Source organism: Telopea speciosissima, chromosome 8 (assembly GCF_018873765.1).
Source record: "Telopea speciosissima isolate NSW1024214 ecotype Mountain lineage chromosome 8, Tspe_v1, whole genome shotgun sequence".
NCBI classification, from domain to species: domain Eukaryota; kingdom Viridiplantae; phylum Streptophyta; class Magnoliopsida; order Proteales; family Proteaceae; genus Telopea; species Telopea speciosissima.
In genome coordinates, this window is record NC_057923.1 from 19,285,868 (window position 1) to 19,574,225 (window position 288,358).

The window sequence follows — 288,358 nt, forward strand, 5'->3', positions numbered from 1 at the left end:
ATATGGTATCAGAGCATCCTTCAGATGCACTGTTCACTCCGTTGGAATTTTCTGGCCTCCAGTCTTGCCGGAAAATTGGAGTTCATTCCTATCCATCAAACAGGCAGGATTAACAATGAAAGGAGGTGGGTAAGCCCACCACACCATAGAAACCTTCAATAGGGCAGCCCCCTTAGCCAACACATGGGCTTCACAGTTTAATGCCTTATTCACAAAGGAAAATGAAACATTAACAAAAGAAGAACAAAACGACAACATGTCATATACAATAAGCCTAACAACCCAATTTTGAGCAACAACAGGGTGTCTAGTTGTCATCATGTCTTCTTCGCTTGATGGCTTTGGATGGGGTGATTTACAGAATGGGGAGACATTAAACCTTTGTCTGAAGTGTTTTCTTGCTATAGTGGATATACAGTGATCCTCCGAACCTCGACATCGCCACCAATTTGAAAATTCTATGCATATCGTAATCATGGTGGCCAACAGTGAGATTCTCCAACATGTCAATTCCTCAAACTAGGTCTGGGAGAGATCCCCCTCCTAAAATTAAATTTAAAGAAAAGTTGGAATTATGTAATATAAGCTATGATTATACTACCCCATCAAGCCTGGCATATCATTATGGTGGATATATCATGTAATTGTGGGATTAAATTGCAAACAACACATATCTGGAGCGTACTCTACCATTGAGATAATAGCCTGTCGTGCGGGGCTCCCACTGGGGCCCAATATGCCAGAAGCTAGAGAAACCCCATCCTTTTCTTTCCTTTTGTTTATTGGCTTCAAACAAATTATTTATTTTGGGTTGCTATTTGGAGAACTAGAGAACTGAGGGATACAACAGGATCGTTGGTTCTGGGCTTTTGATTTTGGACCCAGCAACTGGGTTGCTGAAGCCACCAGGAAATTAGCAAGTCATCGCCAATGGCGGTTTTTGGGTTTTGATTATGTAACTGTTTAAAACGGTTGTTCAAGATTTGCTCAGGGGGCGTTTCCTTGAGTTTTTTACGCCGATATTGGTACCTGAGTGGTCGTTGGAGGCTGGGGAATGTTCGCCGGCCACCTATTGTTGCCGACAAAGGTTTTTTGTTTCAGGCACTCAGGCGATTTTGGGGCTTCAGATCGGTTTTTGGGTTTTGATTTTACAACTGTTTAAACGGTTGTAAAAGATTTGCTCAAGGGGTGTTTCCTTGAGTTTTCGACGCGGATATTGGTACTTGAGTGGTCGTTGGTGGCTGGGGAATGTTCGCCAACCGGTTCAGGCGATTTTGGGGCTTCAGATCGGCCTTAATGGGGGAGACGTTTCACTGTCTTTACCAACTTCAAGATTCTAGCAATGGAATCTCTGTAGTTAGACCTCCGTTCAGTTTGGCCGGTGGCCGCCTGAGATAGCTGTGCCTAATGGCCATTTTCGGAAGTTGCAGAATCTTTACGGATCAGTTTCTTTTTGTGCGATTTTGGGGAAGAATGGGGCATATTATTTGAATATTCCCATATGTGATTGTTTGAAAAAATACAGCTTTAATAAGCATACTTGACATTATCCTAACGTGTGCTGCCGGGTCGGGTCGACTCCACAACCCGACACTTCTGGACTGATCTGATCGACGGGTTGACCGTTGACTATTATGCGCGGTTCCTGTTCTCTTATTTGGTTATCCTCTAGTGTGTTACATGGGAGGATAGAATTCTGTCCTCCTGTCAATTCTAAGTTTAATGCATCAGTGGGGGGGATAAAAATTATCCTACTACGGTGTACATAATTTGTGCTCCCATTAGCTATGTAGGACAGATATATTGTCCTTCCATGGGTGATGTAATTAATTAAAGCTTATTTCCTTCATAAAACATGTTATACATGAGCCGTTTGAAAGAATTTTTTTAGCTAATGCGAGTTTTTTTCGCGTGCTCTACAATGCCATACAGTCTGTGACATCAGGTTTTGTCACAGGGTACTACATGTAGCACATTTATTGCACTTTTGAATTTCCCATGATGTTCTGAAATGTCATGAGAACATTAGTTTATATTCTTTTAAGTTATGTATGTATGTGAAGATGTTATGGAACCCAAATGTCACATAAGGGTTTTTGGTAACAATAAATTTATATTTTGGGATTCTTGATGCAATTTATTTATTTATTTTTTGGGAATAGGAAGCTTTATATATATTTTGTATAGAGGGGGGATCGAACCGAAGAGGGGTTAAGGTACCAGTCAGGAGGTTTCGAGTTGGTGAGCATGGGTATGAAGCGCACCACGGCTCGCCAACTGAACTAGGCAGTTGTTGGTTGATGCAATTTAGTTATGAAGTTGCCACTAAGGGATTTATTGTTTGCCACACTACTGAAAAATCCACAAGGCTTAAGAACAAGGGTAATTTTCTTTGCTAGCTTGTCAGTCTGTGCCTGGATTGAGCAATCCGTGTGCCTCCTATTGTGCTTTCTCATTATCTTCGACATCTGTGGTGGCAGCCGAGTTCTCCATCTTTCCTGTTCAATTTGTGCCTGGTTTGAGCTTGTCTGAGATCTTTGTGGGAACCCCTTTCTTGTGCCTTAACTACTCTATCAGGCTTTTGGTTTTACGTTCTATCCCTCCTACGGTCCTTTGCTGCCTCTTTTAATCCCAAGTATTTTCTCTCTCTTTGTTCATAGTTTGGGTTGATGAACTCTTTGGTGGTCATGATTTGGAATTTCTGCTGCATTTTTTTATGCTTCCTTTTCTCTCTTTCAGTCCCCGAAGCAACGCTGGAGTCACAAACACCTAACCCGGTACTCTTAAATCTGATTGCTAAGTGCTGTTTGGCTTTTTTGTGTTCCTCATCCATATGCTTAGTTTTTTCTTTGTGATTTTGATTTGAATCGTTGTGCTCTGCTACGTTCTTTGTCTCTAGACGTGGTTATTGATTCTAGTGCTCCTCTCTTCCTTTATTATTTTCCTTATTTTTTCCTTTGGACCTTTGAATATGATTATTCTCTCCTGGAATACTCGGGGTTTCAATAATTCCTTATCTAAGAAATGTCTCTCCTTCCATGTCTCTAAACATCATCCTGATATCATTTTCCTTTGTGAAACTAAATGTTTAGATCATACAATTTTGAAGCTTAAGGCCCCTCTGTCTTGCTATAATGCTGCTGCTCACATTAATAGTGTGGGTTCAAAGGGAGGAAAAGGTGGACTTTGGGTTCTCACCAATCATTCTGTTAAATTATTAACAGTGTGCTGTTTTGATAACTTTAGTGGAATCAAAATTTCGGAGGGAGGTGAAAGGCTGTGCTGGATTGTATTCTTATATGCTCCACCTCAGGCTCCTGCTCGTGGGAATTGTTGGAATGTTTTATCTAACTTTCTGGCAACACTTGATTGCATGTTTTGTATTGTTGGAGATTTCAATGAAGTCCTGAGGCCTGAAGAAAAACTTGGGGGTATCCCTTTTCATCCAACTTCTGTGACCAATCAACTTTTAGACCTTATTAATTCCTTCTCTTTAGAGTCTGCCAAATTCAAATGGTCTTGTTTCACTTGGTCTAACAAACAGAAACCCCCTAGACTTGTCAAGGAATGTCTGGACAGAGTTTTGGCCTCCCCTCAATGGTTAGCTACCTTTCCGTTCGCCTTCATTTCTAAACTCTCACCTGTTGGGTCTGATCATAACCCAATTCTCCTCTCTACCTTCGGATCTAGACCTTCTTATCGAAAGCTTTTCCATTTTCAAGAAACATGGATGCATCACCCCGAGTTTAAGTCCTTTTGTAATTCTAACTGGTCTGCTTCTAACCTTGACTTACTTCCTACTAAGTTGACTACGTTTTCCAACCTCTTGAGAAATTGGAATAGGGATGTCTTTGTTCATATTGATGTTCTTAAACATAGGTTGTTCAATAATTATCTATGTAACTCAGACACTTCTTCCCCCAATCTGGATGGGATGGCCAAAATTCAAAATCAGCTTAAATGGATTTTTTATGTAGAAGAGATCTTTTGGTTACAGAAATCTCAACATCTTTATATTCGTGATGGAGATAGAAATATTAAATTCTACCATTCTGTGGCCAAGTCCAACTTGCATAAGAGAAGAATTGATTTCCTTTGGTCTGACGAGGGAAGGAAACTTGAGGATCCAAGGGAAATTGCTTTTGCCTTTGCCTCTCACTTGAAAGGTATTTTTTCGACTTCTAATCCTCTTGATGCAGGTTTTGTTGAATGCTTGTTTCCCAAGGTGGTGGACTCGGCAGATCACCAGTTTCTTTGCTCTCTCCCCTCTCTAGAAGAACTAAAGAAGGTGGTTTTTTCTTTAGGTCCCTTCAAAGCTCCAGGAATGGATGGTTTCCAAGCTTGCTTCTTTCAGAAATTTTGGTCTTTGATTAACATTGATTTACTAAATTTTGCCTATCAAATTTTTGATAAGATCTTCCTCCCCCCTAGAGTTAATCACACTCTAATCTGTCTTATTCCTAAGATAGATTCTGCCTCTCATGTTGGAGATTTTAGACCGATTAGTCTGTGCAATGTTTCTTACAAGATTTTATCTAAATTGATTGCCAACAGACTTAAGACGTATTTACCTAACTTCATTTCGCCTTTCCAAGCTGCTTTCATACCTGGCAGACAGATCACTGACAATATTGTGATAGCTCAGGAGATTTTTGCACTTTCTAAACCACACTAAAGGTAAGCAAGGGTATGTTGCAATAAAAATTGATATGTCTAAAGCTTATGATAGGCTTGAATGGAATATGATTATTTCTTTGTTCAGATTTCTAGGATTTGGGGATAAATGGTGTCAGTTGATTTTTTCTCTGATATCTTCCACCTCCTTCTCGATTAAACTTGATGGTAGTCCTTTTAACCATTTTCATGCCTCTAGGGGAATCCGTCAAGGATGCCCTCTGAGCCCTTACTTATTTATTGTTGCTATGGAGGTCCTTTCTAGACTCTTCATTACCTATCGTGACCTTGATTTATTTCGTGGAATCAAAATTGCCAGATCTGCCCCTGAAGTCTCCAATTTTCTTTTTGCTGATGATATTTTCATCTTTTGCAGAGTTACTTCTGAAGATCTTCTTACTATTAAGGCCATTTTGGACCTTTTTTTTGACCTTTCTGGCCAGGAAATCAACTTTGCCAAGAGCGGTATTCACTTTAGCAGAAATGTTTCTCCCAGAGATATGACCTCCCTATGTTCTGTCATGGGGATTAAGGAAATGTCTAAAGACTCGACCTATTTGGGATCAAATCTTTTTCATAACAGATCTATAATCAAAGAGCTGGGTGGTGTGGTCCAAAGAATTCAAAATAAACTTTCTTTGTGGAAAGCTAATTTCCTTTCCTATGCAGGGCGCAGTGTTCTTATTCAATCTGTCATTGCTTCTACTCCTGCATACCTAATGAATTGTTTTGAATTCTCTCTCAAGACTTGTAGAAGCATTGACTCAATTTGCTTAAATTTTTGGCTTGGTAATTCTGGTAAGAAGAAGAAATCAACTTTTATTGCTTGGGATAAAATGTGTGTTGCTAAATCTGCAGGGGGCCTTGGGTTTCGTAAAGGTGAAATCCATAACAGAGCTTTGCTGATGAAACTTGGATGGAGGTTAATTACTGATCATTCTTCCCTTTGGGCCAGAATTTTAAAAGCCAAATATTTCCCCAGTTCCTCTTTATTTGATCCCAAAGTTGGTGCTAAAAGAGGATCTTGGACTTGGAATAGTATTGCCCATACTATTCCCTCTCTGAAAAAGGTTGTTATTAGGAGAATTGGAAATGGTAATTCTACATTCTTTTGGAATGATCCTTGGATCCCATCTCTCCCTTCTTTTTCTGTTCCCAAGCAGTTTGGCAACCAGGGCCATTCTGAAAAGGTTGGTAAGTATATCCTTAATTCTTGTTGGAATTCTAATCTTCTTAATGCTATTGTTCCTATGGATGTCTCTCACCATATTCATAAAATAAATTTGTCTGACTCTGATGATACTTGGTGGTGTGTTTTGGCCAAGAATGGCATTTTCAGCACTAAACTTGCAGCCAGAACTCTGTCTTGTGTATCTCCGAATCATAATGTTTTCCTGTCCACATGGTGGAAGTTTTTTTGGAAACTTAAATTACATCCCAAATTTAAATTGTTTTTCTGGCGAGTGTTAAATGCAGGACTGCCGGTCAAGGCTACTCTTTCCAAATGGCTTCCGATCGACCCTTATTGTGCCCTCTGTGGGAACTGTGTGGAATCATACTGGCACATATTTCTTTCATGCGATTGGGTTAAACATATTTGGGCTGCTGGGCCGTTGGGGTTGAGAACTGAGTTTTTATCTCATACTTGTCTAGAAAATCTCTGCAGCTCTTTTTTGCTCAAATACAAGTTGGATAAACCTACTCTGAGTTGGTTTTTTGAAATTTTCATTATTACCTGCTACTTTATAGGATTCGGCTCCTCTCCAGCGCAGGGGTGTGCTGGAAATCGTCCAGTGCGGCATGGATTACTGACACGTAGACTCAGCTATATCGAACGGTTTGAATTTATTATGCATAGTAATTCCTATTGGGCTGCGATGGAGAGAATTATTCTCCCAATTTTGAATTCCTTCTCACCCTGCGACGGTTCCTCATCTTAGTACTCTCGCCCTCTTCGAATCCTCTCGGATCGGGCTTATCTCCACTTGCGACGTCTACGGTTACGGCGATTACCACCTGCGACAGAGTTCTCTATCTCAGCATTCTTGCCTTCTTCTAATCCTCTCCACCTGCGACAGACAATCTACTAACCTCGCTCACTGTCTTCTGAGATTTCAGGACACGGCTATTCACAGAAACTTCGGATCCCAACTTCTGGTTAGAATAATACTGTAAATATGTATTTTGTAATTGGATTTATTAGTTAATGGAAAGGTTTATAATTTCGATTAATTGAAAAAGGGTTTTCTTGTGTGGTTGAAGGACTGGGATGTTTTTTTTTTTTTTTTTTTTGAGGGGGGTTGAAGAACAACCGTGGTTGTTCATGGTTAACAAATTAATGGTCTCGAATTTTTTTTCTTTAATCTCAGGTCAGATCTGTCTTGTGCTTGCTAATCGAATTTCTTTATTCTCTTGACACTCAAATTACAATTACCCTTTTTCCCAACTTTCACTCTTTTCTTATGGAAACATTCATGTCAATGCTCTTTGTACCTCCTGAGCCCAGGATAGGAAAAGCCATGCCCATCTCAGGCATGAAAGAGAAACTAAAACACAGAGGAGACTGGAAGTTGCTTCATAATAAACAACTCATATTACTTCATTTCTCACTATTTCTGTATTACAAATAGCCATCTGATCTAAGTATCCCTTTAAGTTTTTTGGCATTTAATTTCTTAAAAAAAGGAGGTTTATTCATTCTCACTTCATGAATTTCCAGATGTTTGATTTATATCTTAAGTCCACATGAATAAGACTGTATCATAGTAATGACTTCGACTTCCATTCTGAATTTCTGATTTCATAAATACTATCCTCATGCCTTTCCAGATGTTTTTAGTTGATTGCTTTTAATGGTTCCCCTGTGGGTTAGCTTCAAATTTTTTTTTTCGTTCTTGTTCAGTTCCTGTATGTTTCTGGTCTGTGGTTTATGTAGGTAGATGAGTCTTTAGCTCAAAAGGAAGAGCACCTGGGTTTGTTCCTAGGAGATGATGGTTCGATTCCATCATGACTCTCATGTAGCAGTGGCTTCTTATTTAATTTGTTATCTTGAAGTGAACTGATTTACCCATCAGAATAGAGTGAGGGGGAATCTGAACTTTTGTTTTACAGTTATTGGAAGTGTTGTGTTTCAGTCTATGTTCAACTTCAAATTTTGGTTAATTGAAAATCTATTGCTTCTGAGTTTCAAGTTTCAGACGTGGAAGACAAATTGAGGAGGATTCATGCACTGCCATATCATATCTCTCCTGCTCAGATGGGGTGTCTTTGCTTAAATGAAAGCTATTGAGTCATACCTTCTATGCTGTCATAACCTAGGATTCATTAACACAACACTCACAGTCACCCCAACCCCTTGCTGCCCCTACACCTAAGTAGACACTCACACACTCTGCCCCACCCCTTGATGCCCCTACACCTGAACACAACACTCACACAGTCACCCCCACCCCTTGCTGGCTAAAAGTTTACATTCAACAGGAGTCCCGGTGGATTTGAACCACCATATACTGGGTGTAACCCCAGTTGCTCTTCCTTTTTCAGCTGAAGACTCACCTAGCTCCATAAACCACATTAGTTTCATCCAACATAAAAAAGTAAAAATTTCTTAGATCTACTAGATAAGAACGGAAATTACAAGAAAAGTAGGTTTCAAATTTGAAGATGGGTTCTAGGGTTCACAAACCCTTCCAGGGTTTTAGTATATTCCAAAATACTCTCCTGATACCTATTCCCGCCCTCTCCTGCCCCGCGGTGGAAGGAAACTAGGTCCAAAAAAAAAAAAAAAAAGTACAAAAAATGAGAGTGATAGAAACAATATAAAAGCAGATTTTTAGGGCAATTTTTGGAAGTTTGCTTTTATAACTTGCATTAGTTTCCTCTAAATCTTGTTCTGTTAAGTTGCAAAACTTTGTAAATGGTTGTGAATTTATAGGGTCAATGGACTCTTGAGGATTTGATGGACTTGTTTCAAAGTCCACCTTATGTGGGAACTCCCTTCTTGCTTCACCTTGTTCTTCTTTTTCTTATTTCCTATTATCTATTTTTTTTTCCTTCTTTTGTAGTATTTCCATATCAAGTTGCTTAAGTTTGAATGTGATGCTTAAATGAAACCAAACAGATAAAAAAATAACCCAAATTGCAGGTTTTTATTAAGCAGGAGAAGGTGCAGCAGAGGACACACTCACCCCCATCCCTTGCTGCCCCTACACCTAAGCACACACTCACAAAGGAACCTCCAGTAAAGGGGGAAAAAAGAATCAATTATGCAGCCAGCAGCAACCTCCAATAAACATATTTAAAATTCCAAATCAAGATGCTCAATCAACATTTAAGTCTAGTAACACAAATGGAACTTGCCTCTACAAATGTTTCTCCCCCAGAATGGGAAAAACAGGCTTCCAGGTGCATCTGGAAATAATATCCAGCATACACCTGGAAAAGCTGTTTGAAGACCAAGAACACATACTGCTTTAGAGGACATTCAGTGTAGGAGTCTCGGAGAAACCTTCAGCCATGAACAGAAATTACGGTAGCAATGCAAAATAATAGAGAACCAGAAATCCAAATCTGTGTTGCATCTTTCTAGAAACTTTTCGTTTCAATTTCTTTTCCCCAAATTATTAAGGGAAGGAAGTGATGAATGAGAACCTGAATGTTTATGATGGTGGGAGATGTTGGCTTCTTAGGTTCTGGTGTTGAGACAACAAACTTGTATCTGCAATATTACAAGAAGGCAATAGACAAGCACGTTATGGTAGTTCACAGGTACGACCATAGCTTCAGAGCCAGCTTTTTCAGAGAAGAATTAACTAGGATGACAATAGATGTTGCTATTTCCCCACACAAGGATGAGAAAGCAGATTGCCATATATAAGCACAGTGCTCACAATACTCCAAGTAAGATAGATCGTCAATGATCAAACTGAAATACAAATAACAACCAGAATGATAATGAATAACATGCATGGCTAGACAAAACAAATCAAACTCCGAACAAGAGTGGAAGCAGACCATGTCATAGGTACAAAACAATAAGAAAATACTAGTAAAAGCTCTCTTATCACACTCGCACACTCTGCCCCACCCCCTGCTGCCCCTACACCTGAGCACACACTCACCCCACCCTTGATTTAAGGGAAAAAATCAGGGTTCATCAGAATAAAATCCATATACTGGAGCACTTACCACCATGGCTTTCTTGACTTGAGCTGAAACATATGCATAAACACCTACTTCAGAGCTGCAATCAAAAGTTTCCAAAATCTGCTGTCACCCAATACTATACATCTGCCCAAAACTTTTAGTGTTTTTTGTCCACCTCAAAGGACTTAAAATCTGTTAAAACACTTACCATCAACCACACCACATCCACCTAAAGGGTTTATTGGTACATTTAGTTTTACAATTGTATTACACGAAATGGTTTCTGTTTTCTCGGTGTACATAAAATAAAATATCAAAGGCAGGACTCACAAAGCTAACAGTTTACACTCAACAGGAGTCCCGGTGGATTCGAACCACCATATACTGGATTTAACCCCAGTTGCTCTTCCATTTTGAGCTAAAGACTCACCTACCTCCATAAAATGAAAAAAATTAAACTCTAGTAACAATCACCACCAAACAAATAAAGACAAAAAAATACCAAATTTTGCCTATTTATTCAGCTTTAAGAAAAATCAACAGAAACCCACAACTTGAGGTAAATATTAATTCCGTACAACAGGGGCTGGAGCTAGACAACAATGATTTCGCTCACCAAATTTAAACTCAACAGCAGAAAGATTTTGTTTTAATCACTAACAATCTCAATTCAATACCCATCAGCAACACTGGCCATTATCTTTTAACCCAATTATTGTAGAAGGCACTGATAATACATAGAAAACCCAACGAAAATAATATAGAGTCAAGCTACAATTTCATCAGAAAAAAGAAAAAACGATATGCAGATGCATACCTGGCTCTGCAGCAAATCCAACCAAGAACAACACTGATTATACAGAACCAAATGAAAAGAGCATGAACAAAAGCAACAATTTCATAAAACAAAAAAAAAAGAAGGAAAAACGATATGCAAATGCATACCTGGTTCTGTAGAAAATCCAACCAAGAACAGGACTGATTATACACAGAAAACCAAACCGAAAGAGTATAAACAAAAAGCAACAATTTCATTAAAAAAAGAAAAAAGGAAAAACGATATGCATACCTGGTTCTGCAGAAAATCCAAAGAGGGAGAGGATGGGGAGATAGTGCAGCAGATGTGGAGAGGAGCCGATTCGAAGAGCGCGAGACTGGGAAAGGAGAGAACTTCGTTTGGTCTCCATAGTGCAGCAGATCGCTCGCAGGTGGTAAGCTTCGATGTCTTTGCCGGTGGAGAGGAGCTGATTCGAAGAGGGAGAGAATGTGGGACGAAGGTGGTAAGGTTCGATGCCGTCGTCGGTGGAGATGAGCCGATTCGAAGAGGGAACTCGTTTGAATGTCTCTGCAATTTCGTTTGGCGGTTGTGAAAGAGAACTATTTCGTTTGGAGAATAATTCTCTCCATCGCAGCCCAATGCAAGTTCCTGTGCTTAATTAATCCAAACCGTTCGATATAACCGAGTCCACATGTCAGAAATCCATGCCGCGCTGGTCGATTTCCAGCGCACCCCTGCGCTGGAGAGGAGCCGGATCCTACTTTATATGGTCTATTTGGAACAAAGTTGTATATGGTTTGGAGAAAGCGGATCCGATCTGGATCATGAAGAATATAAACTTATGGATATCAGATTTAGCTTTATCCCCACCCTCAAGTACCTCTCAGGATGTTTATCCTCCAGTTGAGGAGATCCTTAGCTTAAATATCTATTCTCATCTGCCTACTTTTGACTTTCTTGTTTTGATCAGTTCAGGATATCAGATCACAGGAGTTGATTCTGCTGGATGGTCTTACCTTCTTCTACTGGATGGAAAGTTTATTTTGAGTGCTGCAGGTCCCATGTATCGCTCTATGATATGGAACTAGAGCTATTCAGTATCTGTACAAGTCTTCAGCATGCTCGTCGATTAGGGTTGAAGGTGAAAAAAGTATGGTGCTCGAATCAGTGGATTGCCGATCTTCTTCCATCTCCATCTACTAATCCTTGGCCCTGGCCATTACTTAAACTTCTTTTAGACATCAACTCTATAGGCCAAGATATGAACTTTAGATTTAAGAGTGATCCGTTTTGTTCGGTGGTCGGTTCTAACCTAGCCAAAATGGCTCAGCAATCAAACATGGCATTTGTATATTCCTATCTTAATTTGTAATTTATTTCAATTTTTTATCATTAAAAAAAAAAAAATTTGTAAATGAATTTTTGGTATCATTTATATTGCAATTAATGTATAAGAATTGAGATCGATCCCCAAAAAGGAAGTTGCTAGTTTTCATGTATAAGTTGGGATAAGATAGGATGATAAGCATTTCAATGAGAAAGATTCTTACTACCCACAGGTACGGGATTGCTTGCTTTTATTTTGGAAGTGATGCATTCTAGTCTTATTGACTAAAGGTACTGACTTTGCAAGTCACAATCTCAACCCACAGACAGATTGTAATGAACATGATGAACATGGTGGAGGCAGTTTTCTGTACGGGAGTGTGGCCTACGCCAACACTCTCATGTGTCTATCTCTCTCCTCCTTAAAACAAAGGGGTAGAGGTGACTTTTCATATGGGGAGGAGAGAGATAGACTCATGGGAATGCTGGTAGGCCACACTCCCTTATTTTAATATGGATTAATATAAGACAAGCTATAGTGAATTATAGCCTTTGACCACAGGCAGGCTGTGATAAACTATGGCTTGTTACTAAAATTAGCATGGGTTTTACATGTTAGGCCATCCCTTGCACAACATTCCAAATATCACAAATTTAGAATAATTAATAACATTAGTGAACCCACGTTTTGAATCCACATATATCAGCCCAGAGATGAGAGATCTAACTAAAATTGTTTAAGCAATAATCCTGCAAAATCGCTCACCTTGAGCCCATCATCCACACAGATTTACTTCCCTTTTGTCCATCACATATTTCACATGGATACTTACAAACAATACATGACAGTTTGTAAGATGCTCCGAAGCCAGATCACAAGATTCATGATCCATGACATGAAACCATGATGTATGTCCAGGTATGAAATTCAAATGTTCCTAGGGCCCCACATTATCACCACCATTTCAAGAATATTTTTTTGAGCCAAAAAATAAATACTACATAAGATGCCTCCATACCACCACTAAAGGTGAGGGATTCTTCAAATGGATGTATAATGGATGGCCCCCACCAAAGAAACCTTTTTTTTCTAGTGGGCATCTTTGAGGGCCCCAAAATTGCTACTTTTGTCCCACAAATCATGGCTTTTATTACCATTTTTTTTAATAAAAAATGCCCTAATCAGCATTTCAGGCAAGAAGTCCCACAATAGTCTCAGCCTCCATTTGAAATTCTTGAAATTTTTGTGTGTTTTGACACCACATGATTTGACTCTTATTTGAAAATTTTCTCTCTACGCAATAGCATTCAATCAAATGATAAACATGATGACAGAGTGATCTACCCAACCATTAGAGGCAGGGAACCAAGAACACAACAACATTCACACTTCACAAGCTAACAGCTCAGAAAGGGTGGGCTGAGGAGTGCCATATTCTCATTAAATTAATAAATAGCTGCCTCTCTAAATATACAGAAAGAAGAGAAGAAGAAAACAAAAATCTAACAGAGAGCGAGAGAGAGAGAGAGAGAGAGAGAGAGAGTGGGGGACTACTCCAATGTGTCTAGATGATGATACCCTGATCAGCAACAGCAGTGTAGAATCACATGCCATACCAAATCTATCACTGTGTGGTCACATATCATCCACACCCACCATTATCAACACTCTTGTCAATTCTTCTTCAACCCCACAACAAATGGAGTCCTGAGAACCAAAAGACTGGCAAAAGGGATATGAAGAAGAAGAAGAAGAAGTTGTGTTGTTGAAAGGAAAGGCGACCACCATCACTGGTTGTATCTGAGTTTATGCCAACACCTGAGGGGCCTAAACCAGACCCAATCCCTCCTATGATTCCTCCACTGGTAGTTGTGGGAGTTGTGCCGCCTGTGCTGGTGGTGGGAGTGGTAGATGTAGTCGGTGTTGTTCCTGTAGTTGGTGTTGTTGTTCCTGTAGTTGGTGTTGTTGTTCCTGTAGTCGGAGTTGTGGTCGTTGGTGTTCCAGTTGTTGGGGTTGTACTGGTTCCTGCAGCACTGATCACAGAAAAAAAAAACCAAAAGAAGGAAATTAAAGAGAAGAGAGAAAGAGAGAAGATCATCAGATCACTTTGGCCCCAACCCTGAAACTCAAAACCATTAACAGACAAAGCTACAGCATTATTATCATGACAGCTGTAAAGCTTGAATATGTAATGAAGAATTAGACCTCCATTAATGGTAATAGATCAGAGACTTCTTCTCCATCTCCCCCTACTGTGAATGATTTAATTAGAACCCTTACTACAAAATACAAATCCAACCATTGAAAGCTCAATATTATCACCTGATCCAGTGAAAAAACCCAGATCGAAAGACCTTAAAAGAATAAGATAACATCTATCTGGTAATCTACCCAGAAAACCAAAAGTTTACGACTTTACATCTGAGAAAAAGGGAGAAATTTCAACCCACCATCATCTAAAGCTTCTCAATCCAACAAAAATAATGGAAGAAAACTAAGATCTTTAGAGAGTAAAAGTATTTCTTCTGAGGCATCTATTAAATGCCCACCTTGAAACCCACTTATAATACGAAAATCAGCAAACCTTGGCCAGATTTACACTCCAAATCGATTACCACAAAGGGGGAAAAACCCAACTGAAAATACATGCATTCTCAAGTCGCAACCCAACCTTCCCAAAAATAAAAAATAAAAAATCCAGAGAACCCAGAAAAGAGGAAGTGGTGGTGGTGATATCATACCTTGCGGTTGCAGGGAATGTGCAAGTGCCACCAGGGCCTAAGAATCACAAGAAGAGGGAAAAAAAAAATCAACAAAAAAGTTAGTAATCTAATTATCAGAGGGTACAGAGAGCTGGTGAGTGAAGGGGTGTAAGGTTTTCGGCTTACTAGGGTCATTGGTGGAAACTTGGGCAGTGCCTGCAAAATCACAGGTCCCTTGAGATTGACCCTTCTTCTGGAAGTAGCTGTTGGCAGCATAAGAGCAATGACCCCTTACAGTGTTAGGTTGGTAACAAGCCCCATTTTGGAGGATGGGTGTGCAGTCAGCTCCAGCTCCACAAGCATAATCTAAGGTTTTCTGAAGAGCTGTGTCACTCACATCACTCCTACAAACACACCAATTTGCACCTACCAAAAGCCATAAAAATGAAAAACAAATTCAGCACATCAATACAAAACTAAGGAAGAAAATTTTTAAAAAGAAAATCTAAAACAAAACCCACAGATCTTGCCTAAAAAAAATCTAAAAAAATAAAGAAGTTGAGGGGAAAAAAACAGAGTTCCTTGTCTATAAATACAGACAAAACCAAGGTCTAAAACCACCATCAAAACAATTTTCAGCCTTGCAAACCTGCAACACAACATAAAGGGGGAAGAAGAGTACGAGAGGGGAGGCAGGGAGAGGAAAGAGTAGGAAAGAAAAAACATTTAAAAGAGCCCTTGACAGTATCCATCGCAGAGGATGGAAGCAAGGAAAGAAAATCCATAAGAGAAGACAACAATCTCAGGAAAAAAAAATGTAATGCAAAGAGACTTAGACCCTCAACCTTAAATTAAAATCAAAAGATAATAAAAGCATATAATTTTTTTTTGGTTAAGAAAAAAGCATATAATTTAAGAGCTTACTTGTGTAACCAGTCATGGCCAAGATAAGGACTACAAGCACTAAAAAATCCATGATTGAAACCAAAATGAGCAGAGAAAAGAGAGATTTATGGTGTCTTAAGAGGGTTGAACCAAGGAGGTGGGTGGAGAGAGCACGAGAGATCAGCCACAGAGTTCGAACTTGGGAGAAGAAAGCTTTCCCAGGGAGAATAAGGGAGAAGGAGAGTAGGGAGAGTAGTAACAAACTGGAAAAGGGTATGTGGTGAATGGAGATTTCTAGACAATAATATGAGAGAGAAGGGTTTGTGTTGTGCACTGTAGTGGTGTACTGGTGTCTGTTTCTGTGTTGTATTTTTATTAAAAAACAAAATCTGTTTTTACAGTATTGTAGAGAAAGAGATTGATAGGAGAAGATGCCAAAGCTTTTGGTCTGGAGGTAATCTGTTTAAAGTTTTTTTTTTTGGGGTAAAAAATCTCTCTAAAGTTTAAAGTTTAAACGGTCATAAACCCATGAGAAGGATGAAAACTTAACTCACCTTTGGGGCCCATACATTTGTTCTCTCCTTTTCATGAATTCTGATGTGCTGTCACTGTGAGCTTCCATTACGGTGTCCTTGCTTTGATTTCGTTTATAGAGTATTGATTTTCGTTCCTAGATTAGTCCTCTCTTTCCATTAATTACAAAAAATGCCCTTTTATTGACTGAAACACCCTTACTCATCTACATAATTCACTTCCCCCCTGATAGGACTACACAATTCACTTTTCATGTCCCATGAACTGTTCCCATGGTCCGGCTATTTCTGCTCCAACCCTTTTGTTTTTTTGGGTGGAATGCTCCAAGCTGATTTTAAGGCGCGGGATTTGATAAATTTTTTTGGGTGTAACAAGTCATTGTATTTGTTGGTTAACCTCTTGAGATTGGTGTGTGCGTTGTGTGATTATACTTTCATCAGAAAAAAAAAAAATCATTGTATTTATTCTGTTTGATGTGCTTATAGGGAAGTAATTGAAAATTTCAAACTTAATAATGAATTTTTATTTCTGAAGTAGTTTTTTATTGGGAGTGTGGCCTACCCTAGCGCTCCCATGTGGCCATCTCTCTCCTCTTCAAAATAAGGGGCAGATGTATCTTTTTATATGGGGAGGAGAGAGATAGGCTCATGGGAGTGCTTGCATAGGCCACACTCCCGGATAGAGTTCTTTTTACCTTTTTATAATTATTATTTGGGGATTTTTGTCTAGAGCGTGGCCTTTGCGTTGGGAACACACACGATAGCATCAACAAAGCAAGATTTCTATCTTTCATTGGGGTTGGGTGGTCATTTTGCCCCATTTCGTGTCTGGGCACAGATGCTACACTCTCTGACACAATCATTTTTCTTTTACTATTCATATGATTATATCACTAATTATAAATTAGAAAAATAATTTTTTGTCATAGAGTGTGGCCTACGCCAACAATTCCATGTGTCTATCTCTCTCCTCCTCAAAACAAGGGGGCAAAGGTGTTTTTTTATATGGGGAGGAGAGATAGACTCATGGGAGTAGGGGTGCATGTTTGGCCCTGTCAACCTGAACTTGCCTTGAACCCGAATAAGGTCTGGGTTGAGATATTTGGCCCTGAGGGCGGGTCAAGGTTGGAAATTTTTAGCCCTGAGTTAGGGTCAGGTCGGGTTAGGGTTGAGGCCTCAGACTAAGCTTGGCCAGGCCTGGCCCGACCTGACCCGACCCTATTTTAAGTTGTACTATAAATTATATATTGATATAATATATATTATAAACTTTAAACGTCACTCACATTTTGTTATATAATACATTATATATGAAGATAATATGATATAATACATTTTATTATAGTGTTATTTAACGTAAAATTGATCATTTTCTCCCCGACCCATTCCAAGCTTCCAGCCCATGCATTTCCTTCCCCCTCCCCATGATCAGAGCCAATTAGGGTCAGCCCGATCCGACCCTGAGGACGGGTCAGGGTTGGAGTTTTCAGGCCTTGAGTCAGGGTTGGGTCGGGCCTAGGCCCAGCTAAGGGGACTTAGGGTTGGGCTAGGGTTCTATAAAGTCCGGTCCAACCCGTTCCTGTTGCAGCCCTACATGGGAGTGCTGGCGTAGGCCATCTACTCTTGGACAGAGTTCTTTTTCCCTATAAATTATTATATATTTAATTATGGAGAAAGTTTTACTCCACCCGTAGAGAACGATGGTTCACTACCCATCCTAGGTAGAGGTGAAAATTCCAGGCTTGACCCGACAGAACCAGCCGAGCCCTCCCAGTTAAAGCCCGGCTTGGCCCGGCCCGTTTAAGCCAGACACATTTAGTAACGGGCGGTCCCAGACTCCCGATGTGGGGTCTTAGCCCGTCGGGTGCCCGACCGGACCGACCAAATGCTACCCCGACCAAGCCTAGCCCAATCTAGCCCAACCTATTTGCTGGTTTTGAAACCTTGTGAACTGAATATTTATAAATTTTAGTGGCATGTTTAGTCTTTGGATGATCGATTAAGTTTTAACTTAATATGGGTCTTGAAAATTTTCAGCGCTTGGTCGATGTATTAGGTTATTAATTACACACATATATGTTACAATATGGTTTTATTTTCATATCAAAACTGATGCAGTAACTTGATCCCATGTAGCATGAGTAAGCCCATAAGACGTTGGACTTTGATTGATATCTTGATTAATTTATTTACTCATATTTTGAGGACCACATGATTAAGATTTTTTTTTCACCGTTGATCAAAAACTAATAAACCTAAGAAGCGTAGAAGAAAAATATAAGTTGCTTATTCTATTACTCTTAATTTGTTAAGGCCCGTTTAGAGTTAAACATGGCCACAGTCCGGTTAAGGCCCGATTACACTAGCCCGACTGAGCCCACGCCTGGCCCAAATGCTTAAACGGGCAATCACGATGCAAGCTTTAAGCATCGTGAGGCTCGACTAGGCCCGACTGAGCCTGACCAATTGACACCCCTAATCCTAGGGTTCACTTAATGTGTTCCAAAAATATTCTGCCAATACCCCCTTTGCACATTTGAACCCTAGTAGTGAATGGATTCTCATTCCCGTGGGTGGATGAAAACTCAGTATTTAATTATTATATTTTATTTTACATTTAAGGCCGGTTAAGGCCCGATTACACTAGCCCGACTGAGCCCACGCCCGGCCCAAATGCTTAAATGGGCAATCACGATGCAAGCTTTAAGCATCGTGAGGCTCGACTAGGCCCGACTGAGCCTAACCAATTGACACCCCTAATCCTAGGGTTCACTTAATGTGTTCCAAAAATATTCTGCTAATACCCCCTTTGCACATTTGAACCCTAGTAGTGAATGGATTCTCATTCCCGCTGGTGGATGAAAACTCAGTATTTAATTATTATATTTTATTTTACATTTAAATTCTTTAGATTTAAAAAATAAAATAAAAATTAGTCAAAAAGGTTTTGTGCATGGTGGCCATGCCCACAACCATTGGATGGGGGGATGAAGGTCTATGGTGCACCCCTCACCCCATCCAATGGTTGTATGCATGGCCATGCACACAATCATTGGATGAGGGGATGAAGGTCTACTGTGCACCCTCTCACCCCCATCCGATGGCTATGTGCATGGTTATGCACAAAACCTCTCCCTTAAAAATTATATCTAAACCTCATTGGCTCCAGTACTAGTGCAACGCCTACATGATTAAGCAACAATCTCTTGGCATATTAGGAAAAAATTTAAGTACTATATACAACCATGTTAAAAAATAATTACAATTTTTTCTTGGGAGAATGTTTTCTGTGCCACAGCGCAGGTTACGCCCAGGCACATGGACCTACCACTCAGGGGCAAGGTGATCATTGCGCCCATTCCCATGTGCTTGGGCGCAGCCTCCGCTGTGGCACAGAGAATAATGCTCCTTTTTTCTTTTAAGCTTGATTTTTTTTAGAAAATTTTTTCTTTCTAAAAAAAATTAAGTACCATATACAATCATGTTAGAAAATAATTACAAATTTTTTCTTTTAGATTTGAATTTCTTTTAAATTTTTTCTTTCTTTCTTTACCTTTAATTTTTCTTGCAACCAAACATAAGGGGACCATTGAAAATGAATAGTTTAATTTTGAGGCCGATGATTGAGAATGTCATTTATTTATCCTTATTATGCCCAAACATGGCTGATCTTGGCTAGATTCGGCCAAAATAATTGATTGGCACCTTTTGAGGATACTTAATTAGTTAAAAGGGACCATTAGATTAGATAATTGGGTTAGAGTATGATTTAATTTAAATAATTAATTCCAAGAATCTGAGGGTTTCTTTTCCCATACTTGTTGAGAATCAGTTCTGTTTCTTCTTTTGTTTTAGGTAACCACTTACTTAGCAGTAAATTAAGTGGTTGTCGCAAAGTTAAAGCAGCTAATTTCGGCTGTTAATTTAATTCCAATCTTTTTTAATTAATTACGATTATTAAACAAAAATCATGATGCTTATCTCTATTCTAGCAAGAGACAACTGCGTGTGGCAGGTGACGTACCAATGTGCTCACCTGACAGCAATAGTGCTGCTGCATGTTTGGCTGATTTTCACATCATGCATAGATCGGAACGAGACAGACAAATCCCATTAACTTTTATTATGATAATACAATAAATAAATAAGGGTAAAACCCATTCGGTCTGACCTATCATTACTATTGTTGAATATCAATCAGGAAACCAGTCTAGATTTGGAACCGAATTTGTAGATTGGGCATAATCAAATTTAACTGATTCGAATTATTTGAACCAAGTGCCTCCATACATTAAGAACAACAAGAAGAATAGCCTTATTCCAATTAAATGGGATCGGCTGCATGGATTGCAAAAGCAAGGTACTAAAAATAGGTAGAAAGAACGCTACTTGGGTATGTACGGTGTGTTGCTCTTGTATCCAGATACAGGGGCGGGTGGAGTGATTGCTACGTATACTCTCATGGAGAGGTGGAATTTCCCAAGAGTGTGGCGATCATTTTGCATGCTTCTATGTTTGGGTGCGCCAAACACACCGAGTAACGTTCTCTTTCCCATAAAAATAATAGAAGAGAAAAACTCAAAAAACCCCACCAAAATGGGGTCGGCTACATGGATCGTTGCCCTTTAAATAGTTCTATATTCGAGGTCATACTTGAGACAATGCCTAAGTTATGAATGACTTTTCTCATTACATCTCCTAGTGTCGACTTAGGCCTGCTCTTAGCTTTTTAGATCCTTCAATCTGAATCAAATCACGCCTCCGTTAACATGACAATGCAACCTCAAACGACTCTCTCGTAGCTTCTCATGAATAGGGGCTACTCCCAACTCAGCTCTAATATGGTCATTTCTTACTTTATATTTCTTAATCTTGCCACACATCCATCTCAACATCCTCATTTCCACCACACTTAGTTTATCTATGTGTTGCTTCTTAACTGCCCAATATTCTACACTATACATCATAGCTGGTTGTATGACAGTCCTATAAAATTTTTCTTTGAGTTTTAAAGAAATACAACAATCACACAGTACACTGATTGCACTTGAAAGAACCCTGAAAGGCAGTGTGGCCCCTGTACCCAAACACAGAGGGGCACAGAATAACTGCCCCTCTCCATCAAAGGCAAAAATCCCTCTGTTAACGCTTCTGTGCACGTTCCCATTGAGCCCTAACGTCAGCGCGGAATGACCACCTTTTGCCTCCATGAAAGGCAGAAATCCCACCCCTATTGATGCTTTGGCGCACAATCCCATTGAGCCTTGCCTTCCAGGGAACCCTCTCCCAATTTTTTATGGGCAAGAGATCATTGCTTGGCTATGTAGCCCTTGCACCAGTGCAGGAGCCAAAACGAGCACGTTTCGGGGCATCAACACAGATGCCATTGTTTATTTCAGAAGGGGTTGGACAGTAATTTTGCGTGCTCATTTGTCTAGGCGCACGAGCAACGTTCTTTTTCCCATTTTTTATTATTAAAAATTGGACAATACTGTACTTTTTTATTATCAAATCTAGAAATTAGAAATTATTGAAGAAAAGACAAGATGTTTCTTTTGTCCTTTCCATGACAATCTAGAAAATAAAGAAATGGTTGATGTATTTGGAATTTCAACCAAAAAGGTTGATATATTTGGAATATGGTTATGAAGGATGAACCATATATGGACAGTTCCAATAAGATTTCATTCTTGAACAAAAGTCCATTTTTTAATTTATTTCATCTATTCCATGTTAACTATATATACTTAGGGCTCTCTTTGGTATAATTTATGTTTCTATTTATCAAATGTATTGATACTTTTGTAGGTGTTTGATATGATTTATGATCCTTATTCTATCTAATATAATAAAAATAAATTATAAGTCACAAATGAGCTCTTTATGGTTTATGGCTACACATTGTTTATACTTTTTTATGCACAAGTTGTTCATATATAAACGAATTAAATGAAGGGTAGAAAATTGATTTAACTTATAGGGAAGTAGTTTTCTGTCTTGGAGTGTGGCTTACACCAACATTCCCATTTGTCTATCTCTCTCTTCCTCAAAACAAGGAGGTGGATGTGTCTTTTCATATGGGGAGGAGAGAGATAGGCTCATGGGAGTACTGGGACAGGCCATATTCCCGGACAGAGTTCTTTTTGCCTAACTTATAGTATAGGAAAACATATAAAAATGGGTCATCTATCTAGAAAACACAGTGATGAGAAACAAAAGCACCATTGCATATCAGGTACAATCCTCTCTCTCTTGTGTGCTCGATATTGGGAACTGACAACATGAAATGTTGGCGGCAACCCATGGATCCGCTATACTTGGGGTAGGGAGTGTGTGAAGCCGCACTGCTCCATTGGAGTCAGTTCCCGGAGATCCCTTGATCTCCTCTTCTTTATCATTGTTTTTCCTCTCTCTCTCTCTCTCTCTCTCTCCCTCTCCCTCTCCCTCTCTTGTGAGCTCGGTATTGGGCACCAACGACAGAAAATTTAGGCGACAAACCCATGGATCCATTGTATTGGGAAAGAAAAGAAGCTTTAAGGAGGATGAAAATAGGCAAGACACAAGGCCCATATAAAGTCCCAATAGAAGTGTGAAAGACCTTAAGAATATGTGGTTTATATTGGCTAACCAAGTTGTTTAATAAGATAATGAGCATAAGGAAAATGCCAAATGAATGGAAAAGAAGCATTGTGGTTTTGATTTACAAAAATAAATGTGATATTCAGAGTTGTAATAATCATAGAGGCATTAAACTAACGAATCATGCTATGAAATTATGAGAGATGGTTATTGAAACCCACCTGAGACAAGAAACTACAGTTACAAAGAACCAATTTGGTTTTATGCTAGAAAAACCCACGATAGAAGCTATTTACTTACTTAAGAGACTCATGGAAAGATTTAGAAATTGCAAGAAGGATCTCTATATGATTTTTATTGACCTAGACAAAGCTTATGACAAAGTTCCTATTGAGTTAATCTAGAAAATACTAGAGATGAAAAATGTTTCTAATATATATGTGGACATAATTAAATATTTGTATGATGGTGCGGTAATAAGTATAAGAACTATGAGAGATAGTGAATTTTCAATTATAATTGGGTTAAATTATCCATGATTTAACCAGAGACATTCAAGATGAGGTTCATTGGTATATGTTTTTTTCCTTGGTGTATGTTTTTTGCTGATGATATTGTTTTACTAGATGAGACAAAAATAGGAAATAACACCAAATTTGAGTTATGAAGATCAACCTTAGAATAAAAAAGTTTTAAGATTAGTAGAATTAAGATAGAATATATGGTGTGTAACTTTGACTACACTAGGATGGATAATGAGGAGGTGAAAACTGATGAGAGGGAGATTCTGCAGAGTGATTATTTTAGGTATCTGGGTTCAATCATAAATAAAGAAGGTGATATAGAGGATGATGTTTCATTGAGAATTAAAATAGGATTTATGAAGTAGAGAAGTGCATCTGGAGTGTTGTGTGATCGATGTATTCCTTTAAAATAAGAAATGATCATATTAGAGTTGATGTTGAGTAAAAGAAAATTTTATAGGACAATCATACGATCGGTTCCAATGTATGGTGCAAATTGTTGGGTAGTTAAGAATTATCATATAGATAAACTTAGTGTATTGAATATGATGATGTTGAGATGGATGAGGGACACAACTAGAAAGGATAAAATAAGAAATGATCATAGTAGAGCTGCTTTGATAAATGATAAGCTACGAGAAAATCGTTTGAGTTGGCATTACCATGTTTAACGAGGGCTTTTGGGATGTCCTAGTATGGAATAGTGATTTGATTCAGATTGAAAAAACTAAAAGAACCAGGGGTAGACCTACAATGACATTAGCAGTGATGAAGAAAGACATGCATAGTTTAGGCCTTGTATCAAGTATGACTTCGAATATTTTTATTTTAGGTCAACACCTCACAATTAAGGGGTCATGAGTTTAACTCTCCTTGGGGGCCTACCTATCCTCCCTCCCCCCCACCCCCCCAAAAAAAAAAAAAAAAAAAAGGTACGACCTCGAATAGAGTTGATTGGAGGGCAAAGATCCATGTATCCAACTCCATTAGTTGGGATAAAGCTTAATTATTGTTGTTGTCGTTGTATTTTTCAAATACAAAAGTTTAAAACCCGTATAGTCTGTTTCAAAACTTTTTTTTTTCTATTTTTGAAATATTTGACTGTATTTTTGACTATCCCATTCGAATTCTGAGCTGTTGCAACCCACATTACTGAACCAATTTATTTTGTCGTTCATGTTTTAACTATGATTTGAATTAGACGTACACCAAATTTGCAGGAAATTTGCTTGGATTAGATGATTGGAAGAAAGTTACAAGGAAATTACAAGTTAAATTAAAGTGATTTCTTTTGGATTTCGAAGGGATATACTGCTGATTTTTTTTTTTATTTTGTAGAAAAAAGGGTCTTAGGCTTTAATTAGTCTACCTTGTAAAAACCCGTGTGCAAGCTATATATTGACATCGTAATAGGTTTGAGACCTACCGACTATCTAATTATTGGTCCCGATTTTGGAATATAAAAGCAATTATATAATTAATTGGTCGTGATTGGATACTCAAACATTAGATGTATTGGTCAACTTGGCCGAAACTAACCGAACCTATCCGATTTACACACCCCTAATCTCAAAAGTTTTCATCAAACATAAAGAAAAAAAAATTAGACCAAACAAAACCTGCTCCCCGATCAAAAGCAAAAACTTTTTTTTGGGCACTAATAACCCAACAATAGGTTGATTTATAAAGCCACACCAGGCAGAAAAGAAGATAAAATGCTGAGTAGATCCTCCGGGTAGGAGTTCTTTCACATACCCAAGCATAGATAGAGTAAAGCTCATTTAGAAATAACACGGGCACAAACATTTGCATCTTTACTTACGTAACATAAAAAGTAGAGCTCAAGAGAGGATAAAAGGATCCTAACATCCACAAAATTGTAGAGACCTTAACAGGTGGAGGTATTGAAACATCCATGAGGCATTTGACTTGACAATCCGAGTGGAAGATATATAAGCAATCGTAGCCCTTTGTCAATAGCGGCCTTTTAGCCTTTGATAGATGATGCTTTCCCAATAACTATTGAACTAGAGAAAACATGGTCAGTAGTCACCATATAGAGGCAGCCAGAGTCATCACGTACAATGGAACCCAACCACCATAGCATGTGGCCTGGAGGATAAGTAATCATCCGTGAAAATATGCAAGGAACCCAATATAGGAGTAGTAGAGGGCCGAGGATGGGGAGTATGGCTAGAAGGAGGAGGGGGACAGTAGCTGAAATGGTCTCAACCACATATTTGCTCACCATATCCATCTAAGGCCGGAAGGGTTAAACAATATTTGGTTTGAAGGTCATGGAATTCCTATACTTCCAAATTTCCCAAAAGATGACTGTATGAGTTGTAAAACAGTCCTTCTACATCTTTTTTCCTCAACCCAGGACGCTTGCCACCGTGCACTGTCTAGTCCACCATAATCTAGTTTATATGGGAAAGAGACCACATAGATACATAAGAGGTAAACACACCTGTTAAGTTGGATATTTTGACATTAAATGTGTGTCCATCAAACCCAGCTTAATGAGATTAAATTAATTGATTATAATTTTATATTCTGTGCTTGTTATAATTGTTCTTTTATGTGTAATTTACCTATCTTTACCGTTATTTGATCCAATATTAATGGACAAACATGCCCATTGTTCTAGGGTTGCCGTTTTGTATATTTCCCAATGAGGATTGATATGGAAATATAAATACGGGAATATTATTATGTTGAACAATGATCATAGAATTTTTTGAATGGTTCACCACTATTTGTGTTTGGCAACAGGATTTTCGATAGTTTTTTTTTCCCATACCCAAGAGGCACTTACTATTATATTCTTGTTTTATGCGTTTGTGATGTGCCAATGGTTGACGTCTACTGACCGGACTAACTACACACCGGCCACTCGACGTATAGAATATAAATGTGAATAGGGGTGACGCTCAATAAGGTTTCCACTATCCGTTTGAGGAGAACATCCAAGTAAAGGAGTTGTTAAACTATGATTGGTCGAAATCCGAGGCTCAGTAGTTGTTTTGTAAAGTATTTTATTTTATTATATATTAAATATTGTTATTTGAAATATTTTTAAATGTTTTTTGGTCCAGTCACTGTTCTTGACACTACTGTATTGATGTACAATGGATTAGGTTTCATGGCAGTGATATTATTCCATGCTTGTAAGGTCCATTGTTGATGTTAGTAGTGTGGGGGGGGGGGGGGGGGGGGAAGAAAGTGCAATGAAAATTTATGCTACTGAGCGTTTTCAGATTACGTTTTTTGTAGTGTCATCCTTTAGAGCAATTAAGGATAACCTAAAGGCTACCCTTATAAATAAGTGTTTAGCGCATTTGGCATTTGTGTTGGAAAAACCCAATTGCTACCAAAGGGTCTTGGGTTCAAGCCTCCTCTCTCACATCTTCTCTGGACTTATTATTTTACTTATCGAAAAAAAGAAAAGAAAAAGAGGCTACCCTTTAGGATGACACTAGTTGGCATGATCTTGTCCGTTAAATTGTATTTCATATTTAGCTCAACTATATAAGAGAAGGTATGGCTGAAACCCTAATTACACAACACAAATTAGAGATAAAAGAGTCATTTTCTTCTTCAAGCTTGGGATTTATTTATTGGAGAGGGTGCATTCAACAGAGATCGTGTTCGAGTGCTGCATTCCTTTGGAGGAACACGCCATCAATGTATTCTAGGTAACCATGAATCTCCATGTTAATTTTAATGGATGTGTTCATCGAGTTCCTTGGCTATAGAATTTTTGTGATCTATATTGTATCGATTCGCTTTCGCCGCCACCCACATGTTGAGCATGAGGATACTAAAATAGATTATGCTCAAGTCTCTTTTGCATTCCCACAACAAAGACACAAATTCGAGAGCACCACAATCTTGTGCTTGAGATTTGAGAGGATACTAATGCCGTTCAAGCAGGCCTTCCAAACAAAGTTCTGGATCTTTGGGGGAGGTTTTGAGGACCATAGGATTTTCCACACAACCTTAGGGAATGAGCTACTTTTGATGTAAGACATAGATGTGGAGGGGAAAAGTTGGGTGCCCAACCGATAAGCAAACTTCACAGGGAAGATCCCTATTGGGTGAGGACACCAACATTAATTGTCCCGACCATCCTTAGAGCTGAGAGGGAACATAAAAATGACCTGAACTTCAGTTGGGATAAAAATAGACCTCAACTTGCACCAAAAGAAGAAAAAGATCTCTACTTATAAATATCTCAAAACTGCCCTAATATACCACTCACAAATGCAATATAAGGGCGGGGAGGACTACACCTTGTAGCAAGGGAATTGAGGAACCCAAGGATTACTTCAGATGTGTATATCTCTATCATTTCCCACAAACCATAGAATACCTTGTTGAAGTAAAGGGTTGACCAATTAAGATGCTCTGCCAAACCCAAGATGGCCAGATTCCCGCTTGTGCCTGAAGAAAGTTACCATTAAATCTCAATGACTAATTGTGAAATATTATATAATATAAGGTTTGAGTGATAATGAACCTTCCTAAAGACTAAATAAAATCAGTAACAACAAATCTAAGCATAATTCCCCATAATCAATGACTAATTGACTGATAACCGAATCTAATCAAGCCTAGTCTCTAGACTTGAAGATTCCACTATAATAATATTAACAACTTTATTTTTATGGGTAACAATAATGTAGGACTTATATGTCAAAATATTGAGAGATCAAACCTAACCAAGGTTCTTAATCTTGGGATCGGTCAAAATAGTCCTAGATTGGCCAAAAATGACCAAAATTCAGGTTTAATCGGACCGGTTACTGTATTGATAAAATTATAAAAATTTAAGAAAAAAAATAAGAAAAAGACAATTCTAAAAACACATTAATCACTGTTATGACGGCTTCTCTAATCCCTAATTTTCTGTTGAGCTTATCTAATCCCTATTTTTTGTGTTGAGCTTATCTTCTTTGCCTCCTCAACCTCACCCACTACTGTCATTATCTAAAAAAAACTCCAAGTTTAATTCCTAGTAAAAACGATAAGATCCCTCTCTTTTCTCTCGCGGATTTGAGGCTCCCAAATCTTTAAATCACGGCGTGAAATGCTCAAGACGAAGAAGAATTGGAAAATCTAGGTTTTAAAACCCTAAACACCTTAAGCAGATCAATGTTTACATGGAATGAAATACTCCATTAATCAATTCCCGAGTAAAAAGGTAAGATCCCCCCTTTTTTCTTGTGGATTTGAGACTTTCAAATCTGTGAATCATGACTTCAAAGGCTTGGCGAAGAACGAAGGAAAAAATATGGGTTTTAAAATCCTTCTTTGCAAGTCATGCGAATCGGATTGGATTGCCTGATCCCAACGGGTTATCTGATCTAGCTACTGATTCACAAAGCTTGGACATGTTTAGTCATATCTTGGGATTGGTCACAGTCGATACCGATCTGATCCGGCCAATATCGATCGATCCGATCCAATCCGAGAATACGAACCATGAACTTAACTGTTGCCTTTACGGCATGAGATTGTTTCGAAATATCACTTGCATTGATTCTTCTAGAAACCTGTAACAAAAATTGTTAGAAAAACTGATGGGGGTTGAGTAGTGTCACTTAACACTGTCCTTAAAACCGCAGACGCCCAACCCTATTGGTTTGGGTGGCAATAATGTAGAAATTATATGTCAGAATGTTGAGAGATCATATCTAACTGTTGTCTATACCATATGAGAGCTTTCAATATATCTTGCACCGATTCTTTTGGAAACCAATAACATAAGTTGTTAGAAAATTTGACGGGCTGAGTCATGTCATTTGCCACTATCCTTAAGATCGTAGACACCCCCTATGGTGCAACCGAGAATATTGCAAATCAACTTCCAAGATAAACAGTCCAATTCTCCTAGTAATCGTGCACTTGATTAGTACCCCCTTTGAGTACTAAAGAGTTGTACTCCATTGAAAAAGAAGACACTCACAATTGTATCACTATCAAATTCAAAATCAAACAAGAGAAAAAAACATGCGAACAGATGACACAAAGAACACTTGATTGATTGATGCACAAAAAGGCTAAGCTCTCCTCTACTTATATAGGTGGGGAGATACATTCAGATGAGGTATTAAAAGAATACTTAAAGAAGATGAATTATTTATTAAGAAAATGGATGAATTAAAAATTGAAATAACTAAAAAGAATTTTTGTTCTTTAAGAACTTTAAGGGAAGACTACATAAATAATCTAGCAACTTGAGAATATTCGTGGGAGACAGTAAAGATCTTAGAAAAAATTGAGGAAACAAGTGTTTGAGTCTTCATTTAATTTTTAAAATTTTATTTAAAACTAAGCCAAATGTTCTCTATGCCAGGATGGAGGTTGAGCCCAGACACATGGGGACGGGCAAAATGACCACCCTACCCCCTGAATGAAGAGAATATTTGGCTCATGTGTTGGGACGCAGACTGCAATACGATACAAAGAACATCGATCAGCACCTAAAACTAATACATAATAATATCAACCAAGAGACATTAGTTGCAGTTCAAAGTGCAATACACCATTGATCTTTGAAGAGGGTGCTGGAATAAGTTCTTTGTCAATCATCATCAGTGATGAAACACAACTTTTTAGAAAGAAAGAAAAATGCTTCTTTTACTTCGTCTTTATTTTTGTTCTTGGATCCTTTAGATGTAAGCTAATAAGCAATGTGGAGCCAAGAGAACAGAACAAAAAACCAAATAGTAATACTTTTTTTTCTGAAGTTTTGTGGTAACTTTTGCAAAGCCCTTTCTTGGTTAAGTCGCTAACGTGTTGATTGTTGTGTACCCTTTGAAATTTCTTTTTGACTTAATGGATGATTAAAGGATGAGAACGGATTTCGTACCCAACTTTGAAGGGGAGATGAGATACCCATACCCTTCACTTTTGGTAGAATTCTTTTGACTTCGAAAATTTTTTAGGGTAATGTTTACATGGTTAGATTGTAGGTGTTTGTCTATTGTTGGGACCCACTAATTCAAATAATTTGGTGTGAATGGGTTAGAATCTCTTATGCCAAGCCAATGAGAGCATGTGAGAAACGGTTCATGGAGGATATCTGTCAGGGAGGAGGAGAATATTAATTATTTAGTAGGAGAAAGAGTGTGAGAGAGCCGCACACATATTGGATGTGATCGGATTCGAATGGGTTATCCGATCCAGTTACCGATTCATAAAACTTGGACATGAACAGTCATATCTCAGGATTGGTCACAATCGATATTGATATCGATTGATCCAAATGAGTTATCCAATTCAGCTATTGATTCACAAAACCTAGACATGAACAGTAGTATCTCAGGATCGGTCATGATCAATACCGATCTGATCTGGTTGATATCGATCGATTCGATCCGAGATTACGAACCATGAACCTAATTGTTGCCTTTACCGCATGAGAGCTTTCAAAATATCTTTTGCATTGATTCTTCTAGAAACCCGTAAGAAAAATTGTTAAGATCGTAGATGCCCAATCCAATTTTTCTGGGTAACAATAATGTGGAATTATATGTCAAAATATTGAGAGATCAAACCTAACTGTTGCCTATACCGTATGAGAGCTTTCAATATATCTCTTGCACTAATTCTTCTAGAAACCAGAAACATAAATTGTTAGACATACGAATACATACTTTGGTTCATCAATGACTGAGGTTCTATGGAGCAAATCAATGTACCGAGAACGTGTGAACATTTTATGATTAAAAGAATCACTCAACAAGGTCTTCACTATCCGATTGGGGAACCTGTTATTCAAGGCACATACTGTAAGACTAAACTGTAACAGAGTAATAAGAAAAATACCTGTAATCAGTATCGAGACATGAACCAGAGAGGAAAACTTCAACAGCACAAACAGAAGCCAGAGACATGAACCAGGTGAGTTGAGTCGTATCTAACAAATATTTTCCTTAAGGTTTTAGATGCCCTCTTCTGCAACGGGGTTGACCTTGCACCTAACCCTCCAAGATGAAACAACTCCTAAACGTATAGGTTGCAGAACCTGATACGAGTATTAAGGATACCAAACGGCTATACTAGTCCTCTGTTTATAAAAGATAAAGTAAGGTTAATCTGTCTCTGGAATGAACAGTTGCAGAGATAGAAAACGAAATCTGTTGTGTATATCAAATGACAGGCATGACATGGTGTATATATAATGTTGAAGTACCCTTTCATGAAGGGATATATCCGTATGAATACAGGTGACCTACATACAGATAGTACGTATTTCCTTCACGTACATGGAGAGGATGTATCTATTCGTATACATGTACGAATAGATCCGTACGTATACATGTATGAACCATGGGTGAACCAAAAAAGTGCTAAACTCCTACTACCAAAAAATAAGGTTTTGCCCACACCAGCACCCAGCTCGGCTCGGCTCGCGCGATTCAAAAGCACCCCAAGGACCCCCCCACACATTAGAGAGTAGGGTAACTACCTCTCCAAAGGGCTCACAACTTAAGGAATCAACCATATATATATCCCCCTCAAGCTACTCTTCCACAACCAATGTGGAATATTCTTGAGCTCAATATTGCCTCTTGCACACATGAGTGCACAACAAATTCAAACTAAAAAAATGGAGGGAATAAACAAAAGACACATTTTTGAAACTTTGTACCACATGACTCTAAAAGTGCTTTTTTGAAATAGTACATTGACTCAAAAAATGCTTTTTAAAATAATAATACAACAGAACCTCAAGAGAGAGAATGTCTGTGGATGGTCGGATGAAAATCAGGATTCTGTGCTGTTTAAAAATGGTTTGCAAAATTTATTTTCACATAAAATAATAAATATATGTACTTTTTTATTAAAATGTTTAATCGTATTTTGCGGATTTTGATCACGTACACAAACACTCTAATATGGATATGTACTATGGAATGTGGTTTGACAGTATTTACATATATGCCCTACATTCCATAACGATGATATTGATTAGTGGAGAATTGGTACATGATAGAGTGTTATTATGTGAATTTACTAATTAAAATAATTCATTTATTTTATTTAATGGAATTGGTGCAATTAATTAATTGTCCATTAAAATAAAAATAAATAATTATTTTAATTTTCCTTTTTAGATTTTGCTTCTTCCCTAATTTGATACGCATTAAGACAAAAATTAGAATTCAAGTCGACATGAGGAGAGAGAATCATATTCTCACAAGGAGCAAGGACCAATTAGGTCCTACACACATATAAAACCGTGCCTAGGGGAGGGAGCCGTGTCCATGCGACTCTGGCTGGCTCCCCTCCCTCTTGGCTGAATTCTCTCTCTCCTCTTCTTCTTTTGCTTCCAACTCTGGGATCTTGAGAATTTTGGGTTTGGTGAAATCCTAATCTTGAAGAGTGTGGATTTGATAAGCGAATTGATTGGGAACTTTTTCCCAGTGTGTTCGTTTGAGGAAGAACAATTATTTGGAGGAAGGGCAACCCTTGAGACTCACCAGTTTAGCAAATCAATTTGATTTTGTTATGAAAATTTTGTTTGATAATCTAGGGATATGAAAGAACTCGAATCGATTCTTTCTATTGCACATTCAGGTATGAGATGATTTCCTTTTTCCATGAGATGATGAAAAGAGATGTTCTTGAAATCTTTAATAAAAAAAACCTTGATTCTTATGATCCCACCAACATAATGATCCTAGATTCTTGGTATTTCCTTCAATTTGGGTGAAGGAAAACTTTCAACAATTTAAACGACCTCATTTATCTAATGGGAAAAACCATTATTGCTCGATTTGATTCCATCTTAAGGCATCACTTTAGGCAGCACAAATGATTGAAGAGTTTGAACTGAATACATTTCAATCCTTTTGAAAATGATTGAAATGAAAGTAGTTATTTCAATTGGTAAACAATCACAGCCCAAAAGATTGCCTCTTTTAACCCCCTTTTTCTTTTGGGTACAAAAAATTTCCTAATACCGAAGTTATGGTTTGGTATTTCTTTGATATTGAGAAACTCTAACTCAAGTGCACTTTTAATTATTAAAGCTATAAGTTTAAATGGTTAAAGTCCGGTAGTCTGCCATGGAATACCTATTGAGTGGTAATCACTATTAAGCACAAACTTTTCCTCAATTAGTAGATATCAGTCCTTCTGTTTGATTTTTTCCAAAGTGGATTACAAACTTAACTCAGTCTTATCTCAAAAATAAGGTGGGTTAAATGCTTTCTCTCTCCCTCTCTCTGTTCTGAAACACGTTCAAGAGAAAGAGAACAATCACACAAAGAAGAAGAGAATTTATGTGGTTCACTCTTCCCTGGTAGAAGTCTACATCCCCGGGAGAAATTCCCCAGTTCATCTTAGCATCCTTGGGGAGAGATATTATCCTTAAATAGAGGACTACAAAGAGATACATTATGCACCCTCAATCACGCCAACAGTTCCCCTCAAGTTGGTTCGAAGATGTCAGCAGAGCACAACTTGGATAATATTTTCTGAAAAAATACCTTTGGATAGAGCTTTGGTAAAAACATCAGCAATCTGATCTTCACCGCAGATATAAGGAGTTTCAATAGTGTTGTCTTGAACCTTTTATTGGATAAAGTGACAGTTGACCTCTACATGTTTGGTTTGTTCATGGAAGACCGGGTTTGAGGCAAATATGGGTCGCCTGATTTTCACAAAATAACTTTATAGGAATTTGAGTGTTTTCTAAGCCAAACTCACTCATCAATAGACGTAGCCGGACTAATTCACTAGTAGCTGATGTCATCGCTTTGTATTCCGCTTCAACATTATAACGAGCCACAGCATTTTGTTTCTTGTTTTTCCAGGTAACAATATTTCCATCCACAAAGGTGCAAAAACCAGTGGTGAACTTTCTATCTGTGGGATTCCCTACCTAATCAAAAACAGCGTAGCCCATAATTTCGGTATAACCATTGTTTTCCATCCAGATGCCCCTTCCTGGGCAGGATTTTAAATATCTCAAGATGCGATCAACGAGCTCCATATGCCCCTCAGTAGGAGCATGCATAACTGATTGACATAGCTTACAACATAAGAGATGTCAGGTCTGATGATGGTTAAATAAATTAATCGACCTACTAACTTCTAAAAGCGACCACTATCTTGCAAAGGAGTGTTGTTAGTGACAACTTTACTATTGTAATCCATAGGAGTCTTAGCCGGCTTGACTCCCAACTTTCCCGTTTCTTTCAACAGGTTTAAGACATATTTCCTCTGAGAGAGGAGCAATCCTTTGTTGGAACTTGCTACCTCAATTCCTAGAAATAGAGCAATATTCCCAAATCTTTAATGTCAAACTTCTTGTGAAGGTATTGTTTGAGAGCTGTGATTTCATTGTGATTATAACCAATGATAATGATATCATCAACATAAACTAAGATAATCACAGTTCGATTAGTAGTCCTTTTTAATGAACATGGAGGAATCGGACTCACCTCTTTTGAACCCGAAATTCAAGAGTTTAGCATCGAGCTTTCCATATCTCGTCTACGGAGACGGTTTAAGCCCATAGATGAATTTTTTTAACTTACAATAAGTAACACCATCTGGATTTTCTTAGGAATGATCAGGTGGGATTACTATATATACCTCATCTTCTAGGTCACCCTGTAAGAACGCGTTCATCACGTCCATATGAAATAGAGACCATCCATGATTAACATCAATTGACATTAGAACCTTGACAATGTTCATTTTCACAACAAGAGCGAGGTGTCCTTGTAATCTACACCATATACAGGCAAATTTTATGCCTCAGCATAACTGACCGATTCCTCATGTACGTCAATAGCTGATAAAAAAGATAAAGACCAGTTGAGATATTATTATAACAGATATGCGCCTGTATAGGAAAAGTTGTTATGTGATAGGTGGAAAAATCTCGGAGTCTAGTTGACGGTTGGGGAGCTCGAGTAGACTTGAGAATAGGTATAGGAGTAGGAGCCACTATCAAGTCTTGACTCTCATCAACATGAGGAACAATATTGGGGTCACTTCTCACATTGTCATTAGGCTGGTCTGCCACAGGAGGTAAGGGAGCAAATTCCATGTCAAAGTCACTGTAATCCAAAAAAGGAACAGGATCAGTCTCCCCGTGAATTTGACCCCTGTCAGAAAAAAAAAAATTTGAGATTCGTGGAATGTAACATCACGAGAAATATAAAGACGCTTGGTTGAGAGATCATATCACTAATAACCCTTTTTGACAGTAGAGTAACCCAAAAAAAATACATTTACGAGCTCTCAAATCAACTTTCCCACCAGTTTGGGATGAACAAAGCAAACACAACCAAATATGTGCAGATGTGTTATGTTTTTTTTTTTTATGCAAGAAGTGTTATGTTTTTTTTTTTTGATGAAAGATGTATTATGTTAAACAGCCTATCGTGGAGCACCTCCATAGGGGATTTATATTGTAACACCTTACTGAGAAGACGATTTATCAAATAATAACTAGTGAGGACAGCATCAAACCAATATGTTTTAGAAAATAAAATCTATGAGATTTCTCATTTTGAAATTCAAAACGCTCAAACTTAGACAACAAGAAATGGGAGAGATGTTTATACTCTTTGTTACAAAGAAATTTCCCACACTTCTGAAAATATGACAAGCTTTTTCTAGCATCCTGCCAACTCACCACAGCTGCCAGGAACTTTTTCTAACAACTTTCCAACTCATCACTGTTGTTGGAAGTTCATCTCACTCTATTGTGGGGATATCTTAATTTTCAACATCTTTTTCTACCAATTTTTTTTTTTTTTTTCAACATCTTTCCCATCTAGCCTTCTATTGCTTTGCGCATCGATTGAGAAACGAACATATCTCCCTCATCTGATATCGGACTGACTTGAGATTTTTCCACATGAAAGAGGACTTGAAGCTCTACATATTTCATGTTTTGAGCTTCTTAGAATCTGCCATCAAACCTCCTCGGAATACCCTTAAATACATGCCATATGTAAAATAGGCATTTTGGAAATTCTGCGCAACACCTGATGACCAAGTCACAACTTTCCATTCTTATATCAGATTGATATGATTCAAATTTTTTCAGAAAACTAACTCAAAGATCTACATTTTTTATGTTTTTGATCTCCTCCAAATTCCAACTTAAGTGCAGCTCAAAAAAATCCATGCAGCTGTTGTTCCTAGTCATGTCATGACTTCCTAGCTGCCACGTCTGCCACTGCACTGCACTGATAGTGTTGACAACAATGACAATCATAGCTCAAGATTATCGAGGTAATTCAATGGTCAAGATGCAATCTCACAATGTTGGTAACTCAACCCTTGAATGGTGAATATTCACCCAATCCAAGGAGGGGGTGAACCATTAATAGCTACATGAGGGAAGAAGTAGGAAATTGTAGTGGCCATTCCCACCCTTAGATTTAGGGCTAGCTTTGCCTATCATGGGTTGGGATTAAATCAACCTAAATGGTAGCCACCTACAAGGAAACGATTGGGGTGTTTCTTGACTTACGATTGGTTGAGTAATGATCCTAGGGTCCAAATTTCATATTTTATTTAATCAAAGTCAAACTAAGGAGATTAGGGGCTGTTAACCACAAACCCCATTTACACTTGGCGTGGAACCAGCCAGGCACCCCAAGCTTATGGGCGTCTTCTACTAGAGCCGCAAAGGCTTCACAGGAGCTCCAAAGAGGAGGGCCGGCTCCCAAGCGCCAGGGCTGGGCCAAAATCTGGTTCTTGGGCCAGAAATGGCCCTCACGTGGGTCAAACCAAAGTTGACCTAGACGAGTTGGGACAGGAATTGACCGGTTCGGCAAGTTATGTTAAAAACCTTTAAGAAATTCAAATATGAAGAGTTTTCCTCCACCCCGGTGAATGGGAGAATCATTATAACACGGTGCATCGGGTGGCACCGAGCCCACATGAATGGTCTTTGCAATCATGCACGATGCGACAAACCGTGTGAGAGAGGATTGAATGGAGAGGGGTTATCGAGGTATTTGAAACATACTAAAACCCTAAGAGGATGACTAGAGGTGGGTGAACTATCGTCTATTGGTGGTAAAAAATTACAAGAGAACCTCAAATTCACTGTAGGGTGGGAGAGGGCGGGAAATGTTATCAAGAGGGCATTTTGAAACATATTAAAACCGTAAGAGGGGTTTGTGAACTGTAAGATGGTGGGTGAACTGTCGTCTATTGGTGGTAAAAAAACATTACCAGTGAACCTCAAATATTGTATCTTTTAATCTACTGGTGAAAAAATGACAAGTGTCATTCAAAAGGCGTTTTCGAGTACTACCCAATGGAACAAGAATCGGGCGCCGAAAGGCTTACGCTTTTAAACCAAGAACAGTGGACCTCAAAAAAAGAAAAAAACCAAGATAAGGTCGTCAAATCGTTCAACTCTAATCATAAATTATAAAAAATTAAAAAAAAAATCGTTCCGCTTTCGGTGGTAGGAGGAATCCCCGCTGCCACTGTAATAGCCCTGTCTTCTCTGCCTCTGCTCCATTCCTTTCTTTCTTTATCACCTCTAGTTCCTCTACTTATAGGCGAGAAAAGAAAAAAGGTTTGGCACAACAACTCAATGGCATAAGTGCAGTAATCTGTTTACGGTCAGAGCCAGTCCCTCACGCTCCAGCTCTAACAGGAGTCTGTTGTTCTAGTTGGAAGCACTGCTGAATTGAGCTTTATATGTGGACTTCGAGTCAATAAAGTTCCAACTTGGATGAAGCTTTAATGAAAGGGCTAAGCAAAGAGTTCAGTTCAAGTTCAGTCCATTCTGCAATAGGAAGATAAGCCATACAATAGAGCGATGTTGGGGTGGAAAAGGATATAGCCTGAGCCAATGTTTCAGTACTTTGGTGCTGTTAATAGTGTTGGGTTGGTACATCTGTTGCCCAGAATGGCATTGATGAAAGCAACGTTGGCAGCAGTAGAGTGTGTTTGAATTGATAGAGAAGAAACCGACAAGAAACTAATTAACTGAAACCGATTTTTTTGATCAGTTTGGGTTCATTACAACTGAACTGATTAAAAATCAAACAGAACCGATTGACACCCTTAGGAGGGGTTATGCCTAGCTTAGCCAGCCAAGCATGTGATACATCAAGCTTCTTCTTTGCAACCCCAGCCCAAGCACATCCAACGAATGCTTAATATGCCCTCACCGAAAACTTAGTACAACGTACTGTAGTCAATCAAGTGATGTATTCAGAAGAAACAAAACAGCATGTAGAAAAATATTTTATTGGAAAATGATATTTCATTGGAGTAGAGAAAGAAATTACAGAAACCATGTAGAAAATCCTGTAACACAGATGAAAATGGTCACCACTGTAGAGCAGCAATGCCAATCAAATGTAAAAACTGATAATTTAATTCAAGTTAACCTTGTCTCATTTTCCAATCGGCCACAAGAGGCCAGCTTGTAGAGTCTTCCGCCCTTCTAGGATGCAGTACTACCCCCATGTTGGCTTGTTCCCAAGTCTTGCTTCAAGAAAATTTGCATTTGGGAAGTAGATAGACTTTAGGAACCTAGCCCAAAATGATTTTGTGGAAGACCATATGCGCCAAGCTGCTTTGGCTAATAATGCTTGATTTTGAAGCCTAGTATCCTTGAAACCAAGTCCTCCATTGGATTTGGATCGACAAAGATGTGACTATAAAATCCAATGTATTTTGGATTCCTTTTCTGAATTGCCCCTATAGAATTTTGTCACTGCCTTCCTAATAGAATCATGTATTGATTACATTGGGGAGATGGTAGCCTTCAACAGAACCTCCTTCGCAGCATGAGATAAGAAATTACCTTCCCACCCTTGCAACCTTTTAAGCGACCTCTCCCTCACATCTTGGAAAAGAACCTTCTTTGATATTCTGAAAACAATAGAACTGTCCAAATATTTTGAGGGGCCATCACCTTAAGATACTCTTCTTTGTCCAGTCATTGATACAAAATCTTTTTTTTCGAACGCACTTATTATGTACCCGCTTTATAACCTTACCAGAAACAGTTTCTGGTGTTTTTCCATTCTGAGAAAAGGAAAAACACCTAAAAAGAGCTTGATGAACAGTGTTTCATAGAATATGTTCTTGGGTGGATAAATCAAATTATATGAGCTGTGGAAGAGTTTTGACAGAACATGTCCAACATGTTCTGTCATTTCTGGGCTCAAAATTGGAAAAGTGTGCCCAATAAAATCATGAGTGAAAGACCTTTCTTATAATACTCTCTCTCTCTCTCTCCCTCTCTCCCTCTCTCGCCCTCTGTCTCTCTCTCTAATCCGTCGTAAGGTTTCAAGATCGTATATCAAGCGATTGAAGAAGGAACGAAGGGGAAAACTCCGCTAGAGTATTTGTCTCATCCGATCGAAATTCGACTTGGAAAAATGGCTCCTCCAGAGAAGATACTTCGACGGGATCCTGATACTAAACCATCGCAGTTTGGATTGGCCTCACCATATATATTTCAATCAGATTACGTCTTTGGAGTTTCTTTACACAGGAGAAAGGTTGGGGTTTGGGTTGCTAGATTATGAGAACCAGTGTAGAACTTGCAGGCGCAGAGGGAGAAATACCTGATGTCAACCGCCAATACGCATGCGTACACAGATTGGGAAGATGGTTACATGTTCGAAAGGCCTAATGAGCGTAACCAGGTGGTCTCGAACGTCGTCTGCCATGTGTGTTCGGCTGTGAATGGAAGGCCTACGCCGTTCCATTGGTGCATGTATGACGCTGTCACTGTGGGGTTTCGATCGCCGGCTGGTCCAGTTGCAAGGCCAACCAAAGGTCCTCGCTAAGCTTATGTCTTTATCTTCGTTATTTACCTTCTGGCCGAGTTGTGTATAGAGAGGTACAGACTACAGAGAGAACAAAAACATAGAGAAGGGGAAATGGGAAGCAATTGAAAGGAGGAAGGGAATCATACCAAGAGGAGAAGGGAAGAAATACAAGTCGCCCAAGTCAGCGACTCGACAAGCACACACACACAGAAGGTATGATCCATTGATAAAAGATTTAAATGCAGGTTGCAATAGCAGACAAGACCCATAACCAAGAGAAGAAGAAGAAGAGGAAAAAGTGAAGAAAGAAAAATGTTTTCTAGAATAGGTTTACCAAGCGGGTCAAAAACGGTTTCTCAGCACAGAAAAGAAAATAATTGTTCTGCTATTTCTTAGCACATAACCAGAACAGAAACAACAGTAAGGTTATCAAGCGTTTTTCCGTTTCTAATTTTTTTTTGGATGTTTTTCCTTTAAAAATTTAATAGCCGATTCCAATCCAAGCTTAAAATTGAAGGAATCAGTTGGATCGGACTGATTCGATTCTCGATTCCTGAAACCTTGAAAATGCAGAACTCATTTCGCAGTTGTTTTTTGGGAAATTTTCAGCGACACCCCCTCTGATGGACCGTGGAATTAATGCCATCCCACTAAGGACCAATATATCAATTTTAACCCAAAAACTAAAGGAAAAAGACTTTTAACGGTTAATTAGTGATGTCAGCATGTTAGTTTTTTTTTAAAGACAATTTTACCCTTATTTTTATTCAATACCTTTATTTTTTTATTCATTTTCTTGCCTTCTTCTTCTCCTTCTGCTGTATATTCCGACGCAATACATTGCCTCGCCGCCGCCGGTACCCCCTCCAGCCCTCCTTCTCTTGCTCCCCTGCAACCCCACCACCACCCTCTCCAGTCTCTCCCACACCACCATGCTCTAAAGGATGTTAACTCAGAAAAACCCTAACCCTCTCAGAGCTCTTGGTGGTAGATCGCGGTTACAATGGCGGTGGATCGCGGAAGAAAGCAGAGCCACTGCACTAGGCACTTGACCACTTGACAATTCAGTTTAATTCTTCGTCTCGCATCTTCCACCACATTCATAACCAAGTAAAAACCCAAGAAAAAATACGACCACAAAATTAACACACAAAACATAGAAAGAAAAAGAAGATCTGCTGCAAAGACAGTAATGAAATAAACTAACAGAAAAAAGGGAAGACACATCAAGAGAGAAAGAGAAGGTGTAAAACATAGAAATTTGTAACTAAGAAGTATAAACACCTCTTTCGCTTAAATACAACAGAATTACGAGTTCACGAGATATGCTCAAATCTCTCTCTTTGCAACTCTCTTGGCCCAAGCCCTCAAAACCCCCCAAAGAGCCACGACAAGACCTTATTTACCTCAATCACTCATCACTTTTTAAAGAAACCCTCCTTAAGCCTCTTACAATCAACCAAATAAGCAAACCCATAAGCCATATTCTTAAGCGTAGCCACATGCAACTCCCTTGCCGAAGTCGCCATCGCATCCATCGAAAAGAAAACCCTAATCCCTCTCACAAACTCCTCCTTCACTGTCGTTTCACAGCACAAATTCGTCATAACCCCTGTAATTATAACCTCCTTTATCCCTCTCTCCACCAAATACTCCTCCAATCCAGTTCCTATGAAGGCACTGTAAGTGTTCTTTTCAAGAACTTTATCGTCACTTTTACGATTGACCTCTAGCATCAGCTCTGTCTCGGGTGTTCCGTCCATGATCAAATCGTTGTTCCACCATTCTCCAAGCATTCCATCATTGGAGGGGGAGTTGTGGTTGTGGCATGTGAATATTATTGGGATCAAAAGGTTTCGGCAGAGATCGATTGCATGCTCTGTTCTAACAAGCCAGGGGAAGAAGTGGGGGATGGTGGCGGTTGCCAAAGCCTGTTCTCCGCTTAGTTGCAGGCTTGCAGCAGGTAGGCACAAGGTTGGGTAGGTTGAGAGAGAGAGAGACCAGCAGTGGCAGCGAAGGGAGGGAGATACACTTGCAGATTGATTGAATGGTTGGGATGTCTTCCATTTCATCCAACGGCCTAAAAGATGTTAGTAGGTAAAAGGTAATTTAGTCATTTGTATTTAATTCAGTTAACCCCGTTAGTTTTTGGGCCAAAATTGATATATTGACCCATAATGGGGTGGCATTAATTTCACGGTTCATCGGAGGGGGTGTCGCCGAAAATTTCCCTTGTTTTTTTCCTGTCTGATTCGCGGCAGTTCTTAGCACGTGTTTACTGTATAATGTTTGTTCTCATGTGCAGAAGAGGGGAAAGGACTTGAGATTGACAAGCAAGAAATCAGTAAAAATAAGCACTTCTTTGCTCCATTTAATCTTCTACGGTTTGCTTTCTTGATCGAACTATAGAGTTCTACGTTACCAAAAAAAAAACTATAGAGTTCTAATTCAATCTCTCCTGGAACCCTCCTTTCGCTCCAGTTGTATTGCCATGGCTCCTCCGGCACAATCGCAGAGATCTACGTCTTCTTCTCAGCCGTCAGGGTAAGTTCATTTCCCCTTCTTCGCGTTTTCTTTTTTGGTCCCGTGCCCGTTCAGGAATCTGAATCCCTTATTATATTACTAATCAGCAAAGGAGAAGTCTCCGATCTGAAGATGCAACTTCGGCAACTCGCCGGCAGCCGTGCACAAGGCACCGATGATTCGAAGAGAGAACTCTTCAAGAAGGTCATTTCGTTCATGACGGTTGGAATAGATGTATCCTCTCTCTTTAGCGAGATGGTGATGTGCTCAGCCACATCGGACATTGTTCTGAAGAAGATGTGTTATTTATATGTTGGGAATTATGCTAAGGGGAATCCGGAATTGGCGCTCCTCACTATCAATTTCCTTCAGAAGGATTGTCGTGACGAGGATCCGATGATTAGAGGGCTTGCATTGAGGAGTCTCTGTTCTCTGCGAGTAGCAAATTTGGTGGAGTACCTGGTGGGGCCTTTGGGATTGGGTTTGAAGGACAACAACAGTTATGTAAGAACGGTTGCCACTATTGGAGTTTTGAAGCTGTATCATATATCACCGCCAACTTGCATCGATGCTGACTTCCCTTCAATGCTTAAAACTCTTATGCTTAAAGACCCTGATGCTCAGGTATGGAATTCTTCCTACTTTTTTTTTTTTTTGTGGGGGGGGGGGGGTGATGGGGGATCAAGTCACTGCCTTTCTCATCCTTTTATATGATCGACTGGGTCTTACTGTTCTGCAAGTACTTAGAAAGTATTCATTGTAGTTGTTATGCTTAAAGAAAGCCGATAGAGAAAACAGAATTAGGGAACCACCTTCATTCTTGTTGACTCAGAAATCGTTTAGCTGAAGTACAATACGGAAATGTGGAAAACAACTTTCCATTCTATCCATGGACCATCATACGGTTGAATTCCTTCCCTCAATATCCCATGCCTGAAGAAGACGATTCTTTCTAATGTACAGTAAATAAGAGACAAAAGCAACAAAGGAATACAAAACAAGTCTATTAACTAATACTTTATTTTCCTAAAAATATTTCTTCTGAAACTGATATAGGTGGTAAGAATTCTGAGCTTAAAACCTGCACTGCTAAAGGTTTAATAGAAATTCAAGCTAACAAAAGTAGGGAGAGTGTACATCAAGATGGCTGGCATTGGTGGCATCATCCAAAACCATGAGAAAGAGAGTCTACATTATAGATCCTATGAATATTACAAAATGACAATAGTGGAAGTAGTATAAATATAAAAACTATTATAGAACTTAAGTAGCTGTGAATATCATGTAAAGGTTCTCATGATGAGCTTAAGAAATTCAAAATGGACTTTTAGGTGAAAACTCATGCATTCTGGAGTTATTGAATCAGACTTATTTGATCGAAGAACTAAATCTTGACAACTTAGAAATATTTCTGCCACATTCATTGCATCTATCCAACCCAAGACATTCTTTGTAACTTGAAGCACTATACTCATGCCGTTGTCAATTTGCTGTAATTTGCCATGTATAGCTGTTTTAACAAATCAGATGGGGCTTTAGTTGTAAAAAGAACGGATATGAGTTGCAAGAGCAAGAACTGTCGTAAATAATTAAAAAACAGTCTAATTTTTTGACTCTAGGAAGAGGGGAAAATAAAAGTAAAAGAATGAAGAAACAAATGAGAACCTAATAAATTGGCAATAGATTGGATGCTTATCTTAAAGAAGGTATGGGAATAAAAAATAATAAAATAAAGGGGAAACTTAAAATGTGTTAAAACTTGAGAGTACTTGTGCTAAAATGAAGCTATTCATACTAGTGAATATAGGTGTAAACCAAGTTTTGTAAGCATCAATTATGGAAGATGTGGGCAGATTAGATGTGGGCAGATTAGGTGAATCGTGCTGCAAACTGTGGAAGCTTATCCCCATTGAACTGGGTCCATTTGCAGATCTTGAATCATGAGATACACACTCGAGTCTGAAGTCTGAACCCAGGTAGATAGATAGATAGATGGATATATTTGAAACTCTACAGACCTGGCGCTTAAGTCAGAGTCTCAGATGCTTATTCTTGATCCAAGTGGAAATTAGACCCCTTGGATCCAAATTACTGTTCGAAGGAGATTGTAGGATTGAATATGGTCAAAGACAGGACCCTTTATCAGGCACATGAACATCATGCATACAAACAAAAAGAAGTTGGTATTTAAAGGTGCCCAAGTTCAATGAAGAGGTATCCTGCATTATCCGTTTAAAACCCTTTTGTTTATTTCTTAAACTTAGTCACTGAATAATTGATTTCGTGTAAGAAGTCACACTATTCTGCTATATATTATTTCATGTTGCTTCTAACTGATTTTAGTTCTTGTATTTCTCATTGTCTCCGAAAATAATGCTAAAAGCTTTTAAGGTTATACCTTTGGCTCTTAGTTGTTTGTGTCATGATCACCTAGTGGACAATCTTTCTTGTTTTCTATTTAATTTCTTTTGTTATTTTCTATATTCTTACAATGTGTCTTGGTGTTGCAGTGTGATTATGCTTATAGAGAAACTGGGTTGTTGCTAATATTATGGTTGAGAAATAGAATACTAATTCTTCTCTCTATTCTTGAGTTTATGATTTCAGATCGTTTAGTACCTTAGTGGCCTTCCATATTGAATGTTTTTCCAGGTAGTTGCAAATTGTTTATCTGCCTTGCAAGAGATTTGGAGCTTGGAGGCAGGTACATCGGAGGAAGCATCTAGGGAAAGAGAAGCATTTCTTAGCAAGCCAGTGATTTATTACCTTCTGAATCGGTACGTTATTTATTGTGGATGCTAGTTTCAATTAATTGTACATTTGAAAAATGATCTTATGTCAGCAACTGAATATGAACCAGAAGGATTAGAGTCTTGTAGCAAAACAGTGATTAATGGACCTAAACAGCTTAATTGAATTGCAAGGGGAACTCCAACAATAAACTAAAGCTCAATACCAAACAAAAGCCATTCTTCAGACATCTCTCCCTACCCTTTCGGCTTTTCCGTATACTCCCTTATCTAAACTCCTAATAAGACTTCAGTTACAACTTTAGCAACCTTGAATGCTTGAACCCTTCCTTAACTAAATAATAGCAACTCAAAGTAAAGCAGAATTAACTCTTAATTGACCTAAACTTACCAAACAAATATCCCATAACTTGGCTTCGTGCCAGTAGATTAGACATAACTTTACCCACATAGCCTGCCTGATGAACTTAGGGACAAAAGTTAGTGCTTCTCAAGTGAACTTCTTGTTCCAGTGGAAGCAAAGGACAGCATATGACATGGCAGATCTATTGGCAATCCAAGGAATTCGTAGATTAAATTGGTGTTTTGTGCAGTTTTTTACTTTTTTTTTTTTTCATTGGCTTACTAGCCTGCGATATGTCTACTGTCTTGTAATCTTTCAGTTTGTTGGGATACTATTCTTTGCTTTGTGATGAGCTTTGTACTTGTTTTCTATTAGCTTAATTAAACTATCATTATTTAAAAAAAAAAGAATAGAATTGCCCACCTAGCTTGGATTCCCAAGATCTTGATTATGTTGGAAAGGTAACTGAAGAAACTTGTTAGGAGCAGAAAAATCATGTCAATGGGCAAATTTTAACTCCCAGAAATTTCCCTAAACAAAACTGTGGGAAATATTATTTTTGGCAGCTCTACTATTGTCCGTCTTGTGTGTTTTGCTGTAAAATGCATCACCGTGATTCCATGCATCATAACGCATATAACTTTCGCAATACAGATCCTATGAATCCAATATTGATAATTTCAGTGATGTTGATACATAGCCAGTGTGTGTGGGTTCCACTCTTCAGTTCAATGACTGCTTGAACGGTAGATCAAATAGAATTCCCTTCATCTTTCCATTCTTGCGACTGGAAAATATATTTCACTCCCACTGTTGTTAAAGGAAGCACTTTCATCCTTCAGGTAGCCGGGCTAGTCCGGTAGGGAAAAAAACTAAGGTTCTGAAAGAAATTGCCAACAAGCTCTTTAAGACGAATAACTCTTTCTGTTTCAGGTACAGGAAAAAAACATATGTTGATTGGGGTAATCTGACACAGCCAGTCTTTATTTATAATAGAATGAGAGAGGGTACAAAGACAGAAATATCCCTGTGACAATTCTACCCTTGTTCCCACATTACAACACCCCCCCTCAAGTTGGTGCATAGATGTCACACATGTCCAACTTGCATACAATAGGATGAAAAACAGAACTACTAAGACATTTTGTAAACACATCAGCCAATTGGTCACCTGACTGATCAAAAGGAACACAGACAAGACCTAAATCCAGCTTTTCTTTAATGAGGTGATGATCAATGGCCACATGTTTCGTCCGATCATGCTGAACTGGATTATGAGCTGATTTGCTATCATAATATACCATCATAGGAAGAGTAATAGGTACAGTCAGATCCATTAAGAGACTCTTGAGCCGCAAAAGTTCACAAATACCATGGGCCATAGTCTGAAATTCTGTTGCAGCATTGGATCGAACTACAACAGCCTGCTTCTTGCTTCTCCAAGTAACCAAGTTTCCCCTACGATCGTACCATAGCTAGATGTAGACCTGCGGTCATCAGGAGAACCAGCCCAATCTGCATTTGTGAAAGCTTCAACTCGTAGGTGATCATGAGGAGAGTAAAGAACCCCTCGTCCTGGAGCAGATTTCAGATAGAGAAGAATACGGAACACAACTTCCATATGAGAGGAGTATGGATCATGCATGTACTAACTCACTACACTTACGACATAAGCAATGTTTGGCCTAGTGTGGGAAAGGTAAAATAACCTCCCAACCAGTCTTTGGTATCGTCCCTTATCCACTGGTTCACCATTCTTCCCCACAAGATGTGCATTAGCATCAAGAGGAGTATTTGCAGGCTTGTACCCCAACATTCCAGTCTCTAATAGAAGATCAATGGTATATTTGCTTTGGGATAGGAAAATTCCTCTAGTAGATCGAGCAACTTCAATGCCAAGAAAATTACGAAGCTTACCCAGATTTTTAATCTCAAATTATTTGCCCATATATTCCTTGTGGCGAGAAATTTCAGCGGTTTCATCTCCCGTGACGACAATATCATCAACATATACGATGAGGATTGCAAGGAAATGCAGTGAGGCGATCAACCAAATACCCCCAGCTTATGACCCGGAAGGAGAAGTTATGCTTCTTCGGCCGTTGCTGAACCTTTTAGTTAGGTCTCTATAGACAGAGGGAAAGAAATAGGAAATGATGGATCGAATCCTGCCATTCCAAAGGCTACTTGGAAGCTTACCCAGATCTTTAATCTCAAATTCCTTGCCCATATATTCCTTGAGGCGAGAAAGTTCAGTGGTATCATGATATCATCTCCTGTGACGACAATATCATCAACATATACGATGAGGAGTGTGATCTTACCGCCAAATCGCTTGATGCATAACGTGTGATCAGTATTGCTTTGGGTGTAGCCAACAGACACCATAGCCTTGTGAAATCTCCTAAACCAAGCAGGGGGGCTGTTTCAACCCATACAATGCACGTTTCAGTTTACATACCTTCCTTGGGATGCTCCAAAGATAAGGACTTGACAAGCTCTTTCTCAATGATGCCAGTATATAAGGCGTTGTATGCCATGCAGTCGTCCAGATCCTTGATGTCCAAGGACTTCTGGGTAAATCGAGTGACGTAGTCACGGATCGGTTCATCATCTCTCTGCCTGACCGCCAGGAGGTTTGCGGCAGTCTTCTTCTGCTTTATGCTGCTCTAGAAGCGAAACACACGACAAAAGTTTTCCCAAGCTCCGCAAAGCTCTTGATGGAGCCCAGCTTCAAGCGTGAAAACCAAGTGGTTGCAGATGTGCAACTGACAATCTTCTTTTGTGGAGGAAGACTAACTAAATCCTAAGTGTCATTTTTCCCTAGTGCCTGCATCTCTTCAACCATGGCTGTCTTCCATTGTGGGTTTGCAGGAGTTTCCTGCCATTTCTAAGGAATAGAAACAGAAGACAAAGAGGATACAAAAGTATTATAGGAAGGAGAAAGTGAACTATAAGAAACTACTTGAGATATGGGATGTTGAGTACAAGACCATTTATCCTTGCGGACAACAATAGGTAGATCAAGATATGGATCAAGTGAAGGATCAATAGTACTAGAGGGAAGAGAATTACTAGGAGTAGATGATGCTAGCGGGATTAAAGCCGGACCTAGATCAGAAGAGGGCGATTGTCTAGGTAGAGTAGGCACCGTGGTGGTAGTGGTATTGGTATCTGTCTGCTATTTACGAGATCTCACATAAACATGCAAATCTGGTCCTGGTGGTCTGGTAGCAATCTCCCCCTAAACAATGTCCTGTACAACATCTGGCAATGATGGAGGTAGTGAGGATGTGAGAGGTGGCATATCTTCTCAAGTAGTAGAATTCCTGAAGAGGTGCCATAGGGTAATAGGCAACATATTCATGAAAGACAACATCCATAGTGATAAACAGGCGCCGGGAAGGTGGATGGTAGCACTTGTAGCATTTCTGAGTGGTAGAGTAGCCAATAAAAGTACACCAGAGGCCACGAGGATCAAGTTTATCGTGAGGAAGATGATTGCATGCATTGCAAACACAACCAAATACCTTAGGAGGAACAGTAAATGAGGAAGACCCTTGAAGAACGTTTAGCGGAGAGCGGAATTCAAGGACCTTAGAGGGCATCCTATTGATAAGATAGGCAGCAGTCAAGACTGCATCACTCCAGTACTGAGCCGGAACGTGCATCTCAAATAGCAAGGAATGAGCAACTTCCAAAAGATAATGGTTCTAGCATTCAGCCACACCATTTTGGGCAGGTGTCAATTTAACTAGTCTGATGAAGAATACCGTGAGTGGCAAGGTATGATTGGAAGGAACCATCTGTATATCTCGGCCATTGTCACTACGAAGGACCTGAACAAGTGAATAGTAGCATTGAACTATGTCTTGACCATGCGATGGAAGAGCTGAAAGCAGTGTAAAATCTCACTCTTATTGAGCATCAAATAAATCCGGGTTGTGCAGGAATGACAATCAAGGAAAGTTACAAACCAGCGGTAACCATAGATGGAAACACAATGGGCAGGGCCCCATACATCAGAGTGAATTAAAGTAAAAGGAGTGTCACTTTTATTATTTAAATTGGGATAAACTGTTCGAGTTTCCTTGGCTAAAACACAAGCCTCACAGAAAAAATACTTGAATTACATTGCTGAAATAAAGAAAGAAAAACCCTAGCTAAAGTGCCCATGGGGGGATGACCTAAACACTTGTACCAATGTGGTAACTCAGATAAAGCAGGTGAAGAAGAATCTGTTTGATGAGCCTGACCAGAAGTAGGAGAAACTAAAGAGAGATCATCCTCAAGTTGATACAGACCACCTTCCACTCTACCACAGCCAATTGTTCTCTTTGTCACCAGATCCTGAAAAATACAATGAGAAGGATAGAAGGTGACTTCACAATTCAAGTTGGCAGTAATACTACTAATGGATAAAAGATTAGTAGAAAAATTAGGGACATGCAAAACTGAAGATAAGGATAAAGAAGGGGAACAACGAATGAAACCCTTCCTAGAAACAAAGAAAAGGGAACCATTAACAACCTGAACCCTCACTTTACTAGAACAGGGAGTGTATTGAAAAAATAAATTTGATGAACCAGTCATGAGGTCAGTGGCACCAAAGTCAACGATCCAAGGATGGGACATGACTGATGCACAATGACCACCAAATGGGATACCTGGACATGTAAGATTGGAGTTAGAAGTGACAATAGTAGAAGCAGAACTGGCAAAAGTCTGGGACAGTTCCAGCTTGGTCATTAGACGCCTAAATGTAAGAACCTCGTCATGGGAAAGGGAAGAACCAGCACTGGTAGGTGTAGTGTGAGATGCCTCAGTGTGATGTGCATGAGACTGAGTTGGACGACCTCGACCATGGCGCCGCCCAGTGGAGTTGGTAGGGCGGCCATGAAGCTTCCAACAAAATTCTTTGGTATGGCACTCCCTACCACAATAGTCACATTTGATGGGATCTTTATCAGAATAATCGCTTGAACAAGTAATGCCTCCGTGGGGTTGTGACCCATTGCCAGAATAGAGAGCCAAGCGCTCTTGAGAAGTGGGCTGTAGCAATGCGACAACTTTCCTCCAGTTGAAATAGGGAGTAGGATTGTTCCAGAGAAGGGAAGGGATCACGACTCAGAACTTGAGCATGAATCTGATCATTACTCAATGTTAAGACCAGCCAAAATATCATAAACACAGAGCTTACTCTAACATATTCGTAAAGTTGGTTGCATCAGTAGAATAGTAGCCTGAAACTCTTCATAAAAGTCTAACTTTTGCCACAAACTGCGTAATTCAGAATAGTATTATGACAGAGTGAGTTCCTTCTGCTTCATCTCATGAATCTTCTTGCGCAACTCATAGACCTAGGCATCATTCTCTACCTGGGAATAGGTATCCTGAGCAGCCATCCAAATTTTAGTAGTAGTATCCAAAATAATGTAACCCCTAGAAATATGGGGCTGGATAGAGTTGATGAGAAGCGAAATCACCAACGAATTATCTGAATTTCACTTCTTCTTGGTAGAACCGGAAGTGGTAGGCTTCTCTGTTTCGTCCGTGAGATACCTAGCATAACCACGGGAATCAATGGATAAGAAACACGAACGAGACCACATCAAATAATTACCCCCATCCAATTTGATAGAGCTCACAAGGAACGAAGGAAAATCACGACGACTCATCCCTTTAGTTCCAGTTGATGCAGTAGTAAGATTAGGCATCATTACCAGTCCAGGAGATACTCCTGTTAAGGAAGAGTGTCACTAACAACACTCACAATCAGAAGCAGTCGCAACAAGAGAGCATGAAGAAGTCGATCTCACAGGGTTTTGAGATTGATAGTTAGGATTTTGACCTTGTGAGATCGACTAGGGTTAGCCTTGTGAAATTGAAAATATCAGGGATTAGCCCTATGTACAATCAACAAGCATTCGGAGATTGACCTTGTAAAGTCAACATACAGGGTTGGCCATGTGACAGTTGATAACAAAAAAGCAGGGATCATAGGTGTTAAGGCGGCAAGGTGACCCAAGGCGATGGAGGGGTGTCTAAGTGCTTAGGCGACAAGGCGCTTGCCTAGGCGACTATGGCGCCCCCAAGTGTTATTTTTTGTTTCCCTTTTTTCTTTCATTATTTAGTATGCTACAATATATACCTTATATCATAAAAAATCAACATTAAGCCTTCTCAAGTCATAAAAAATCAACATTAAGCCACATCAAGTCATAAAAAATCAAAATTAAGTCAAATCAAGTCATCAAAAATCAATATCATAGTTGTCATGGCGTCCTGGCGCTGGAGAAACTGGCATATCGACCTTCGACATGGCTCATGTATAAATATCGCCCGATATGGCGTACATGGCGTCGCCATGGACGCCATATCACGATATATGGGCATATCGGTCGATATAAGTGTAAAAAACTCAGGTTAAAATTTTTTTTTTTTAAAAGCTTAAATACTTTTTCCTTCATTTGTATTGGTCACATTAACATTAAAAATTAAAACCATTAAAGATTAAACAGTACACTTTAGTAGTATTCCCTAAATCCCTAATTGGATTATTGGAATTGAAATTTGGGGATTTTAGAAATCGCAAAGTTTGTCAAGAGAAGAGAGACTTCGTGAGATGTCCGGAGCTGAAGGAGTCAAGAAGAGAGAAGTGAGAAGAAGAAGAAGAAGAAGAACTGAAGGCTGCAAGTCTGCAACTCTCGGCAAGTTTGAACCCCTCCGACAACCTCCAGGTAAGTAATTTTTATTTTTTATTTATTTGGTTCTTCTTCTTCTTCTCCAATCTCCTCCCAGTCCTCCCGTGAGTGCGACTCGATCCTTCTTCTTGAGTTTTCTTCTTCTTCTTCTTCTTCTTGATTCTTCTCACTTCTTCGTCTTCTTCACTTCCGGTAACTTTCTCCGTCGAGTTCTTCTTCTTCTTCTTAACTTCTTCTTCTTACCTTGCGATTGCGAGTTTGCAACGATGTGAGACCTCTCGTTTTTTTTTTTCCTTTTTCTTCTTCTTGCCTTGTAGTGCGAGCTTGCTTACAGTGCAGACCTCTCATTTTTTTTACTTTTTCTTCTTCTTGCCTTGCGATTGCGAGCTTGCACATAGAAAGAGAAGGTGTTTTTTTTTTTTATCTTCTTCTCGCCCGCACACAGCCACACATACACAATTACACACACAGAGACAGGGAGAGAGTCGAGAGACGAGAATGGGGGTGGAGGGATTTATTACAGCCGATAGTTCTCTCGTTTTTTTTCCCCTTCTTCGCTTGCCTTGCGATTGCGAGCTTGCACGATCCAGAGATGGTGTTTTTTATATTTTTTCTTCTTCTTACCTTGCACACAGCACACATACACAGTTATTTGATAGGCTAATCTATGTTTTCATACTTTCATGTACACTAATGGATATTACACTTTCATGAATAAAACCATAGTATATTAGTAGTACACTTTCATGCTGATTTTTGATGTTATAGGATATATACTATAGCATACTAAATGACATTAAAAATAGAGAAAATAAAAAATAAAACATGGTCGACATGCTCGCCATGGCAACGCCATGGCGGGCGACATGTCGATATATCGACGTGACACCCCTCCACCGACTTGGATCGCCGTGACGCCGTGACAACTATGATCAATATTAAGCCACATCAAGTCATCAAAAATCAACATAGAACTAGAAGACAACAAAACTGAAGTAGCAAGCTATTGGAAGTTTGAAACACTTAAACATACATTTGGTTTATACTAGTCTCACATTTGGTTTATACTGTTCTTAGAAAATATGATCTTATCTATTAGTAATTAAATTGCTCTCGATTTAGAGAATTGTTCTTGTTCTCTAAGAAGTTTGAATAGTCAGATGATTTTATTTTTACATGAGGCTTTTAGTATTGGTTAGAGCACAAAACCAGTTTTCCAACAAATCCAAAATTGCTTCAATCTGATTTATATTGAAGTAGTTATGTTCCGGTCAAACCTTGTTTGGTATGCGCGAATGCAGTCAAAATCACTCTGAATGAAAATCTTTTTTTAGATATCAAAACAAATGAATATTTTACCGCACTTATGGTTTTTGGCAAAGTTTTTCCATATTAAGATTTATAGAATTTTTAGATTTGAGAAAAACCCTAGTATTAAAAATTTGAAAATCTAGTTTTTGTTCTTGAACTGGGGGGTTGACTTTTTATCCTTTTGGAATTTGATTTTTTAACTATTTTTATTGGATTCAAATAGGGGGTATTTGCTTATTTATGAATAATATCTTAAGTAAATGAAATCATTTACTTAAATGATATTTGGCATAAATAAGTGCTAGAACCGGGTTCGATCCCAATGAAACTAGTGCAAGGCGCCTTGCAATAAAGCGACAGTCGCCTAGACCCCTACAAAACCGCCTGTAATCCAAGGTGGCGCCTAGGTGATGCCTTGACAACTATGGCAGGGATTGGTCCCTGTGAAGATCTCGAGATGTCTCTCACATCATGAGATCAAATTAGGTTGAAAAAGTCTTGAGAGACATTAAGGGTTCAAGGATCAAGGACCCTCGGTGCTCTAGGAAAGCACCACCTGATGTAGACAAACTCTTTGGCAAGCATTATGCTAGCCACAAGCATAAGAAGAGGGCTGGTTCATTTAATCAATTGGTTGGACCAACCCATTGGGCCACAGGGCCAACCAGTCTTGAGCTGGGCCAGCCCACTTGGGCTGGGAGTTTGTTGAGTCACTCAAACCAATGTTGTCGGGGCAGAATAGTCAATTTGCATTTTCTTTAAGTTCTTCAAGTTGGCCGATGGGTTACTTTACAAGGTGGGGACCACAAGACTTCAACACACGACAAGGAATCTAAAGTAGGGTCCACAAAGAGAGAGAACTGGCTGCTGCACTTCTAGAAGGCTTGAAGATCTTAATTAGTTTCTATTTTGGGTTTTAGCAACTTAGCCAAGTAGACTTTCTATTTCAGTTTATTACTTGTAAAGCAAGTCTCAACCTTATAGGAGACTACTATTTTATTTCTTTCTATTTTTGATTCAGCCTTTGAGTCTATATAATTGTAATGGCTTTTAGAAGCCTCCTCCACGATTAATGAAGTGAATGAGATTGCTTTGTGCAAATATTGTCCTGGTGAGAGGATGGAGGGCTGAGAGAGCCGAAACCCCATCCCTCTGTATCTTCTATTTTCTATCTCTTTTCTTCTTCATTGCCTCCTCTATTCCCAATCACTTTCTCTATTGTTTTGTGACTGCAATTGAGTGCTGTTGCTGCATCTGTGAAGAACCAGAAGACCACCCAACATCAACCAGACCTGCTGTTGCTGATCAGAGACAAGGAAGCCCTTCTACACACCTGCGGCTGCATCTCTTTCTATTTCTCTGCTGTTGCAATCGGAGGACTTGTTCTCAGCACCCTTTCTCTCATTGACAGTGATCTTTGGAGGACTCTTTCAGACCCTTAAGGAGGCCAGTCGATCCCAGTTTGAGTTTCTGTTGCTGGCTGGATTAGTCTGCAGTACTAAACCTTCTATTTTCAACTCCAACTCAGATCTCAACATCTGGCCATCAGAATTTGGCCCAAATTTGGAGCCAGTTGTCACCCCACCAAGGCTGGCACTCGATCAGCTTTGGAGACCATACCCAGTTCTGATTTGCTCAGAATTGATTACTTTCTAATTTTAGCCTTTCCTTCTATTTTGAATTGTGGGTTTATTTTGGGGCTAGGTTAACCCTAATATAGTCTACATTACCACCGAGGGTTGTAATGGAGATGGGAGCAGTAGGTGATGGAGCCAAGAAGAAGAAGAGAGAGACAGAGAGGTGGTATGTTTGAGAATCGAGGAGAAAGAGAGAGAAGGTGAGCCACGAGAGAGAAGAGAGGCTTGCAGCACTTTTAGGGTTGGGGAAATCTGACACATTTCAGTGAGACACAACCAATCTTTATTTATAATAGATGAGAGAGTACAAAGACAGAAATATCCCTATGACAATTTTACCCTTATACCCATATTACAACATGTATCATACCAAGGAAGTAATGGATGCATGATTGGATGCTCCAACATCAATCATAATCATTTTTTTAAGGTGAATAAAGAATTTAATTACTAAAAAGGAAACAAGAATACAAGAGCCCCTTAGGGGGAGCAACAAACAAGCAACTCCAGGCCTAGGCCACAGCTAAGAGGAGGCTGGGCTAACAAAAGAAACAGAAGGGAGACCCTAGGATACAACAATGAGTCTGTTCCTTGGGGTGTCAAAACAAGAAGAGGGAGGGACAGACGACAACTTCGCTTTAATTTCGAAGGAAATGGAATCCCAAATCTGCTGATAAGTACGAGAGTTGGAGGTCCATTTCCTGATATTACGCTCCATCCAAATATGATTGAGAGTGGCGCAAAAAGCCATCTTTCCAACTGTGTCACAGACAGAGGAGCCAGCAAATGTCATATCAATCCAAATCTACTCACGAGAGAAAGGAAGAATTCTTCTAGGGGCCGGCCAACACTGGGACAAAATGCCTTTCCAAATGGTTGCCGAGGTAGGGCAGTCAAAGAAGAGGTGATCGGAATCTTCCACATTGTTCTAGCATAGGCAGCACGAGGGAGAGACTGAGATTAGGCGATCGCAAAGGAAAGACTGGGTTGGAAGACAGCTGGTGAAGACCCTCCAGGACGTGAAGCAATGGCGAGGAATGTGATGCTTGAACTAGAGAAGCTTCCTCCAAGTAACCAATTGACCTTTCTGCCTAATGAAATCCCAAGCTGCTTTAGAGGAGAAAGAGATAGAGTTGTTTGTCGACCAAGTAACACCATCCCCCCTTCCCATGGGCCTTCTGGAGATGGAATGGAGGTCATTCCAGATAATGTTAAGCATAGGGCCAGTAGAAGGGGGGGGGGAGCCCAGCCAAGTGTCCAAGATGTCAGCCACCAGAGAGAGCCGAGAGAGGCCCGAGGCATAAGTGATTCTGGGGGAGACTGAGTGGAGGAGGATCCCCCTTGGGTGCCAGTGATCCAGCCAAATATACAAAGAGAGACCATCACCAATCTGAGAACGAATGACCTAAAGCACTAAGTGACGGGTAGCAAGGATCTTACGCCAAACCTAAGAAGCATCTAAAGAGGGCAAAGCGGTCCAAATGGAGTCTTGACGAAGAAGGCCCGAGTAAATCCAAACAACCCAGATGCTTTTCTTTTTGGCATCAATCTTCTGGATTAGCTTGATGATGCCGACCGAGTTCACTTCCTTGATTCTTCTAATACCCAAACCACCCTCCTTCTTAGGGAGACAAACGGCTGCCCAACTTAGAGGATGCAGAAACCTTGAAGATTCGATACCCTTCCAAAGAAAAGAAGCCAAGAGGGATTCCAAGGATTTGATAGTAGCTTGGGGAAGTCCATATATGCCAGACCAATATATATAGGATGCCTCCAAAACTGTTTTGATGAGAACCAGCCTACCAGCATAAGAGAGAAGTTTGCCTTTCCACAACTGTAGCCTTTTCCGAATAAGATCCAACATTGGGGTGCAATGATGGGCTGAGAGTCTAGCAAGAATCAAAGGAAGACCCAAGTGTTTAATTGGAAGTTGTGTTAAGAATGGCTGTATTGTATTAGGGGTATATGTGTAAATATCCCCTTGTATTATTTTCTTATTTTTTGTCATTTGTATAAGGCCAAGGGCCTAGGTGTAATTTACTATTCTTTTCAATATAAGCATGTTAGTCTCTAGGTTAGAGACAGAACACTTGAACACCAAAACCGTGGCTGCTCTCTTCTCCTTCTTCAACCTAAAATCTAACATGGTATCAGAGCCAGGTTTGCTCCTGGAGTTTGAAGGTGATTGAAGATTGTTTGGAAGGTGAAGAACAGTCTCTGTGAAGGAAAATAGCATACCTTCTCAGACCTGTTTCTCTCTTGTCTGCAGTCCAAATACTGAGCAACCAAGTGCTCTAGTTTCGTGTGGAGGTCTTGTTTCTTCTCATTGTGCCCTCCCACATCTCTTGGAAGCACCCAAGGAGTAGAAGGGAATCTCGGCCAGGCTGTTCTGCCTCTGTTTTCTGCCAGCTGCAGTGGTTTTTGGCTCTTGTTACTTCAATAGGTTCTTGTTTGACCAGTTTCTTTGGTCTATTTGAATCGTTTTTGGTAAGGAACAATACTCATCCTTACTCCGTGGTTGTTTGATCAGTTTTTAGGGATTTAAAGGCCTATTTTCAGGCTATTTATCTCTGTTTTTCCTGGTTTTCTATTACTGTATTAGTGGTACTGTTGTTGTGGTTGAGATATTTGTTATTTGGGCCTATCAAGTGTTTGATTAAAGCTCAAAATGGGTGACAAAGATGCTGCAACACCCCTGCCTCTTGTAGACACAGCCCAAACAGCCCCATTTCTTCCTTCCTCCTTTGAGAGTCCCAATATCCAACTCCCTATTGCCAAACTTGAGAACCACAACTATTTCGATTGGTCCCAGTCCATGAAATTGATTCTCCGGTGTAGGGGAAAGATGGGTTACATCAATGGTAGTATACAGGTGATGTAGCCTAGGTGAAATAACTTCCACTTAGGACCAGGTTCTGTCTAAGGGTTGGCCGAATGGGCAGATTAGGGTTATTAGGGCAAAATTTAGGGTTAGGGCTAAGTAATGACAATGGGGTTTATAGGGTTTTAAAAGGCAGGTTTCAGAGGTCTTAATGGTATAAAGATATTAGGGTTTGGAGAAGTTTTGAATTTCTGCAATTTTGCGCAGAATCGGGTCACAGGCTTTAGGGTTTAATGGAGTGAAGGGATGAAGGGGTTAGAGTGGGAATTATGGGCTAGGGCTGAGGTCAAGTGTGGGGAATGATGTAGGGAAGGTGGACTGAGAATAGGGTTTGAAGGTGATGGTTAGATCTGGAATTATAATGGAGTCCTAGTTGAAGTAGGAGTTGCAGGTTTAATGGGGTTGAGGGTTGAATGGATAAATTGCAGGGTTAATGTGCAGAACAGCAACAGCTTGAAGATTGAAGAAGACCTCCTGACCTTCACAGTGCAAGGAGTCGTAGGAGAACCCACCCTTAACCACCTTGAGTCCACAAGGATATAGCTTGCAGAAGGAGCAGGCAGCAGCTTGAGAGCAGCAGTTCCAGATCTGGAAAACAGAGATTTTTTTTTTTATGTTTAAAGTTGTGGAGGAGCCTCCCACGATTCTGCTATTTATAATAATGAAAGGTGGCCAAAGGCCTTCCACTAGTATGACTTGGAATCCTAATTCCAAGTCCTAAAACCGGTCCTAATCCAACTAGGATTAGTGACAACTAAACTGAAAATCTAATTACAACTCACTCACTTGTATTCTAACTAGGAATACAAGTTTCAACAGATAAAATAAATAATAAAAAGAACCACCTATCCCTCTAAAACCGTGGAGGGATACTAAGCCAACTAAAAGACTGTTTTACCCCTACTTAAGAAAAAACAAACTTCAAAGAAATGAAAAGGCTCCAACAAAAATAAGAGACAGCCACTCATGGTTTCGGCTTCTTCTTCCTAGTGTTTGGATCTGCATCAGCTCTCCCCGGCTTAGAAACATTCATCTCCGATGAATGGGTGAATGCCATGTAGCGATTATACAACTCCGGATCGAGCCTCTTGAAATCATCAGCATGTATCCAAGTGCTGTCCTGGCGTGGGCGACCTTTCCACTTGACAAGGAAAGAGTAATAACCGGCGCCTTGACGAGTCGTCTTGTGCATATCATCCAGAACTTCTTCAATCACATCGTCTGGAGGTGGCTTCAGTTGGGGCAGCCGTATCATGTGCTCAGAGTCGCCATCATCGGAATGATGCCCCGTGTACAGATATAGATCAGCCACATTGAAAATATTGCTTATGCCTATATCATCAGGCAACTCTAGAATATAAGCATTAGGGCCAATACGTTTCAACACCTTGTATGGACCCATCTTCTTTGGATGGAGCTTACTGTTGACACCTGGTTGGTGTCTCTCTGGATTCACCCGTACCATGACCATGTCTCCTGGCTTGAACTCAACGAACCGGCGATGCTTGTCAGCAGTGGACTTGTAGTGATCATAACTGAGTGCAATTTTGCGCCGAACATCTGCATGCACTTCGGTGATATGACGAATAAACTCATCGGCTTCAACACTTACCCGAGCTTGAGGGGGTAAGGGAATGAGATCAATCGGGCGGTGGGGTTGCATCCCAAGAAAAATCTCGAAGGGAGTACGACCGGTGGTCCTGTTCACGGAGCTGTTGTATGCAAACTCAGCAATGTCAAGGATAGAGGGCCATGTCTTCTCATAATCTCGGACCAGACACCGTAGCAAGTTACCAAGGCTTCTGTTGACTACCTCTGTGATGTAGCCTAGGTGAAATAAATCTCACTTAGGACCAGGTTCTGTTTTAGGGTTGGCCGAATGGGCAGTTTAGGGTAACTAGGGCAAAATTAGGGTTAGGAATGGGAGATTGAGTTAGGGTTTTATTGGGTAATGGTCTGCAGAATTTTAGGAGTCTATTAGAATAGGTTTTAATGAGGTTTGAATAAGAAATAGAAATTCAGAAATATTAGGGTTAGGGTTTTGGGTTTTCAGATTTAGGATCTAAGCTGAAACTAGGGTTTAGGAGCAGATTTAGGGGCTGGGCTTTAGGTCGAGTTTTCCTAGCAGGGAGGGGGTGGTTCGGCTGGACTTTGGTGGGGTTTTGATGGCTGGTTAGGTCTAGGCAGATCTTAGGGTTTCTGGGTTTTTATGTTGAGGGAGGGATTTAGGGTTTGTAGTGGATAGGTGAGGCTGCAACTGAGATCGAGTGGGAGGGTTACTGTGATGGACCTGTGGTTAGGTTTTGAGTGTAATCTGATGAGGGAATAGGGCTGTGATGAATGTAGATGAAGCTAGGGTTTGGGGAAGTCGATTAGGTTAGATGGAAGTAAGAAGAAGAGATGATAAAGTTGCAGGAACTTGTAACTCTTACTGGAATTGCAGAATTTCAGCAGCAGCAACCTTGAAGAACTTGAAGGAAGAAGAAGACGAACCTCCCGATCTGCAAGATGCAAGGAGTCGCCGGATTACTCCAGCCCTAGCCCTTGATATTACTCACAAGGGGTCTTGATATGACACACAAGACAGAGAAGCAGCAGTCATGGCGGCAGAGCAAGAAGAAACAAAATTTCAAACATAATAGGTGGGGGAGCCTCCACGATTCTACTATTTATAATAATAAAGGGGGCCTAAAGGCCTTACAAATAATCAATCTAAAGCAATCCTAAATGGATTCCTAATCCAATAATTATAAAACATAGAATAGACTTATACTCTAAATAGGAGTATAAGTGTAAACAACTAAAACAAATAAAATAAAATACTAATCCCTCTAAAATCGTGGAGGGGAACTAAGAAGATAAACCATGAAAAAGACTGTTTTAACCCTAGGCTAAAAAGAACAAACAAATAAAAAGGCTCCAACGAAAAATCAAAGAACAGCCAAATTAATCATGGTTTCGGCTTCTACATCACTCTGTTTGTCCGTCAATCTGGGGATGGAATGCAGTAGAGAACAAGAGCTTGGTGTTTGTCTTCAGCCATAGAGTCTTCCAGAAATAACTCATAAACTTCACATCACGATCGGATACAATGGTACTGGGTAACCCATGGATGCGAACAATCTCCTTGAAGAATAGCTTGGCAATGTGGGAAGCATCAAGTGTTCTTCGACAAGGAATGAAGTGAGCCATCTTGGTGAATCTGTCAACCACCACCATGATGGAGTCAAATCTTTCTTTAGTAGGGGGAAGACCAAGTACGAAATCCATACTGAGATCAACCCATGGCTGGTGAGGGATCGGCAATGGCGAATAGAGGCCCGTGTTTTGCTTGGTACCTTTAGCTAGCTGGCAAACTCGGCACTGCTTGATTACATGCTCTACATCCTTGGCCAAGTGAGGCCAATAGTACCAATCAGTCACCTGTAAGATGGTTTTATCTTTCCCGAAGTGTCCTCCTAAACCTCCTCCATGTAACTCCCGGATAATGTGGTGGCGTAAGGACGAATCGGGAATGCACAGCTGGGTTCCTAAGAACAAGTAACCATCATGTAATGAGTACTTAGGGTGCTGTCCACCCTGCTTCAAATCAGCATATAGGACTTGAAAGTCCTTGTCACTAGCATACTCGTCTCTGATCTGCTCGATGCTAAGTGCATGGGTTGAGAAAGTGTTCAAGGTCAGGACTTTTCTACTAAATGCATCAGCCACTGTATTTTCCTTTCCTGACTTGTATTTGAGGGCAAAGTTGAAATCCTGTAAATATGCAACCCATTTAGCATGCATTGTGCTAATGAACTTCTGTGAGTGGAGGTGCTTGAGTGCCTCATGATCAGTGTACAGGACGAACTCTTTGCCAATAAGGTAGTGTCTCCAATGCGGCAAGACCTGAACAACAGCATAAAGCTCTATATCATAAGTAGAGTACCGAGTCTTGGCATCATTAAGTTTCTCACTGTAGAATGCAGCTGGAAGGCCTTTTGAGCGGTTGCTGTCCATGCGAACGGACCCTTGTTCTGTTTGGTGCATTCGGTTATGGGTGCCATGATGGCACTGAAATTACGAATGAATCGCCTGTAAAAAGAAGCCAAACCATTGAAACTTCGTGCTTCAGTGAATGTCTTCAGAATAGGCCACTCAACAATGCTTCGAACCTTTTTCGGATCAGCTTCAACACCCTTGGATGAGATTATAAAGCCAAGAAAGACAACCTTGGGCAGCATGAAGGAACATTTCTTTAAATTGATAAACAACTTCTCTTGCCGGAGTACTCTGAGAACTTGTTTGAGGTGGTCTATGTGCTCATCTGGGTCTTTACTGTACACCAAAATATCATCAAAGTAAACAACAAGAAATTTACCGATGAAGGGACGAAGTACCTGGGTCATGACTCTCATGAAGGTGCTAGGTGCATTCGTCAGGCCAAAGGGCATGACCTTCCACTCGAATAATCCATCTTTGGTCTTGAAAGCTGTCTTCCATTCGTCTCTAGGCTGTATGCGAATCTGATGGTATCCACTGCGAAGGTCAATCTTGGAGAAGATCTTAGAACCAGACAACATGTCTAACATGTCATCAAGTCTAGGAATTGGGAACCTATACTTTATGGTGATCTTGTTGATAGCTCGGCTGTCCACACACATGCGCCAGGAACCATCCTTCTTCGGTGTCAACAAGGCTGGAACAGCACAAGGGCTTATGCTTTCTTCAATAAATCCCTTCTTGATAAGCTCTCCAACTTGTTTATTAAGCTCTTCATGCTCAGAGGGGCTCATCCTGTAGGCGGGCAGATTTGGTAACATAGCACCAGGTACCAAATCGATGACATGTTGAATATCTCTGAGTGGTGGCAACTCATTGGGCAGTTCTTCGGGTACTACATCTGAAAAATCCTGCAATAGATCCTTGATGGGTTGTGTAAACTTCTGTTCGGATGGGGCAGCAACCTCTTGAGTTACCAAGGCAAGAACCAGTCCCTTATCATGATTGATTTGTTCAAATTCCCTTTGTGGAACAGCTAGCAATTTATTTTCAGATTCTGTCCCCTTTTGATTAGTGTGCATGACACGGCGTTTCCGTACTTCTGCAGGCAAATTAAGTGGTTACCACTTGATCTCTTCTCCTTTATGTTGAAAAACACAGAGGTTTTTTCTTCCTAGGAGAGCAACATCATTGTCATAAAGCCACGGTCTCCCTAGCAGAACATCGGTCATTCTCATCGGAATGATATCACACCAAATTTCCTCTGAATATTTTTGGGCTTGTAAGGGAACATAGCATCGCTTGTTCACATCAAGCTTATTCCCATCCAATAAGGAGACTTTGTAGGGCATCGGGTGCTTCTCAAATTTCAGATTTGCCTTCTTCACAAGATCTTCAGACACAACATTAACGCAGCTACCACTATCAACAATTATCTGGGCAGTGCGCTCACCTGCTCGCAAGCGGGTATAGAAGATGCAACTACGTCACCAATCTTCACCTTTATATTCAGCACTCAATATACGTGCTACTACGTGTACACCTCGGGTATCTTCAAATTCATCACCCAAGTCGTCAAAATAAGCAGTCCCATCATCACCATCTTCGGGGGGTAATGCATAAATACCCTGTTCATCAAATTCATCAGGGCTTTCTTCCTCCTTTTCAGCTACATGAATCTGGCGTTGTCGTTGTGGGCAGTCCTTAGCATAGTGTCCCTTCTCATTGCAGCGGTAACAAGTGTTGGACTCACTGGTAGTCATTGGGGCTTTACCCTTGTCCACATGTGAAGAGCTGCCAGTGTAAGGGGCTGTCCGTGTAGAACCAGCAGTGATGTTATTACCTCTATTGTAACCATTAGTTGGTTTGGATGCTTTGAAAAGATTTTCGGTGTCGACAATGCATGAGAACCAAATCTTCTAGTAGTGTTCAATAGGTCTTACGCCTTCAATGCCTTCTCAAAGCAATCCTTGACATCCAGAACATCCACAACGCCAATAGCTCTGAGGATGTCAGATCTCAATCCCAATCGGAATCGGGACAACATTTAAGTCGCACTTTCTATTGTGTCGGTGCGAGATGAGAGAGAATCAAACTTCTGCATGTACTCGGATACAGTCATGTTCCCTTGACGACGGGAGTTGAATTGGTCTTGCATCTGGGCTGTATAGTGTCTTGGTAAATACTTCTCTTCCAAATCATACTTCATATCCTTCCAGTTGGTAGTCGCTTTACCTTCACGTTCCATATACCTCTCTGTCTTACGCCACCAGTCTCGAGCAGCACCAATTAATTTAGTGCGTGCCAGTCTCATCTTTCGATCTTCAGGCAAATCATACCAGTCAAAGTAGTCATCTAGGGCAGCAAGCCAGTCGTAGAATTTCTATGGATCACCAGTCCCATCATACTCTTTCAATTCTAGCTTGACCTTCTGTGTATCAAATCTTCTGTTCTGGGCTTCATCTCCAGTGAAGTAGGATCTCAAATATTCCTCAAAATTAGGTCTTCGAGGTGCTTCAGTAGTTCTGTCCCTATCTTCTCTGTAGTCATCCCTGTCATATCTTCTTCGATCCCTGTAGCCTCGGTCATGTCTAGACTGATCTCTGTGGTCCCTGTGACGTCTGGAATGATCTCTATAGTGCTCATTCCTTCCCAGAGTGCCATGAACTTCAGAATGGACTTGTAGCCGATCTTCCTCTACGTATAGAGGGTTGTTTATAATAGGCGCAGCTTGCTTTTGTTCCATGGCTGTCATTCGATCAACAAGAACTTGCTGGTCTGCTGAGATCTTCTGCAGCATAGCCATGATTGCAGCAAGGGAATCAGGTTGGGGTGGTCGTGTGGGATCCATAGCAGGGCTGCCATGTTCAGCCATGGCTTTGATACCAATTTGATGTAGCCTAGGTGAAATAACTTCCACTTAGGACAAGGTTCTGTCTAAGGGTTGGCCGAATGGGCAGATTAGGGTTATTAGGGCAAAATTTAGGGTTAGGGCTAATTAATGACAATGGGGTTTATAGGGTTTTAAAAGGCAGGTTTCAGAGGTCTTAATGGTATAAAGATATTAGGGTTTGGAGAAGTTTTGAATTTCTGCAATTTTGCGCAGAATCGGGTCACAGGCTTTAGGGTTTAATGGAGTGAAGGGATGAAGGGGTTAGAGTGGGAATTATGGGCTAGGGCTGAGGTCGAGTGTGGGGAATGATGTAGGGAAGGTGGACTGAGAATAGGGTTTGAAGGTGATGGTTAGATCTGGAATTATAATGGAGTCCTAGTTGAAGTAGGAGTTGCAGGTTTTGGGGTTGAGGGTTGAATGGATAAATTGCAGGGTTAATGTGCAGGAGCAGCAACAGCTTGAAGATTGAAGAAGACCTCCTGACCTTCACAGTGCAAGGAGTTGTAGGAGAACCCACCCTTAACCACCTTGAGTCCACAAGGATGTAGCTCACAGAAGGAGTAGGCTGCAGCTTGAGAGCAGCAGTTCCAGATCTGGAAAACAGAGATTTTTTTTTTTATTTTTTAAGTTGTGGGGGAGCCTCCCATGATTCTGCTATTTATAATAATGAAAGGTGGCCAAAGGCCTTACACAAGTATGGCTTGGAATCCTAATTCCAAGTCCTAAAACCAGTCCTAATCCAACTAGGATTAGTGACAACTAAACTGAAAATCTAATTACAACTCACTCACTTGTATTCTAACTAGGAATACATGTTTCAACAAATAAAATAAATAATAAAAAGAACCACCTATCCCTCTAAAATCGTGGAGGGATAATAAGCCAACTAAGAGACTGTTTTACCCCTACTTAAGAAAAAACAAACTTGAAAGAAATGAAAAGGCTCCAACGAAAATAAGAGACAGCCACTCATGGTTTTGGCTTCTTCTTCCTAGTGTTTGGATCTGCATCAACAGGCCCCTCTTCCGACTGAGCAAGTGTATCCCAAGTGGGACTCTGAGCATGCCCTGGTGATGGCCTGGCTTCTTTTCTCCATGAAGCCTAAGATTGGAAGAAGATTTATGGGCAAGGAGACTGCCAAGGACATTTGGGATAGTGTGGCCCGTATTTTTGATCGGGTTGGGGACTCTACTAAGGTGTACCAACTTCTCCAACAGATTGTCAGCTTGCGCCAGGGTGAGAGAAGTATCTCTGAATACTATAGCCTTGTTGTGGGCTTGTGGGAAGAGTATGACCATTATAGAGATCTCCAGTTATGCCCTACTGATGAGGTCAAGGTGCATCGGTTGTTTGAGAGAGAGAGGGTCTTATTTCTTCTTGGAGGTCTTAATGCTGATTTTGAGCCTCTTAGGGTGCAAATCCTTGGCCGTCCTGTGTGGATATCTACAGAGTGAGGAGACCCGTAAGGGTGCTATGGGGACTACCCCCACTCTTGAGCACTCTGCACTTGTTTCTTCCATCCCTCAGAACTCCACCAAGGGGTCCGATAAGGGGGTTGCTAAGGGAGCTGTGAAGGGTCGATTCCTATGTGACCATTGTGGCAAGAATGGGCATACTAAGGATTTTTGTTGGGATTTCCATGGGAAGCCCCCTGCTGGTTCATCTGGAGGGCGAGGACAGCGGAAGAAAGGGCCTAAGGCTCATGTTGGAGTTGTTGAATCTGATGAATCCTCTCTTTCCAAGGAGGACATTGCTGCATTTCGCCGGATTGTGGCTCATTTGGATGGTTCCTCTACCACTTCCTCAGGTTCCTCTGCCACCGGTTCTTCCCCTACACTACAGGCTTCCTCCTCCGGCCTCACCTCTTGGGTCATTGACTCAGGTGCCACAGATCATATGACTGGTAGGTCACAGCTATATAATTCCTATTTTGTTTATTCTGGGAAAGATAAGGTAAAAATTGCTGATGGTACCTTCTCTTCTATTTCTGGTAAGGGAGATATCCAGGTTGCACCTTTTTTACCCTTTAAGTCTGTTTTTCATGTTCCCAACTTTGCCACTAACTTTCTTTCTGTTAGTCAATTGACTAGATCTTTGAACTGCTTTGTCACCTTCTTTCCTACCCATTGTCTTTTTCAGGATTTGATGACGAAGAGGGTGATTGGCAGTGGTTGTGAAGCTAATGGCTTGTATGTTTTGAAGACTGGTACTTCCCCTGTTCTGCAAGCTCAGTCCTATGTTTGTGGGCAAGAAGGTGGACGTACTCAGGAGGATATTCTGCTATGGCACCATCGCTTGGGGCACCCCTCTTTTTTTGTTACGAGGAAATAGTTGCCACATTTGTTTACTTCTTTTCCTTTCTCGCATGTTTTTCATTGTGAACCTTGTCTATTTGCCAAAAGTTGTAAAGCAGTTTATGCATCTAATGGTAATAGATCTACTTCACCTTTTCATCTTATCCATAGTGATGTTTGGGGGCCCTCCCCTATTACTTCTTTGCGTGGCTTCCGCTACTTTGTTTCTTTTATTGATGACTTTTCTCGGGTTACTTGGGTGTTTCTTTTGAAACATAAGAGTGATGTCCATGTTGCATTTACAAACTTTTATGAGTTAGTGTATACCCAATTTCAAACTCGGATCCAAATTGTCCGCTCAGACAAAGGTGGGGAGTATATGTATAGTGGTTTGGAAATCTTTTTTTCTGACCATGGCATTATTTATCAGGTGACTTGTGTTGATACCCCTCAACAAAATGGGGTGGCTGAAAGTTAAAATTGCCATCTCCTTGAAGTGGCTAGATCACTTTGGTTTACCATGCATGTTCCAAAAACTTTTTGGTCTGATGCTTTACTCACTGCTGTCTTTCTTATTAATTACATGCCTTCTAGTGTCTTGAACTTCCAGGTTCCTCTTGATCTCTTGCCTTCACGGTCCTCTTCTTTTTCTCTCCCTCCAAGGGTGTTTGGGTGTATTTGTTATGTCCATATTAGCAAATCTGCCCGCACTAAATTGGATCCTAAGGCCCTAAAGTGCATCTTTCTTGGGTATTCCTCCACCTCAAAGGGGTGTAAATGCTATCATCCTCCTACCCGTCGGTGGCTCCTCTCCAAGGATGTTCATTTCTTTGAAAACATTCCGTATTTTCAGTCCCCTCTGCAGGGGGAGTGTGGTGGTGGTGTTGAAGGTGAAGAGGTTCCCGAGTTTGTGTCATTTCCTTTCTCCTCTGTTGTTCCTATTTCTCCTTTCCAGCTTGACAAAGGGAAGAAAAATTCTATGGATATTGTTGTTGAGGGGGAGCCTCCTAGTGCACAGGAAAACAGAGAACAAGGGGAGTTATTGGTGTATACTGTATACGAAGGATAGGAGAAATTCTCCTTCATGGCTTCCTATAAAGAAGACTTGCCAAAATCCTTCTTCGTCTCCTCATCCTGAGCCTTCATCAACTGAGACAGGTATACCTTCCTCTAATTCTCCATTCTCAGACTTAGATCTTCCTGTTGCTCACCGAAAGGGAACTCGGGCATGCACTAATCCTATTGCCAAGTTTGTTTCCTATGATTTTATCTCCCTTACAGGTAAAGCCTTTACTGTGGCTATCTCATCCATCTCTATTCCCAAGAATGTAACAGAGGCTATGGCAGATCCAAAATGGAGAGAAGCAATGAACACAAAGATGTTGGCTCTTGAGAAGAATCACACTTGGGATCTTGTTGAACTCCCTAAAGGGAGAATCCCGGTTGGGTGCAGATGGGTATTCACAGTCAAGTTCAAGTCTGATGGTACTGTGGAAAGGTATAAGGCAAGACTTTTCGCCAAGGGGTATACACAGGTGTATGGCATTGACTATCAGGAAACCTTTGCTCCAGTGGCCAAGCATAACTCCATCCGTGTACTTCTCTCAATGGTTGCAAATCTTGATTGGCCATTGTACCAACTTGATGTGAAGAATGCATTCTTACATGGTGACCTAGAAGAAGAAGTATATATGTACTCTCCTCCTGGGTTCAAGCATCCTGGTGATAATGGGAAAGTGTGTCGACTTAGGAAGGCTCTCTATGGACTCAAACAATCTCCTAAGGCTTGGTTTGAGAGGTTCAGACAAGCCCTCCTCCAGAATGGCTACACTCAAAGTCAAGCTGACCACACATTGTTTATACAGAGGAAGGGCAGCACTATTACAGCTCTCATTGTTTATGTTGATGACATTGTGGTCACGGGAAACAGTGAAGCTAAAATCTCAAAGCTTAAGCTTTATTTGGCTCGGCAGTTTGAGATCAAAGATCTTGGTCTATTGAAGTATTTTCTGGGGATTGAAGTTTCAAGATCTAAACAAGGGATCAATGTTTGCCAAAGGAAGTTTGTTCTTGATCTACTTAAGGAGACAGGCTACTTAAGATGCAAACCAATCTCCTCCCCTATTGAGCAAAACCACAAACTAGGGGAAGATTGTGGTGAACCTTTGGTGGATGCTGAAAAGTATTAGAGGCTAGTAGGTAAACTTATCTACCTCTCACTCACCCGACCTGACATCACCTATGCTGTTGGAGTAGTGAGTCAGTTTATGCATGTACCCAACATGGGACATCTTGATGCAGTTTATAGGATCCTCAGGTATTTAAAGTCATGCCCTGGAAAAGGTCTTCTCTTCTCTAGGAATGGTCACTTGAGAATTGAAGTATATACAGATGCTGATTGGGCTGGGTCTAATCTCTGATAGGAGATCCACATCTGGATACTGTACCTTTGTTGGAGGTAATTTGGTCACCCGGAGGAGTAAGAAACAACCAGTGGTAGCGGTCAAGTCTTTGAAGCGAGTTTAGAGCCATGGCTCATGGTGTGTGTGAAGTCTTGTGGTTGAAGAAGCTTGTCTAAGAATTGGGGTTTGAGACAACTGAACCTATGAGTCTATATTGCGACAACAAGGCAGCCATCAGTATTCCTCACAACCCAGTTCAACATGGCAGGACAAAGCATGTTGAGGTTGACAGACACTTTATTAAGGAGAAAATAGACTCTAAGGCTATTTGTACTCCCTTTGTGAAGACGAATGAACAAGTGGCTGATATCTTCACCAAAGGACTTGGCTCCAATCACTTTAGTTTTATGTTAGACAAGCTGGGTATGTATGACATATACCACCCAGCTTGAGGGGGAGTGTTAAGAATGGCTGTATTGTATCAGGGGTATATGTGTAAATATCCCCTTGTATTATTTTCTTATTTTTTATCATTTGTATAAGGCCCAGGGCCTAGGTGTAATTTACTATTCTTTTCAATATAAGCATGTTAGTCTCTAGGTTAGAGACAGAATACTTGAACACCAAAACCTTGGCTGCTCTCTTCTCTTTCTTCTCTTCTCCTTCTTCAACCTAAAATCTAACAAGTTGCTCCTCTTGGAAGCCAGATTTCTCTAAGAGAGCAGCTTTGTCCAGATCAGAAACTCTAGCGAACAACAGAAGAGACTTGGACGGGTTGATGCAGAGGCCTGAAAGCTCATGGAAGTGCTGCAAACAAACCAAAGCTGACTCGAGCGAGACAATAGAGGCATTGGAAAAAATCATTAGGTCATCAGCAAAAGCCAAGTGAGTTAGCTTAATGGCCTTACACTTGGGCAAAGGAGAGATGAGCTGCTGGTCGGTGCTGATTTGGATTTTCCCAGAGAGAACTTCCAATGCCAAAGTGAAAAGATATGGAGAGAGAGAGGGCACCCTGTCTGATTCCCACCGAAGCTCCAAAGTAACCTGCTGGACTGCCATTAACCAGAACTGAGAACATTGGAGATGAGATGCAGAAGTGGATCCAATTGACAAAAACCAAAGGAAATCCCATCATGGTCAACACTTGCATAATAAAGTCCCAGCGGAGGGAGTCCAAAGCCTTGTGGATGTCAATCTTCAAAAGGATAGCTGGAGAGTGATTTTTCCTTTCAAAGCCTCTAACAATTTCATTGCATAGGAGGATGTTGTCAGAGATGCTTCTGCCAGGGATGAATGCTGATTGGTTATCGCTGATTAGCGTATCCACTACACTTTTGAGCCTTCGAGCCAGAATCTTAGCAATGAACTTGTATAGCAGATTGCAAAGAGCGATGGGCCTGAAGTCAGTCAAGGCTGAGGCACCTTCTTTCTTGGGGATGAGGCAAAGAAAGGTGTGATTTGCACTCTTGATCTGACTAGGGTTAAAGAAGAAACTTTCAATAGCCTGAATAAGATCCTTCTTTATGATATCCTAAGAAGCCAGGAAGAAACCCATGCTCAAACCATTTGGACCAGGAGCTCCTTTTACCTTGAGAGAGTGAATAGCAGCCACAATTTCATCTTCCTTAGGAATGGAGCTCAAGATATCTAGATGCTCACTTGGAAGGAACTTGTTAAGTAAGTTGGGAGGGATAAGGCCTTGAACTTCTTGGGCACCACTGAAAGTATTTTTGAAGTGATTTACCGCCAAATCCTTTATATCTTTGACTGTAGTGGCAGATGAACCATCAGTAGATGTAAGCTGAATGATGGAGTTAGCATTTACCCTGGCTTTCATGGACCAGTGAAAGTAGGCAGTGTTTGAATCACCCAATTCCAACCAATTAATTCTGGATTTTTGTATAAGGAAGCTTTCTTCCCTGGAGAGCAAGGAGGATAGCTCATGGGAGAGCTCATTTTCTTCTTCCGCTAAAGGCCCATTAAGCATATCAGATTGCAGCTGGAGCTGGATAGAAGATAATTTATCTTTGCATTCCAAAATTTGCTGGGAAATGCTGCCAAAAGTGCTAAAGCTCCACTCTTTGAGGGCTGTCTTAACATTGTGAAGCTTCTTAGAGAAAGCAATGAGGGGGGTAGAGATTGCATAGACAGGCATGTCCCAAGCTTCCTGAACAGTGTGTAAAAATGTGGGATGGGAGGACCACATGTCAAAGTACTTGAATGGCTTAGGGCCAAAAGATGTAATGGGATGAATAGCTAAAGCGATGGGAGAGTGGTCAGATATGTCGGGGCTTCCAAAAGAGGCGTGAGAGGAAGGGAAAGCTGACAACCAAACTTCATTAACCAACACTCTGTCCAGTTTACAAACAATGCGAAGATTGCCAGCTCTTTTGTTACCCCAAGTGAAAGGAAATCCAGTCCACCTAAGATCATTCACTCCGATGTCTTCAATACAGCCATTAAAAGAGTCCATGGCTTCCATGTCTAAGTGCTCACCACCATGCTTTTCATAGCCATACCTTATGACATTAAAATCTCTACCCAGACCCCAAGGGTGGTTACCAATTTGACTAGCAATGGAGCGTAAATCAGACCAAAGGGGGATCCTTTGAGAGGGGGAATTAAGGGCATAGACCACGGTGAAGAAGAATGAGAAGTGTCTAAGACAATCCGAGATGGATAAGTGCAAGAATTGAGAAGAGGAAGACAAAAGGGAAATGGATATTTTACTAGGATCCCATAAAACCCAAATTCGGCCATTTGGATGGTAAGGATAGTTTGAAACCATCTTCCAGCCGGAGATAAGGGATTTAAAGATTTTTCCAGAATTAGGATCCTTAACATGAGTTTCTAGAAGGCAACAAAAATTGGCTTTGGAAGAGTGCAGACGAGAGCGCACAGAGGCTTGCTTTGCAGGGGAATTAAGACCCCTAGTGATCCACATCATTCCTTCGATCATTTGGAAAGGGGTAGAAGAGGCAACAAAGGTCCAGCAAGCCGGGAGAGAACCGAGCGCCCTTGAGAGGCACTGCGATGGTGTCTATGATAAGAGAGGTCCAAAAAGGGAAAAGCATTGTAGGATTTGGCAAGGAAAGTCTGGGAAGAAGGAGAATTGCAGGCAACTAGCGGGAAATGATTTAAAGGAGACAAAGGAGTGGGTGGTGGTTGAGTCGGGTTAAGAATAACCTTTGAAGATGGGTTATGAGTGACCCGTGAACCCGATGGGACAAGATTTGAAGAGGAATTGGCAATAAGTAGGCCAGACCCAAAAGAAACAGGACCAGAAGAATTCTCGATAGGAATTGCCCCAGGGTCCACAGTGCGAGAGGTGGTAACACATAAGGAGGTAAGGGGGTTTGTGGGGCCCACACAAGAGAGAGAAGTAGTTAAGTCATTCTCGGGGTTACCTCTCGCATACAAAAAGATGGAATTGACCAAGCTACCTTCAGCAGTTGAGATAACGTCATAGGGCACTTCTCTAGTTTGCAAGAGAGGGATATCCGGAGAGACCAACGGTAGTGACGCAAAGCCAGATGGATCCTCGTTAGGGGAGATGAGAATGGAAAGCTCAGATGGTGGATTCTCTGACATGCGAGAGCGGCTACGAGGAATAGCACAAAATTGGAGCTTCTCGAGACATTCGCAGAGGTCAGAGTCCTCAGTAGCGTTTGCACACTCCAGGATGCTAAAGCTGTTTTGCAGGGACAACGACAGGGCTTTGGAAGCCGGAGGACGATGGGTGCTCCGGTGGTGTTTCCAATGGTTCCCAGGGAGGATTCTGGATTGCGATCTGCCATAGGACCTTGTTCGACCATCGATCTGACCAAAGGAAGTCCGATGCACTGGACCCTGTTCGACCAGAGGCTGCAATAGGGGAGCTTCAGTTAGGGACTCGGTAGGCGCAGGGACCAACTCAACTTCAGGAGAACCTTTGGGGATGCAAAGATTTGAAGTTATGCCCAAAGGTTCTGCAGACCAAGCAATGAGGTGGCTTCCAATCATAGTGGACCTCATGTTCAAAAGCAAAATCATCTCCCTCTTTAACCGTTATGAAGGAAGGAAGGGGCTCCAGAGCAGAAACTTCAATACAGATTCTTGCATAGGCAAGTCGATCCTTTCTCTTGGTTCGTAAGTTAGAGAAGAGAGGGGTTCCAAGCACCGAGCCCACTGTGCCGACCATCGGTGCACCAGTAGTGAAGGGGGGGTCCAGGAAGGGAGACCCAAAGCGGAATAGAGGTGAGATCCAATTTACGGAGTTGCAGATGACGATGCCATTAACGCAGGAAAACCAGCTTCTTCCCTACAAGCCAGGGGCCACCCTCAAGAGCATAGACCTTGACCTGAGGAGCAGAAAACTTGAAAATGAAAAACCCATTGTCGAGAAGGAAGACATCCAAGGAATGCTGGGCACACCATTGCTTTGTGAGGGAAAGCTTGACGGTATGGAAAGGAGGCCTAGAGCCCAGGAAGTGTCCAACAAGGCAGTTCTCCCACAGCTTGGCTTCATTAGCAAGAAATTCAGGAGGACACAGAGCTACTTTGGTGGAGCCCTCAGAAGACGGAGCAACAAAGTGTAATAGAAGCCCATCAGGGGAAGAACCAGAGGCAGGGGTGAAAAAAGAGTTCCAAGAGGATGGAAGTTTGGTAGCAGGGGGTGTGGAGGTGGGAGGAGAAGGAGCAGGAGGCGGTGTTGGGGAGCTTTGAGAGGTTGACAGCATAATCAATGATGGTTTCAATGGAGGATCATCTTCAAAAGGTGGGAGGAGAAGTATCAGGAGGGGCCATCATTATCTGAACAGAATACCAAGTGCATTCCTCAATCATAATCATTGACTGCCTATATTTGGTAAAATCTTTTTTGTGAAGGAGTTTAGTCAAGCATGGACCCTTGAGCATGTCCATTTTCATTGGCGGTCTTCTGTTGCTATGAGATCCCTTCGATTGTGATGGATTTTTATATTCTTGGTACCTTAAGGGTAATACCCATGCCTTCCTTTTCCTTTTTCCCTTTCCCTGGATGGCCCATACCTTTCTTTCGGTGTTCTATTTTGATATTTCCTTTGCCTTTTTCTCTATTATTGTAAACGAATCATTATTCATTACATAATCCCTACTGGGGCAATAAAGGTCCAACTTAATTGGGTGATGTTCATATGAGCTCCCCTCTCTATAAGAAATTCTATTATGTCCTTTTGATTTACTGTAATTACATTTGATATTTTATAGCCTCAAAGGTGATATCTGTCACCAGTGGGGTGTATTTTATTTATTTAAGTTTGGAAAGGATTTGATGCATGTTGAGTTATGTAACCCGAAAGGGTATTTTGGGCTTTTCCCCCCATAGTTAGTAGAGTCGGCTATGTGGGGACTTTATTTGTAATTCTGTCCACTCTTTGAAAGTTATAAATAAAGGGCTTGATGATCACATTGATCATTCAATGACATTCTAAATTGTTCTGTTAACATGGCATCAGAGCTAACTAATCCGATCTAGGTTTCCGAACACCCCCCCATTGTTTTTTTCTTCTTCATCTTCTTCTCTCTTTCTCTCGGTCTCTTCTTTTTTTTTTTTTTTTTTTTTTTTGGTTACCCGAATATTACCTGGGACTCCGGCCAGCTCCTAGAATATTATTAATGTCAAAAACTTGGAGAACAAATACAAGGGGGATGTGCCGCCTTACCCCAACCCAAAGGAGATAAAACTCTCAACTAAAAACTGGGCCCAAACCCTAACAACCATGAAAAGAAAAACAAAAGTCTACTTTCGGAGGACAGGCAAACCAGCACTGTCTTCCCGAAGAATTGGCTGCAGATCCCCCGGTGGCTGGCTGCCATAGTGGAAAATGATGGAGGAACCTGTATCACAAGCTAGGTTGGCAGGCCAATTGGCTGCCCTGTTGCTTTCCCTATGAGCAAAGAATACAAAAGGCCGAGTAGAACCAATTAAAGCCATGGATTCCTGGAACCAGTACCAACCCCTCTAGAGGTTACATCTCTTGAGGTTAATCATTCTCACAGTGGAAGCAGAGTCCGAGTTTATCACAAAATTAGTAAAGCCTAAAACATGGCACAGCCTCAAGCCATCTCTTAAAGCTCTTAATTCTGCAATCGAATTTGTGCATTCACCATATAAGCTTGAGAAGGCTGCCAAAACAACACCCTCCTTGTCTCTAATGACCCCTCCACCCCCTCGGTCTCTTCTTCTTCTCCTTTTTGTTCTGGTTTTCCACCCTTATTAAGGGGCAGCACTAAGGAGGTGATTGAATGATTTAGTTGCTGCCCTCCATCTTACCTCTACAATCAATGATATAAAGAAGGTTTTTTGCGATAGCTGCTGCTTCCCTTTCTTCTGCGATTTTTCGAGACTCTTCCTTCTTGAAGATCAAGTCTCGATCACCACTAGAGATTGATTGTCCATATTGGAGATCCATTCTGGCAGTCTTGGACAGCATCTATCATAGTCATCATCAACAATTGAAACCCCCTACCCTACATCGATCTCAACTTTCAGGGTTTTATAAAACCCTAACAATTATCGATTTTAGGGTTAGGGCTGTCACCTCTTGCTGATTTTTTGAGGGGAGGTCTATCCATACTAGAGGAGCACTCGACCTTGATATCAGCCATATCTATTGAGTTTTTTTGAAAAATTTAGGTCTTCTTCTCCTTGGATCGATTTCTCCAAATATCGATCTCTGTTCTCTGGTTCTTCTTTGGCTGGTTGCATTGATCCACATTGTTGGTTCTATTGATTGATTCAGATTCCTTGGTGGTTTTGTTGATTGGTTGTTTGCAAGCATGTCAATTTCAGATATTACTACTACTACTACTACTTCTAGGATTGACGGATAGACAAGGACTGAGTATTTTCCTTTCGCTGCTCCTATCAAACTCGATGGAACAAATTACTTAATGTGGTCCAGATCTACTTATTTGACCATGGCTGGTTGAGGACTTACTGGACATATTATTGGCAGTGACACAAAGGCAGCCGAAACTGGTCCTCTTCAGGATCGATGGGTGTCCAATGATGCTATGGTGATGTCCTATTTGCTGCACTCTATGCAACCTGGCCTCTCCAGCAACTACTTATTATTGGATACAGCCCATCAAATATGGAGTGCTGCCAAGGAGACTTATGGGCCGGTAGGGAATGATGCTCAGGTGTATGAGATTCGAAAGAAGGTTCTTGACACCACACAGAAGGAACTGTCTGTCTCTAAATACTATGTTGCCTAAAGAGTTTATGGCAACAATTGGATCACTACTCAGATTTTCAGCCTTCCACTGTAGCTGATATTGTTGCCTATCGCAAACACGTGGACTGCTATGTTGCACACCACTACTGTTGATAGATCTACCTTACAAGCTGGTTCCAGCCCTACTTCCATTACCATTACCGATGGTGGTAATGCTGCCTCCAAGAAAGTGTGAACACTGCAACAAACCTTATCACACTAAGGCTACTTGCTGGAAATTACATGGGAAACCTGCTAACTTTGAGGCGAAACGTGGTCGTGGGAAGTCTAAGTCCAAGGCTAATCACACTGAAACTACTATTGCTGCCCCTTCTACAGACATTGGTCTCACTTCGGATGAACTTCCAGCTTTCCGTCGCATGCTAAAGGCCTCTTCAGCTCCACCTGCTGCCCCTTCTGGTTCTCACTTTGCTTCAGGTATTCCAGTTGGTAGTCATTGTGCATCGACTGTCTCCAGTCCTTGGATTATAGACTCCGGTGCTACTGACCACATGATTGGTTCCTCTCATATTTTTCACCAGTATTCTCTCTCTTCTGGGAACGACATTGTGCGAGTGGTAATGGTTCCCTTTCTCCTATATCTGGAAAGGGTTCCATTCGCTGCTCTCTTACCCGTACATTATCTTCTGTTTTGCATGTTCCCTCTTTTTCTACTAATCTTCTTTCAATTAGTAGTCTTACCAAAGATTTAAACTGCAAAATAACCTTTTCCTTCTCACTGTGTCATACAAGATTTGGTGAAAGGGATGACGATTGGAGGTGGTAAGGTACATGGTGGTCTCCACTTACTCAACACGGGTCAGACTTCTCTTCCGCCAGCTTCATCTCTAACTCATCAGTTACACTCAGCCACATCTCCTGATCTCCACCTATGGCATTGTCGGCTTGGTCATCCTCCCCTTAGAACTTTAGCCTTTTTATTTTCCTCAGTTAGTCAAAGATTGTAATACATGAGTTTTTATGTGAGGCTTGTGTTTTGGCCAAACAGACTTGTTCCAGTTATTCTCCTTTGAACAAAAGAAGTGTTTGTCCATTTGCTCTAGTTTATAATGATGTGTGGGGCCCTGCCCATCGTGCTTCCATTTCTGGTCATAGATGGTTTGTTTCCTTTATGGATGATTATACTCACACCACTTGGGTGTACATGATGCAGCACAAGAGAGTTTTTTCGATGTTTTCAGCTCTTTCATCGTATGGTTCAAACCCAATTCAATGCAACCCTAAAAATTTTGCATAGTGACAATGGCAGAGAATACATGGAAGGTCAGTTCCAAACTCATTTGGTTGAGAATGGGATACTTCATCGGACCAGCTATGTCGACACTCCTGCCTAGAATGGAGTGGCTGAAAGAAAGAATCGTCATCTTTTGGAGGTTGCTCGGGCCATTATGTTTGCACGGCAGACATTCTCAATACAAAGAATCATAGGCCATTAAAAACATGGGTTCTTTTGTTGTTCCACCAAAAATATTTGGCTGTGTTTGTTATGCTCACAACCATTATCCTCATGGCAAGCTTCATCCTCGTGGCATTCGGTGTATCTTTTTGGGCTCCTCCGCTATCTAAAAAGGATACACATGTTATCACCCTCCCACTTGCTGTACTCTGGTCACTATGGACATTGTCTTCCATGAATCCTTGGCATATTATTCTCAGCCACCTCTTCAGGGGGAGCATGATCCAGGTTTTGAAGATGTGCCTGCTATACTACCGGTTCCTATTCAGGGGGAGCCATCCCCTCCAGCCCCTACGCCAGTCTCTAGTTTGGTTCCTGTTCAGGGGGAGCGTAGACTTGTAAGTCAGATTCTTGTTGATAAAGTCTATACCCAGATCCCTAAGCACAAGGAGCAAGTTGAGACTACCACCACTACTGTACCTCTTCACCAATCGTCAGATCTTGGTCCAGAGCTTGCTACTCCATCTGGTAAGGATCCTTCTCTTAAATTACCTATTATTGTTCATAAAGGCATTAGGTCCTATAGCCAACATCCCATCTCCAATATTATGTCCTATGATTCTTTGTCTTCTTCCTATCGTGCTTTTGTGTCTTCTCTTTCCTCTATTTGTATTCCACAAAAGTGGCAGGAGGCAATTGTAGATCCAAAGTGGAAAGCAGCCATGATGGAAGAGATGAAAGCCTTGTCCAAAAATGAGACGTGGGAGTTAGTGGTTCTTCCTTCAGACAAGAAACCAGTCGGTTGTAAATGGGTATTTGTTGTCAATCAGAAGATGGATGGGTCAATAGATAGATATAAGGCAAAACTTGTGGCCAAGGGGTTTACTCTAACCTATGTGATCAACTACTGGGAGATTTTTTCCCCAGTTGCAAAGTTGAATACTGTTCGGGTTTTATTGTCATATGCTGTCAATCTGGGTTGTGATTTGCAGCAATTGGACGTAAAAATGCCTTTATTCATGGAGAGCTGGAAGAGGAAGTTTATATGGAGATTCCTCCAGGATTTTCTTGTGACAAGACTCGTGGGAAAGTTTGTAGATTGAAGCGGGCATTATATGGGCTGAAGCAGTCCCCTTGGGCTTGGTTTGGCAGGTTCCATAAAGCCATGATCTCTATAGGGTACAAATAGAGTAATGCTGATCACACCTTGTTCATTAAGCGTTGTGGAGATAAGATCACCCTTCTTATAGTCTATGTCGATTGGTAATGATGCTAATGAAGTTTCTCACTTGAAGATTTTCTTGGGACAAGAATTTGAAATAAAAGATCTAGGACAGCTAAGGTATTTCCTTTGGATTGGAGTTTCCCGTTCTTCTAAAGGCATTTTTCTCTTCCAAAGGAAGTTTGTTCTGAACCTACTCTCAGAGACTAGTTTGTTAGGGTGTCATCCTTGTGATACTCCTTTGGAAGCTACTACTCGTGTAAAAGAGAAAGATGGTGATCCTGTCGATAAGGGACGTTATTAACGATTGGTGGGAAAATTGATTTATCTCTCCCACACTAGACCGGACATTACATTTGCAGTAAGTTTTGTTAGTCAGTTCATGCATGATCCCTACTCCACTCATATGGCTACTGTTCTTCGTATTCTCCATTACTTGGTCAGCTCCAGAAAAAGGAATTCTCTTGTCTCCGCATGATCATCTTCGTATTGAGGCCTACACTGATGCTGATTGGGGTGGTAATTCTGATCAGAAATCTACTTCAGGTTATTGTACGTTTGTAGGAGGTAATCTTGTCACATGGCGTAGTAAGAAACAGAATGTTGTGGCAAGATCCAGTGCTGAAGCAGAGTTTCGTGCTATGGCCCAAGGAATCTATGAGTTATTGTGGTTTCAAAGTTTACTCCAAGATCTTAATGGTTCTGTTCATCGTCCAATGAAGTTGTACTGTGACAACAAAGCAGCAATTAGCATTGCCTACAATCCAGTGCAGCATGACCATACCAAGCACGTGGAGATTGCTAGACACTTCATCAAGGAGAAATAAAAAACTGGACAGATTTGTATTCCTTTTGTGAAATCAGGTGATCAGCTTGCTGATGTCTTCACTAAAGGCTGAGTGAAAAGATGTTTCATCCTAATTTGGTCAAGTTGGGCATGTGTGATTGTGGACAGATTTAAAATTAGGGAAAGCTTGGATGATCTATTCATCCCAAGCACTCTTTATTTATAAGAGTAATAAAATAGTAAACATCTGTACGGTAGCAATGTGGGACTAAACCACATAATAAAATAACAAAGAAAAGACACTCCCCCTCAAGTTGGAGCATATATATCATGCATGCCCAACTTGACTAAGATAGGATGAAACAGCTTGCTACTCAGTCTCTTAGTGAACACATCTGCTAGTTGATCAGTAGACTTCATGAAGGGAACACAAATGAGGCCGGCTTCAAGCTTCTCCTTGATAAAATGTCGGTCAACCTCCACGTGTTTAGTACGATCATGCTAGACAGGGTTATGAGCAATGCTAATGGTTGCTTTATTGTGACAATAAAGCATCATGGGAAGATGGACATCAACACCGATATCCTGCAATAATCCTCTAAGCCACAGAAGTTCACAAATTCCTTGGGCCATCGCACGAAACTCGGCTTCAGCACTGGACCTTGCCACAACATTCTGCTTCTTGCTACGCCATGTGACAAGGTTCCTACCCACAAAGGAACAGTAACCAGAGATAGATTTCCTGTTAGGAGAACCAGCCCAATCAGCATCAGTATAGGCTTCAATCTTAAGGTGACCCGTGGGAGATAGAAGGATTCCCTTTCCTGGAGCAGACTTCAAATACCTCAAAATACGACGGACTGCATCCATATGAGAGGAATAGGGATCATGCATGAACTGGCTCACCAAACTCACAACAACTGCAATATCAGGTCGTGTGTGAGAAAGGTAGATTAACTTGCCCACTAACCGCTGATAAACACCCTTGTCAACAGGCTCACCCTCTTTCTCCCTAAGTTTTGTAGTAGCTTCCATAGGAGTATCTGAAGGATGACAGCCTAGCAGCCCTGTTTTGATCAATAGATCAAGGACATATTTTCTTTGAGAAAGAAAGATGCCCTTTGAAGAGCGAGCAACTTCTATCCCTAGAAAATATTTCAGGGGATCAAGATCTTTGACCTCAAACTCACGACTAAGGAGGAGCTTCAAATCCCTGATAGCATCACCATCATTACCAGTGACCACAATATCATCCACATAGACTATGAGAAGAGTTACCTTGTCATCAACTCGTCTGATAAACAAAGTGTGATCAGCATTACTCTGCCTATAACCTGCTGAAATCATAGCCTTGTGAAATCTACCAAACCATGCCCTAGGTGACTGTTTCAGCCCATAAAGTGCACGCTTCAGTCTACAGACCTTGCCCTTGGTCCTGTCATCGGAGAAGCCTGGTGGAATGTCCATATATACCTCCTCCTCTAGCTCCCCATGGAGGAAGGCATTCTTTACATTTAACTGTTGAAGATCCCACCCAAGATTTACAGCACAAGATAATAGCACACGGACAGTGTTGAGCTTCGCCACTGGTGCAAAGGTCTCCTGATAGTCAACTCCATAAGTTTGAGTAAACCCCTTTGCAACCAGACGTGCCTTATATCGATCCACAGAACCATCAGCCTTCTGTTTGAACACAAAGACCCATCAACATCCAACTGGTTTCTTTCTCGGAGGAAGAGTCACAAGCTCCCATGTATTATTTTTATGTAGTGCTCTCATTTCTTCCAACATTGCTGCCTTCCACTTTCCATTTGTAGATGCTTCCTGCCAAGTTTTAGGAATCAAAACAGAAGAAAGAGAATATACAAAAGCACGAAAAGATGGAGAAAGAGAACTATAAGAAACAACACGAGATATGGGATGTAAAGTACAAGTCCTAGTACCTTTGTGGTGAGCAATAGGTAGGTCGGAAGAAGAAAGTTATGCTGCAAATCTGTAGTCATTGAGCCAATTAAGTAGGACATGAGAACACCATTATTAGCAAGCCACCTGTCCTGAGCAGGGCCTGGGGCAGTAGGCTGAACACTAGTGCCATTAATATTGCTGGTGAGACCACGGCCAGCAATGGCAAAAGAGGCAGATCTGGACCATAAAAGGTAATTCGAGCCATCAAGTTTAATAGGATTTGGTGTGAAGCTGTGGTAGTCAGTCTTGTGGTGACCATCGGTAGGTGGCTGATCTGAAGTAGCTGAAGAATCGAGAGAGTCACCCATACTGCCAGTAAAGAAGTCCAATAATGTCTTCAAGTGAAGGCTGAACTAACTCCAAAAATCAGAGACAGCAGTAGTGAGGTTTTTTGATAAAACCTGAATTGGTGAAATCGATGAGGGTAATAAGGAGTCCAAAATTCTGCAGAAAAGTGGCTTCAACTGAGGTCAATTAACCCTCTATACTGGAAGAAACAACCTGCAGAAAAATCAAGAACAATTGGCAGCAACAACTCCAAGATCGATAGGTGTCAGGGTTTTGCAAAAAAACCTTGTGATAGTAGGATCGATCTCAAGGAGGTCTTCAAATCTGTGAGATAAGAACTGAACCAATAAAAAAGGAATCCTGCTGCAGTTTGTGGTCTTCAAAGGAAAGAGTTAATGCCTTGTAGTTGTTGTAGAAGCAAGCTCCAAAAAACTGAAGATCCAATATCGCAGGCAGGCTTGGCAGGTCCTTATCGAGCAGAGTTATAGTGCATAAAAGAGGTAATGCGGGCAGCAACTGGATCGTATGATCACCTCATCAGTGCTGCCCTATATGGGAATGGAGAACAAGGGAGAAGAAGGAGAGAACAAGAAGAGAAGAAGATTGAAAGAGAGAGGGAGAAAAAAACTGAAATTCGAAGGAGGGGTTTTGTCCCTAAAAGGCCGACCTTGTAGGAAAGGGAGGAAACAATATATATATATATATCATACAGGAGCTCTAACACGGCGGACTATCCAAAGGGGGACATGGGTGGATAAATAATTTTTTAACACCTGCCCGCTCCCAGGGGGACTCGATACCGTGACCCCTGCCTGCTCTGATACCATGTGGACAGATTTAAAATTAGGGAAAGCTTGGATGATCTATTCATCCCAAGCACTCTTTATTTATAAGAGTAATAAAACAGTAAACATCTGTATGGTAGCAATGTGGGACTAAACCACATAATACAAAACTAATAAAATAACAAAGAAAAGAGGTCTAGAATACCCCCACGGTATTCTGGCCATATATCTAACAGTGATATCTATGCACCAACTCGAGGGGGAGTGTTGAGTTATGTAACCCAAAAGGGTATTTTGGGCTTTTTCCCCCATAGCTAGTAGAGTCGGCTATGTGTGGGGTTTATTTGTAATTCTGTCCACTCTTTGAAAGTTATAAATAAAAGGCTTGATGATCACATTGATCATTCAAGCATTCCATTCTAAATTGTTCTGTTAACAATGTGGTTACCTCACTAGGAGCAATAAGAGTTTTTTTTTTTTTAATTATTTTTTTTAATTGTTGGGGTTAAAGTAAGGAACAACCATATTAGAGGCTGATTTGGGAGTAGCTCCGATACATGATAAGCTACGAGAAAGTCGTTTGAGGTGGCATGACCATGTTCAATGGAGGCCTTTGGATGCTCCAGTATGGAGGGATTTGATTCAGATTGAAGGAACTAAATCCTTTCCAGGGACAGACCTAAAATGACCTTAGTAGAAGTGGTGAGGAAAGGCATGCATAGCTTAGGCCTTGTATCAAGTATGACCTTGAAGAGCGCCGATTGGAGAGCAAGGATCTATGTGGCCAACTCCAATTAGTTGGGATAAGACTGAGTTGTTGGGGTTAATTTTTATAATTTGATTTTTTTATATAACATTAGTAGTAGTTGATTTCAAAGTCAGTTTTAGAGTTAGAGTTTGTTTCAGTTTTAGAGTCCAGTTAGGAGTCTTTTGTTATTCGCTTTAAATTCAAGCATGTAATCAACCCAAGACAGATTGGAATGAATGTGATTTCTAAGTTTTTAAACTGCTGCTAAGCATACATGGTTAGTGAGTTCTGGCTTGGCTGATCATCTCCCTCTACTTCTTCTCTTAATCCTCTGTTCTTCTTATCAGGTGTGTCCTCTCCATACTCTTCCTTCCATATTCTTCTTCTTTCTTAGTTCTCATCTTTTCTTTCCTCTACTATGGGTGGTACCTGTTATTGGTGAAAGCCTGATCTCAACTTAATCCAAGAAGTATTGGTGATTCTTCCCCAATATCAGCCGCCCCGCTCGCCGCTAAGTGGGCCTGGAGGTTGGAAGCCCCGAGCTGAATTTTTTGGGACTCGTTTATACTGGGGACAATTTTGTACTTTCGAGGATTAGGGTTTCTCTATATTGTACTCTCTATACTGTACTGAGCGAGACACTATATAGGGGTTATCTCGTAAGGAGGTGTATGTGAGGGTTTTGTAATTTCTTCATTGGAATAGTGGAAGCTCTTGTTATCACTCGGCCGTGGACGTAGCCTATCTTGGGTGAGCCACATAAATCTGTGTTCTGTGTATGTGTGATCTCTTTTTCGTTTTCCTTGTGCAAATCGCTGTGCTGTTGTGTTGTTAATTCTTAACAGTACCCCTGTTTTCTTAACTAATTTCAGCTTGCCTTAATATGATATATCTCACCCAAATTAATTGGTTTGATCTGATATTTTGTGGTTAACCTCCTACTCTCATTCTCTCTTGGATTCAGTTTATTGGTTACTGCTACTGTACTGTTTTCCACAGATCTGATCAACTGTTTCTGTTTTTTTCCTGCAACTGGCCATTGCACCATCTAAACCTTGTTTAAAGTATAGTTTTCTTCCCTGGACCTTGTTAAAGGCCTAGGCGATTCTGCCTCTGAAGTCCTAGACCAGGTGGAGAATGTTTGAGTGAGTTACGGCTCATTCTCTTGACAAGGTATACTGCTGGCTTCTGTTTTATGCAAAGAAGAAGAAGATCAGTTCTTCTTTGTTACTAAGTAAGGCCTGAATTCATGTTAATTACACCAAAGTCCTTCCTCTTTAAAGTTCAATCTGTTATATCCCACGCATTTATTACTTAAATACCCTTTCTTTTATGTTTTGTATGTGATTCATCTACGCTTTATATCAACTTCCATAATTACCCTTTTCTTTTAAAATTTAATTCCAAATTGGTCCCAAGTCCTGTTTACTTTTAAGGACTTGTTTGGGGGGAAAGAAATAAAAGAAGATGGACCTCCTCGGCGCGTACTATATCATCTACTCATTGTATCAACTTCCATCATTACCCTTTTCTTTTAAAATTTAATTCCAAATTGGTCCCAAGTCCTGTTTACTTACTTTTAATGACTTGTTTGGTGGGAAAGAAATAAAAGAAGATGGACCTCCTCGGCGCGTACTATAGAGCATATCTGGGAAGCCATTACATTTGAGATCAGAAATAGACTTCTTCCCATTAGTTCTATGAGCCCAGACACTGTAAGAAACATGCATCTTGCTTATTCTTGGGATCACCCTTCCCCCTCCCCCTCCCCCACCACTCAACTCCCACCCCCCACCCCCCCCCACCCTGCGGCTTTGGATGTATCATCTTTTGTATTTTTTTTCCTCCCCTGGCTTTATGATGTCCTTCGGTTAGTTGTCCCCTTTGATTCTTGTTTTCTTTCCATTGTTGGGGTTCCCCTCTTGGCTAGCCTTTTTAGCTGTTGAGTTGTTTTCTGCTCTTTTCTTTAATCTATTTTCCATTTACCCCCCCAAAAAAAAGGGACTCGTCTTGCTTCAAAAATTACAGATTTGCTATTGAATCCTTAATTTATCTAAAATTCTTGTGGTCCCATACCGACCCAATTTGAGGGTTTCGAAACCCGGATTGCATCAGGATTAAGGTAGACAATATAAAAAGGAGTATTTTCTTAGCATTGGGGAGTGGTTTATGGAACTAACTTTAGTTATTATCCTCGTAATACTCAAACAACCATAGTACTATATCTCGGGCCTACCGAGATATCCGAAATATCCAAAATTTGGCGAAATTTCGCTGAAATATTGCATTTTTTCTGCAAAATTTCGGGAGTCCATCTCTGTGGGTATTTGGCCATATCTAGGCCTGATACTTCATGGTCACCCTTATTTAAGCTAAATAAACACATTTAAACCTTCATATTGCAAAAAAAATGAACTCAAAGTGGTGTTTTGGGTTTGCACCCTTGATTGACTGTATACGGTCGGACCCTGTTGTATAAAATAGTTAAATACATATTGTTTAAGTACTAAAAGACATAATAAGAAATTTAAACAAAGTAATGAAACAAAAATAAAGTCAAATATAGCCTTTAGTTTAAACTTTAAAGTTTAAACTCATAAAGTCATAACTCATAAACTTCATAATAGTCAATAGTTCAATACTCAATACACAAAGTATTTCTATGAAATTTACCGAAATTTACTGAAATGTACTGCTCAATACACAGTATTTCTACGAAATATACCGAAATATACTGAAATTTCGTCGAAATTTGAACTTTTTTCATTTCGGAAGCCCATCTCGTCTCGGTAGTGTCGAAATTACCGAAATTTACCGAAATTTCGGCGATGTATCTCGAAATTTTGTACCATGCAAGCAATTGACTGGATTGACATCCTTACCCCCTGTATTATGCATTTTTGACAATTGGATTTTATAGGCTCAGAGATCTTAGTTTCTTTAGTGCATTTGTATGGAAGTGTTCTTAATTAATTCAATCAGCTTACCTGGAAGAAACAATAATGATAAGAACAACTTTTTCTTGCCTTGTGGAAAAAGATTGTAACATCAGTTTTGCCGCTTGCTTTTGCAGGATAAAGGAATTCAGTGAATGGGCACAGTGTATAGTACTTGACTTGGTTGCTAAGTACATTCCTTCGGACAACAATGAGATATTTGACATCATGAATCTCCTAGAGGATAGACTTCAACATGCAAATGGTGCTGTTGTCTTGGCAACAATCAAAGTGTTTCTGCATCTGACCTTGTCCATGAATGATGTTCATCAGCAGGTGCCTATCAAAGTATCCCTTTATTTAATCTTGTTTCATGCAATTAACAAAATGGCAGATATTATTATCTTTTTCAATTAGAGGGTCCAATGCATTTTCAGAACTTTGGTGGCTCTTTTTGATGCGGTTACGGGGTTCGAAATCCTGGCTCGGATCGCTTATGTGCCCTGTTAGAATAAGTAGTTCTACTCGATAGGGGTATTTCTGTCCTTTTTTATGTTCTTTCTCCCTTAGCTGATTCCTCTTGGGTATTCCTAATTAGAATCGGCAAGGGTAGCTTTCCTATTTGTAGTGTGATTAGTTGTAACTCTTTGAATATAAATAAAGTAGCTTGGTGATCCATATTGATCACTCAAGCATTCAGTTCTACAGGGCTTCTAACATGGTATCAGAGCCAAATCTGATCTAGGAAGAAGTTCTCAAAGTTTTTTTCTTGCCCCCTTCCACTGTTTCTGGTTTCTCCCTTCTCCACCACTCTCGGCTCCTCTCTTTCACTCAGGGCAGCACCTATGAGGTGATCTAATGGAGATTTAGATGCTGCCCTCAAATTCACCTCATTGAAGACTGAAGATTACCGGTGTGGCCTACTGCCGACAGATTCCCTCCACCATTGGAGATCGTGTTCTTCCCTCAAAAGCTGAAGATCGATTTATGTTTTTTTTCTGGAGATTGGTTCCTGCTATTTCTGGTACACACCCCTTCCTGTTTGAAGATTGCAGTATTGGATCAAGTTAAGACAGATTCAGCTCTGCGATTTCTCTCCAAACAGTTTTTTGGCCCAATTTTTGCTGAAGCTAGGGCTTCTTATTGGCTCATCAGAATCAGCTCATATTTTGAGGACTTGTTCTCTACTACAAAAGGGAAACTCGACCTCAGTTTCAGCCTACTCTGACGGCTGGAATTTCTGGAAATTCAAAACCCAGTACTCTGCTCGATTCTGGTAACTGCCCTGCTAGGGTTTTTTATTTTCTCATCAGAAGTTGCTGATCTTTTGCAGACTTGTTCACTACCAGAGGGACTTTCGATTCAAATTTGAGCCTTTTCTGACGGCTAAATTTTTGGGAATTTCAAAACCCGTCTGTTATACACTTTGGACATCATGTTTGATCTTTTCAAATGACTCAGATGGATATGCTCGACCAGAGTACCTTCCTTTTGCTTCTCCCTCTAAACTAGATGGGACTAATTACTTGATGTGGTCAAGGTCTACTTACCTTACTATTGCTGGCCGTGGCTACACAGGACACCTTACAGGCAGCCTTCCCAAACCTGTTGAAGAAGGACCTGCCCTGGCTCGATGGTTATCTCATGACTCTATGGTGATGTCATACCTTATACATTCCTTGCATTCTTCCATTGCACCTGGTTATCTTCTCCTAGACATTGCTGGGTAGATATGGAAGGCTGCAAAGGATACCTATTCCCAGGTTGGGAATGATGCTTAGGTATATGAATTAAGAAAAAAAATTCATGATACTAAACAGAATGAGTTGACAGTCTCTCAATACTATGCTGAACTCCGCAAGTGCTGGCAACACTTGACCATTACTCTGATTATCAGCCCACTACTGATACTGATATTGCTGCATACAGGAAACATGTTGATAAAATTAGGGTTTATGATTTTTTGGCTGGTCGTAATGTTGAATATGATCCGATTAGAGTTCAGATTCTCAGAAAGGATCCTTTCCCTACTCTGGAACAATCCTATGCATTAGTCCACGTTGAAGATCGACGCTGCGCAACTAATCTGAAAAGGCAGCCATCAAATGTGAATATTGTAGTAAGTTATGGCACACTAAGGCCACATGTTGGAAGGTGCATGGTAAACCAGTCGACTTTGAAGCTAAGCGTGCTCCTCGTGGGAAATCGAAAAACAAAGCCAACCAACTGAGGCTGTTACTACTACTCCTACTACTGACACTGGACTATCCAAGGAGGAACTTTAGGCTTTCCGGTGTATGGTACAAGCTTTCGCTCCTTCTACTACATCGACTTTTGCCAGTTCTTCCACCACTCCAGGTTCAAATTTTGCCCACTCAGGTATTTCTTTTGCTGGTCATTGCGCATCGGTAGTCTCTTCTCCTTGGATCATAGACTCCAGTGCCACTGATCACATGACTAGATCATCCAGCCTATTTCATTGTTATTCTCCTACTTCTAGTAAAGATAAAGTTCGAGTGGCTGATGGTTTTCTGTCTTGTCTCTGGGAAAGGATCTATCAGTTTCTCTCCCTCTCTCACTTTATCCTCTGTTGTACATATACCTAAATTTACCACTTATCTTCTATCCATTAGTAGTCTTACCCGTGACTTAAATTGCAAAGTAACTTTCTTCCCTTTACACTGTGTTTTTCAGAATCTGGCAATGGGGTCGACGATTGGATGTGGTAAGATGCATGGTGGTTTGTACCTGCTTGATAATGGGAGTCTTCCTTCACCAAAACTGCCTTCTCCATTCATCAAAGCTCATTAGTCTCTTCTGAACTTCAACAATGGCATAAACGACTAGGTTACCCCCTATTAGGGACTTTATCCTTTTTATTTCCAGCATTAGTTAAATAATGTAATAAGGACGAATTTTCTTATGAGGCCTGTGTTTTGGCCAAACAACATCGTTTCACGTATTCTATTTAAAAGAAGTTCTCCTTTTAATCTTGTTCACTTTGACATATGGGGACCTAGCCATAAACCTTCCCTCTCTGGCCATCTTTGGTTTGTTTCTTTTATTGACTGTTATTCTAGGAGTACATGGGTATATTTACTGCATAACAAAAGTGATGTTTTCTCTTATTTTCAAAATTTTCGTAAGATGGTTCAAACCCAATACCATGCCACTCTCCAGATATTGTGAAGTGATAATGGCAAAGAATATATGGATGGTCGGTTCCAACATTACCTTGCTGCCCATGGAATACTCCATCATGCCAGTTGTGTTGATACCCCAACCCAAAATGGTGTGGCTGAAAGAAAAAACCGCCACCTCCTTGAGGTGGTTCGGGCTCTTATGTTTGCTCATTCTGTTCCTTCCCAATATTGGGGAGATGCTGTCCTTATTGCAGCCTATCTCATTAATAGGTTGCCTACCCGAGTCCTTGACTCACAAACCCCTGTTACTTTATACAGGGCTCTTCCTCCTTTGTCGTTCCCCCGGAAGTTTTTGGTTGTGTATGTTATGCAATGTTATGAGATCCCCAGGCAAACTTAAACCTCGTGGTATTCGTTGTATTTTCTTGGGATATTCTCCATCCCAAAAGGGTTATAAAAGTTACCATCCCCCCACCCGTTGTACCTTGGTCAGTATGGATGTTATCTTTCATGAAACTCTCTCCTATTATCCTTCTACACCTCTTCAGGGGGAGAATTTCAGTGAAGATGTGTTGACCCTCCTGCTCCTCTCCTACCTCCTCATGAAGACAAAGAGGATTTTCCACAGGGAGAGAATTTAGATGCTGAAAATCGTATGGCTGAAAATCCCATTCATGGGGAGTTGACTCCAGTCCAACAAACTATTAGGGAATTTCAGAAGAGAATCAATGACTCTAACCTCAAAACCTACCACAGAGGACATTCCAAAAACAAGCAGCTTCCATCCACTGCAGCACCAGTATCAATCCAGTTGCCGGCTCTGGAACCAGATGATTCTTGTCACACCCCGGCCCGGTTCATAAGGGTCAAGTGTGACTGGATGTCTCTGACATCCAACCAATCCCCTAAGGATCGCAAGTGCAGTACTCCATTTACAAACATATTTCACAAATACAGTAATCAGAGGCAGCGGAAACAATTCAAATAATAGAGATAACATCAGTAATAAGAGAGGTCTAAGTGATATTTCATTTATATAAAGGATAAAACTTGTGATACAACTATACGGTTCTCAAAAGTACCACAAAGTAAAGCTATACAAGAATTATATTATAATTATACTAAAGTGTTATAAACACAAAAGAGTGGGAAAATAGCTTGGATCTAGTAGTATCTTAGGAGAACGCGCAGCCATCGCACAAGCACAAAGCATCGTGCACAACCAGGAGAGGAGTATCAGCTCCATAAGCAACAGGAGAGTCCTGAGAAGGAGGAATCCCCACAGAAACACTAGCAGCGACAAGAGTAGCTTCATCTGTAAGAAAAATAAGGATATCCACGGGGGTGAGCTCTCAACTGAGCCCAGTAAGGGAATGCATGCATACAAACACAATAATTCATGATGCATGTTCTAGCCTAGCATGCTCCTAGCACAGATGTTAAGTCTCATGAGGTTTAAGTACTATTGTAGTAGATGCTAACCTCAGTCCCGGAACTAACACGTCGGTCACCCGAGTGAAACCATTCTACCACGGTGAGGACCTGCCAGTTCCGGAACTAACACATCGGACCCCAACAGACCCCCAAAGACCAACCCTAACTGTTTATTGCCACAGCGGAGTACACACGTTAACATGGGATAGAAGATGGCACCCCGGCATTTTCCCTTCGGCTGTACCACGGGTTGTTTAACACCTCTTCCCCTGTTGGTAAGGGACGTAGTACTGGGTAATGATCAATAACCTAGCCCAGTGCAATCTATTCATGATGTTACAAGTATGAATAGCTGGATTATAGAGTACAGTATTCCACATCAACAATTTAACAATAGCAATAACATCAATGCAATGCAATGCAAGATGGCAAATGCTGCCTAAATCATATGCATTCTAGTGCATTAAAACACAAGCTAAGAAACTATATTCAACAAAGTATTTTCAATGATGCATGATATGGCATCCAGCACAATAGTAAATTAAAATGACAAATATACTCAAATTAAGTTCAAGGTTCCCTTACCTGAAGTTGTAGCTTAGCCTATTTCAAATAACCCTCCAAGAACCCAGCAAAACAGACAAATAACAGTAGAAACAGTCCTAAACAACACACAAAATATCATGTATTAGGTCCTGTGATGGCCCAAGGCCAAGTCCCATAGGGTCTAGGTCATAAATGCACCAAAATATGCAGCCGGATGCAGACCTCCAGGGAGCCGGATGACCGCCCCTAGGCCTGCAACAGCATCCGGCCCTGTGGCCGAATTTGGGGTTTTTGCTCCTACAGCTTGGATCCGTACGTGCATGGATCCAATTGCAGAATTTGGGTTAATTTAAGGTGGGTCAACATAATTTCATAGTTTATTTTGTAAAAAAACCTAATTTAACTTGGGGATTTTGGCTATTTAACCTAAATTAGCACTCTAAGGTCCATTAGGGTTCATGGTTTAGCTGTAATTTGAAAGACAGCTTGAAATTCAGAGCTGAAACTCAGGTCTGAACCATAGACAGGTTCAATTTAAGAGGTCAGAGATGGGTTTTGGTAAATTCAATCCACCTATGCTAAGGTTTAATGGCAGATTTCTTAATAACCTCAATTAGAGATGGGGAAATTAGGAGAAGAAGGTGAAAAGCATAGAATCGTGATGACCAACCTGAAATCAGCAGTGAATGATGGAAGAAGACAATCTCAAATGTGCAGGAACAGCTCCAAATGCAGTCCCAAGCTTCAATTCAAAGTATGAAACCAAAGCTTGAAGGTATAGGTCACTTCTCCCACCTTCTTCTTCTCTTTTTCTTGTTCTCCAAGGCTGGAACGTTTTCTCCCTTCTCCTTAGTGAATTTGTGAATAGTGTATAGTACATTAAGTTAGTCATATATATATGGTTAGTGGGTTAATTAAGTTATGTTTGGTTTTTAAAATAAAATCTATTTTGAGAATTAATTCTAATTTTTGATTTTTATTAAAATTAGTTACTAATTAGTTTATTCTAAGTGTATAATGATGTCACATGACATCAGGGGTAATCTGGGTACGGGTAAATGTCGGGAATAGGATTCCCCACTGGGGGAGTGGGTCCCACAGAGGTAAATTTACTAAGATACCCCAATAATTCTAATTGGTCAGTACGATACACTATAAATACAATTAAATTACACTTACATTGGGTTTAATTGATGGAGGAGTTCTATATGCTGTCTAGCTAGTAGATTCGACACAGGTAGCTTAAGTGCGGGGTTCCATTGGGGTCCTCTGACTCTAGAAGGGCGAGGTAGTTGGCTGTTCGAAATGCCCTTTATAGACGAGTCGCGAGATTAGTCGGAATATCTTAATCGAGACAGCCCGACACTTAGAGATTAACTTGGGCAATGAACCAGAACCTGAAACCACATAGGTCCCAAAAAGTTCAAATTTATTGCGGGTTTCACAATTCTCCAGGTAACATCTCTTCTCCTTTTTCTCCTGAGTTACCTATTTCCCATCGCAAAGGTATTCGGGGTTGTACTCAGCATCCTATTTCTCATGTAGTCTCTTATGATTTCCTTTCTCCATCCTTTCATACATTTGTCTCTTTTCTTTCTTCTATTCGTATTCCCCAGAATTGGCAGGAAGCTTTCACAAATGGAAAGTGGAGGGCGGCAATGTTGGAAGAAATGAAAGCCTTAAAAAAGAATGATACACGGGAGCTTGTGGTTCTTCCTCCAGGAAAGAAACCAGTTTGATGTAAGTGGGTGTTTGTGGTGTAATAGAAGGTAGATGGTACTGTGGATCGATACAAAACACAATTGGTGGCAAAGGGATTTACTCAGACTTATGAGATCGGCTACCATGAGACCTTTGCACCGATTGTAAAGTTGAACACTGTCAGAGTACTACTATCTTGTGCAGTAAATCTGGGATGGGAATTGCAGCAGTTAGATGTGAAAAATGCCTTCCTCCATGGAGAGCTTGAAGAGGAAGTGTATATGGTTATTCCACTGGGTTTCTGATGTAATAAAATCCGCGGCAAAGTATGTAAATTGAAGCGTGCTTTATATGGGCTGAAGCAGTCACCCCGTGCATGGTTTGGACGGTTTCATAAGGCTATGGTTTCTGTGGGTTATAAGCAGAGTAATGCCGATCATACCCTGTTTAAAAAGGAATGGTGAAAATGTGGATGGCATTGTGGTTACTGGGAATGATAATAATGAGATCAGCAAGTTAAAGACTTTCCTTGGCCAAGAGTTTGAAATAAAAGATCTTGGAAACCTAAGGTACTTTCTAGGGATAGAAGTTGCTCGTTCCTATAAGGGCATCTTTCTCTCTCAAAGGAAGTACATCCTGGACTTGTTGACAGAGACGGGAATGCTAGGGTGTCATCCTTCTGATACACCTATGGAAGCTACTACACGGCTCAAAGAAAAGGAGGGTGAAGCTGTTGACAAAGGTCGTTATCAGAGATTGGTCGGCAAGCTTATTTATCTATCTCATACACGACCAGATATAGCTGTTGCTGTGAGTATGGTAAGTCAGTTCATGCATGATCCTCATTCTTCTCACATGGATGCTGTTCTTCGAATTCTCCGATATTTGAAGTCAGCCCCGGGAAAAGGAATTCTTTTGTCTCCAAATGGCCATCTTCGTGTTGAAGCATATATTGATGCTGATTGGGCTGGATCCTCTGATAGGAAGTCAATCTCCGGCTATTGCTCATTTGTTGGTGGAAATCTTGTCACATGGCGTAGTAAAAAGCAGAACGTAGTGGCTAGGTCTAGTGCCAAAGAAGAATTTTGTGCTATGGCACTGGGCATTTGTGAATTGTTACGTCTCAAAGGCTTATTGCGCGATCTTGGTGCTCCTGTCCGTCTTCCTATGATGTTATATTGTGACATTAAGGCTGCTATTAGTATTGTTCACAATCCTGTTTAGCATGATCGTACCAAATATGTGGAGGTTGATAGGCACTTTATCAAAAAGAAGTTGGAAAAAGGGCTGGTTTGTGTTCCTTTTATGAAGTGTGCTGACTAACTAGCTGATGTGTTCACTAAGGGATTAAGTGGAAAAGTTTTTCATCTTATTCTTGTCAAGTTGGGCATGTTTGATGTTTATGCTTCAACTTGAGGGGGAGTGTTAGAATAAGTAGTTCTACTCAATAGGGGTATTTCTGTCCTTTTTTATGTTCTTTCTCCCTTAGCCGATTCCTCTTGGGTATTCCTAATTAGAATCAGCAAGGGTAGCTTTCCTATTTGTAGTGTGATTAGTTGTAACTCTTTGAATATAAATAAAGTAGCTTTGTGATCCATATTGATCACTCAAGCATTCAGTTCTACACGGCTTCTACGTGCCCACATGTATAATAGAGCTCAATTAATCAAGGATAATGGCAATTTCCATAAATTCGGTAATCCAGCACCTTATGAGTACTGTAATCAATGAAGAGGACCCAACTGTAACTAAAATCTTGAAAGAATGATTTTCTGGAATTATAAGTGGGACTGGGGTTAAAACAGGAACAATATAAGAATAGGGACCCTTATGTAATAAAAGTGAATAAGGGCTTGGTCGTAAATAAGGAATCCTGCCCCTTTTTTCAATTTCACAAAAAGAACAGAAACCCAGCGGTAAAGAATTTTGATTCTGATAAGAGAGCTCATCAATGTGAGCTCCAATCGGGCTGAAACTCAACAGGAAGTTCAATAACCTAATGATCAATTGATTCCAACTGATAGGCATTCAAAACAGAAATCAAATGATGAAATAAAATTGCTACAACTTGGGTCTGGTGGGAGAACAACAATTCAGATCTGAGTTTGATTTGTAACTTGCAGCAGAGCTCACGTTCAGGTCTGGAATTTTAGTGTTAGAATCATTCTAGGGTAAGGATGATTCTCCCTAAGTGGTAAAAAGAGAAGGGAGAGAGTGATGGAGAAAAACCCAGATGTGCAGGTCTGAGCGTATCACTGCCTTGCTGGGACAGTAATAGAGCAGAACAAACGGAAGAGAGAAGAAAGGAGAGAAGAGAAAGAGATCGCACACGGAAGAGGGGGGGGGGAGAAACTCGCCACGCACAGCCACCAGGCTCTCAAACGCAACCAACTCAATTCATCTTTTCAATCTAAATCTTAATAGCATAGGTACATGTACTTAAATTGTGTAGGATCGAATGAAAACTCCCAAGAGGGGTGGGAATGAATTGGGTGACATCTCTTTTTGCGAATGATAAAACAGAAACTAAAGACAATGCAAGTGATCAATCAATCAAGAGAGACCACATAGACCAAGGATTTCCACCCAGACAACACAGGTCATGGACTTCAAGTACGCAAAGTCCTTCACACTGTAAACACTTTAAGCTCTTTTGATCAGCGCAAGATGTTCTCCTTTGAATGTAGAATTCGATGCAGCTCTTGTTCACAACCCTTTCAAGATGATATAGAGAATGCATCTCAGTACACAACAGCTTCTCGAGATGATGAATCGATTTGCACACTTGTTGCTTTTGTGATCTCTTGTATTGATACTTGACATCAAATGACTCCACTTATTTATAGGTAAACAAACTAGCTGTTAGAGTCCAGCTTAGTTTCCCATTCAAACATTTGTTTTATCTATTCATTTCCAAGGGAAAACTAGTTGTTGGAGTAGCACTTATATTCTAAGTTTGTTGAAAGTATTAAACCATTTTGGTGTCTAATATTGAATTTATATTTACCAAGAAAAACTAGCTGTTGCAGCTCCTCAACATTAGTGAAGACGTTAGAGTTCCACTCAAGTGGTTAGAGTCCAAATGGCTTATTAATGATGAGTCAAAACATTCAAATCCATAACTACGCAACAATAAATGCTATTGCCCGGAAGATGCACGGCAGTCATGGAAGACCGTGGCTGCAGGAACTCATGATTGTCACTCTCGGACATAGATGGAAGCACAACACAGAAGACCGCATGATTGTCCTTCCTCAGATGACTTAGTCTCATTGCTCTTGGATACTCACGGAGCTCACACGGAAGACCGTTAGGTTCTTCCGTGGACTTAAACAATTAAGCACGGTATTCCATTTAAGATGACTTAGATTTTCTCAAGATTTGCCATTTGAGCTTGGTCGTCCGTCTCTGTTCATGGAAGACCGTGGACAATAGACTTAGACACTTTTCTAAGTCAAACCTTCTAGTTTTTTGGTTTTTTTTTCTTAGGTCCTTTTGATGTTATTTTCTTAGGTTTTTTTTACATTTTGTGGATCTTATACATTAGGATTATAATGATATGCCAATAAGAATCAAATCCTAATCTTGTCTTGAAAGATTCCCCTATTTGATGTGGATTTCAGCTCTTCAATCCTTCAAGTTCATGGAAGACCGGCTTTTGCTTACAGAAGATCATCCTTAGTAGTTCTTCATTCAATCAACATGCTTGCCTTTCTTTGATTATACCTCTTCAAAAGCTTGGTTATCATCAAATTCTCAACACATTAACACACATGTTAGTACACCTAAACACACATCACACAATGGTTTCATATCCAAAAAGACATTTATAAATAAAACCTTTTAGATTCAACAGATTGTTATACCCAATTTGTCACTGAGAAGGGGGGGGGGTCGAATCAGTGATGCCTAAAAACGATCCTTACAAAGTTGCTTCACGTGCACACTCGTCAGTCAGTACTTGAAAGCAAATCAAACACCACAACACAGTGATACGTGGTTGGGCAATGTGCCTATGTCAACTGTGCAAATGACTGTTTGAGCTACGACTCAAATCTGGCTTCAGTATAATGCACAATACAATAATTCGACTGCACCCACAATGAGGAGCACCAAACCCCAATTTGTATCGCACCTACGACACAAGAGCACCAACCCCTAGATTTGTGTAGCATCCACTACATGGGAGCACCAACCCCCTTACAAAATTCAACACATCACCCATTGTGTTTGGAGCTACAACCCCAATTACGCTTGTCATGCACCCACGCAACAGTGTTTACAATTAATCAATATATGTTTACAGTGAAAACCTAAAACATGAAGTCCACCCTTTTTCCCAGAGCAAACTCACATGAAAACAAAGACAAATAAAATCAGACTTGAAATAACCAAACATCCTCTGTCTTCCTTGTCTTCAACCTGTAAACACTGTCTCAGATAACGTGTGACAACTATGCATCAAATCACCAGGCAAACAGAAAATCTCTTCCTTCACAAATTCAGACTAGCAACTTCTCAATTTCGGCAATGTATATCACCTTATTCAATCATGGTGGCGGCAATATCAATATTCACATAACCGTGGCAGCAGTAAAAGAAAGGAGATATTGATATCTCAGGTTCTCTACTCTTCCTTTCTTAGAACATCAATGCAATAATAGCAACAACATCTTCATAACAGTAAATGATTTTCAAAACAAAGTGACATCTGCACCTTAGAGCATATCAGAAGCAACACCTTCTTGCAAAGCACCATGCAGCCACCTTCTCTCAAACTCTGATAAAAAATAGGACCTCATAGCAGCAACTAAACTGCTGCAGCAATTATTCTCTCAAGAGCTTCAGTAGCCGCATCTAACTGATCTTCTTTCTCATTGATCACTCTCTCTTTGTTGCTATTTTTCTTCTCAGATCTCTCTAATGTTTTTCCTGTTCAGTTACAGCTATACACAGTATCAGTAACTAAAACCATTCTCATTTAAACACCCACACAGCAACCTTTGTTTAGCTCTCAAATAGTCAGCCCTCTCTCTCTTTTTAATTCTGCTGCACTTTCTCTCGGATCTTATTGTCTCCCACTATTTTTGCTGTTTTTTTTTTTGGTTGCAGCTCTCTCTCTAAATATATATATATATATATTTCTGTTTTGGAGAAATTGATTCTGCAACCAGGGAGGGAGTTTATGGAACAGCAGCTTCTTCTATAAATAAGATGAGCAGCTAGTAACCGAGAGTCCTTGTACTCTGCACTCCAGGATCACCCACACACAAGCAGTATCTCATCCATACTCGAACTCTTGTTCTCTTAAGAAATTCTGGGCAGCAAGCTTTTCTTTCCTATTTTATTTTATATGATAACAGCCTTAAAAATTGCTGTGCACGCATGAGTGGAACATTCCCAGAATTTTAAAACTCCATTACATAAGTTGCTGAGTCATGATGCATTATCCAAACTGCTGATTCATATGCTTTAATGATCCACTATCTTTTCCAATGTCCTTGTTGAACTCAACCACTTCTTGCTCTTATCCAATTGACTGAGACCTCTTGGCTATTAAACTTATGAACAAAATTCTGTTCATGAATCCCAAGATTGGACTTGCAGAATCAAAAGGAGTTGGCTCAAGTATTATTTAAAGACTCCATGTGCTGTCAACTTGAAACCATTAAGAAACCTTGCTGAAATATAACCGAAAACTCATTCAATAAAGGCTTACTGAGTTCATCTTTACGAATCCTAATCAGATTAGGACTAGGTGTATGAGACCAGTAATGCATTCTCAGATTTTCAATAGCTCTCGGTCTTTATTTCTTCGTATCCTTTCTCCTTTTTTATTTAAAAAAAAAAATTAACCAAAGAGATCCCTTTTAATCTGAAATATTATTCTTTTGAGCAGCAGCACTTTGAAAACAACTTGCTAGAAATATCGCCATATCGTACACTAATTTCCTTTGCTGGACTCTTGAGTTTGAGTCATTGTGTTTTATATTGCATGTGTATAGCTTCAGCCAAAATCCAATTCCATTACTCCACTCGGGTTCTACTTGATTCAGTTGATTGAAGTGTTCATATAAGTCTTGGACTCTCTCTCTTTCTCTCTTCAAAGATATCCAAGTGGCAGCAGCACATAGACCTGTTATCACATGTATTTGGTTGCCCGCGCATGGATAAGCCTTCTCCATCTTCTTTGCTTTTTTTGAATATTTTGCTGTGACCATATATATAGCCCAAGAAGGAAACAATTCAGCAAGTATTCTCGGACTGTAGAACATCATCACCATACTGGGATTTTATAATTACATGAGACTTTAGTTGTACTTTATCTCTTCAATCCATATCAACAACTATGTCCAAACTCAGATTAGCCGCAAGCCTTTGGAGAACTCTTCCATTCACTCAAGAGGAGAATCCTAGTTCTACTAGGACTAAAAAAAAAAAACACATACCAAATCTGAAATTCAGTGTCATATATGATAATGCATACCGAATCTTTATTGATTTAAAAAATCTGCTTCTCATCATATATCCTTGTTGCAACCAACTCCTAGCTTCTTTATTTGAACTTCTGAAATTCGAGGTCTCTCCTTATGCCAAGTCATCAATTAGGATGTCCTTACCATGGCCAAATCTCCATCTTGACGTGAATCAGTAATTGAACCAAGAAATGAACCATAGCAGCTGACCATACACAAGTGTTGATACCAATTTCAATAAACAACGTGTTGCACGTGTACTGTTCAACACATGGATAACATAAATAAAAAGAGAAACCCAACATGAAAAGGAAACCTATTCTAATTTGGACACTCAAATTAAATGAGGAAACTAAATCCTTGTAGCTATCTCTTACTTAACCTATCGAAATAAAGGATTATATGTTAATCCCAAAATAGAAATAAATAAAATTCTTAAAATATCCAACTTGCCAAAGACCCAAATTGGACCTGGTTCATCTCCATTTGGATTCCCAAATGGGTGTGAGCTGACCCATGGAAGCACTTCTGCATCACTTTTGTGTGGCCATTTGAACTTTGCTAACATGATCATCACTGTCATTCTTCTCTGTGCATCAATTAGTTGCAGCGACTTTGTTAGGCTTTCTATCCTATACTTCAAGCTGTGAAGGGACACATGAATAGAAGGCATGAATCTAATGACATACACTTTGTTACTTAGGTCTACCATTTACTAATAGAGGATGCTTAAGGTGTTTCAATTGGCTATATTGAAGTTTTGGGAGGACATTAGACTTGCATACCTGTTCCTTATCTGCAATTGTTTTGAAGGCGAGCATTTTCATCTCTAACATTGTCGTCTGCCTTTCAGATTTGTTGCTAGTCAATGCATGTATTTATTTTAATTATTGGGTGGTAGTTTGAATAGGGAAGTCTTAAAACCAGTGTCTGAGATCCTGCCTGGCCTAATCAGTTGAGCCAGTTGACCCACCACCCAGCCCTTAAAATGGGTGGATCAACCCTCAAACCTGTTCACTATCTTCAGCCCACCTGGTCGGTTGAACAGCTGAACCAGAATGATTAACCTATTATTGACCAATCACTTAGACCAAATTGTGGGACATTTGTGTTTCAATTGAGTATAAAAAATCTGTATATGCTTGAATAAGGGTTTGAACTTGATTCAGTTCAAAAGAACAAAAGGAAGAACCAGAAAACCAGGCCATCGGTTGGGTCAGACTGGACCAAGAATGGACCAATATTTGAGTGGCCAATGGGTTATATGGGTCTTGGGCTGACTATTCTTGGATTTTTATTTGTAAAGGGCCGATTCTATAAGCCCAAGTATGAGGGGTTTGAGCCCTATATGAGTCATGAGATTAAGTGTAGCTTCTAATTTCTATTATCTGTTTTCTACAAGGTTTAGGCTAGCTCGAGTTCATATTGAGTTTTTATTTTGAGTAGTTTCTAATTTTGTAAGGGAGCTTGAGAATTTGGTTTTAGAAACTCTTAGATTCCTTGGTTCTCCAGCCTAGAAACTTAAAGAAGTTTATAATTTATGAGTTGTGCTAAGAGTAGAAGGTTAAGGGGTTAGTTAGTCTATGTAAGAACATAAAGGCCTAACAGCCTATGACAAAACTGAACCTTTATAATCAGGACTTGTGAAGAAGAGAGCTGAGAGAGAGACGATGGAGGTGTAATTGTTAAGCCACGACAGACTCGACATAGGATCTATTGTGGTCTATTCCCGTTTATTTATAATCTGAATTACTTACAAGCATAGCATAGTCTAAATAGGAAACGTAGACATAGTCTGAATGGGAGACTGACTTAAGATCAAGGTTTAAATTCTCGTTTCGTTTCGGTGTTTCGGTCTGACTGAAATTTCATTGAACTATGGTATTTTTTTCTCTGAGTTTTGCTTGGCCATTTGTGGGCTTAAAAGCCAAAATGACCGAGACTTCTGAAATTTCCGAAACGAGATGACCTAAATATCTGAAATTTCACCGAAATTTTTGAAACGAGATGATCAAAATTTCCAAAAAATGTGAAATATTGCTTTTTTTCAATTCAATGTTGCATTTTGTTTCGACTTGACCGAAATACTCGAAATATTCGAAATTTCGACCGAAACGAAACGAGATTTTGAACTATGCTTAAGATAGGAAAGAACTAACTACTAACTCCTTAATTCCTAAGAACCAAAGACTTAAAAGTAATAAAGGAAACCATGATAGGGACAGTCCCCCTATCGTGGTACATATCTTAACAGTCCCCCCAAGTTGGAGTATACATTCAGCAAAGGAAAGCTCTAGGTTGGACCAACAAGATTAGAAATTAAACGCAACTCGAATAGCAGTTGTAGATGCCAGTGAGCACAGAGAGAACTTCATTTTCAGGTAGCAATATTAGCTCAAGCACACAAATCATCAGTAGCATCAATAGAGAATAATCTTCATGTTTACTAAATCCAAACAACAATGAGAAAATAAGCGGTAGTGAACACGAATTGCAATCCACAACATCTTAGCAGCAACAACAATATCAAAGGCACTTCTCTAAGAAGGGCGGTAATAGGTAGTAACATTATCAAAGATAGATAAAAGTGTAGCATCCAACAACTTCATCATAAGCCCTTCACAATGAAGGCAAGTAGTAAGTAATAACCTACTCAAATAAAACAAATAAAAGTGAAGCATCCAACAGCTACTCATAAGCCCTCTCAAGGAAGGTACTCCAGCAACAGCTTAACAATGATGTGATTCACAAAGATCACATGATCAGTGAAGATCAGACTCACTCCTAAGCCCTAAACAAGGGTCTCAGATAAAAAGTCCACTGATGACATGCATTATAGGTTACTGCGAACCTAGTAGTACTGTTAGGTTGTTGGGGACCAGACAACATAAGGTTGCTGTAGACCAAATAACTCAGAATCAGGTTGTTGGCGACTTGACAACATCAAGTTGCTGTAGACCAAATAAATATGTATTGTTTCCGAATACCATCTTCATAGATAAAATTGTTACTGAGGACACGAACAAATAAATAATAAATCTTCAACTAATTACTTGAGCAGATAAAAATCTCCAATCTCCCCCTCACGTGGACAAATAATGCAAAGATGCAATAGAGAACAATCCACCATCATATGGCAACAATAATCAACATCTCAAAGGATAAGCATCATAATAAATCCAATAATCAAGAGTAGCTGCAAATAATCTCAAAAAAAAAAAAAAAAAACTTCAATCTCTCCTCGTAGTAGCAAATAATTTCCATTCTACCAATCGTCAAAAAATTGTAAATCCAAAACTGATGCGATCAAGGGCCCACCAAAGCAATAATATGGCAAATATATAAGCCCAATGGCAATTTCGTACATACTGACCATACTAATGGGACCAGCCAAGCAAAAAATACCAAATAATGTAATCCGGAGTTCCAAAACCCAGCTTGGATGACTTATGGGACCACCCAATCAACAAGACACCAAGTATTATAAAGCAATTGCAATTTGGTAAATAACCACAATTTTTCAAGGGGTTATTGATAAATAAAGAAGCAATGAGACATGAAGGGGATTAGTATTTATTGTTTTGGGTAGATTAGGCAATAAGATGAAATATGGATATGAGCTACAATTAGGCATAAAGCCAAGGGTATTTATGAAAAGTGATAAATTATTGGATTGACATGGGACATGTGTGGTCTAGGTGACATTGGTGACATGGGACATGTGTGACATAGGTGGCATTGGTGACATTGGTGAAGTGGGAGATATAGGTGACATGGGGTAATAATGACAAAGTAAAGAATAGAAAAAAAATTACTTAAAATAGATAATGTGACTATCTTCTTCTCATTTCTCCTTGACAGTCACGCAACCAGCAAAAGAACCCAAAACTAATGGTAACTATGGAAACCATGAAAACCTTCTTCTACCTCCAGCCAAAAACGAAAGCAGCACTTCGACGATAAACAAGGAGTAAGAGCAGCAGCGGCACTGTTTACAACGATAGGGCCTCAACCGACACCATGATCCTCTTCAACCTCTGTAAAACCAGAAAGGGCGGGAGCAAAAAGGTATTACAAAAGGTTGTCTTCAACCTTCGAACCAGTAGCCAAAGATTTCCTGATGCAGATAAGTCACATAATGGGCTTATTTTAATGGAAATAAGTCTTGGGTGGGGTTATGTATGCATTGGGCCTTTGATTCCATGTGTTTTCTTTGTAATAGGCCACTTTAATGGGCCTAAAATGTGGGTACAAGGAAAGCATACGGGATTAGGCTTAGTAGTAGCTTATTTTCATTCCTAGGTTAATTAATGTAGTGGGTTTTACTTGCCTAGGAAGTATTGATTAGTCTTTTAGTTTTTCTAGCTAAGTAGTTATTGTCTTTGGAATCCTCCCCCCATGTCTTGGGAATTCCAAAAGACCATTTAATGTTTTAATTGTTCATGTATCCAACCTTTGGAATTATTCCCTTTGTTTGGAAATTGCAAATGCTGACTAGGATGTAATCAATTGAGGTTCAGCCTTCTTCATCTATAAATTGAAATCATGGGTGAGCCCTCAATCATCCAAGAAAAATCTAAGAAATATGACTTCAGAATCGATACCAATGTGATGGCGAATCCTAGGGAATCTACACTTCAGGATCGATTCTGGAGGGAAACCAGATAAATCAGGTTGTGTAGGACCAAAGTAGGGTTGGCTAATAAGACTTTAAAGCTGTTGATTGTGTTGGTAATGGTGGTGAGGGGTGAGGCTTTAAAGGGAAGAAGAAAGAAGATGTATTTGAAGGTGGAAGGTGAAGGGTCAGATTGTGGAATATGAAGAGTTGCTGATGGTATGGAGGTAAGATGGTAGATGGATAGTAGGATAGATGCAGCCCAGATTTCCACTGGTTGCCAACCGTCGGAGTCCCACACGATCGAAGGACTCCCACCTTGACCCCGCTTGAGTCTCACAAACCTTCTTGCATCTCTCATGGAAAAACTCACAAAAGGAGTAATCATATTTCAGATATGTATGAGGGTGGTGGTGACTAGTGTAAGAACTGTGGGAGATCAATGTAGTGAATTCCTAAATTCAATTATGTTACATCAAGGATCAGCCTTAAGCCCATATTTGTTTGCACTTATCATGGATGATTTAAGCAGAGGCATATAGGATGAAGTTCCCTGGGGTATGTTTTTTGCGGATGATATTGTTTTGGTGGATGAGACAACAAAAAGGATAAACGCCAAGTTGGAGCTATGGGGATCAACCATGGAATCAAAAGGTCTTAAGATAAGTAGAACTAAGACGGGAATATATGGTGTGTAAGTGTGCAACTTTAGCCACACTAGAACGGTTAATGAGGTAATGAATATTGATGAGAGGGAGATTCCACAAATTGATTATTTAGATATGTGGGCTCAATCGTAAGCAAAGAAGCTATAGAGGATGACGTTGCCCAGAGGATTAAAATAAGATGGATGAAGTGGAGAGATGCGTTTGGAGTGCTGTGTGATTGGCGTATTCTTTTAAATCTTAAAGGACAATTTTATAGGACTGTCATACGATCGGTAGTGATGTATGGTGCGGAGTGTTGGGCAGTTAAGATGCGTCAATTAGATAAAATAAGTGTAGCGGAGATAAAGATTTGAGATGGATGTGTGGCAAAACTAGGAAGGATAAAATAAGGAATGACCATATTAAAGCTCGGTTGGGAGTAGCTTTGATTCATGATATGCTTTGAGAGAGTCATTTGAGGTGGCATGGCCATGTTCAATGGAGGCCTTGGGATGCCCTAGTTCGGAGGAGTCATTTGATTCAAATTGAGGGAACTAAAAGAACCAGGGATAGGGCCTAAATTAACCATAGGTGAAGTGGTGAGGAAAGACATGCTTAGCTTAGACCTCGTATCATGTATGACTTTGAATAGAGCTGATTGGAGAGCAAGGATTTCTGTGGCCAACCCATATAGTTGGGATAAGCATATATTGTTGTTCTTGTCTTTAGAGCTTGTTGTACACGGCTGGTTTAAGTGTTTTAAGGTTCTTTCACCACTGGGTTTATTTACCTGAATCTACATGGTCTTTAGCAACCAAATAATCTCTAATGTTATCGTAATACCCTTTATAGTAGGAAAGTAATGAGTTCCTAATCACCTATTGCTAGGGACAAGGAAAACCAAGAATAGCCAGGACTGCAGGGAAGGAATACAAAACAGAATTAGATATATTCTGTATCTCGCAACAGAATACACTGATGAGGACAAAATTCTGATCGAATGTACCTGTGGTTGTGGCAAACAAGTCCTCAAAGTTTGATCAACATTCAACGGCTGGATGTGGAATTATGGATCAGTCACAAAGTTAGTAAGTGTCCTAAATCAGAATTAGAAAGCACGCCAAAACTAGATTTAGAAAGTCAGGAAACAGCATGTCAATAGAGATTAGTAATCTGGTCAAAGATAGCACTTGAATAACTAAAGAAACCCTGCAAACCAAATTCGAAAGTGAGGAAATAGAAGTTGCTAATTTGGGAGTGGCTGGAAAAACAGCAACTGAAATTCTGTAGACCTGTTACACCATGCGCCAGTCGTTAAACTTCAAATCTTTAATTCAAAACAACAGTACTGAATGCTCAGATGGGAATTGACAGAATATGGAGGTGACAAACTAAAAACCTGAAATATAACTAACAGAAATTAACAGAAGACTAACTTACCAATAGAAAGAAACAAAATCACAAGCGGAGAAGAACTAAAACAGAGAATGAAACTATGAAAGAAGAAGAAAGAAAAGGATAGAAAAGGATATGTAGGTATCTGACTTACTGTAGAGTAGGTCTCCCACCTCTCTCTACCAGGGCATCTCACCCAAGCTCTCTCACAGCAGCTGCATCTCACAGGTTTCAAAGCCAAGCTCTCTCTCTCTCTCTTTTAAACTCAAATCATGGCCTTTGTCCAGCCATTCTCTTTATTAAATCACAAGGTAAGCATTACAAGATTGGAAACTTTGAAAATAGAAACTATTCTTATTCTAAGATCTATCTACTAGAAACATTTATAAATTAGAAACTAAATCAGGCTTACAAGACAATTGAAACCCAAAATATAGAAACTTAATATTCTTAATGACTAAGAAACAGAAAATAGAAACTAATTAGTTAATCCCGTATAGGACCTAAATCCCTAATATTTGGGCTTATAGAATCGGCTCATTACAAAAGAAAAACAAAAACTATAAAGCCCATGGCCCATACAACCCATTGGACACTCAAAACAACACATATTAGTTCATTCTTGGTCCAGTTTTTGATGGTCTGGTTTGCTGCTGCGCTTCTTGTTCTCTTGAACTACATCAGAAAGCCATCGAGTAAACAGGACATAATTTGATTGCACAGGAAGGAAAAAAATGGTGGTGAATGATAAGGGAATTCACCTTCTCACGAACAATGTCTTAGATTGTTTATGTAAGCCATTACTTGCAGATAGTCTGTATTTATAATTTTTACTGATATCAAAGGCTATTGCAAGCAGAACATTAGAAGAAAGCATAGTTGTCACGGCGCCTAGGCAAATCAAGGCGGTTGAGGGGGGTCACTCTGCATCCCTACCTCCTTTATCACTGAGCTAAATAAGGCTACATAAACAAGGCGCATAGGCGATCAAAGAGCTCAAAAAAAAGTGGCCAGGATGCCTAGGCGACACCTTGACTACTATGGAAGAAAGAGTGAAGAAAGTTGATCAGTGAGCCAAATTCATTACTTCAAGATGTATTACCAGCAAGAATCACCCACAACTCAATCCCTATGGTCAAGGTAGAGCTGACTGCAAAAGCAGGCCAAAACTCAACAAACTCCCATCCAAATTTGCCTCCTCCAGTGGCACCCAATCCTAATATGGGATAATAGGGTTGTCTTGAAATCAGGTGTCAGCCCATCATTTAACTCTAATCTTAAGGCTGATGTTACGTGAATACCCTTGTGAAGTCACATGACCTGTAAAATAAACCAAAGGGTCGTAATAACCCTCTACCAAATAAAATAAAACAGAGAAATAAACTAGAATGAAAGCACTCAAGCTGAAACTCGAGTCCACCAACTTGGCCTCACATCCTTGAATATGAGTGGGCCCAACACCAGTCCTTTGTGGATGAGCCTTAGAAGCAGTTCCTCAACAAGCATTGCATCAAATGCTGTTGCTTTCTTAATTCTTAGTCTACAGCATCTATTTGCTTAATTTTATTCTTGAAACCCCCTCCTCCCAAAAAAAAAAAAAAGGTTTGAAATGTCATTCACTTGTTTAGCGTTTCTATGCATTGTTCTAGTTTGTAGAAATTTCTCCTTTAAGCCTTTAATCAGGTGCTTGACTGCTTACCTGCTATTAATTTTTATTTCCACAACTTGTCGTTGCATCTTATTCTTATGGTACTCAATGCCTGAAGTATTGTGTTTCATGACATTGCCATTTCTTTGATTACTTCTAGGTATATGAGCGCATCAAAGCCCCTCTACTAACCCTTGTGAGCTCAGGAAGTCAAGAACAATCTTATGCTGTATTAAGCCACCTGCATCTTTTGGTGGTGCGTGCACCAATGCTGTTTTCTTCAGACTACAAACACTTCTATTGCCAGTACAATGAACCATCTTATGTTAAGAAACTGAAGCTCGAAATGTTGACTGAGGTGGCAAATGAGAGCAACACATATGAAATTGGTAAGCAAAGAACCATTTTAAACCTGACTTTTGAAGCTTCATGGATAATGTTGATACTGGCCACTCTGGTTGTTTTTAAATTTAATTTTATTATTCCTCTTCAGTGCCTCCAGTTCGGTGTTCTTGTGTCGTTTCATTGTATTTTAAGTTTTTCCTTTCTTTTTGGTGGCTCCTTCTCTGGTCAGTCATTATTCTTCATTAATATATGTTTTCATCTACGACTACTGCATGACCTTATTGAGTCCATTACAGTGACGGAATTATGCGAATATGCTGCAAATGTTGACGTACCTATTGCAAGAGAGTCAATTCGAGCTGTAGGAAAAATAGCGCTGCAGCAGTATGACGTGAATGCTATTGTTGACAGGCTTCTTCAGTTTCTGGAGATGGAAAAGGACTATGTCACTGCTGAAACACTGGTGATTATTTTGCCCATCACATTCACATTCTAAGTAAATGGTCCTTTGAGCATAGAGATGTGATCATATTGCCTCCCTAATAGGGAGGTGAAAATGTCATTACTGTACATGGATTTGGTGAACCTTGATTTAGTTTTATGTAAAATTTATGTTCCTGTTTATTTCTCTGTGGGATTTTTATATGCAGGTGCTTGTGAAAGATCTTCTACGTAAATATCCTCAATGGAGTCATGATTGTATTGCTGTCGTTGGGAATATTAGCAGCAAAAATGTGCAAGAGCCCAAGGCAAAGGCAGCTCTTATATGGATGTTGGGGGAGTATTCTCAGGACATGTTTGATGCTCCTTATATTTTGGAAAGTCTTATTGACAATTGGGATGATGAGTATTCTGCAGAGGTACTTGAATTGCTTGTTGCAGAAAACTTTCATTCTAGAGCATGCACTTTGACTCTTCCTGATTAGATTTATCCACCTTCTTAGGTGTTTCTATTATAATATAATAGTTAAGCATGCTAACATTTTCCTTTTTTGTTGAAATTATATTAGCCATACTGCCATACAGAGAACACTTCACTAAGACAATTCCATCCTCTGTTCACTACTTATGAATTTTACGAAATAGGAAACTGTAAAACTGAAGGGCTATTTGAGCATATTTCATATTTCATTATAAGACAATTCTTCTTGAACACGGTTCAAATAGAAAATGCATATTTCATTATGGATTTGGATTTGTGAGTGATTTGTGGCGAAAAACTGCGATAATTGCATCTCTTCTTTGAGGGATGCGAGTACTCCTCTCAATATCAAAGTGGGATTATCAATTATATATATCATTTTACATTATATGCTTCATTTGTTGGAGAAGAATTTTTGAAATGTTGAACTGTAGACTAACATCACTCCATCTATGTTTTTTTTTTTATATCGAGTATAGAACTGTAGATAATATTTTACTTACTTTGCAAAAGGACCTGGCAAAAGTAAAGGATGAATAAATTTCAAACTGTGAAAAAGATCTAAAATTATATTTGTTAGCATTATTAGGAGTTCTTTTTTCTTTAGTTCAAGCTGGATCTTCTTTCTTTACTTATTTGTATAATCCAGCTTGAGGGGGAGTGTTGGAATATGTAATCCAGAATACCCGTGAGTCTTTTTGGGGTTAGTTTATTTATTATGTTATTAGGTACAGTTGGCTATGTGGGTTTTAGTCCCACATTGCCTAGTTTAGTCTATTTGTAATTTCCCCTCTATTATAAATAGAGGGGCTTACCTATCAATTAATGAATTCAAGTATTTACAACTTCCATCTTCTCTTCTCTCCTTTCTTCTCTCTAAAGTTACTGGTTACAGGTCCTAGGTTTTCTACATGGTATCAAAGCTCTGTTGTAACCAGTGATTGATTCTCTTCTGATTTGTAGTTTTGAGAGTCTTTTCAAAGTTCTCCAATTTATGGAGAAACCCTAGTTCATAGAAAGAAAAAAAGAACTAGGGTTTCCTGCCCATTTAATCTTTATCGATGTTTTTTAAATCTTCCACAGTTGTTTGTTGGTCTTTACGGGTTCATGCTGAAGATTTATTCAGTGGATATTTCTGGAATCCTTTCTGGTATCGCTACTGCTATCGTTTCTGGATTCCTGGTATGATGGCTTGATCTGGAGGTGTTTACAAATAGGATTTCTGCCTCTGTTTTTGAAAGTGGGTTGGTATAAACCCTCTTCTCTCATGCTATTTTTCTGCCATTGATCGAGTTTGGGGCAGAAGACGACACTGCAGGTGGTGTGGAATTATTTTTCTCCTTATGCGGTTCAGCAGATTTGTGATATTATTGCCCTGGTTTGCTGCTGTGCAATCGAACTCTGGTTTCCTGCTGTGCAATTTCCGTCTGGTTGAAGAATCCTGCTGTTGATTTCTGATATTTGTGGAATCAAATTCTGCTTTGATAGCTGTTGTCGATTTGTTTCTGTTTCCCTGTTTTCGACTGCTAGTCTGCGAAGGAAGAAGACCCATTGCTGGTTTTGTGAGGAATCTTCTCTTTTCTCTCAAAGGGGGTGCTGATTGCGTGAAGAGGAGATCCGATATTTCAGAATGGGTTTCCTTTTATGAGTTGGTATCGATTTGAACTACCAGAGCCTTCTGAAGTGATATTGGTATGATTGATTCCCAGGTTCTGCCTCTGGTTCCAGCAGAAGATGGGAGACCACTGCTATTCTTCGATTTTCAGGTTTTTTATTTCGAATGGGTTTCTTTTTGAGTTGGTTTTCCTGCCATTTGTTTGCTTTATTGGTTCCGTGACTGTCAAGGAGAAGAAGACAGTCACGTTACCTTCTTGTCTCCTTATGTCCATATCTTTTTAAAGTTAGTTTTCCTCTTTAGCCCCTCACTTCTTAACTTAATCTCCTTATGTCCATATTTTACCATGCCTTCCAAGTATGTCCCCCATTTATAAATCTAATTCCCTACATGACCCATTACTTTCTTATTTACCAAGGGCCCCTTGCATAATTCTGGTTATTTACGGAACTGCCATTCCTTTTTCATACATTCCCCTATTTGACTACCCAATTGACCCTTAAAATTCTGGTTTATTATCAGTTTACCCTTTGGCTTGGATTGTATTTAAAAGTGGATTTTCACCAAATTACAGCCATGCCATCCTTTTTTCCAACACTGTTCCCTTTCAATAATTCTAATTCCCTTCATATCCCCTACATTTGGCATATACCCATAACCCCTTTGGAAGTTAATGGTTACTCTAATTTGTCATTTCTTCCTTTTCCATTACCCTTAGTACCTCTTGGAAAATTCTGGAATATTATGTTTTTGCCCCATCTCTTACGTCATTTCTGTTATGTCCACGTGTACTACACGTGAGGGAGGGATTATGTACAATACACCTGCAGACATTGCAGAACACAGAACTTGCAGGAACATTGGTGCAAAACATAGAAGATCAGTTTTCTCCACCATTGCAGCCATTGGGTATCCTTCGTTATTGGGTTGAGTTTGCCGTAATGGGGAGATTGAAGTATTGAAGAGTATTGAAGATATTTGGTTGTTGCCTATTTGAGGACTTTCGGTTGGGTTGATACAGTTTTTTTTCCGCTGCCTGATTCAGTTTGTTTTCGTTGCTTGCTGCTTTAGTTATTTCACTTCAAGATTCTATGTCACTATGACAATCAGAGATTCATCACTGGATAGCTATTGAAGATCGTTGAAAGCTGCCTTTTTTGGAAGACATTCCAGTCCCGGTTTGCTGATCATGTTTGTCCAAGTTTTGAAGATCTATTTTTTCAAGTTCTTGAAGGTTTATTTGGGAGCTGCATTCATATGTCAAGCTGGATTCTGCTGCACCTTAGTTTTGTTTCCATTTTGTTCAAGTTGGACATTAGTACCTTGTATGCGCCAACTTGAGGGGGAGTGTTAGCATTATTAGGAGTTCTTTTTTCTTTAGTTCAAGCTGGATCTTCTTTCTTTACTTATTTGTATAACCCAGCTTGAGGGGGAGTGTTGGAATATGTAATCCAGAATACCCTCACGGGTATTCTGGTCTTTTTGGGGTTAGTTTATTTATTATGTTATTAGGTACAGTTGGCTATGTGGGTTTTAGTCCCACATTGCCTAGTTTAGTCTATTTGTAATTTCCCCTCTATTATAAATAGAGGGGCTTACCTATCAATTAATGAATTCAAGTATTTACAACTTCCATCTTCTCTTCTCTCCTTTCTTCTCTCTAAAGTTACTGGTTACAGGTCCTAGGTTTTCTACAATATTTTTCCAACTGTGATGAATAATCTTATTGGCCTGGTTTTGGTAAGAATTTCTTCCTTATGGACAGTGAATGTTGCTTACTGCTTTCAGATAGAAATAGTGCATGTGCATGAAATTTGTTGACTAAAGTAGCAGTTGTGGCCTGTGGGAACATGCCCCTTGTTTGCACAATTTTTAATGAAATGATTTTACAACCAGGTTTTCTTTCTTGCAATTACTTCTACTTCTACTTTTTTTGTATGTGTTTCCTTGTACTAGCTTGGTAGATGCTATTATGGTTCTGTCATCCGATCAATGTCATTAGTGGAAACCATTTACTTGTCCTCTTGGAATTCAGTTTACATTAATGTCTACATCACATTTTGCAATTTTTGCTTCATCAATTGCTTGATTGATCAATGATCTTGGTGCCAGGTTCGCTTACATCTTCTTACTGCCGTATTGAAGTGTTTCTTTAAGAGGCCACCTGAGACTCAAAAAGCTTTGGGAGCTGCCTTGGCTGCAGGACTTGCTGATTCTCACCAGGTGTGGATTGATTGATTGTTGATACATTTTTATCATAAGCCGGATGCTTCTGTAAAATTTAGGGTAGATTGGAGTGGATATTCTATTCAGTATTCTCTGATTGCAGGATGTTCATGATCGAGCCTTATTCTACTATAGGGTTTTGCAATACAATGTATCTGTAGCAGAACGTGTGGTGAACCCTCCCAAGCAAGCTGTTTCAGTCTTTGCTGACACTCAGAGTAGTGAAATGAAAGATCGCATATTTGATGAATTCAACAGCCTATCAGTCATATACCAGAAGGTGCCTTGGCTTTTCTTATTAATCTAATCGAGTGTTTTGCATACTCTATTTTGATCTCAGATGGTCCTTACCTATTATTATGGTTTTGCTAGCACGCTCTCCCCTTCAGTTCTGCGTTATCATTGGGAACCAGAGAAAAGGAGGAATTCAGAAATTAGAATTCTCCAGTTGGTTGTTTTTTGTTAAGCAAGAAGATAAAATATTCCCTAATCTCACAAATATGATAATTATTGGAAACATCACTCTTACTATTGCAAAGACAAAAACCATGGTGATGGCCTGCTTTCGCTCTGGCACAGTGATATCTTACTTGCCCACTGTTACTGCTGCAAACACAAATTCCTCATTTGCTGTAATTTTTCCCTTGTCATGAAAGGCTATAGATCTTATTCACTTATTAATTATGCCCTTACTGCAAAAGCATTCTCGACATCAGATATTATATTTGCTTCATGAAGCAATGCACTTCCATTTCGAACTTTGGTGAAAATTCTGATATTTTCTTTTCCCAATCCTCATTTTTCTACAATGGTAAACCAGGGATAAGATTGGTATAGGTTCTTATATGCATATTGTTAACAGCCTTGGAATGAATGCTTGAGTGATTAGAATTGATCACCCAAGCCCCTTTATTTATATCAACTTGAAGTACATCTGATCAAAATACAAATAGGAATAATAACACCTCAGTCCTAGTCCTACTAGGAATTCCTAATACAACTAGGAATGCCAGAATAGGACTCGGCTGAGTGTAAAACAATAAAAATAAAATAAAAGAAAAGAATCTAATCTGACTAGCACTACTCCTAACATGACTAGGACTAATCCTAATCAGCTAGGACTAGTAGCACTAATCCTAATCAAACTAGGACTGCTTACCCCAATCGTGTAAGCAGCCTATTCCAACAGTCCCCCTCAAGTTGGATCAAAGATGTCGATCATGCCCAACTTGACTAGATTGGGATGGAACAATTTTTCAGACAATCCCTTGGTGAAGATATCTGCAAGTTGATCCGCAGATGTCACAAAGGGAATACAAATCAGCCCAGCTTCTAACTTCTCTTTGATGAAATGCCTATCTACCTCAACATGCTTGGTACGATCATGCTGTACTAGGTTGTGTGCTATGCTGATGGTAGCCTTGTTGTCGCAGTACAGCATCATAGGAAGACGAATAGGAACACCAAGATCTTGTAGCAAACCTTTAAGCCATAGTAACTCACAAATACCTTGTGCCATAGCTCGAAACTCAGCTTCGGCACTAGAACGAGTAACCACATTTTGCTTCTTGCTACGCCATGTGACAAGATTTCCACCTACAAAGGAGCAATACCCAGAAATAGACTTCCGATTTGCAGAACCAGCCCAATCAGCATCAGTGTATGCTTCTATCTGTAGATGACCATGCGTAGACAAAAGAATTCCTTTTCCAGGAGCTGACTTCAAATAGTGCAAGATACGAAGAACAGCCTCCATATGAGAAGAGTAGGGATCATGCATAAACTGGCTCACAGTACTCACGGCGACAGCAATGTCAGGACGCGTGCGTGAAAAATAAATCAGCTTCCCTACAAGTCTTTTGTACCGGCTTTTATCAACAGGCTCACCCTCTTTCTCCTTGAGTCGAACAGTAGGGTCCATAGGAGTATCTGAAGGATGACAGCCTAGCAACCCGGTCTCAGTCAATAAGTCTAGGACATACTTCCTTTGGGAGAGAAAAATGCCTTTAAAAGATCTGGCTACTTCAATCCCAAGAAAGTATCGTAGTTTCCCTAGATCTTTAATCTCAAATTCTTGTCCAAGGAAGGTCTTCAACTGTCTGATCTCATCACCATCATTGCCAGTAACTACTATATCATCAACATAGACTATAAGAACAGTGAGTTTTTCACCAACCCTCTTTATAAAGAGTGTGTGATCAGCATTACTCTGCTTATAGCCCACAGAAATCATGGCCTTGTGGAACCGGCCAAACCATGCTCAAGGTGACTGCTTCAGCCCATAAAGTGCATGTTTCAGTCTACATACTTTTCCTTGGTTTCTGTCACAAGAGAACCCTGGTGGAATGTCCATATACACCTCCTCATCTAGTGTTCCATTTCGGAAGGCATTTTTTACATCTAGTTGCTGTCCCATCCAAGGTTGACTGCACAAGATAATAACACACGAATACTATTTAACTTTGCAACAGGTGCAAAAGTTTCCTGGTAATCAATGCCGTATGTCTGAGTGAACCCCTTGGCCACGAGTCGTGCCTTATACCTATCCACAGTGCCATCCACTTTCTGTTTCACCACAAACACCCATTTACATCCAACGGTTTTCTTCCCAGGTGGAAGAACCACAAGCTCCCATGTGTTATTTTTCTTCAAGGCGTCCATTTCTTCCATCATAGCTACCTTCCACTTTCCGTCTGATAAAACTTCCTGCCAATTGTTAGGAATACGAACAGAAGAAAGAGAGGAAACAAAGGCACGAAAGGATGGGGAAAGAGAATCATAAGAAACAACATGAGATATGGGATGCTGGGTGCAAGTTCTGACACCTTTGCAAAGAGCAATAGGTAAGTCAGGATCATTACCAGGTGGAGAGGCAGGTTCTGGATCTGGGTCCGGCAATTGGATGGGTACTGGAGCAACAGTTGATTGAACCTACTTATGTTTCCTTGCATAGGTCTTCACATTACTGGCATCAATCCTCCTCTGAAATTCACTAATAGTCCTCTGGATAGGAGTCTGGACCGGGGTAGATTGCTCCCCCTGAATAGAAATGGTCTCCCCCTTTATAGGAACCTCTCCCCCTGACTCAGGGGGAGTACTAGGGGCAGGCCGAACTGGTTCAGACTCATGGTAAACAGACTGAAGTGGAGGTGGAGAGTCAATAGTCAGCACATCTTCACTAACACTCTCCGCTTGAAGAGGTGGGGACACAAAATATGGAACATTTTCATGAAAGACAACATCCATGCTGACAAAAGTCCTGCGGGATGGAGGGTAGTAGCATTTGTACCCCTTTTGGGTAGCAGAGTAACCCAAGAAAATGCAGCGGAGGCTACGTGGGTCAAGTTTACCAGGGGACCTAGTATCCCTAGCATAACAAATGCACCAAACACCTTAGGTGGGACTATAAAGGAAAGAGAGCCAAGTAATAGCTCAATAGGGGCTTTTGAAATAAGAACCCAACTGGGCAGCCTATTAATTAAATAGGCTGCAGTAAGGACAACATCCCCCCAATAAAGGGAAGGGACATTTCGAGCAAACAAAAGGGCCCTAGCCACCTCCAAGAGGTAGCGGTTTTTTCTCTCAGCCACACCATTTTGGGCTGGAGTGTCGACACAGCTGGTCTGATGGAGGATTCCATGTGCAGCAAGGTATTTTTGAAACTGACCTTCCATATACTCTTTCCCATTGTCACTCCTCAAAATTTGAAGAGTGGCATTAAACTGGGTCTTAATCATGTGATGAAAGTGTTGAAAACATAAAAAAACTTCACTTTTTGTGTGCATAAGGTATACCCAGGTGAACCTAGAATAGCAGTCAATGAAAGTGACATACCACCGATGGCCAGTCAGGGAAGCTTTCCTACTAGGCCCCCACACATCAGTATGAACAATATGAAATAAGGAAGAGGATCTTTTATTAGAAATAGGATAAGTTGAACGTGTCTGTTTAGCGAAGACACAAGGCTCACAAAAAAATTCTTCCTTATTACAGTCTTCAACTAATGCTGGAAATAAATTTGATAAAGTACCTAAGGGGGGATGGCCTAGTCTAGAGTGCCATTTATGTAAATCAGAAGAGAAGGATGCTGAAGGTAAAGCCTGAGGAGGATCGCCATCAAGCAGGTACAATCCGCCATGCACTTTACCCGATCCAATTGTCTTCCCCGAGTCCAGTTCCTGAAAAACACAGTGAGTGGGAAAAAAGGTCATTTTACAATTAAAGGATTCAGTGATACGGCTAATGGAAAGAAGGTTAGTTGTAAATTTGGGAATATGCAACACAGATGACAGTGTAAGGGAAGGAGAACAACCAATGGATCCTTTCCCTGAGATGGAGGAGAGGGAATCATCAGCAATTTTGACTTTATCCTTACCAGAGGCAGGAGAATATGTATTAAAAAGGCTAGAAGAACCTGTCATGTGATCAGTAGCACCGGAGTCTATGATCCATGGAGTGGATACTACTGATGCACAATGGCCAGCAAAAGAAATACCTGTACGGGCAAAGAAGGAACCTGAATTGGCAGCAGACGTAGTAGAGGTAGTTGATGTGTTCAACATACGACGCAAAGCCTGGAGTTCTTCCTGGGAGAAACCAATGTCAGCAGTGGGAGTTGGAGCTACACTTTCAGTATGATTGGCTTTGTTTTTAGACTTAGCACGACCACGTTTGGTCTCAAAATCAGCTGGCTTTCCATGTAATTTCCAACACTGAGGCTTAGTGTGATATGGTTTGTGACAATGCTCACACTTAACAGGCTCTTTGGTAGTAGAAGTAGCAACACTGTCAGCAGAAGCAACAGGAGTGGAACCAGTAGTCTGTAAGGCTGATCTCTCAACTTTGGGAGTAATCATCATGGCAGCCCTTCGTGTCTCTTGACTGTGAACATAAGAAAAAGTCTCCTCTAGTGTAGGGAAAGGAACCCGTCCAAGGACTTGCACCCGAATAGGGTCATAGTCATCATTGAGGCCAGCCAGAAAATCATAGACATGGAATTGGTCTACATAGGTGTGGTAGGCAGTAATATCAGTAGTAGTAGTAGGCTGGAACCGAGCATAGTGATCCAATTGCTGCCATAAACACTTGAGGGCAGCATAGTATTTGGTTACAGTCATCTCCTTCTGGGTAGTGGTTTGGAGTGTCTTCCTGATTTCATAAACCTGAGCACCACTACCTGAACGATCATAAGTGCCCTTGACAGCTGTCCATATCTGTGTAGCAGTGTCAAGGAGAAGATACTGACTAGAGAGGTCAGTGGTCATAGAGTTGAGAATAAAGGACGTTACCATTGCATCATTGGCAGCCCATTTAGTACGAGCAGCCCCTTCTTCAGTAGGTTGTTTGGTGGTGCCAGTAAGATGGCCAGTGAGTCCCCTTCCAGCCACTGTTAGGGATAATGATCTGGCCCAAATTAAGTAGTTTGTACCATCAAGCTTGATGGCAGCAGCATAAGGGAGAAAATCAGACCTAGTTTGATCTCCTCCAGAAGTAGCAGTAGTCATCTCTGAGTCACCCATGATTCAGCCAGGCAGAAAAAATCAGAGCTGCCTTGTGGTAACAAAAACAAAGGCTGGAATACAGCAACCAACTGCCCTTAAACCAAAACCGAGAAGCAGGGTTCAAGAAAAAAAACCCTAAGAAAGGTAATCGATCTGGTTTTAGGGGTTTTCAAGTGCTACGAAAAAAATCTGCAGATATAAGGTCTTCAAAGGCTGAGAAAAAATCTGCATTGATGGTACTGATTGTTGATGAAGTAGATGTGATAGCAGCTGTCCAATAGAAACTGCAGGAATGGATCCCAATAATCAAACCAGTGTCAAATTGATAGAGGAGACTGATCTGCAGGTGGGGAGAACTCCAAACAAAATCGCAGAGGAAGGTGCAGCAGCTATCGATCCAAAAAAGGTTTCTTAAAGCATCAAGGGATGAGGTGATTAATTTGGGCAGCATCTAAACAACAGATCACTTCATTAGATCTGCCCTAATTCAGAAGAAGAAACCAAAAAAAAGTGAAGAAGATCGGATGAAAGAAAAAAAAAAAAAAAACAGAGAAAACTGAGGAGGAGAGAACCAGAAATCGAGAAAGCTGTTCTTAGATCAGATTCTGCTCTGATACCATGTTAACAGCCTTGGAATGAATGCTTGAGTGATTAGAATCGATCACCCAAGCCCCTTTATTTATATTAACTTGAAGTACATCTGATCAAAGTACAAATAGGAATAATAACACCTCAGTCCTAGTCCTACTAGGAATTCCTAATACAACTAGGAATGCCAGAATAGGACTCGGCTGAGTGTAAGACAATAAAAATAAAATAAAAGAAAAGAATCTAATCTGACTAGCACTACTCCTAACATGACTAGGACTAATCCTAATCAGCTAGGACTAGTAGCACTAATCCTAATCAAACTAGGACTGCTTGCCCCAATCGTGTAAGCAGCCTATTCCAACACATATTTCTTTTCACCACTTCTTTTTTTTGTTTCATATTTTAATTGATCTAGTCTTTGATGATAGTAATAAAAACAACCCAACAACCTTCACTGGCGATGATTGTAAAGGTTGTTTATAAATGTTTTTGAAGTTGTCTCAGTGCTGAAATGTAAACTTTGCAAAATGTCAGTTGATTCTGATAAGAGAAGGACCAGATGTTGAACAACTAGCATAGCCTTCAGTGGAGAGTAACTCCTCTACCCTCTGTTTATTTGGGGATTCAGTTGGGTCCAACCTATAAGAAGGAAGTGTGTGATCCAGTGAGTGAAAGATGGGAGGAAGAAACTGGCCTGCGTGGAAGGGTCAACAACTATCTAAAGGAGGCAATCTTACCCTAATCAAGGCTGCATTGAAAAGCTTCCCAATTCATTTCCTATATTTAATCATGGTTCTGGTATCAGTGGCAGAAAGGATGGAACAGATCCAAAGGAATTTCCTTTGGGATGACTGGAAGGGTATAGACTTCACCTTGATGATTGGAGGGTGAATCTTGTTCCTAAGAAGAAAGAGAGGTTTGGAATTTAGATGCATTACTCCCTTTCACAAAACTTCATTGTCCAACATACTTGGAGGTTCAGTTCTGAAATCAATAGCTACTTGAGAAGTTCCCATGGAACTGATTTTTGGAAGGATATTATGATGGCAACCTGTCTTTTTAAACAGCATATCAGACTCTAAGTGGGGGACAGTACTGAAAATTTATGTCAATCCTGGTTGTAGATGATCAAACAGCCACCTAAGTTGCTTAGGTTGGCACATCGGCTGCAAAAGGGAAATAGGAAGGCCCCAGGATACAACAATGAGCCTGTTCCTTGGGGAATCCTTTACAGGGGCGTGAGGGAGCAAGGCAAGTTTGGAAGAAACGCCAAAGAAGATGGCATTCCAAATCTTATCTAGAGAACGAGAGTTGGAAGTCCATCTTCTAAGGTTACACTCCATCCATATGGGAGATTGATGCACAAAAGGCAAGATTGCCGGCTGATTCGCATATAGTCTCCCCTCCAAAAGTTATGTCAATCCACAGCCACTCTCTCTGAAGGGGATTTCTCTTCTTCTGCCCGGCCAGCAAGAGCTCAAAACTCTTTTTCAGATGGAGGATGCAAAGGGACAAGAGAAGAACAGGTGGTCTGCCCCCATCCCAGCAGGGACAACATAAGGGGGAGACTTGAATGTGGCACTGGATGAGGAAAACCTGCGTCATAAGGCAGTTGGAGAGGGTGTGCCAACTAGTGAAACTATGGCGTGGGATGTAGCCCTTGAACCAAACAACTTTGTACCGGGGGGTAGAGGGGGCCTCTGTGTGACCATATCCCAAGCTGAATGGGAGCTGAAATTGCTTGTGGAGGAGGGTAGCCAAAGCGTCATATCACTTCTGCCTCGGTGACCAGGGGGATGGGGGGGGAGAACCAGAGGGGGAGTAGAGGGGGGGGAGGGAGAACCAGAGGGGGAGTGGAGGGGGGGGGGACCAATCACCGTTGGAGATGATGTAGGTCCCCAAGGAGTCCCTATCAAGTCCTGAAGAGTAGATATCTCTGGGACTTACAACTGAGGAGAGAACACCTGAAGGGTGCCATCTGTCGTGCCAAAGGGAGGCGGATAGGCCATCATCAATCCAGCAAGATATGGCATCAATGGCAATGTGTCTGACTTGCAAGATTCTGCACCAAACCCACGAAGCATCAGAAGAGGAGCTGACCGACCAAATGGAGTCCCTATAGAGAGGACCAAAATAAACCCAAGATGTCCAAATGCTGTCTCTCCTAGTGAGGAGCTTCCAAATAAGCTTGAGAGAGCCAGCAAGGTCGACATCTTTAATCCTTCTAAGACCAAAACCCCCTTCGGATTTGGGGAGGCAAATGGAAGACCAATTCTTGGGATGGAGAAATCTGACAAAATCCACTCCTTTCCAAAGGAAGGCGCACATGATAGACTCTGTTGCCTTAATGATAGCCTTTGGAAGCCCGAAGACCCCGCGCCAGTAGATGTAGAAAGAGTGGAGCGCTGATCTGATGAGCTCCAAGCGACCTGCATAAGAGAGAAGTCTAGCTTTCCAGAGCTGGAGCCTTTTTGCAAAGCAGGTCTAAAATGGGAGAACAGTGGTGGGCAGTCACTCTAGCAGGGATGAGAGGGAGGCCAAGGTACTTTACAGGCAAGGAGCCAAGGGTGAACCTAGTGAGGCTAGTTAGGAGGGTTTTAGTGGAGTCTGGAACCCCGACAAGGAAAATGTGGGACTTAAGGAGGTTGATGCAGAGGCCGAAAAGGTTTTGAAAGAGGAGGGAGGACATGATGGAATCAATGGAGAGGGAGTCAGCCTTGGAGAATATCATAAGGTCATCGGTGATGGCAAGGTGGGTTTATATTTAGGGATGGGGGGGATAAGGTGGAGGTTCGTTTTGGTTTGAAGGTTGTGGGATAGGACCGTAAGGGATAGACAAAAAAGGAAGGGGAAAGGGGACATTCTTGGCGGATACCAGCGGAGGTGGAAAAGTATCTAGCCTGGCTGCCATTAATAAGGACCGAGAAGCGGGGGGAGGAAACACAACAAAGGATCCAATTAACGAAAAGGGGGGGGGAGGACATCTTCAGATGGGCGTGGGAGATGAAGTTCCATCGGATGTCGAAGGCTTTGTGGATATCGATTTTCAAGAGAGCAGAGGGAGTGTGGGACTTGCGGACAAAGCCTCTAACAATTTCCTGGCACAAAATAATGTTGTCGACAATGTTGCGCTCGGCTATGAAGGCCAATTGGTTTGCACTATCCAGGGAATCAACAGGAAGTTGGAGACGGTTGGCCAGAATTTTAGTTATGAATTTATAAAGAAGATTGTAGAGGGAGATTGGCCGGAAGTCAGCTATGGAGGAGGCGCCAGCTTTCTTGGGGATGAGGCAGAGGAAGGGAATAGACCAGAGAGGAAGGTCCTGAGCGAGAGGTAGAGGGAGTACTCTTATGGTGATGACGGTATTCCTTGAGAGGAGGGAGGAGTGGTAGCTACCGAGGTAGGGTTTTGCCGGTAGCGGGAGGGAGAATACGGAGGTTGAAGGGTGGTAGGGGGTTTCCGGTGGGAACACTTGTGATGAATAGAAGGGAGGGAGGTGGGGTCGCAAGCAACTGGAGGGGATGGGTGGGCGGTAGAGGTTCCCGGGTCAAAAGCAATGTTCGGGTCGAGTGGGGTAGGGAGGGTTAAGGTGGATGAGGGTTGACTGGAAAATTGTACCGGGTTGATAAAGGGGTTTGGGTTAGAAGGGGGACGAGAGGAGGGTAAGGAGAAAGGGGAAGGGGTAAAAGGGGGTTTTAAAAGGGAAGTTCCCTAATATTGCATTTTGCGATTTAAAAAAGGGACGATGGGTGGGAAGAGGGTCAACTGAACTATTTTGGGGGCGGCAAAGGGGTCTGTCAGGAAGGGGGAGGATGGCAGGAGTGTGTGACTTGAACTATTGATTGAGCCGTGCAGATATATGATTTTATCTGCCACATTAGAATTCACAACCAAATGTGTCTCTATTCCAACCACCGCTTAAGCCCTATACAGAGGATAGATTGGTTTGCATGAGGAGAATCTTTTCTATGATCTGACCCGGGTAAGGGAATAGAAGGTCGGGGACAGGCGGGGTTAGCTAAGGGCGAATGGGTGGAGATAGGGTTGCGGTTCGTAGGAGGCGGAAGGCTACAACTCTGTAAGTCGTGAAGAGGCCAGAGGAGCTGGCATGGTCACCTTCAGCTCAAAAGGAACAAGCGACAAGTCTCTATAAGATTCAGAGATGGTGTCTTGGAGGACCACAAAACGATTATGATCGATGGTCAGAGTGCGACTGAACCTGAAGGGGTCACTTGATGGAGGGTTTCTTTGTTTACGGCAGCTACGCGATCTTCTCCGGCCATAGGATGGATCGTCCAGGTCTTTAGCAGTCGAACCAGGTGGCTGGTTAATAGGTGTGAATATAAGTGAAGAAGAAGAAGAAAGAAGAAGAAAGAAGAAGAGAGGAGAAGGAAGGAAAGAAGCTGCACAATTGGGGCTGTAGTCGTTAGTTTGACTGCACCCAAAACAATATATTAAATAGGGTAAAGTAAAACAAACCAGAGACAAAAATACCCCTCATTAGAGGAATTGTGAATAGGAACTGACGCTAGCTCCCTATTCACGACTCCTCCCCCTTACTCCTAACACTCCCCCTCAAGCTGGAGCATAGATGTTAATCATGCCCAGCTTGGTACAAATATAATTTACTCTCATACTTCCCAAAGGCTTGGTAAACAAATTAGCAAGCTGCTCCCTAGTGCGAATATGATGAGGAGAAATAATCCCTTGCTGCAGCTTCTCACGAACAAAATGACAATCAACCTCAATGTGTTTCGTTCTCTCATGAAACACAGGATTCTCAGAAATATGAATAGCCGCCTGATAGTCACACCACAACAGCATAGGAGAATCATCACCAAATCCAAGTTCAGTCATCAATTGTTTAATCCACATTAGTTCATGTTGGAATATGTAATCTAGAATACCGTGGGGGTATTCTGGTCCTTTTGGGGTTAGTTTATTTATTATGTTATTAGGTACAGTCAGCTATGTGGGTTTTAGTCCCACATCTCCTAGTTTAGTCTCTTTATAATTTCCCCTCTATTATAAATAGAGGGGCTTACCTATCAATTAATTAATTTCAAGTATTTACAATTTCCATCTTCTCTTCTCTCTTTTCTTCTCTCTAGAGTTACTGGTTACAGGTCCTAGGTTTTCTACATGGTATCAGAGCTAGGCAACTAGTGACTGATTCTCTCCAAGATTGCCGGTTTGAGAGTCGATTCAAGGTTCTCCGATTTATGGAGAAACCCTAGTTCAAAAAAAAAAAGAGAACTAGGGTTTCGTATTGGTTTATTCTTTACGGTTGTTTCAAGACCGCAGCTACATTCTTGGTCGCATCTCGCTCTTCGCTATCGACATGTTATTGCCGCTGCTATAATTATCAAGTGCTATTATGCCCTTTTTGCCGCTGGAATTGACTCTAAAGGAGTTGATTGCAAAATATGGTAGAGTGGATGCCCTGCTGCTACTGTGATACCCATCGTTTGAAGCATTTTTTATGGAGTCCCTATGATCAAGCTGCTACTGCCAGATTCAGTTGCAGGTTTTTTCTTCTCCATCTTGAAGGGATTTCCAAACTCGATTTTGTCTTCCAAGTTTCAGATCTGGTTTTTTGAAGAACAGACATCAATTTGCTGAATTGATCTGTTGGAACTCTTGTTTTTTGCTGCATCAAATTTGTTCGAATCTGCTTTCATCGTTCCCTGCCTTGGTCCACGATTCTTTAAGTCCTTCCCAAGTATCGTTGCTACAATCAACCTCAACGAGGAGATGCTGTTTCAGCCTCTGGTTCTACACCTCTGGCTGCCGCTGCTAGGGTTCTGGTATTTCGTGGTTTGAAGGATGGAGTCGATGGCTGCTACTGATGATCTGCGTCTACCAATTTTATTTTTTCTGAACTAGGGATGATATGCTGATCGAACTCATCATTGTCGCTGCTGCTGTTGATTTTTGATATTTGTGGAATAAAATTCAGGTTTGCTGGCCGTGGTGTTTATTCTGCCGCATGGCTTATTTGGTTTCTGCTATCGATTTTGGAGTTCTGAAATCGCTGAATATGGTTTGTTGATGGAGTATATGCTGTCTCCTGGAGTCGATTGTTGCTTCGTTTGCTTATCTGGGCATTGATTTGCTGAATCTATTTGCACTTGTAATCATTGTTCGAGAACTCGTTTCGTTTCGGTATTTCGGTCGAAATATTGTATTTTTCTGGTATGTTTCGGTAGGTCGTTTTGGTGGGTTTTAGGCCAAGTTAAGGCCTGGAATTTCATGGAAACCCTATTTTAGGCTATGTAAACACATTTAAATGTTCAAATTGCAAAAATAGTCACCCAAAATGTTGTTTTGGAAAAATAGTCACCCAAAATAGTGTTTTCGACACCGTGAAGTTGTAGATCGGCTTCCGGTGTCTAACATATATTTATTTCATCATAAACAAACATATTGATCATGCATTTCCCTAAAAAAAACCAATTTTGAGAATATGGTTTTACCTGGAATAGTGGGTTGGTTGTTATGGTAGTAGCAATGTTATTTTGTAAGAAAATTTACTTGTTCATTTTAAGGAAATGATATTTGAGATTTTGTGAACTAGAACCTCATTATTGATACTTGGGACTTTCAAAGTTTAAAAGAAGAATTTAGATCTTATGCTTTTCCTCTACATCACCTACATCACCATTAACAAGATGGAATAAACAAACCTGAACCAGAAACTTAAATGAGTTTCTGGGTATTTTGTTTCATACCAGTGTAAGGGTCAGGCACTGGAGAGCCATGATAATGGTGAAATGAATGGTAATTGGTAAACAGTAAAATTTTCAGATTTGGGTGATATGAAGTGGAAGAATGGAGAAGAAATGAGCAAAAACCAAGCAAAAACCAAAAAACCAAAGCTGTTTTGAAGTCTTGTTTCGACCGAGACTGACGAAATGTGGTCTTTTATATAAAGGGGTTTGACGAAAAATTCGAAATCTCGCGACTCAAGATATCACGAAATTTCGAGAATTTTGCTCGAGATATTGTATTTTTTCGATTCGAAGTAGCATTTCGTTCCGAGCAGCTCGAAATATCTGAAATTTCAGAAATCTCGCTCGAGATTTCACGAGATTTTGAACTATGCTTGTGATGCTCCTATCGATGCTGATGTTGCTGCCTGCAATTCAAATTTTGTATTTGATTTGTATCATTGCATCTGGAGGAGAGTTTTGGAGTTGTGGCTGGGTTTCGTAAGGTTGAAGTCGATGAGCTGCCGCTGCCGCTGGTTCCTCTTCTTCCTTGGTTTTCGCTGCTGTTTGGAGCCTTGAGGTTGAAGATGATGGGTTCTCCATACTCACGGTTCATTCTCCCCTATTAACCTCTTTGGTATTTAATGCTCCTATTACCCTTCCTTAATTATTACCCATCTTTTTCATGTCTATTTACATATTGCCATTAAGAGTTTGCTCCTTCCAAGTCTGTCCCCCATTTATAAATCTAATTCCCTACATGACCCATTACTTTCTTATTTACCAAGGGCCCCTTGCAAAATTCTGGGTATTTACGGAACTGCCATTCTTTTTTGATACATTCCCCTATTTGACTACCCAATTGACCTTTAAAAATTTTGATTTATTACCAATTTGCCCTTTGGCTTGGATTGTATTTAAAAGTGGATTTCCACCAAATTACAGCCATGCCATCTTTTTTTCCAACACCTTTCTCTTTCAATAATTCTAATTCCCTTCATATCCCATACCTTTGGTATTTACCCATAACACCTTTGGAAACTTCTGGTAACTTATAATTTTGCCATTCCTTCCTTTTTTACTTACCAATAGCACCTTTGGAAAATTCTGGAATATTATGTTTTTTGCCCTATTTCTTACATCATCTCTATTATGTCCACGTGTACTACACGTGAGGGGGGGATTATGTACAATACATCTGCAGACATTGCAGAACGCAGAACTTACAGGAACATTGGTGCAAAACATAGAAGATCAGTTTTTTCCACCATTGCCATTGGGTATCCTTCGTTATTGGGTTGAGTTTGCCGTAAGGGGAAGATTGAAGTATTGAAGAGTATTGAAGATATTTGGTTGTTGCCTATTTGAGGACTTTCAGTTGGGTTGATACAGTATTTTTTCCGCTGCCTGATTCAGTTTGTTTTCGCTGCTTACTGCTCTAGTTATTTAACTTCAAGATTTTATGTCATTATGACAATCTGAGATTCATCACTGGATAGCTATTGAAGATCGTTGAAAGCTGCCTTTTTTGAAAGTCATTCCAATCCCGGTTTGCTGATCATGTCTGTCCAAGTTTTGAAGATTTATTTTTTCAAGTTCTTGAAGGTTTATTTGGGAGCTGCATTCCTATGTCAAGCTGGATTCTGCTGCACCTTAGTTTTTTTTTTCCCATTTTGTTTAAGTTGGGCATTAGTACTTTGTATGCGCCAACTTGAGGGGGAGTATTAGCATTATTAGGAGTTCTTTTTTCTTTAGTTCAAGCTGGATCTTCTTTCTTTACTTATTTTTATAATCCAGCTTGAGGGGGAGTGTTGGAATATGTAATCCAGAATACCGTGGGGGTATTCTGGTCCTTTTGGGGTTAGTTTATTTATTATGTTATTAGGTATAGTCGGCTATGTGGGTTTTAGTCCCACATCGCCTAGTTTAGTCTCTTTGTAATTTCCCCTCTATTATAAATAGAGGGGCTTACCTATCAATTAATTAATTTCAAGTATTTACAATTTCCATCTTCTCTTCTCTCTTTTCTTCTCTCTAGAGTTACTAGTTACAGGTCCTAGGTTATCTACAGTTCACAAGTGCCATGAGCCATAGCCCGATACTCCGACTCTGCACTAGATCGAGCTACTACAGTCTGTTTCTTGCTCTTCCATGAAACTAGGTTCCCTCCAACAAAGACACAATAGCCCGAAGTAGACTTTCGATCAATAGGAGATCCTGCCCAATCCGCATCAGTAAATCCATCAATCCTTCTATGACCATGATTAGAGTATAAGAGACCACGCCTTGGATCCTTCTTAATATATCGCAACACCTTTATAACTGCCTCCCAATGAGCTGTCCGAGGGGCGAACATAAATTGACTCAGCACACTGACAGGAAAAGAGATGTCAGGTCTAGTCACAGTCAAATAGTTGAGTTTCCCTACAAGCCTTCGATACTTCTCTGGATCATTCAAAACATCCCCATCCTCTGCCATAAGTTCCACATTTGGATCCGTAGGAGTATCCAAATGCCTAGATCCCAGTAATCCTGTCTCTGAAAGTAAATCAAGCGCATACTTTCGCTGTGAGAGAGAAATCCCTTTCCTTGATTGAGCTACCTCAATACCCAAGAAATACTTCAGTCGTCCGAGGTCCTTAGTTTGGAATTGCTATCCCAAATATGTCTTCAAGTTCTCAATACCTGAAGAGTCATCCCCTGTGATAACAATATCATCTACATAAATTACCAAAAATATCTTTCCTGCATCTGACTGCTTGAAAAACATTGAGTGATCACTCTCAGACCGAGTCAAACCAAATTCCAGCACAACATTTGTAAAACGGCCAAACCACGCTCACAGTGATTGTTTCAGCCCATACAAAGATTTCCTCAACTTACACACCTTACCAGACTCCCCCTGAGCAACAAAACCAGGAGGTTGTTCCATATACACCTCCTCAAGGAGGTTCCCATGCAAGAATGCATTCTTGACGTCTAGCTGAAACAACGACCAGTGATGTATAGTAGCCAATGAAATCAAAATGCGGACAGAAGTAAATTTCGCAACCGGAGAGAAAGTATCCAGATAGTCCACACCATAGACCTGGGCATAGCCTTTAGCAACAAGACGGGCCTTCAACCGAGCCACAGACCCATCAGGATTAACTTTCACCACAAATATCCAGCACCAACCAATAGCAGACTTACCAGAGGGTAAAGAAACAAGATCCCATGTCTGATTGTCTTTCAGAGCAGATAACTCCTCAGTCATGGCAGCCCTCCACCCAGGGTGAGCCAAAGCCTCTACCACCGACTTAGGAATAGGATAACTGTCAATAGTAGACAAACAAGCAACAAAAGAAGAGGACAAACGAGCATAGGACATAAAACGATTAATAGGGTGTTGGGTACAACTTCGAACTCCCTTACGGGTAGCAATAGGAACATCAAGATCAGAAATAGGAGGTATAGTAGAAGAGGAGGAATTACCTGAAGGGGGATCTGAAGGCGAGGAGGACGTGGGAGATGGTGCTGCCTAGGTACTGTATCTCTCCATAGGTGTAATGCGATGTGTCGGCTCATCGGGTGGGTGACGGCGAAAAACAGCCAGTGGTTGTATTGGAGGTGGCACATGAGGCAAAGGATCCTGCACAGGAGAAGAAGTATCGACAACATAAAGAGGGAGATCATCGTCCAACTCTGAAGCAGGCAGCGGGGATGCAACAAATGGAGTAGATTCAAAGAAGGAGACATCAACGGAAACAAAGTACTTTCTTAAATCAAAAGAATAACAACAGTAATCCCTTTGGGTTTTAGAATACCCCACGAAAAGACATTTAAGAGCTTTAGGATCCAACTTAGAGCGACCAGGACGATGATCCCGAATAAAACAAACACACCCAAAAACACATGGTGGTAAGACAAACAATGGATGGGAAGGGAACAACAAAGAATATGGAATACCACCACCCAAAACAGAAGAAGGCATGCGGTTAATAAGATAACACGCAGTCAAAATAGTATCAGCCCAAAAAATGTTAGCCACTTTCATCTCAAATAAAAGAGATCGAGTAACTTCCATCAAATGTTTGTTCTTCCTCTCGGCTACACCATTTTGTTGAGGTGTATCCGCACAGGAGGACTAATGAATGATCCCATGCTGAACCATAAACTCATTAAAGGGAGCACAAAAATATTCTTTGGCATTGTCACTTTGAAGAACTTTCAAAGTAGTAAATTGATTCTGAATTTCAAGCACAAAAGTACAGAAAATGGAAAACAATTCAGAACGATCTTTCATTAAATAAATCCAGGTAACTCTGGAAAAGTCATCTACAAAAGTGACAAAGTAACGAAAACCCAACACAGAAGTAACAGGACATGGACCCCACACATCAGAATGAACTAAAGAAAAGGGTTGGACAGCCCTGTTATTGACTCGAGGGGGATAACTTACACGGTGAAGTTTCCCAAACTGACATGACTCACACTGTAAACTAGACAAGGACTGAAACCGACTATCTAAAATCTTCAAACTCTGCAATGAAGGATGACCCAAACGACAATGAATCTGATGAGGAAGTGCCACACTAGAACACGCCACAGTGGATGCGTCGTCAAGAAGATACAGTTCCCCAGATACGCGACCTCTACCAATCGTCTTCCTCGACTGGAGATCCTGAAACTCACAATAATCAGGAAAAAAGGTAACAGAACAATTGTTAGCTTTGGTAAATTTTCGAACAGATAATAAATTAAAAGGAAATTTGGGCAAGTAAGAAACGGAGGACAACGACAAAGAGGGGGTAACTTGCACAGTACCTGTACCCCGAACTTTAGCAAGAGATCCATCGGCTAACACAATATTGGAAGAAGATTCACGAAATGAAGAAAAAATACCTGATGCTCCAGTCATATGGTCCGAAGCACCTGAATCAATAATCCAGGGACAAGAAGTAGATGATAGGCATGCAATAGCATTACCTGGCTAAACTAGGGTAGCAGTGGAGAACTGAGATGACTGAGAATTCTGAAATTGAGTAAATTGCTCATAATCTTCATCAGACATAGTCACTGTTTTACCCTCAGGCTTGGAAGGAGGGGTAACTGCCGGATCACTGTTGGCTGAATTTGCAAACTGAGGTGGTTTACCATGAAGTTTCCAACAAAAGCGCTAAATGTAACCAGCTTTGCCACAATGATGACAAGTGCGCACCTGTCCTAAAGTCTCTGAAGTACCAGATGTGGGTGCTTTACTGTTCCCTGACCCACGACCATGGCTACCACCACTGCTGCCCGTACTTGTCCCACCACTGGACCCACGGTTGGGAAAGGTTGCAAGTGCTGAACTCTCATTACCATGGGTGGAATCTTGGCTGTTCTCATGAGAAACCCGTAAAAGTCGAGAAAAAGCTTCTGGAAGTGTGGTGACTCTATCCCCACCGAGGATTTGAGACCGTACTGGCTCAAATTCTTTTCGAAGTCCACCCAAAAATACCATAACAGCCAGCTGTTCTCGCTGTTGCTGCATCTCTTTCACATCAGAATTGATAGGAAGAATGGAATTCAGCTCCTCTCATATAGTCGCTTGAATTCCGCAAAATATTGGGTTACAGTCAGTCTTCTGATCCACTTTATAAAAAGCTTGGGACAGGTCATAAATCCGAGACAAGTTGTCCTTCCCAGAATAGAGGACATTCAAGTATTCCCATAAATCCTTTACTGTGTCAATGTGAGTAACCAGGTCTGCAATCTGATTATCCATTGAGTTCAACAGCTGACTCAATATTCTTGCATCCACCGTATCCCATGTTGTGTCTCCTTCAGGCTTTGGCTTTGTGAGATGATCCTGTTGATCACTCCCCATCAAGGCCAATCGAACCACCTTTTTCCATTGCTGAAAATTAGAAATCCCTTCAAGTTTCCTTTCGGTAATGCGATGAGAAGAGGAGGACAGTTCAGTCATAGTAGTCTTTGCATCACCCATGCTTAACTAAACAAATTGAATCTTCACAGAGAAGTCATGGACAGAGTGAAACTGATGGACAACAAACACTTCTCAACTTGCAAACACTTCTGAAATTGCAAACAGTTCTGAAACTGTAGGACAGCAAGGTGATATGACCTTCAATCAATCACAACCAACAAACACCAGCCAGCAACAAACAATCACCACCAACAACTTGATCCAAATCCATAAAACAAACAACACCTGAATCGATCTCAACCTTGGCACATACCAAAAACTGAGACCTAGTTCTTTTGTATAGTCATGAACTAATCTCAAATAAAACCACAAAACTGCAGCAAAGGGTGTTGCATCCCCTTTAAGATAAGATCACGAGAAGTCCCAAAACCTTAAGTCTTTAAAACTGCAAGCTTATTCAAATCAAAATGCAGGAACAGAGAAAGGATTAAGGATGAATGCTCAACCCCTACAGTCCTAGCTTTGATACCATGTGAATATAAGTGAAGAAGAAGAAGAAAGAAGAAGAGAGGAGAAGGAAGGAAAGAAGCTGCTCAATTGGGGCTGCAGTCGTTAGTTTGACTGCACCCAAAACAATATATTAAATAGGGTAAAGTAAAACAAACCAGAGACAAAAATACCCCTCATTAGAGGAATCGTGAATAGGAGCTGACGCTAGCTCCCTATTCACGACTCCTCCCCCTTACTCCTAGCAAGAGGAATTGTGTTATGGATCGCCTCAGAGGAGGGGAGGCAATCATCCGGGGGGTCAACCAAGTTTCCAAGTTTGCCGCAGAGTAGCATAGCTTCGAAGCATGGCCAAACACCTTACATGAGGAGCAGTAAAGGGGGAGCCATTCATATTGGACTCTTTGAGTGAATGAATAGCCTTTGTCATCCATGATGGTAATGTATTCCGGCGGAGATGAGTCGGCAGAGACTTCGACACATATTCTTGCAAAGGCGAGGCGGTCCATACGCTTGGTCCTCTCATCAAAGTAGAGAGAGTTCCCAATGATCGATCCCACGATGTTGAGGCCGATAGCACACCAGAAGTGGAAGGGGAGGCCTAGGAGCATGATCTAGAGGGGAATGGATGTAATGTATTCCGGCGGAGATGAGTCGGCAGAGACTTCGACACATTCTTGCAAAGGCGAGGCGGTCCATACGCTTGGTCCTCTCATCAAAGTAAAGAGAGTTCCCAATGATCGATCCCACGATGTTGAGACCGGTAGCACACCAAAAGTGGAAGGGGAAGCCTAGGAGCATGATCTAGAGGGGAATGGATTTGAGGTCGATTTTGCAGAGCTTGGTATGCTGGTCTCATTGCCTTAGGAAGATGGGCTTCTTCCCAATCTGCTAGGGGCCTCCATCGAAGGTGCGATTCCAACATTGCCTATCGATCCTTGTAAAAAATGAACCATTTCAATGGAAGGTCCACATATTGTTTTTTTAGAATGAGTCTGGTTTTATGTTATTTCGTACTGTAACTGTACAATTCGAGCTTGTCATCTTCATTGGAAAAGCAAAAAACAAAGATACCGTTTGTGAGAAGGTAAGTATCGCATTACCCAGTAGTCCTTTTTTTTGAAGATAGGTTTTGACCACATGAAAGGGAGGTCAGTTTCCTATGAAGTGACCGACAAGGCAACTGTCATTAGGAAATTTCTTCATCTAGAAGCCCCTTGGGACGTAAACTGACTTTTGAATCATCGATAATGGATGGTAGGATGAAGTGGAGGGTGTGTCCTTCACGGGAGGGGGAGGAAGCAGGGTCGAATAGGGAGTTCCAGGGTTTGGAACCAGGGGTGGCATAGATCTAGATCTCGCAAGATCTCGGTTTTCCAAGGGGTCAAGACAAGATGGCATACGGGTTGAAAAAGTGCAACAACTCGAGCGAGATCTCGACCCAAACTCCTTTATATGAGTGCCAGGTCTCGAGATCTCGGTGGGAAATCTTGGTATATAGACACCTATCTATGCAAACCTTGGTATACAGACACTTATTTATGCTAGAAACCAAGACAGACACTTATTTTTGCCCAATATCTTTTCAGTAAATTTGTATTTCATTTACTGAAGATAGTATTCATAAATAAGCAAATACCCCCTATTTGAATCCAACAAAAATAGTTAAAAAATCAAATTCCAAAAGGAAAAAAGGTCAACCCCCTAGTTCAAGAACAAAAAATGGATTTTCGACGGTAGGTGCAGTTTTCAACTTTCTAATGCCGGGGCTTTTCTTAAATCTAAAAATTCCATAAATGTTAATATGGTAAAACATTGCTAAAAACCAAAAGTGCGGTAAAATATTCATTTGTTTTGATGTCCAAAAAAATATTTTCATTCAGAGCGATTTTGATAGCATTCGCATACACTAAATTAAGTTTGACTTGTACATAACTCCATCGATATAAATCAGATTTAAGCAATCTTGGATTTGTTGGAAAGCTTTAAATTTGACAGCATTTGCACACAAAATTAAGTTTGACCGGTACATTACTCCATCGATATAAATCAGATTCGCTTTCCAACAAGTCCAAGATTGCTTAAATCTGATTTATATCAATGGAGTTATGTACCGGTCAAACTTAATTTTGTGTACGCGAATGCTATCAAAATCGCTCTGAATGAAAATCTTTTTTTTTAAACATCAAAACAAATGAATATTTTACCGCACTTTTGGTTTTTCGCAATGTTTTACCATATTAAGATTTATGGAATTTTTATATTTGAGAAAAACCCTAGCATTAGAAAGTTGAAAATTGCATCTATTGCTGAAAATCCAGTTTTTGTTCTTGAACTGGGGGGTTGACTTTTTTTCCTTTTGGAATTTGATTTTTTTATAGGGGGTATGAGCTTATTTATGAATAATATCTTGAGTAAATGAAATACAAAAGCATTTACTTAAATGATATTAGGCATAAATAAGTGTTTGTCCTGGTTTCTGGCATAAGTGTCTGTCCTGGTCTCCCACTAATTGAAACTCCTATTTGGACTTTGTTTTTGCAACATCTGATAGTGCCATTGTGTTTAAATGGCCTAAATAGGCCGAGTACCAAGTTTCAGACCCAAAGCAGGTCTAAAACCCACCGAAACCAGGTTTCGAGTTGAAAAAAAAACAATGCACCAACTCGACCGAGATCTCGGTTTTTCTCAGGGTCGAGTTGGGGTCGAGTTCCGAGTTTTGGTACCTTGAGGGGTGGTGGTGGGATGGTGAGGTGAGCGGTGAGAGTGGGAGTGAGAGGGAGGTACGATCAGCGGCAGGGATGGTGGTGGAATGATGAGGTGAGCGGTGAGAGTGGGAACGAGAGGGAGAGAGGGAGGTATGACCAGCGGCAGGGGCCGCCGGAGGTGGAAGGGGCATGGGTTCAGAGAACAGTCATGCCGGAGGTGGAAGGGGCATGGTTTTCTCCAAGTGAGTACATTGTCACAGGATTGTGTTACTACTAGAGTCGTGGTGAAATTTGTCTTACGAAGGTTTTTGTTTCATAATCCCTCTTATGGAAGGCAAACTTATCATTTCTAATTCAACTGCTAAAGCACATTTTTTTCATCGAAGCCTTTTTGGAGAAGTGGCATTATCATGGCTGGACTGCCATGACTCTATCTGGAAACCCAGACTGAGGGAAACCTGCCCAAACCGGGATTTTGGTCCAATAAGGGTTTGTAAGGATATATTTAGTTATCTGGGGATATTTTTGTTATTGCATTTTATTTTAATTTGGAGTTGGATACATGTAGGAGATTAGATTGAGTTGTTGGTTTCCAGTTTCACATTTCCATATTGGATTCAATGTTAGTTGGTAGCATATATACTATGTAATTTGGAGTTGTAGACTTGTAGTTACTGTAGCTTGGAGCCAAGAGTTGGCCATGTGTACTTCCTCCCTGTCAGGTAAATCCTTCTTACCATTTCTTCTTCTTTCCGTTACTTTTCTCCTTTGTTTTTCTTTAATTTCTTTCCCCTGCCCTGCTCTCAGCACTGCCCACAACCAGTCACAACTGGTCTTCGATCTCTCTAACCCCCTTCTTTTCTTTCTCTACAACTTTAGGACCTGATTCATCTCCCTTGGGTGACTCTGCATGCAAACCTTCATCCCTGGATACTGCTTGGACTAGGAGTTGCAAACCCAAACTCAGTTCTGAGTTTTGTTCTTCCGCTAGACCTGAGTTGCAGCAATTTTATTTCATATTCTGTTCTGTCTTGTGTGCTTATCAGTTGGAATTCATAGACATTAAATTTTCGATCTTTCCCAGAAGTTTCGTGTCAATCTGAGGTCGTTTGAGAGAGTTCCATCAAGCAAAATTGAACCTGGTCTACCACCATCACTGTCGAGAGGAAGAAGAAGCTCTTTCTCTATTTGCTATAAAGGACAGATTTGATTAAATTACCCCTTAAGCCCTTATTTTCTTTAAGTTATTTCTGTTTGACTCCCTCACTTTTAGCCCTTGTCCACACTTTCTTAAAAGGGTTCTGAATTTCCATATTTACAGTTTTGCCACTTAGCTCTTAAATTGGGTCATCTACAATTCGTGCGCCCCTTAGCTATCCCAAAGTAGGGATTTGTGACCCGGGATTGCATCACTTTTGGAAGAGTCATTTCTTTTCTTTATTTTATCCTCTCTGCAAGAATTATTTTCTTTTCGGTGATAGAACACACCACCATCATTTATAACATAAGAAAAACTATCACAGTTCAGCCTATTAAAAAAAAGAGGGTGAGGAGAGTAAAGTCACATTTAATTTTTCCTACGTAAACATGTTTAAGGATAATCTACATTTCTTGCACGTAGAACAGTGTTTTCCTCGTGCATCATTGTGTGTAATGGTTTATGTTGCCATGGCTTGCTTTCTTGGGTCCATTAAGAAACGTACTTCAGCATTCTGAGTGTTCAAGAATCTAGAAGATATTTCACTTAAACAGTACTGATTCCATTGTTTCCGTCTCTGTTTTGTGTTCATTTTGCTCCAATTAAACAATGGGAATTACATCTTAGCTGTCATCTTCTTTTGTTTTGGCCAAAAAACCTGAAACGTTTCATTTCGGTGTCAAAATGAAGCAAACTCTTCACTAAAAATTTTCTTTTGTAAATTTTTGGGTTTTTGGCCGCCTTTTTGCCCAAATACAGAAGAACTGTCCACTGGAATCTTTTTACAAAACTCAAAATTAATGATCATTTTCTTTAAATGTTTAAACAAAAGTTTGGTGCAAACCGGGTTCCTCATTTTGTTGCCTGTAACTTAAAAATTTCCCCTATTTCGGCTCATATGTACTAAAAAACCTTCAAAGAACTCTTCTTATTTAAGTACTAAGTGTCAATAAATCTATAGCACAGTGTATAGCTAATATTTTTAGGGAGGTATTTTTTTTAAATGTTATATTGGCTGAAAAATTTTACCAACGAAATACCAAAAAATTTCATTTTTTGGGTCCAAACCATAATGGACAGCTAAACGAAATTTACAACTAAGTTTACACTTACAAACTGATTTTTAATTGAATATCATCAATTAATCATATTCTATGTGACCTGTTACTGGTTCTACATATTCTCAATTCTTTTGTCATTAAGGATTTGGAGCTGGAATCACTTCATGCCTAATTGAGGGTTTGAAAATGTTGCAGCCTTCTTATATGTTCACTGATAAAGAACACCGGGGGCCATTTGAGTTTTCAGAAGAAATTGGAAGTTTGTCTGTAGGAGTCGAATCAGCTGATAAAGTTAGTCCGGCCCAGAGAGTTGAAGCAAGTGACAATGATCTACTGCTAAGCACTTCAGAGAAGGAAGAAAGTAGAGGTCCTAGTGGCAATGGCTTTGCATACAGTGCTCCTGTATACGATGGTTCATCTGTTTCTGTGACAGCTTCACAGACACAATTAGAACCTTCTTTTCAAAACCAAGCTTTACCGGTGTATACTCCGCAGGCTGGCTTGGCTATTGATGATCTGCTTGGTTTAGGTCCTCCAGCTGCACCAGCACCTGCACCTTCACCTCCTCCTTTGAAGCTTAATGCAAGAACTGTCTTAGATCCAAGCACTTTCCAGCGAAAATGGGCCCAACTTTCAGTGTCTCTGTCACAGGTTTTCCTTTATAATTTACTATCTTCATTTTGTTTTTGTCATTAAATTCTCATGATTATGCTTGATACCTGACCTTTTGCGCAAATGGTTGCATCAATTGTTCACTTAGAAGTTACTACAGTTGTTTTTTTTTTTTTTCTTTTAAATTCGAGACTTTTATAATTTCAGTCTATAGTGATCTGTCTTGTACATCTTGACGCTTGTTGCGTTTTCCTGTTTACTTCTAATAACTATGGTCCCATTCAGTTCTTTCTCATTTCCTGTGACTTGATGATCCAATTGATGGTGGTTTGGTTTGCTTTAGAAGAAACAATATTTAATAACTTAGGACCATGTTTCTGACCAACTGATCCAATTTTTCTGCTAGTGTGAGTCTTGGTGATGTAGGAGGGCTTGGCTGCGAGAGAACAAACGCTAGCTAACCTACTGAATAGCCAGAATCGCTGGGAACAGAATAATAGGTTGAACAGGACAGAATACAAGAGAAACAAATAACTTAATGTCCAGCAATAGGATGGGGCTGGAAATCAAGTCGAGTAGGGCTTATGTCCAGCTGACTGAGTGCTCCCAAGATGGGACTGATCCAACAGATTGATCTGCAGAAAACTCCATGAACAGAATTAGAAAGTAGAGGACAGAAATTAGAAGGTGACAGGAGAAATCGAATATTTCCAGATCCAGACTTCAGATGGGGTCCAAAGTCAGGTCATAGAAGAATTATTTATGGGGAAATAAACCCTCAAAACATGCCAATCCAATTATTGGATTGCCAGAAATCCGAGACAGAATAGGGTTTTTGCTGGGATCGCAGGGGACTGTAACTGTGCTAATACTCTGCAGAAACTGCAATTCCCAGAGAGGTTAAATAAATTGGATAAAATAAAAATAAACACATCTAGAACAAGACCACAATTGGAAGTAAATACCTTGCTGGAAACTGATAGAACAGTAGAAAGAAGAACAAGAAGAAGAAAAGAAAAGATAGAAAGGAGGAGAAATAGGGAAGGGCCTCTCACTCATGGTCTCTCACCATATCTGCTTCGCAGCAACTGAATCACTCAGCAAACACAGTCAAGCTGTTTTTTTCAATAACCAAAATCTATGGGGAGAATCTCCCTTTCTTGTATTTATAATAATATAAAATCAAATTACTAAATTAGTAACCCATAGCGTGCGTGTGCTACTTGAAAGGCTAAGAAACTAACTTCAATATTATAAAGAAATAGAAACCCAACCATATAGAAACTCCTAAGATTTTATTTTAATAAAATCTACTTTCCTGTAAACAGCTGTGAGATCTGAATGCTTGAGTGATCAAAACAGATCACCCAGGCCCTTTATTTATAATAAACTGAATTACAACTAATCAAAATAGAAATAGGAATGCTACCTCAGCCTAATCCTACTAGGAATTCCTAATCCAACTAGGAATACCAAAATAGAAATCGGCTGAGGGAAAAAACAGAAAATAAAGAGAAAATAAAAGAAGCACAAATCATAATCTAACTAGGACTAATTACCCCAATCGGGTAACTAGCCTATTTCAACACTCCCCCTCAAGTTGGAGCATAAATATCAACTATGCCCAACTTGACCAAAATAGAATGAAAAACCTTTCCACTTAAACCTTTAGTGAACCCATCAGCAAGCTGGTCAGCAGATTGCACAAAAGGAACACACACCAGTCCTCCTTCCAACTTTTCTTTAATAAAATGCCTGTCAACCTCCACATGCTTGGTACGATCATGCTGAACAGGATTGTGAGCAATGCTAATAGCAGCCTTGTTGTCACAATATAACATCATGGGAAGATGAACAGGAGTACCAATATCTTGCAATAAACCTTTGAGCCATAACATCTCACAAATACCTTGTGCCATAACACGCATGGTTTAAAATCTCGCGAAATTTCGGCGATATATCACCAAATTTTGTATATCTCGACATGTCCGAGATACGAAACCAATCCGAAACCAAAAAATACAATATTTCATCAATATATCGTGAGATATTGACGAAATATCGTGGATCTCATGATATATCGCGAGATATTGAAAAAGTGACAAATAGTGTCACGTGAGGGGCCATTTTATACCATATTTCACAGCTCTGTTGAAACTCTATTGTTCTCTCTTCTTCCTCATTTTTTGCTCTTCTTCCTCCCTTCCAAGCCGCATCCAAGCATTGTTGAAGCTCCTTGTCGCCGGGAAGACGTCGGAGGGTCATCTAAGCTCATCATCCAAGCCTATTTTCATTATTTAAGGTAAATTCTATTTCTCTAAAACTATTTTTTTTTAAAATACTTTGTACAAATGTTGTTGGATGTTGATGATATTAATATATGTTAGACACCGGAGGCCGATCTACAGCCTCACGGAGTCGAAATTTTTTTCCCATATGTATTTTTTTTTTATTTTCTGGTTTTAAAAATTCATTTCCCTACAACTAAAATAGGAAATAATTAGGGGTAATATGACTTAGATGGTAATGAATTAAATATATGTTAGACACCAATGGCCGATCTACGGCTTCACAGTGTCGGATTTATTTTTCTGCTCTTAAATAATTATTTTAATTTTCGGAAATTAAGAAAAATATATAAAAAATTAAAAAAACAGAAATAAATAAGGAAAAATATGAGTTTTAAGTTTAAAAAATAATGAAAAAATATGAAAGTTATTTCTATATGTTTTGAAATGCATTACATGTATATTATGTTTACTAATTTTTGGTTTTGTTGTGTTAGGTCAATACTTATATTAACATTAAATATAAAAAATTGGTTTTAATTATGTGAAAAATATAAGGGTTAGGGGAAAAATATTAAATAACTATACAAGTGTATTAGTAATCTAAAAGTGTCAATTGAAGTGCATCTACATTAAGTTTTTTAATTATTTGTGTTACTTACATTGCAGTAAACAAGTTTTGTTATGGCGGATCGTGATAGACAACGTGCGAAGGGCAAGCAAAAGGTGGGGGAAAGTAGTCAACAAAGGGGGCGGAAGGAACAAAGAGAACAGAGCGAACAAGAGAGACCAGCCGGCCAGCATAGGGGTGACATTGCATGATTACATGGTACTCCCATTGATGGGGATAAGAGAAAATCTATATGTAACTATTGTGACATGCAATTTATGGGAGGTGGGTCCAGTAGACTTAAACAACATTTGACTGGAGGATCTAAAGATGTTGTAGGTTGTCATATGGTCCCTACTGAAGTAGCCAGGGAGATTGGTGATAGTTTGAGGGGAAAGAAGAAGAAGAAGGCTGACAAGCAAAGGATAAGAGAACAACTTGAGGATACAGTAAGGAGTTCGATGGGATGAGGAAGACGATACAATGATGATGATGATGACATTGCAGTACCTGATGACATACAAACAGCAGAGGAGGCTAGGGATTTTAGGCGGACTGTTTCAAGGAGTAGAGTAAGTTTTCAAGATGATCAGCAGAGACAAAGAGTAGGGGGTAGTGGAGGAGCTGGCAGTTCTGGAGGTCCTAGAACTTTGAATCCTTTTAAAAGATCACAAAGTGTGAGGGCAGCCCCAACACCTCTACCAATACCAGTACCACCATCAACATCTGACTAAATTGCATAAGAAGAAAGGAAGCAGTCAACCCAGAATCAAAGGAGCATGGAAGGGGATGAAGGGATTGGTTAAAGAATCAATAGCTAAGTGGATGCTATACCATACCATCCCGAAGCAAACACCTGCACAAGGCCCCCATTATGATACCATGATAGATACCATTGCAGAGGTGGCCCAGGATTCAAGGGCCCCACCCCATATTAGGTAATGAATGTTTATCTACCTCAACAAAAGAGTGAGATTGATGAGTACATTAGTGAGATGAGGAATATATGGGAGACATATGGGGTGACTATAATGGCACCTACAAGAAAGTTCATCATCAATTTCATGGTTTATTGTGATGGGAGGACAGTGTTCCTCAAATCTGTGGATGCATCCAAAGAGATAAAGGATGCAAAATATATTTACAGATTGTTAAAGGAAGTAGTGGAAAAAGATGTGGGTATTGAGAATGTTGTCCAGATTGTTACGGATAATGGAAGTAACTTCAAGCTAGCCGGTGAGAAGATGATGAACAATGGTAAGTACCGGCTCTTCTGGACTCCTTGTACAGCCCATTGCATTGACTTAATGCTAAAAGATATGGGAAAGTTAAAGTTGGTGAAGACTGTTGTTGAAAGTGCAAGACAAATCACCAACTTTGTATACCACTCCTATGCACTCAATCTATTGAGGGAAAAATGTGGGGGTGACTTGGTTAGGCCTGGCATCACAAGATTTGCCACCAACTACATTGCCCTCAAAAGCATTGAGACAAAGAAGGCCGGGCTGAGAAGCATGTTTGCTTCTGAGGAGTGGTTTAAATGGAAGGGTTTCAAGACTGCAAATGGGAGGGAAGCACAAGCAACGATGTCATCTGAGGACTTCTGGACCAAACTAAGCAAAGTGATGAAAGTTTGGAGCCAGTAGTTAAAGTTCTACATGTTGCTGACTCCGCTCTGAAGGGCCCAACCATGACAGTCCTATATGCTACAATAGACTTGATGAAAGATAGTGTCTATAGTGTGGCTCCTCGCAGTAGCAAACACTTCTTAGATATCATAAATGCTCGCTGAGAGAATCAACTTATGCATCCACTGCATAAGGCTGGTGAGTAAATTTGTTTTATGTTTACTAATTCATAGTATTATTATTTACTAATTACCTATGCATTTGACAATACCTCTATTCTATATGTCATATTTCAGCATACTACTTGAACCCTAAGTATCAATATAACAATAGGCTTGGGTTGGAAACTCAACTTATTGATGCTGTGAAACAAGTAGTGAAGAAGTTGGAGTCAGATGGTGTACTACAAGCAATTTGCAACAATGAGGTGAGTTCATTTGGAAACTCAACTTATTGATGCTTTCAAATAAGTAGTGAAGAAGTACTTACTAATTTTCCACATGGGTGTAGATCAAGGTATTTAGGGATGCATTGGGAAGTTTTGGAACTGAGGTTGCGATACAAGGCAGAGCACGTGGTGATGCTGGTAATTCTTTTAAGTTTTAAATTACATATGTATTGAAATTTGAAAGTTGAAACAACATTTGACACATGTCCTTTTTGTTGTAAACTTGTAATGCAGCTGAATGGTGGGTGTTGTATGGGGAATCGGCTGAAAACTTAAGAAGAATAGCAATTAAAGTCCTTGCCCAAACATGTTCGCATCTGGTTGTGAGAGGCTGAGTACCTTTGCACTCATCCACTCCAAGAGGCGCAATGCATTGGGGTCTCAACGTTTATCCGACATGGTGTATGTGCGCTACAACTTGAGGCTGAAACCGCAACACATACGCATAGGACATGAGGGACAGAGGGGCACCATTGATCTAGTTGACATCTTTCAAGTTGACTCGGACGATGAGGACCCTATTGTGGATTGGGTGAGGATAGAGGTGAGCCAGTGTTGGATGAGGAGGGAGGTAGGCCCGACCCCATGATAGCTTCCGAGATTGGTGCTGATGTGGACGAGTAAATGGCTGACGAGGGTCAGATACATGCAAGGGAAGCCTCACCCATACCATTCCAGCCCACTGGTGGCAATGTTGCAGATGATGAAGACTGGTCTAAGTCCTCAAATGATGATGATGGTGATGATGGTGATGCTGGTAGTGGTGATGGTGATGCTGGTGGTGGTAATGCTGTGGTGGTGATGTTGGTGGTGGTGATGCTGGTGAAGAATTTGACGGCATGCGAGAGCGTTATGTGGTAGGCCAGGAGGCCCAGGATACAACACCTGTAGAGTCACTCCGATTCACTGGAGAGACACAGTTTGATCATGCTACACAAGATACGGACCACGGAGCACGTGCCCCCGCACCCCCATCCTCAAGAGGCCCCCTACATATATACAACAGGAAGCGTAGGGGTCGACAAACACAGTTGCAACCTGATCATATGGACATTGATAACCTATCTAGCTCTGTTGGTGGTTTGAGTATGGGTGATAGGGAGGGAGGACCGACTAGACATTGGCGTGCCCCATCTTTTGACGCATATACCACTCCATTGGCATCGGATTATGGTGCATCACAACCTTACGGTGGATATGGATATGGATCATCATCATATGGGCAGTTTAGTCGGGTAGGGGACTATGACTACCAGTCCCAGTCCCAGGAACATACTGGATCATCTTTTGTAGATAACATCTTTGCATACCCTAGCAGACCTAGCTACCAACCTCACCAGCCATACATGCAGCCAATGCCATCGCCTCTTGCGCCGGCGCCAACATCATATCACAGTGGATCATCTTCTTCACGGACTGGATCGATTGGTAACCCTAGCTTATATCCTAGGATAGGTTACCTACAGTATGTTGATGATTCCATTTACGTGACACTTGTGGATGACTACACTCGTTTCTTCTCCGATTCTATACCGTGGTCCACATATGTCCTTCAAACAGAGAGCAATGGACGTCGACTCCAGCGAGGCATGAGTGGGATTGATCCAGGGAGGCACAGCAACTACTATTAGTAGTTTAGCACTTGTAATTTGTAACTTAAGTTGTGATTTCATTGATCTATGAACTTGTGAGTTGTGACTTGCGAGTCTTGTGACTTTGACACTTAGTGTATTACCTTTAAGGTTTTAAGCATTTGAGCTATTGAGTTTTGAGTTATTGAATATTATGGAGTTTATGAGAATCATGGTACTCATCAATGTGTATTGGCTTTAACTTGATATGTGATGAAATTAAATACTATTATTAAATATTAACTGCCTAATCTATGACTCTATATGTATTTAACTATTTATACATTAGGGTCGGCAACCGTATGTCAATCAAGGGTGCAAGCCCAAAACACCAATTTTAATTCATATTTTTGCAAATTTTATGGTTTAAATGTGTTTATTAAGCTTAAATAAGGTTGTCCATAAAGTTTCAGGCCTAGATATGGCCAAATACGCTCCGAGATGGACCCCCAAAATGTTGCAGAAAAAATGCAATATTTCGCGATATTTCGGGTATCTCGGATATCTCGGTAGGCCCGAGATACCGAGGTATCGCGAAATATTAAACCTTGATAACACGAAACTCAGCTTCAGCACTAGACCTTGCCACTACGGTCTGCTTTTTACTATGCTACGTAACAAGGTTGCCACCAACAAATGAGCAATAGCCAGAAATGGACTTTTTGTCAGAAGAACTAGCCCAATCTGCATCAGTATATGCTTCGACACGAAGATGACCATTCGGAGATAAAAGAATACCTTTTCCTGTTGTTGACTTTAAATACCGAGGGATCCGGATAACAGCATCCATGTGAGAGGAATGTGGATCATGCATGAACTGATTGACCATACTCATAGATACTGCTATGTTAGGTCTTGTATGAGACAGATAAATGAGCTTACCAACCAATCTTTGATAACGACCTTTGTCGACAGGAGTTCCCTCCTTTTCTTTAAGTCTGGTAGTAGCATCCATAGGTGTATCAGAAGGATGATACCCTAGCATCCCAGTCTCGGTCAATAAATCTAGGATGTACTTTCTTTGAGAAAGAAAGATGCCTTTAGAAGACCGAGCAACTTCTATCCCTAGAAAGTACTTTAGTTTTCCCAGATCCTTTATTTCAAATTCTCGCCCAAGGTAAGTCTTCAACTGGGTGATTTCATGATTGTCATTCCCGGTCACCACAATATCATCCACATAAACTATTAGGAGTGTTACCTTTTCACCATTTTTCTTGATAAACAAGGTATAATCAGCATTGCTCTGCTTATAACCCGCAGAGACCATTGCCTTGTGAAATCGTCCAAACCAAGCACGGGGGGACTGTTTCAGCCCATACAAAGCACACTTCAATTTACAAACTTTTCCGCTGGTTTTATCACAAGAGAAACCCGGTGGAATGTCCATAAACACTTCCTTGTCAAGTTCTCCATGAAGGAAGGCATTCTTCACATCTAATTGTTTTAACTCCCAGCTCAGATTCACTGCACAAGAAAGTAGCACTCTGATGGTGTTTAATTTCGCAACTGGTGCAAAAGTCTCCTGATAATCGATCCCATAAGTCTGAGTAAATCCCTTTGCAACCAAACGTGCTTTGTATCGATCCACAGTGCCATCTACCTTCTGTTTCACCACAAACACCCACTTACATCCAACTGGTTTCTTTCCTGGAGGAAGAACCACAAGTTCCCATGTATCATTCTTTTTTAAGGCTTGCATTTCTTCCATCATTGCTGCTTTCCACTTTCCATCTGTAAAAGTTTCCTGCCAATTTTGGGGAATACAAACAAAAGAAAGAGAAGAGACAAATGTACGAAATGATGGAGAAAAAGAGTCATAAGAGACAACATGGGAAATGGGGTGCTGGGTACAGGCCCGAATACCTTTACGATGAGCAATAGGTAAATCAGGAGACGAAGGAGAAGATATGTTACCTGGAGATTGATCTGGTTCCAGGGTCAACAACTGTGGTGGTGCTGGTGCTACAGTGGATGGGAGCTGCTTGTATTTGGAATGTCCCCTGTGATAGGTTTTGAGATTAGAGTCGTTAATTTTCTTCTGAAATTTTCTGATGGTTTGTTGGACTGGAGTCATCTCTCCCTGAAGGGAATTGTCACCAATAGGATTTTCAGCATCTTCTAAGTTCTCCCCCTGGGGAAAATCCGGTGGAGGACCATCAGAGGGAAGAGGGGAGGAATCAGCACGTAGTGTCTGGGTCTGTACCGGAAGGTCAAGCATCACATCTTCACTGAAAGTCTCCCCCTAAAGAGGTGTGGATTGATAATAGGAGAGAGTTTCGTGAAAGACAACATCCATACTGGTGAAGGTATGATGTGTAGGCGGATGGTAACACCTATATCCCTTTTGGGATGGAAAATATCCCAAGAAAATACAACGGACCCCACGAGGTTCGAGCTTGCCAGGGGAGCGGGTATTCCGAACATAACAGACAACCAAAAACCTTTGGTGGGACGACAAAGGAGGAAGAGCCCAACAGTAAAGAGGCAGGGGTGTCAGAGTCAAGGACTCGGGTAGGGAGCCTATTGATGAGATAGGCAGCAGTCAGGACAGCATCTCCCCAATATTGGGAAGGGACAGAATGGGCAAACATAATGGCCCGAGTCACCTCAAGGAGGTGGCGATTTTTCCTTTCAGTCACACCATTTTGAGCTGGGGTATTGATACAACTGGTTTGATAGAGTATACCATGGGTAGCAAGGTAGTGTTGGAATTGACCATCCATGTATTCTTTACCATTGTCACTCCTCAATATCTTAAGAGTGGCATTGTATTGGGTCTGAATCATCCTATGAAAATTTTGAAAACAAGAAAAAACATCACTTTTATTATGCATTAAATAGACCCACGTACTCCTAGAATAACAATCAATAAAGGAAACAAACCAACGATGGCCTTTGAGAGATGGTTTTTGGCCAGGACCCCAAACATCAGAATGAATAAGATTAAAAGGAGAAGAACTTCTTTTATTAGAAATGGTATAAGTAGAACTATGTTGTTTAGCCAAAACATAGGCTTCACAAAAAAAATCGTTTCTATGACATTCTTTAGCTAATGCTGGAAATAAAAGGGATAAAGTTCCTAAAGTGGGGTGACCTAGTCTGTTATGCCATTGTTGAAGTTCAGAAGAAACTAACGAGCTTTGATGTATGGGAGAAGCCAAAGATGGTGGTGAAGTAGGACTCCCATTATCAAGCAGGTACAATCCACCATGCATATTACCACATCCAATCGTTGCCCCCGTTGCCAGATCCTGAAACACACAGTGAGAAGGAAAAAAAGTTACTTTGCAATTTAAATCACGAGTAAGACTACTGATGGAAAGAAGATTAGTGCTAAATTTAGGAATATGTAAAACAGAGAATAAAGTTAAGGAAGGAGTGCAACTGATAGAGCCCTTCCTAGAGATAGAAGAGAGAAAACCATCAGCCACCCGTACTTTATCTTTACCAAATGTAGGAGAGTAACGAGTAAAGAGGCTGGAGGATCCAGTCATATGATCAGTGGCACCGGAGTCTATGATCCAGGTAGAGGAGACTACCGATGTACAATGACCAGCAAAGGAAATACCTGAATGGATAAAATTTGAACCTGGATTGGACGATTGGTGGAAGAACTAGCAGGAGTCGATGTAGTAGAAGCAGCGGAAGCCTGTAACATACGACGGAACGCTTGAAGTTCTCCTTGGATAGACCAGTGTCAGTAGTAGGAGTAGTAATGACAGCCTCAGTATGATTGGCTTTGTTTTTCGACTTCCGGGCAGCACGTTTAGCTTCAAAGTCAGCCAGTTTACCATGGAGTTTCCAACAAGTGCCTTGGTATGATATGGCCTATTACAATGTTCACACTTCACGGTTGCTTTAGAAGAGTCACTAATAGTAGAGAGCCCATCAGGTGTAGGAACAGCAGTGGCAGTAGTTTTTAGAGCTGATCGATCACTGGTGGGAGTGTGTAACATAGCAGTCCGCCTGCTTTCTTCAGTATGTACTAAGGCATAGGACTGTTCCAAAGTAGGAAAAGGGATCCTGCTGAGTACCTGGACCCGAATCTGATCATATTCCGCATTTAATCTAGCGAGGAAATCATATACTCTGATTTTGTCAACATGCTTGCGATAGGCAGCAATATCAGTAGGATTAGTGGGCTGGTAATCAGTGTAATGATCCAGTTGTTGCCATAGACTTCGTAGGAGAGCATAATACTTGGAAATAGAGAGGTCCGTCTGAGTGGTTTCATGAATTTTTTCCATAATTTATAAACCTAAGCATCGTTACCAATCTGTCCATAAGTTTCTTTGGCAGCCATCCATATCTGGGCAGCAGTCTCTAGAAGTAAATAGCCATTGGCAAGATCTTGTTGCATAGAATTCAGAAGAAAGGCCATGACCTGAGAGTCATTAGAGATCCATCGAGTCTGTAGAGGACCTGCAGTAGAAGGTTTTACTGAAGTACCAGTAATGTGGCCAGTGAGACCACGGCCAGCAATGATGAGATAGGTTGATCTGGACCACATGAGATAGTTAATTCCATCAAGTTTGATGGAGGCAGCAAAGGGAAGATACTCTTATCGAGTTTGTGCATCAGATCCAGAAGTGACTTGATCATCCGAACCAGTAGATACATCAGAATCAGGCATGGTGCTTGATATACAATGGAGATGAAGAAGGTTATCTTAAATCAGTCAGCAAACAGAAGATCAACCTCCAACAGGTCGACTCCAATTAGGGTTTTGAAATTGCAACACTTTCAGCCGTCAGAATAGGCTGAAAAACAGGTCGAGTACTCCTCTGGAAGTGGGGAATATATCCTCCAAAAAACAGCACTGTTCGATGAGCCAATGAGAAACCCTAATTTGAAAAAAAAATTAGGAAAACCTGGGTTTGGAGAAATCGCAGGGCTGGATCTGAATTCATTGTGATCCACTTCTGCAGTCTTCAAACAAAGGAGGTGTGCACCAAGTATTAGCAGAAAAAAAAAACCAAAACAAAAGGAAGAATCGATCTGCAATTGTATTCAGAAATCGATCTTCAAGGTTGGAGAAGTTCTGCCGGCAGAATTAGGGCACACCAATGATTTAAAGTCTTCAATGAGGTGATATGGAGAGCAGCATCTAAATCCTTAGCAAATTCACCTCATAGATGCTGCCATGAATGAGAGAGAAGAGCCGAGAGTGATAGAGAAGAGAGAGCTAGAAACCATGGAGGGGAAGAAGGCTGTTTATTAGATCAAAACAGGCTCTGATACCATGTAAGCAGCTGTGAGATCTGAATGCTTGAGTGATCAAAACAGATCACCCAAGCCCTTTATTTATAATAAACTGAATTCCAACTAATCAAAATAGAAATAGGAATGCTACCTCAGCCTAATCCTATTAGGAATTCCTAATCCAACTAGGAATACCAAAATAGAAATCGGCTGAGGGAAAAAAACAGAAAATAAAAGAAGAACAAATCATAATCTAACTAGGACCAATTACCCCAATCGGGTAACTAGCCTATTTCAACATTTCCAAAACTGAAAATAGAAACTACCTATTGTAATAACGAAACTATTTATTTTCTTAGGAAACTGATGGATAAATTAGAAAATGTAAGAAGGATTTCCATATGATCTTTATTGACTTAGAAAAAGGTTATGATAGAGTCACTAGAGAGTTAATTTGGCAAGTGTTAGAGAAGAAAAGTGTTTTTTTAAATACGTGGACATGGTTAAAGATATGTATAATGGTGCAGTGACTAGTGTAAGAACTATGGTTGGGGGGGGGGGGGGGTACTGAGCTCCTAACTACAATTGGATGACATCAAGGATCAGCCCTAAGGTTGTATTTGTTTGTGCTAATCATAGATGAGTTGACTATAGACATTCAAGAGTAAATCCCTTGGTGTAAGCTTTTTGCTGATGATATTGTTTTGGTGGATGAAACAAAAGCAAGGATAAATGCGGAGATGGAATTATGGAGAGCAATCTTGGGATCAAAAGTTTGTAAGTAAATAGAACAGCAATAGAGTATATGGTGGGTAACTTTAGTAACAATAGGGTTAAAAGAGAGGGGGTGAAAATTGATGATAGAGTGATAGCGCAAAGTAAAAATTTAAGGTACCTAGGTTCAACCATAAATAAAGGAGAAATCGAGGATGATGTTGCATAAAGAATTGAAATAAGGTGGATGAAGTAAAGGGATGCATACATAGTGTTGTGTGATCGATGTATTACTCTAAAACTCAAAGGGAAATTTTATAGAACAGTTATATAACCAACACTGATGTATGGAGCAGAATGTTGGGTAGTAAAGAAACGACGTCTAAATAAACTTAGTGTAGCTGAAATGAGGATGTTGAGATGGATGAGTGGTAAAACTTGAAAAGATAAAATAAAGAATGAGCAATTAGAACTAATTTAGGAGTAGCTTCATACATGTTGCAAGAAAGTTGTTTGAGGTCGCATGGACGTGTGCAACGGAGGTCTTTCAATGCTCCATTATAGAGGGATGACTTGATTCAGAGTGAAGGCTTTAAAAGAGCCAGGGGTAGACCTAAAATGACTCTAGGAGAAGTGGTGAGGAAAGATATACATAACTTAAGATTAGTACAAGTATGGCTTAGAATAGAGCTGATTGGAGAAAAAGAATCTATGTAACCGACCCCGTTTAGTTGGGATAAGGCTGAGTTGAATTGAGTTGTATCTTGATGGAAGTCTGCATTACCAGTGATGGTGATGCTCATCTCAGTGCATGTGCAGCTACATCATCAACCACGCAGATCTATGCCTATGTGGATTGAACACCTAGGGAAACAGAGGAAGAAAGTTCAGTTGTAAAGTACAGGAATTGTTTTGAAGTTATGGAGGAGTTGAACAATGATTGGGCTGATCAGCATCTTATCACAACTTTAGAAACTAAGAGAATGACACCAAATTCATATCCAATTACTTCACGCATTTATAGGTTGCCCACGGCTAAATTGGTTGAATAACTACATGACAGCCTCAAGGTAGTATAAGATTCCATCTGACCCATCTTTATCTTCCAAAACAAGAAGAAGATAGTGTAATCTTCCATGATCTACTATGAACAAATATCTCTTGATACTTCCCCCTGAAATCATTCATGCCCAACTTGTTGGTGCCTACAAATGTCATAGGGTGACAATCTTGTTAATACCATGATGCAGAGCATCCATCTGATCCAGCAGCCAGTCCCTTCACCTCCCAATTCATGGGCTATGGATGTTTGACTCTTTATCTCCCCAAGGCTCCTTATGTGATGGATGAGTTGTTGGACTCTACAACTTCTGAAGGCCTCTTTATTTGTGCTTTTCCTAGAAGTAGTTATTGTCTTTGGAAGCCTCCCCCCATGTCTTGGGAATTCCAAAAGACCATTTAGTGTTTTAGTTGTTCATGTATCCAGCCTTTGGAATTATTCCCTTTGTCTGGGAATTGCTACTGTTGACTAGGATGTAATCAATTGCTCATCTATAAATTGAAATCATGGCTGAGCTCTCAATCATCCAAGAAAATCTGAAATATGTCTACTCCTTTCGTGAGAGTTTTTCCTTGTGAGATGTAAGAAGGTTTGTGAGTCTCAAATGGGATCAAGGTGGGACTCCTTCGATCGTGCCCTCAATGGGACTCCGACGGTTGGCAACTAGTGGGACTCTAGCTTGCCAAAGTTATCTTACTATCTTCAACATTCAGCTTTCCTCATCCATCATCATTTGCACCATTACCAACTTCATCATTCAAACACCAACACAACAGGATCAGAACTAAACCAAATCTGACCCAAGCTGTCCAGCACCTACCCCATTCTCTTCCAGATTCGATCTTGGCTTTACCCTCTCGGGTTTGCATCATACCATGTGTCTAATAATGTCATAATCAACCTCCATATGCATGGTCCTCTTGTATAACATTGACGTAACTTCTTGATTTACACGATGCGTTTTATAGTATCAGAAACTTAGAAATTCATCTCTGAAGAAGTGTTTTACTCAATACTCACATGTCACAAGGTGTACGTGTCATGGCTTATACTCTATCTGGCACTTGAAATATGTTGCTTTTTTACTCTGCCATGGTTCTCAATTGTCACAAGCAATTAGTAACCAAAGTCAATCACCCACTGTAGGAAATGCCATTACAACATTCAGACATTGGATCTAAACCATATTGGGTGCTGCTTGATGGGGAAAAAAAAGCAGGGGGGGGGGGGGGGGTTGTGGGGTTGGGTTGAAGCTGATTGTTGTACCCGAGAATGAAACAGATACCCATCCATCTTTCATGAGGAAGCGGATGGGCGGGTCCAGGTTGAGCAATATATTTTTCGTAGCTAAGGTCTGGCATTTGGAAAAACTCCTCCCTCCCTGTTTTTGGATTTATTGAAGTTAGTAGGTGAAGGATAAAGTGGTAAAATGGCAAAATTAGTTGGCTTGGTTTGATGATGTGAAATTGAAAGTTCATAAGAGTTCAATTAATTGCATGAAATAACTCATGAAAGCTATGGAAATATGTAAGAATGAAATTTGTTCCATATGAAAGCATACATAAAATTTGAAAAGTGAGGGAACCTTAATTTTTCAAAGATAATGTATTGACAGAGAAGGAATATAATGGGATGAGAACAGGGACAAGAGAAGACCTCTACGGATGAGGTAGGCTTCAATACCATACTTCAACAACAACTCAGCCTTATCCCAACTAAGACCATAGTTCTGAATTTAGTCTCGTCTCGCCATTTCGGGCTGGTCGAAATTTTCCAAAATTTCGGCGAAATATAGTATTTTTTCTGCCATATTTCGGCACTCCATCTCGGTGGGTTTTTGGCCATATTAAGGCCTGATACTTCATGTACACCCTTATTTAAGCTAAATAAACACATTTAAACCTTCATATTGCAAAAAAATGAACTCAAAGTGGTGTTTTGGGTTTGCACCCTTGATTGACAGTATATGGTCAGACCCTGATGTATAAATAGTTAACTACACAGTGTTTAAGTACTAAAAGACATAATATGAAATTTAAACAAAGTAATGAAACAAATTACCGAAATTTCACGAAATTTGAACATTTTTCATTTCGAAAGCCTATCTCATCACGGTAGTGTCAAAATTTACGAAATTTTGAACCATGACTAAGGGATGCTTCAATACCATGTCTTAGTTTTATGGTTCTGGGGAGGTAGGTATAGGAAAGCAGAAGCAGTAGAAGAAGAAAAAAGGTTTGGGCATAGACCATAACTGACTTTACCAAACTGAAATGTCTCTGTGGCTGCTTAGGTTGTCAGATGTATAATCTAATATTTTGACAATAAAAGATAATGTTTTGCTCTGGTCCCTTGCAAATTATGAAGATCCCGCTTCATCCAAGGCTTTATCCAAAAATCGATTCCTGGGTTCTATGGTTTATCTCTGTTGATTAATTTTGCATACATATTAAATAAAAACTATCACTCAATCCCAACCCCCCCCCCCCCCCCACCCCACCCCACCCCACCCCACTTTTTCCTTTTGTGAGAACTGTATTATCTTTGAGTTAGTTCACTACTTCACTTTAGAGTTGATGGAGGCTTGATTCAAGTACTCGAGTTAAACTCCCTGAACATAGCCAATGCATCAGCATCATTAAATTGTTTTAACTTTGGTTGGGTTCTTTCATAATCCACTCCATCTTATACATAAAATTTATGATCTGTGCAGGAATGCTCCATAAGCCCTCAAGGAACCGCAGCATTGACAACACCTCAAGTCCTCCTCCGACACATGCAGAGCCATTCAATCCATTGCATTGCCTCAGGTGGTCAAGCTCCAAACTTCAAGTTTTTCTTCTATGCACAAAAAGCAGAGGAACTGGCAGCATTCTATCTGGTAGAGTGTCTCATCAATACATCATCATCAAAGGCACTGATAAAGGTCAAAGCTGAGGATCAAAGCACATCCCAAGCTTTTAGTGTTTTGTTCCAGTCAGCCTTATCCGAATTCGGTATGTCGTGACCATTCTTTTTTTTTTTTTTTCTTTCTCCCTTTTGACTTTCTCTTCAAGAACTCTGGGCCCTTCATTAGGTGATATGAGGGGAAAAAATGATGGGTATTTCTGTAGTCTTAAAATTAATGTAGATGTGAGAATCCATCAATAATAATGATATATGTAGTGTCGTTTTCCCATCTTTCTTGCCTTCTTTTCTTCAATGCCCCTAGCTTTTCCTAACTATTTGTTTGAAGGATTGGTCTTTCTCATTGCAGAGATTTCCTTTCTTTTTGGTTGGGCATAACAAGCCTGATGCATATCTGAAGGTGTTCATGGACTAGCCTATGTTTGCACAAATAAGCTCCATGTATACCCCTATACATATTGAAATTGATCTCGCTTTAGGAGAGAACTACGCTGGTTCTCTCTTGCATCTTAGCAGAACCTTGCAGGCAACATACTTGGGATTCTTGGATTCGGTTAGGTTGGGTTGGTTACACATTGATTCATGACTTATTCATGATTTGGTATCCAAATATCTTCTAATGGAAGAACTGGCGGTTGTCTAGGGCTGCGAAAGGGTCGGGTTGGGCCGGGCTTTATAGAAACCTATTCCAACCCTGAGTCCCCTCAGCTGGGCCCAGGCCCGACCCGACCTTGACTTAGGGCCTAAAAAATCCAACCCTGATACGCCCTCAGGGTTGGGCCGCGCTGACCCTGATTGGCCCTAATCATGGTGAGGGGGAAGGAAATGCATGGGCTACAATGGGCCTGGGAAAAAATTATCAATTTTACGTAAAATAACACTATAATAAAATGTATTATATCACTTATTATTTTCATATATAATATATTATATAACAAAATGTGGGTAACATTTAAAATTTATAATATATATATTATATCAATATATACTTTATAGTATAACTTAAAACAGGGTTGGGTCGGGCCGGGTCAGGCTTATCCTAAGACCTCAACTCTGACCCAACCCGACCCTGATTCAAGGCCAGAAATTTTCAGCCCTGACCTGCCCTCAAGGCCAAATATCTCAGCCCAGACCCTGTTCGGGCTCAGGGCGGGTTTGGGCCGACAGGGCCAAACTTGCACCCCTGGGTTGTCGGGTTGTTCAGGTTAATGGTTGGCAGTTTGAGCTTTGAACCATTGTATTGCCTAGCCCAATGGTTGACCAGGAATCTTTCCAAAACTCCATCGATCATTTAACAAAAAATGGTGATAGTTCAATTACCAATTTGCCTGGTCTGATGATTGTTTAAAACACTTCTTCAAATAGCATCATGGCCAAGGGCTGCAACAGGGTCGGGTACTATGTTCCTTTTTGGTTTGGATATTAGTTCATATTAAGTTGTTTTTATAATTTTAATGTTCGTTAGGCTGACCTCTTTTTTTCTTTCTTTCTTTTTGGTTTGGATATTAGTTCATATTAAGTTGTTTTTGTAATTTTAATGTTCGCTAGGCTGACCTGTTAGATAATGTATATTAACAACATGGTTTGAAATTCTATTTATTTTAACCTAGGGTACCATGGGCTACTAAGATATACTATAAATACCTTCCTACTATCGTACCCACCAAAAAAAAAAACCTTCCTACTAAAGTACTACTATATCTATTAGTATGCGTGTATTAAATGAAATCAGCCAATTTCAGGTTGTCATAGTGATAAATCAGCCATAATTATCTTTAGGAGATGTAGGGGTTAGGCCGGGCTAGGGAGAAGAAGAAGAGAGAGGAGAGAAGGAAAAAGAAGGCAGGGTTGGGTTGGATCGGGCAGGGTTTAAATCGAGGCCTCAATCCTGGTCTAGCCTGGTTCTGATTTAGGGCCAAAAATTCCTAGACCTGACCCGCCCTCTGGGCTAGGGTATCTCAACCTAGGTCCTGTTTGGACTCAGGATAGGCTTAGGCCTATAGGGCCAAACTTGCACCCCTAATTGTGGGGTTGAGGGGATTGGTTTGGATCTTGGGAGAAATGTCTTATATGTTAATATTCCATTTAAAAAGAATTGAAAAATATATGGAATACATATACTTCTGTTTATACCAAATTACATAAAATGTCATCTTACATATATTTTCATGACTTATATGGTTGAGCACACTACTTTAGCCACATAAGCAAAACCGACAAAAGTGTCAACCAAATACATGTCAACTACTTATAAGTCTATACTCCAGATACATGTCAACTACTTATAAGTCTATAATTACACAAAAATCCATTGAAGTCGAGATAAATTATTTTAATACTGATCAAGTTCCTAAACTTCAAATCCCCCCAAAAGTTAGCAAGGAGACTCAATTGGCTTTAGGAAGGTCCATGGAAGAAGAGGTAGCAAGAGTTTCAGCGATCTTCAATGGAGCTTTCGTTGCGGAGGGCCTATGTGTTCCCTTTTAGTTGAGGTAATATCGAGTAATGTGAGATAGTCGAGACTCGATCGTTGGGTTTTGTTAGGTACCGTTTGTTTGACGGGTAGGATGGGGGTGGGAATGTTGTAGGACTGGGTCCCACAATGTAGTGGGTTGGGGGTGCGATTTTTTCTTTTCCCATGAACAATAACTAAAGTCCTTTGTTTTTTATGGGACTTTGAATAATATAGGGATGCGATTTTCAAGTGTCACATCAGCAAACAATGCATTTAATGTTGTTACCTAAGCTTTTATAAGATCACCACCCCAGGTTTAACAAACAAGGTTGGGGTGGAATTTTGAAGTGCCACATCAGTACTTTCCCACTCCAATTCTCCCACCTCACCTTAAGTCCCCGTCACACAAACAGGACCTAGTGCTTTTTTCATCCAATCCATTTCAAAAGAAAAAATATAAAAACAAACCGGACAATAGATTCAAATTCTACTCCAAATTTATTTTAAAAAAAACAAATTTTGGGACCGTTGCCATACAGACCCTAAATGCCTTGAATTGCCATTATCAATCTTTCCACATGATAAGGGGGTAGGTATGATGTATTAATTTGTGTACGTTGCCTTCATTGACACCAATTTATAGCCCTCCCTGTAGTGCAAGGGGTGGGTCGTCCATGACTTATCTTCATTTCGTTCATGAGAAATGTTGGCACTACGAACTTGTAGGATCGCAGATTCTACTATTAGCAGGGTTTAAAAACCCAGAATCGGGATCTGGAGTCGAGAATTGGCCTGGATAACCCTAGATTTGGTCGATAGATGTTAGGAACTACATATTCAATTAGAATTGGTTTTATTTGTGTCGGTCCAAATTGGACGATCCATTTCGATTTTTAAATTAGTGAGTCTACTGGACGTCTCACCTCACATGACTTAAAAATGCAAGGAACAAGTTTTCCTTCAGCCATGATGAATGAAAATCCATTCACGAGTCAGGTTCAGATGCGCACAGGGGGTGTCAGGAGGTTATTTTGGAGAGTATACTAAAATCCTTTAGGGGTTTGTGAACCCTAGGATGGTGATTGGAGCTCACCAGTGGAGGAAAACTTTATCCAAAATGTTAAGTTGAAAGGTAAAACTTTTGAGATTCACGTGTAAATAAGAGGGATATAGGTGCATGCATAACTTCATGCTATTTGTAATGCTAGCACTCTTCTTGGAAAATAAATCGAGAGTGGCAATTAAACTTAGGGTAAGTGATGTTTACAAATACATACATTGGACACTCTCGTTTGTAAAAAGCAAGAACTAATATTGTTACAAGAAGTACCAAAAAAAATTAAAAGAGATGGTTGAGGAAATATTAATGCTTACAAAAGATATGCATCTCTCTATTTTTGGGGTGATTCTATCACATTTGTTTTAGGGAAATTAATTGTCACAAATCATTAATGAATTCTGTCAATTTCACAAGGCCAAATTATTTTGCCATTTGGTGCACTTTAGATATACATGTGTGTATCCATGCGATAGAAGATTCTACACTCATAACACCAATGAAGTTTTAGTTTGATACAAGCATGTAATAGGGAGCAAAATGTGGTTAAATTATGTATATGACATAACATCTAATAAGTAATTGGAGCAGTTTAGACCGATTAGCTTATGCAATGTAAGCTACAGGATTTTTGCCAAGGTTCTTGCATCTTACCTAAAAAAGATTCTTGATCATATTACTGCTCCAAAGCAAATTGACTTCGTTGAAGGGTGCAGTATCACTGAAATTGTCCTAATTGCCCACAAAGTCTTTTACCATATGAAAGGGCAGAAGAAGGGCAGGGGGTAGACATGAGGAAGGTGAATGATAGAATGGATTCACCTCCTTCACCAGTGTGTAAGCACAATATCCTTTTTCCTTCCTTATCAATGGGGTACAGAAAGGGAGTTTGATACCATCTAGAGGATTGAGGCAAAGGGGTCCCCTCTCTCCTAGTCTCTTTATCTTGTGTTCTGAATATCTCACCTCATTGATAACAGTAGCAGTATCCCAGGATAGGATTCAGAGCATCACTTTTAGAAGGTAGAGCCCACAGATCACCCATTCTTTCTTTGCAGACGATTGCCTCCTCTTCTTGTGTCCATCCCATGTCCCGCTAAGACATCTAAAGGGCATTCTAAGCCTCTATTGTGCGGCTTTTGGGAAAGTTATAAACCTCCATAAATCCTCCGCTTTCTATAGTCCAAGTACATTTGTCCGTCTGTGCAGGATCTTTGCAAGAATTTTGGGGATTCATAACCTTGCCTCTGCAAGAAAATACCTTGGCCTACCGGTAGAAATAGGGAAGAGCATGAATACGACTTTTCAATACATCAAAGATAAAATGATGAGCAAGATTGTAGGGTGGAAAGGTTAGATGCTCTCCCAAGTGAAAAAGGAAGTGCTTTTGAAATTAGTGGCTACAACAACTTCCTCCTTTTCTATGTCACATGTTAAACTTCCAGAGGGCTTCTGGATGAGATAAACAATGAGGGGTGTAGATTCTTATGAGAGCAGAGGAATGATGAGAGAAAGATTCACTAGATCGCTTGGGATTGTTTGTGCATGCCTAAGCTTGATGGGGGTCTGGGGATAAAGGACCTTAATACACATGACCATGCTCTATTAGCAAAGCTGGGGTTGCAACTTCTCTTGAACCTCTCTTCTCTTTGGGCAAAGTTATTGGGTAGCATCTATTTTCCCCAAGGTAGTTTTCTTCAAGTTCCTGTGGGGAATCGACCCTCTTGGGCCTAATGAAGTTTTATGATAGATCGCTCTCTATTTCAGAAAGGCCTCCTGTGAATTGTGGGAAATGGCATAGACATCCACATTTAGAATGATCCTTGGATTCTAAGTCTCCCAACCTTTAAGGTGCAATCCTCCCCAACCTTCTCAATGTTCTTTGGAATGAGTTTCTGAGCTTATCTGTAAGGGGGCTGTTTGGGATGCTTTAAAGTTGAGGGTCTTGTTTGCCCCGGTTGAGGTAGAGGCATTCTCAGAATCCCCCTAAGATGGCCAAAATCTGTTTAATTAGGATCCCCACCCAAAATGATATTTTTCTATGAAATCTGCTTACAGGCTGGGTTCCCAACTTTCTCCATCTTTTTCTGTTTCTTGTAATAGGAGTAGATCCACTCCGAAGGTTGTTTGGAAAATACTTTGGTTATCAAAGCCTCCCTAGAATACTGTAATTTGTATGGAAGGCTTGCTTAAATGGTATTGGGACCCTCTCAAACCTTAAGCACAGGAACATTGTGTTATTAGAGTCCTGCCCTTGTTGCGGTAAAGAGAGTGAAATAGTTGAATGCAATTTGCTTCACTGCCCTTATACTCAACAGGCCTGGTTTGCATCTTGTGTGTCTTTGCAGCCTCTCTTCCATCCTAGATGGAGTCTTGCAGAGTAAATTATTCAATGGAGTAAGCGGTCGGGCATGACCAAGAGGGAGCAAAAGGACTATTTTTTGCTACCCATGTTGTCATTCTTTGGGAGATTTTGAAGAGGAGAAATGTCACGACTTTTAGGTGTTTTGTGTAGCCCTTCTCTACGTAATTGGATATGGTTCATAGATTGGTTACGGAGGTCCTAGCAGCATCTTCCCCTATACCCTCTTATGGCCGCTCCCATCTACCAAAGCAGCCTCTTGCTCCTATCCTAATGTGTTATTTCATTTACTCGGATGCTTACTTCTCCAATAGGCCTCGGGCCATGGGGTTGGGAGTTCTTGTTCTGGACTCTTGTGGGCACCTCTATATGGTGACTACTGACCATGCTTTTCCCTTCTCTCCCTTTGTGGGAGAAGCTTTAGCACTTCGACTAGGCCTCAAGATCACCATTGGTGAATGTTTCTGGAGGGTTTTTTTCTTCTTAGACTGTCAAATTTTGATTCGCTGCCGCCTTGAGGGGTCCCTCTCACCACCAGTTAAGGCTTATACCATTGTGGAGGATATTAGACGCCTCCTTCGGTTTCTTGAGGCTTTAACTTTTGCTATATAAGTAGAGTTGAGAATGTTCATGCCCATGCTATTTCTAATGCGCTTTGCTCTACCCTTACTTGGGCATGTGGAGACACTCATTTCCGGATGATTTTCTAAGCATTGTAGCTTCTTTCTTGCCCATTGAGGCTAATTGAGCCCCCATTGTGGGTCTTTCGTACCCCAAAAAAAAAAAAATTGGGGAAGGATTCCCACATTGCCGGTGTGGGGAATATCTTAAATCACATCAATGGCAATGCACTGAATAATTTCATCCACAATGGTTAGGGTGGAGATAGAAAATGACTAAAAAAAAGCTTATGAGAGAGTGTACATTAAACAAATAACATGCGGATATTTTCCCCAAATAATTTGAACAATGAGTTAAAGAAGCATCCTTTATAATATGGTTCTACCCATATTAGTTGATGCAGTATTGGTGACAATGACAGCAAATTTCTACAAAAAGACAATGAGACCAATTCATTAACCTCTGTGGCACTTAAAACATGAATTCTTAGAAATTGAAAATCAAGGTGGAGGAAGAAACACATATATGATAGGTCATATTGTTAAGATAAGTCACCAAATTTGACAAATGATCAATTTGTAATACACTAATACCCCTAAGTCTATCAAATGGTTGACCTACCAACTCACTAATCCACGTGGCACAGACAAGTTGGCACGTGATGGAAAAGGCTATGGAGACAAGAAGAAAACCCCATTTCTACCCTCATAATAATACATCAAGGACCTAGTTTCTCTCCACCCATGGTGAAGATAGAATCTCTTCATCCATTCCACTAACCCTTGATTGGACTCAAGAAGAGTAATTTGGACCATAAACAAACGAGTTGGGATCCCTTTCTACGAGAACTTACAAGAATGGAAGTGAGCCGCACAGATGGCATCCACCTCGAGTGGGTCCCACAAAATAAACCACAAAGTCCAACCATATGCGGAGAGAGAAGTCTGAAGCTGAACGAGGTCGTTAGGCAGTCACCGACGAGTCTTTCTTTTCCGTTGTGGGGATTTTGAGACAATATAACCGTCAACAGCGCGAGATGGGTTGGAAGTTGGAACACATGCGAGGCGGGTTTGTAAAAACAAAATTAAATTGTCTTTTGATCACAAATTACTCGACACGAAAATAAAATTCTCAGAAATAGGAAGGCCTCTCTCTCTCTCTTTCTCTCTCCCCTTCTGTCTCTGTTCGTCTACCTCTATCTTTCCCCTCTGTGTTCTTTGTTTGTTATTTGTCAAGAGAGCAGAGATGACGCTGCGTCATGATAAACGAGCAAGATCTGCAAATCCCACAAGTATCCATGACTGTGCCAAGTCTGGAGATATCGTCGGCGTTCGGAATAAGCTTCAAGAGAATCCATCTCTTCTCAACTATCCAAATGATACCGTAATCTCTCTCTCTCTTTCTCTCCCAAGAAATGGACTTGTTTAGTTTCCATTTAGTCTTAGGATGGACGAAGTGAAGCACAGATTTTCCGATATTGTTTTTCTGAATTTGTTAATGTCTGCGCCTTTTCTTCTCTCGAATGTACTATTCATACAAGGGTTATTACAGGGAAAACTTCTGAGATTGGTTTCTATTTGGCGCTTATCTGCCTCTTTTTTCTCGCTTTCGCTTCTTGTCTTTCTTTAAGGAATTGGCCGGTGGTATCTTTTCGTGCATTTGAATGCATTTGTGGAGATTTCATGAACTGGGTTTTGACTGATGGTTTTTGCATCATTCTTGTTTGATCTTTCTTTATAGAGCTCACACAAAGATCTGTTTCATGTATGTTTTGTGTCTTTGGCGGGTTGATTTCCTCCATTTCTTTTAAATCTTTTTGCATTTCCTTCCCTGTTTCCCTCCCTTAATTGGTATTTCGTACTTTTTTTTTATTTTTTGAATTTGGGAGCAATAGGAACTTTCTTAAACTTCTGATTTTGATACTTCACAACACTTTCTTTTCCTACTTAGAATCTTAGATTTCTATTTGCTAAGCCTTAAGTTCAAGTTCTGAGCCATTATATGACAGCACCTGTCACAAATTGGCAACTCAAGAGGCATGGTCTTATACTTTTGTATTCCACTTTCTGGTTCTTATGTTTTTCTTTAATGGAATTTTGAACCACTAGTTTCCTCTTGACTGGGTTACTGCACTTTTCATAAGTTCACTGTGTCTAGATGGGATTTGTTTTCTGATAACACTCCCAATCCTTCTGCCTCGTTCTTTTTGGAGCATTAGTTGTTTGGTTTACCTTTGAGTTCTCTGTACTCTTTGAACATTCTACCTGTGGAAATTGGTTGATTCTTTCTTGCTCCTTTCCCCTTTTTTTTTCTGTTCCTTTGATGAGATCTAAGATGTTATTTTCTAAGCCATCAAAGGCAGAGTCACGTCCTCATTATTTTTGGGTCCTATTTCTTGTATTTTAAGAATTTCATATGTTTTTCTCTATTTATAACACCGAATAATGGAGATGAACTTCTCTCATACTTCAGAAACAATGTAAAGATATGATGAATCAATAACAAGACAATCACTCTCACAAGCTAACATCTTTTTAATTGTCATTGCATTTGTCCTTTTTTGAGCCTTCGGTTCACCAGCTGGGAATTAATATCATTTCATTTGTCCTTAAGTTTGGTAGCTGGAAATTAGTAGCTGCCAGTTTGGCATCTGAATTTAGACCATAATCACTAGTCAACCTGTTTCAGGTTAATTGGACATTTCTCAGAGGATCCTTTCAGGGTCTTTCCCATCTTTACTGGGGTTTTTTCTTTTTCTGGTAGAATTTATTGGGGGTTAGTTCCGCCCTAAATTATCTTAACCTTCAGATTCAGGGGTTGTTTCCTGTTTCCGTTTCTCATATTGTTTCCCATGTTCATACCCTTTTCTGGAAACTGTGTTTCAGAGTAATCCAGGATTAAACTTAAATTACCCATGTATTTATTATTATGAATGTACTTTATCAAATATAGCCGGTGATTGTTTCTTTTCGATTGTTTGCTTTAACTCAGCTGGCACAGACACCACTTCATTTTTCTGCTGGTTGCGGTCATGTTGAGATAGTTAAGCTTCTGCTTGATTGGCAAGGAACAGAAAAGGTCGAGTTAGAGGCCAAAAATGTGGTGGGTAAATTCATGTAGATCTATGCTGATGCTGAATTGTCTGCAGAATCAACTGGATTGCCTCTTGACTAACATTGTAAATCTCGTGTTTGATTTTCCGGTTCACTCTGCAGTTTGGAGATACCCCATTGCATATGGCAGCAAAGAATGGTTGTAGTATAGCAGCAAAAGTGCTTCTTGATCATGGTGCTTTTGTAGAGGCAAAATGCGATGTATTTTGTTTTCTTTTTTTTTTTTTTTTTATTATTTTCCTGCTTCAGTTGAAGTTAGAGAATAGGAGTTGTTGGATATGCATTCTGAAAGTCCTCTGTTATTTCTTCCTTAATCATGCAGATTGGAATGACTCCCTTGCACCTTGCTGTATGGCACTCACTCAGTGAAGAGAATTGCCTAATTGTGAAGACGTTGCTTGAGTACAATGCTGATTGCAGTGTTAAGGACAACGTGTGCACAATTACCTTTACATCTCATTGTTGAAGGATTAATGACCAGTTTATATTCAAAAAGACTGTCTGAAGTAAGATCTTGTGAAACCTGTTGTCTACAGGATGGCATGACTCCTTTAGATTATCTATCAAAAGCTCCGGAAAGTAAGAAGTTATGGGAACTTTTCCATTGTCATATCGAAGCGCAGAGGATGCGCAGAGCCAAAGAAGAATACAATGAGATGAAAGAGAAGATGACTGAACTTGAAGAGGCTTTAACAAATCTTGTAGGATTGTATGAACTCAAGCTACAACTACGAAAATGGGCTAAGGGAATGCTCTTAGATGAGATGCGGAGAGCCCTTGGGCTCAAGATTGCTGCACGGAAGCTGCCTCATATGGCATTCCTTGGAAATCCTGGAACAGGTAATTAATGGATATACCATATTCGTGACTTAGATCTTTACTGCTCAAATCACAACCTTGGGAGAGGCTTTACTCTTGAGGCTGTATGAGAAAAGCATTGTTGAAGGCTTGCTAGTCTAATTTTGTTCCTCCTGGTCTTTGTTCTGGAAACATTTGGACTTAAGTTATTAACTTAATTCCTCGGGCAATACTCATCTCAAATGAATGAATAAATATGAGTTTCACAATTGACTTGACTGTTGTCTTTTTTATTTCTTTGTAATTTTTTTATCAAAATATAAAATAGACTTCCATTAGTTAAATCATAATTGGATTGACTTTCTACTTATTTCAACTGTTGAACTTATGTTGATCAGGTAAAACAATGGTTGCTCGAATCCTTGGGCGACTACTCCATATGGTGGGAATTTTACCTACTGATAAAGTAACAGAAGTGCAGAGGACTGATTTGGTTGGAGAATTTGTTGGGCATACAGGGCCCAAGACTAGAAGAAAGGTACACTGTACTGCTCTATCATGCTGCTGCTTTGCTCTTGAAATCCTGTATTCTATTCCACTATGGCAACGAATGAAAGTTCGTTGCGATGACAAATTAAGTGATAAAGAATCATGTGCAGATCAAAGAAGCAGAGGGAGGAATTCTTTTTGTGGATGAAGCCTATCGGCTGATACCCATGCAGAAGGCTGATGATAAGGACTATGGGTTAGAGGCCTTAGAGGAGATCATGTCTGTTATGGACAGTGGAAAAGTCGTCGTCATATTTGCTGGCTACAGTGAACCAATGAAACGGGTAATCTCCTCAAATGAAGGCTTCTGTAGAAGGGTGACCAAATTCTTCTTCTTTAGTGACTTCAGTTCTGAAGAACTAGCTCAGATACTCCATCTAAAGTTGAAATATCAAGAAGAGGACAGTTTGCTGTACGGGTTCAAGCTGCACCCATTATGTACTGTTGATGCTATTTCAAATCTGATAGAGAGAGGAACAACCGAGAAGCAGCGAAAAGACATGAATGGAGGCTTAATAGATCCATTGCTAGTCAATGCTAGAGAGAACCTGGACCTTAGGCTTGATTTTGACTGTACAGATGCTGATGAGCTACTTACAATCACCCATGAAGATCTAGAAGCAGGCCTTTGGTCGCTATCCCAATGAGAAATTTAAGATGAGTAGAATCATCTCACAGAAACAGGTTTTGATACCTAAGATTTAACAAATAGGCATGTCTCACATTCTACCATCTCTAGCTACAATAGAATATCTGGATACTGGTGTAAAGTCGGTTTGACAGTTGGTTGGGTTATCCCACTTTTTTGGAGAGAAAAGAGTAGAAAAGTCTCTTGATATCTAGTGGTGCCATTGTGAAATTTTTATTTTTTTTTCAAATATTCGTTGGCCCATTGTTGCCATTGTAATTTTTTTTAAACTTTTGGTATCAATTAGATTCAAGAGTAAGCAAGCGATTGAGCCTGGTGAAGTGTTTCTTGAATTTGATGAGATTACTCCAATTAAGCCCATTTCCAATGTCAAAATTCGAGATATGAATAATATGCAAAATTATTACAACTGCTATATATTCATTTCTTCCTTTGCATATTCTCCTCCTCTTTTTATACTTCCTTTTTATGAGAGACAATATTAGGCGTGTCACAATACCAGAAGAAGATAACCAGCAATAACATCAGAGAACAAGAGAAGAAAAAGAATACAATACAGCAAGGACTCTTCAGTCCTTGCGGTAGTAGAGAACTAGTAGGAAAGTAGCACAACTATACTAACTAGAAACATAATAGAACTAAACAAATGACTACCTGAAGAACTGAAAATAATACCCCTGTGGTATTACAAGCATATAACTCAACAATGTGCAAGAGGTAATCCATTTGACCTGTTTCTGTTTGCTCACTAAGGGATCCCCAACCAGTATTATGTTGGCAAACCAATTTCTGTATGTGATGCCACCTTCCGACTCAATGAGAAATAACAGTATGAGTCTTGGTCATTTATTCTGGTTTGATTAGGCAAGAATGCAAGGGTTAGACTAGAAATGCAATCTATTATTCAAATTTCCTCTTCGGAAATTTCGAACATAATGGGGCTTTTTGGGCATATAGGTCAAGATTCTTTTTCCCCTCATTTTCCTTCAACGCTTTGAATTCCACCTTTCATTCATTCTCCTAGAAAGATGTTGCAAAACTCTGTTCCCATCGAGATGAATGGAGTTTTCCCTGTATTTCAACCGGATAACCTAACACAGTATGACAATTAATGAATTTTCATCCTTTCACTTGGAAGCTACTGGAACAATCTGTGTGATTTCAACAGGGCATTCTTTTTAAATTTGAGAAAGCAGTAGGCCTCAAAATCTTCCCCTTTGTGGACTTCCATACTAAGTAATAAGATCTTGTACATTAATTGACCTTAAGATGCAAAATTCAGTGGTCTCTAACACACCTTCCCACCAGGAATGCCATAATCTTCTCCAATGACTGCAATTGTGATCCTGTCTCCAAAAATTATGCTTCCTTGCCACTTTCACTTCATGACATTTGGTGCCTATCACAAGCATATGACCATAGATAGCCAACCAGAGGGTGGGACTTTGTCGAGGGAATTGCTTCCAATCATCATGATTCATAATTTGCTGGCTAATTTCAGCAGTTGAACCAATTCCAGTGCATCAGATGCATTGCTCAAATGTACCTCAAATAAAACTGACCCACGGAGATTGGATATAGACAACATATAACCTCTGTTTCTGCTACTGACAAAAAAGCAGACTACAGAGACAGTTCATGAAGGGCAACATGATGCATTGCAGAATGCCATTCAAGCATTAGGAAAATCCAGCCAGCTTCATATCCTTGACTACCAGATCTAGTTTCTCAGATAACCCAGCTCTTCGATACCCGGCAACTAATAAATCAAAGGTGGATTTTGTGATCAAGTAAGAGCCATGTATTCGTTCCAGAAACATTTCCAACCTCTCATAGGCAGACCTCCTGAAGTATGAGCATATAATCTTCTCGATGTCATCAGGGCAGGTGAATGACATCCCTACCTTCAGCATTCTCCCAACACAATACTCCACATCATCCAATCTGTCTGCTGAGGCATACATCCTTATAATCCCACAGTGCACCTGTGGCAGAACTCTAGGATCGGGATTGGACATTGCTAGAACTCCTAGTAGTTCCTCCATTTCTTCCACTTTCCCTTGTTCCAAATACAAAGCAAGGAGCTTCTCTGCCATCTTCCCATTCAGCCCCCATCCTCCATCCAACAAGAACTTCAAAAATACTTTGATTTTACCAAGTTTCTTCCTTTCACATAATCCATCAAGCATAGTTTCCAGTATGGCTACTGTAGGTGTAATTCCTGACAACATCATTTCTTCATAAAACCTATCAGCAGTATCGAAGTCTTTTGATTTGACCAAGCCTAAGATGACAGATTCATACACTTGAATGTCTGAACAAAATCCAGCAGCCTTTCTCGCTGAGAACCAGGCTTGCATGGCCTTAGCATCACCCAATTTTGAATAGAAAGAAATAAAGGCATTATAAGTGACAGAATTGGGTTTGTAGTCCTCAGATCTTTCCATGATCTCGAACAAGCTGAGGGCTGTCATTACATTACCTGAAGACAAGCAAGTAGAGATCAGAGAGTTGAGAACAGTCGAAGTAGGTCTGATTCCGTGAGCCTCCATGGAAGTACAGACCCGCATTGCAAATGGGACGTTCTGAGCCTTCTCGCAGAGAGAAATAAGCTCAGAATAACAATGATGATCTCTCTCATGTTTTTTCAGCATCTTCTCTAACTTCCATTCCAAGACCTGGTTAGTTAAAAATTAAATTGGACCAAAAGTTTAGCAATGGAATTCATGATATAATTCAACAAAATTATGTGGCCCCCACTTAAGACTTTCAATTATTAAAATGAGATGCAGAAAGAACTTCAGTGTTAAGGGAAAGGGGGGAGGGAGGAACTACACTTAAAGAGCTCCTGCCAAAAATGTACTGTCACATGTGAGCAGATATTTGGGGGAAAAAAAAAAAAAGAAGACTCAAATTAAAACGACAGCAAATTGAATAGCTGATATAATGGATATACTAGGGAAAGTGGGTATTTCAGGAATGCAGTGGGCAATGCTGAAGACATTTATGAACTTACAAATAATATAAATTATGCAATTTCAATTCTCAATAAGAACTAAGAAACAAAAGCATTTACTTGATCCCAGGAGATCCAAGTGCAAATTTCCTTTTGTGGACAATTCAACAGCTTCTTAAAACAACACTAGAAAATCATCCTATTCTCCAAGGTTGTGCTTGACTGCTTTGTTGACACCTGGAATGAATTTTTTTTATTTTTTGAATTACCATGATATTTGTCTGCCTCTGAAAGTCTATGTTTCAGATGGGATACATCTAGGCTCATAGTCTTCTTAATCAAAATTAAAAGTAGGGTCAATCTTAGGTTTAAACGAAGTTAAACCATTTTTATTCTTTATTCAATATAATTCGAATTATGGAGAAATTTCTCCTTTTTCTGGGTGGACTGAAGAGCAGATGTGCACATATACTAGGGCAAACCAAAACGAATTATTTTATAACAGGAAACAACCAACCGCAGCCCAAATCAATCCAAACAAATTAAACCAAATCTAAATATGGGAAATTGAATTACTGTTTCTAAGTTTATTAATTACAAATTGGTATCCAGAGAACCAACGATCATGAAGCTGTGACTGAGGTAAAAAGAAAAAGGAAAATAAATATGGAACAGTCCATGATTTCCAAGAAGAATCACTATTATGGTAACTCCAAGAAATATAAAATCACAAGGCCAAGCAGTTGTCTTTCAATTGAAGAGAGAAATTCAAAACCCAAAAAGGGAAGGGGGAGAGAGATGGTGATTAGAACATTACCAGCTGGGCTTTCTGAGGAGAAGACGACCTGAGCGCAGTGACAAGGGGTCCCCAAGAGAAGGGATGATTACTGAGCTTCAAATCCTCCTCGAAGTCCAAAGCTATTTTGAATCCGGAGATTGGTTCTTGAAGCAATCTGAGGAGCAAAGGTTCGGATTTGGATGATTTATTACATACCAAAATCTGAGAAGTGGTGGGTAGAATCCCAAATGGCCGCCTGAGACCCCTTTTCATAACGGATTTTAAAACCCCATTACCCAAAACCATTTCTTGTTCTTCTCCTCAAATCTCAGTAGTAACTTCAAAGAATCACAAGCTCTCGCTCATGAGTCATGACTCAACCCGGACCTTTATCTGCTCCATTTCCTAGACGGAAATGACCATCCTATCCCTGTCCGAACACATTGCCAGGATGGGATTTAGATCCACCCCTCTCTATTAGGGCTGTAAACGGATCGGATTTGGCTCAGATAGTGCTATATTCGCATCAGCATCCGATTAGCTATTGGACGGATTCGGATAGTGCTAAATGGATACGGACATAGATACGGATCGAATATTTTATCCGTTTGCATGTAAATATAGCTTTTCAGATAGCTATAGCCTATCCGTATCCACATCCGCATCCGTTTAGCTTTCGGACGGATTCGGATAGTGCTAAATGAATACAGACACGAATACGAAAACAGATTTCGGCTATTCATTTACACCCCTACTCTTTATTAGAGGAACTTGAGAAAATCGAGCGGATCAAAAATACGACTCAACCCTAAACGATAGTAAAATGTCCAAATAATCACAAGGGTCTCTCATAACTCATAAGACACTGCCAAGGACATGTTTTTTCCGAATATTTGTGATTAGATAAATAGGACATGGTCTATAATCTAGATTCCAATTTTTTTTTTCAAAAATTGGAATCAGATCAATTGAATCGGCCCATTCTGATCAGAATCAATCATGACTAATCTCGATTTTGGATGTTCCAATGTGGCTGATTTTAGGGTTTTTAGGATGGGATCACTGGGTTTCAGATCTGAAGGGCTGATTCTGATGTTTTTATGGCCGATTTCGATTTGACCTGGATCAGAATTAGATCTATTCAACCCCAATTTCGAGTTTAAAATCCTTTGTCTAGATTACCCATGTACCTATTTCAAAGTTTAATTCAACCAAATGTCTTCTGTAACATGCATCTCATGTATATCCATGCATATGTAATAGAAGTCTCTAGGAACAAGGTTATAAATCTCGGTTTCGACTTTCGACTAGCCAAAAATCAAGATTTGGTCAAAACTGTTCGAAATCTGGGTTTTTTTCCCAATTAACTCGAGTTGGTGGTTTTGAGGCTTAGAAATGTTTTTTTTTTTATGTTTTAATTTTTTCTATACAACCTATTTTTTTATATTTTAAACACAATGCATGAACTATTTTCACAAAAAAAAAAAAAAAAAACAAACATTAGAAATGGTAGCTATGATTATTGAACCAAGTTTAGTGTAGGAACAATATATTAAGAATCATGATTGTCAAGGACAACACTTATTTATGTCAAATATCATTTAAGTAAATATTTTTTAGAATTTTATGTTTCGGTCAAACCTTATTTGGTGTGTACGAATGTTGTTTGAAATTACTCTGAATGAAATTTTTATTTTTTTTTTCCAATATTAAAACAAATGAATATTTAACGGCACTTTTGGTTTTAACAATGTTTTACCATATAAGATTTATGTAATTTTTAGAGAAAAATCCCAACATTTAAAAATTGAAAATTGCACCTATCACAGAAAATCCAGTTTTTGTTGAACTAGGGGTTAGTTAACTTTTAATCCTTTTGAAATTTTATTTTTTAACTATTTTTATTGGATTCAAATAGGGGATATTTGCTTATTTATGAATAATATCTTAAGTAAATGAAATAATAAATATAAAAACATTTACTTTAATGAAATAGGTGTTCAGGTCAAAACTTGTGAAATATAGACTGTTTCAGTCGAAACCTGATCGAAACAGATCGAGATGAGGTGCAAATACTTTATTGTTTTTGATATAAGAGTGTCCCCTATTGCTCTGGTATTCGCCTTTTTACACATCATAATCACTGATGAAAGCTTTGATCCAAGAAGTTGGTTGGGTATATGTCATCATGTATAATAACAATTTTGTTTCAATTTTCATGGGCTTTGGATATGCAAGATGTGCTCAAGAAGCATAGGCTAGAGAAATTACAATAAGGAATTAATGAAGTAGTGCCAATGGGAAGCAACAGTATAGAAGCTTGGACATATTTGCAATAACTTATCAATTGCCTAAGAGAGAGAGAGAGAAGAACACCAATAGCCATGAGAATGTTTTTCATTTTCTTAAATACTCATATGGCTTTAGAACAATTTTGGTTTGTAATACTTGTAAAACAGGGCAGGAACCTCATTTCGATAGAGCACACAACTTGACCACTAAAGCCAGAACTCAGAAAGAACCAAGGCCACTTCACAAGGGTAGGGTACATGATTAAAGTAGTTTGAGGTTTCAACGAAAAGAATATTATCTCAAGCATTTTGCAAAGTCGAACGTAAAAACATAAAATGTGACAATCCTAGAACAGAGCACATGAAAGAAACTGAAATAATTAATTTCATCGCATTAAATTGGGTTTGATGGACACACATCAAATGTTAATAAGTCCAACAGTATTTAATGTGGATTTCTCCATCAACAATGGATCATACTCTCTTGGATTGTCCTTTTATGAGGGTAGTTTGGTTTGGAAGCTCATTTATGTGGTTTCATCTGCTCTCTCTCCATCCATCTCTCCCTGCATCTCTCTTTGGATTCAAGGTTGGAGCTCAATTATGAAGCAATGTAAGTCTACTCGTAGACGTGTTATTGGAGTATGTTTCTATATTTTCTAGTATTTGTATATTGCTAAGAACGACCTTTCGAAAGACATGGTCCCCTTTGAAAGTCATCAGGACTACGGAACTCGCCCATCATGAGTATATTCCTCTATTGGAGACCATCCACATCTCATCAGGCCCAATCAACCATTAAGATGGTTTCCAACCACCCATAGGGATAATAAAGATCAATTGTGATGCTTCCCTTCCCCTAGATTGCACCAAAGGAGGATTAGGTGTCATAATGAAAGTTCACCATGGAGTACTTCTTCAGGATGTATCAACCGGTTACTTTTCACTCTATTGCTCCTGGCGAGGCAATTGCGATTCGTTCTAGTTTACTCTATGCTATATATATTTGAAGGATATGATCAAATTATTGTAGAGTCAGATTGTAGACAAGTGATGCTTTTTCTCCTCGTCGGCAATCACCCTACTTATCGAGATCGGCCATCTGATCCAATACATTCGCAACCTCAAGTCTTACTTTCATTCTTCAATCATTAATTCTACGGAAAAAAGTCGCAGCGCAATCGATAAAGTACCTTAAGCGCACCACTAAACGCGACGGATGAATCTCAGCTGTTGAGATTTATCTTGTGAATTGTAACAGTTCAAACCACTGACAAGGGAACCGGCATTTTACAGTTAGCTTAACCGGTTACAACTAAAAAAAAATACCCTTTACCGGAAACACCGGAGGGAATTATATTGAAAAGAAAAAAAAAAAAAGAAGAATTTTGGAGGACGAAGCTCACTATCTGTGTTTTTGGTCTGGAAAGGGTAGGTTTTTCGGCAATCCATCTTCCGGCGATCCTTATTCAGTTGATCACCTTAAAATCTCAGTATATTGTGAAGGTTAGACGTCTATCCCACTCCTGTCGATCTTTGTTCCTCTATTGAAATCATTGTTCATATAACTAGGGTTTCAAGCGTTAGTTCTCTATTTCTTTCTCTCACTTCCTCATTTTATGCATTATAAATCTGAAGTTGAAGAGTTTCATATGTTTAGGAGTTGATAAACTGATGAATTTTTATCTTAACATTGAAAAGGAAAAAAAAAAAAATTTTGGAGGAACGATGGTCGCGATCTGTGTTTTTGGTCTGGAAAGGGTAGTTTTTCGGCGATCCTTATTCAATTGATCACCGGTAAAATCTCGGTGTCTGAAGGTTAGACATCTCTCCCACTCCTGTCGATCTTTCTTCCTCTATTGAAATCATTGCTCTATTGAAAGGGTAGGTTCTCTGGTTCTTTAATTTTTGGTGTCAAGAATGGAAGAAGGGTGTTGAAGTCTTAAACAGTTTAATTTTATCAAATACAATCTGCAAATGATGAAGGTCTATTCTTGTGTGTTGATAGCATTGAGGAGTATGTATGTAGTAATGTTGGATCTTGAGTCTTCTCTGTTGTTTGGAAAACCACATCTATAGTTTCTTAAAGTTTGGATGTGATGATAATTCATGTTAGGGTTACTATTAGCTAGCAGCTACTCTCAAATGGTTTGCATTATTGCATTTTGATATCTTTTCTTCATTATTGTGTTGTCCCCCCCAGCACCTATAGACTTTGGTTTACATAAATCTCCCTCTAAACACTGCATTTGGTACCAGGAAGAGGCATGATTCAGTCACAGAGACTTTGATGCTTCATTTCTGATGGATTACTATACTTAAAAGCAATCAGAGGTTTTAAATAATGTATTGGTAGAACTTCACCAATACTTAGAAGCAGACATCGGGTGATGGTTAGGAGCTGTCTTAGGGCAGATAAATAATGTTTGGAGTAATGTATTGGTAGAACTCCACCATAGTCATTGCCATTAGCCCCATCCTCAACTACAATTGCAGGATCCAAGATGTATGAGGGCACAATTTATGATCCATAAGAAAGTGGAGTGGGGAAATATGCAGGTGCAATAATGGGTTGTGGAAAGATGGGGAATGGAAAAGTATGGTTGTTGAACAAAATACTGTTCAATCAATGCCAATTTTAGGTCTAGGGAAATGTGGGTTGTAATGAATGTAAACAGGTTGAAACCAAGGCATGTAGTAGATAATAGATCCATTATCAGAACTGTTCAACTTGAGATTGAACTGTTGGTTTAGTTGGAGCAGAACTGTTGACAAATCTGTTTCACTTGGCAAGTACTTAGGAACAAAATTGTTGGTTCAGTTGGAGCACTTATAATGCCATGTACAGCTTTAGCTGCTAATCCCACTACAACCCAAACCCAAGATAATTAATCTTCAGATATATATCAGTAAGAAGAAACAATTGTAAACAAAAAAAACTTAAATTAACCTTGCATTCATCTGCACATAACTCAATCTTATTAGTTGAAATTTATGCTTTGATTGTAGAACATAACTGCTCACATGTTCTATGGTTATGAGACTTCTACACCTTGGCACAATCATATGCTTTAACATAGACAGAGCCATACAAAACTTTGCTTAACACTGTCATCCCTAGGTGATCATGAAGAGGTAATGCACCTCCCTTACACAGTTCCTTCAGATTCCATTAGCCAAGCCCCCAAACACCCCGAAGGTTCAAACAACATCAGTTTCTCCCTCATCAGTTCCCATGGATAATTCCACCCATTAAGGCCTCATCCAGCCCAGATTTGCACCATGCATTTATTTGTTGTGTAATATTATTGGTATTGAGAAGCTGAAAGTTTTAGAGGAAGTTTATGGCTTAAAAATTCTAAGGGAAAATATCATCCCCCTCCCCTCTAAGTTTCCTTAATATCAACCTAGTACCCAAGTTTTGAAAAATAATAATGCCCCCTCTACTTTTTAAGGATTCTATCAATCGTATCCATTCCGTTAAAAAACACCATTAAGTGATGTCAGCAGCCTTAATATATTCATTTAAACTCTAAAATGCCCTTATGTAATGTGATTTTTCAATATTACCCCTATTAACAAGAGACTAAAATAGAAAAAGACAATAATACCCTCATCTCTAACCCCATACCCTTCTTTCTTTTTTCTTCTTCCTCCTGCAAATTTTTTTTCTTTCTTTTTCTACAATTCGTTTAGGGTTGTAAAAAAATAAAAAATCAAATGGATCCCATGATCTCATCTCGTCTCCAATGTCAACAAAAACCTCACGACAGATACGCACAAGGGTTTCAAGTAGGATCTCCCCAACAACACCTAAATCACCGTTAATACTATGGCCTTGATTTTGGTAATTCCATCTGCTCTCCGATTTCTAGGTTATCAATTTTGTAAGTCAAAAGATAGTCGGACCTTACAGTGATGGAGTTAAAACACTTTTCTCTTTATTTGACGGTGAGATAGTAGAAGTAGATCATGTGGGAAAGTAACTTGCACTTTCAACAAACACTTTAAAATAGGGGGATCGATCATTAGGAGGATTTTATAAGCAGGGTTCGAGGATTCATAACTGAATTGCCCGAATCGGCGGATCCTAATTCTGATTTCCACCGATTACTGAATCCAATTTTAAGTTTTTATAAACAGATTCAACTCGATTCTGGTTCTGGCTAATTGGGAACGAAATCCAATCTAAATCAATACCAGTCCTGAATCCTAATTCTGAATTTGTTGAACCTTTCTATAAGGACCTCAAACCTTATTCTTGGTTCTCAATGCACTCACCTGCTCTGTTCCACACTTACTTCGTTTCTGCTCTTGATTTCCTCTTCCTGCAATTTTAATTCCCACCCAATTCAAAGCAATGGAGAGTGAAGCTGACAAATCCAAGAAGAAAGAGAAAATTTGCATTCCCCCAAAGAGAGGGCAAATCAAAAGGAGGATAGAAATCTCTTGGAAGGAGTCCAGTTGGGATCTAATTCTATGAAAGCAGTTGTAGTTTCATCGTAGGCGTTGGTGGTTTTTGTTGACATTCAAACTTTAATTCCCATTTGAATCTGGGTCGGAGGTGAAATGGGCATGAAAAAGAGTGGTCAAAGAGGAAGGAGAGGAGATGGATTCATGAGAGGCAAAAGGTATGGCGGTGGTGGAAAACCAGAAGAAGAAGAAGAAAAAAGGTATTATCATCTTTTGAACTGTTGTTTTAACACTGTTAGCCACTTAGGGTACAGTTGATAGAGTCTTTCAAAAGTAAGGGAGGGTATTATCATTATTCAAAACTTGGGTACCGAATTGATATTATGGATACTTAGAGGGGAGGGGGATGATATTTTTCCAAATTCTAATCATGGAATCAATGCATCTTATTTCTATTTTGCTTCTACTTAAAATTTTTTGTTTGGTAATGCTTAAGAAGTTGTATTTGGAAAATTTCTCCATATGGCCTGAGCTATGCTGACATTTTGTAGATCGTATATTTGTGGATATAAAGTTCTGTTGATGGAATAAATGCTAATTTTTCAGTATAATACCAATTGTTCTGTGTTTCCTTTACATAGACTGGTGAATTTCATTTTTCAGTATAATGGTTGTTATGTATCACATTTACATAGAGTGATGAATGTTATGTAGACCTGAAATTGTGCATATGTAATGTATCAATTTATGCTCAGCAAGGAATTTGATCCTTCATCCATTTTGTATGTGTTCTGGGAATATATTAAAGAAAACACAAAAGGTAAAGAAGTATTTCTATCTAGAATAGCTTGTTGTGATTAAAATTAAATATTGAATCTCATTGATTTTGCTTGAAATAATTAATCTTTTTTATTTTAATCAATTCACCAGATGGCTTCTACTAATACTATGAATAACGTTGCTACTTGTGAATTATGCGGTAAGAGTTGTAAGATTGAAGTTTGTAGGTCTGAAAAAAATAGAGGTAGGGAATTTACAAATGTACACAAGGATGCCAATTCTTATTGTGGGTAGATCAATTTAGATTATGTGAATGTGAAAATGGACAATGTAAGGTTAGAACTTCAAAGACTGAAAGAAGCAAAGGTCGGGTGTTCTGGTGTTGCCCCAAATCAAAATCGATATGAATACTATACCAACTTATACATTTGTATGTCTTTTATAACAAATAAAGTTGGTTTTAAGCTGTTTTGTGTTTTTTCTAATATTATTTGAATTAAACTACAGGTTGCGGATAATGAGTGTGGAATGTTCGCTTGGATAGAAGATGAAACCTCCAAGTGTGAAGCTCCTTTTACCCAACGTAAGTGTAGTTCAGTTGGTTGCGCAGAGACATCCACGTCTGAAGGTCCTTCGACTTCAAATGAGTTTATGAAAACGATATTTTAGAGCAGCGATTAATGGCTCGAAAAATCAAACAAGAATGTTAAAAGAAGTGTTAGATGCCTTCAGTGCGATTGAGCTGAACAAAAAGAATTGAGTCATGTTGTAGGGGTAGGAGAGAAGATTGAGAGATGTTGGTGATATATCTGTTGACTCATATATTGACATTTTAATGGGGTGGTAACACAAAATATTGTATATTATTTGATTTAATGTGTCTGAAATAGTAACTTGTACCGTATTTGATGGATTTGAATTTGAACAATTTGATGTCTAGGTTGGGTGTTTCATCAAGTGATCTATTAATATTTAATGATATATAATTTAATATTAATATATGATGTTGGATTTGATGTAGTTATGTTTGGATTCGTTTAAGATTACGGTTGTCTTATGTACAGGTTTGCAATATTGTCTTTTATGTACTGAAATGTTGTCCTTTTGACAGTGGAATGATGTTGGATTTCGGTCTGAATTTTGAGAATTACAGGATTTTATGAACAAATCTGTAATATTTTTTATTTTTTTTTGGTAAAGAGAAAAACTATTTATTTAAACGTGTAAAGCACATAGCATCCGAATTACAAGCCTCCGAAAGCCATGGAGTGGAAAAAGGTCACACTGTCTCATACGAACAAGACATGGCCTTCCTGACCAGGGAGTCAGCCACGCTGTTAGTCTCCCTGGAGATGAAAGAGAAGGACCATGACTTAAAATAAGAAGACAAGTACGAAATGTCATTAACTATGGAGAAGATCTCTATAGGAGGAGGGATACCCTACTGTAAATATCTCACCAATTCTTTGCAATCCGATTGAACTAGTAAGAATTCCATACCCTCTGATATACCATGCAGCAAACCCCTCCTTATAGTGAGAGCTTCCCCTTGGAAGGCGGAGGAGATAGCAACTGGAGCCAAGAAGGCTAGGCAAGGCTCACATGTACTGTTGCTTAAAATACTCCCGATGCCCCCTTGACCATCCTTGAAAGATTAATTAGAATTTAGCTTTATAAAGGGGAGGTCAGGGGGGACCAGGGCTGGATAGCTGGAGGAACAAATATGCAATATTGATGATTAAAGGATGATCAATAGTCTATTATTTAAAAGCAGTTGTCTACACCAAGTTAATATGAATTACTTTGATCGATTAAAAAATTGAATTACAACATCTGGATTTATTTATCTATAATAATCCGATTAACTCGTCAACAATCAAGTCTATCACTCTCACATCATTAATAATGAAATTGATTAAGAAGATATTTTGTACGAGAAAATAATGTATAGACTTGTGTACCAATGTTGTGAAAATATAGTTATTGGATTTTAGGGTTAATGGCTTATTGGGTTTAAGGGTTTTCTGGGTTTATTAGATGAATATATGTTTTCAGGGTTATTAGTTTAATGTGTTTTAGGATTTATTGGGTTTATTGAGTTTATCGGGTTTCAGGGATTATGGTTTATTGGGTTTCAGGGTTTATGGTTTAATGTGTTTTAGGGTATTTGGGTTTTAGGGTTTATGGTTTATTGGATTTTAGGATTAATGGTTTATTGGATTTATTGGATCAATATGTGTTTCAAGATTTATGGTTTATTGGGTCAATATGTGTTTCAGGGTTTATGTTTTATTGGTAACCCAATGTCTATGATTTATTGGGTTTAAGGGTTTATGGTTTAATGTGTTTTAAGGTTTTAGGATTTATTGGGTTTATTGGTTTTATTGGGTTTATTGGGTTTATTGGGTTTGAGGATTTATGGTTTATTCGATTGTAGTGTCTATGATTTTTTGGGTTTAAGGGTTTATGGTTGAATGTGTTTTAGGATTTTAGGTTATTGGGTTTATTGGATTTATTGGGTTTAAGGATTTAAGGGTTTGAGAGTATATGGTTGATTGGGCTATTGGATTTATTGAATTATTGGATTATTGGGTTGTTGGGTTATTAGGTTATTAGGTTATGGGTTATTGGGTTTATGAGTTTATTGGAATTTAGGGTTAATGATTTGTTGAGTTTTAGGGTTTATTAGGTTTTAGGATTTAGGATTTATTGAGTTTCAGGGTTATAGAGTTTATGGCTTATTGGGTGATTAGGTGTTCAGGATTTATTGGGTTTATGGGTTATTCGATTTATGGGTTATTTGGTATTAGGGTTTATGAGTTATTCGATTTATTGGGTTTTAGGATTTTAGGATTTATTGGGTTTATTGATTTTATTGGGTTTGAGGGTTTATGGTTTATTGGGTTATTGGATTTATTGAGTTATTGGGTTAGTGGGGTTATTAATTGGGTTATTAGATTATTGGGTTTATGATTTATTGGGTTATTGGATTTATTGGGTTATTGGTTTATTGGGTTTATTGGGTTATTAGGTTATTGAATTTATTAGGTTATTGGGTTTATGATTTATTGGGTTATTGGGTTTGAGGGTGTATGGTTGATTGGGTTATTGGGTTTATTGAGTTATTGGGTTACTGGGGTTATTAATTGGGTTATTGGGTTTATGATTTATTGGGTTTATTGGTTTATTGGGTTTATTGGGTTATAAGGTTATTGGATTTATTGGGTTATTGGGTTAATGATTTATTGGATTATTCGATTGATTGGGTTATTGTGTTTGAGGGTGTATGGTTGATTGGGTTATTGAATTTATTGAGTTATTGGGTTATTAGGTTATTGGGTTAATAAGTTATTGAGTTTATGGGTTTATTGGGATTTAGGGTTAATAGTTTATTGGGTTTTAGGGTTAATGGTTTATTGGGTTTTAGGATTTTTTTTAAGGTTTTAGGCTTTATTGGGTTTTAGGGTTTAGGGTTTATTAGATTTCAGGGTTATAGAGTTTATGATTTATTGGGTGATTAAGTGTTCAGGGTTTATTGGATTTATAGGTTATTCGATATTTGGATTTTGCAGTTTATTAGGTTTATGGGTTATTCGATTTATAGGTTATTTGGTATTAGGGTTTATGGGTTATTCGATTTATTGGGTTTTAGGGTTTATTGGATTTATTGGGTTTTTGGGTTTATGGTATGTTGGGTTTTTGGGTTTATTGAGTTATTGGGTTATTGGGTTTATGATTTATTGGGCTTATTGGGTTATTGGGTTTATTGGAATTGAGGGTTAATGGTTTATTGGATTTTAGGGTTTAGGGTTTATTGAGTTTAAGGGTTATAGAGTTTATGGTTTATTGGGTGATTAGGTGTTCAAGGTTTATTGGATTTATGGGTTATTCGGTATTAGGGTTTTGCGATTTATTGGGTTTATAGGTTATTCGGTTTATGGGTTACGGGTGTTCGGCCAAGCATTCGTTCTTAGTAGCCCAGGCCGTATTGTCGAACAATGTAGGTTCGACTCAATGCTCGGCGAGCTTAGTGCTCGGTCGTGGTGGCAACCGGGGTGGCCAGGGGACATGTGATCACTCGTTGTAACATAACCATCAGTGTGTTGGTTCATGCTCATGGCTTGGTCTTCGGGTTTATGATTTATTGGGTTTCAGTATCTATGTTTTATTAGGATTTAGGGTTTGTGGTTTAATGGGTTTTAGAGTTTATGAGTTATTGGGTTATTGGGTTATTTGGTTATTGGGTTTATTGGGTTATTGGGTTATTTGGGTTATTGGGTTAATTGGGTTATTGGTTTTATTAAGTTTATTGGGTTATTGCGTTATTGGGTTTATTGAGTTATTGGATTATTGGATTTATTGGGTTATTGGGTTATGGTTTATTTAGCTTATTAGGTTTATTGGTGTAAGTACCGTGGTCGTCGGGACGAGGGTTCCTCAGCCTCTATGGAGACAAGGATTGGCTTCGGTGAATAACGGTGTATCGTTTCGATATATCATCATGGGGATTGGGATCATGCTTTATAAAGAAATAGAGTAGCCACCTAGGGTTAGGGCCTAGGACCCAATGGGTGTAGCCCCATCCGGAGTTAACGGAAAGGGCTACGTGATTCCATAGGGTCTGGTCAGACATTCAGGGTAAGTAGTCAGGTTACGAGGGTGGGAAGGTGTTAGGCACCCACCTCGCCCGGATAAATCGATCTTTTTACTAGATGCTGGTTTTCGAATATTCTCCCTTGATAATATATCTTATACTAACATGTGAAGATAAATTATGATACACTAATCTTGACAAAGAAAGAAAAAATCATTTATTATGTACACTAAATGAGTTGCTTTAATTGTCTACATTATACCAAAAATAATGAGAGGGAAAGAGACAGATACCTGTGTAGAAATGCAAGAAATAAATGAAAGCGCACCGAGGGCAAAATATGTGATGTTCCACGGCTTAAGTGGAGACAGACGATCGGCTTGTCTCTCTCTTGTCGAACAGAATGAGGCTATACAGGATGAGTTTTGTCACTCAGACTTCGGGCAGAGTAACGGCTATATAAGAGATTCTCGCTATCTGTATACAGACAGAATAATGGCTGTGAAGGGGGTTTTTCGTTATCCGTACACTGACGGGATAACAATACCCAAGAGCATAATCGCTCTATGCTTGGATGGGTAACCGAAGGATCTACACACGTCGAAGAACTCCACTCACTCACATACTCATGAGGGAAAGAAGGAGAAAAAGAGGGTGAAAAGGGGGGCAAAACAAGCCTGGAGTGTCTCCTTACCCGAGAAAAGCTTGTCCTTTGGGGTAGGGGGATCCTCCTATTTATAGGGAGGGGCCCCTCTCTCTCCTGGCCAGATAAGTCCTCCACGGCGCCATGGAGATGTCCCCCCTAGACCCTCACGGCCCGCTAACCGGCTAGCGGGACCACTGTGGTGGGGGAGGGTGAGCAGTACCTCCTTTAGCATTTGGTAAAAGGGTCTTATAAGTCATTTTAGGGATGTTAGGGTGATTTGGTTTAGATGTAGGGACAAGAGTCCTTCTTGAGAGGGATACCGATGTCTGTCTGTGTCCTGTTATCATCATCGTCGGGGGGTAACAAAATTCAGTGTCTACAATTAGGTTTGAGGGTTTATGATTTATTGGGTTATTGGGTTTATTGGGTTTGAGGGTTTACTGGGTTTATTGGGTTATTGGGTTATTAGGTTTATTGAATTATTAGGTTATTGGGTTATTAGGTTGTTGGGTTATGATTTATTGGGTTTATTGGGTTTGAGGGTTTATGATTTATTGGGTTATTGGGTTTTTTGAGATATACTATATTCTGAAATGTATTTATGGTTTATAAGACCTATTTTAACTATGGTAAGGACCAAGTTAAAATGGGTCAAGTGGTTAATTACATTTAACTCTACTAACCCACATCACCGACATATTAAGGAGGGAGGGTCGTTGTTCAGTTAGTATATGAAAAGAAACCCTACAGATATAGAGATAGAAGCCATTCCAAAGAGAAGTGGAGTAGGGTAATTGACAGCAGGGTTCATAGGAGGCAGCTAAAGACATGGATGTTGAATTTGTAAACGTGAAATCCGGATGTTCATCATGGATCATGTTAGTAATCCATGCATATCTTGCTTCTATTAGATGTTGGAATATTGATACGGTGTTGGTCGTTTTAAGAAGATGAGCAGACACAGAGTATGTAATCCCTATTTCAAAGAGAGAGAGAGAGAGAGAGAGAGTGCTAGAAGGGGAAGAGACGGTGAGAGAAAGGATATGCATGAAGGCAACTGAGAAGATGATGGATTGTATGTTATCGAAACAAGATGTTGGTTAGGGTCCTGATAAAAAAACCCTAAATCTTGATTGATAGATATGACATCTATCACTTATCATGGTTTTTGGGTTTCAGATCGACAGAAATGGTATGAACAGGCAGAAAAATGAAAATTCTCATCCCCCTTCCCGCCATCGTTTTAATCATGTTATATATAACCTCATTTGCTCATTTGAATTTCCTTTTCATCTTCAACATACCAAAGGTAATCCGTTCTCAGAAAACCCTAACTCTGTTTTGCTCATTTGTATTTCCTTTTCATCTTCAATAGACCAAAGATAATCAGTTCTTAGAAAACCCTAACTCTGTATTGTGCTTTCTTTGCATCTTTATTTCTCCTTATTTCTATAAATCTTCTGCAATTTAATGACATGTTAAGTTGTTGATGATGCTACGTGTCTGCGGTCAACAACCGATGCTCTCTATTTCTATGTTATTGAAGGTTAATCAATCGGATTTATCTAGGGTTTTCTCCTTCTCAGAAAACCCTAAAACTGTATTTCTTTTTCTTTGCATCTTTATTTCTCCCTACTAGTATGAATGAATCTTCTGCAATTTCATGGCATTTTAAGCTCTTGATGATACTCTATGTCTGTGGTCAAGTGATGCTCTCTGTTTCTGTGTTATTGAAGGCTAATCAGTCAGATTTATCTAGGATTTTCTCCTTCTCGGGAAACCCTAAAACTGTATTTCTTTTTATTTGCATCTTTATTTCTCCCGACTTATATGAATGAATCTTCTGCAAATTCATGGCATGTTAAGCTGTTGATGCTCTCTGTATCTGTGTTATTGAAGGCTAATGAGTACGATTTATGTAGGGTTTTCACCTTCTCAGAAAACCCTAAAATCGTAACATATTGCTCTGTTTTTGTACTCTATAACATATTGTTCTGTTTTATTGTACTCTGTTGAAAAAAAAAAAGAGATGACCAGATTGGGGACCCTTTACCCTACATGTCTAAGTCTGATAGCATGTTGGAGGCTATATACAGTCTGGCTTAGCATTATGTTGGGTAAAATTACTTTCATATGATTAAAATTCCCATGTCTGGAAGTGGCAACAAAGGAAGAAGTTTCTTGCTCAGGGAGGGATGCCCCAACCTTAATATCTCTTGGCTTCTTAGCTGATCCTAGGTTAATAACCCTAGATTCCTCAAGAATTGCCTGTGCTTTCTTCTCTTTGCTTTGTTGGATTAGCTTAAGGAAATCTGGAAGAGGGTCATCATCATTTCCATCCTCGAGCAAGGTTGGGAGCTCTTTCACTTTGATAGGTGGTAGGACCTATCACTCTCTTTAGCATATATGAGTGATAGGTCCTACTACTTGAATATGCTCGTACTATTTATATGCTCGTACTATATAGGGGCATAGCTTATTATCATATTTCCTTTGTGGCTATCTTGAATATGCTCGTACTATTTATATGAAACATGGTTGTTTTCGGTATAAAGTTTTGTCGGCAACACTCATAATAGGTCCATAACTTGTTCAGCTTGCAATTTGAGGAGATCTTCCCCTTTGATCATTAAACCAATACTACTGAAGTATCAGTTCCAGGTGTTTGTTCATGGCTCCAGATCATGTTTGGGGCCTTTGGGTTATTGTGGGTGGAATCCTGAAATCAGAGGCAGCTTAGGTTGTTTGATTAACTGTTTTATCTTGTTTTCTCTTTTAGTTTTACTTCTTGTTCAGGGATTATTTTCCTTAAATCAGGTCTATTTAAGGATGTGTTTAGTGAGCCAAGACAGATGAAGCTTTTGTTGGGATTGGGTTCCTCCTCACGTGAAGGGGGACCCACCTTCTATTTGGTTTGAAGGCGGTGAAGCACAAACCGCCTTGATGGCGGTTCTCCCAATCTCTCTTTTCTCTCAATTTAATATAAATGGGTTGAAGCGGTGAGAGACAAAAACACGTCTCTCTCATTCTCCTGTTTTGTTGTTTCCAAAAACCCATATCACTGCATCCAGTACGAGCCGAGACCAAGCTTCTGCGAGAACAAACATTTGCAGGAAGGAAAGATTGAAGAAAAACAGCAAGGTTCTGTTGGATGCTTTATACTCGGGTTATGGTGTACGGCATGACAGTGATCTCTTGATCCAGGGAACTAGGAAAGGTGTAGTTCTTCCTATTTTTTCATTGCCAGTATTGAGGTGAGAGTGTTGTTGTTCTTGTGAATCCACCTTATTATTTGGTGAGCTATTTTGTAATCCAAGAGTAGGGTATTTGGTTATTTCTCTTGATGCTTTGGTAACCTCTAGTATTGTCTAGAAAGAAGAATTGTAACCCCATTATTATTTGCATAGTGGAAGTTTTACCTAGACGGGGTCTCGTGGTTTTTCCCTTTCGCCTTGGAAGGGTTTTCCACGTTAAAATCGGTGTGTGCTTTTGTGGTTTGGATTGATTTGTTTTGTTGTGTTATTACTCTACACATATTTGGTTATTGTTGTGGATCTCCATTAACTTGCACACAAGTGGTATAGGGGTTGTTTTACCCAACAGCTTTAGGAGTAGGACAAAGATGTCCTCATTCGAATTTTAATCTGATCATGTTCAATGAAGGCCATTGGCTGCGACTTTGGAATGGAGCACAATGGTGAAGATCTGAGCTTTAAAATAGAATGGTAGACAAAGATGTCAATGAAGTATTCAGATTTGATTAGGGAGCTTACACTTTAGCAGAGAATATGGCTTTGTATGGGAATGGACTGGCCTTGCGAACTCCTAATTTCTCTAAATTAAAATGTTTCTAATTCCAATGAATCATACTCTTTGTGTAACTTTCAATTTCTAGAATCTCAATACTTTGAATCACTGTTTGATCAGCATTGTTGATTTATGCAATTTTAGCAGAAAACCCATGTAGGTTTTTTTGGTGTCAATTCATACTTAATAAATGTTTATGCTTCAAGTATACTGGTTAAAGATCCTTAACAGGTGTTTTAAAAGAATAATTCACTCTTGTAGTCCTTTAGTTAAATGAAGTCTCAAATGCTATGCTGCTCTCCTTATCAGTAATGCCCCTCACATCTGTTGTGATGAAAACCATGTGGTGCAAGGCTTCTAGATAATGGGAAGCTTTGGATATCTCTGTAGAATATTCATTAGTTCCTACTACTGCTCATACTATGTGCACTCTCTGGAGTTATCAAGACTCTGTTGTAGCATTAGCTAGATGCGACCATCAATTATACTATTATAGCTTCTTTAAGAGCATAAATCTTGAACTCTAGCAAAAGGACTAAATATAAATTTCTATGAAATATACACATCACTCCTTTTTCATCCCAGTATCTGGTCAAATATCTAACATTATAGAGATGAACAAAACTTCTAAATGAGTTGCTGAGGTCTCTTACACACATTATGTGAGGAAGCACCTTGTGAGCAAATAATGTGAGCGAATGCTAAATTAAACATATGGAAGTTGACTGAAACTTTTAGTTTTCTTGCTCTAATTTGGGTCTACAGGTTGTGTTTTACTCTCCCTTTCCCATTTTTTTGTGGCAGCAACTCAATTTATCCATTCCTGCAGTGCTCTCTATTATGTGTGCTAATGCAGTATCTGTCTTGCTTCCTGGAAAGGACAAGTTACTTTGATATATTTTCTGTATAAAATGGAAAAGTACTATTAAGTCCATGTCCATGCATCTCCTTCAGATCATTTTCTTACTATAATGTCATATAATTAAGGGGAGCAAAAAGAAGATAGATCAGGAAACACCTACCATCTTTTTGAGTCTGATAGCATATTGGAGGCTATACAGATTGGGAAGTGGAAAAAACACCCTGATAGCAGAGTTTTCATTCAGAGATGCATCCTCGGGTTTATAAATCCATATTGGCTTTCCCAATTTAGGAGGCTTTGTACCCCTTTTTTAAAGTCCCATCTCTACACACAAATCTAGCCTTAAAGAATCTGCGCTCATTGCAGAGTCCTCATGCTTGAGCAATTTCTTATGCAGCTGCAAAGCTCAGTGAGGGAAGAAAAATTCTCCATTTTCTATGAAAGATCAACCCTTGGAATAGCAAGGGCAGAGATCATTGAAAAAGAAGACAAGAAGCATCCTTCACTGTTACTTTTGAATAGTGAGCTTCCTCTTCTCAGACGGGTTTGAGGCTGAACTTTGACACCATTGGTAAGGCTGGGCATTGAAAGATTCCAATGGAATAAAATAAATTTTCCACCAAAACTAGCTAAATCAGAAGTGGAAAATATTGAATAGTGGCTTCTACACAATAGGTTTCCGGAATACTGTACTGCAATATGGCAGAAAAAGCATAACCTTTGCACAGATCTTATACACAATGGCTCCTCATTTCTAGTTTTACCTTGCTGTGGATAGATCAAAGTAGTTTTGTTATGCATTCTTGGATAGCTAATTTGTCACTCTTAACTCAACCTTCACTCACTCTTTTTCGCATTCTTTTCCTTAAAACAAGACACCACTGTAACTGTAGTTTGAGAATCCAATTCCAACTCTTGATCTATCTTGAAATTAAACCCATTAGCTAGTTTTGATCTAGATTAACTATGTTGTCCATCGTTAAATTTCTTTGGCAATTGGTTTTTCTTCGGAGTTGCAAGTCCAACGATTTCAGTTTGGGGAAGAAGACAACGATTTCAGTTTTGCAATTTCAAAACTAAAACCCTTGCTCAGAGAGGAGGTGAAGACTGTTTTCCACCGCCAACGAGCCGTCCCCCTATCCCCCTTTTCCAACTCCATCTCTTCTCCATTCTTCTTCTCTTTCTTCTTCAAAGTACTGTTCACGGGTATTGTTCTCTCTACTTTGGAGGACTGCTCATTATTAATTCTCTGCTGGTTCAACAACATTAACAACAGATTTGATAGAGGGTTACTCGATCACTGTTTGAAGAAGATTCAGATCACAGTTCTGTTGGGAATTTGGGGTTTTCTCCATTGAAGCTCGATCTGCCTATTCTTCAAAGTACTGTTGCTGCAACTTCTGAGTTTTACTTCAATTTATTGAATCTGGTGAATCTGGTTTGGAGCACAGCCTGCAAGCATTATCTTCTCTTCTCATTGCAAAGAGAAAAAAAAATTAAACCCATTTATCCTAGAGAGATCTGGGTTCTTCTAAAATCCCCTGATTTAGAATTCTCTATAACTTTATTTCTTTTACCAAAAATAATATTTTTATGTGACTATGAGAAGGAAAGTTTGGTTCTTGATTAAAAACTAACCTGCTAAACCAAACGATGATGATGATTCTCCTTGTGAAGTTGGGAAGTAGGGTTTCTTAAAACTAATTCCGGTTTCTTTGATGCTTAGGGTACGGTTGATATAATCTTTATAAAGTAGGGGAGGGAGTAATCATTTTTGAAAACTTGGGTATTTGATTGATATTAAGCGAACTTAGAGGGCAGGGGGATGATATTTTCCCTAATGTTAACAAAGGGGTTTCTTTTATTGCTATGATTCGTTTCCATTTGAGGAAATATAGTCCCTGATATATTGAATACTTAGAGGGGATGTCCGTGAAATTTTCCCTTTCTATTTTGGTAGTTGCTGTCATATCTTCTAGCTCAAAAGGTGCAGTACTCGTTGAGGGCTAATATCTTGTATTCTGTACTTTGGGTTGTGGGTGTGAAAGGGGTATTATTGGTATTATTGTACATTACCTGTGTATTTTATTTTTTCTATTTTTCTGTTTTTCTCAAGGGCAATGTGGTTCTTTGGGGTTGTTCTTTAATTCTTGCTTTCTTGCTTTTGAGTGGTCCAGTTGTCAAAACTTGTTGATTAAGATATGTATTGTGCTGCTCTATGACTTCTCTTCTTTCTCTTTGTATCTCTGCAACTTTTTCAAAATTTATTGATTAAGATATGTTCCGTGCTGCTCTGCAACTTCTCTTCTTTCTCTTTCTATCTCTGCAACTTTTTCAAAACTTATTGATTAAGATATGTATTGTGCTGCTCTGCAATTTCTCTTCTTTCTCTTTCTATCTCTGTAACTTTTTCTTCTTTCTCTTTTGATCAAACTGTTGTGTCAGAAAATCATTCAAGGGTCCTTTCGAGTGCCGAAACCTGCAAAAGAATCAGGGGATGACAAAAGAGAACCGGTGTGGTTCCGGCCTAGGACTCTCCGATGCCAAAGTCAGATCTCCTGAGCAAACAGATGAATAATAGTCTTCAAGATGGGTTGATGGGGTAAAGTACCTTCCTTTTTATAGTGGAGTGTGACGATGTGGAGAGTCCCAGTTGATGTAGAGTGGCCTTCGTAGTCGATAGAGTCCCTGAGTAGCAGGGCTCATCCTTGATTGGTTGTCTTTCCATGAGACGTGGTGTCATGATAGACTTGGTAGTTGTCTTCCCGTGAGACGTAGTGTCATGATAGATTTGGTAATTGTCTTCCCGTGAGACGTGGTGTCATGATAGACTTGGTATCCTTAATGGATAGACTTATCTACGTGGTAGATGAGGTTCCCTGTGTATGAGTCCATCCAGACTACGGACTGGTAGGCGGTGGCCTAGAGTCCTCTGTGATGGGACATGTCTTGCTGATGGTGGTGGTCGTCGTGTACCCATGAGATGATGTATATTTTGTTGTTGGCGGTAGTAGCCCATAGTACCTGGACTTCCTTGTTGGTAGTAGCCCATACGGGTCAATCGAGTGAAATGTAAGGTGGTCGGCTTTGAGATGGTCTTCCTACCTGGGTTGGGACACGTGGCGGCCTCTGATTGATTGATGTGATTTTGGGTTTATCACAAACTCTAAAAGTACAAAGCATTACAGAAGCAACAGAGGCTTGGGCTCTTTTATTCATTGCAAACAGTCAATTACAAAGCATCTACTGGTTTCTTCTTTTCCCACTTTCCATTCAAAACATCATCTCCTATTGTCATAAGCAGCTTGGGCTTTTATCTTATTTCTCTGAAATGTATGTTTAGCTTCTTCATTGCGGGCCTATTGTTGAAGTTGCAGTACTACAAAAATAGATCCTGTGATGAAGATATAGTTTTTGCCTCTTGATAGCTGTCCTATTTCTACAGTGCTCTTATTTTTATTGAAATTATGGCTGCTGTAGATGACAAAAATCAGACAATTAGTATTCGGCTGAATAGGAGCAACTACTCCTATCGGTCTTCTATAATGCAAAATTTCCTACTTGGTAAAAGCAGATTGGGCTATGTAACGGGTTCTACTAAAAAACCATCTGATTCTAAGAAGGACACCTATGATGCTGAAATAATTAAATGGAAAATGAAAAATACACAGGTAATGTACAATAATACCAATAATACCCCTTTCACAGTGGGCTGCCTCCAAGGGGCTGAACCTCGTAGATCCTTGCATTGTTTGTTTGATTGCTTTGTCCGTTTGTTTTGTTTGATTTTCTGCATTGTGTATAGGTTTCCATTTCTACAGTAATCTTGTTTCCATTACTTATGCTAGTTGTTTATGTGTTAGTTGTGGATTATTTCTCCCACCATTTAAAGAGTTTTTTGTTTTTTGTCTGTCATACTAACACCTATGAATTCTCCTTGCTTGAATCACAAGGAGTTCCTGTGTTTGCTTACAATGGCATGACTAAGGTTACACATTCTGAGGAAAAAACCTTGCCCCACTCACTTTAGGCTGAGTAAGAGAAAAACACCTAATCTTGTGCTTGTTACAGCCTTAAGGAGATGGCGCATTGAAAGGCAGAGAGAGCTGCGTCGTCTTACTTTGGCAGCTCATAGAGGTCTACCAGCTCCACCTGCTACACCTGCTCCACCTGCCCCACCAGTTCCACCAGTAGCTCCACCAGCTCCAGCAGTTCCACCAACAGCTCCACCTTCTCCACCTGCTCCACCAGCTCCAGCAGCTGCAGCAGTTCCACCACCAGCTCTAGCAATTCCACCACCAGCACCACCAGCCTATGGTGGTGGTACTTTTGATGATCCAATCTTGGTAGACAACATACCAAGCACTTGCATTGTCTTGTCATCAGATGATGAAGAAGATGTGGAAGAGAATGTTTTTAAAGAAAAGTATGATGAAGAAGAAGATCCAGAAGAAGATCCAGAGGAAGATTCAGAAGAAGATGTAGAAGAGGATCTTGAAGAAGATCCTGAAGAAGAGTATGATCCAACAGATGATGAGGAAGAGGAAGATACAGATTGAAGAATGTTTCATGGTTTTTTGTGGGTTTTTCTTTTCAATGAATCAATGTGGATTTAGTATTTTTTTTTTTGTTTCCACACTGATTTTTGGACAGTTTTTTTATCTTTTTTTATTATATTTTGGATAAAAGATTTGTATTTATGGTCATCTCAGATCATTATGATATAGACCCATGTATGATGTATCCGAGTCAATCGGATGTTCCTTTCTCTTTTGGTTGTAAATAGTTTTTGGCTTAAGTGGACATGAGTTAATATCATTATGTATTGAAAGATGGGAAGTCTGAAATATATGTTGAAAAAGGTGTAATTAAGACTGTTTATAAATATGGGGTTTATTGCTATGATTTTCTATGTTTGAATGAATAGTGACAAAATACTTTGGAGTTTGTAGTGTTTGAACTTTGAAGTTTAAAGGCTTGAAGTCCTCTCTCTCTTTCTCTGTTTCTTTCTTTCTTCTTTTGTGAGTTCAGAAAAGACAAAATTTGCAAGTAGTGGTGTGTTTCTACTTTCTACTTGACAAAATTTGCAAGCATGGGGTATAATCTAAGCCATCAATATTTAACAAAAGTAGGGTCTGGTTCTCTATCCTTGGCCTTCCTTTTGTCTTAATGAGTAACGGTCAATAACCCAATAAACCATAAACCATAAACCCAATAATCCAATAAACCCAATAATTCAATAACCCAATAAACCCAATTAACCCAATAAACCATCAAACCCAATAAACCCAATAACTCCAATAAACCATAAACCCAAGAACCTAATAACCCAATAACCCAATAACTCATTAAACTCAACAACTCAATAAACCCAATAACCCAATCAATCATAGACCCTCAAACCCAATAAACCATCAAACCCAATAAATCCAATAAACCCAATAAACAATAAAACCAATAACCCAATAACCCAATAACCAAATAACCTAATAATAATCCAATAACCCAATAACCCAATAAATCTAATAAACTAAATAAACTCAATAACCCAATAACCCAATAACCCAATAAATCTAATAAACTAAATAAACTCAATAACCCAATAACCAAATAACCAAATAACCTAATAATCCAATAACCCAATAACCCAATAAATCTAATAAACTAAATAAACTCAATAACCCAATAACCAATCAACCATAGACTCTCAAATCCAATAACCCAATAAACCCAATAACTTCATCCCTGGCCTTCCTTTTGTCTTTATGAACTGTAAAAATGTCTTTGTTAAGAGGACAAAGTAAAAATGTCTTTGTTAAGACCTCTAGCCACGGCTGGAGGAGAGCCAGATCCATGTTCTTATGCCGTAAAAAATCTTGATGTGGGCAAAGTACACGATAAGGCACGCCAAGCAAAACGACATTCCATGTTGATTTTGTCGGGCACACATGATGATAGACACCAAACTTTGTTTGACATTAAAGTTGCAACCTCATGAAATCTCATTCCTACGACACTCTTTAGATGTCGAAGTTTATGCTTTGAATGTCAAACTGAGTCTTTTCAACATCGAATTTTGAGGTTTTTCTACAAACATAAATTTTTTATTTTTGAGATTTATCTCATTATCAAGGAAAAAGGATCACCCTTGGAGGCCTAAAACTCGTATTGGTTCATTCCTTGACACTGAAACCCCCCCTTGACATGATAAACCATGTATTTAATTTCAATTAATTGGCCAAGGATTTTTAGCCCCTTTAGCTGGGCACTCTTTTAATTATATATCAAGTTTTATTATAATCATGCTTTGATATACTTCAAATATAAAAGTTGAGAAATTAAGACAATCGAAAAATAGAAAAACAAGAATCCAATAAAATGGACAAGAAATTAATAAAAGACCTACCAAAAATTAAAGTGATATAGTAAATAAAGCCAACAAAGATATTTTTACAGTTCATACCCTAAAACTGTATTTCTGTCACACTGTTTATACAACCCTCCTATGTCATGACAAGACAACAATCCACCAGAAAACCTAAATATGAATTTATCAACTTTTATCAAAGATAAATAGGAATTTATCAACCAACCACTACACAAAAAACCTAAAGTATGTCTTTGTTATAAGGGATTGGGGTTTCAAGATGACAAAAAACCAAAAATCCATTACTCCTCGTGATATCATCAGGTATCTCAAACTAGCTTTTCGAATCCACCTGCCCCAAAAAAACCCTGGTGGAGATAAATAGGCACAGTAATTAGTACGGCACACAAAATTCAATTCCAAGAACAATTCTAAAAATTATCATTTGATCATTTCCATGGATATCAAAATCTAACTATCTTATGTCAGATAGAAGCATGTGCAGGCAAAATTGAAATTCGTGCCTTCCTGGTATGACTGCATATTCCTTACTTGTGAAGAATGCAGCAATAAGCTGTCTTGCAAGGGAACAAAAATCAAATTCCAAGAACAACATCAGCATGCACTCAAATGAGGAAGACAGCAGCAGCAACATCCTTGGCCGTGGATGTAGTTTAAGCCTGTAAATGGCAATTCCAGTACTTGTAGTATTCCAGTAACAGTAACAGCACAAGGGTATTACAACAAGGGATTGGGATCTACATCAGTTAGGGTTTGTCCAATCCAATAGTATTTCACAGGCAAAATAGTATTAACAAACATCTATAAATGAAGAATTTGTCACTATATAAAATTAAAAAAAATTATAAGAAAAGCACAACTGCAATGAACCAAACCAAATATAAATTACAAAATTTGGAGTACGACTCACCCTTATCCTAACAAAAAATGGTTGAATGACAAAACTGTCACAAAAGAGTAGCAGGTTCTACATGACAAACAAGGGTTTAGTGAATAAAGAGGTGTTGTGTTACCAAAATATTAAGAACGGGTCTTAATATAACCTAGATGTTTTACCATTCAAATCTATTTGCTCCGATCGATTTCTGCCTTGTGTATTATCCTGTGCTCTCTCTATTTGCAAGGATAGGTTACTACATTGTGTATTAACCCCCAAGGTCTCTATTTGAAAAGAGAAGTTGCTGACTTGTGTATGATCGCCCGTAATCCCCAATGTGTTAACCTAACAATAAGATTTATAAGAAATTCATAAATATAAATACAACTTGCAATATAGATATACCAAGACAAGGAAAAGAATTACCATAGGACAATTTTGAATGTTGTGACCTGTACCGCCACAAGAAGAACAATGGTAACCCCTTCGGTTAGTGACTGGTTCAATGGCAGCAACCATACGTTGTAAATTCGGTCTATCCCTTGTTATCGATCTACGTAAGGGTTGATTTACTCTTCGTTGGACTACAGCTAAAGGTTTCAGATTACAACTCGAACTAGGCACATTTGATTGTAATCTCTGGACCTGCACTAATCCTTCATTCAATATTTTTAAAGCAAAATCAAACCGCTCTTCAGAAAGAGATCCTTCTCTTGCAATTTATTGGCAAGATCTTGTAAAAGCATATTGGTTGTTGTGGCTGTCCTTGAGATGATCCTGACAAAGTTCCAGATATGGTGTTACTAAATTGGGCCGCTTTGGTCCACCTATGCATGATATACCTATCTGGAATGTAGGATCTGTCTGTTATCACATATATCTTAAGTATATGTCTGTACAGTATACCTTTGTTATTGAACAAGTTGCATCCACAAATTGTGATATCAGTTTGATGATTATCCAATACATATTGGCCATCATTCTGTTGAACCCCATCCAAATGAATGACATTATACCTCTTCTCTATAATTTCATCATCACATTGATTTGCTTAAAGACCAAAACAAGCGAACCACTCTTTGGAAAAAAACTTGAACACCTTATTAGTATAAACATTAGCGGCTTGTTGCTCAATTCTGTGACCTGTAGCACAAGAAGGGGATGAGATGATGCAGATGGCATCTCCCTTGGCTTCTTTTTCTCTTCTTCTGTTCACAGCCTCTTCAAATTGAATAACAAATTCATTAAGAGGTGTTGATGATGTGAAGAAGTCCTTAAAATACATATTCATCGATTCTCCCCTCTGTGTCGTACTCATTCTAGCAAAATAGGTGTTACGAAATAACAAGGCACCCAATGTTGACGTATCCTGAACTGCTTCTTTAGCCATCGATGATCTTGTAAATTAAATTTGTTTACCATGCTCTCCCATCGCTCCTCAAATTCAACTGGTGTATTAGAACCATAAATATTTCTCCTATAAACTGCGTTCAAATCAGGATATTTCTTGTACAGTGCTCTCATGTGTTGTATCCTATGTTTCTCCAGATGCCATCCATATAGCCGATGCACAGTCAATGGAAACACAAGCTTGATTGCTCTCATTATTCCTGGGTCTTGATCTATAAATATTGCTTTAGGTTGCATATTTTCCATCGCTCGAAGCCATGTCCTAAATAGCAATATAAATGATTCCTTTATCTCATCAGCAATTAGTCCATAACCAAAAAATGTACACTATGTGGTGATTAACACCTGTAAAAGGAGCAAATGAGAACTTTTTGTTTTTTTTATATGTCGTATCAAAGAGAATTACATCACCAAAAGTCTTGTATTATTCTCGTGCTCTACTATCAACCCAAAAAACTCCAATCAATTGGTGGTCTTCATTGACACGGACATCATAAAAAAACCCTGCATCTGATGCCATTTTACTCTCCAAATAGTTAATTGTTTGTTGACAGTCTACCCCTATGCAATTTCTTCGATTTGCCCTAAGTATAGTCAAACAAAATTCATCATTAATACCAGCAAACTTCTCACCACCAGCAAACTTCTCATCACCAGCAAAATCTTTTACAACTCTCATTATATGTGCTTGTCTTATGCCACACTTATGCAGTCGTTGTACAAGGTCAACTGTACTTTATGCCTTTTCTGATGTGATCTAAGTCTGAAAGACTCATACCTGTTCACCAATATATGGTTGTGCTCCTTTTCAAATTTATCCACCACCCACACCCCATTACTACTCTTGATCTTCAATAAAGCCCCACAGTGAGTTTTCTTTGTCACACGTTGGTGGTAATCCACCTTTCTCCATTTGTCTTTTATTTTCTCACCCTGATTTGAACAGACATAGTATCTTGCAACTACGTGTTTATCTAACTTTGACCGATCCACCCTGTATTTCTGAACAGAAAACCCTATCTCCTTAGCAAAACTGTTATAATGTTGATATACCTCATCATCAATCGGAAACATCATGCTAATAGTAGGTTCCAAGTCATTAACATTGGTAATAATTACTGGGAGATTCTCTTCCCCATCAAAACTCAAATCCACAGCTTGTTTCTCATCACCATCTTCTCCTTCTGAATTATTCCAGTCATCATCATCATCTCTACTAACATCATGACCCACTGCATTTACTGTATTTTCACTATCAATAAGATACTCATCATTTAATACATCATTTGACCCAGTTTCATTTTCCCCATCAATAAAAGCATTGTATGGATCCGCTAAATCATTGAATTCCATTATCACCCAATATTGTATACTCTTGCAACAGTCTTACCATGTGTAGGAACACAAGGAGAACAAAAATAAATTAGGACAAAATGTATTTAAATAATGAACATAGTATCACATAATTTAGCCAAATAGTCATTTGTAATATATGATATTACATAACTTCTGCTAATATAAAAAATGCTATCATGCATGTCCACATGTGATCCAAAAACAGTATTTCAGGATCCAAAACTTTGTGGGCCCAGCTTCGTTGCCATTGACATTTCTAGAACTCCACAATAATTTAACCACTCTATATCCCTTAATATTATCTCCCTTTATCTCTTCTTCCTCCCATCTCCTTCAAGGAGAACCTCTGCTCTTCTCTCTCTCTCTCTCTCTCTCTCACATTATCTATCTCTTCATGTGTTTTTCTTCTCCAAAACACGTATCCATGTATACTGCACAAGATCATGTAGCCTCACCACATTCCCAACTGCATAAAAGAAGAGAACCCACCAACAAATTGAAGATGGTGAAGAACAAATCATTCCTCTAATGGCTTCCCCCAAAGCAAATGACATTCCAAGAGATGAGGACAAAAAGCTTCAAACAAAGCAATGAAACACAATGGCAAAGCTTCAGAAGAGCAACGCGTGTGGAGATCAGGTTGATGAGGAGAATGTTGGTATAGAGAAGATAAGCATGTTATTGCAGAGTATCATCACTAGATGAGACTCACTTGGAAAGGACAAACTTTTTGAAGAAACAGTTGTATACATTACCTCTACAAAGTGAAGCTCAAATCCATGAAGTTTCTTACCATGCTTCTTTGAGACCAATGAGAAGGAGCAATCCATGTCCAATTTTGGAGCTCAATAATAAGTTCTTCATTACTCCTTCTAGCTAGTTCTCTTACATGTACAAGTACTAACCGACAAAGTGCATTTTTTTCCTCCTGTTTTTATTAACTTCCATATTTCCATGGGAAGAGAGTACAGACTGGAATGGGTTATGATGAGTTGCTGTCATGAAATATTGGATTTTGTATGCACATCTTCAATATGTGAATAGCTTGAGGTGTAGGGTAGGATAGGAAGAGACAGACAGACCGAAACTCATTTATATTTTTTAGTTTTCTGCTTTGCTTAGGAAAGGGTGGGAAAAAACAAGGAATCAGAATAAGGCAAAATGGGAGTTTTCAATAACAAACTTTGTACTATGAAGGCCATTATGATGTGTTACTATCATGGGATTTTTTGTTTTTGTATAGCTAAATTATATCTTCTTCTAGTCTAGCCAATATGTTTCTGGTTTTATTACCCCATTCTTTTTCCAATCACTTTTAAACTGACAATAACATAAATATAACAAACAATGTACAAATGATTTTCTGGACATGAAATTTGAGGTTAGGGTAGGTTCCATGACCTACAATTCAATGTACAAATGATTTCCTAGACATGAAACAATGTTCAATGGTTGCTATTCGGGCTGCTTTAGACCTCCAGCATGGTGGAGTCAGGGACTTCTATATATGTTCTCTCTGTTCCAGGTGTGGTTTTCAGAAAGTCCTATCTGCTGCCCCCCCCCCCCCCCCTCTTTAAATTTCTGAGTTAGGAAATGTAACTTTTGAGGACATTACAGCTCTGCATTGAGATAATTTTTTTTTTTTTTATCTCCTATTTTGAGAAGCAGATAATACAAAAAAAGTCAATTAAAGCCAGTTCAGTTGAAGGAGGGTTTAATACATACATAGGTCAATTAAAGCTTTAATTTCCCTCTTTATATCTCCTATCTGCTCTCCCCCCCCCCCCCCCTCTTTAATGTTTGCCAAGACTATTGTTTACAAAGGTCAATTAAAGCCAGTTTAGTTGAAGGAGGGTTTCAATGGTTGCTATTCGGGCACAATTTCTATATGATTCAGAATTTAAATGGTAGAGGTAAAGAAAATTACCTGGAGTGGAGGATTGGGATAAGAGAATAATGACAAATCTGGGGCAATCCCGCTACTAAAAACGTAGGTCACCCTATCTTCTCTGTTCTATTAACTCAAGATGAGTAAAATTTGGCACCAAAAAACCCTAAAACAAAAAAAAATTAAACACTAAAACAACAAAAAAACAGAGGGAAAGAGAGTGTAATACATACAAAGAGAGAAAGAGAACGCTGGTCAGAATCGAACCAAAAGAAAAAAACAGAGGGAAAGAGAGTGTAATACATACAAATAGGCGATACCTGCTACTGATAACCGGTGAGAATCGAACCAAAGGGAGAATGCCGGTGAGGACTTCCGTCTCATTTTACGGTGAGGACTTTTGTCTCGTTTTAGGGTTATTTGTTAGATTTTGGTACAAGGGTATTTTTGGAAGTCGAATTCAATAAAGCTACAAGGGTGTTTTTGGAAGTCGAATTCAGTAAAGGTACAAGGGTGTTTTTGAAAGCCGAATAAGTCATAACCGGTACCTTAGGATATTAGAGATCCTAACCGGCAGTAAGAGGTCGTATAGCCAGTTTCCCATAACCGGCACTAGGAGGTCATAACCGGTTTCCATTAAATTATACAGTCAACCCACTTAACGGTTCAGATTTCCTTCAAAATAATTTGATGACTCAGATTTACCCATCGCATTTAGTGGTGAGTTTAACGAAAATGCCTATCATGCCGCTACCACCCACTCTTAATTCTATTACAAGAGAATTAAATGTCATGGTAGACTCCCTTGCTCGTAAGGCCTTCTCAACTTCTTACTTATGCCATAGAATAGTCACTTTCCATTCTTTGGCTCTTTGACCTTTGTAAGATGGTGGCCTCCACTTCATTCTTCTCGATAAATGTCTTTTAAACTCCCAAAAATAATCTTTTACTGCCGGTGACTGGTCGCGAGTCAGGGAGGTCGAAAGTCATGGCAGATGCAACTTTTTGCAGGAAGACAAATATATCTCCTTCACATTAAATTATAAAAACTTGCATGTGCTCCTGCCCTTAGACAAATATATATCCTTTATTCACATTATAATAAAATTTCACATGTGCTCCTAGATATCATCATAGACCAACCCTCCCCCCACGGACCGAGATCCTCTCCAGCGCACTTGTGCGCCGGATGGTGTCCAGAGCACATCGTGCGGCTGGAGGGCTCCGATCTATACCACCGCACACATCCTGATGCAGTGGCATGTGGATCGAGGCCTCCCCAATCAGACGATGTGCGCTGGACATCGTCCCGTGTGGGAAAGGATCTCAATCCTCCCCCCACCCCACCCCCAAAAAAAAAACATCAAATTAAGTCATTTACAGCAATGTGTTTGTGCAATTTGGATCCTCTACGGCCGGGCAGCATAGCGGTTATTGTGCGGCCTCACACAAGTAAGGCGTGGATCCCACCCGGGTAAGGTGTTCGTGCAGTGGGTAGGGCGATCATTTTGCCTCTATTGTGTGTGGGCCGCACAATTGCCACTATGCTGCCCGGCCGTAGAGGATCAAAATCCATGTGTGTGTGTGTGTGTGTGTGTGTGTGTGAGAGAGAGAGAGAGAGAGAGAGTCAATTTTTTAGTCGATACAAGTTGATGATCTTAATAAGATTGTAATTCACCAATTGGTGTAGGCATAGGTTTGATTAGCCGGTTGAACCAGAACAGCCCACAATTAATGGTTGCTTGCTTATACAACCAGATGTGGTAAAACCCGGCCCAGCTTGGACAAAAGTTAAAACTGATAGAAATGGAGCTAAAATCTGGGAAAACTATCCATGTCTTATGGAAAATGTCTATCAAAACCTCCTTTGCCAGATCCGAATCCTCTTCAATGAGGGGATCACCCAAAGAGTTTTCAATGAAGTATCCAACGATTGGGCTGCCACTTACACATCCTGACACATGCCAAATCAACATATATGACACACCGAGATGTATGCATAGCAGTCCAGCCGTTGTATGCTTCATTGAGCGGGATGTTCATTGGAGAGGATCCAAATCATCCTTTGTCACCCCTTTTTTTTTTAAAGTAGGGGTACATTTGGAATTAGGTTTATACGTTTGAGCAATTTGAGGGGGGCATTTGAAGAAAAACCTTTTTTTAAAAGATATTTGGATGATTTCAAAGAAAACTGAAATGAGACCCTTTGGTGGGGTTAGTTTAGTGATGGGGGTGCAGTGTTTGTGTGTCCTCTTTTGTTCTTTTTGTCTTCAATATTTATTAGATTACCAAAATGGAGGAACGAATCTTTCCTATGCCCTTTATTCTCCATCACATGGTAACTTCTTTTCCTTTTCTGTATTTCCATTATCACTTGTCTCTTTCTTAGACACAAATCACGGTTAAAGTTTAAGAGACTTTATAGGAATGATACAGATAAGAGTTGTTGCACCAAGCTCCTCCATACGGACCATACCCCCATGGGTGATGGGCCCAACTCATCCCCAAATCACCATATACTTCAATAGTATACCTAACCTATCATTCAAATGGGCCCCAATCAGCAGCAGCAGTCCATGTGATCAGCTCAACTATCTAAAGCTGATCATGATGTATGTCCTCTTGGGAAAATCCAAGAAATGTTTTTGTAATTTTGGGTCAGTAACCCAAACGGAACAGTGACGGTTAGGCTGATTGATTCATCAATCAAGCATTGCCTGCATTTGGATTTTGGAGCATCAAACAGTTGGTTCGATCTGGTTTTGGTCTTTTTCAATTTGATTCATGTGTCGGGTCATATCGAAACCGGATCTTTGTGTTCTATATGGCAACGTTTTTGTGTTTTTTGAACGTTTTTGAATCCTGAAATGCTGGTAAAACTGGAGACAAAAAAACGTTTTTATACATAAGAAAAAACACAAATTTGTATGGATAGAAGAGTGTTTCAAGGATTGGTGTGGCTATCACAACCTCACAACCCTGTCTCATCTTAAAACCATGCTCCACAATTTTAGGCGAACGACCTCTAATGTCCAACGATTAAAATCTTGGCCTGAGATGCCGGTATAACTGATCGGCTACTGTGAATCAGGGAAAAAAACCTTTTAGGGTTTTCAAAAAACAGAATTAGCTACCTTTTGCTGATTCTTCTTCTTCTAACTGATAACAGCCCTTACCAAAGTAAGTTAACAAGACTCCAGACCGCCGAGAAGGGAGTGAAGAGGGTGGGAAGTGAGAAATTCTCTAAAACAAGAAATACTTTGGTGGAGATTCAGCGGGAAAAAGGAAAAAATTGTGTACTTGTATCGCTTTTTTCTTCTTAATCCTATATTTAAACATCCTTATTTTTATGCTCTGACTCCATTAATCATTCCTTCTTTTTAAATTGCTTCTTCTTATTCACATTTCTGAAAATTGAAACTCAAAGAGACTCCATTGTATATTTGTATTTGTCGAAGGAGAAAGCAATAGGAAGATTCGCTCACTGAAGAACCGCTTTATTCTTCTCTGCAACATCTCTTCGGTATTTTGATTCAGTTTTTGGGGGTGGGGCTGGGTTGCAGGAAGGATACAGGTCGCTGGAACATGGTTATCACTCGCCGGTGATCTAAAGGTCACCCGTGAGCTAATTTGGCCGTGGCTGGCGCCGATAAGCAACGATCAAAGGGGATTTTCCCCGATTTTCCTTTCTGGTTCTTTATTTCACGTTTAGGATTGAAGGGTTTCAAACCCTAATTTGGGGAAGAAGATGAGGGCAATTTGGTCATTTAAATCAAAATTCTAACGTTTAATGTCTACAATTAACGGAGTGGCTGCTTTTGTTACTTAGTTTGAAAAACAAGAGAGGTATGTGGAATTTCTCAAACCTCACGGGTGAAAGTGTACATAAGTCATACCTCAGGGGAGGTACGTGATATTTTCCCAAAAAATAATAAATAAACATTGGATTTTTTTATCGTTCGTATTGAATTAGAGATTTAGAGGTCCTAAAAAGGGTGGGGCCCTCAGTTGGTGAAAAATCTTACTCCTCTAGTGGGCATATATCCCTACAACCATACAAACGGCATCTATCTAACGGTCTTTAAGAAAATTTGTATTACTTACGTGATGTGTACAAGTGAGACTCTACAGAGGTCGACTACAGATGTAACAAAAGTAGATGTCAAGCACGCCAGACATGTAAAATAAAGTACTAAAATGAAATCGAACTGAACCGAAAAAAAGCGGTTTGGTTGCGGTGCATTTAAAAGGAATAATAATAAGGCTGGTCAGGTGAGATGCCTTATTACGGTTTGAATGTCATCAAACCCACTAGCTCAGCTTTAAAAGCTAAAATTAAAGCTTATGGAACATTTGCAGGTTTGCTTTCCCACCATCCTTCATCTTATATAGAATTATAGATAGTGCAACCAAACGCTACTTGACCAATTGAACTGAATCAGGTTTCTGTTCCTCTGTTCCCTTCTTACCTTTCAGTGGGGCCCATTTTCACCTTAAAGTGGCCCTACCATGTAGCAGTTTAGATGTCATATTGTCTACCCACCACTCCTCCATATGTAGCAGAAATTGATTTACCAAAAAAAAATTAGCAGAAATAGAGAATTAAAAAAATTAATTATTTTAAGCTTCTCTCCCTCCCTCCCTGTGTGTATGGTGTGTCTGTGTCCAGCTGGGGTGCCTTCTACTTGTCGAAACACCCTGTGCTATAACACCATTAAAAAAAAATAAAAATAAAAAATGAGAAAGTTCTCCATGAGGAAGTGTGCGCGACCTAGACACAAAGAGGGTGAAATGACTGTCCCATCCCATGAAAGACTGTAATAACTAATTATTGTTCTATTAATGCCGTCACATGCGTGGGTAGGAGTCACCCTCCCCCACAAAGAACTCTTACCCTAAAAAAATTAAGTCGAGAAGAATTTGATCCCGCATCTAATCTTCATTTACGAGTCATTAATACCCCATGAACAAAAACATGTATCCTAAAAAAAGCAACTTCATGAAGAAACTATAAATTCATTCTAACTATTTTTAATGTTTGGTATTAAGGGTTTCTTTGGTTGAATTTTAATTTAGATTTCTAGAAGTGGTTTTAATTATTTAGATTGTTTGGAATGATTTTTGCACATTATTTTTGAAAAATAGAAAATCACCAGAAGTCACGAGAAGCTGTTTTGCTAAAAAATGCATCTAAGAGTGTATCATTTATATTAGGGAAAATTACTTGTACACCTCATTTACGGATTATTATCCTCTTCAATTCCTAAAGCTCGGTAGTGTGACAGTGCTAAGTGGAGATGTTGCACATGGCAACTCGGTCTGAGCTCAACATAGTCAATGAGCTCGGGCCGTTAGATGTCCAAACTGCCACGTGTCTGCATCTCCACCTAGCACTACCGCACTGCAAAGCTTTAGGGAATTGGAGAGGATATTTTTCTCCCATTTACTATGGCTCGTGCTTAATACACCCAATTTTTCAAATAATTACTTGACACCCCGTGGAGTCATAGACTCATAGTACATGGGGTGTTCAAATAATTTCCGTTAATATTAAATGCAAGCTGGTAAATGAAAACATAATACCCTTTATTTGTCTTTTAAGTTTTATTTCTTTATAGAAATCTAGGCTTATAATAAAAGAGATCCAAGTATTCAACTGGGTTTTTCTTAATATTTTTTTGAGTTCAAATGATATAAGAGATCGAACAGGTGGTACCGTTATTAAGTTTTTTATTTCGCATGCCTAATTTCTGATGTAATATATTGCTAGTTATGGATAATATCCTTATCCATCATCTTCCTTCTACAAATTAAATGGTTTTGAAAAAAATTTGTTACTTTTATGATTGTACTAGTGAGGGATTTGGATCCTAAGAGGCTTGGGGTTGTCCGGCCATCATGTTGCGCGTAATTCTCAAGTTGTCATCTCAGCATATATGTCCATCCAATGGTTGGACTACGAGCTCCTTTTAAATTTGAATTTTGAGTTACATTTTTTAGGAGCTTGATGTCGGATTATTAGCCTCTCTAATTCCTAAAGTGTGGTAGTGCGGCAGTGCTAGGTGGAGATGTCGAGGCCAGACAGCTGCTGCATCCAACGGTCCATACCAATGAGATCGGACCGTTGGATGCAGCAGCTGTCAGGTGTCGACATCTCCACCTAGCACTACTACACTGCCACACTATAAGGAATTAGAGAGAATAATTTTCCCTCAATGTCTAACTATTAGATGGGCATCTGTATTGAGATGGCAACTTAGGAGTTGCACACAACACGATGACCGCAGAAGATCCAAATCCAATAGTGAGAGAGTTACAGATCGACCCAATTGATTTCCAAAGAGTTTGAAATTCAAATACTCTCTTTCTTCAAACCAATAATCTAACCGTAATTAGATTAGGTAGGGTTACCTGTTGACTTTAAAGCTTGCATGTCTATATATAATTTTCTTTTTGGGTAAGGCATGTATAATATATTACATAAAGCTTTCTTTGATGAGGGACCATGTTACTATGATGTGGAAATGCCACTATCGTGGTAGCGCAACAAGACCTTTTGGTCTACGTTTTTAGAAATTCTTTTTTCTTGTCTTGTGGTGATAAATAAAGTAGTTTAATTTTACAAACAAACTACACCCATTTTCTTCTTTGTCTTGTAATAATAAATATTCCAAGCTCGTTAATTTCCAAACAAACTACACCCATTTTGTTTATAATAAGAAGGCACTAAAATCTCAATATATAAGCTACTTATTCCCTTGCCTCAATTTGTTTTCTTGGGGTTGGATCCATGTGGGTCATACCTTCCCTTACTCATCTCCAATATGATTTCAAAAATTGGAATTGAATTGATTAAATTGGGATCGCTCTGTTTTAGAGTGATCAATTCTAGGGTTTTTGGGAATTGATCGTTGAGTTTCAGATCTGAAGGTCGATTCTAAGGTTCTTAGGATAGTTTCTGATCCGGATTAGAATCGACAAACATTGATTCGACCCTAATTTCAAATTTACAATCCTTGGTTAGGTCCCAGGCTTTGTAAATATAAGGGGAAGAATCAACACAAGGTTTGATATCTGTACATGATATCTGTACAAACCATAAGACAAAAAACATGATGAAACAATGATAGATTTATACGTCTAACTTTTTTCTTAAAATTCTTTTTTTTTTTTTTTTTTTTTTTTTTTTTTGGTTTTTGTTTTTTGAGTTTTCACTTTTCTTTTATTGACATCCAAACATAGCCTAGTGTCCTGCCTTCGTGTTAGATCAGAATGATTATATTATTAGTGTCTAAATACGTGAAATCCACTTTGCTCTTTGAAACCAATTTTCCTATAATTTGTAAACCAACAAACAACCCATAAGGAATAAGTAGTGAAATTGAATCCCACTTGAGAACCCATGGCATATTTTGGCATTAAGGACAGGCTTATAAGTAGGGATGTAAATCGATCGAATTCGGTCGGATAGTGATATTATCATATTTGTATCCGATTATATTCAGACGGATTCAGATAATATCCTATCGATTTTTTGGACGGATTCAGATAATTTTTGGATAGTGATTTTTTTAATACAAGTTCTCCTAAATGGATATGAATATGGATCGAATATGATTTTTCGATTATCTGTTGACATATTTACCATTTTTATGATGAGGGTTAGGGTTAAGGCTTGAGAGTCCAGTAACTACCCTTTCTTCTACTCTTCTTATTTTTTTATTCTCTTACGTTTTTTACTTTTGTTTTTTTAATAATTATGTAATTCCATGTATCACATTGCATAAAACAATATATATAAACCAATAGCAAATCTAGAAAAAGAATCACATTATCTTAACTTATAAATTTATAAAAATAAGGTAACAAGATCCAATAAGGTAACTTAAAAGGATAGACAAACATAGAGTTATATTTCAGATATTTTATTACCGTTGGACTGCTAAACGAATCGGATAAGAATTGGTCGGATAGGGGATTATCATATTCGTATCCAATTAGTTTTGGATGGATTCGGATTCTCCTAAACGGATACGAACGTGGATCAAATACGGATTTACGAATATCCATTTACATCCTTGCTTATAAGAGAACCCATCCCATCTCATTAGCCTATATCCAATCTGTTTGATGCCAAGTTGCAGAGGCACCTGTTCAACTGGTTAATGGAGGCTCTCTCTATCTCTCTTTCAATACAGTTGGAAAAACTTGATTGATTAAATCTTTCTGATATACCTAAAAAATGACATGCCTAACCTCAAGGGGTTAGCGCAGTTGGCTTGGAGGGGACATGAGACTTCGCCTCAGGAAGCGAGGTCTCGTGATCAAACCTTCACCGCTGCATAATTTCTTAAGGCCACCCGTCTAAGGCTCACTAGGGCCCAGAAGCTCCCGGTTCGTGCGTGGCACAGGGGTCATGTACAAGCCCAAGGGGGGGATTTAGTCGGCCTAAAGTCGGATACCCCTCCTATCTCCAAAAAAAAAATGACATGCCTAGTGGGAGGACATGTGGTAGGGTAGCTCGTTAGAGACATCAAAGTATGCCCCCGACCAGTAGAAAAGTTTGGGGTTGCCCCTGACACCCAATTAGTCTGGAGTTGGGCTCACGTTTAGATACATGAACGTACGAGAACGGCTCATAGACATTCAGATGAAATCCACTGTGTGGGTTCCACATAGTGGATTTCATCTGAATGGCTATGAGCCGTTCTCCATTCTCGTACGTGTACATGATTCTGACTCATTAGTCTGGATATGTCTCCCCTCTCGCAGAAAGGTTAGAGCCAACCATCATTTGTAGAAAAGCCTATATACTCCACCAGAGGTTGAAAAACCTATACTCTCCACTATCATGCTAAGAAGTCATGCACCACTCATCTTATAAATAAGAGGTTTTTTTTTCAAATGCCCCCCTGAAAATGGCTAAATGTATGAATGCCCCCTTGAACTTTCACTAATTCCAATTGCACCTCTGCTTTCCAAACTAAGTACCACCTAGTCCCTCCCGTTAGTTAGAGACGTTATGTTATAATGGAACCCAGTTTTTGAACATTGTTGGACCATTCTACCCACTTGATAGAGTAGAATGACAAAAATGCCCTTACTTGAAAGAAAAAAAAATCTGCAACTCATCTTCCCCAAATCGATTGGGGAAGATGAGTTGCAAGTATCCTTCAACGGATTTGCAATTGATCGGGAGTTCTGACTTGTCTGTGTCATCGTTGTTTGCTAAGTTCTTTATGGGAGAAAACGAAACCGTAGGTGAAGGCTTCTTTCCAACCAACAAGACAAAGAGGAGGAAATGATGCAACTGGAGATCCTGAAAAGAAGCAATGTATTTTCATTTTTAGAAGAAATGTGTTTCAGATCTCAATTGTCGTCTCCTCTTTTTAATCCTCATTCCTCTTTCCCTTCTTGTCTTCCTCTCTGTTTCCCCCTTGGCCACCAATCCCTACAGAATCTTCTCCTCTTTCATTCCCCCAAAATCCCCTCTCCTCTCTCAAACTCCTCAATCGCCTTCCCTCACCTTCTCCCCTCCAATTCCATCTCCCACTCCTAGTCCCAGAGAATCATCGGAGCAAATAAAGAAGACGAAGAAGAAGGAAGAGTTGGATCGGTCAAGAATCGCGATCTGCCTGGTTGGCAAAGCAAGGAGGTTCGAGCTCACGGGGCCGTCGATCATGGAGAAGGTTCTAAAGGTTTACAAGAATTCAAATCTTATCTTGCACAATCCCTTGGATAGTAATGCCTATAAGTTCTTGCTATTGAAGGTAGCTCCATGGCTCGCTTAGGTTCTAATCTTCGACCCCAAACCCTTGCCGGAGACAGTGGAATAGATCCGAGTCCTAACCGCCCGCAACTCCCCCAACGACATTCAGGTAGTGAGCTCTCCAAAGTCTCCCATTATTCTTATTTTACTATACCTACTTCAAATGCACACTTATCCTATTATAGCTCTGCACACTACTGCTGCTTCTTTGTACGACTGCATTTGTTGTGTTTTTTTCAACATGGGAATAAAATATGAGATATATTAAACCATTGCGTCCAACAACACCTGAAAAACCTCCTTTAAAAGATCCTGACGGAATTGAAAAACAAAGAATTGAGCAGCTATCTTCATGGGGGACAGAAAAAAAAATCGCACCTGAAAAACCTCCATTAAAACATAACCCTTTTTTTTTCAACAAATGAAACCCTAAACTCAACCTTCAGACTTGGGATGCAGGGTGGGGGTTTAAGAATACAATGTGCATTTGTTTATCCAAGACCATTGCAATGCTAAAAAATTAATGGAAGATGGCACCAGACAACTGAAACTCCTTGCTGAGACAAATAATGAGAAAAATTGCAAGGACGATTGCAAATGCGTTGAAGGATATTTGCAACTCATCTTCCCCAATCGATTTGGGGATGATGAGTTACAGGTTTTTTTTTTTTTTTTTTTCCTTTCAAGGGCATTTTTGTCATTCTATCTTATCAAGAGGCAAAATGGTCCAACAATGTTCAAAAATTGGTATCCGTTATAATATGACGTCTCTGACTAACGAGAGGGATAATGGTGGTACTTAGTTTGGAAAGCAGGGGTGCAATTGGAATTTGTGAAAGTTTAAGGGGCATTCGTACATATAGCCATTCAAGGGGCATGTGAAAAAAAACCTCTAAATAAGAAGGGAAATCCTAAGGTAATTTTTTTTCCCCACTAATCTCTTATTGTTCTAAACTTTATTATTGTGTTTGACTTAAGCATCGAAGAGTCCAGATGGAGTCCAAGTGTCCAACGGAGGGTTTTAGATCCTATTAACTCCAATGACACGTCATCCTTAGATTTCAAGTGCAAAAAAAATTTTCAACATCAGAAAGTGTTCAGCCACCAAATAGAACCCGGCTACCTAATAGGAGTTCCCATTAGCTGCACCTTTATAATTCCTGGATAACATATACCAAAAAGAAGGAGAAAAAAAATATATAAAACGCAGAAATCACGGATGGCAGTCGTGTGGGGCCCACTGGTGGGACCGAGAATTCTTCACGATTCCACCTTCCCATGTGGAAAAAGCATTCCGAATCCGAATTCCGAAAGAAAAGTTTTTCTGCTCTGGTCATTAATTCTTCATTCTCTTCCTCTCGTCGGCGACTCCGTTGCTTCTTCACCTTTCACTACGAAAACGATCTTTTCTCCACCATCTCGCAGTCGCAGCAGTACAACAAATAAATAACTCTCCACTTGGGAGTAGATAGAGAGAGAACAATTTGCCGGGTTTCCGATCGGGGTGCCGGAAGATCTACCGGAGTGGTGTAAAGGAGTAATGAAAGTTGAGTGAAGTAACTGATTGAAACCGGAAACTCGGCAATGTCTTCTCCGACTTACCTAAAAGTAAAAAAGAAGGCAACGTCTTCTCCGGCTCCCACACCTTCTCCACCTACTAATGCTTCGTCTTTGTCGCCGCCACCTACGAATACTTCCTCTCCAACGCCAGCGACTCCGACTCCGGTAGCTCCTGTCGCCTCTCCACCGCCTCCCCCTACTAATTCTTCACCTCCTCCGGCGTCTTCAACAACCTCTCCTCCCCCTTCATCTTCCCCAGTTGCTTCGTCTCCACCGTCTCCTGCGTCATCGACTACTACATCTCCACCTCCGCCTTCTTCCACTGGGAAAACTCCCTCGACACCCACAAGTCATTCTTCGCCGCCGCCGCCCCATTCTTCTTCTTCTTCATCCAGTTCATCTTCTCCCGCTGTATCAACGGGTCTTGTCGTTGGAATTGCCATTGGTGGAGTCGTTATGCTAGTTTTCTTGAGCTTACTATTCATCTGTTGTAAGAAGAAAAGGAGGAGGGATCATCATGTACCCGAAGATTACTACTACGGTCCGCCCCCACCCGGGCCGAAAGGTCAGACTTTTTCTGGCGATCTGGAGTTCTATGTACTTAAATTTCTCAAGTTTTGGAATTTGGAGGCTTTATTTGTGGTTGCTTCATTTCGAATTGAACGTCTTTCTTTCTCAAATATGGGCTTTGCAGTACAATAGTAGTCATCCCCCCCCCACCCCCCTTGTACTTTTAATTTCAATTTTGGATTTGCAGTTCTGAATGCTAATCGCTATGTAAAATCTACAGATCCAAAATTTATGCTGGAAACTTGTGATGGGATGTATGTTTGATGACATTTTTCATGTCAAGTGCAGATTTTTTACTGTCTATGTCTGCCAAAAGATTTTATTTTGGGGGAACATTGTAAACTTCTGTTTGGGATCGTGGGGAAAACCCTGTTTTCTGGGTTTCCTGATACGTTTATTCAATGCTAAATTTTTAACAAGGATTGGAGTTTAGGAGCTCTAGCTTCTTGATTATGGAGAGATTCGAATTTTATTTGGAAATGAGAAAACTAGAGAGAAATTTGACTTCTTTTTCCAATACACATGTATGTTTGGACTATCTGGAAGTATTATTGATCAAATTTTTGTGGGTTTCTGAAATGTTCAAACGATTGTACAATAATACAATGTTGTGTGTAGCAATTTATCTTTTTTTTTTTTTTTATGTATAACAGTGTTATTCTGTAGTCCATGTAGCTGAATTGCTTGTTCATTTCCTGGTGGTGATTGATGTGTTCAGATAGACCTTATGGTGGGCAGCCTCAACATTGGCAGCACAATGCTCCTCCTCCAGGGGACAATGTTGTCACGATGCCTCCAAAACCCTCTCCTCCTCCAGCATATGCGTCACGACCACCACATTCACCAGCTCGTACTCCCACACCCCCGCCTCCTCCTCCAGCATATGCGTCACGACCGCCACATTCACCAGCTCGTACTCCCATACCCCCGCCGCCTCCTCCACCATTTATGAACAGCAGTGGAGGGTCAGAGTCAAATTATTCAGGAACTGAGAATCCACTACCATCACCATCTCCTGGCATTTCCTTGGGTTTCTCAAAGAGCACATTCACTTATGAAGAATTAGAGATGGCAACAGAGGGCTTCTCGGCTGCCAACATGTTAGGACAAGGAGGTTTTGGATATGTCCATAGAGGGGTTCTTCCAAATGGGAAAGAGGTTGCGATTAAGTCACTAAAAGCTGGTAGCGGGCAGGGGGATCGTGAATTTCAGGCAGAGGTTGAGATTATTAGTCGAGTACATCACAAACATCTTGTTTCATTGGTAGGATATTGCATTGCTGGATCCCAAAGAATGCTTGTCTATGAGTTTGTTCCAAACAACACATTGGAGTTCCACTTACATGGTATATCTTATCTTACAGTGAATTCTTTTTCGTTCATTTCTAGTTGTGTACTACTTGCATACATCACTGTTATGACCAGCAGTCCATAATTTTTTTTTTTTGAAAAAAGTAAAAGAAGAAAGGAAAACGAGAAGGTTTGAATTTTTTCCTCATTTCTTATGCTTCTTTTTTTTCATGCTATTTTGAGGAGTTGCAAGAATTATGTACCTCCATTACATTCTAATTGGTGTCATTCCATATTTCCATCTTGCTCACATTTTAGAATCTTGGATCTATTATGAGTTTTTCTCCAGCACAATATTATACTACATGGGGCAGTCAAGCTTCTGCCTGATTTCATGACTTATAATATGCTTCTAGTCATAGAGTAACTAAGCCTCTGCATCTTCTTGTCATCTGTTAATTTGCCAACAAAGATCTCATCAAAGAAAAATTACTATTTGCAGGGAAGGGGCGGCCAGTAATGGACTGGCCCACTAGACTAAAAATTGCTCTAGGTGCTGCCAAAGGACTTGCATATCTCCATGAAGATTGTGAGTTTTCTTTTAGTATCTTCTCATGATAACTTGCAGGTGCGGGGGGTGGGGGTGGGGGGGGGGGGGGGCTCTAATCTACATCATTGGTTGGAGTCATTCTCACTTTCGTTTCCCACTTATGTTTACTTATATTTGCAGGTAGTCCTAAGATTATTCATCGTGATATCAAGGCAGCTAATATTCTCCTTGATTTTAAATTTGAGGCAAAGGTTGGATTCTTATCTTCAATTTTGTTGATATAATTATACTGGCCTAATATCTGCAAAGTCATTCTCCAAACTCTTGTATTTTTTTTTTCAAAAAAAAAAAACTCTTGTATTCTTTTTCTTCAAGTTGTGATTATACGAAGCTTTCTGCGTGTAAAAGGCATGATTGGTTATCTGATTGGTTTCTGCTCCTCAGTTGCCAACTTTCCATATCAAATTTTGTTGGTGAAATAAAAAATTCAAGCAGATTTCTTTGAGTCAAAAGTCAAAACTATGTCTTGCCTTAAATTATTTTCAAAATAGAAAAGGAAATAAAAGGAAAACTATAAGATCAAGAGAAATTACCTTTGACTTCTATAATACAAAAATTTTTCATTTTGGTGTCTTCTGATTTCTGATGTTAACTTAATTAATGAACTTGAGTGTTTTCTCAGGTTGCAGATTTTGGGCTTGCCAAATTCTCATCTGATGCCAATACTCATGTCTCCACCCGAGTAATGGGAACCTTCGGGTAAGGTCAATTTCCTTGCATGTTCTCTGCCATCTCCTTCTTGCTATTGTTCGGACGTGAAAGTTACATTAATTGATGACGAACAAAGGACCCGAAGAGTCCTAAGGTCCTGATATTTCTCTTAGTCGTCATAAAATATCTTTACTCTCATCAATGTTTCCCTCTTTGTTAATTATACTAGATTAGGTGTTCAAGGGGTCCAATCACATTCACCTGGTCTCTGTTTAAAGTTTGTTGTTAAGCATTTAGCTTTATTATTTAGTGATATCTGACTTTTATTTCTGATTGGTTAAAGCTGGCATTCCGGAGACACTTTCTCCTCCTCTTTCTTTCTTTCCCTCATCGTATTCCTCCCCCCCCCCCCCTCCCTATTATTCTGACCTTAATAGATGTAAAAGTGAAAGGCGTATTGGTTCAATCAAATCTTCTAGGGTGAACCAATTGCACCCAGCTGGTGGTGATAAGTCAGTAAATGTAAAAATGTTCTCTATGATTTCTATTTGTGCTCCACTTCTAAATACTGACACGCTCAAAAAAAAAAAAATTGTCTTGCCTTAAAATATTTTCAAAATAGAAAAAGGAAATAAACTTTTTCTATTTCCTTGCATGTTCTCTGCCATCTCCTTCTTGCTGTTGTTTGGACATGAAAATTACATTAATTGATGACTAACAATGGGCCCAAAGAATCCTAAGGTTCTTATATTTCTCTTAGTCCTCATAAAATATCTTTGCTGTCATCAATGTTTCCCTTTTAGTTGATTATACTAGACTAGGTGTTCAAGAGGTCCAATCGCATTCACCTGGTCTCTGTTAAAGCATAGTTCAAGAACTCGCAAGATCTCGGCGAGTTTCTCGGTTTTTTGAGAAACCGAGACGAGTTGGCATACGAGTTGCAAAAGTACAACAACTCGACCGAGATCTCGGCTCTCGACCCAAAATCCTTTATATGAGTGCCAGATCTCGAGATCTTGGTGGAAAATTTTGGTATATAGACACCTATCTATGTAAACCTTGGTATACAGACATTTATTTAGGCCAGGAACTAAGACAGACACTTATTTATGCCTAATATCATTTAAGTAAATGAAATATTTACTTAAGATATTATTCATAATTAAGCAAATACCCCCTTATTTGAATCCAATAAAAATAGTTAAAAAATAAAATTCCAAAAGGAAAAAGAGTCAACCCCTAGTTCAAGAACAAAAACTAGATTTTCGTCGGTAGGTGCAATTTTCAACTTTCTAATGCTGGGGTTTTTCTCAAATCTAAAAATTCCATAAATCTTAATATGGTAAAACATTGCTAAAAACCAAAAGTGCGGTAAAATATTCATTTGTTTTGATGTCCATGAAAATATTTTCATTCAGAGCGATTTTGACAGCATTCGTGCACACCAAATTAAGTTTGAACGGTACATAACTCCTATTTGGGCTTTGTTTTTGCAAAATTTGATAGTGCCATTTTGTTTAAATGGCCTTAAATAGGCTGAATACCAAGTTTCAGACCCAAACTAGGTCTAAAACCCACCGAGTTGAGGTTTCGAGTCGAAAAAAAAAAATGCACCAACTCGGCGAGATCTCACCATCTCGACTTGATTCGGTTTTTCAAGGGACCGAGTTGGTACCGAGTTCCGAGTTTTAGTACCTTGATTTAAAGTTTGTTGTTCAGCATTTAGCTTTATTATTTAGTGAGATGTGACTTTTATTTATGATTGGTTAAAGCTGGCATTTTGGAGACACTTTCTCCTCCTGTCTCTTTCTTTCCCTCATAGTTTTCCTCTCCCCCTCCCCCTCCCCCTCCCCCTCCCCCTCCTCTCTTTTATTCTGACCTTAATAGATGTAAAAGTGCAAGGCTTGTTGGTTCAATCAAATCTTCTAGGGTGAACCAATTGCATCCAGCTGGTGGTGATAAGTCGGTAAATGTAAAAATGTTCTCTGATTTCTATTTGTGCTCCACTTCTAAATACTGACACACTCAATCTGACAGGTATCTGGCTCCAGAGTATGCGGCAAGTGGGAAACTCACAGATAAATCCGATGTCTTTTCTTTCGGTGTTATGTTGCTAGAGTTTATTACTGGGCATCGTCCTGTTAGTTCAACTCATACATTCGTGGATGATAGCTTGGTAGACTGGGTCAGTTTGTTGTTGCATAGCCTACTAGCATCATTCTTTTATTTTTCAAAGAGTTGGGAGGCTTCAAAAGGATATGTCTGAGAATGCTTCTATTGTATATTTGCATGGTTCTAAAACCAAGATAGTTATGATCTTGGAAACTACAAATTTTATTGAATATTTGTCAAAGCTGAATAACCTTTGTGGCAAAGCTTCAATGTAATGAAATGTGTTGCCATTACAGGCAAGACCTTTACTTACACGAGCTCTAGAAGATGGCAACTATGACACCCTTGTTGACCCACGGCTGCAGAAGGATTACAACCCCTCTGAGATGGCACGCGTGGTGGCCTGTGCAGCTGCTTGTGTGCGTCATTCTGCAAGACGGCGGCCACGCATGAGCCAGGTAATTCAGCTATGTACATGATGGTTTTGGAGTGTTGTGGTTTATTTATATTACCAAGTTATCTTCTTGGCTTGACTTGACTTGACTGGGCTGTAATTGGTCTTGTAACTAATACACCTTATGGTTTGAAACGGAGCAGATTGTCCGGGCCTTGGAAGGAGACATGTCCCTCTCCAGTTTGAATGAAGGCCTTAGACCTGGACACAGCACCAATTATGGTTCATATGGAAGCTCAGATTATGACACAAACCAGTATAATGAAGACATGAAGAAATTCCGGAAGATGGCACTTGCTAGTCAGGAATACGGAAGCAGCGAATACAGTGGACCAACTAGCGAGTATGGTTTGCATCCATCTGGGTCGAGCAGTGAGGGCCAGCAAACCACGCGAGAGATGGAGATGGGAAAGATGAAGAAAGACAGTCGAGGATTCAGCGGAAGCTCTTGAAGATTGGTGCCTGTAAAAATCCTCTCTCTATTCAAATATGCTACACCTCCACTTGTGTGTTGTCTTTAATTGCGAGAATTACAACCAACTGGTGTGACTGCGAGGTATTTAACACCATTGGTTTTTCCTTCCTTTTTTTTTTTTTTATTACTACAAGCTGGTAAAATCTCATATTGATTATTTTATTTTTTGTAAGTATTAATCAAACTGTTAATGGATTATAAAAGGAAAATAGTTCATAACTAACTACTATAGCAAATTCTTTTCTTTATGGAGCTGCTTCAACTTCATTATAAGCTTCGGTTGGGGGTTATTTGTTCAAATCTGGGTGGGAATTTTGAATTTTCTTGTTCTGTGTATCTTGTCTTCATTGTGTATTGTTAATGACTTGGGTCAGTTTCTCGAGAGGTTTTCTCTGTCACACAGGTTGGTGGATATGACCGTTAGACACAGCTAGTGGTGGGTATGTCGTGTTCAAACTTTAAAGCAAGCAACGTCTCCCCTCATTTGGTGCCGTGAATATGACTCAGTTCTTTATTTAATGTGCTTCATAAGCTAACCTAAAGTAGGCAGGCAGCAACTCAAGCAAACGAGAGAGAGAGACCCACTCTCGATCTCTCTAAATCCTCTCTTTCATAGTTTTGGTTGTGAAATATAAAATCTCAGGCTTATTAGAATTCTTCCAGACATCGGTTTGGACTCGATGAACTTCACTAAACCCTGAATCCGAGCTTCGAGGAGAGACTTTGTTCATGTTTTGAACCTGCAACCTGATTGCAATAACGCAACTTAACTGTTATGTGAAGGCTCGCCCATTTGGGAATTTCCTATGTTGCTTTCTGTTATTAATTTCATCATTCTGTCTCCGCCCTTAAAACCTTCTCTCTCAATCTCTTTATGTGAAATAATCTCACTGTCCTCTTATGTATGAAATCATTTCACTACGTCTCATTAGTGCGCTTTTCTATATTGCTTGTTGAAGAACCCTCTCCATTTACTTAAAAATAAAAATCCATTTGGCTATGTTTATTTGGTTGGCACACGAATTTTTCAGTATTATGTGGTATGACAAAAGAGTGCTTTAAAATTCTGGAATTATGAGAAAATATGGAGTATGCATGCAATTTGGATCCTCTACTTCCGAGCTGTCCGACAGGACTGTGCTGCCCAGATATGGTGTTGCGTGCAATGTCTGCCTTATCTCTACCCAAACACCTTGTCTGAGTGGGGGTAAGGCGGTCATTACATGCAACACCGTGTCTGGGCAACATGGTCCTGCCGGGCAGCTTGATAGTAGAGGATCTAGATCCTATATGGAGATGTATGTCAATAAATAGAAAACATATGGTTGAATTTGAGTATGAAATTTGACAAATTGTTTATCCAAACTAGTTACAATCCGTCCAATGGTAAAAACTGTAAATCATTTTGCTATGTAATTGAACTAAGTAGGCCACTAAGATAAACTTGTCTATATTGAAATTGTGAAGTCGCAATTTTTTCTTATATTTTAAGATTTCATTTCTTATATATATGAAGATGGGTAAATAATAATCTAAGACTAATTAAATTACTTTAATTAATGGAAAAGAAAAAAAGGAGAACTAAAGGTCTAAAATAATATTACAATTAGAAGAAATACATTTAAATAATTTATAAAGAAATATAAAGGAAACTTATGTCCGTACACGACAATTGACATGCATATATTCTTTAGCTTCGTGTGCTGCTGCAGCATCAACTCATAACTTAGCAGAAGTCAGGAATACATTTAGGCAAATATTGCATTCATACTTCAATTTGCGATGACGATCTTTATTGTGGTCTGTGAAACATTTTTCCGTATCAAACTCCTCCTTACAAATTGAAGCATGAATGTCATATTTGCCTCAATATATAACATTGGTAATTTTTTTGAGGATTCAACATGATGATTTGGCAAAGGAAAAATTAAGAGACCCAAAGCAACTAACACGCACTAAGACTATATATGAAGGCATTCATGATGAATTGAGATTAATAAACAAGTGAAATACAATTTATATGTGTTGCGTGTGAAAATCTCCGGTACTTGGTTCGCCCGTGGATGAACCTGCAAAAACCAAGCAATGAGCGCAAGAGGGCCGGTGTGGCTCCGGCCTAGGACTCTCCGATGCTCAAGTCAGGTCTTCAACGCGACAGCGTAACTGTGTAGTAAAAAGCCAGATGAGGAATAGTGCTCCATACCTGGGTATTTATAGAGTAAGGAGGAGATGAGACGGTTGGAAGAGTCCTAGTATGGTAGGAGTCCTTCTTTCGGAAGGTTCTCTCACGTGGAGCGGAGTGGAGAGTTATTTTCGGGGTCGGACTCTTATTAAGGTAAGAGTCCATGTAGAGTGTGATTCCGTGTTGCGCTGGGATCGTGGCTCGGTCCTTATCCCACGATTCTCGGGATGTGCTGACGTGGCCTGGAGATCCCCGGTGGGGTGCTATGAGAGCCTCAATGGAGGAGGGCTCGGCCTACGAGGTCGGCCCGGGAGGAGGGCTCGGCCTACGAGGTCGGCCCGTGGGGTCGGCAATGGAGGTCGGCCCGGGAGGAGGTCTCAGCCGCGAGTTCGGCTAGGAGTCTATGGCTGACCCGTATAATCTCGGCCTCAGCCACCGGCCAGCTCGCCCAAACCAGGCTTTGTCAGGTGACTTATCGGAGATGGTGTCGGCCCAATTTCCTGCTCGGCCCAACTCGGTTCTCGGATTGAGGTCGGGTCGGCCACGTGGCAGCCTCTGATAGGTGGGGTGTTTTATGCCTCATCAATATGCACCCTTGTAGCATGAAAGAGGACCTTCATATCCTTTGCATGAGTAAATGTTATTTTCATGCATCTATTGGGGAGTGTTTGTAATACAAACTGAACCAATTAAGTCATGCTCGTATAAACTAAGAAAAGAAAAAAAATTATAGTAATGTGTTGGTAAAGTGATGCCTGAGGATTTTGAAGCATAGACTTGGAATTTGACAAAAACAACCCAGCTGACCAAAGAGCCTCCATGATCCAATATATTCCAATTGGACCAAGTGAGTTGGCGGTCCGCCAGGACTGAACTTGATACAAATTAAAACCAAGGGTGGCCCAAGCCTAGGTCATATTGGGCTGTTCGTTGCCATACCACAAATATTGGACCGGATTGTAGTGGTTTAGACTCCGGAGTGCTACCCGAATTAGCAGCTTAAACTCCCTATCTAGCACCACAAATTATGGATTTTCTTCTTCATTTTATTTTATTTTTTGATAAAAGGATTATCTATTGATCAACATGGATTACACTCTTGCCATCTGTAACAATTGGAATAGATATGCAAGGATCGGAATTGGACCAAACAATCCTATTTGTAATAGATTGGGCCCTCCTGGCAAGGGTATCTGCTATTACATTAGCAGCCCTTGAAATGTATAGAAACTCACGGACATCAAAAAAAGAAGAAATATGTTTGATAACATCAATAATCGACCACATTGATAAGGCCGACTCCTTCGTTGTAGCTTTCGGATATGATACCACCTCCTAATTATCTCTCCACTAATAGTTGAAATGCTCCTTCGGATAAAGCTTCCAATAGGTCTTCCTGAATCGCTAAGGCCTCCCCTACCATAACATCAGAGAACTGTAAAGGATCTAAAACAACTGCATGGAGCTTTCCATGGTGCTCACGAAGAAGAAAGCCAATTCCGCCGCATTTCTTGCCTTGATGGTATGAAGCATCACAGTTCAATTTAAATAGATAAATACTCATCACAGGCTCTTTGTACAGCTGTAATCACCTCCAAGGGTGACCATATCTCCCTCGCAAAGACTAGATCATTTCGAGCACACACACCAGAACCAAGTAATGAAAGAACACAAAGATGCAAGCTCCTTAGCACATCTCTTCCCTTTTAACAAAAATGATGACCAACCTTCAATCCAATTAGTTTTGAAGCTTCACTTCACAATTTTGAGGAACCACATATGAGAGGCTGCAATCGAACCATACAACCCTTGCAAATGGACAATCCAACAATATGTGATTATTCGTTTATGAGGGTGTTGCACATCGACACCATTTGCTAGTGCAAAGCCAATTTTGATGCAAGACCATCAGCGCAAGCCCTCCACATAAAACTCTTGATCTTTGGCAAAGGTGTCACAACTACATATCGCCTTCCGTAAAGGCTTACAATTGTTGAAATGTGACTCCATATATGCATCGCTACCGTAGACAGCTTTGCCAAATCCATAGCAGCCCACAAGTTGCACAACAAATGGTTGGCACTTTTAACTGTAAAGGCTCCTTGCTTCGAAGCGCCCCATACTTGCTGGTCCTAGGATGAAAACAAACCCAACTAGATCTGATATATTGCAGGTTGCTCTAAAGGGTGAATGTATCGATATATAGTAGACCTCTTCCAACACCGATTCTCTTGATCAATAAGATCACTCACCAATTCAAAAAGGCAGTTTTCAAAGTCTTCAAGGGGCAGATATTGAAGCTTGAAACCAGGTAGGTTAGGTAACCAATTATCTCCCCATTTTTTCTTTTGGGAGCACACAAACATGGATTGAGATTAAAATCCTCACCCAAAACTATTGTAAACCTTTTTGTGGTTTCTTCCCAAAACAACCGATTAGAAGTCAAATAATTAGATTGGATTACGACCAAGTTGGTATAAAATCTGAATTACTAATTACCTAATTCCTAATTCTACATTCATGAGGTGATTGGGCTCCTTTCCTGCGAGCCCAATGCCCAGGGAATGTTTGGTGAGACATCCAACGATGCTGGGCTGTTGGGGCCCAACGTGCATCCCAATGTGCCCAACAGCCCAGCACCATTGGATGCCTCATTGAACAGGCAAACACTCCCCGGGTGCTAGGCTCGTAGGAGAGGAGCCGAATCCACAGGATCATTGTGGGCCTTTTTCATGATTGAATCTCTTTTTGTTCCCTTTGTCTATAGTCCCAAACGTTCACTTGTGCTTGCTTGTAGCTGTACGACACTTGAACACTCTTCACGTTTAGAAGTCAAATTTCATCACCAACAAAAGAATTCACGATCCAACCCTCTAATCGTGGAATGTGGTGGGCCGCAAGATTGCAATCTCAAGTCTAAGAGATAATATTGCAATTTTTAAGCAGAAACGTGTGCAATCTGAAAACTAAATGGATGGGGATACGGATAAGCTATAGTTATCTGAAAATCTATTTATACATGTAAATGGATAAAATAACTGATCCATATTCATGTCCGTATCTGTTTAGCATTATCCGAATCCGTTCGATAGTTAATCGAATATGAATGCAGATGCAGATATAACACTATCCAAATCGAATCCGATTCGTTTACAGCCCTACCTGGACCGTCTTCTCGTTCTGTTCGTATTATTTTGGTCGGTCGTTTACGTGTAAAACTGTTCTCTGCTTATTAATTATTGGGAAAAGTTTTGGCTCCAAAAAGAAGGAATATCTCTGGGAGCTCATCAGGTGAATTCAACAATTTGAAGGTTTCAAACCCTAAATTTTCCGTAGGGATTTCGAAGCTTTTGAATCTATGGCGTCTCGAAGGCGAGTGCTTTTAAAGGTCATCATCCTCGGAGACAGCGGGTGAGTCCCTCCCCGCCCACCCATTTTTGTTCTCTATAAGACCAGCTGAACTCCCCTTTTTGGTGCATGAATTTAATCTGTAGTTTCCCTACAGTTGTGTTTGATTTTTTTTTTTTCTTTTCCTAATTTGCTTTTGTTTGATCTTTTTTAGGGTTGGAAAGACATCTTTGATGAATCAGTATCCTTAAAATTTCAGATCTTTCCGCTCTGTTCATAGAAATACGATTCTCTGTGTGTTTATATTATTAAGTTTAGGCATGTGTATGGTTGCGTATTTTAGGATGTGATTTCCCTTAAACGCTTTATTTAGATATGTGAATCGTAAATTCAGTAACCAGTACAAAGCAACCATTGGAGCGGATTTTTTGACAAAAGAAGTTCAGTTTGAAGATAGGCTATTCACATTGCAGGTGAGCCATGTGCTTCCAACATTAATTTTCTGGCTCAGTCAGATTTTTTTCTTTATGTTTCTCTGTCTCTAAATTTCAAACGTAGTCAGTACATTTTTGTACAAATCCACAACTCGATGGATTATTTACGCACCTTCCAACTTGATCATGTGTTTTAGCTATTAATTCGTTCTTCAATTTAATGCGGGATTCCTTGAATGCCACAAGTTTATTGGCTGAAGGAAATTGTGAAATGTGGCCTCATACCACGAGTATGCATTGATTGCACCATAAACCTATAAATAATTCACTGATCAATTCTGTTATTTCAAGTGCCTAATTGCACTCCATGCAAATTATGGGATTCGAACCCGATCTATGATTTTGGTTGTGGTTTCTTTAATATTTGAAGTGATTCCTTGGTTGCTTTTGTTTGATAAATTGAGTATTAAGGCTCTGATGTTTTTTCTGGGTTTTGCTTTTGTCACTTCCTTGATTCCTTCATTACTGAATAATGTATGAAAATTACAGCACACTATACATTTTCAGTCTTTTATGCAACTGTGTGCACGCTCATGGACATGCATGTTCTTTGATGGCTTATTTCTCCTTTCCTCAATTCAACGACTAATTTCATTTTTTTTTAATGACTCATTTTGTTATTCTTTCGGACTGGAAAAAGCATGGAGCACTGCATAAAACCATAGTTAATTAATTCTTGTATAACATTCGGTTGGAATCTAAATAAAAAATAGAAGTTGGAAAAAGTCGCGCTTTTTTGAACAGTTTAAAAAGCGTGAAAATTTTGGCCGAACTGAATTATAGACTAATAATTCGGCTTCTTGTACAAAACAGATGGAAACCCCTTTTAGGGTTTTAGGAGTAGGGTTTTCACTTTTCCCATTCAGCAATCTTCAATCTTGAGGGCTGAGACTGACTTGAGGGAGGCTTAGAGAACATCCAAGGTGCTGCTGATAGCCTGCTACCCAGTTTGAGTTTTGAGTTTTTGACCTTGCCGTCCACCGCACACACATTTTCTCTTGAGTAACCTCATCAATTAACAGAATGGCCATGATAATTGGGAAGAGGTTTTGAGTTTCTGAAAAAGTTAACAGATACGGGGTGTCTAAGACTCTCAGGTAACCTCTGCAACTGCAATTGACGTTTTCTTCTTATCCATCTCTTCTCATTTTCAGAAACCCAAAACTGTTACTGGTCCTCGATACCAAACCTTGTCATCTCTTGATCGACTCCCCATATGAAACAAAATTCTTGCTGAAGTAGGGAGTTATGTTCTGAAGAACAACTCGAAGAACTGCATTAACCATCTATTTGGCAGCCATAGTTATCAAGGCGGGAAGGCGACCATGGCATTTTAGAGGGTAAAAAAACAGGGCGACACCGCCATGGCGGCAAGGCGTCCAAGGCGACCAAGGAGTCTGGATGCCATGGCGACGCCTTGATTACTATGTTGGCAGCCTAATTGATTAATTGATCAAAGTTGTTTAGGTCTTTGAATTGGAAGGGGAATGATCTTTGAGAGTAAAGAGTCTATGATTTCCTTTTTTTTCCTTCTGTTCACAACTAGAGTCAGTAATTTGTATTATTAGGACTCGAGCATATCATTTATACTCGTGCTATATTTTGGGACAACTGTCTTTATTTACTGTCAACTCCACCAATGCTGTCAACTGCATTTATTAAGATAGGAAACAATTGTAGATTTCTTTTGTGGAGGTTTGAGAATTAAGATCCTGGGTTTGGGAGTCAAAAGGTATGTATGGACCTTGTATATATTTATGGACAAAAAAAATCTTGTTAAATGAAGCAGTAACAGTATGCCTAACCCAGAATATGCTTCCCATCCAGCCATTTATCCTCACTGATTTGATGTGCTAAGAGGAGGCTCTGCCTATCTGCCCAACTCTTAGCTACAGCTCTACCAGCACCAAGCATGCTCTGACTTTCACCTTCTTTACTTGAGTTGCCAAGTCATGTGGCTAAATTATTGGCTAGAGACACCTTCAATTATTGAAAGAGAAGCTCTCTCCAACCTCCTTCCCTCCTATCTACTAAACAGAAACCTCATTCCCCTTTTCTATTGGACTATCAAATCCAGTCCAAGGACAACTTCCTGGTTCACAAATTATATTAATAGGGGAAGGATCACCTTGGTATGAGATGGGACCCGGTTGAATAGCTGTCTCAAATGGTGTTGGGAACTTGGGAGTTCTATATCAATAATATGTTATGCACATATGCTAATTAATTTAAAACAATTGCTATAAATATTAAAAATAACATCCCAATTTTTTTGCCCGAACTTTTTTTCCGGAAAACGAATAATTCCCAAATCTGAACCTGAATTTTTTTGCCTGCTTTTTTGACTAAATCCTTAAATTGACCAACCGAATTATCCCGGAAAACTTTTCTTCTGAATAATTCCCGATTCTGAATTTGCCAACTATGCATTGCATACATACAAAATAACACTCCTTTTTTTTGGGGAGGGGGGGGGGTGTAATTATCCCTTCACCTTAGAACTCTAGGTCCTGAAATTCATAGAACATGGTGGATAATTTTTACTAGTGATGGATGCTCTTTGCTATATGTATATTGTGTGATAAGTTTCTTGCTTTCTGTAGTTAGAATTTCTTTATTGGATAAATTGAGGAGTTTTGTAGCCCAACCTGTCATTAAGACTGTCAAAGTATTGCAACTGAGGTTGAAACAGGATTGTAACTGTAAGAATCCATACTAAGGTGAGGAAAAGTAGCCAAATGAAAACTTCTTTGATCCAACCATGAACATGATCCTTGCCTTGCTATGTTTCACTAGAGATTGTCCTTCATTTCTTATTTCCCATCACAGTCAATAAAAACCACACTTTTCTATGAAGTAGATGCCTGTAATTTATATAAGAATTAAATACTAAGAGCAGTTCTTGGATGGTTATATTCAGGGGGTGGTGGAGAGAGTTGTAAATCAAAATTTAGACGGTCAAAAGGAGGTTATGGCAAAATGGAGATGGTTTCCCAGAGGAAGGAAAATTTATCTATTGAATTTTATCTAATAGAAATTGTTGGATGATTTGTGGGACTTTGAGGAGAGTTTATTTCATATCCTTTGAATCCTTATTGGTTTTTTGGGTGCATTTTGAAATTTAAGCAATATGGTTGTATGGATTATGGAAGCTTTAGCAAGGGAGAAATAAAAGGCTACAGGTGCCAATAATTTTGCCATTACTATTTATTTTTATTTTAATTCATAGAGTGTTGGGTCCAAAGGGTATAACAAAAATTACTTGGGAAGAAGTAGTGAGAAATGATATAAATAGCATTAGATTGACCACAAACATGGCTTTAAACAGGGTGGAATATTGTAGGGGTGTCAAATTCGAACCGAACTGTTGAACTGACTGCGACTGACCGGAAAACTTGAAACTGGACTGACCGTTGCCCATAACAGTATGGTTTCGGTTTTGGGTTTAAAAAATAATTTGGTTTCTGTTTGGTTTGGACTAGACCAACGGGCACCTGATAGGACTGCTCTTTAGACCGAAATTGTAGATCGAATGAACTGACCATGACATCGAATCGTTAAAAAAAACCGATATTTATTCCCCATGTTTTTTATTCTTCTCTGTTACGTGTACACAGTACACCCCCCAACTCTCTGTCTCACTCTCAGTTTCCCTCCACCATCAACGCCCCCTTCCTTTCTCTTCTCCTCAATAACCACTGCAACCCCACTAGGTGCTAACAGATCGCTCTCCGATTCTATCCCTTTGTCCTTTTTCTCCACTGCTCCGGCTTCAACAAGTTATTAATTTGTGGATTATATTTCTTGTAGTTATCAATTTGAGATCTCATCATTCTCCTCCAACAAATTTGAGATACCATGTTCTCTTTGGGATCCCATTGTTCTCTTTCTTGTCCTCTAGGGTTTTTCTATTTCATCCTGCCTGGGATTAGACCTATTCTGGTTCTAGTCTTACATTAAAACCCTGTAGTAGACCTTCTGTCACCATCAGCACCAGGTCAGTCAGCATCAAAATATCCTACTAGATCAACACTCTGATGAGGATGATAAATGAGCCCCTTGCCTGGAGCCCCCTTTCAGATATCTCAAGATCTATGATGCTCCCTCCCAGTGGACCTTTTTTGGGGACTGCGTAAACTTGCTAATAACCTCAACTGCAAAGGATATGTCAGGTCAAGTAATAGTCAAATAAATCAATTTCTCCACCAGTCTTTTATACCGGTGTGGATCATCAAAGTCGTTCCCAATAGTAGTGCCAAATTTCTTATGGGGATCTATAGGAGAATCAACTGGTTTGGAGGCAAGCATACTAGTTTTGGATAATAGGTCTAACACATAATTCTGCTGTGACAAACTGATCCCTTTCTTACTCCGGTGCACTTCAATACCCAGAACATACCTAAGGGTACCCAAATCGTTCATCTGAAAATGCTGATGTAGATAAGCTTTTACTTCTTCAATTCAGGATGCATCATTTCCAGATATTATGATATCATCAACATAACCAATCAATACAACCACCTTAGATCCTTGGCATTGTACAAACACATAATGATCAGAATAGTATTGTGAAAACCCACAACGAGTAACTATAGAGCTGAACTTGTCGAACCAGGCACTAGGTGACTGCTTTAAACCATAGATGGCCTTATGTATCTTGCAAACTCTGGCAGAGTTCTCCCCCTGAGTAACATACCTTGGAGGTTGGTCCATGTGCACCTCATCATCAAGATCACCATAAAGAAAGGCATTTTTTATATCAATCTGATAAAGAGGCCAATCTAAATTCCATAGTTATCAAGGCGTCGCCGAGGCATCGCCATGGTGACTCCATGGCATCTAGGCTCCTTGGTCGCCTTGTACGCCTTGGGCGCCATGGCGGGCGGCTGGCCGTCATGGCATTGTTGCCTTGAATTTTGCCCCTCTAAAACGCCATGGTCGCTTTCCCGCCTTGATAACTATGCTAAATTCACAGCAATAGAAATGAGTACACAAACAAAATTTAAATGAGCAAAGGGGGGGAAGGCCCCAAAGTAGTCTACACCATATGTCTGAATACACCCCTTGGCAACCAGCCGGGCCTTGAGTCGTTCAATGGAGCCATCTGTATTGTACTTTATGGTGCACACCCAACGACATTGCACTAGATCCTTTCCTGGAAGCAAATCCACTAGAGTCCATGTTTGACGGGATATTAAAGGATCCATTTCTCCATAGCTACTTTCCACCTAGATTGAGATAAGGCCTCATGATGATTTTTTGGAATAGAATGAGTGGACAAGGAGAAGGCAAAATTATGTAATGGAGATGGAAGGTGAGAGATAGAAACATAATTTTCTATAGGATAGGCGATCATGGATTTTTTAGTGCAAGTATGAGTACCTTTGCGGAGTACAACTGGTAAGTCATGAGGAGGAACCTCAACAGGATTAGACTGTGTAAAGGGCAAAGCAAGGACCGGAGCTAAAGTGGATGGCATTGTCTTCTTAAGCCGTGTATAAACTTGTAGAGGAGGGCCAGCGAAAGGCACGACAATAGGAATAGGTCATAGGAGTATTATGATCAGTTGCTGCATCAGGAGCAGGAGTAGTAGTAGGAGAATAAAAGGAAGTATTCTCGAAAAATATTACCACTAACATACTACCGATGTGTAATGGATCATAACACTTGTAGCACTTCTGGGTCTGAGAATAACCTAAAAAAATACACTAAATGGCACAGGGAGATAGTATATCAATATGAACTTGCAAAATATGAACAAAGCAAACACACCAAAACCTTAGGTGGAATGGAAAATAAGGAGGTTTTGAGAAAAAAAATGGAAAAGGAGATTTGATAAAACAGAAGAAGGCATCCGATTAATGAAAAAACATGCAATGAGAACAACATCACACCAAAAATGTTTTGGAACATGCATATGGAACATAAGAGAACGAGCAATCTCCTATAAGTGTTGGTATTTCCATTCAGCCACCCCATTTGTTTTTTTTTTTTGGGGTGTGTGTGTGTGTGGTTGTATGAAGTATGAACAGCTTGTTTGATGAATCATACCATTATCTAAGCAAAAACCAGAAATCTTATGTTGTATGTACTCAAGAGCATTGTCAGATCGGGAAACCTTGATAGAAGTACCAAATTAGGTCTTTATTTCATTATAAAAAATTTTAAAGATAGGTAAAAATTTGAAACAATTTTTCAACAAGTAAACTAATGCAAGACTAGAATCGGAATAGGTCTAATTCCAGGCAGGATCAATGGTAAATCTCCAAAGAACAAGAAAGAGAGCAATGGGATCCCAAAAGAGAACAATGGGATCTCAAAAGAACAAGAATGATGAGATCTCAAAAGATAACTAAGAGACAAATTAATTGGAGGAGAATGAGATGATCCCCTATTCCAAGTAGCTATGGAGAATGAGATGCCATCGAGACGAGTCGAGATCTCGCCTTGGAAAATGTTGGACAGTTCAATGGGTTCTTTATCATTGGCCTCAATTCCTTCACGTATGTGCCTCATCCTTAATCTCATATTGTTGTGCACATACACAAGCTGCTCCAGTCGTTCGCTACCCAACCTGTTCTGCCTCTTTGAATGTATCAATGAGAATGTACTCCAGTTGCGCTCACATCCGGAGGATGAACAAGTTTGTGAGAGCACTCTTACTGCTACCTTCCTCAGGTTGGGTGAACTTGTACCATAAAGCACCTACCAGTCGGCTGCATTACAAATATAGAATATTAAGAATATGTACATTCTAAAGGGATAAAATTATAATTCATAAATGTAATATCATGCCACTTACCAGGGTTTGACTTTTGTCTACCCTCCACTGCAGCTTGTCGACCGAAACTTGTTGAGGCCTCTCTGAAGTATTTGATCTATTTTCATTTTAAATTTCAAACATTGTTAGAGGCATTAGTATTTGTTATTTAGTAATTACATTCATAAACTAACAAATGGAGTACCAAAGTCTCATACTCTCACCTCATCATTGTAGGCAGCTTGCATCGTTGGATTGGGCTTCAACTTCTTAGTAACAACTTGAACTGCCTCTAACAAATCTGTGTCTAGCCCATGATCATGAGAGTACTAATACTTTGGATTCAAATAGTATGCTGGTAAAGTAGACACCACAAATATAATTTGTTAGTGACTTAATGCCTTTGGGTTTTAAATATGTAAATGTAAAAAAGTTTTAACATTTAAAGTGTAAAGTATGATGAACTCACTAGCTTTATGTAGTGGATGACTCAAGTGCTTCTCCCACCGCTCATCAATGATGTTAATGTAGGACTTTGCACTTCGAGGTATAGCAGCTCTAACCATTTCCATCATTTTTTGAATGACAGCATAAATGTGGGCCAATGTAGGCTTCTTCTCTGTATCAACCATCCTCAATATTGCCACCACTGGCTCTAATATGGCAACCACTTTCTGCAAGTCCTTCCAAAATCCATCACTTGCAATGGTTTGTTGTGCTGCCTTCCCTTCTTCTAACTTAGAACCTTGCCAACCAAACCATTGTTCACTTGCAAACATAGACCTCAGACCTATCACCTTCGTCTGGAAGCTCTTCAATGCAATGTAATTGGTGGCAAATCGAGTAACACCAAGCCTCACTAAATCTCCATTGCATTTTTCCCTCAACAAGGCTAAAGCATAACCATGGTTATACACAAAATTTGTCACTTGCCTTGCCCTATTTACCACACGCGCCGCCAAAGTCTTTTTCCCCATGTCCTTCAGCATTAAATCAATAGAATGGGCTGCACATGGAGTCCAAAAGAGCCGGATCCTCTTACTCTTCTTATTCATCAACTTCTCTCCAGCCTTTTTAAAGTTGGAACTGTTATCCGTCACAATTTGGATAATGTTCTTTGGTCCTACCTCCTCCACCACTTGCTTTAACTCCTTATACAAGTATGATGCATCCTTTGCATGCTTTGATGCATCGATAGACTTCAAGAATACAGTCTTCCCATTGCAACTGACCATGAAATTTATGATGGACAGTCTAGTAGGTCCAGTCCAACCATCAGTCATAAGAGTAATCCCATATATCTCCCACATTGGCTTCAAACCATCAATGTAATCTTTCATCTCCTGTACCTCCTGAGGCAAATATACATTGTATAATTCATGTGGTGAAGGCCCCTTCCATCCTAGGCCAGCCCTCCCTGCAGCATCAAGGAATGCATTATAGTATGTTCCTTGTGCTACATTGGCTGGAATGTCATGGTAAGGCATGGACTTGTTGAAAGCTTTTCGTGCTTCCTCTTGTTTACTACCAAACATTTGCGGGATGGTTGGTTGGTAGGCATCTTGTTGCCTAAAAATTGTTGGATTAATGTAGTCCTAGAATAGGAGATAATCCTACTAGGAGCCAGGCAAAATAAGGTTCTGGTTAAGCCTGCTGTTTGGGGCTGATTAGGGGCTGTTTAGGGTAAACTTAGGGTTTAGGATGGAGATTTGGGAATGGGTTTTATATGGTTTTAGTCTGCAGGTCTAGAGGGTCATTATAGGATAAAAAGAATTGGATTTGGATCAGTTTTAAATTCCTGCAGAATTAGGGTTAGGGTTTCGGGTTTTAGAATTAGGAAAAAACAACCAAAACTAGGGTTTTTAATGGGATCTAAGGGCTGGGCTTGGGATCGAGTTTACTAAATAGGGAGGGGAAGGTTCGATCCAAATAGGGAAGGGTTTTGATGGTTAGAATTGCTGAATCTGGAAATTTAGGGTTTTGGGGGTTTAATTAAGTTGGCGCTGCAGGTCTGGTCGAGTGGAGGGATTGGTATGGGGAGGCTGTGATCTGATTTTGGTGTGAAACAGATGTAGGATAATGGCTGGGTAAGACTTAGATGATCTAGGGTTTTAGAAATTCAAATAGAAAAACAAGAGGGATCGAATGGGGGAAAAGAAGAATGGAGACAGATATTTAAATGTAGACTTACAGCAGATATCCACGGCAGCAAATCTAACATTGAAGGATAGAACCACCTTCACAAAGAGAACCTCCCAGCCGTCACGGCGTAAGGAGTCACAAGAAATCCACCCGTCTTTCGTCCTTGATAGATCCACAAGGTAACACTCCAAGGAACAGTAGCAGTAGCACTCGGCCAGCAGCAAAAAGTCTTTTTTTTTATTCAAATCTCAATGTGGGGGAGCCTCCCACGATCCACTTTATTTATAATAAAGGCCTAAGGCCAAATCCTAATACATTCTAACCTCCTCCTCACCTAAATCGTGGAAGAGATCTAATTACAATCAAATTACTAATTTAAAACAGTAAAATATCCTAACTACCCCTACTAACTTAAAATAAGAGAATCTAACTTAAAAACAACTAATTTAAAGTAGATCCCATGTTAGCCAATAGGATATGAGGACCTATTGACCAATAGGAACACTTCACTTAAATTGGACCAATTGAACCAATTGGATGCAACCAATTCTAAACCGGTTCAATCTAAAAATAGGAAAATAAACTAAATATTGGGCTAAGCCCGTATGCAACCTATATGCCCCTAGTTTGGGCTCATTAAAGTGGCCTAATACATAAAAAACCCTTGGGAACAAAGACCCAACATGTATATAACCCAACCCTAGGCCTATTTCTAAAGAAATAAGTCCTATTTGGTGATCATTCTGCATCCAATTAATGTAGTCCTATTGCTTGTTCATATGCTCTTATATTTTCAAAATGAAAACTTTGTCTACTCTCAGTCAAAGTCTGCTGGTAAATTCTCCATTCAGCCTCTGATTGAAACTCACCAGGTGGAGGCCTAAAGTCAGTATCATCTCCACCACGGACCTCTACACCAGGCCTCTCTAGTACTGCCTCATCAAACTATTGTTGCATTCTTTACCTCTCAGCTTTCTTTAGTCTTCCTCCTTTCAAGTGTTGTGCCATTGCCACTTTCACTTGGGTAGGAACATTTGGGCATGAGGCAACATTCTTGCCTGTACCAGACAAATGTTCCTTTAACCTGGTGGCTCCTCCAGATAGCAACTTCCCACAATAATTGCATTTGGACTTTTTTTGTCTGCGGACATCGGGACTCCATGTTGCCATGCTATATCCGACATTGTGTACAAAATGTCTTATATTTTACACTGTTACATAAAAAAACATGTATTAATAACCATGGATCACTTAAAGTAAGGTATTCAAGACTTAAAGTATGCTATTCATAACTGTTAAACATAATGTCAAGCTACTAGAACTATGAAATAATTATCTCTTATTTATCCCCTAACCCTAGTATTTATTTCTTAATTAAAAATAATATTTAGAATTTTTTTAAAAAATATTTATACCTTAAAGTATAAGAAAAATATAATGTAATGATGTATTTGACACCATTTGAAGTTGAACATTATGTACATATGTTGTACATAAACAACAAGTATTTTTCCTTAATATTATATATATATTTTAAATTTTTTATAATATTTTTATTAAATCTGAAAAATAAAATAAATTTTTTAATGGGTGAAAATAAAAAACTGATCCATGGGGCTGTAGAGCATCCCAAGTTGTTCAACATATATGAAAATCATTTTCAAACAATCACTATTCATCCTATTTTTTTCAATTTTTTTTCTTCAAATAAATCATTTATTTTTTCAGAAATTATAATAAAAAATTTAATAACTGAAAAATAAATCCGACTCCATCAAGTGATAGATCAGCCAAAGATGTTTTAACATATATCAAAACCACATGAATCTATCAAGGATTACACAAATTTTGTTGAAAAAAATAGATTTGGGGAAAACTAGAAAATACCTTTGAAATTCTTCAAATAGGTGAATGATTCTTGGACTGTTGGAGTTGAATCTTCAATTTAGCACTTGAATCTCACTTGAAACCATGCAATCCACCCAAGATTTGAAGGTCAAGAGGGCTGTTTTCCCTTTCTTTAGAGGCTATGGACAGAAGTCAGCGAGATTTGCGAGTTCTGTCCATGTAGCTTCTTTTATTAAAAGGGGTACATGGGTCAAATGGGCAGAAAAAATGGGTCAAAACCCATATCCTTACCCGATACCGAGATCTCGGCGAGAAATTGCATTTTTATAACTAAAAAAAACTTCAAAATTGGACTCATTTGGCTGGGTCGAGACGGTACCGAGATCTCGCCGAGAAAATGCACTTTTATAATGCGTATGGCATCTCAACTGGAGTTTTTGAAAAATCGAGAAACTCGGCCATCTCGCCCTCGCGAGTTCTCGAACCATGGAGATGATCTCAAATTGGTAACCACAAGAGAAGTAATAAATATAAACCCACAAATTTGTAACCTGTTGAAGTAGCAATCAAGAATAAATAATCTCCTGAATAAAGAGAAGCCGCAACAATCAAACCAGGATCTCAAAACCTTGATGCAAACTCCAGAATACAAACCTGATGGCTTGGTTGCAGGTTTTAAAACAAAACAAAAAAATAGAAGAATGGGGATCAAGTAGGGAAGAAGAAGGGGGAAAGGAAGGGTTGGCTATCTCATCGTGGGCATCTCACCCATCCTATCTCAGGATTTTCACAGAGGCTCAAACTAATATTTCATTATCAAATTCGTGTACAATGCTGGCCTCCCTTACAAACTTATATAGAATACTAAAAAATAGACTTAGACGTTGAAAAGGAAAGGCCTAACCCAATCCTTAACTAGTAAGGTATCCTAAATTGACTAGGAAATTGAAATAATAAAGAAAACAGACTCAAAATAGGACTCTTAACTAAACTAATGTAGCAAATCCCGTTTTCCTACTTTCTATCCCTATGTTAGGCTCATTAAATTGGCCCATTACAAAGTAAATCCATGGGATGAAAAGCCCAATACATATATGACCCAACCCAAAGCTTATTTTCAATAAAATAAACCCTTTAGGTGACTTCTACATCATAAACCCACGTCATACGGGAATGATTGTCAGCTAAGGTAGCATAATAAGAAAAACCTAACCTATGTTTAACACGACATGGACCCTAGATATCAGAATGAACTAACAAAACTAAAGACGGACTCCTAAACACACTACGAGCGGGAAAAGATGACCGGTTATGTCTCCCCCACTTACTTCACACTGAAGATGAGAGACAGACTTGCTACTTGGAACCATGTGTTGAAGCTTGGGTAAAGATAGATTGCCCAGATGAACATGCCATTGAAATAGGGATGGCCCACTAGTAGTTGTGGTAGCAACGGTAGAATGTCCAGTGCCATCCAAGTAGAAGAGTCCAGCTTGCTCAAGCCCTCCACCAATCATCCTTCTTGTCTTAAGGTCCTGAAAAACACAATACAAAAGATAGAAAGTAACAGAACAATTAATCGTTTTAGTAATTTGACTAACTGATTAAAGACTTAACAGTAACTGTGGAACATGTAAATAGATAACAGAGTCATAGAAGATGTAGGTGATACGGTACCATGACCAGTGACATTATTGGAGGAACCATTAGCAAGAATGATAAGTGAAGCAGTATGGAGTGGGGATAAGGAAGAAAATAAATCTGACATACCAGTCATATGAGTAGAAGCACCAGAGTCAATAATCCATGGAGTGGGAGATATGGTGGAAAGAAAAGCAGAAGTACCTGTATGGGCTAAAGTAGATGTAGAGGTGGATGAAGAAGTCTCAAGTTGTTGGAGACGCTTGAGGATCCGAGCGACTCAAGGTTTAAACTTTAAAGTATCGGTATCGGGTATTGTACCGGAAGGGTGATTTTAAGAGACATATCATAAGGTATCGGAGAGATGCAAGATACACTGAATACGTATAGTAAACATATGGAAATGCTTAGGATGTATGCAAAATACAGTTTTCAAGCATAAAACACTATTTGTAAGTAATATGTAAAATATATAATGTACAAAAATGAGAACAAAATATGATGAGACGATTGCATTCAAGTGATTATATATAAAAGATGTGGTTTCTTACATATACTAATACCAATATTTTTAGGTATCGTATTGTATCGGTACCTTAAAAATAAGATACGTATCGGAGGATACGAAAGGATACTTTAAACCATGCTGAGTGTACTCATCCTGAGACACAGAAATAGTGCAAGAAGCCCCAGATGCAGATGTAATAGTGGTGTCACCAGAAGACTCTCTCTGTAGAATTGTTATTAATGGCAGTATTAGCTTAACTCATTAGCCCAGTCCGGTCGGCCGTGTTTGGCCTAACAAGTATCAACAATATGGTTGGGTTTGCCGCAAAAGGAACACTGATGGGAAGACTTGTCAGGATACTGGCCACCTGTACCTTGATCATGGCCTCTCGATGACCCATGACCCCTTCTTGTAAAGGAGCCTTGCCCCCTGCTGGCAATAAAAGCAGAATCTTCCTTCAAAGGAGGAGTAGAGGTAGAAGTACCCTTTAAGGGAGTGGACATCTGCTGCAACTGAGAAAAAGTTTCATTGACAGAAGGCACCTTTACCCAGTAAGTGACTTTTCACAGATTGGTAGTCTGGGTGTAGGCCAGCTAAGAATTTAGCTACTTGAAATTCAGCTCTCTGTATCTTGAGTTGCTCCAAGTCAGTGATGAGTGGTTGATGCGTATTAAGCTCTTCAATAATCCCCTTATGGCCACTGTGGTTATCAATTTATCATTGAGAGACTTGTCCTCCTGTGTAAAGGTAAACATCTTGTCATGCAGCTCATACATCTAAGAAAGATTCTTTCTCCCGAGAGAAACTTTCATGGAGGTCATTCAAAACACCCATAGCAGTGGAGTGAAAAATGACATTAGATGCAATAGTAGGATCAATACTGTTCCACAACCAGATTTTTAAGGTGGAGTTCTTGTGCATCCATCCTCATATGCAGTAAGAGAAGCTGGGTCGCCAGGATTAACAGTTGGAGGATCATTAGTGAGATATTTCATCTTATCCTTAGCATGAATATAAACCCAAACAGCTTGGACCCACAACATGTAATTGGAAAATCCATTGAGCTTAATGTTTGTAATCTGAACGTGAACATTATCAACTAGAGGTTTAGGGTCAGCCATCGTGCAAACCAGGAATAAAGAAGTCAGAATATGTAGTAAATTTACCAAGTAACCAACAGGGTAGCAACCATGACGAAGAAAAAATAAATATCAGCAGTAGTCTCGATGCCAGATGCTCTACCCAAGGGTACCAGCACTGGTATGGAGCAATCACAACCAATGCAGAATAGTAACAGTAGCAGGCAGCAACAGAAAAGTCAAAAAGTGCACTTTAAACTACAGGTTTTGGGTGATTACACATTACCAGAGATTAGCAGGTCTTATAGGCTTGAAACTACAGTCAAGTGCTCCCTTGGGAGAGTATTAAAAGCCCAAAATAATAGTCTGATCAGGTGGAAGGACCAGAAGTAATTTAGGAATCAAGGGGTCTGAAATTTGACCCAAAAAAAGAGTAACGCAGGTGGACTTGGGAGATTTCTGATTCTAGAAAATCAGACCACTAAAAGACACTGAAAACTGGATTGAGTTATCCATTAGATGCTTCAACCAGCCTTAAAAAAAATCTACTTGAACAGATGGTTAGATGCAGAGAACCAGCAAGCTCGAGAACCAAAAAAAATCCCAGAATTGGGGAGCCACAACTGGAGAATAATATGAACTTTGATATCTTCAGCGAGAGATCTCCATAAGCATCAATAAGTAGTTGAAAGTAGGCCCTAGTTTAGCTTTGTATCATCATGCACTAGGGCAATAGGTAGTAGATAGGCCGCATAGGCTGCTGCAGCCAGTAATCGAAAGTAGATCTTGAAGCACCAATCAAATCAGTGTTTTGAAGAGGATCAGTAACAATATCAAATCTAATAGACCAGTAATATAGCAAAAGAGGAAGAAGAGAAGAGGGAGAAGACGATGGAGGAAGGAGAGAAATACTGTCTAGGAAAAACAGAATCGGTGAGTGCTAGCCTCACTCTTGTTAACTTATATAATAGGAAGGTTACAACCATAGAGAAGCTAGAAGCTTCCAATTCTAGTTACAATAGGAAACCAATGTAGACATTGAAACACGATCTATCTAAAAGACTAACTAAAGAAAAAAAAACCAATAAAACAAGTTACCCATTACATGTGTACATGACTTATATGTACCCCCACAGTACATATGGGTCATGTACCCCTTACAATATAAATCGGTAGCTTTAACAGGTTTGGCGGTGAGATATGCCATCACTCTCTCTTAAGAGGGTCTCATTACAGGCCATTGGTTCTTTGATTCTCTTTTTGTTCACTAATAATGCATGGAAGAACTAAGATAGTTGGTAAAGATGGGGTAGCTTTGTTTTGGTTTGCTCTGTGTGTGTGTGTGTGTGTTTTGTGGTGGGGGGGGGGGGAGTGTTGAGGGGTCTCCTAACCTATAGGGTACCTTGCCTAGTGGGTCTCAGTTTGACTTGTTACCTTTTTCCCCAAAAAGTGGAGGGGGGGGTTGAGGGGTCTCTTAACCTAAAGGCCCGGGTACCTTGTGATGAATTTCTAAAAGCCTAAGAAGTTTGGTTAGAAACTTGGTAAAAGTCCAGAACTGCAGTGAAGAAGGAATAACCAGATTCAAGAGATCCCAAAAAAAAAAAAAAAGATTTAAGAGAATCTAATTATATAGCAATCAACTATTGAAATTGACGTGAAATTCTGGTTGAAGGTGTGAATTGTGGTTAAGAATAACTCCACCAAAGAAGAGCCTGATCCAATGGTTGGATCTAATGAACCAGTACCGTTTCAGAATTAGCAACTTAAAATAGGAACTCAAGTAACTCATTGGACAGATGCAAATCAACTTCTGGTCGATCGTAACTCTTAGAAATAGTAAATGACTTATCAAGGTATGTAGCAGATCTGATGGCTAGGTCTTTCTCAGCAGCTCCTTATATCATGGTCAGAAAACCACTGAAAAACAGATTATCGTAGGTCATAAAAGTGCAGGGGAAACTGATATATAAACTTGATCAAACCTTAGTTCAGCATGGATATGCCCTCAGAAAACTCAGTAGAACAATGGTTCAACAACTAAGAATAATCTGAGAACTTACCAGAAATTGCAGAAATTGATAGAAGAAACAAACAGGAAATAAGATCTGACCTGATTGCAGAATTTCAACTGTGAAGAAGGGTTTACCTCTCACGTGGCCTTGCTGGAATCCCACCAGCAATATAGGAATCTCACCAATAGGGCAGTTGAATCACACAACCAAATCTGAATGACACAGACCATTAACAGCAGTAAATCATCTCTTTTATTAAATTAAAGGGTAATTTATGCATACCTTCCCTGGGGTAAGGTGCAATTACAGATCCACCCATCAGTTTTGGATATTTACACGTACCTCCCCCGGTTTCCAAAATAATTAGTAAGTAAACCCATTCCGTTAGTTGTTCCTGTTAGTTGCGAACAGTAAGAGTGTTTTAGACATTTTATGACCAATATACCCTTGATAGGGTAGAATGACATTATTGTCCTCTTCTTCTTCATCGTAACCTAATCTGATCCCAAGTCATTATATGCTGTTGTTCAGGATGAAACCCTAGCATCTCACCACTGGCAATGAGTCTCTGATCGGTGTTGCCTTTGTCGTAGTGGTGAGGATGGTGTGCGAGGGCTAATGCGCCATGGAAGGAATGAGGAGCGGATTTGGAAGCTGGGGCTGAAAGGTAGAGCCACTGCTTCGGAGAGAGACATTAAGGGTTGAAAAATTAGTAGGGATTGTGCCGGTACCCGTGGTGGCGATGATTGCAGGTTCTGCTTGCTTAGAGAGCCAGACCATCGAATTTTGACCCAATTCACGCGTCAATTGGAAAACCCTAGCGGCACAAGTGGCCAGCATACAGATGCGGCGGCCCCGACTATCGACCTTCGTGTGCCAGTTGTTGTTGTTGCTTGTTCTTGGAGGGAGCGACGAGAGCTAGTAGCGGTAGTAGTGCTTGCAGATGAAGAAGAGCCAGTTCCACCACCACCAGCACCACCTGCTCCACCTGCTACTGGTGCTCCAGCTTGGATAGAGATGAAACCCATGAATGGGCCTGGCACGGGGCCGGGACCTGGCCCTGATCGGCCTTCAAATGGGACCAACTGCAAAGGAGAAGAGTGTGGTTGTTGCTGCTGTTGTTTATTGCTCTGGAAGTCGGTGGATTCCATATTGGCTGCTTCAAGAATTCCACAAGACATTTGTTTTCTCCTTTTTGTTGCTTTGATTGATCACTTTTGGTGGAGAGACAGAAGTGCAATTTATTACCATGTCTTCAACAATTCGAGGAATTCCTCTGATTCCAATTCTTCTTTAACAGCCTGTCCTTTCCAACCATTCAACAGTGCATACTTAGAATCACAGATATTGTAAAAAGAAAAGCTATCTGAATCTGAAGTCGAGCAAACACAGTAAGGCTGAGTCACTGCCCAAGCCGGATGGGGTCCCAAATTTAACTGGGATGAAATTTTCCAGAGGGGGGTTTCCTCTGTTTCCAATTCTTCTTTAACAACCTGTCCTTCACTTCGCTTGTGTCGGTTGATTCCATATTGGCTTCTTCAAGAATTCCACAAGACACTTGTTTTCTCCTTTTTGTTGCTTTGATTGATCACTTTGGTGGAGAGATGGAAGTGCAATTTATTACCTGGCTAATCTTGTTAGGTATAAAGCTCTTACCAAAATGGCAAACAAAATTGCAGTGCATAAGCTGTGAGGTGAAGAGACCCGGGGGGGGGGGGGGGAGGATCTGATCCAGTAATTGCAGGCTTTTCCATTTGTCCTAGCAGCTACAATGACTTCAACAATTCGAGGAATTCTTCTTCTTCTAACCTGTTGGGCACCGCTGCCTTCACTTTGATTCTCAAAAATCAGCAACAAATCCGTCTCTCTTCCATTTCTTCTTCTTCTTCTTCTAACCTCTTGTTCTTGATCTTGTTCATGCTGTGGTTGCAGCGATTGTTGCTCTTCTTCGTCTACTTTTTCTACTTCATAGGTTGCCGGAATCTCTCCAGAGAAGGCAAGCCTGAAAGCTCTAAAGGTAACTTGCTGGAGAGGTTCTGCCGGCTAAAATCCAGTACCTTGAGCTGCAAAAGTGATCCGTTCTGGAAGAGGGTGTAACAGAGAATGGAGTGGGGCAGGGTTACAGGGGGTGTGACAGGTGGGGCGGATAATGGAAGAAGTTTATTTTAGCAGGAAGGGTAATTTGGTCAATATATGTTAAATTCTAACGTTTTTAGTTCCAAGTTAACGGAGTGGGTTTACTTACTAATTATTTTGGAAAGCTGGGGAGGTACTCATTAATATCCAAAACTGATGGGTGGATCTGTAATTTCACCTTACCTTAGGGGAGGTATGCATAACTTACCCTAAATTAAGTTGTTGGGAGCTCAATGGCTCTTACAAACTATATATTGAGTCGAGTGTTTATCTCATACTATGTAGAAAGTATTGTCCAAGTAGAAGACATAAAGAAAGAAAAAAAGAAACTCTCCAAACCATAGGGAAGGAATTGGAGTGTTTTAACTATATAAAAACTCTATCCTATGATTCCTATCTAAACTATTACAAGGAAAGAAGATAAAATAGAACTCTTAACAAATCCAAACTCTTACTCTTGTCCAACTAACTGGATTACAAAGATAACAGAAAAACAAATTTAAAACTCAGATACAGCAGTGAGTTAACAACTGAGTCAAGTGTTTCAAGTTTTTCTTCTTCTTTCTTTGGTACGTTTTTAGATTACTTTTCTGGATACTCTTGAAGCTGATCTGCATCAACTTGCCTAGTGGGTCTCTATTTGACTTGTCTTTTTTCCCATAAATTGGGGGAGTATTTGAGAGAATTCACTCGTTGCAACCACTTCTTTTATGTTATAGGTGACCTACTTTTGTGATCATCTGTTCAGATATGGGATACTGCTGGGCAGGAGAGGTTCCAAAGCCTTGGTGTTGCTTTCTACCGTGGTGCAGACTGCTGTGTTCTCGTCTATGATGTGAATGTCATGAAATCATTTGATGACCTTAACAATTGGCGAGAAGAATTTCTGATTCAGGTAATTAACAGGGAACCGTCTTGAATATGCAGCAATCTGAATAAACCAGACTTGAAACATTTTTCATTACTTTTTTCAGGCAAGCCCCTCAGACCCTGAGAACTTTCCATTTGTAGTGTTGGGGAACAAGATAGATGTTGATGGTGGGAACAGCCGGGTGGTAAGCTGGCCTTTCTTTTCTTTCTTGTATATTTTCTGACCAGCTTGAAAGCATTGTGGCCAAATTCACTGGGCTATGTTGTTTTCTTGCATGTTCTTCATACAATTTTATCTGTAATTTTGTATGCTTCTTTAGGTATCTGAGAAGAAGGCAAAGGCATGGTGTGCCTCGAAGGGGAATATTCCCTACTTCGAGACTTCTGCTAAGGAGGGCATTAATGTGGAAGCTGCTTTTCAGTGTATAGCCAAGAGTGCTCTAAAGAATGAACCTGAAGAAGAAATGTTAGTATTCTGAGGCTTTACTTCCATCTCTCTTACCCTGTGTTTGTGTATTTGTAATATCTTTAGTAGTTTCTGATATTGTGTGTTTTTTGATGAAGATATCTGCCTGAAACCATTGATGTGGCGGGTGGAGGTCGGCAACAAAGATCAACTGGCTGTGAATGTTAGGGTGTTGATAAGGAAATTTGTGTTTGTATTGGGATGTAAAGGCTACTTAATCCTCCATTCATTATGCAGTAATAATTCAGTGAAGGTTATTGGGGGGGGGGGGTGTTCTATTGTATAGTAGGTGGTCAAAGAAATGGAGACAATGTGGCAATGGTGTATCTATTTATCCCCTCCATGACTCTTTATCGCTTTCCAACTGCCTTACTGCAATTTATTGAGATTTTTATGTTAGTATGAAGTATATTTGGCATTGACGTTTGTACTAACCCTTAATACCGGTAAAAAAAAGGGGGCTGGACTCCTGAAGGTCGACTTATTTGAAGAGTTCTACCCATTACCCCTTTCATCAAATGCAATGGGTTTATATACGGAAATTTATCGTTTCCATTTATCTGCCCCTCTATTTCCTCCTTTTTCTCTATTTCATCTAATAGGGGGGAGTGGATCTTACCCAGGTAGTGTGTTCGGGCAGGGGATAGGGTGAGCATTTCTGCATCCCTATGAGATGAAATGGTGGAAATGGAGGGGTAGATAAATGGAGACGAATCCTTTGTATCTGTTGCCCCTTTCTTTGGGCTTCGCTTTTAAAGTTTATGGACAGGTAAGGTTTCCAGGTCGACAATTTATTGATGTCAACCAATTTCCATGGTTTGGTGTCGCTGATTATCTTTTTAAAAAGTTTTTTTTTTTTTCCGACAATTGTACATCTTGTTTGTATCGTTTCATGGATACTGTATCAGTCATACAATCACCTTCAAAACCGTGCAGCATTGGCCGTACCTCAAATCATGATCTCAAATCACACCCACGTTGTCACATGGTTGGAGGGAGGGAACCAGATTATCTCCCGCATGGGTGCCTCTCCAGGTCTCCAGCACGAATCCAACGGTTGGACTGGTATGCGAATTCAGGAACACATTCCGATGTGTATAATGTCAGCCTAATTGTCGATGTACGCTGGAGAGGATCTAAACCCTAAACGAAGAGGGAAAATTATCACCTCCAGTTTGCTGACCGGCCCAGTTCCCAGTTCCTCTAATAGGGGGATGGTGGACCCCACCCGAGCAGGGTGTTTGGGCATGGGTAGAGAGGTCATTTCAGCCCCCCTTTGTTAGAAGAACTGGGGAACTGGGCCGGTCAGCAAACTGGAGGTGATAAAGATTCAAACGAAGAGTGGTTGGATTTTCTTCATTTTAAGTGTGGTGTACTACCCAGTGTTGGTTGAATAGTTTGATTCTCAAGTCCGCTGTTGAGGAATTTTTACCCGCGCTGCTGTGCACTACAGTGATGCTGTGCCATCATGCGGTACAGCAGTGACCATGTGCACACATGGCCGGCGCAGCAGCGGATAAAGGTCCGCAGTTGAGAGGATAAATTTCCAGTATTCTTATTCCGCTCTCATCCATCCATCGGGAAGCTTCTGGTTTTTGTCCACTTCAAAACCCATGTGTCATACGCATACATGGGTGGTGGACTGGTGGGAATAATTTACTACCGACTTGCTCGGAATGTATAGTGGCTAAGATAAGAGAAGAGAAAAGATCACTGTAGGGTAGTGTGGGCCTTTTGATTTCGGGATCTAAAATAAGAGATTCTTTGAGGGTAAAAGTTAGGGTTACGAGGAGGAGGAGGAGGACGATGGAGGCAACGGGGGATGAAGGGCTGCTGAAGACGATTCGACCACCGAGGCTCGAAGATGCAGGTTTGGAGGACTGCGCTCTCTCCGATGAATCCATCAAAGAAGCATTCCTTAAGGCTGCCAACTCTATCCGCTCTCGGGCTTCCTCTATCCTCATCACCACTGCTGAGGACGAAGAAGACGATTCCAAAAGCTGTATTCAGGACCCTGGCCCAAGCGATGGCAAGCTGTCGGATACGCTGGTAGGGATATCACCGGAAGCAGAGCCACCGGGACCTTGTGGCAATGAGAAAGGCGGTGGGTTGCCACAATCATTGGGGGCTGACGTCGTCGTCGCCGGTGTGGCTGATTCGTTGAGTGATGAGGAAGGTCGCCACAGTGACAGCAGAGTATTGGGAGCGGAGATACCTGATGGGGGGAAGGCATGTGTGGATGAGTTACAGGGTCTCAAGATCAAGGAAGATGTCGATCATAAGGATTACGATGATGAGCAAGATAACAGGGACGAAGGCCCCATCTTAGCTGAAACTTATGTATGAGCTTCGATCAGTAAGACAGCAATATCAAACCACTCCCCTTCTCCCATATTTTGCTAGTATTGCGTTACCGTTTTTTCCCCTTGTTTCTTGTTATTATTACCAGGAGACCAATTCGAAATCATGAATGAAACTATGAAATTTTAATTGGTAAGAGTTAAGAGGTTTCTGCTGTTAGAAGTTAGACAGGCCATGGTAAATTGTTGTTCTCTGTTGGTGGGTGGTTGTTCAACGTCAGTGTCTGGTGACTCGGGGATGGAGCTGGTTCACTCAGTTCTAGCAGTTCCACCAAAAGAACGTTCATGAAAGATAAACCAGATCATGGGCAAAGGGCGGCCACCAGTCTACAAATCTGTCTCGATCCCTGTTTGTATTACCATCAAGTTCGTTGAGGGTGAAGTGGGTAATCAATAATAACTAAAGGGAAGTGAAGAATCAAGAGGAGTGTGATCAGGAAATCCCAGAATCTTCCTCATTAACAATTGCAATGACAGAGGATGCTGTGATGCCACTGGTGCCATCCATGGGAGATACAAAAACCAGGTTGTGTCGATCCATTTCCTCTTATTCTGTTTCATGGATATAATTGAAAACATTTTTTAAGTTAGTCTTCTCTTTCTTCTGTCGGAACTTGAGGGTAAGAAATTTTCTGTAAGTAGCAAGACATGCATTCAGCCTTCAGTGATTGGAATTGCAGCTGAATGAAGATGCTTTATTTGGGTTGTTCTAGTTCCATTCTGTTGAACATTTATCTGTGCTTCTCCAACCCAGCCCCGTGGGTAGTGTTGTTGGCAGACCCGAACCTCGCAGGCCAAAAGGAGAAGTCTTCTACCATGCCATACCATGGGTACATACTTACTTCCACGGCAATGCTGGTGTGGGAACTCCAAAAAACTTCCAGACCAATGGAGAAGTCACTGGTAAAGCACAATCACCGGAGAAAGCTTTGGTGTCCATAGGAGAAATTGTGAGGAAGGACATACTTCAGAATCAGAGTTTCACTTTATTTATAATGATAATTACAGTCTAAGGGCAAACTAGTCAAATAGGGAAAAATAGTAAAACAAATAAAACCTTAAGAGTAAAGAGAAATTATTCTAATCCTACGGTTCTCAACAGACATGCATAGTCATAGGAGAAGTTTGAGGTGGTATGGTCATATTCATCGAAAGCCTAATGTTGCTCCAATAAGGAAGAGTGGTTTGATTTCAATTGAAGGAGCTAAAAGAGTTAGGGGCAGACATAAAATGATCATAGGAGAAGTTGTGAGGAAGAACATGCATAATCTAGGTCTTGTACCTAGTATGACCTCAGATAGAGCTTATTGGAGGGCAAGGATTGCAAATCTATGTAGTTGAGATTCTCCTGACTTGTTGGGTTGTATCTCTTTTCTTTTACTTTTATTTTTCTCATGTGTCATTTTTTATTTCTCAGCTCATTCCCTATTCCTCTTTTCCCATCTCTTTATTTCCTTCTTTCTTGTTTAGACCGTAGTTTTCCCTACTTAATTCTGTTTGGATCCATGTAATCGACCCCAATAAGTTGGGATAAGATTGAGTTTTTTGTTATTGTTGTTGTACCTAAGAAATCTTTTGGGAATTGGGATTATGGATTAGAAAAACGCCCTGAGCCAAAGCCCTGATCCCTTCCTCCACCAACATCTCTTTTTGTCCAAGCTGAAGCAACAGAAGACCTAAAGAACAGTAGATATATCACCCCATCACAATTCATAATGCACAAGAAATTCAGAAAATTTTCGTGTTACAAGTTTTGTTTACTTCCCAGAAATTGCAACAACGGTATAAGTGAGATCTCTTTGTTAGAAATCTTCTAAGTAATCTAGTTACCCTTTTAATAATAAGCACACACATGCATTGAATTTTGATCTTGGGTTCAATAAGGAAATCCATATGTAAGGTAAATCTCCTAATTTTTTTTTTTTTTTTTATGAGAAAAAGATATATTCTATTAAAAAGTGAGAAAAATATGTACATCGTACAAGAAGCACGTCGATTGGGAATTAGTCCTGATGGTAGCCAAAATATAGGAGTGGAGGGCAGCAGTCCATTGGTTATGTTGTAGGGAGATTGGGGTGATAGTGAAATTAGCAATAAGTTCTGCTAATTCTACAAAAGGTGAGATCATTGTCCAAGGTACAGGTAGGTGGGAATCAAGACGCAAAAAACCACTTAGGCTATAGTTAGTAATCCATCTCTGTTGGGTTGAGTCCATTCTTGAGTGCGTGTTTCCATCCCTGCAAGAGTTCTGTTAGCTTAGCCTCCTTTTGGTCGGATGAACGCAAAATTCCTGCAGACACTAAAACACTATCGCCCTCTAACAAAAAGCAATACCCCCATCCGGTTAGGCCCTTTGACTGGTCAGAAAGGACTGCGCAGCACAGAATAGGGAATTGTATGTTGTTATTAGGCAGTTGGTTATGCATGGTGATACAAGTTAAATCTTGAGGGGGGGGGGGGGACGTAAGTAGGTTCATTGTGGGGGGGGGGGGGGTTATTGTGTAAATAACGCATCCAATGATTAACATTATATAGGACCAAATATGGGTTGGTCGGAGCCAGCCCTCGGGAAACGTTGTTTCTTACATTTCACACAAAATAACAAGTTAAAATAAAGATAGAAAAAAATCAAGTTGCAGAGTTCAAATCTAGGGCTTTGGAAGCCAGAAAGGAGGCACAAAGATGTGCAATATCGGGGCTGCTAAGGTGCTTAGTCCTTAGGCCGAGGGGCCCAGATGCCCAGACATGCTTAGTCCATTCACAAGATATAAAAAGATGTCATTGGGTTTCAGCACGAGCACCACAGAGAAAACAAGTAGGCTCGAGCGGCAGCCAGTGTGAGATAGTATCCTTGACAGGTAAACCTGCAAGTAAGACACGCCAAAAGAACAATTTAAATTTCGGATGTAGTTTAAGTTTCTAGAAAAAATGCCACCAAGTGGATAGAAGCTGGTTATTTTGAAAATTGGATTGTAGGTAAGAGGCAGCCTGTCGAGTGGAGAAAGTCCCAGTTTTGGTCAAGGAGCATTTCCATTGATCCTCAGAGTCTGAAATACACAGTCTTGAAATTTCAGAAGAAAACCAAGATGGGAACAAATTGGCAAGTAAAGAGGAATTCCATGTAGAGTTTAGAGTAAGGTCACTTACCATGTTCACTGACCGGTAGAAAAAAGAGTGTGGGATACAATGAGTCCAATTTGGCTTTAAGTATTTGTGGGTATATTAAAAAATGTTGGGTAAGATTGTCTTCCAATGATTCCAATTGCAATGGTCTGGTAAGAGATTCAGGATAAGGGTAAGGTAAGGTTACAGATATAGGAAAGGTGTTAAGCATGTATTCTGCCCGTTAAAAATAGTCTTTCTATTAGATACTAAAGTTTGAACATTCTCCCAAGTTACGAGTATCCTAAACCTACATGTATGCTATCTTCGGCTAACTACGGTTGCAATATGTGTTAAACCTTATTTATGCTTGCATTAACAATTATTCTAATTCTGCATATCTAATTAACACATGCTAATTAAAGTACGACCCTAATCATGCTTTTTCTAACACACTAATTAACTAATGTTAAGCTACTTTAACCTAAACATGCATTTCTAATTAACCAACTACTGTTAAGCTAAACAATTAACCCTAATCATGCTTATCTAATATTAATTAATTAATGTTTAAACTAATTTAATATCTTAACTTGCTTATCTAATGCTATAGTACCTTACACTATATAACATTATACTACATTACTCTACACTGTGTTATACTATAGTATTATACTACAATACATTATACTATGCTATAGTACGCTACATTATACTACACTATTAAAAAACAAGGAAAGAAAATCATACTTGCCTTTGACCTTGGAATGGGTCGAGAGGGGAGGGCCTCTTCGTTCCAAGCACGAACTCTCGGGACTTATTGTTCTCCTGGTTCTAAGGGGAGGCTAACTCTCTCTTGGGAAGTCTCAAAGCTGGGGAGGGGGGGAGCCCAAGGGAAACTTTCCTTAATATTCAGATCCTTCACCCCAAATTCAGATTCTTGAGGGAAAATTCGACATCAATCAAGTGTTCGAGACTCTCCGATGTAGGTTCAAGGGGAAAAGGGGAAAAATGGTAAAAACATGGGCTCCACAGAAATCAAATTTCCGATCTGCGGATCCATAGTTGGGACTCGCGGATCCGTTGTGGGTTCTGTGGAGCCGCGATACCAGCATGAGATCGCAAGTTGATCTTCCGACGACCATAACTTTTGATCCTAAGTTGAATTTTTGACATGTGATATATCATAGGAAAGGTCTATCCAAGAACTATCCAATGATATAAAATAAAGGGATGGATTTGGCCGGTGGAAAACTTTGTTAAAAATGGGAACAAGTGGGGTCTACATGTGCCTCCATATTTTGATCAAATTGGAATCATGTTCAAATGATCATAATTTTTTTATCATTTTATTCAATTTTGACGTTCGATATATCGTTGGAAAGCACATACCGAGCACTATCCAATGATGTAAGACACAAGCACACATTTTGCCAAATACATAGTGAAAAAGCGCAACAAGCAGCGCTGCCTGCTTGACAATGGGAGGACATTTTGGCTGATTTGCATCGTTCTTGAACCATGGCTAGCTAATGTTTGCTTTTTGGATGATGAAAACACTTAAATCTCGTTGTCAAACCGGTTTCATAGATCATTTTGTTGAAAAAAGCATGTGAGGTGATTTTGTTCATTTTTCCATATCCAAAGCCTTCCTTGAGAGAGAGAGACATATCGAGATTGTGGTCGTCTTGTTGTCATCATTATTAGGGGGTGATTGACAAAATTCAGCCTCTACAAAAGGCATACACAAGCAAGGTTGATCATACCAAACTTTGGTTAGCTTAGTCGAGACCAAAAATGGGCTCCTATGTCCTAACCGACAGGTAAATCAAGGTGGTTGCAGGTAAGAACAACTTTATAGTCGACTTCATAGGATATAGGTAACCATGTTGTGTTCGTGCTATGTAGGAAGTGTATGTGATGAAAACAAAGATTAACAATCATGAGTCAAAAATATATTTGCAACAAGCAACACAAGAAGCTAGATATATTATGTACAAAAAGAATTAAACAATCTACTATTTTTTGGTTGAAAAGGATTTTATTGCAAAGGACGGACAGAGCTCCTTTTGCATCTTTTCCTTTTTTATTTTTTATTATTATCTTAATTTTCACAATGTATCAAAATTCAATGAACAATTTAAAATAAGGGAGAGAGAAAGCTATTTGGTCGTGTGACCTCTGCATCAGCACAAGAACCAATGGGAACACACGCTCAAGTATCTAATATGAAGGTGGGATATGATCATTTCGCCACCCATGTGTCTAGCATGAAGAAACAGATTTCTTTGTTCTCTTAAAATAATTTAAGACAAAAGGTATTCAGATCCTCTACTGTCGGCTATGAATGCCTTACCCTCATTTGAGCAAGGCATTTGGGCAGGGGTAAGGCAGACATTGTGCACAACACCGTGTCTGGGCCGCACGGTCCTGCCGGGCTGCCCGGCTACCTGGTAGTAGAGGATCCAAATTCTTCATGCACAGTATTATGCACTGTGTACGGCCTTATCCCCCGGGTCGTCGAAATGATAAAAAAATCCCCCTTATTTGACAAATTTGTAATCCTTTCCATTTCATGCGATCAATTATACTTGAAAACCTCCTCTTAATTTAAAGTCAAACCTAAGATTACAATCTAAAACATGGAAAAAATTGTCACATCTTATCACCATCCACCAAAGAAAGAAGTAAATCCCAAAACCAAACAATGGAAAGCCCAAAGAACAAGAAATATAGTCCCCAGTGGAGTTGCCATATAGGTGCATTAGGGGTATTACACCGGGGGTGCCTTTATTCAATTTTTCTATGAGGAGGAGAGGGCAAAGGGTTTCCTTTGGGAGTCACCACCTAAATGAAGACCTAGGACCCATTAAATGTCTCCCCCTTATTGGGGAAAAAATGAACTCCAAATGGATGGGCATTCATCAACCTAGAGGTTGGCTAAGTTTAAGGTTATTGACATTGAAAAGGGTTAGGCACCTATTCTGTCTGGCCGAGGCCAGTCTTTCTAGACCTTGAACTCACTATAAATGTTGACATATTTGTAAATCTGAAGAGTATTCACAAGTTATATGTTCAAAATAATCCCATTTAGGGTTTTGAAAGCACTTAAAAGGGGGAATGGTTTGTGTTAGGATTTCCAAAAAAAATGGGCATCATAACTGCATTTTTTTTGGGGGGGCGCAAAGGGGTGTTAGATTGGCTGATCTATAAATAAAAATAGAAATATCATTGGAATGCAACGATCGATGGAATCACGGGATAACGTAACGCCAACACCTCAGCCAATCAAATTGGATCGTTAATACATAAAAAAACACAACACACTCACTCTACAAAAATTTTGCCATCGATCTGCAACTCTGTCAGATGCTAGGGATTGCAATGAAACACAAAGCATCCGTCACTGTACAACAAAGCAAAAGCAAAACGCATACACTCTATAGAAATATAGTCATTGACCTACAACCCCGTCAAGTGTCAGGAAATGCGATGAAAAGAAAGAAAAAAAATGTAGAGCGTTGAGTAGCATCTGAGATGAGGCGGTGCGCATTTACCGCCTTACCCCCTGCCCAATACCTTGCCCGAGCAAAGGTAAGGCAGTCAATGCGCCCGCCTCATCTCAGGCGCTACACACGGCTGCATGTTGCCCAGATTGACAGGATCTTTTTGTGTTCCAATTGCACTTGAAGCCGAGTTACTAACCCTTTTGCTTATAACTAGGAAAAGTGTCCAACTTAGATGTATGGAGGCCAAATTAGCAGTTTTTGGGCTGCACTAGTACCTACCAACACTATCTAAAGTCCAGAAGAATCTCAGATACTCTGTCTTGAGGGGTGTAAAGAAATAAAAGAGGAACCTTGCTAAATTTCCTCCTAGCCCTTCAGGGCACACAATATTCACTATATGTATTCTCTCTTTGACGGTAGGAATTTTGGCAGGGGTTTGGCTGTGTCAAAATAGGGATAGAGAGAAAGTCCTTATAAAGAATCCGGATCAGCTACCCACATGGGGACAAATCTGACCCCTCCATGGGGCGTGGATCCCACACCCCCAAGGAGGATTCAGATCTGTCCCCACCTGTTCCCATGTGGGTAGTAGATGCTACGGGGCATGAGCCTGCAAAATGAGGGTGGGTGACTACCTATTTATAGGCCCTCCAGATGAGGTTTGCGGCACCGCAAAGGTAGGCCTTGAGGTGTCGCAGGGTTGTGCCACATGGCACTCTCTAGTTGGCCAAAAATGTCTTGGGTCTATTTTGAATGCCAAACTTTTTTTATTTTTATTTGGGAGAATAGGAGCTGTATTAAATAAATAACGAAAGCAGAGAATTTACAATCTTAAATACTTTCTTCCATTTGCATCGTCCTGAATGCCAAACTTTCAGGAAGCATGTCTCCTTATACGTAAGTCCAAATTTCTCGATCGATATAGGTGTCGTATTAAAGGTATGGAGATGAACTAAACAATGATGCAAAAATTACGTTGAGATTTGACCTATTGCATGTTCAAAAGTGTGCCCAAAGTTAGAGGTCTGCATAGGAGTAAATTTGGATGATAAGTTGGTTTAATCAAATTAACCATATTTGCATCAAAACTTTAGGATGTGTTTTACAATGATGAAACAAACTGGTATGAAAAATTTGGGATCATTCGGAGAAGATTTGAGGGTCAAGGTGGAACTTGTGGAATTCAATAGTTTTTGTGACCGTACGAAAGTAATACATATGAAATATTAATGAGCAAACAATGTCGCCATCAAGCCAAAACTTGGATTTAGGATTTATACTCTCCTCACATAATAAGCAGTGGACCCACACTGACATTTTTCTCTCCCATTTTGACCATATGAGCCCCATATTGATGATACCATTTTCCAACCTCTCATTGGTTGTAGTGTGCAGATTGCCTTCTTACACTGCCTTTGTTAGAAACCCTCTCCGATGAAGTACATATAACTTATGTAAAAAATACATATATAATGGAAATAGAGTACCATCGTAAATAAACTATAATATACATAACATGAGTTTTGAGCATATTCACATAAATATCACCATAGTTACCCCAAAAAAAAAAACAAAAAAAAAAACATAAATATCACCATAAGTGATGGAAATTTATTTCTGTCGCAAACACTTAACTACACACTACGGAATTACAATATTTGTGTATATATGTAGATATGATGAAATTAAATAAACCAACATATAAGATCTTTGCAAAGGAATATATACGACATAAGTATCATTCCATCATATTAGAATTATATTGCACAATGCAATATAAAATACCATCATGATTAATGGAATTATTACAATGATAATTTAATACTTTCATGAAATATAAGTCTATTACAACTGATTATTAATAACGTAGCAAAAAAGTAAATAAAATCGATGGCGACATAATTATTATACTCGTCGTTTCACAGTATATGTACGACAAAAGTTTATATCTGTCGTTAAGACCTTATTTTTTTACCATGAATTTTTACTGGCGAAGCAAGAAGAGAAGCAACCATATTCTCCATTATCAAAGAGCGCTAAAAACATGGCACATAATCCTTTTTCTTGTAGTGACACATGAGGCTTGATTCGTAGTTCTAATAAGATTAGAAATATAAAATTTTAATTTTCCGTTGCGTTTTGAATCAACTCATTAATTTTCAACTCAAAAGCTTAAGCTATTAGATGGAGATGTCTAAATGGTATATAAAGTCATCCAAGCTAGGGTCCTGTAGTTTTCCAATATAAAATTAATCCTTACAAATCCAGGGATACATACTTTATATATATAAAATGGCTGCTACTAATTTTATGAAACTTTAAACTCCTCTTTTGACTATTGCTAGCCTTTTTTTCCTGAATTGGACTAATAGGAGTGGTGTTCCTTTCATTTTTTTCATTTACTTTCTTCTTAATTTTTTGCCCTCTTTTGGGGTTGCTACTCCAATTATGTGGTTCAAATTAAGCCGTTCAATGTGATAGGAATCCGAACCAAGAGCGAAATGGCAAAACCACCAAAAGTAGTGGTTCATATATAATTGTTTTGGTATCTGCTTTTCATCCTTTCTTTAAAGAATAGATACGATAGAGAAGTGCATTTGAAATTGTTTATTTTGGTATCTGCTTTTCCTTTTCTTTAAAGTAAAGTTGGGAGGAGATAAGAAAGAGAGATGCTTAGGATGGCAATGGATCAACTGGGTTTGGGTCCTCCATGGATCCGGAACTCAAATTTAAACCATGTTGGATTGGCTCATCTTGCCCAAAAATATGGAAGAAGAAAGTTTCTTGGGTCGGGTCATGAATTGATACAGTCCAGATGCTCTTCCAAAGATGAGTTCAGAAGAGAATAATTTTACATAGGGGCGCTGTTCTCTGTGCCACAGCGCAGGTTGCGCCCAGGCACATGAGGGTGGGTGCAATGACCACCCTGCCCCCCAAAGTGACAGACCCATCTATCTGGGCGCAGCCTGCACTGCGACACAGAGAACATTCTCCCTTTTACATATTATATATATATTATCATCTACCAGTTTGTGTTCATAGTGCATTTGGTGTTTGTAATTGTTTAAACTTGTTGATAGAAGAGAAGAGTAAAATGGCTGGTAAGGTGATCGTCTGTTCCAACATTGACGATTGGAACCAGTATAAACCAAAAGAGAAGGTATCCTCTCTTCTCTTTGCTCTCTATTGTGGTCTCCTTTTTTGTTTTATAGGGGGGGGGGGGGGGAAGTGTCAAAAGGCTGTAACTTAATTATATTAAGTTATTGGCCAAATGTTCTGTGTGTCGGGGCACAGGCTGCACCCAGACAAATTAGGGGGGGGGGGGAATAATCGCCCAACCCCTTGAATGATAGAAATACCCACCCCATTTGTCTAGGTAGAGAGAACATCAGCCCTAAGTTATTTTATGTTCTCCAATACTCAAATTCCTTAAAACCCTTGTTTACTAATTGTTCACCACCACAAAAGATTTCACAAAAGCTGCAACATTTATTTTCTGATTCCTACTATCTTGCCTTATCCAGAGCATCTAGTAGGGCAAAGTTAACTAGCTAAGGGTGTTGTCAATTTAGGACTAACACTGTAAACCAGAATCGGACCGGAACCGACCCTCTTAAGAATTTTGGAATCGATTCATGAATGGGTCTCAACGGTTCCAAAACCAAAAGGCCAGCTTAGAACCGACTAGAATTGGAACCACCAAGACCTGTTTAAGCTTGCACATAATTCTATAGGGCGATTGTTCTCTATCTGGGAGCGTAGACTATGCCCAGACACATGGAAAGATCATTTCGGTCATTCAAGGAGGCGGGGTGGTCATTTCACCCATCCTCCATGTGTTTGGGCGTATCTTGCACCCTCGACACAGAACATTTGGCCAATTCTATATTTGGTGTGCATATTGTGGTTTTTGGAAATTTTGAATTTATTGGTAATATTTAGTAATTGAGATTTTCTTCTAAATATTTTGATTTTTTTTTATTTGTATGGGGGTTATGGATGGATATTTGATTACTTGAATGTTTAAGAATGAAAATTTAATTATTTTTCATGTTTGAAAGAAATATTTGGTTATTTGTATACTTAGGTAATAATTTTGAAAATTTGAACACTATAATAGTGCTAGAAACGGAGTCTACAGTGATGTTTTGTGTGGTGATCTTTTGCCCTATTAATCTTAAGGATGCTTTGCATGTGTGTTTTTTTTCTTTCCAAACCCCCATCTCTCCACGAATTAAAATCCTCTACAGAGCACCAACCTTGCGGTGCACTGCAATTCGAGCTTGAGAGCTCGACACGTGGAAGATGCTTCATCCAACTGTGCAAGCTCGATTGGGCCCAGTTTTTTTCTTTTCTTTTCAATCGAGCTCGCACAGTTGGATGAAGTATCTTCCACGTGTCGAGCTCTCAAGCCTGAACTACAGTGCACCGCAGGATCTGCAGAGGATTTTTTTCCTCCCTCCACATTTGCTTTCCATTTGGATTGATTCTCAAGTCTAAGTGGAACTTCAAATATAATCAAGATTACATTTGATTCTTTACAGATATACAATTTTTCATTGGAAAATACAAGAACAAGTATATTTTCTAATGCAAATTAATGACTCATGGGTTCATTTTTTCTCTGGTATTTTCTATTGTATGAAGTCTATATTTTTGGAGAACCAAACATAGAATAATTGCAAGAAGTTGTGGGTTAATTATCCATTTTATTCCCCACTTTGCCCTAGTTTACATGAATTCTTATTAAATTTAACTTTTTTTTTTCTTTAAAAAGGTAATCGCTTTGATACTATTATGACCTTAGAACTTTTCATTCGTAAGTTGAAAAATTAATTTTATTTTTAAATAATATTATTAATAATTTATTAGATGATAATAAGGACAACATATTATTATTATTTATCGTCGCAACCATAGTTAGTACAATAATCTCCTCTGTACTTTGTTCTAATTACACATTCCTCCTTTTGATTTTCCCACCTTATATTTTGATCCCTTATGGCTGACGGTGTTAGGGTGCTGTTAGTTAATGATTTGAAAAGACAATATTACCTTTTACTAACAAATTAAAACTACATTTCCAATTCTACCCTTTTCATTATCTTCAATCTAAAACACCTCTTTCTTTCCTCCTCCACCGCCAGCAGCAGCAGCATCACCACCACCATTACTGCCGCCGCTTCCTCTTCCTCCTCCACCGCCAGCAGCACCACCATCGTCACGAGGGTCTAGCCACCTACCAATGAAACTCAAATTTGATATTAACCAATTAATGGCCAAACAGAAAGCTCATATTTAAGGATCCCAAAAGATGATTTCATGAGAGCTTGCCCCAGAAACCGGAAACATCTTCTATAGATCAAGCTCATTCCTTGGTTTCAGATTGATTTCTGAAATTAACAATTATCTGTCCAGCAGTTTTTTCTTCATACTTTGTGTGATTATTGCCCTCCAAGGACACCTACTTCGATCCAGTTTTGGAGCCCATCTGGGCTGTGGTCTTTTGGCAATAAGAAATCTCCATCTCAGTCTGGTGGTACCCTGTTTTTTTGGCCTATTTCTCTTGAGAACAAAAATACATTTCAGAAATTCACAGATGCATAGTTGAGCCAATTGTATCAAGAGGCTTGATTCAAGACCAGATGGGAAGAAATTCTAAGTTACCGAACTGCTACAGAAAACCATCTATAAAAACCCCTCACCTGAAACCCCTTCCTCAAACGCTTATTACTAGCTTAAACCCCTACCTGAAACACCTACTTGGAACACCTCCTTCAAAACCCCATTATTGCACTGTCGATTTCTGAGACCCCATCACTAGCTTCAAAGCCCACCTAAAACATCTCCTTGAAACCCCCCTTACTGCGCTGCTGATTCCTGAAAACCCAAAGGGTATCGGCAGCGCACTTCACCGAAACAGCTCCTCTCCCTGAACCCATACTTGCCAATCCACCTCCCTGAAATTCTGTGCTCGCATCCCACCTGACCTTGCGGGTCCATGGTGACCTGCAAATTCAGGAACTAAAAATAAAAAATAAGGCTGTTTCAGATGCGTTACGGGTGTTTGACTGAACAAAGCTTGAAGAAGACGAGAACTCCTCTCTTATCAATGATGATATTTGTTTAAAAAACAGAAGAAACCCCTTGTCTTAGTCTTTCATATGCGCAACAGGGGTCTTGGATGGGTTCTTTCATGGGTTATTTTTTGGCTAGCTCTGGCATTAAATGAACAACAACAGAGGTGGGGGTGAGGCCGTGAGGGAGGGACAAGGATAAGTGGCGGGGGTGGGGAGTTGCAAAGGGCAGAGAGTGAGTACCTTCTGATCGTCGGCGATTTTAGGTTAGGGGGTTGCAAGAAAAGGGGTTGTAGGAGGAGGAGGAAGAAGGAGGGTAAAAGGGTTACCTACGGTTAGGGTTTAGTGAAGCGGAGAGGAAGAGATGGAGGAACTCCATTTTTGTTCTTGCCGGAGTTTGCAGGAGAAGGGGTTGGAGCAGGAGGAGGAAGAAGCAGAAGAAGAAGGGTAAAAGGGTCTATTAATATGAACCCAGGTTAGTTTGGGGATTAAATCAAAAGGGTAAATGGGTCAATGGGTCATCTCACAAGGATCCAGGGTTAGTTTGGGGATTATAAAAAATTTTACTACGCCATACCAGCACTTAACAGACGGACGCTAACGACATGATTGTAATACTAATTTTTTTAAAAATAGAGGGGAGGGGTATGTAAGGTGGGAAACTAAGGAGAGAAATGTGTAATTAAGTCAAAGTATAGAGGAGGGAGATGTAATTTTTCCTTTTTATTTTGATCAAACTTTAAATACATCTTTATCAGTGTTACCTTTTCTGCAGGTGTTGGCCTTCTTCACTGCCCCATGGAGTGGGCAAGCCCACAAGATTGCCCCAATAGTTCGAGATTTGGCTAGAGAATATCCACATGTCAATGTTGTCCAGTTGGACTTACGCCAATTTGAGGTGTGTGAATGAATTTATCTTCAATCTCATGGTTTTAGTGCACAGTATCGTATCGGGTATCAATCACCTTGAAAATCGATATGATACCGATATATATAGTATTGGCATTGATCGACTACATTGGACAAGTTTACTCTTGGTTTTTCATAAAACAAAAACAAAATTACAAAAAAAAACCCTATAGTTTATGCCTATTCCCTTTAGAGGGGAGATGAATGTAATTTTTTTAAACTACAAGGGGCTTTTTTGTAATTTTCTCATTTTTTTAATATTATTTTACCCTTTATCCGTACCATTTCACTAATACGGTATCAGACAGATATCGGTGATCACCTTCAAAATCATGCAGTATCAATCATATCGAACGATCTGATACCGATACCACAGACCATTATTTCTAATCCCTTCTTTTCATCCCTCTCCTGTCCAAATTTTTTTTTGTCATCACTGATTATGCAAAACTCTATCACCACAGTTAACTGCCAAAGAGTACAATGTGAATTCGGCTCCAACACTCTTGTTCATGAAAGGTGGTAAAACAGTTGATAAGGTGGAGACTTCAAGGCCATACCAGCTGTACGATAAGATGGATATACTCTTTGCACAGTAAATTATCCATACTTCCATCGCATCAAAATTAGTAGTAGTAGTAGAAGTTCACCATGTGGGTTCTAGTTATTAAAAAATAAATAAGTTGAAGTGGAAGAAAATGTATTAATTCCAAGGAGTTATTATTTCTGTTGCTGATGCTTTTAGTCTGAACTTTGTATACTATAAATTATTATATGAAGCTATAATAATATGGTTTTTAGATAAACCAATCTTGGAAACATTTTTTATACCTTGTGTTTTTTTTTATTTTTTTTTATTTTATTTAATTAGTACTTTGAGGCTCTGTGATTTTATTAATTATGAAAAATAATATAAAAGATGAAGGGTGGGAAATCCCTTTATACCCCTAAACCAAAAGGAATCGTGCATCACATTTTTTTTCCTAGTAAGAAGATATCATTCGAGAGAAAAAAATGTACAATCGAAGGCTTCCTGAACAACAAGTTCATGGAGCCAAGGAATGGAATGTGGTTATTCTGCCTTACACGAAATCTGCAAGAATAGAGTATGGGGTGGTGGTTGGAATACCGTGGAGATGCCTAAGCTAAAGTCAACATATAAAAGCAGAAAAATGCTTAATTAATATCTGTCACTTGAGAGTTTAGTTGATACCCTAATTTTAAGGGCTCAAAACATTAATATAACAAAAGGAAGCAGTTTTCTGTCCGGGAGTGTGGCCTACGCCAGCACTCCCATTAGTCTATCTCTCTCCTCTCCATGTGAAAAGATACCTCTATCCCCGAGATAGACTCATGAGAGTGCTGGCGTAGGCCACATTCCTGGACAGAGATCTTTTTCCCTATAACAAAAAGGCGGTTAAAAGAAAGTTAGCCTTGATGTGCAATATAACTGAATGGAGCCCAACTTTGATTCTTGAGCTATACATGACCTCTCCGTAGGATAGGTGGCAACCTAAGAGGGGTGAATTGGGTATAAAAATAAATCGTCGAACTTCTTTATTCAAGATTAATGAAAGCAAAGATGGACATACAAAAGAGAGAAATAGAGGAGGACAAAACGAATAAGGTATATATGGACGCCTACTCCTTCCTCATGTGCTCTTGGTAGTCCTACTAAGAACTAGGAATGATGAGAGAAACCCTCTACCTTCAAAGCATGGCAGAGCTCCACCCTGGACAAGCTCTTCAGCTCTAGCATCCGTCGTTGAGGCCACCAAGGGATACGGTACTAGGAATTTTTTGATTGGAAAATTTTTACGTACCACCCCTGAGGAATCACATAATTATAAACACACCTTTCAATTTTGGAAAATTAACACATACCCCCATTCCATTAGTTTATGACTAACAACGTTAAAAACATGAGGTAAAATTAGCAAAATTGACCTTATCTTCCCCAAATCATTTAGGGTTTGAAAAACAAAAAAATCTGAAACTCATCTTCCCCATATCGTTTCCCCAAAACCTGCAACTCATATTTCCCAAACCTACATATCATTTCCCTTTCTCGAGATCTACCAAGGAATTCTTCTACTTAGAAATAATTGGAGGACCTTGATCTTGCTAATGAAAAAGAAGTATAATAAGCTACATAGTAATCCCATTCCCATCATCTCGGCTTGACCTTTTGAATGAGGTACCAAGGTGGTCCAACTCTATGGGCCAATGTAATCTGTTAAGTATTTGCCTTCAAAGCATAGATGTCAAGACACAGAAGCTGTCATTCATTAAAATGAAGAGTTTTCTTTGGATTAGAGATATGTTCAAGAAATTCTGGAGAATAAATGTTACTTATAAGAGAATTGATAATGAACTGAAAGAAGTAATCTTGAAGCATCTCTGGGAAAGAGTTAGTATTTGGGAAGCAGAGGTAAGGGTACAAATAAGGTTCAAAAATCGTGTCTATATGGGCATTTCCAGAGAAGATCATTTCAGAAGCTTTCTTATTCGTTGGGGAGAATGGGTTCTTGAAAAGCAAAAATGCCAGAAATATGGTTTGGACCACTAGTTTTGAAATTGATCACAGTACTCTTGTGTAGCACATTGCTACAGATATTTTTTGGGGAAACAATTTGAGGAAGATGAGTTTTAGATTTTTTTTTTTTCAAACCCTAAATGATTTGAGGAAGATGAGGGCAATTTCGTTAGTTCACCTAATGTTTTTAATGTTGTTAGTCATAAACTAACGGAATGGGGGCATGTATTAACTTTTGTGAACCTCAGAGTGGTACGCAGAATTTTCCAAAATTGGGGGTAGAGGGGGGAAGGTGTGTTTATACTTACGTGATACATCAGGGGTGGTATGTGAAAATTTTCCTTTTTTTTTTTTTTTGGTAAAATAAAAATAGATTACTAAAAGATACAGTGTTGGGAATTTAATCTAACGAGTGTCAGGCAATGCTCGAATATTTGGATGATTGGATTGATCTCTTCACCAATTTGAGCCTTACTGTACAAAATTAATATGGCGGAAACATGTTACATTTAAACCATAAATGTAGTTCCTCTATGCAATCTTAACTATTTCACATTTGAACAATCCAAGGAACTCCTTCGCAACTTTGCATATTTTGGAGAAAAAAATCACACACTCTGTCTTTGGGTTTCAAAAATCCTAATTTTATCAACTGGAGAAGGAGAGGAGAGACAAGAAAAGGCCAAAATCGAAGCCATCACCTCTCCCCTTCACTTCTTTTATATAGATTAGGTTGCTCACTAATTGTGGGTCACCTTGTTTGAACGAGCGTGTTTAGGATTCTTATTTCCTATGGGATTTTAAATACCTATATTACAATGAAATGATTAATTCCTCCAATGACAAGTGTCCCTTATCAACAAAGGGTATCCTTATTTGCTGCAAAGAAAGAAGAGCTAGGGATTCAATTGTGTATCTTACTTAATCTTTATATCTTATAATATATTCATTAATCTCATTAATAATATTATTAAGATATTAATAGATAAATTAACAACATTAACCCCCAAAATAGTAGATATTCATATTTACCCTTTAATTAATTATATATTAGTCCCTCCACTAAATTATATCACATAGTAAACTATAAGAGAATATAAAATTCTTACTGTCAAACCTTATTCCATCGAACATGCAGAGATAAGATTGGACGAGATTTTGTGTCAATGATTGGATGAAAGAGAATATAAAATTCTTGCTGCCAAACTTTATTCCATCAAACATGCAAGATAAGATTGGACGAGATTTTGTGTCAGTGATTGGACGAAAACATTTTGTCAAAACATTTGATAAAATAAATGTTATTAATAAATAATGTGAAAGAATGTTATTTGATTGCATGGCTTCCACATAGGCAGCTTTCAAACCATCCGATTGGGATCATTCATTAAAGACCCTTGATATAATTAAGGCTATTAAAATATCCAATTGAATTAAATAAGTAATTCAATATTGCTTTTACAGGTTAACGATTGATATAATTAAGGTTTACTAAAATAAAGTTACTATAATTAAGGCAAGATTCTTTCAAATCCATCCACACACTCTCTCTTAAGCATCATAGTGATTATCTTTTTGTCGCGGAATGCGGCAGTAAGTTAATCATAGGTTGGAATTCTGATCTCCGCATGGCCAATCTCCTGGGAAGGTATTTTTGGAAATTTTAGGTGTTTTTTCAGGATTCTTTGGTGGGTTTTCCTTTATGCTTCATAAAAAAGAATGATAAGGTTGCTCCATTGTAACCTAGTGGTTGGGGTTCAAGTTGGGAAACAGCCTAAGACTGCATACATTATGACTCTCTCCAGACTCCACAATGGCGGGAGCCTTGTGCAATGCAATGGATACTCCCTTTATATTTATATATAATACAATACAATATAATTTTCTCATCAATTTAAGTCAATAATTTGAAATCAAGGTAAATAATGTGGATATTAATAGACAATCAGATAAAAAAGAAAAAGAGCACTTCACTTAACAGGAACAAAGTTATCCGACCTACAAGTAGAAGTTGAGGATAGAAATTCTAGCAACAAAGGAGATCAATGGCTAAGGAACCAAGGCTTAGATTAAGCCCATGTTCTGGTTGAATGGGGAGTTAAGGTAGAGCTAGGAACAGTACTCCCAAGTTTGATGGGGATCGGATCCAATGGTTGCATCAATGGTTTTTTTTTTTTTTTTTTTGGTAAGAAGGATCTCATATATTACTGTGAGAATTACGCAAGGTGTCCAGGTTACATAACTCAGATAGCCAAGAGGTGGTTTCAAGCCAAAATGTCCTACTCGCACAAGACGTGGCATACCTGGCCAGGGAGTCAGCCATGCTGTTTTGCTCCCTTGGAATGTAAAAAAACTTACAAGAAATAAAGTAAGAGGTAAGGTGAACTATGTCCTAAATAATGCTAGCTTCTTCAATCGGGGCCTGATGAGTTGTGTTGCCCAGAATCTTCGAGAGTTCCAAATTGTCCATCTCATCCTCCAGGTGAAGGATTCCTTCAGAAATTGCAAGGAGAAGACCTTCCCTGACAGCTGTAGCTTCACCTTGTAGCACCGTATTGAAAGAGAGGGGCTCAAAAACTGCAGAAATGACAAACCCAATACCTCCCTTGCCCTTCTTGAGAGAAACATCTGCGTTTAACTTGAAGAAAGGATTTTTGGGGGGAGACCACAAAGGCTGGGGTGCTTGAGGCCTGGGTGACAGTTGGACAACTGAGGGATTGATTACCTTAGAGGAGGAGCAGAACTCATCAAAATCATATTCAGCCTTGTGGGCAACTTCCACAGAAGGCCACACTTTGCCACCAAAGAGAATTTTGTTACGAGCCAACCAAATATTCTAGTAGATGAAGGACGACAGCCCAGAAATATCATGTTTTTGTTGCTTAGACATCCTTCCAAAGGAATCCCAATGCGCAATGAGTTGAGAAATCTTGGGATCAGCATGTGGAGGAACGAAAGATAATCTAGAAGCAAACCAAACAGCTCGAGCAAAGTTACAATCCAGCAATATGTGATCAGCTATTTCATCGCAACAACCACACCGAGGGCATCTCTGATCTATAGGAATTCTTCTATGATTCAGAGCATCTGCAGTGGGAAGGCCACCAGCACAAGCCTTCCACAAAAAGGTCCTCTCCTTTGGGATAGTTTTGCAGCGCCAAATCTTCTTCCACACTTCAGGGGGGTTGTAATATTACTCTGCTCAGTTGTAGAAGAAGTATGCTCCTGGTTAAGGGGAGGCAAGTCTTTCAAATTGCAAAGAAAATGGTAGCCATTCTTAGCCGAATAAATACCTGATTTAGCTCCACCCCAGACTTGGTAATCAGGTTTTGGGAAAAGCCCCAGCTTGATCTTAAGAATGGCAACAGCATTAGATGGATGGAATAGCTCATTTATCCTGTCCTGCCTCCAAGACCTATTCTGATCATCTATGAGGTCTGAGACAAATTCCCCTTGGTGTTGGTTGTAGTTTGGATATTGCAGCTTGAAGTGAGGCAAAGAGGGAATCCACTTATCCTCCCAAATATGCACCTTTTCCCCAGTACCAATTAACAAAAGTAAACCAACCTGTAAAACCTTCCTTCCTTTGATAACACTCCTCCACCCCCAAGAGGGATTGGATCCCAGCGTGGCTAAAAGGAAATCAGTATGAGGGAAATAGATTTGTTTCATGAAAAGTCCCCAAGTAGAATTTGGATCCTTCCAAAGCTTCCAAGCGAGCTTCCAAGTAAAGCCTGATTTTGCATAGTAGGGTCACGAAAGCCAAGGCCTCCCTGCTCTTTTGATCGACAGAGTCTCTTCCAAGAGATCCAAGGAATGGCCTTTTTATCATCTTTACTCCCCCAGAAGAAATTACACCATTTTTCGAAGCTTGTTGTGATGGGAAACCGGCAATTTGAAGTGCGAACTGGCATAGGTGTTCATAGAGAGAGCTACTGCTTTGATAAGAACCTCTTTGCCACATTGAGATAAAAGCTGTTGTTTCCAACCTTGCATTCTATTATTGGTTTTTTCATTAATTTCTCTAAACATATCCCTCTTAGAAGATCCAAAAATTGTAGGGAGACCCAGGTACTTCTTGGGAGCCTCACCATAGGGAATTTTGAGGATTCTGGAGAACCAACGTTGAAACTTTGTGGGGGTATTTGGGCTGAAGGTTAATGTAGATTTCTGCAAATTTATCTTCTGGCCACTGGCTTGACAAATACAGCTCCAGACATAACTTGAGGTTCTGTATTTCGGTGAGCTTTACTTCGGAGAAGATGAGACTGTCGTCTGCAAACAGAAGGTGGGAGAGGGGAGCTGCTCTATTACGGACAGAGATGCCTCTAATATAACCCAGATTTGTGGCATGAGTGAGCACTGCACTAAGGGCCTGAGAACAAATGACAAAGAGGGCAGGGGAAAGAGGATCTCCCTACCATTTTCCTCTCGAAGGATTGATTGCATCTTTTACAACCCCATTGATAATGAATCTATAAGAAACTGAGGTGATATAAAACATAACCAGAGACACCCATCTACTGCTGAACCTAAATCTAATTAAGACAGCTTCAATAAACTTCCATTCGAGGCTGTTATAGGCTTTGCACATATCCAACTTCATGGCCAAGAATCTTTTCCTACCTTTCTTCTTGTGCTTCAAGTAATTGAATACTTCATGAGCCATCATGATATTATCCGATATTTGACGATTTGGAACAAAAGCAGACTGGAATGGGGAGATAATAGTGTCCAGATGAGTTTTCAGCTGAGATGCTAATATCTTAGTCACCACCTTAACAACCACGTTGCAGAGGCTTATGGGCCGGTACTGCTCCATCTTCTCAGGGTTGTTCACCTTCGGGATGAGGCATATAAAGGTGGAGTTGGAAGAGGGGGACAGGATTCCTGTTGAAAAGGCTTCTTGTACAAAATTACATAGCTCCCTTTGTACCAGATCCCATTTCTTTTGGAAGAAGGCTGGTAGTAGACCATCAGGACCCGACGATTTGAGTGGCTCATGGCAAACAAAACTGATTTAATTTCCTCTATATCAGGCACTTTACACATTTCAGAGTTGATATTATCATCAATCTAAGGGGTAATAGCCTGTAACACAATGTAAAGGCTGAGGTGTTTACCTCCCCAGCCGTGAATATGGACTAAAATTTGGAGCTAATTTCTCCCACCAATTCAACCTCATTTTTAGTCCATCGACCATTATCACACTTCAGTTGAAGAATCTTGTTCTGATGCCTTCGTTGGAGAGTTGCAGCATGAAAAAACTTAGTATTGCGATCACCACAATTCAGCCATAGTTGTCTGGACTTTTGATGCCAAAGCATTTCTTCATTCTGAAATTCAGAAGCAAGAAGAGATTTTAGTTGAGCTTCTCTTTCTTGATTTGGAATAGTAGCAAGGCAACCTTGAAGATACTCCAACTCCTTAAGCAGGTTATCAATCTTTCGCTGAATATGACCAAAAGTCTCAATATTCCACTTAGCGTAGAACCGGCTGCAGTTTAATGTTTTTTGGAGAAAAATGTCACTAGCTTTCCCAGAACTTGGAACTGACCAGGCTGACCCTACAACTGATTTGCATTCTGGGTGAGAGAACCAAACTGCCTCAAATCTAAATGGGTGTTTCCTGTTTGGCTGATGGCCTTCAGTGTCAACAATTATCGGGTAGTGGTCAGACCCAACAGTAGCCTTGACAGTAACTATGGCATTTGAGAATGTTCTTCTCTACCTCTCGTTAGCGAGGACCCTATCAAGCTTGATTTTGATGTTAGCAGCTCCTTTACGGTTGTTGTTCCAGGTAAAAATTGGGCCATGGGATCTGAGATCCATTAACTGATAATCATTGAGCATGCTTCTGAATCTTTGGATGTCCTGAGCCCCATGAGAAGAGCCTCCCCTCTTCTCTTTCCAGGTGAGAAAGGAGTTGAAATCCCCTAGGCAAGTCCAACTGTCATCTCGATTACTTCCCAATTGAGCAATTCTGTCCCAAACCTACTGTCTACAATGCTTAACAGGATCACCATGAACACAAGTTAAATAAAAAGGGGGGGGAAATTTTAGAGGTCACCTGAGTGTCTATGATTCTCGAATCAGCGTAGAGAATGTCCACTTGAACCTGGTCACTCCAGAGTAAGGAGATGCCTCCCCCAGTATTGATGGGATCAATGCTGAAAGTAGAGTATAGCTTGAGACGCCTGCCCAGTTGGGTAATTTTCTTTGAGGCACATCTAGTCTCCATTAAAAAGAGTATATCAGGCTTGATGGATTGGGAAAGATGCCTCAAGGACTGAATTGTCAGGGTCCTCCCAAGCCCCTGACAATTCCAACTCAATATTTTCATTGAGGGGGGTGGGGCTGATTTCCCCCAGCCTCCGAGGGGCCACTTAATAAAAAATGGTTGACTGTAGATTCTGCTACATCCATGCCTTGAATCGGGTGATCAGCCTGCTGATGATGCCTCATTCTTTTAGCCCGGGCTTTGAGAGAGATTGACTCCAGTGGTCTCAATCGAAGGGTTTCCCCTGTTTTCCTTTGGCTAGATTTAGCGTGAGAAGGTAAAGGAATTGGCTGTGTTTGAGTTGGGAGGATATTGAAGGGTGGAAGGTGGGTAGAAGGCAGACTAAGGGAGATGTTAACCTTCTCTAGAGCACAAGGAGTAACTGGGCCTGAGGGTTCCATAATGCTCTGTATCTCTGCAGAAGTGATATATGGACATTGAGAAGGGAAAATAGGGTTGGAAGTGCAGGAAGAGGTAGTTGGATTTAAATCTGAAGGCTGAGAGTTGCAGGTGAGAATATTTGACTTTGGGTGGGACTAGGTATTGGGATGGATAATGGTATCCGGGTTCAGGACTGCCGGGTTGGAAATAGAAATACCTGATAAAATGGGTAGGAGAGACAAAATGGGGGATGTTTGGTCAGGGTATTTTTGGAGGTGATTCTGTAGGGACGTGAGCAGCTGGACGGTAGTGTCATTGGGAAAGGGGGTATTAGGGTTTGGGATAATGAGTTGTAGATGTGATGGGGAATGGGTACTATTGTGAGAATGATCTCCTTCGCATGGGATGGAAGGGGTAGGGTAACGGTTATTGTCAGAAAAGGTACCCTGACTAGGAGGGTGAGGTAGTGGGGGGGTACTGTGTGACAGACTAGCTGGGAGAGAGACCGGTGTAGTGGGTACACGTGGCATAGCAGAAGGAGCATGTCTCTGGAAAGCATGCACTTGAGCATGGTTGGCCAAGTCAGCTTCGTCTCTACCCGCTGGAGAGCGAGGTAACCCTTCCGACGGTGAACCCTTGGTCGGTGAGTGAGCCGACAAAGATCCGGTATGATGATAATGGGTTTGTCGGATAGGGGGGGTGGTGGACATATCAGCATTCAGAAGTGTAGCTTCTTCAATCAGACGAAGGGGAGGAGTAGTACCTCTGACTTGTGGACCTATAGGAGTTGAGTTGAAATTTGGGCATCTGTAAGGGTTCCGACAACCATGAACCTCTTGATGACTAGATTGGGCCGAGAAGAGTTGATCGCATCTTCGATCGTCGTGACCAAGAAGGCCACAGAAGTAGCAGAAAATGGGTAACCTCTCGTACTTGATTGAGACACGAGTTACCTGCCCTCGCCTCCTATTGATTCGAAGCTCAGTTTTCAATGGGTTTCTAATATCCAATTTGATTCTGCAACGGAGAAAAGGCCGATGAGTGCCGAGAGGATCTCCTTGGATAACCATTATGGAAATAGGAGTACCCAACTTTGCTGCTATCTGAAGGCCCAATGCTCACTGACGAAGTTCATGAGGTAGGTCATGGAGTTGAATCTAGAAGTCCGAGTAGTTGAAGGCCCATTGGCCATTGCAATTCCAACGTTCTAGGATAAAGAGATTGCCTGCCACTGCCCACGGGCTACCTTCTAAGACGTTTTGAAGATCCATAGGATGACTAAACTGGAATAGGAAACACTGCGCTTGTAAGGGAGTGACCTGTACACCATGCACCAGGTTCCACACAGATATCAAGCCCTCAGTAACTGCCTGATGTCAATAAGGCCTGCCTTCCATGATTTTACTGACCAAAGTAAGTTCGGTTTGTTGTTTAAGGGTATCCTCTATGTCATCATCCAAAGTGAAAGAATCATCATCGATCTCAGACGGAGAGGGTGACCGAGGAGGATGAGCAATAGGGGACAGTGGTAATGATGTTTCGCCGGACATGGTGAATGAACGGACAACACGAAAACTAAGCCAAAAATTCTAAAACGGACAAAAGCATGTTCATAGCGGAAAAGCAGGGAAGAAACAACAGGGGCGAGGAGCAAGGAAAACGGAAGGATGGAAGAAGTAAACTACAGAAACAAACTCCAGAGGTGAAGAACAAAAGATGAGGAACGGAGGAGCCGGCAAAGAGAGAAGCCTAACTACAGTCCATAGTAATCAAGAGGAGGAAGGCAGAAAACTCCAAACACAGATATGCAAACACTAGTAGGGTTGGAAGGAGACACATCACTAGGGGGAAGATGAAGTCGAGCATGAACTCCACTGAGAACCTCATATTCGCCATGGAGTAAATCCAGGACTCTACCACTCACAAGGGAGGACTGGGCAAACACTCACTGAGGAGGAAAAAAATTTCTCTGAGATCATTCTAGAATTAATGATAGAATTTATTGAAAGAAAGTATCTACAAGAGTTGCATCGATGGTTACAACTTACAATAAAGGAACAAATTAAATAGAACATAACGTGACAAATTTAACAACATTTAACCAAAATCTAGCAAACTGCTGGATAGATCACCACCTAATTTGGGTTGAAGATGAGGTCTGATGGCCGGGTGGATACATTCCTACAAAAATCTCTTTAAACTGATAGTAATATGGATGGTGGAGGTTGGGGGGGGGGGAGGAATTAAAATTCTATCCAATTCCTGACATGTGTAGTGCGGTGCAGTTTGGGGGTGGGATGTCGTCAGTTGGCAGACGCGATATCCAACGTTCTGAACACAATTCAGTCAATTTTTTTTCTTTCTTTCTTCTCGAACTCGGACCATTGGATGTCACACCAGCCAAGTGGTGATGTCACGCCCCTATTCCAGACAAGGAATATAATATCATATAAAGGGTGACTAGGACGACGCGTGTCATCCTACTAAACCGCCCGGATCACTGACACAGTGTCCCAACGCACAGTCATATCCAATATTAACACAATATAATATCAGAATGCAGAAAAGAGGAATATTACATTCCAAGGATCAGTAGTATTGCGGAAGCGTATAAATCGAATAGTTACAAGATGTTCAAAGCTAGATGATAAATACAGTAATTAGTTACATTTCCAATGATCATCTAATAACTATCAAAAATGGTATTACAGTAAGTATTTCACCATAGGCCTTAGCCTCAAAAGTAATCAAAAAGGGATCGAGTCCCGAATATCCTCACGGCCCGTAGGCACAATCATCGCAAGGACACCCGTCGCCATGTTCCTCAAACACGGCCTCCGGTTCCTCCTCACCGATCTCATCGTATCCCGAGGGCTGAACTCCAAGTCCCGCGAGATATCCGTCACCTGCACCATAATCTAAAAAAATGTGCGCACGAGGGGGTTAGCTCCACTGAGCCAGTGAGGGGATGGGAATGCACAAACACGCAATTCACATAGTCCAATGATGCATGCACATGTTAAGTCCATTTTTCCACCTAACAAACAACTAAGTCAATGGCATATGCTACTGTGACAACTCGGGAGACACTGTGGGTCACTTAACTTATCGCCACAATGAAACCTCAATTGTCACGTGGGACCTACGCCGATCGAAGCCTCCAAGACCACTCAATGGCACCCGATAACCAATACTACCATGATCGGCCTCTCCCACCTCCACAGAATCCGTGTGCTCGATTACCCAACACCTAAACCCCGTTGGTAAGGGTCGTAGCATAAGGGTGTGAAATCCTAGCCACAATATACTACATGCAAGTCCTATCGTCCCGAGAGGTAATCCGGGCGCATCAACTTTTCATCTGGTTTAGTGCCCGGTTACCAGCACGGCACGGCGCATACAGTTCAACATGACATTCAACATAATTTCTTCATAAATGTTTATAGAGTTCGGGGTTCCGGCACCGGTATCCACCGGCACCGAGACCCATCAAGATACAACATTACCAATCAACATTATAACAAATAGATATAAAATTATGCAATATGCGCAAACATGCTTATTAATTATAATGAGTACATAATATATAATGCAATAATAATAACAAGCCCATACAACCAAACCCACTCACAACGTATACGCCAAGCACCCAGTTTATCAGTTGTCGCCTCGATCAAGCAATAAGCCACAAAAGTGAATATTTTAACCTATACAAAGAGTGGAATAAGGTTAAACGAGCGAAAGGAACGGATCCCCAAAAGATCTCCCATAAACACTTAAGTATAAGGTTTCAGAGACGAAGTGGTTGCAGGAGTGGTTTCATGCCCAAATTCTGCAACCACATGTAAATCCTAGGAAACCGGGACAGTTTTAGTCAAGGTCGGATGCAGATGTGGTTTCAGAAAAACTGAATCCAAGTGTAAATCCGAGCTTCACAGGGGCTCAGGACAATTTTTGCCAAGGTCGGATGCAGATGTGGTTTCAGAAAAACTGAATCCGAGTGTAAATCCGACCTTCACAGAATCCTTCTCGGGAAGGTAGTTTCAGGGTGGTTTCTTGCAGGTCTGAACCCACATGTAAACCCTCACACCTTCAGGTCCAAAATCCGAAGGATTCCCCTCCAAGGACCCCATTTCAAGTGGTTTTAAGCACAAGGACTTCTAGAAAACTCCATCCTAAGCTCATTAGGGTCCAACCTTAAATCTCTCAAAAGGCAATGAGAACCCTCACATTAGAGCTCATAATGGAGTGAACTAACTCCACCATAGCTTGGCTTTAAAGCTCCATCTACTCCCTAGGTTCCAAGAGAGATCTAGGTCAATCTCTCCCATTACCCAACCCCTTTTTGAAATCCAAAATAGAAGAAGGAAGAAGCTTACCTACCCCCAAGATGAGAGCTCCACGATTTCTGGCCCAAGAGATGGGGTCTCCACCTTCCTCCAAGCCTCTCTCTCCTTCCTCTCCTCTTTCTCTCCTCTTTCTCTCCTCCACGATTTAGGGTAGAAGAGGATGTTGAAGAAGAAGTAATGTTCTCTCCCCCTCCTCCTCTCTTTTATAATAAATGGGTATTTGGGGTACCTCAAGTCAAATGGGTCATGAGGCCTAATGGGTCAACCCATTAGTCCTATGTGGGTAAGTGGATGGAATAACCCACCATTGGGTCAATAGGTTATATGGGCCTGCCCACAACCTCAATTAGGGAAAAGCCCATTCTTAGATGGGCTCATATGAGATGGGTTTAAGTCCCCAATGTACTCCCTAAAGGTACGAGGGACCCGAACTTAAATTATTCCCTTCTCTCATGAAATAGCTCGAGCGGTTCAAGCCCGGACCCGCACTTCGAGGTTACCAAGGGAAGAATAATTAATAAGACTTGAGGCTAGAACTTACTTTTCCCCCCTGTCATGGTTTATTACCCATGACCCCGAACAGCTTCGCCACGGCAATGCTAAGCTCATCACCGAACGAAATATCCAGCTGAGGTGACGGTCCAGGATGCTCTCTCCTGAACTCCTCGCTTCCCGGGCTGGTACTTGGAGGGTAGTCGACGAAGTCGCCGTCCACGAACTTTCCCCATCGGCGGTTGAGGAATCTTTCCTCCACAGCAAACCCCGGCTGTGGTCAACGATTTTGTAGCTAGGTTTGACCATCATGGAGAACAGGTCACCAGCATACATGGCAGCGGTATCTACACGTCACGAGAAGAAATGATATTTAATTATATCCCGGGGTACGGGTATAACATCCCCCCCACCTTATAAGAAATTTCGTCCTCGAAATTTGACGTACCTTGTAGATAGGCAAGAAAAGGGTATTTTGCCCGCATTTCTACCTCTGCCTCCCAAGAAGCTTCCTCTTCCGGATGGTTGCACCATTTTATCTTCACATAATGAATGGGCCGGTTGCGAAGATGAACAACCTTGCTGTCCAAAATCTTTTCAGGCAGCTCTTTATAGGACATGTCGGCCGCAAGTTCTGGTGGTTCATGCGTCAATACATGGCTTGGATCATGGACATACTTCCTCAACATGGACACGTGGAAGACGTCGTGCACACCTTCTAAAGATGGAGGGAGTGCTAACCGATATGCCACCGGTCCAATCCGTGCAAGGATCTCAAAAGGTCCTATAAATCTCGGACTCAGCTTGCCCTTCTTGCTGAAACGCATCACCCCTTTGGAGGGTGATACCTTAAGGAACACTTTATCACCGATAGTGAACTCAAGGTCCTTCCGTCTCAAGTCTGCATAACCCTTCTGCCTGGACTGAGCCGCCTTGATCCGTTCACGAATCAAGTCCACCTTCTCGCATGTTGCCTGAATCAACTCGGGTCCAAGAATACGCCGTTCACCTACTTCGTCCCAATATAACGGTGTCCGACACTTCTTCCCATACTGAGCCTCAAACGGTGCCATGCCTATAGTAGCCTGGTAACTGTTATTGTAAGCAAACTCAATAAGTGAGAGATGCTCATCCCAGCTGCCTTGCATATCAATGGCACAGGCTCGGAGCATATCTTCTAATGTCTGAATAGTCCTCTCCGACTGTCCGTCGGTTTGAGGGTGGAAGGCTGTACTAAAACTCAACAGTGTACCCATTGCCTTCTGAAACCCTCCCCAGAACTTAGATGTAAATCTGGGATCCCGATCGGAGATGATGCTGACAGGAACTCCGTGTAGACGAACTACATTATCAATGTACAAGCGAGCCAGCTTGTCCATCGAATAGGTAATCTTCATGGGGATGAAGTGAGCCGTCTTTGTCAATCTGTCAACGACAACCCATATGGTATCGACACCTCTAGGCGTGCGGGCAACCCGTGACAAAATCCATGGTAACATGCTCCCACTTCCACTGAACAGGCAATGACCGTAAGAGACCATGAGGTCGCTGTCTATCCGCCTTCACCGCGACAAGTAAGACATTTTGCCACATACTCAGCCACATCCCTCTTCATTCCACTCCACCAAGAATATTCCTTTAGATCTCTATACATCTTCGTACTACCGGATGAATAGAATAGGGAGAGTCATGGGCCTCGCTAACACTTCCTTCCTCAACCGAGGGTTACTAGGAACACATAGCCGTTGTCCGAACATGAGAACACCACTGCTAAAGTAAAATCCAGCCTCCGCTGCGTGTCCCCCTTGATAGCCTCAATAACCTTTTGAATCTCCTCATCGAAGCCTGGGCTGATTGAATTCATGCCCTACCAGTGTGGATTGTATTGATAAAGCGATAGAGATAAGGTAACACCATCAACCAAGAATTCCAGTCCATCCTTCTAGTTTCCTCGATGAGTTTCTCACCTGGCCGCTAGTGATGCCAGTGACAAGGACTGAGATTTCGGCTCAGCGCATCCGCTACTACATTTGCCTTGCCTGGGTGGTAATGGATAGTACAATCATAATCTTTCAACAACTCCAACCACCGTCATGCCTCATATTGAGCTCCTTTTGTGTAAAGAAGTATTTGAGGCTCTTGTGATCATCGTATATTTCGCTCTTCTCACCATATAAATAATGTCTCCAGATCTTCAGAGCGAAAACCACAAAGCAAGCTCCAAATCATGGGTCGGGTAGTTCTTCTCATAGTCCTTCAATTGCCGAGAAGCATAGGCCACTACCTTCCCATCTTGCATTAGAACACAACCCAAGCCCATTTTAGATGCATCATCAGACTACCATCCCTCCAGCACCATTAGGAATGGTAAGGCACTGGAGCGGAAACCAGCCTCGCTTGAGCTCTTGGAAGCTCTTTTCACAGCTATCAGACCACTCGAACTTCACTCCCTTCCGGGTCGGCCGTGTCATAGGAGCGGAGAGCCTTGAGAAGTTCTCAATAAATCTCCTGTAATAGCCACTAGTCCCAGGAAACTACGAATGTCCGCCACATTCTTGGGTATCGCCTATCAACTATCGACTTCACCTTGCCAGGGTCAACCTCTATACCCTTACCAGAAACAAGGTGTCCCAGAATGCCACTGTTGTAGCCAAAACTCACACTATCGAATTTGGCGATACAATCGCTTCTCCCTTAGGCGTTGCAATACTAGGCGGAGATGGTCTGCATGCTCCTCGTCGCTCTTGGAATAGACCAAGATGTCATCAATGAAGACAATGACATACTTGTCTAGAACATCGTGGAACACCCGGTTCATCAACTCCATAAAAGCGGCCGGGGCATTGGTCAGCCCGAAGGACATGACCAAGAACTCATAATGACCATAGCGAGATCTGAATGCTGTCTTGCTGATATCACTATTTCTGATCTTCAACTGATGGTACCCTGACCGGAGATCAATTTTCGAGAACACCTTCGCACCCTGTAGTTGATCGAATAGATCATCGATCCTAGGCAAAGGATACCGGTTCTTGATTGTCAATTTGTTGAGCTCACGGTAGTCAATGCACAGACGCATACTACCGTCCTTCTTTTTCACAAACAACACAGGTGCTCCCCAAGGAGATACACTGGGTCTAATGAAACCCTTCTTCAACAGGTCATTCAACTGCTCTTGTAGCTCCTTTAGCTCAGTTGGGGCCATCCTGTAAGGTGCCTTGGATACTGGGGCTGCACCAGGAATCAGATCTATCATGAACTCGTCTCGCGATCGGTGGCAACCGCGTTAGATCCTCAGGAAAGACATCCGGAAAGTCTTTCACCACGTACAACTCTTCCAAAGGCCTGCCTTTGGCTTCTGTGTCTATCACAGATGCTAGATAACACTGACATCCCTCTGCCAACAACTTCTGTACTTGGAGGGCAGAGATGATAACTTTCTTGGGTCTCTCCCGCTTAGTACCCATAAACACAAACTCTTCACCTTCAGCTGGTTTGAATAGAACCTTCCTCTCTGAACAGATTAGGACGGCTTTGTGAGTTGATAGCCAATCCATTCCCAAAATCACATCAAAGTCTTTCATATCCAGCAGATACTAAGCTTGCTTCGAGTCCGTGACCACCCACACATACCGGCAAGGATCACAAACCGAGTTAAGTTCAACCTTGCTACCCGTTGGTGTACTGACTATCAGTTTTTTGGGCCATTAGCTTTGGTTCAATGGACATCTTCTTAGCAAAACTAGGGGACACAAAAGAGTGTGATGCCCCGAATCAAATAAAGCATAAGCGGCGAGAGCAAACAAGAACGACACCGACAAGCAAATGACAACCAATCATAGAAACAAAAGCTATAATATGCACATCTTAAGAGTAGAGTGCATTACCGTATTAACACGGGATCGGCCGGCCTCTTCATTTGTCTGAGTAATACACCCGACCTTGAGATCTATGGGCCGGAGCAGGAAGAAGAGAACGCACAATCGCCTTGGCTTGGGGTGCCTTTCGTGTAGCTGCACTGGAGGACCTATCATCCGCGGATGAGGACAGTCTCGAACCATATGCCCGGACTCCTTGCAATTGTAACATATAAGAGTCTCTGGGAACCATAGTGAGGAGTTGATGTAGGCCTGGGTGCTTGCATGCATCGACCTCCGGGATCGGACCGGAAAAGTAGTAGTGTAAGATCCTCTCTTTTGGAATTTTATGGATCCCTAGGTTCATGAGAGGTCATGGGCCTTTTACCAGCCTGAATGGCCCTGTAATTCTCTCTCTGCTGGTCCTCAATCACCTTAGCGGCCTGGACCGTCTCGGGCGTAAGTAGGGTACTTGTGTAGCACCACGAGTACTAATGCTAGGTCTAAGCCCCTTCTCAAACTTCCTAGCCTTCACATTCTCGGCCTTCATGTGTACCGGGCGAAGTAAAACAGCTCCTCAAAAGCTTACTGGTACTCAAGGACCGATTTGGATCCTTGAAAGAAGCTCATAAACTCGACTCCTTCCTATCACGGAAGTTTTGAGGGAAGAAATTTTGGAAGAAGACTTCCTTGAATTGAGCCCAAGTTGCCTCTCGGGTGAGTTGCCCAAAATGGTCTTTAGAGGAGAGCCACCACGCATCGAATCACCCCGGAGTGGTAGGTAGCACACCGGATCTTGTCCGTGTCATTGCATCAGTATCACTTCAAAGATTCTCTCAAGATCCCTTATAAATGTTGCCGGAAAAAGGAATCATGGGCCATCTTGTAGAAGGTTGGAGGACGATGTTTCGAAATCTCTCCGATAACCTAGCAAGATCCACCAAGCCGGAGTCACCGCTTGGACCGAAGGAGCCACGAAGTGGAAGGTAGAATAGGTGCCGCACCTCTTGTGTCAAAGGAATTCCTAGTGGCTTGAGCCGGAGGAACACTAGGTAGTGCAGAACCCACAGGGCGGTGGGGAGGATTGACTTGCACAGGAGGAGGCACTGGCTGCCTTTCCCTAACAAAGGCTTGGAACATAGCGGTCATGTTTTGCATAAATTGGCGCTGCTCTTGTTGCGCCTCCCTATGCTCTCGTTCCATGGATTGCAACCTATTGCTCAACAACGCGGCGACATCCGCATTATTATTAATTGGCGGTGCTACCGGTAGAACCGTATTCAAGCCTCACCGGCCTCTTCCTAGCAGGAGAACGGTTGGCATTTGACGTGTATTAACCATGGTTTACACTGGTTACTGACCAACACCCACGCTTATAGGCACAATAGCAATATTAAGCAAACCAATCAAAAATCGATTTGCAAAGGTAAACATAGGTTACACGAGGGGTAAGGGAAGCAATAATGAGGGTAATAAACATTAGAAACAAGTTGGTTAAGCAAAACAGGCCAAAAACCTTTTCGCGTGGTCGGATTTACATGCGGTTTCACTAGGCTGCATCCGAGTGTAAATCCGACCTTCACAGACAAAGGCTGGTCTCGGGAATCCGCGGATTCACGATCGGATTCAAAATCTTGCATCCAGTGTAAAACCGCATGGCCAAAAACAGAATTTCTCACTCGAACTCTCTTTCAAAACCCAAATTTCTTTTTCCAAACACCCCCTACGCTCTGGAGAACCCAAAACCGCACTCGTTCCTTGCTCCCTCTCCCTTCTAGGTGGATTTTTGGCACTCAATCCACGCACAACAGCTCCGATCGAGTTCAGGTATGCCCTCTTCCTTCTCTATCGATCTATCTCTTTCTCCTTTCGACTTCTATTATGGAGAAACCCCAAAATCCATTTCGGTTTTACAAGATTTGGGTTTTTTTGTTTTCTCCTAGCTATTTAGATGGATTTTTGTCCATCCTACCTTCGTTTCCCTTCATATGCAACCTAGTTGGGGCATTTCCCCCAATCTTGCACCATCACCAAGGGTTTGGGTTGGATTTTGGAGAAATCCCCAAACCCTAACCGAAATTCTATGTCTTTTTGCCCAATTCAAGTTCGGTTTTGCTAGGTAGGCTTGGTGTATATAATTTGGGGTTGTCTCAAGCCATTACTTATTTATTTCTTGCAAATTGGAACTTCAAGAATCACATCTGAATTTTCTTTTAGAGATTCAAGCATTATTTACCACAATTTAGCTCCATATATTGCTTGAACTAGGTATTTAGTATAAACTTCATGTGTTAGGTGTACTATGGCCATGTATATATATTGTGTACTATATCATTGAACTTCCAACCAAATTCTGAAAATTTCCTCTTTGGGTTCATAGTATAATTTTGTTTTCAATTCAGTCCAATTTTGTTTGAACTAATTGCTTGTATGATATAATGCTTCTCCAAGCATAATGTGGCCATGTACCTTTATCCTCTATGATTGCATCTACATAGTGGCCATGCATCAAGGTCTAGGTTCTACTGCCTTGTTTCTTTTCATTGTATATTTGCTTAGACCTTAATATCCAAGCATGGACTTAATGTGTTTCTGTATTCTTGGCCTTCCTTGGTTGCAGGTTAGGGAATCTAAATGGCTCCTAGAACAAGGCGTGCACGGGCCGAACAAGCTGCCCCAGTTGCTTTGGATACGCAATGGTTCCAAGACCTAGAGAAACAGGAGATGTACCAAGACCACTTTCGCTTTAAGAATATCTTGGAGGGAAGAGATGTGGTACTGGAAGACCTCAAGGCCTACAAGGTAGGGCCGAGATTTGAAGCACTGGGGTGGTCCAACCTCCTCAACCTTCCAGAGCCATTCTATCCCAAGCTCGTTCGTCACTTCTACGCCAACCTGCACACCGAGAACCTAGGCACGCGAGATTACCGGATCCTCTCTTATGTCAAGGGAGTCACCATATCCTTCACAGGGGCACAGTTGGCAGGCATCCTCAATGTAGCCATCTGGGGAGAGAAGACCTACTGCGCACCATGGAAGAATCCCTACTCCTTTCTCAGGAGAGAGGCATACAGGGAGTTATACAGGGAGCTTACACGTGGGGCATTCGAGAAGAAAGTGCCTGAGACTTCTTTTGCCAATTCTCCCAGGATACTGAGTCGGATTGTGCAGCACAACATCGTGCCTATAGCCGGTCACCGCACCATGCCTTCCATCTTCGTAGGCTATGTGGCCTATCACCTCTACAAAGGTATCCCCATCTGCCTGCCCTACATTATCATGCGGACCATGGATCATGCGGGGCGAAATCCCAGGAGGAACTTAGATTTACCCTATGGGAGGTTGCTCACCACTATTTTCCAGCATTTTGGAGTTGACTTGAGTGAGGAGGATCAAGACTTAACCGAAGATCCACCTCTAGATCGTAACGCAGTGGCGAGGATGCGAATTGCGATGGATGCATATAGTGATGGGGAGCCATTGGTCCCAGCAGAGGGTCACGGGCCTGAGCCTCAGGTACAGGAGCCTCCTCCTCAGCCGGCTGTGCATGCGGCCTCTTCATCCGGCACTGCTCCTAGTGGGTCTGACATCGACAGGATTCTTGCAACTCTGGGCCAGATGAGCACCAGCATGGCTCAGGGGTTTGAAGGAGTGAACACTAGGCTCGATGCATCAGACAGACGCATGGAGAGCCTCGAGCAGCCAGATGGAGGACTTGCACTCCTACCTCCATGATGAGGGCACAGAGGACGAGCCCAGTAGTGATGATGAGATGGAGCAGTAGACCTCCTGTCCATTCCCACCATGCTCTCAATGGACCCCTAGCTTTTTGTCTTACCATGCAGCAAATTTATTTTTCTTTTTCTTGGTTGTAAGAATTTGAAGTCTACAGTTCAGCTGAATTTTGTTGTAATCACTCGTTTGGCTTATGGAAATGTATTAACAGCTGAACCTAAGGAATATATCTATAAATATTACACATGTCTTTTCCTTCCACTGTTGTGCCTATTATTTGCTATTGTCTTCGGCTTTCTCCCTAAGCTAGTCTTCTCCCTAGCATTCACACACATTCCAATTATGCATTGTTGGAAGCTTTTAACTTAGCAACCTATTGTGGAGAGTAAATCACAAATCCGCTAGACTGTGGCTGGTGCAGAGCATCTCGCTCACGATACCATTATCACGCCCTATTCCAGACAAGGAATATAATATCATATAAAGGGTGACTAGGACGACGCGTGTCATCCTACTAAACCGCCGGAGGATCACGACACGAGTGTCCCAACGCACGACCATATCCAATATTAACACAATATAATATCGAATGCGAAAAGAGGAATATTACATTCCAAGGATCGGTAGTATTGCGGAGCGTATAAATCGAATAGTTCAAGATGTTCAAAGCTAGATGATAAATACGATAATTAGTTACATTTCCAATGATCATCTAATAACTATCAAAAATGGTATTACGATAAGTATTTCACCATAGGCCTTAGCCTCAAAAGTAATCAAAAGGGATCGAGTCCCAGAATATCCTCACGGCCGTAGGCACAATCATCGCAAGGACACCGTCGCCATGTTCCTCAAACACGGCCTCCGGTTCCTCCTCACCGATCTCATCGTATCCGAGGGCTGAACTCCAAGTCCCGCGAGATATCCGTCACCGCACCATAATCTAAAAAAATGTGCGCACGAGGGGTTAGCTCCAGAGCCAGTGAGGGGATGGGAATGCACAAACACGCAATTCACATAGTCCAATGATGCATGCACATGTTAAGTCCATTTTTCCACCTAACAAACAACTAAGTCAATGGCATATGCTACTGTGACAACTCGGGAGACACTGTGGGTCACTTAACTTATCGCCACAATGAAACCTCAATTGTCACGTGGGACCTACGCCGATCGAAGCCTCCAAGACCACTCAGTGGCAGACCCCTGATAACCAATACTACCATGACTGGCCTCTCCCACCTCCACAGAATCCGGTGTACTGATTACCCAACACCTAAACCCCTGTTGGTAAGGGTCGTAGCATAAGGGTGTGAAATCCTAGCCACAATATACTACATGCAAGTCCTATCGTCCCGAGAGGTAATCCGGGCGCATCAACTTTTCATCTGGTTTAGTGCCCGGTTACAAGACACGGCCTGGCGCATACAGTTCAACATGACATTCAACATAATTTCTTCATAAATGTTTATAGAGTTCGGGGTTCCGGCACCGGTATCCACCGGCACCGAGACCCATCAAGATACAACATTACCAATCAACATTATAACAAATAGATATAAAATTATGCAATATGCGCAAACATGCTTATTAATTATAATGAGTACATAATATATAATGCAATAATAATAACAAGCCCATACAACCAAACCCACTCACAACGTATACGCCAAGCACCCAGTTTATCAGTTGTCGCCTCGATCAAGCAATAAGCCACAAAAGTGAATATTTTAACCTATACAAAGAGTGGAATAAGGTTAAACGAGCGAAAGGAACGGATCCCCAAAAGATCTCCCATAAACACTTAAGTATAAGGTTTCAGAGACGAAGTGGTTGCAGGAGTGGTTTCATGCCCAAATTCTGCAACCACATGTAAATCCTAGGAAACCGGGACGAGTTTTAGTCAAGGTCGGATGCAGATGTGGTTTTGAAAAACTGAATCCAAGTGTAAATCCGAGCTTCACGGGGCTCAGACAATTTTTGCCAAGGTCGGATGCGGATGTGGTTTCGAAAAAGCAATCGAGTGTAAATCCGACCTTCACAGAATCCTTCTCGGGAAGGTAGTTTCGTGGTGGTTTCTTGCGGTCGAACCCACATGTAAACCCTCACACCTTCGGTCCAAAATCCGAAGGATTCCCTCCAAGGACCCCATTTCAAGTGGTTTTAAGCACAAGGACTTCTAGAAAACTCCATCCTAAGCTCATTAGGGTCCAACCTTAAATCTCTCAAAAGGCAATGAGAACCCTCACATTAGAGCTCATAATGGAGTGAACTAACTCCACCATAGCTTGGCTTTAAAGCTCCATCTACTCCCTAGGTTCCAAGAGAGATCTAGGTCAATCTCTCCCATTACCCAACCCCTTTTTGAAATCCAAAATAGAAGAAGGAAGAAGCTTACCTACCCCCAAGATGAGAGCTCCACGATTTCTGGCCCAAGAGATGGGGTCTCCACCTTCCTCCAAGCCTCTCTCTCCTTCCTCTCCTCTTTCTCTCCTCTTTCTCTCCTCCACGATTTAGGGTAGAAGAGGATGTTGAAGAAGAAGTAATGTTCTCTCCCCCTCCTCCTCTCTTTTATAATAAATGGGTATTTGGGGTACCTCAAGTCAAATGGGTCATGAGGCCTAATGGGTCAACCCATTAGTCCTATGTGGGTAAGTGGATGGAATAACCCACCATTGGGTCAATAGGTTATATGGGCCTGCCCACAACCTCAATTAGGGAAAAGCCCATTCTTAGATGGGCTCATATGAGATGGGTTTAAGTCCCCAATGTACTCCCTAAAGGTACGAGGGACCCGAACTTAAATTATTCCCTTCTCTCATGAAATAGCTCGAGCGGTTCAAGCCCGGACCCGCACTTCGAGGTTACCAAGGGAAGAATAATTAATAAGACTTGAGGCTAGAACTTACTTTTCCCCCCTGTCATGGTTTATTACCCATGACCCCGAACAGCTTCGCCACGGCAATGCTAAGCTCATCACCGAACGAAATATCCAGCTGAGGTGACGGTCCAAGATGCTCTCTCCTGAACTCCTCGCTTCCCGGGCTGGTACTTGGAGGGTAGTCGACGAAGTCGCCGTCCACGAACTTTCCCCACTGGCGGTTGAGGAATCTTTCCTCCACAGGCAAACCCGTGCTGTGGTCAACGATTTTGTAGCTAGGTTTGACCATCATGGAGAACAGGTCACCAGCATACATGGCAGCGGTATCTACACGTCACGAGAAGAAATGATATTTAATTATATCCCGGGGTACGGGTATAACAGGTGACATCCCAACCCCGAACTGCACCGCACTCTAAGGACTTATTTTCCGTGTAGGGGGTGCTTTTATTGCTATTAGAGATGTAGTTTGAAACTTAATCGGATACAGACATAGCCACATTTGTAACCGGATATTATCTGATCCATACTAGATATCCAATGGAAAATCTCTGCATCCAAAACAAATTCTTATCCAATGAAAACAATATTTTATGGGAAAGGGAACGCCATCTAGTCGCATAGCACGGGCGTGTACCTGCACCCAGGCATAATGGCCCCCAAAATGATCGGCACATCCCCGCAGAAAGGCAAAAAAGACCAGGGGTGCACCGGTCATTTCATACGATTGTGTCTATGCACAGGTACACGCCGTGCTGGGCAACCAGGTGGCATTCTTTCTCCCATATTTTATAGTAGAGTAAATTACTCCCCCCTCCCCTCAATTATGCCCAAATGACAAGCCCCTGAGTATTGAATAATATCTCTCCCCCCTGATATCAAAAGATTCTATCAACCGTACCCATTCTGTGAAAAATCGTTGTTAAATGATGACATCACCCTAAATATATTCAATTAAACCCCCAAAATGCCCTTATTTTTGTGATATTCCAATAATACCCCTAGTATCAAGAGAGAAAATGAAAAAGAACTTCTTCCTTCATTCGAACACTCCACCCCGGCGGAACCAGAGTTTGGTAGCAGGTATCTCCGACGCTATTCTTCCTCATTCAAACACTCTCAGGCGGTAATCTTTAATGCTTCGAAGGGTCATATACCAGAATGAATAAGCTCTCTTTATCACAACTTACAGGAAAAACACTAAACATGGGAACCATGTGCCATATATATTCTCTGTGATCGTTCCTTCAAAGTTTAGAATACTGTAATTTGATTATTATTGGACTTAATGTTACACTTCTCTTTTGGTAAGAAGTTACTTGCAGAAACACTAGAGTGAGCAAGTTTGATCCACTTGTGGCTTGGGGTGTGTGAGTGCCGAGTGGGCTATCTAATATCAGAGTCTCTTTACAGTTGTCTATCTTTCCTTCTTCTTCTTCTTCTTCTCTGTTATAAAATTTCTTTGTTGTTTCCCTGAGTTAAGCTAATCAAATGGAGTTTAAAAGGACATGGCAAGACACATGATCACATGATCATAACTTCGTATCTGTTAAGAAAACAAAACCCAGAAGTGGTGATTTACAGAAGAAAAACGAAAATGAGCAAACAAACTCACAACACACAACATAAAGGAATTTAGGTGGCTCACCCCCAAGATGGAAGCTACATCCACGGCCGAGCAACAGAATGAATTTCACTATCTTTGAATGTTACTGCTGCACAAAGAATGTTGCCGGAGGAAGATCCTCAGGCGGTACAACTTTCAAGCTTGCCTTGGGCTAGGAATGAATTAGGAAAAAACAAAGATAACTCTGCTAAGTTTTTTGATTTCTTTATTGATAGATGAATGAATGAACTCCACCTTTTTATGAGCGACAGGGCTCTTATTTATACAAGTTCATGCCCAATCCCTTTCCTATTCCATCCCTCCGATCTGCCAGAAAACCTTTCCTTTCTGGTAAGGTGGTCCCTGTATGCTCGGATTAGGAAACCTTTACAGGAATCGAGATTCTTTCATCGAATCTTGGGATCCTTCCATATGTGGCACGTGAATTACGTTTATCTGCGTATACCCACTTGGAAGGTTACAACTGTCTTTGCTGACGTGTCCAGGCCGGTATAACTGTCTTGGGTGTGACTTTTTGGGTTTTGGTTTGAGAACCGGTTTGCTTGTAGCCCAAGTGGGGCCACGTGTAAAGTAGAGATTGGATGCACAAAAAGTGGTGTATTAGTTACAAAACCTCTCATACAGCTCTCCCAGAGAAAAGAACATTATATAGGGAAGCCCTAACTTAGAAAGTACAGAAATGCCCCTGGACCCAAAAATTGCCAAACCGGACAGGGTCGGACCAAAACATACTGTATATCAAAAAATATACCATTTCGAAGGTCTCGACGAGCCCAACACAACTCACCGCCTTTTTCCCTGACGCCCTTTTTTGGCCATCCGAGTTCGTTTCAAGACCGAAACGACCCTCTTAAAAATCCTTTGAAACACTCTTTGGACCAAAATCAGGCTTCACCAATAACAATATCACCCACAATCCCAGAACAGAAAATGATCCGTGATGAGAATCCCCTATCCTTATTATGTTAAAGAGGAAGAAGGGATCGAATCCCCTATAGTTAAAGAACAAAGAGAACGACTCAGTACCCACTCCACCCTCGGACCCTGATCCTCTACTGTCGAGCTATCTAGCAGGACCCTACTGCCAAGACACAGCAAGGTGGTAAATTACCGCCTTACCCCTGTCCGAGTGCCTTACCCGAGTGGGGGTAAGACAGTCATTTACCGCCTTGTGTGTCTTGGCAGTAGGGTCCTGCCGGGCAGCTTGGCACCAGAGGATCCAAATACCTCGACCCCCTCCCCCACTATAGAAAAATAGAAGAAGATTTTCTACAAATACTTACATTGTTACTAATTTGATTCATTGCCTGCATTTAGTATCACCAAAGTGGATAAGAGAGAAAGAGAGAGAGAAAGAGAGACCCTTACACGCGTCTATTTAATTTATGTAACTCCAACCCCTTCTCTCTCCTTGGGCTAGCAGAGCAGAGGAGCAAGAAACACAATTTAATGGCTCCATCTCACATGCTCTGCTGCTACTTCTTCTTCATTCTCAATTCCGTGACCCAAGCAGCTCCAGGTGTTGGCCGATGGGACTTACTAAAGAGAAGCATTTGGATATCAGCTATGCACATGCAACTGCTCAACAACGACTGTGTCATCATCTACGAACGCACAGACTTCGGCGCTTCCAATCTCTCCTTACCCAGAGGCAAATGCCTCGACGATTGGCATGACCAAGTCCTCAAACACGACTGCACCGCACACTCTGCCGAGTATGCCGTCCTTACTAATTCTATACGACCCCTTATGGTTTAAACGGGTGTCTGGGTGCTCTTACGACCCCTCTATCGTCTTCTAGGGTTAGGAAACGGAGATACCAGACAGCGGACTTTGCTGATCGATTTCTCATAATCCATTTCTTCCGGTGTTTCGGGCTGTGGGCTGCAGGCTTGGGTCGATACTTGGTTTGATACTCTGATTTGCTCTGGTGAAGAGGTAACGGTGCTTTGGTCGATACTTGTTCATAATATCATATCAAAGGTTCCTCTCTCTAGATTGTGTTCCATTCATGTCTGATTCCAGATCCGTAATGTCTTTAGCTTGCCTGGTCGAGATCTGAATCACTGTATGGCCGGAGATCCTGCCTGAATTTTGGAATGGGTATTATTATACTTTGTGATTCAAAACCTATCTAAAATGGAAGTGGATTGGAGCGAAGCTCAGCTTTGATCTGTTTCATTTTATGCTTATAAGATAATAGGATAAGGGTTCAATGGTGAAGGAGATCTCTCCTCTTTCTCCGTCAGAAATCCCATTCTTCATTAGAGGATATTATCTCTCTGTCTTGCAGAGGCGCTTTCTCTAGGTCTCTCTGAAATCTGAATCGAGAAGAGGCGCTTTCTCTAGGTCTCTCTGAAATCTGAATCGAGAAGAGGCGCTTTCTCTTTCTATGTGAATCTGTGTATTCAGGCTTTCAAGTGACCTAGCAAACAATAAGTCAGAAATCCAATCCTAATCAAACCAAAATCACTAAAAGACAATTTAATCAAACTAGACATGAAGGAGAAAATCCTATTCTAATTGTACTTTTAGATAAGAAATTTCGTTAGTGATCAATAGTGTGCGCAAGAACAGCAACAGAACCAATTTCATGTAATATGATGCCCCCAAATGGCATAGCTGATCCAATAGTTGATCAAACCATAGGAATTATTCTGTAGGATGATCGCGCATCAATTTCCCATTGGAGTAAAGGAAGGCATGATACTAGAGATACTAGTGCCACTTTCACCTGTAGCTCTTTGCTGGTTGGTCATAGCATTCCATTCTGATTTTCTTGGTCTTGCTATAGCTCCAACCTTTCACCATTTAATCTGTATACATAATGGACAAAGTTTATCTGGTTGGTCTAGCTAGATAAGCTTGTCTAGTTGGCTAAAAATCTATAATGTGACATGTCGGATGCCGCTTAAATTTTGTGGACAGGTAGACCCCAAGTTCTTTTGCTTATTTGTCAAGTTTCAGCGCAATTAGAGTTGACCAAGAGGCAATATAAAACAATGAAAGTTCTGGTCTATGGAAGAACAGGTGTTGCATGGACGGCAGAAAATGCATGGGTGAATGGACATGCATCGGAGAATGTTTGTTGTTTGCTGCGGTATGCATTATTTAGATCATAAACATAGGTATGTGGTATGCAAACAATAGCTAGGCTTATGCATGCCCATTGGAGATAATGTCAACAATCTTCAATGCAAGTTTCTCCCCTCCTATTCTTTTGAATCCTATTTATGTGAGGTTAAGATAGCTAGGAGCCTCTTCATCTATTTGGCAGGCTCTACTTGGATTTTGCTGACCTTTTTCTTCTACCAGGTCTAAGTTTTTAGTGCATTTGACGGGATCTGAATGTGTTTGTTATTGATCATTTTAGTCGTCATCCGAATTTTGGTTTCGAGCATCTAAAAGTCGGATCTATTACTTTCTGGATTGCCTGGTTTGTTCAGATGAGTTCGGATTTGCTCTCTTGCACTATTTCCTTGCTTGGAGCTCTTACTTTATCCTTATATGAGGACAGTATTAGTAAGGTGCATGGCTAATGCTTGTTCCTCATTGTCTTGAGTCTGCCGATACTTCAGTACTGATGATTCAT

At 40.1% G+C, this 288,358-nt stretch overlaps 10 protein-coding genes across 12 annotated transcripts in view; 8 read left to right on the forward strand and 2 right to left on the reverse strand.

Moving 5' to 3' along the window:
• Nucleotides 1-13,595: 13,595 nt before the first annotated feature.
• On the reverse strand, nucleotides 13,596-15,701 carry LOC122670416 (PLASMODESMATA CALLOSE-BINDING PROTEIN 3-like). 2 transcript variants are annotated; one of them, XM_043867285.1, is made up of 5 exons: nucleotides 15,551-15,701; nucleotides 14,813-15,052; nucleotides 14,666-14,702; nucleotides 13,891-13,957; nucleotides 13,596-13,842 (listed from the first exon to the last, which is right to left on the reverse strand). In XM_043867285.1, exons 1-5 carry the CDS (start codon nucleotides 15,600-15,602, stop codon nucleotides 13,609-13,611), a joined length of 630 nt encoding a protein of 209 aa, XP_043723220.1. In that variant the 5' UTR covers nucleotides 15,603-15,701; the 3' UTR covers nucleotides 13,596-13,608. The 2 variants fall into 2 exon arrangements, with proteins under 2 accessions (XP_043723220.1, XP_043723219.1); XM_043867284.1 differs by lacking the exon at nucleotides 15,551-15,701 and adding an exon at nucleotides 15,351-15,393.
• A 10,279-nt stretch (nucleotides 15,702-25,980) lies between these two features.
• LOC122670881 (beta-adaptin-like protein A) lies at nucleotides 25,981-155,303 on the forward strand. The gene is made up of 12 exons (XM_043867901.1): nucleotides 25,981-25,986; nucleotides 42,382-42,484; nucleotides 42,571-43,087; nucleotides 45,116-45,240; nucleotides 87,183-87,381; nucleotides 108,811-109,039; nucleotides 109,292-109,458; nucleotides 109,646-109,855; nucleotides 113,645-113,755; nucleotides 113,862-114,038; nucleotides 138,142-138,597; nucleotides 154,853-155,303. Exons 1-12 carry the CDS (start codon nucleotides 25,983-25,985, stop codon nucleotides 155,144-155,146), a joined length of 2,592 nt encoding a protein of 863 aa, XP_043723836.1. The 5' UTR covers nucleotides 25,981-25,982; the 3' UTR covers nucleotides 155,147-155,303.
• A 7,483-nt stretch (nucleotides 155,304-162,786) lies between these two features.
• Nucleotides 162,787-166,664, forward strand: LOC122672116 (ESX-1 secretion system protein EccA1-like). The gene is made up of 7 exons (XM_043869614.1): nucleotides 162,787-162,924; nucleotides 164,494-164,643; nucleotides 164,757-164,855; nucleotides 164,977-165,087; nucleotides 165,191-165,494; nucleotides 165,851-165,990; nucleotides 166,112-166,664. Exons 1-7 carry the CDS (start codon nucleotides 162,787-162,789, stop codon nucleotides 166,646-166,648), a joined length of 1,479 nt encoding a protein of 492 aa, XP_043725549.1. The 3' UTR covers nucleotides 166,649-166,664.
• Nucleotides 166,665-168,050: 1,386 nt separating this feature from the next.
• Nucleotides 168,051-170,702, reverse strand: LOC122670882 (pentatricopeptide repeat-containing protein At5g65560-like). The gene is made up of 2 exons (XM_043867902.1): nucleotides 170,424-170,702; nucleotides 168,051-169,328 (listed from the first exon to the last, which is right to left on the reverse strand). The coding sequence occupies exons 1-2, from the start codon at nucleotides 170,688-170,690 to the stop codon at nucleotides 168,330-168,332; spliced, it is 1,266 nt and encodes a 421-aa protein (XP_043723837.1). The 5' UTR covers nucleotides 170,691-170,702; the 3' UTR covers nucleotides 168,051-168,329.
• Nucleotides 170,703-177,244: 6,542 nt separating this feature from the next.
• On the forward strand, nucleotides 177,245-192,336 carry LOC122672117 (protein cappuccino-like). The gene is made up of 5 exons (XM_043869615.1): nucleotides 177,245-177,348; nucleotides 177,844-177,916; nucleotides 178,019-178,087; nucleotides 178,376-178,451; nucleotides 191,849-192,336. Exons 1-5 carry the CDS (start codon nucleotides 177,245-177,247, stop codon nucleotides 192,334-192,336), a joined length of 810 nt encoding a protein of 269 aa, XP_043725550.1.
• An 18,713-nt stretch (nucleotides 192,337-211,049) lies between these two features.
• LOC122672118 (proline-rich receptor-like protein kinase PERK1) lies at nucleotides 211,050-217,348 on the forward strand. Its single transcript, XM_043869616.1, has 8 exons — nucleotides 211,050-211,590; nucleotides 212,314-212,940; nucleotides 213,387-213,473; nucleotides 213,615-213,685; nucleotides 214,117-214,193; nucleotides 216,183-216,330; nucleotides 216,554-216,715; nucleotides 216,855-217,348. The coding sequence occupies exons 1-8, from the start codon at nucleotides 211,050-211,052 to the stop codon at nucleotides 217,161-217,163; spliced, it is 2,022 nt and encodes a 673-aa protein (XP_043725551.1). The 3' UTR covers nucleotides 217,164-217,348.
• Nucleotides 217,349-222,627: 5,279 nt separating this feature from the next.
• On the forward strand, nucleotides 222,628-243,103 carry LOC122671561 (ras-related protein Rab7-like). Its single transcript, XM_043868854.1, has 7 exons — nucleotides 222,628-222,779; nucleotides 222,931-222,957; nucleotides 223,090-223,189; nucleotides 242,085-242,231; nucleotides 242,311-242,391; nucleotides 242,527-242,672; nucleotides 242,771-243,103. Exons 1-7 carry the CDS (start codon nucleotides 222,727-222,729, stop codon nucleotides 242,838-242,840), a joined length of 624 nt encoding a protein of 207 aa, XP_043724789.1. The 5' UTR covers nucleotides 222,628-222,726; the 3' UTR covers nucleotides 242,841-243,103.
• A 1,301-nt stretch (nucleotides 243,104-244,404) lies between these two features.
• On the forward strand, nucleotides 244,405-245,116 carry LOC122671562. 2 transcript variants are annotated; one of them, XM_043868855.1, is made up of 2 exons: nucleotides 244,405-245,040; nucleotides 245,074-245,116. In XM_043868855.1, exon 1 carries the CDS (start codon nucleotides 244,479-244,481, stop codon nucleotides 245,016-245,018), a length of 540 nt encoding a protein of 179 aa, XP_043724790.1. In that variant the 5' UTR covers nucleotides 244,405-244,478; the 3' UTR covers nucleotides 245,019-245,040; nucleotides 245,074-245,116. The 2 variants fall into 2 exon arrangements, with proteins under 2 accessions (XP_043724790.1, XP_043724791.1); XM_043868856.1 differs by lacking the exon at nucleotides 245,074-245,116 and having other exon boundaries at nucleotides 244,405-244,856; nucleotides 244,905-245,063.
• A 9,556-nt stretch (nucleotides 245,117-254,672) lies between these two features.
• LOC122672120 (thioredoxin H-type 1-like) lies at nucleotides 254,673-259,228 on the forward strand. Its single transcript, XM_043869617.1, has 3 exons — nucleotides 254,673-254,803; nucleotides 258,496-258,618; nucleotides 259,094-259,228. The coding sequence occupies exons 1-3, from the start codon at nucleotides 254,738-254,740 to the stop codon at nucleotides 259,226-259,228; spliced, it is 324 nt and encodes a 107-aa protein (XP_043725552.1). The 5' UTR covers nucleotides 254,673-254,737.
• Nucleotides 259,229-286,680: 27,452 nt separating this feature from the next.
• The window catches only part of LOC122671031, a 20,550-nt gene continuing 18,872 nt past the window's right edge, over nucleotides 286,681-288,358 (forward strand). Inside the window, exon 1 of the mRNA XM_043868117.1 lies at nucleotides 286,681-286,704. The gene's annotated coding sequence lies outside the window, so the exon portion shown is untranslated. The remainder of the gene's footprint in view (nucleotides 286,705-288,358) is intronic.

Coding starts and splice junctions, on each gene's coding strand:
- LOC122672116 (XM_043869614.1), top strand. CDS start 162,787: ATGACGCTGCGTCATGATAAACGAGCAAGATCTGCAAATCCCACAAGT. Junction 162,925..164,493: donor TCAACTATCCAAATGATACC/GTAATCTCTCTC, acceptor TATCAAATATAG/CCGGTGATTGTTTCTTTTCG. Junction 165,495..165,850: donor CCTTGGAAATCCTGGAACAG/GTAATTAATGGA, acceptor TATGTTGATCAG/GTAAAACAATGGTTGCTCGA.
- LOC122671562 (XM_043868855.1), top strand. CDS start 244,479: ATGGAGGCAACGGGGGATGAAGGGCTGCTGAAGACGATTCGACCACCG.
- LOC122670882 (XM_043867902.1), bottom strand. CDS start 170,690: ATGGTTTTGGGTAATGGGGTTTTAAAATCCGTTATGAAAAGGGGTCTC. Junction 169,329..170,423: donor CTCCTCAGAAAGCCCAGCTG/GTAATGTTCTAA, acceptor TTAACTAACCAG/GTCTTGGAATGGAAGTTAGA.
- LOC122671561 (XM_043868854.1), top strand. CDS start 222,727: ATGGCGTCTCGAAGGCGAGTGCTTTTAAAGGTCATCATCCTCGGAGAC. Junction 223,190..242,084: donor ATAGGCTATTCACATTGCAG/GTGAGCCATGTG, acceptor TCATCTGTTCAG/ATATGGGATACTGCTGGGCA. Junction 242,232..242,310: donor GAGAAGAATTTCTGATTCAG/GTAATTAACAGG, acceptor TACTTTTTTCAG/GCAAGCCCCTCAGACCCTGA.
- LOC122670416 (XM_043867285.1), bottom strand. CDS start 15,602: ATGGATTTTTTAGTGCTTGTAGTCCTTATCTTGGCCATGACTGGTTAC. Junction 14,703..14,812: donor AGTTTCCACCAATGACCCTA/GTAAGCCGAAAA, acceptor TGTGATTCTTAG/GCCCTGGTGGCACTTGCACA. Junction 13,958..14,665: donor ACATTCCCTGCAACCGCAAG/GTATGATATCAC, acceptor TTCTGTGATCAG/TGCTGCAGGAACCAGTACAA.
- LOC122672117 (XM_043869615.1), top strand. CDS start 177,245: ATGGGCATGAAAAAGAGTGGTCAAAGAGGAAGGAGAGGAGATGGATTC. Junction 177,349..177,843: donor GAAGAAGAAGAAGAAAAAAG/GTATTATCATCT, acceptor ATTTATGCTCAG/CAAGGAATTTGATCCTTCAT. Junction 177,917..178,018: donor AAAACACAAAAGGTAAAGAA/GTATTTCTATCT, acceptor TCAATTCACCAG/ATGGCTTCTACTAATACTAT.
- LOC122672120 (XM_043869617.1), top strand. CDS start 254,738: ATGGCTGGTAAGGTGATCGTCTGTTCCAACATTGACGATTGGAACCAG. Junction 254,804..258,495: donor AGTATAAACCAAAAGAGAAG/GTATCCTCTCTT, acceptor CCTTTTCTGCAG/GTGTTGGCCTTCTTCACTGC. Junction 258,619..259,093: donor TGGACTTACGCCAATTTGAG/GTGTGTGAATGA, acceptor CTATCACCACAG/TTAACTGCCAAAGAGTACAA.
- LOC122672118 (XM_043869616.1), top strand. CDS start 211,050: ATGTCTTCTCCGACTTACCTAAAAGTAAAAAAGAAGGCAACGTCTTCT. Junction 211,591..212,313: donor GCCCCCACCCGGGCCGAAAG/GTCAGACTTTTT, acceptor TGATGTGTTCAG/ATAGACCTTATGGTGGGCAG. Junction 213,474..213,614: donor TGCATATCTCCATGAAGATT/GTGAGTTTTCTT, acceptor TTATATTTGCAG/GTAGTCCTAAGATTATTCAT.
- LOC122670881 (XM_043867901.1), top strand. Junction 109,459..109,645: donor ATGTCACTGCTGAAACACTG/GTGATTATTTTG, acceptor TTTTATATGCAG/GTGCTTGTGAAAGATCTTCT. Junction 138,598..154,852: donor TTTCAGTGTCTCTGTCACAG/GTTTTCCTTTAT, acceptor TGATCTGTGCAG/GAATGCTCCATAAGCCCTCA.